Here is a 257,017-nt window from a genome sequence, read left to right on the forward strand (position 1 = left end):
AGAACTCTGTTTTGTTTGGCGGTGATAGAAGCAGAGACCGCAGTTTGCTTTGCTCAAATTGTGGCCGGTTTGGTCATGAGAAGGCGCTTTGTTGGCAGCTGATTGGCTATCGAGAGTGGTTTACAGAACGCAATACTCGTCAGAATGGCCGAGGAGTTTCTGTTGGTCGGGGTCGTAGTTCGAACGGAGGAAGAGGTGCTGGAAGAGGACGCGGACATGTCACTGCTGCTCACACTACAGTACCGAATGTCACGGCTTTCTCCGATTTTTCTCCCGAGCAGTGGAAGGCTATATCCTTGTTGGCTACCGAAAAGATGAATACCAATCCTGACAAGTTATCCGGTAAGATTCCTGGAGATGTGATAATCGATACCGGAGCTTCCCATCACATGACTGGGAATATATCTCTTCTTTCTGATTTGGTTGATATGCTTTCTACACGTAAAGGCGTTTTGCACCTCATGGATCGTGTATCCTTGTTGGATGTCCTTTATGTGCCCAATTTAAATTGTTCTTTAATCTCGGTTTCTCAGATACTCAAGCAGATGAAAAACTGTTTTGCGTTATTTACCGATACCCTTTGTGTTTTGCAGGACCGTTTCACGAGGACTCTGATTGGAGCCGGTAAAGAGTGTGATGGGGTTTACTATTTAACGAATTTGGCAACAACTAATGTGACTAGAGTGGCGGCTTCTGAAGATCAAACCTTGTGGATCAGCGGTTGGGACATCCGGCGTTTTCTGTGCTTTCTTTGTTGCCTGTTTTTTTCTGGTGTTTTAGTTTCTTCTAGTTCTCATACTTGTTATGTTTGTTATCAGGCTAAGCAAACTCGTGATGTTTTTTATGAGAGTATTAATAAAACAACAAAATGTTTTGAGTTAATTCATATGGATGTTTGGGGACCATGTCGTGTTGCATCTTCTTGTGGACCAGTTTATTTTCTCACGATTGTTGATGATTTTCACGCTATGTTTGGACACATTTACTCCTTGAGAAGTCGGAGGTTCGATGAGTGGTTGAAAATTTTTGTGCCTATTCGGAACGTCAATACGATAAGAAAGTCAAGACGGTGCGTAGTGATAACGGTACATAGTTTACTTGTTTGTCAAAGTTTTTTACGAGTAAAAGGATTCTTCATCAAACCTCTTGTGTTGGCACACCTCAACAGAATGGTCGGGTGGAACGTAAACACCGACACATTATAAATGTAGCTCGCTCTTTGTTGTTTCAAGCGGGTCTGCCGGTTTCATTTTGGGGAGAAGCAGTTATGGCCGCTGCCTATGTGATTAATCGCATTCCTTCGAAGATTCATAAGGGTCGGTCACCTTATGAAGTCTTGACCGGTGTTCAACCGGATTATCAACAAATGCGGGTATTTGGTTCTTCCTGCTATACGCATTTGCGAGCTCGTGATAAGGATAATTTTGGTCCTCGCAGTTGTCATTGTATATTTGTTGGTTACCCCTTCAGCAAGAAATGCTGGTGGGTATATGATTTGGAAACCAATGAGTTTTCTGTTTCTCATGATGTGGTGTTTCACGAAAATGACTTTCCTTTTCATGGCAAGTCATCGTCCATACTTGAGAATCCGTCTCCTGTTGATGACGATTGGGTCCTACAACCTGGTTCTGTTGAAAGGGGGAGTGGTGAGATGTTTTTCGATCTCTCCAATCCGGTGACACAAGATCCACGTGTGGTTGCTTCCGCTGATACTATTCCTGATTTGTTTCCTACTGATACGAGTTCGCCAAGTGATGACTCTATTGTCATAAGTTCACCGTTTGATGCCATCATCGTTCCGGTCCCCACCAACGAACTAGTTGCTAGTCCTGATGATGATGACGTTGCTATTGTTGTCAATGTTGACTCTCCTCTTGATGAGGATGCAGCTTTAGGACGGGGCAAACGAGAGAAGTTTCCCTCTACGCGACTCACTGGTTATGTCACATACGCTGCTTGTGCTGCAGAAAATAGTCATCAAACTCACCCCACTCCGATCATCTTTGAGTCCTCGTCTACGGGTCCAGGTACCACAAAGTATCCCCTTACTTGTTATATCGCTGATGATTTATTCTCTCCTCCACATCGTGTAGAGGACGATTCACACTTCCTAGAAAAGTGTATATTTGACCATATGAGAGGGTTCAAACGGCTCGGAAGGTGGAGTAATCACAACTTGTGGCTCCTAGGGTTCTAAAAAGGTATCCAAGGTGAGATTTTAACTCTCTGTTCTTTTTATAACCGATTTTTTTGTTCTTTTGAGGTTAATTAAGGTTACAAAAAAAAAAGAAAAACTAAGGTTACAAACATAACTTTATCATTTGGAAAGTGCTAATATTTGCCAAACATTAGAACTAGGCAATCGTCTATAGCGTAATTGTATTTGTTGCCGATAAGTTCGAGACGGTCGGGCAATCTTGAACCGAAATAACAAGACCTACTCGAACCGATCAGCAACAAATACGATTATACAAGCATTATCGGATATCGGTTCTCGAACCGAACAGTTGACCGATAAATAATTCTTCTTCTAACTTCTTTTTCTTTCTAATTATACAAGTATCTCTCTTTCTTGGTCATTGTTGTTTTACGTTTCCTTTTATATATAGATCTCTTTCTGCTATTCAAAACGTAACCTTATCATTTGCCAATACAACATTTTAGATTCTTTAAGCAACACACCTTCGCATATTATATTATTCAATTAAACATATCCATGTTCATTTTGTGCTTATTGAGAGGAACAATATAAATAACAAGCCGATAAGTTAAAAACAATAATAAAAAGTTCGTAAAGAGACACTCTCTTGCTTTGTTTCTTCAACTCCACAACGCAGAACAATCGGTGGGCTTAAAAGAAACCAGCAGTGAAGAAGAATCATAACTCACCCAAAAATTATTCTGTGCCCTATTCCCAAAGATAGCTTCTTGTGTCGCACTACCACATAAAATAGCCAAACAAAACAGTCCTCCTCCCTCCGATTCCACATATATATTGTACTTTTCCAAGACAAGATCCGCACCGCCAGAAAAATGCATTGTGATCACCGGGAATATCTCTATGGTGTCCGAATTGTAGCACAACCTGCCGCTCGTGTCAACTACTTGATCCGCTTTCACAACTTTTTCCACTGCCTCTCTTACAAGGTTACAGTAGCTCTCAGGCAAAAACGTGTAAGTGGTTCCAGAGTCTATCACCATGTTCCCTTCCAAGGCATGAAACGGTGTCCCCAATGTCTCAATGCGGGTGTCCCCAACGCTGACCGCGTCTAGGTTTAGGTAATAGAAACCGGGTTTTGCTGTGGTCACAAACATAGTGGTTGATACAACACCATCTCCTGCTATAATAGCATTCCCTCCAAAGTTGATCTTACTATTTCCTTCACCAGAGAAGCAGTAAGAGATGAAACCTGGGTACTCCCCTCCCATCTGAGTGACGAGCGATAAGGTCCCCAGTCTAGACCAACAATCCCCGAAGAACTCGGTCTTTTAATCCCTGAGCTATTGTGGCTACAACCAATAATGGTTTGAGGCATCACAAAGGGTTCCCCTGAAGTTGAATGGATCGTGACTGTCTCGGTTGCTAAGGTTCCCTTGGTATAGCTTCCGTCTGCGTAGACAAGATCGTAAGGGCAAGAGTGGTCATGGGTGTTGCATCTTTTCTCTTTGAAGGTTGAGGATTTCGAAGGGTCGAATATGGGAGCGTATTGGTCGTAACAGTTAGTACAAGGCAAACATTGTGTCCATACGAGTTCGCTTCCTGTGTCTAAGACAGCTTCGATCTCGAAAGGAGGAGTACCTATCTGTAGTTTCATTAGATACTCGATTTCATCAAAGACGGTGTTAGCGTAAGGTGATCCGAGCTGAGTATCAGAGCTGACTCGAGAAGAAGATGCATTGGAGCGACGCTGGATCAAGTCGATGGTGAAGCCGTGAGGTGATGAGGCTGTGGTGGTAAAGATAAAACATATTATTATGATTTGAAGAAAGAGAGCGATCATCGTAGTTGCAAGAGACATATGATCGAATAACTGTTTTTTTTTTTTTTTTTTTTTTGGGGTTTCGAGAGACAGTGCAATGTTAAGCATTGATGCGCATATATTTATAGATGTTAATTATATTGTCCAATTTTGTTATTTATAAGTTTTGTTAATTATATTGTCCAATTTTGTTATTTATAGATGTTAATTATATTGTCCAATTTTGTTATTTATATTGTCCAATTTTGTTATTTATAGACACAGTGCAATTTTATCATAGCATCGTTTATGCGAAATTGCAAATGCTGTGACATCGGCAGCCATGGTAGGTGTCACCTATACGATTGCGTTGTTTGCGTATGTTATGATTGGCAAAGATACCATAGCAATATTTTGATGCTATTATTTGTTATTATATAACACGTAGATTTTTGTTATCGTAGGTCCTTATACAATATCAATTGTCTTTTGCTTTGAAATATATTGGTGCAGCATGACTTCAATGCTATAATATATTCTTATACAATAGCTTTTGAGAATTGTTATATATAATATACTTATAGCATTTTTATTAGCTGTAGTATACTGTTTCAGAACAAATTATCAGAGCTATGATATATGAATTGAATTGTTTTTTTGTCCAATTATATTTGTTTTCAGAAAGCTATAAACCTGTTTAGATCTATAAACCAATTAACAGAACAAGTAGAGATTTAAATCATTAAACATAAACTTGTCTCCAATTCAACATTCAGAACAGAAGTCTACAAAGTCATTCAACATAGGTTGTAAAGTCTGAATCCAAAATACATAACATTAGGCATATATATATAAGTTGATTAATTAGCTTAGTCTTAACTAATTAAAACTAGCTAACTTGGATCAAAGTTTCTTCATTCCCTGCAACAAGCAAGAATGTATTATATCAGTTATTTATATCACTAGCAGTCTGTCATATGTTAAACGAAAACACAAACATAACACAAATTACTTACCTCAATTTCATAAACTCAAAAGATGACCAACTTATCCATCGGCCAAGCAATATATGAACCGAGTGCATCTCTCATGTACTCGATTACATCTGATGTCCTCCAGACTGCTGCATCATCTATTCAATGAAAGGCTCGCAGAGCAGAAGAGTATATTATCAAATTGGATGAGTTGAACGGATACAGAAAAGGGGTTGTAGGGCACAAGGGAATCTTGAATCAATTCCCTCTTTTCCCAATCTCGTATTTGATGGTTGGCGTGGCGATAGACTTCGCTTCTACGACCCGCCTAGAAGAGCCACTCGGATCTATTGTTTATGCAGCAGTGCGATGCCTCGCCGTATGAAAGCGATACTCTAACCGTTACTACATCAACCCATACTCTAGCTGCATTTTCCCCCAAGCGAACAAAGTGGACTTTAAGATCTGGGTCGATTGAATGCACTCGTCCTTCAGCAACAACCTGTTTCTTTCCACTAATATCCAATAACTTGCACTTCTGATTTTCCTTGATAGCTCCATTTTTACGCTGCCATGTTAACAATATTAACCAGTTTACAACAGATAGAATAATAACTAGAATGCTTTTCTAAAATGATGTATCAATAATATTTACCGGAGATCTTCGAAGAGGGGCTTGTATAGCAAGTTGAGTTTTTCTTACAGGAGATTTTGGACCTGTTGGTGGAGACTTATCAGTAGTATGTTTTGAACCTGTTCCTGAAGTTTTCTCACTACTTTCAGACATTTGGAGAGAAGATTTGTGACTTGATGCATCTGGTGCAGATTGAATGACAAGTTTGCCGGCAAGCCATGCTACAAAAGATTTGTTACATCAAATTATATCGCGATATGTTTATCAATAATGTGGTAAACTTATATTTATCGCAGTAACTCATTTGTTATATCATATTTATATCAATAAGTTTACATATATATTATGTTACATCAAATCAGTTAACAAGATAACAATATATATACATCAATAAGTTTAAATATATATCGTGTTACATCAAATTATATCGCGATATGTTTATCAATAATGTGATAAAATTTTATTGCAGTAACTCATTTGTTATATCACATTATAGTATTTGTGTGATAACTATTTGATTAACATGTTAACAAATAACAATTATTGTAGCGTAAAAATTCGATTTGTTAAATGCATAATTATCATGTTAAACCATGGATGCACTGGATCCTGAACAAACCGATAAGGGATTGAACAGCCAAAAGAAACCCATGAAATCTGGTGATGAAAATAGCATTTCAATTATCTCATTCTCAGTTTTTTATGAGAAATAATTTAAAAAGGTAAAAAACAAAGAAGAGTATCACATACACTATCTATGTAGACCACCACCGTCATATTATTCAACCATCACAACTCCTCCATCGCCATCTCTCTGCACAATTCCAGTCGGAATTGGAACCACCACCGAGATTTGAACTCGCCACGGCGACCGCTTGGCCTTGATCTTTATGGAATCCAAATTGTACCACCACCCCGTCATCACATCAACGGAATCAAAATCGGAACCATCACTAGTCCACTATCAAAATCGGAACCATCATTGAAAATCACTTTTGTTTTAACTTAATTTTGTTTTGCCTTGAAACATTTGTTGCTGTCAATTTCTTGGGAAAAAAAACTCTTCGTCGAGAGAAAGAGGCAAGGAGAGAGAAGAGATGAGAAGTTAAAACAAATTATGAAAAGAAAATGTGAGGGACAATAACGTAAAATCATTTGCACAAATACTGACAGAACAGTGTTTGTTTGTGTCAGTTAATTATCGAGTCTTTTGGGGGTACAGATTTCTATTATCGAGTAATACGTAACTAGATTTTTAACCTGCGGTACACCATAGGACAATTTTTAATATAATAGAATTTTAACTTCTATTTGTGTTTTATATTTAGTTAAATAGTATTTGGATTGTTCATTATTAGTATAAATAATAAAATACATAATAAGTAATTTATAAGATATTATCTGATTAAGAAACAATGTTCCTAATGATTTAATTATTTTACAGAATTTAGTTAAATTATCTTGATATGATATGTCTAATATTTGTAGTGTTGACCAAATAATTAAATGAGGATTTAACCCGTATTTTAACATCGAATCAATGATATTTTAAATTTGTACTAATATTAATTCAAACCCGTCAAGTCTTATAACCCATCCCGCCATATAATCATATTATATAATATTTTAAACTATTCATAAGATATAAGCAATGCTTGTACAATTTTAATTGATAAAGGAAAATAACAATGAAGTGGAGATATTATAAGGATAATACCGGATTTAATATATCAATTTAGGAATATGATGTTAAATGTAAAGATTGTATAAGTATAAACAGAAATTGATTTAGGAAAATAGAAATTAATTTTGAAGAGCTATTTTAAGAATTAAATTGGCGTAACGATTTTATACACATATTAATTGAGTACTCGATTTTAAATTGCCATATTTTAATTATTAGTTTATACAATTTTGTAGGGATTAACTTTGTAAACAAGTATAACTTAAAGAGTAGAAAACAAAATGTACTTCAAAAATGTTAATATAGATGATAAACTCTTTTTCTCTTCTTTTTATGTGGTATTTGGTTTTAAAATTAAATAATATGATAATAAATTAATAATTACTATATTCTTTGATTTCAAGTTTTGCGTGATTTGAAATTGTTTTCGAATTGCTTCAAACTCAATCACTACCACTTAAGGATTTAACTAAAATTTATAAATTCTTACCATTAAAGATTGTATTAACAAAAAAAATCAATTTTTCATAATATTAATAGGTGTTGTTGGGTAGTTTTGAAATTTGTAACATATCTTTAAAATGGTTAATATTGAAATATTAGTTTAAAATTCAATTGAAATGGTTTTTAGTTTGAATAATATGAATAGTATTTTTTTTTTTTTGTTAGAGCCTCCTAGATATAGGTTAATTTTCTCCATGTTTGGTTTAAAACTATTACAAATTTAAAATGTGTTTTGGTAATGTGTTTTGTTCTGATTCTAGTAACGTATGACGAAGGGGGACTATAGTGCATTCTAATGGGAGGAGAATTCACTTATTCTTCCCAATTTTACCTAAAACTTTATATTAAAATTCTTGTACTAAAGAGAAAAAATTTCAAATATGCATATCAAAAATATAATTTTAATTGAAATTTAGAAATAATATTCTATATTTTGATAACTAAAATAACGTTTAAACACATTTTTGAGTAATTTATATGGCCGGTTTTAATGCAATTATTGAACCAATCCGAATTGAAAACTTAACAATTGTTTTAATTCCATATATACATCAACATAAAACTTAAATATCTTTAGATACACAATACTAATTATTTCAATTACCAAAAGTGAAAGTTCGTCTTTAAATACATAATAATAATTCTTTCAATTATCTTTAAATACATAATACAGGATAAAATGAAAAATTTGAATTTAAAAAAGGGAAAATTGAAGTTTCTTACACAATTTTTAAACCAACGTCCAATATGTATAACTATTATTACTTAATTCATGTAATAAAAATATGCATATATTTATGTAACAATTTGTTTTTGTTTAATTGTATATGTTTGCATATTTTTGTGTAGAGTTAATTTGGAAGAAGAAAACTGTAAAAAAAAAAAATCAGAAAAATTGCACAATTTGACAGAAAAGAATGCATACCACAGTTTTTTCACCCTCAACCACTACACAATCTCTTGATACAAGAAGAGAACTTTTAAATCCACTAGGGATTACACCGTGTTACGCGCGGGTATGTTTTATGTTGAGTTGCTTCCAAATTAGAAATTTTGAATGGAACATTTTACTTTTTTTAGTTGATTGTAAAAAAAAAAAATATATAGTTTTTTTCTCTACATATTGGGCAATTTTGGTTTTGCATACAACCATATACTTGTACATTTATGGTAGTAGATATGGTTACATGCTAGGCTATTGATGTCTTCTCGTCCTTTGAATGTGTCTAGGCACATAACACACATAAAACTTGTCCTTCTCGTCCTTTGAATGTGTCTAGGTTATTTTCTTCATCTTCGTTTGGCACTCTTTTAGAACTATGTAGCTCGGTAATGAGGACGTTGGTGTCTATCCTGGAATATGTGTGGGAGTTATGTCTATAATTTTGAACTATATAAATAGATTGCCTCTTTAATAATCCCCTATATATTAATAGAAAAACATTTTGTTGAAAGTGTTGATGTGTCGTCGCCAGAACGATTTGGAGATTTAATTAAAATTAATCATCTCAAGATAAACATATTTACAAAAATAAGTCTTTTGATTTATTAAATGTGCCATTAAAATATATAAAGAAATCTTTATTTTATTATTACTTACATAAATGTGTCATTAGAATATATAAGATAATGTTTCTTTCTATTAGTTTTTAAAAATGAAAGGCTTCTTCAACTATTAAAAAAGAAAATATAGTTAATAATTTAATTATCATTTTCATAACATATTTAGTTATTTAAAGTAAATTACATTTCATAAACTATTTAAAAACTTATTCATCTATTTAACTTTTTGAAATACAAAACTTATTCTCCGATTTAAAAAAATTAGATGACTATTGAAATACTCCTCTGTTTCACAATAAGTGTCATTTTGACTCATTTCACACAAATTAAGAAAAAAATTAAAATATACATATATGTCCTTATTTAATAAATGTTTAATGTATTAATTTGGTCATATATTAAAGGTAAAACTAGAAAATCTAATGAAAAATATGCATTGAAAATATAAAATAGTACATTGGAAATGTAAAATGACACTTTTTATGAAACAAATATAAAATTCTAAAATGACAATTTATGAAACAAAAGGAGTATATATTAAAAATAATTATCACAATAATCTTAAAAATAAATAGTATTCTTTTCCGTATTTCACGGGTGAAACATATTTTAAATAATTAAATATAAATTTGAATAAAATAAAAAATTATGTGTAAAATTATTATTATGACACCTTAGATTCTAAATAATTATTTGAGTCGATTTATTCCGCATATAGTGCGGGTTGTTACCTAATTTGTTTATATTTGCGCCCATGAATTGAAGGTTGCTTGCCGTCATTTTTGATGCATTGTCCTCTTGTATTACGTGATACTAGGTTCGGACCCGCACGTACGTGCGGAGTTGTTTTCAAAAACTAAGTTTGCGATCTAGTTTGCAATGTATTATGTTGTAAGCGTATTTTTATGAATATTATTAACATTCATAATCCAAACTCGTCGATTTGTTTCTAAATCGGTATAGAGAAAAAAATGATCTGATTGTTTTTATTATTATTAGTGGCATAAAAAAAATTAGTAAGAGAAAGGTGATATGTTTAAAGTTTAAACCTGTCTTTTCCCTTCCTGTGGACTATCAAAACGTCTCGTCCCAAATTGGAACTAACCGAAAACTCATCCCAAACCAAAACTAACAGAAAACCTATCCGAGACCGGAACTAACAAAAAACCTGTGCGAGACCGGAATTAACAAAAAACCCGTCTCGTGAACTATCACACAAGATAAAAGCTGCCAAAATCACTACAAAAAAAAGGTGTATGTTGTATCACTTAAATTGTATCACAAAACTAAATGATATAATATTAAATTATTTATTGATAAGTGAAGCAAATATATATGACTTAGCATCAATCATTACAACTGATATTATAATTATCTATTTTGGCATCAATTAATTAAAATTGATTCAATTTCTATTATATTGTGTCACTTTTATAAAATTGATGTAAAATATAAATTTACATCATTTAGATAATTGATATATCTATTCATATTTTGTAAAATCATTTTTTAAACGATACAAAATTTACATCAATAAAAACTGATGCTAAAATAAATTACATTAATAGCATTAATAAATTAAATTTATTTTTGACAAAAATTAACGTAATTTAGAAGATAAATATAAAAAGTTGAATCCTAATATTATTATAAACGAAAATTACATGCATAACTAATAAAACTATTTTTTTGTATGTATTGTTTCTTTATCTGCAGATTACTACAAATCTTAGCTAACCTAATAATTGGGTTTCTCATTTACAAACGTAGTTTGTTTTAGATATTGATTAAAAAAAAATTATAACTGTCAACGGAATGAATTTTCCTTTTTAAAATATCAAAATATAAGATCTGATTTTGTTTATTTTCTCATCCACGATCTTTCTTATTTGCCCACAACCATCTTAACGTTACTATATTATCTCCAAAACTATTTCTTGTATCAGATCTCTCTCTCAGTTCTCTCTGGCCTCTTCTTTATTTTATTGTTCTTCAGTTTCCGTTTCATAACTATGGCTAACTGTTCAGTATTTTGTCATTTTTGTTCATTACTCAGGCAGCAAATCCATCATAAATGTTGTTAATGTTACAAACAACCGAAACAGTTTTGCAGCACACAAGCGAGAAAGAAAATTGGAATTGTGTAGTCCTCACGGTTGGGGAAAACAAAAGTAAGATATTCTAAATTTTTCTATTGAATACACATACACTTATTATTTTAATTGAGTTAAAATATTCTACAATTTAGATTTTTTTTTTCTTTTTACTATAATCTAAATTTGCAGATAAATGTCTTCAACTACAATGATAATTCAAAGGTTCATAATCATGATCATGAGTATAAGTAGAAGACAAGAACCAGAAGAAAAGAATGCAAGTTTTCAAGATTGATGAAAAACGGATGTGATGCTAAATCATGTTTGTGATTGTTTATTTCTATTATTTTTAGTGATGTATAGGAAAAATCTTTCAAAGATTTTATGACAATTAAAAATGAGTGATTTTAGGAGAAAATTTTGACAAAGCAATTAATGGATGAACAGAAATTTCGGAAAATATTAAAACTAATATTTTCTTTTTGTTTTTAAAATAAATTATTACGTTCATTTTAGTTTATTTTCCAAATGATACAAATATCACTTATCATAAATGATACAATTATTATAAGTATTTATGAAATTAAAACTAATTTTTTTGAACGATTATTTATAAGTGATATAAATATTTTACATCACTTTTAGAATTGAAACAAAAATATTACCATCATTTTTATTAACTAATGTGAAATTTAAATCACTTTTTGCAACTGATGCATATTAACATCGATTATAAAAATCGATACAAATATTTTGAATATTAACATCATTTTAAAATAAACTGATACAAATTATTTGCATCAACAAAATATAAATTATTCATTAAAATGATGCAAATTATTTTTGCATCGCTTAAAACTGATGCAAAAATAGAAAATAAATGATGTAATACCACACTTTTTTTGTAGTGAATTATTAAAACTTATCAAATCGGATGACTTAAATGTGTGGCCCTACAAATCTATCTTGTTAGGCCTGCCTTATAATAGTTTTGATATTTTTTACCGTAGGAAATCCGTCCCGCGAAACTCATAAGAGAAGTGTGTCTTTTTTTTTTTAAAGGCAAATCAATTATATTATATCATAAGAAATGGTACACAATTCATACAACCATTCATACAACTCATAAGAAGTGTGTCTCATTCTGTCTTTATTGCTTTGATAAATAAGTAAATAAATAAATATATATACATATATCATTTTGAATTTTTGAAAATAAGATATGTATCTTAATATATCGTAGACACTTTAGGTTATGAAAATATATGAAAAATTATAAAATACATAAAAGTTATATATAAAAGTTTAATAGTAAAAATGGAATGGATTAATTACTCAATAATTGTTTGAACCTTAATTTAAATCACAAATTACGAAACTTATTTATGTTGGCCTGTTTTGCATATTGGCCCAAAAGCGTTTTTCGTGTTAAGTGACTAAACGTCACGTCACATTTCCTTCTACTAATATTTTCTTCTTCGTTAATCACGGAGTCACGATGGTCAATTCTCACTCTCTTCACCATCTCAATTCTCATTGACTTCTCCTCTGTCAAACCTCTCGGCGGCTCACCTTCTCTGTCCTCAACGACCGCATCCTCTACTCGTCACCATTATAAATCCACCACGACACATACCATTATTGTCGCCGCCATCTCAGGAATCTCCTCCGTCACCGATTCGAGATCCGATGCATTCCTGGTGGGAATCAGTCCCCAAGAAACAATCTCGTATGGTCTCTCCTCTCCGGCGACTTCACTTCGGAAGACGGCCAAGTTACCCTTGCCTCATATCTAGAGAATTTAAATCGACATGCACTATACTTAGCTTCTTCTCGCGCTGCTTACTCCTTTAAGCCGATTTCTCTTTGCAATCCAGCTTCAGGTTCTTGATCTGATCCACTTTGTCGATGGCTATACGAAACTGACCTCTCTTTTGATCCACCGCTTCATCTTGTCGTCCTCTAGCATGTGTACAATATTTGGAGGCCTCTGATCCTTCAATTACAAAAAAAAATAAAGCAAGGTAAATTGTCTTTCAGTTTTTCTACTCCGAAACATTGATGTGTTTCTATATAATTAATTGAAAACATGTCCAATCCCCAATAGTTATATCGTCAATTGCCTTGAGTTTTAATGGAATTGATGGAGTGCAAAATGACATAATAACGTTAGACTCTTCGAATTGACTTCATTTTTAAAATTTTAAAAGTTGTCTAAAGATCTTATTTTAATGGTTGTTATTAGTTAAAATAGCTCTGACTTAAGTAATAATATTCGGATTGTTGTTTTGTCTATATGTTGTATAAAAGATTTTACATTGAAGCTACACCTGATAATCGACTTGATATTAGTTCTAATGCATGATTAGATGACTATAGACACACAATAATGTATAGATAGTATTCAGCAGTTACTCAATATCTATTCAAAACCTTTTTACCTTGCTTGCTATTAATAGATGGAGGACTAAATTGTTTAGAGATTCCATGAGTTTGTCTTTGTTTAGTCGGATTACTGGATGAGCAAGCACGAAGCTAACATCACTTGATTCTTGTAAAGATGTTAAGCTGGATTAACAGCAGATCCTGCTTCATTATATCAACAAATGTGTGTTACTTATATGATTACAATATAGATCTAATAACTTGGTAATGCCATAACTAACTATCACCTTATTTGTTGTTTAAGGAAGATCACATTGTTTTCAGTTCCTTGTAATCGTTTTCTCTTGATCAATGGTGCTTCTCGACCATGTTTGGCAAGACCAGGTATGTTTGTAACATCCTTCAAAACCGTTCTTTTTGGCAAGTTTGATTCTGTTGTAGATCATATAAGATACAAACAAATAAGAAAACAATAATTTAGTCCCTCCCATCTATGTTGTACATTGTACACTATCATCGATTTCACCTTACCGTTTTGAAAGGCTTGATGTTAGCGAGCTTTCTCACCCACGATTAGCAGCCTTGATGACAAAATTAGCTGATAGATCTAAAATATTGAGTATTAAGCTTGTTCATCGGTTTGTATTTATATGACTAATAGAGACGTTTTCGGGAAATGATAAATTCTAGAATATGCTTATTAGATATTAGTGATAAGATACGTTAATTATTTTCTTTACTAAAGATCCGAGATAGTTGCTAAAAGTTAAAGAATACGAATATTTAGTTTTGATTTTAGAAGGTTAATATAATTTAGTAATATTATATCAAAGATTTTCAGTTAATGTTTTGACTTTATTTTCGGTTTGATCTGATATGAGAGAGGATGATCAGGGATTGCATTAAAATAGTTTCCGATTTTATTTGATATAATTGATATTATTAATGTTAAGGTGTAGAAATCGGTATTGTTAAGATTGGCTGATCTTTATCATATTAAATGACGAAAAGAAATGGTAATTATTTAAAATGCTGCCGTTTGTTACGTATGGTAAGTTGTCTAAACTGTTTTGTATATAATCGCTGATTAATTAGTAACAGAACTTATATGGTAGGTATTAAATATTATGCCGTTTGGATTTTGATTTCTCCTACAGGTTTAAGAAGAAGAGAGTGTTTGGATACATCTAATATATCTAAGATCCGAATAAGGTTATGGCCAAACACTTAGGATCCGCTTCCCATCTACACATTCGATTACCTATTTGCCCTTAATTTATTTATTTTTTGTTCTTTCTTTCTTTTGCCGTAAGGGTATTATATGGCATTTTTGACAAAGTTTTTTTTTTCTTCTTTTGTACTCCCGAATTAATAGTATAGATGTAAGAGAGTTCGAGAATGGTAACAGCTGAGCAACATGCCTCTTACAATGGGTTTAAAATTTGTTGGAAAAAAAAAATAATATATATATCTTGTACTCTCCTCTGTTTCTTACAGGTTCATGATTTACATAAATAAGTGTGAAGTTAACATATTAAACGGACAATCTATACTATTAAAAGGGAAGCATTATTTACAAGGCAAAATGAATCCTGAAATATATGACATAAAATGACCCTGAATAAATTAAAAAGCATACAATACAAAAGGGACATTAAAGTAAATTTGATAATAAAAATGCACGGATCCTATATGCCCTGGATTAATTCTGTTCGGATCATGTATTAACTGTTCAGAGCTGTTTTTCATACTCCCATATCCAAACAGAATCGAAACAAGCATCTGCAATAAAATTCAAAAAAGGTAAGTAGTTTTGCGTAAACAATTTAAGGAAACAATAATTTTGATATTTATGTATATGTTTAATTTGGGTAATTAATTTCGAAATTGTATATATGTAAACTTATTTAATTTGATTTTATATTTTGAGATATATCCGGAAACAAGAAATTATGATGTTACCTAATATACAAAATCATCTAAATGTTTATAGAAATAATTTAAATCGGTATCTATTAAAATCGAGCAATTAAATACAAAATTATATATATGTATAAAAATATAATTTGGTTATATATTGTGAGATATCTGTAAACAATATTTATGATTTTATATTATGATTTCAAACATATGTATTACATATATACAGTATGTTTAAATCTTGGATACTGAATTAAGATATACATACGTTTGAAACTACTTATAACTTATCATTTTATCAATGCATAAATGTGCGGATCCAAAAACATGTTACAACTAAAGTAAAACAACAGTATTTTAAATATGTTTTTTTTTTCTTCAGCTTATCTAACATAAACATGTACAAAACAATAGATAAAAGAATGTTAACTGACACGGCATGTATGTGTGATTCTATTAACTGAATGTTTCAAAGAAATTATTTTTCTTCATCAAATACTTTATTTTGTTTTGAATCAAACTATTACGTGTTTGTGTGCTAAATATGTAGGAACATGATTTTGAGGAAATGAGAAAAGAATAATGGGACGGAAACGGGATGGAAGGAGGAATAAGATGAGATTAAAAATTTTCAAAAATCAAAATCTAGGATCATGTTAGAATAAAAATAAATTAATGCTTCCAATATATTATGTAACACATTTTTCAATTTATCTAACACAAAAATGTCAAAAAAATATTCAAAAGAAAAAGAAAAAACATTAAACTATGTTCTATAATAGATAAAAAAAAATCAACCATAGTTATGAGACATATACAGGACATGATGGATTTTATGTCCTAAATTAGACATACCATATTTCTGTTACTATTTTTTAATATAATTGTTTTTACTGATAACAAAAACAAATTTGATCATTTTTTTGTCTAAACCGAATTAAAAATAAATCAAATACTAAACTGATACAAAAAAGTTTGGATTATGAATGTTAATAACATTTATTAAAAATATGTTTACAAACATAATCTGCATGTACGTAATAAATTATAAATGTGTTAGTAAATTTAGTTTTTAAAATCAACCCCGCACGTATGTGCGGGTCCGAATCTAGTTGTAATATTAATATGATTAGGATTCAGAACTTTAAAACTCTAGGAAGAAGAACTCTAAGAAACAAATGAATATAGTTATTATTCAAAAGATTAGGAAAAACGAACACTTGACTGGAATCTATTTCTGGGGGAGCAAGAGGCCCAATCCCACGTCACTGTGATGAGCTTTTCTACAACGATCATCTCACGCAATCCTCCACCAACTCAGACTGGAGTTTTGCACTGTATTGAGAGAGTAATACATGAATTCTAGACTACCAGTAAGGTATTACTATGCAAATCTAGAGAAGATGAGAAATCAATTATTTAAAGATATAATGTAAGGTCCTCACAGCAATGCAGTTTCCCCCATTGTTCATTCACTGGATCATGCTTTGTGTTACCACCGCCTCTTTTTCAGTCCAAGTTAATGGTGAACTCGCTGGTTTCTTCAGGAGTTCTCGGGGTCTTTGTCAGGGTTGCTCACTGTCTCCATACATGTTTGTAATCTGCATGGACGTGCTTTCCAAATTACTTGACAAGGCAGCGGGCCAACACTTGTTTGGTTATCATCCTTAATGCCGGAATCTCGGTCTCACCCATCTTAGTTTCGCTGATGATATCATGGTTCTTTCGGATGGTAAAATTTGCTCTATTGAGGGCATTGTCGAGGTATTCACTCAGTTTGCGAAACTATCTGGTCTAGCAATAAGTATGGAAAAATCAACCCTTTATTTGGCTGGAGATATAGCATCTTTCCGGATCCTGTTTCTATCCCATTTGCCATCGGCACGCTGCCGGTTCGTTATTTGGGGCTCCCTTTAGTAACAAAGCGTCTTACTACTAGAGATTGCTCCCCGTTATTGAACAGATTCGGAAACGGATTGGTCCCTGGATAGGTCCCTGGACGGCTCAGTACCTCTCTTTTGCAGGTCGTTTTAACTTGATATATTCTGTTTTGTGGAGTCTCTGTAATTTTTGGATGGGAGCTTATCGGTTGCCTCGTGAGTGTTTGGATGAGATTAACTCCATGTGTTATGCTTTTCTCTGGTTGGGGGTGGAGATGAGTGTGCGGAAATCAAAGGTATCTTGGGAGGTGGTTTGTCGACCAAAACATGAGGGTGGTTTGGGACTGAGGTCTCTTCATGAGGTGAATGTTGTCTGCTGTCTCAAACTGATATGGAGAGTCGTTTCGAATGGTGACTCCTTATGGGTGAAATGGGTTTGTGTGACTTTATTACGCCAAGTTTCCTTTTGGTCGGTCAAACCTACAACTAGCTTGGGTTCTTGGATTTGGACTAAACTTCTCAAATATCGTAATCTCGCAAAAACGTTTTGTAAAGTTGAGGTGGGAAATGGGGAACAAACGTTTTTCTGGTTTGATAACTGGTCCACTATGGGTGTTCTCGTTGATGTTGTTGGTGAGAGAGGAGTTATTGATATGGGGATCAGTTGGCAAAGCTCTGTGGCGGCAGTGTGGGCTTCTCGGCGACGGAGAAGACACCACGCTGACCATCTCAATGCGATTGAGGATGCTTTGTTTATGCAGTGGCAACAACGTAAACACACTACAAGAAAACCTGCGATATGTGACCATTGGTTGTGACGAAAATTGTGGTCGCAAATATTAGCGACTACTTTATAACGTATGTGTGACTAATTAACGACCAACACTAATACCAAGACAAATCAGTCGCAAATTAACGACGATGTGGGGAAGTCGGCGAGTAGTCGCAAATTACGGACCCTTTTGCTACGTTTTTAAGACTTGTCAAAAAAAGGTCGTAGTTTGCGACTAATTTGGGACGTAACTGATGGGGTTGCAAAAAGCCATCGCTAAATCGTCACAAAATAAGACTTATTTGTAACTCTCGTAAAGTTTTGTTGTTCCGTCACAAATCAATCGCAAAATAAATTTAGAAAACGCTGGAAACATTAGTATCTAATCACCTAATTTTTTGAGACGCCCAAAATGTAGTCGCAAATTCGTCACAAATATTCGACAGATGGGCAAAAACGTAATTTACAAACAATTCATCTTCTTCTCTAAAAACCCTAAGCGCCGCTGCGAGTTTCAATCGGAAATTTTGGTGTTTTTCTGTTTTGTTGCGCATTTTCTTATGTGTTTTCATCAAAATGGAACAAATCTACGGTGAATATAGCGATTTGTAGCAAAAAAATGAAGTTTTAGAGAGTTCTATTATTGGAGTTATGTGCATTACCGGGTAGACCAAAATCATCGCCGCCAACCACTTTCTAGTGTCTCCACGGCGCTTATTCAGCCGCCATGGCGAATTTTTACAACCCCCTGACCAATTTTTACACCCTTGTGTTAGCCTAACTCAACAACTTTGTGGTGCGACCTCCTAAATGTAGTCACAAAAGCGTCACAAATATTTGCCTATATATATCAAGCTCCCCTCACTCTTCGTCACTTTGGTTTGGGTAAGGAAAAAAAAAATAGAGAGAAAAAGAAAAAAAAAAAAAAAAATGTGGAATTCTAGATCAAGAGAGTGGATGTACAGCCGGATTGATCCAAGGATAAACAATATCTCGAGAGAATATTCGGCGGGTGTTGATGAGTTTATCGAATTTGCTTGTTCTCAGCTGCCAATGGCCAAAAGAGGTAAAGGTAAAATCCCGTGCCCTTGCATAATTTGTCAGAACGAGAAGTCTTTGAAAGCAGAAATTGTTTCGACGCATCTGCATGGTAGAGGATTTATGCCACATTATTTTGTTTGGTCTGAACATGGTGAAGATTATGATGTTACTGGGGCAGGAACAAGTAGTCATTATGATACTGCAGATTATGCTATCGGTAGTCAATCAGTAGAGCATGATATAGGGAATGTATATGCTGGGATGGTGAATGATGCATTTCAGGGTTCGACGACATTTAATGCAACTGATGGAAGTGGATATTATGTTCAGGAAGAACCGACTCATGAGGCAAAAAAGTTTTATGATATGTTAGATGCTGCGAATACTCCTATTTATGAAGGCTGTCGTGAAGGTCAATCGAAATTATCATTGGCTTCTCGATTCATGAATTTGAAAGTAGACCATAACATGTCTGAAAGTTGCGTGGATGGATGGGCTGAGTTGTTCAGGGAGTATTTACCAGAGGATAATCAAGCAACTGGTTCATATTACGAGACAGAATCTTTGATGCGAAAGTTAGGTTTGCCGTACTATACATATGATGTATGTATAGACAATTGTATGCTGTATTGGAAAGCAGACGAGAATTTGGAGCATTGTAAGTTCTGTGCAAAACCAAGATACAAGACTAGTGATGGACGAACTAGAATACCATTCAGCCGTATGTGGTATTTACCTATTGGTGACAGATTGAAGAGGCTGTATCAATCACAGAAAACTGCAGCAGCGATGAGATGGCATGCTGAGCATGAGTCACAAGATGGAGTAATGTGCCATCCATCTGATGCAGCAGAGTGGAAGAATTTCCAAAAGCTGCATCCTTCATTTGCAGAAGAAAAGAGAAACGTTTATCTTGGATTATGTACAGACGGATTTAATCCTTTTGGGATGTCGAAAAATCATTCGCTGTGGCCCGTCATCATCACACCATACAACTTGCCTCCAGACATGTGCATGAGAAGTGAGTATCTGTTTCTTACGATACTAAATTCTGGACCAAATCATCCGCGAGCAGGTATTGATGTTTTTCTCCAACCACTAATCGAGGAGTTAAAGGAATTGTGGAATAATGGAGTGGAAGCGTATGACATTTCATTAGATCAGAATTTTAACCTTAGAGCTGCTCTTTTATGGACAATCAGTGATTTTCCTGCATATGGTATGTTGTCGGGATGGACTACACATGGAAGAATATCGTGTCCGATTTGCATGGATGATACAAAGGCATTTCAGTTGCCGGCTGGTAGAAAGACATGTTGGTTTGACTGCCATAGAAGATTTCTTCCTGCAGGGCATCCACTACGAAAAAATAAAAAAGATTTCCTGAAAGGTAAGCATGCTTTAAACGACAATCCACCTCAATCTTTGACTGGTGAGCAAGTTCTGTATGAGCGTATACGGCATGTGCGACCTCCTAAAACTTCTGAAGTTGGTGGAAATGGTCATGAAGTCAAGGTTGACGGCTATGGTACATGGCATAATTGGCATAAGGAAAGTATACTTTGGGAGTTATCATATTGGCCGGATTTGACGCTACGACACAATCTTGACATGATGCATATCGAGAAGAATGTCCATGATAACATCATGTATACTGTTATGAATGTTAAAGATAGATCAAAAGACAATGTGAGGTCAAGAGTAGATATTGCACGATTTTGTGATCGGCCCAAATTGCATGTGGATGATCGAGGAAAAGCTCCATTTCCTATTTGGAGATTGACGGCCAAAGCGAAACAATGTTTACTAGAATGGGTGAAAACGATGTTAGATTCCCTGACGGATATGTAGCAGATTTTTAGCTAATTGTGCAGACATCAATGGTGGAAAGTTCTCGGGTATGAAAAGTCACGACTGCCATGTATTTATGGAACGGCTTCTCCCGTTTGTATTTGCAGAACTACTACCACGTAACGTTCATCTTGCATTATCTGGTATTTATATAAACTTAATAAATTTGTCATATGTCTATTGAAGATTGTAATTTTGATGATACATTATATTACAGGGCTTGGAGCATTTTTCCGGGACTTAAGTAGCAGATCATTAGATATATCCCGCGTCCAAATGCTCAAGACTAACATAGTCATGATTTTGTGTAATTTAGAAAAAATCTTCCCACCTTCTTTCTTTGATGTCATGGAGCATCTACCTATACATCTACCTTACGAAGCAGAGCTTGGTGGTCCAGTCCAATATAGGTGGATGTATCCTTTTGAAAGAATGTTTAAGCGTTTAAAAGGCAAGGCGAAGAACAAAAGATATCCAGCAGGTTCAATAGTTCAATCATACCTAAATGATGAGATATCTTTCTTCTCAGAACACTACTTTGCTTCAAACATTTCTACAGCTAGGATTCGAAGGTAAAATCAATTTATGTACATTTATTACATTATCTTATTATTTATATTGTAAATGCTAAAATTGTTCTTCTTTCAGGGCAAAACGATATGATCCAGGTGAAGTGCCCATATATCCTATACCGGTACCGGATATATTCACACAAGCTGGACGTCCTAGTGGAGTAAGTAGTGAAATTTGGTTAAGTTAAAAAGATTACAAATGCGCACATGCATATGTTCTACGGAATTGTGATTACTTCCGGCCGCATGAGAGGTAATTATTAAGTCAATGTTTATAAATAGTTTGTGCAACGATATTGTTTTGATATTTGTTTCTCTCTGATTTGTATTACTTAGATTGTTAGAAGCCCAAATCCGATATGAATATCCAGAATTGTCTGATGAACAAGTCACATCAAAAAGAGATGAAGATTTTGCTTCCTGGATTGGACAATATGTAAGTCATTTACTATCTATATTGCCCAACTTAATATTTGCTTTTATTTGTCTTCAATATGATGTTAATATGGTGGATTATGTAATATAGGTTAATACAATGAGAGATCAGGAGTCTTTTCCTCCATGGGTTTATGATATAGTCGAAGGTCCTGAAAATTGTGTCATCTCGTGGCCCGTTTATTTTACAAGAGGTTACCTGTTTCACACTCAAGATCATGGACGTACGAAAAAGACAATGAATTATGGTGTATGTGTCAAAGGACAAAACTATTCAGAAGATTCAGAAGAGGATGATTTTTATGGAATCTTGGAAAATATCATTGAACTTCAATATCCAGGTTTTTTAGGATTAAAGATCACCCTCTTCTACTGTAAATGGTATGATCCTACTATTGGTAAAGGCACTCGAGTAAGAGATGGAGGCATTGTTGACGTGCTCGAATCAGGGAAATATCATAACTATGAACCATTTATTCTAGGTAAAGTTCTGTTAACCAAACGTTGGTGTTTATATGCAGCAAACACTTATCAATTCATTTAACTTTGCAGGGTCTCAAGCTGATCAAGTTTGTTATCTTCCATACCCGTGCATTAAACGACCACGAAAAGTGTGGCTCTCAGTTCTCAAAGTCAATCCTAGGAATGTTGTTCAAGGAAAATTCATCAACGCGAATGAGTCAGTTATATTGCAGCAAACAACTGATGATGGATTGACGGGTTTGATTGAAGAAATCGTAGTTGACAGTTTGGTTGTCGACCATCTTCCCGATGAATTCATCGATTTTGAAATCGAAGACACAGAAGCAGAAGACGAATTCCAATGTAATGCTTCAACATCTGAAGAAGAAGATGATAATGATGAGGATGATGATGATGATGATGATGATGATGATGATAATGTCAATGAGGATGATGAGAATTAAGACTTTCCTTAACATTTAATGTGTGTTTGTGAGACAAAACTATTGTATGATATTTGTTAGATTGTAATATCAGGTTCAAATGGTGTAACAGAACTAATTAATGTCTGCAATTTTAAAAAACAATATAAACTATATATATGTCGCAAATTAGTCGTTAAAGGGTCAACTATTTGCGACTTATTTGCGACTAACACATGAGTTCGAGACGAATTTGTAACGACTTTGCGACGCTCGTATTTTACTTGGACATTTATCTAGTCATATTTTGACAATTGTCTACATTATAAGTCTTATAATGACTTACAACATTAGACTTGAGAAATATAATCAGTGGCATACAAATATTATAGAATTCTAAATATTTGTAAGAATTTCTTAAAAATCTAAAACATTGCTTAATATATTAGGCAATGTTTAGTAATTCTATGTAATGATCATAACTTAAATGCATTTCATGATTATTGTCATGTAAAGGATTAATCTTGCTCAATTGTTGTAATTTCATTGATTCTGACAGATTAGATCTGCTGGTAGATCGATCAAAAGCTTTAAAATTCATTAGAAAGTTTTGTGACTCTTTAGATTGGTCACAATAAGGTAGCGTTTTTGCGTCTGTTTCTTGAAGCAGTTACAAAGTGGTCGTAAATCAGCTACAAAAAGACGATGAATTTGCGACCACCGCCTGATTTTGGGACCACTTTGCGACTAACACCTGAGTTTGGGACGAATGTGTAACGACTTTGCAATGCTCGTATTTTCCTTGGACATTTATCTAGTCATATTTTGACAATTGGACAATATTATAAGTCTTATAATGACTTACAACATTAGACTTGAGAAATATAATCAGTGGCATACAAATATTATAGAATTCTAAATATTTGTAAGAATTTCTTAAAAATCTAAAACATTGCTTAATATATTAGGTAATGTTTAGTAATTCTTTGTAATGATCATAACTTAAATGCATTTCATGATTATTGTCATGTAAAGGATTAATCTTGCTCAATTGTTGTAATTTCATTGATTCTGACAGATTAGATCGGCTGGTAGATCGATCAAAAGCTTTAAAATTCATTAGAAAGTTTTGTGACTCTTTAGATTGGTCACAATAAGGTAGCGTTTTTGCGTCTGTTTCTTGAAGCAGTTACAAAGTGGTCGTAAATCAGCTACAAAAAGACGATGAATTTGCGACCACCGCCTGATTTTGGGACCACTTTGCGACTAACACCTGAGTTCGGGACGAATGTGTAACGACTTTGCGACGCTCGTATTTTCCTTGGACATTTATCTAGTCATATTTTGACAATTGGACAATACTATAAGTCTTATAATGACTCCAACAACATTAGACTTGGGAAAATAAGCAATTCTATATAGTCAACTTATGGTTTTGTATCTTTTTAATAATGAATCAAACCATAACATGTAACATGATATGTAATGAGTTTGCAATTTCATAACTTACAAACATTGCATGTGTTTTTACTAATTTAACTTGCTTGACTTTTAATTATTGTAATATCATCCTTACATCACAATAGATAGGTGTTATTTCGATCATAAGTTAAGAAATTCGTTACAAACATTATGTGACTCTTAGATGTTAGTCACAAATTCGTCTCTCCTTGTTACACTTTGCGACTTATTAGCGACCATTTCGAACTTCTTTGCGTCTGTATTGCGACATAATTGCGACGGATGATTTTCAGATTAAAATTTTGGGTTTTCTTTTAGCGGCAAAACCTCCCTCCTAATATTTGATTATAATTAACATTTTGTGACCCTTTTGTGACTACGAAAGATTCCTAAAGCTAAAACAAAACCCATTCGACACTTAGTAAATATCGACATAACCTTTTAGATCTAGGGTTTTGCTCTCTTGCTCTCTTTCTCTCAACCCGAAAATCTATCTTCAGTCTCTAATTCGATCAATTTCTCAATCTCTCTAAACCCAATCTCTCTGTATTCTCATTGATGGCTGGTAAATCGACCAAAGGACGAGGAGGGAAGTCTGTTGCTCCCCGAGGTAACAAGGCGCCAAGAATTTCAGGCAAATCGACCCAAATTTCAGGCAAGTCGGCCCAAACTTCAGGCACGTCGGGGGTTCAAGTCGGCGGTTCAAGTGCTCCCACACGCGGCGGTTCAAGCGGTTTGAAACGTCCTCTCACACGCGGCGGTGGAAAAGTATCCGTAGGTGGAAAGTCATCTTCTGAGTCGTCTACCCCCTCTTCAAACGCCACACCTTCCGGTTCTCCGTCTCCGTCATCTCATCCACGGCGTCAGACCATTTTTCCTCCGGTGCTTCTTCAAGCGTCTTCTTCTGCTCCACAAGCTTTTCCGACAAACCTGCCATCTCTTTCTCCTCCACAACAGACAGAGAGACAACTGTCAGATACTAATCCTCCACAACTTCCACTGAGACAACGACCATGGAATGAACCAAATCTTCCGCAACACGACCAAGCACCTCCACCTCGTCAGCCACAGTTCGATGAGGATGAGTATATGGAAGAGGAACAGGCTGAGAGTGATAACGATTCTAGTGATGGCGAATGGGAATTTCCACCGGAAGCTCGAGAACCACCGGTGCCGCTAGATTATGATGCTTTGATTGACGGTTTGTTGCAGCTTCCTGGGCGAAATCATCTACCAGTCTTGAGTAAGGACCATATTGAAGGCGTTGAGACCATATGGTAAGGAATCTTGGCTTCTCGTTTTAGTAATTTCTGTTTTGGCTTTTGAATTTGTGTTTGAGTTTATGATAGAGTTATCTTATGATTTTTGGACTGGTTAGAGTTAGCTTTTGATTCTCTCTAATGTCGATTTGTGATTCTGATTCTGTTTCGGTACTTTTGTTTATCTACTTTATATTTCCTTTCTTACAGGTTTACCAGGGACAAGGGTAAATTGTCTAGAGTGATTTCCACAATATTCAGAAGGAAGTTTGATGGTCCTTACTATAGCTGGAGTGTTACTCCTCTCCATATTCAAGAGAGATATTTCAGGACATTTGCGGTAAGTATTGTATCTCTTACCATTGTTTGCTGTCCAATCAGATTACTAGTGTATTAACAATTTTCATTTTTTTGTTTGTAGAAAAAGTATACTTGGGATGGAGCTATTACTGATCTTGTCAAGCAAGGATTCTTAAAGATCGCCAAGAAACGCATGAAAGGAATTGTCAGTCAAGCTAAAACGGGAGGCGTCAAACCTATTTGGATTACCAAAAAGCTTTGGAAACACATGTGGAAGTATTGGGTCACCCCTGATGCAGTGGAGAAGAGTGAAAATGCATCGCTCTCTCGTAACTCTGATCGTAACGGTCTTGGTGTTCACAAACACTTATCGGGCCAGAAGTCTTACTTGCAAGTTCAACAAGAATTGGTAAAGTACTTTCCTATTAGTTTTGCTGATTCTAATCACCAACCTAACATTTACTTTATACGATTTCTTTTTTTAACCTTTGCTATTTTTGTAGGAGGAGGAATTGGGTCGGCCAGTTTCTCTTGGAGAAGTGTTTTTGAGAACACATACAAGACCTGATGGAACATTTGTCGATCAAAAAGCGAAACAAGTAGCTGAAGCATACGAGAAAAACTTGGAAGAAATCATGACTCAAATGGATGGGGATGGGCCAGCAAATTCTGAGAACGCATCTGAAACCTCAGCTATTCGGAATCTCTCTATTGATCAACAGAATGAGATCTTTCTAAAGGTAATTTATGTCTAACTCTTCTTAACATTGTCTTTATTTTATACCTAGAGCATGATGCTACTTTCAGATTTTTTTGGCTTTTTAATCATTTTCTGTTCATGTTTTCAGTGTACTCAAACAGATGACAAGGGAAATTCTTTTGGGCTTGGACGACTTGCTGAAACCGTGGCCAAAGGGAAAAGAAAAGAGACTTCTGAAAGCTCTTCTCCCTCATATATGTTGGAGTTGAATCAGAAACTTGAAGATGCTCGTCGTAAGCTCGTGAAACAAGATGAAGAACACCAACAAGCCCTTTCTCGACTCTCAACCTTGGAGAACCTTTTCTCATTCATGAAGAAAAAAGATCCAGAATTAGCTGACTATATGGATGCAACTGCCGCAGGCACTGCACCAGCCACCAGAGAAGGCACTACACCAGCCACCGGAGAAGGCACTACACCAGCCTCCATACCTGCCAATGAACAAACCGTCAATGAAAACGGTTCAGTCATTCCCTCTACCTCTCAGAATTAATCTTCTTCTACAATTCTGAACTTGTTGTTTATGTTTGTGTTCTCTTTTGGATTTATCTCTTTTGTTGGAACTTGAATTATCTCTTCTGGGACAAGAATGTTGTTTGGAACATGAATGTTGTTAATGTTTTGGTTATGGATTGCGTTTTTTGGTCAATATGGTGTTTTAGGTTTCATATTTGAATTGTCAGGATTTTTAGCATTTGATTTCAGCTTTCTAAATTAGTAAAACAATAATAGTAGTGACTACCTGGTAACAAATAAGTCTCAAAATTGTGACTAATTTCAGACCAAAACATTTACGCAAGCTAACAAAATCGTTGCCAATACGTTACAAATTTCTGACCACCCAATGTCTCTAACACATTAGTCGCAAAATTTTCACACTCTTTTCTCACTATTTCGCGACTAATGACACGCTCATTTCTCTCCAAACCAGGAGTCTCTAATTCGTCTCAAATACACATGAATCACAAAAAGGTCACAAATTCGTCGTCAAATTTACTACTAGCTTGCGACTACATTGAGACGAACTTTGTCACTTATTTGCGACCACATTTTCGTCATGATTCCCCGACGCACAACTCGTCCTAACGTAGTCGTATATACGCGTTTCCAAATGCAGTCACGTTTTGGTCTTTAATTAACGACTAAAATTTACTGTCTTAAAGGAGTCGCTTATTACCGACCAAATTTAGTAGTCATAAAATCGTTGCAAAATTGCGACACTTTCGCGACGCTTGTCATTTTGCGACGAGAAATTTGTGACCACTTGAGGACGTCGCTCAAACGTCGTAAACTGGTGTTTTGCGACCTATTTGTGACGATTACCGGTGTCACAAAATGCAAGTTTTCTTGTAGTGACAGTGTCCTGATAAGGTGCTCTGGCGAGGCCGTAATGATGTGTTCGGCAAAAATTCTCAACCCGGGATACTTGGAACCACATTCGAACGACGTCAGCTACAATGACATGGCATAGGGGTGTCTGGTTTGGCCACGCCACGCCTAAGTTTTCGTTTTGTGCATGGTTGGCTGCTCTGGATCGTTTATCAACGGGTATGTGTATGATTGCGTGGAATGGGATGGCTGCAGGTACTTGTGTGCTCTGTAACACTACCATGGAGACACGGGACCACCTCTTTTTTAGCTGCGATTTTGTATCTCCTATATGGTCTGCTCTCGCAAAGGGGCTATTGAAAGCTAGGTTCACCACTGACTGGACCTCCCTTCTTGGTTATCTGTCTCAGTTGAACTTTCCACTAGTGGAGGGGTTTCTCATCTGCTATGTATTCCAGGTGGTCATCTATACGGTTTGGAGGGAACGTAATGGGCTGGGCGGAGGCATGGTGAGGCTCTGAAATCTGCAGATGTCATTATTGAGTGGGTTGATCGGCAAGTGCGAGACCAGCTTCTTGCCATTGGTTTCATGGGTGATAGACGACGATGCATTCCAACTGTGGCTACAATCTAGAATTTTAGCCTAAATGATGTAACTGTTTATATTCAGATTTTCTCTTTCAAAAAATGTTGCACAAGTTGTAAAAACGTTTTATTTTTCTTTTGAATATAATTTAACATTAGATTCAAAAAAAAAAGATATTAGTATTTAACTAACTGTAACTTGTTTATCACGTATGTGATAATTATGTTTGCTTATTTTCCAGGTGGCCTCTTCCACACCCTTCTCTGCTTATGACATATGAGCAGAAGTTACTCCCTATGGTTATCAATATCAAAGGTGTGCGCATCATAAACTATTAAAAGCATATTTATTTGACTTTGCAATCATCAAAACATGTATAGAATCTGTTTATGCGAGCATATATATATATATATATATATATATATTTATTCCAAGTCTTAGAAGACAAAGATGGGAGACATATATGATAGATTTAGAACAGAAAACTATGTCAAGAGTAGCATTGTATGACGACGGAAACATGTTAGAAAATTGAGAGGACTTTAGAAAAACTAAAAGAACACATATTTGAGAAAGAAGAGCAAACCTTCTTTTCCAAATAGATGAGCGGGTCTACACACGAACATATTCCTCTTCGTATGTCAAAGTTTTCAATACTCTGAACTGAAGAACTCTCTTGATTATCATCCTCTTTGAAATAGTTTGTAGAAAGCTTGTTTATTTATGTAGATGTAGAATGGTATTTATACAAGTAGAGATGTGTAGAGATAGAGATAGAACTAGAGATAGAGATAGAGCTAAATCCTAATATGATAAGGACTCAGAGAAATATATAGAGTTATCTAAATCTTAGTAGTAGTTATCTTGATACCCTCCCGCAAGCTGGCAGTGTGAGATTCCGAATACCCAGCTTGGAAAGCAAATCATCAAACAGTGGTCCCGGAAGTGGCTTAGTCAGTATGTCAGCAAGTTGAGTCCTAGAAGAGACATGTTCCAAGGCAATAAGCTTGTCTTGAACAGCATCACGAACCTGATGGCAATCAGACTCGATGTGTTTGGTCCGCTCATGAAATACGGGATTGGTGGCAATGTAAATGGCCGACTTGCTATCGCAAAATAAACGCATTGGACCGGGATAGGAAAAACAGAGTGACTCGGCGAGTTCCTTAAACCATTTGAGCTCACAAAGAGTGTCAGACATAGCGCGATATTCAGCCTCGGCGGACGAACGAGAGACTGTCTTTTGCTTCTTGGTTTTCCAGTGTATCGGATAGTCACCAATAAAGACTATGTACGCACTGAGAGAGCGTCGGGTGAGAGGACAAGCAGAGTAGTCAGAGTCACAAAATGCAGAGATACGAAGGTTTGGACTTGAACTTAGCAAGATGCCCTGACCCGGACAACCTTTGAGGTAGCGAACAACATGAAGAGCAGCCTCCCAATGTTTCTGTAGTGGTTTGTGCATAAAAGAAGCCAACAGCTGAATAATGTAACAGAGTTCAGGTCGAGTGTTTGCAAGGTAAATAAGACGTCCAGCGAGACGACGATACCGAGGAACATCCGCGGAAGGACCTTTAGCAACAGCAAGACCATGGTTGAGCTCAACAGGCGTCGGAGCAGGCTTACAGCCAAGAAGACCCGTCTCGGCGATAATATCCAGCGCATACTTACGCTGAGACAGAAAGAAACCAGCCTCACTGCGTGCCACCTCAATACCAAGAAAATATTTGAGGTTGCCGAGATCTTTCATATGAAAACATTTGTGGAGATAGTCTTTGAAGTCCTGAAGAGCCGTAGTATCATTGCACGCAATGAAGAAATCATCGACGTACACCAAGATATGAATGCAAACAGAGCCTCGAACCTTAGAAAACAGAGAGTAATCTGCATACTTCTGAGAGAAACCGAAGTCGCGGAGAGCGTTGGCAAGTTTAGAGAACCAGCAGCGGGGAGCTTGACGGAGACCGTATAGAGATTTCTTGAGACGACACACCTTAGATGGATCAGAACAAGGATAGCCTTGCGGGAGTTTCATATAGACTTCTTCAGTGAGATCGCCATGAAGAAACGCATTGTGGACGTCCATTTGATGGACTTCCCAATTCTTGGCAGCAGCTAAACGAAGGAGAAACCGGACCGTCTTGAGCATGATAACAGGAGCAAATGTTTCTTTGTAGTCGACACCCTCTTGCTGATTGTTGCCAAGGACAACCAAGCGCGCTTTATGACGTTCTAAAGAACCATCAGAAAGGTACTTCGTCTTGTATATCCATTTGCTACCAAGAGCTTTCTTACCAGGCGGAAGAGTAGTAATGTCCCATGTATTATTCAAGTCGAGAGCGGTGAACTCATTTGACATTGCATCGCACCAAACTTTCAGTTGTGCCGCATCTTTGTAAAACTTCGGCTCATCCGTAAGTAAGACGGCTGCCATAAACAGACGATGCGATGGAGAGAAACGAGAGTCAGTGTGAAAATCAGCAATGGGATAAAGAGTGGTACCTGAGGGCGTTAACGAGAGACCAAGATCAGACGAAGAGAGGAGTGGACCGGGTTTATTATTTAGGCGCACAGAGTGTGTCACATAATCTCTTAACAGAACCGATGGTAGTTTCTGTCGATGACCTTTACCAAGCAATTCAGGGAGACCTGGAGAAGAAGGTGTTGGAGTCCGAGGATCAGCATCGGCAGGAGTGGTAGTGGAGCTAGAAGGTGAAGACGGTGGAGGAGAACTAGGAGTTGGAATATCCGGTGGATAAGGTAGTGGTGTGGAATCCTGCGAGGAGACCGGAGGAAGAGCCGGCGGAGAGATAAGAGTTGAGGACTGACTTGGAAACAACCAATCATCAACCGTAGGATCACAGGCGTTCATAGGCGGTGTAACGTAGTCAGTGTTGTCAACACCAGGAAAAACATCCTCGGAGAAGATAACGTCGCGACTAGAAAAGAACTCATTGCCTTCAATGTCGTAGAGATGCCAAGCTTTCTTGCCATAGGGATAACCAACAAAGATGCAACGACGGCTCCGGTCCCCGAATTTATCTTTATCACGAGAGCGACGATGAGCAAAACAAAGACAACCGAAGACACGTAGCTGAGTATAGTCTGGTTTAGCATTGAATAGAACTTCATAAGGGGATTTGCCTTGTAGAACTTGAGTTGGAGTGTAGTTGATTAGATGTGCTGCAGTTAGAATACTTTCACCCCAAAAAGTGAGAGGGAGACGAGCTTGAAATAGACATGCTCGAGCAACATTAAGAATGTGTCTATGTTTCCTTTCGACGCGACCGTTTTGTTGTGGTGTATCCACACAGGAAGTTTGATGCACGATTCCTTGTTGACGAAAATAAGAAGAGAGGACCATGAATTCTGTGCCGTTATCGGTCCGGACTGTCTTGACACGATTGCCAAACTGACGTTCACCATAAGCAACAAAGTTCTGAAGAAGATTTGCCACCTCTGACTTCTCTAACATCAAGGAAGTCCACACAGCGCGGGAATAGTCGTCTACCACAGTAAGAAAGTAACGTGACCCACAAGAAGGAGTCCGGTATGGTCCCCAAACATCACAGTGTATAAGTTGAAAAGAATGAGAAGATTTCGTTGTACTATTATTAAAAACTTCACGGGTTTGTTTGGCACGAAAACAAATTTCACAAGTGTGATTATGCGAAGATAAAGACAAAGCATCAAAAACCGGTAGAGAAGATAAAACACGAGAAGAAGGGTGTCCTAGGCGGCGATGCCAAAGTTCTGAAGGAGAGATTTGGTGAGCAGCAGTCCGATGAACACACGCAGCTGTAACACTCGTAAAATAATAAACCCCGTCACGTTCCTCCCCCGTTCCAATCAGGGTCTTCGTAAAACGGTCCTGCAAGACACACAAAGTATCAGTAAATATGGCGATACAACCAGTTTGTTTGAGCAAACGTGAAACGGAGATCAATGTGCAATTGAAATCAGGAACATAGAGGACGTCAAGGAGATAGTAATCTCGACTTAAGACTAGTTTGCCACGTTTTATGGCTCGAGAGGATTTCCCATCTGGAAAAGTAACCGCAGAAGGTAGAATGTCGAAGACGTCACTAAGGAGAGATAGATTTCCCGTCATGTGATGAGAGGCCCCTGTATCAATAATAATATCAGAGAATTTTGCTTTACCGGACAACTTTTCAGAAGAGATCGTAGTACGAGGAGTTTGAAGTAGTTGCAGTAGTTGAGATATCTGATCGGTGTTCCAGCCTACATTCGTTGGAGTTGTAGCGTTGTTAGAGATAGCACGAGGAGGATATGATCTGCCACGACCACGTCCTGAGTTAGAGAAACGACCGCCACCACGTCCACGTTGTCCAGAACCAGATGCAGAGTTTTGACGTTGTTGTTCTTGCCACCATTCAGGATAACCATGAAGGAGAAAACACTCAGAACTATCATGGCCTTTACGGGAGCAGTGAGTGCAGAAGCGATTAGGATCACGAGTGCGAACAGCAGCGACAATAGAACCACGAGACTCTTCAAGCTTGGAGGTATCGTGTTGGACAGAGAAACCGACAGCATCTGTTTTGACCTCGGAGTTGCGAGCAGAGTTGAGATGTTGTTCTTCACGAGTAACGCGTGAGTAAACAGTGTTGAGATCAGGTAGAGGGTCTTCATCAATGATTTTAGAACGTACATTGCGGAAATGAGACTCATCAAGACCAAAGAGAAATTTGTGAACTCTGATGTCTTCACGTTCTTTCTCAATCTCCGAAGAAGCATCACACGAGCAGGAGCGGGTTGTCTTCAAAGTGTCAAGATCTTCCCACAGTTTGGAAAGACGACCAAAGAATTCTTAAACAGTTTGTCCTTTTTGGCAGCAGTTGTTGATTTCATCACGGAGTTGATGGATGCGGACACCACTTTTGACAGAGAAGCGACGTTGTAGATTATCCCAAAGTTTGTGTGCTTCAGGAACAAAAGTCACCGTAGAACGTATCTTTGGGTCGATGGATGTACGAATCCACCCAACGATCATTGAGTTGGTTGCTAACCAACGAGAAAGGTCTGGATCTGCAGCAGGTTTAACAAAAGATCCATTGATGAATCCAAGTTTCTGTTTAGCCTGCAACGAGTTGGAGAGTTCGGTTGCCCATTCTGAGTAGTTATCTCCTCGAAGGAGAACAGAGGTGATTAAAGCTCCAGGGTTGTCGGATGGATGAAGGTAGTAGGGAGAAGTCTCCGTTGAAGCAGAGGTAGAAACAGGAAGGGCTAGAGGAGAAGAACCGTCGCCGGAAGTAACAGGAGTGCCATCAGGATTAGTAGCCATAGTTGTAGATGCAGAGGAAGCTTTTGAGAAAAAAATTTTAGAATTTAGAGAGCTCTGATACCATGAAATAGTTTGTAGAAAGCTTGTTTATTTATGTAGATGTAGAATGGTATTTATACAAGTAGAGATGTGTAGAGATAGAGATAGAACTAGACATAGAGATAGAGCTAAATCCTAATATGATAAGGACTGAGAGAAATATATAGAGTTATCTAAATCTTAGTAGTAGTTATCTTGATACTCTTAATTTGTTCTTGGTAGAATCGCAGCACCAAATCTTTTAATTATGTGCATCAAATCACTACATATGAGAATGCAAAACATGTAGTAAAGATTTACATAATTAGTTTTCGTTGAAAGTTTTTTTTTTTTTTTTTTATGTTATTCAATTTCTAGCACAAAATTAGCTATCAATCCAGACATGATAATGTCGAAATCCTATATTTATTCTAGTAGACAGATTAGCTAGCGATTACAAACAAAACAGAAAGGTTTAAATAAGGAGCAAGATCAAATAGACAAATTTTATTCAAAGGATTAAAAAAGAGTGAACCTTACGTTCAAAGAATAACTGAAAACGATTTGTGGCTGATTTAGAGCCAGAGACACACGTTGGCGGAATGACCTCGTAGAATGTTCTATAATAGTGATGACAACATCGTCTCACGCTCGACCAACGTCACTCGTAATTCTTTTATTTTGGAGAACATCGCCATCACTCGTTCCATATGTATATCCTGAACAAACAAAAAGGAAAATATGTAAGTTCAAAGGGTTAAAACGTCGCATTTATTTGGAAGAAAGAAGACGAAGAGAATTTCCAGAAGACATAAATACAATTTAGGTTAGGAGAAGATAAGTTAGAAATCGGTTTTTCGTTCTTATATACCTTTGGTTGAAGAATGCACGTGGCATCGTTTTTGAACATCTTAGTTTTGGTGATGTGGATGGGTATTCAACTTGATATTTTAATAATTTTGTAGGATTTTAATATTTTAGAATTTTGAAAGATTTTAGTAAGTTTTTAGGAGATTTAATTGTGTTTTAGAGTTTTTCTATTTTAAGAAAAGAAAATGAAATGTGATTCTATGAGATTTGACTATTAAACTTTGGGTGATTTTAAAATATTTTACAATACAATACCAAAAGAAAATCATATCAATAGTTGGAGCTATGTCCTCAGTTCATGTATGATGGTAAAGAAAATCAGAATGCGGGAAGGAGATTCACTTGTCTTCTCCATAGATGTATGTGGTAGCAGTTTGCTACTATCATCATGGCTTTTTTCGGAGATCATGAATTTGGAGAACCATTGAGACGAAGATCCTTGGAAACTATAACCTTTTGGCACAAGATTTCAGAACCCATTTTGATCCGAACCCTAATTGGCTTATGATCAGGCAAATCATTGCCCGGTATTCCTGCATTTCCTTTCTTCCCAGGAGCTTGGGCCATAAGAGATCCTGAAATTTGATAGTTATGAGGATCCTGATTACTTACTAGTTTACAAGATGTAGGAGGCAGTGACGTAAACTTCTGAACCACATTTTGAGCAAACAATAATTCATTAGTACTCATGATCAAACTAATACCAAGAAAGCAATCACTGAAAGGTCCAGATTCCTTCAAACCTTAAAAGAATCCATAATGAAGAACACTGAAACAACACAATATTTTCAATATTTTTATCTTCAAAACTAAGTGAGAATTGTTGTTCTCATACCTTTCCCTGAAAATTATAAGAAAATCTTGGGAAGGTACAGCAAGCGATTTCAAAATCTTTAGGTATTGTTGGGGGTATTGAAAGATTTCAAAATTCCAAAGGATTTTTTCTCTGATCTTCAGTCCTTTTTTCCTCTCTGAAATCTTTCAAAATTTCACCTCTATAGGTATGATATTGATTGTCATACTTTTCAACTAAAAAACAAAAGAAAATCTCTTAAAATCATTCAAAGTAGCAAGTTTTAAAAAAGTTGTAATATATTGAATAACAAGAGATTTTAAGTAGCTTTTAAAAATTACTGATTGAATAACAAGAGATTTTGTATTATTTTAAAAGATTTTACATAAATTTTAAGTTGAATAACATATGATTTTAGAAGATTTTTAAAAATCTTCAATTGAATAACAAAGGATTTTAAGAATACTCTAAAATCCGTAGAATGTATTGAACTTGTATTTTAAGGGATTTGGTGGGATTTATATATTTTAGGATTTTGCAAGATTTGATTGAGATTTTAGAAGTTTTTTGGTTATTTATTAGAGCTTTTATATATTGTTTTAAAAATACTTTGTGATTTGGTGAGAATTTATTATTAGATTTTGAGAGATTTTAGGATACTTTATAACAAGAAAAAAACTGCCTTTAGAACTGAGATGACGATGATGTAATTCTGTCGACAAAAGCCTCTCTTAGGTACTCGTGAAAAATACTTAGGTTCACCCCTAGGGGTGAACCTCTCTATTCACCCTCTCTTCTCTCAGCCAATCAGAATCTTCCATCTAATATTTTATTTCAAAAATAAATTAAAATTAAATTAAAAAGCAAACCAAATTAAGGAAACAAATTCTGTATACTTTTAATTAAAGAAAGTTAAATATTGGCTTGGTTTAGATTTTTAAACTTAGAATAAAATTATGTCGGTTTGGGTTTACAAATGAAGTGGTTAGGGTTTAGATTTTACAATTAAAACGAAATTATATGTCAGTTTGGGTTTACAAATGAGGTGGTTAGGGTTTAGATTTTACAATTAGAACGAAATTATATGTCGGTTTGGGTTCACAAATGAGATAGTTAGGGTTTAGATTTTACAAGTAGAACAAAATAATATGTCGGTTAGGGTTCACAAATGAGATGTTAGGGTTTAGATTTCACAATTAGAACGAAATTATATGTCGGTTTGGGTTCACAAATAAGATGGTTAGGGTTTAGATTTTATAAGTAGAACGAAATTATATACGGTTTGGGTTCACAAATGAGATGGTTAGGGTTTAGATTTTATATATGTCGGTTTGGATTTATTAAAATGCGGTTTAAGTTTTTTAATTTTATAATAATGTATACAGATTTTATTGCCTTATTTTATTAGGGGGTGAATGGAGAGGTTCACCCCTAGGGGTGAACCCAAGTATTGTTCGGTACTCGTAGCTTTCACTGCCCCCATCTCTTCCTATCCTCTTACATGGATCATCATCGAGAGCTGCTATCTGTAACAGAGCCATGAATCATCATCTCTTCATTATCTGCAACAGAACTAAGGTTTAGTAGTAATTAACAAGTAAACAAACCTTTAATTCTGATTCCTCAAACCCATTAACTCAAAGCTAAATCAAAAGAAAGATGAAGAAACAATTAACGACCTCACAAAATCAGAACTGAGATTAAACGGTGATCACCAAGCCAAGCCTGCAAAATAAAACCCAACATCATTTAATTCTCACCCTAAATAAGAATGAACAACAAAAAACAGATCAAAGAATTTGTAACAAGTACCTCATCAATGATAAAAAAAAAAAAACAGATCAAAGCTTCTCTCTTAGGATACTCGTAGCTCTCACTGCTCTCATCTCTTCCTATCCTCTTACATGGATCATCATCGAGAACTACTATCTGCAACAGAACCGTAGTAGTAAGTGCTGTTGAAAACCTGAAATCACAGAACAAGAGAAAATCATAATAAGCAAAAGAAACAACAAAAAGGTAACTCAAAAGAAAGAAGAGACAACGTCCTTACAATAACTAAGCTTGCCGAGGATGAATGGACAATCATCAAACTTCTTCAAAGCATTTTCCCATGATCCAAGTTCGATCCTGCATCAAAACACACATAAATTTCAGCTCCTACTACTGAATTTTAAGTTTCAGAATGAGAACAAGGGACAAACTTATTACGTTTATGTATTTACCTAGTCAATTGAACATATACATCTTACTAGATTGATCCATATCCACAGGCATGCTTATATATGGCTCTGCACTTAAACGGCTGTCTTGCTGCTTTGGAAATTTGTCTCCAAGCATCCTTGTAAGGTTTATACCTGAAACAAAATTATCAAATCAGACTTGGTGATTTTGTTACATTGAAGATGAAATCACTAGAGCGTGTTTAATTCATTGAGCTAGTAGAAAGATCTGATTCTCTCCATCTCTCAATGATAGTCCTGCATCTTGGAATCGTTTTCTCTCGGACAAGCTACACTTGATGATCTTCAGTCATTTGTATATATCTCCCATTGAGACTGCCAAATGCAATTTTCATTTCCCAGAAAATACAGTTTTTTTTCTGGGAAGAGCTAGAAGACGAGGTGAGACTGTTTCTGTTTCAATTTTGATTTTCCAGAAAATACAGTTTTTTTTTTCTTACGAAATCCTTTAAAATTCTATTTCAAAAGGTAGGATTTTGAGGGAGAGTATTTTCAACTAGAAAACAAATCAAAATCTTTTAAAATCATTCAAAGTAGCAGTTTTTTAAAAAGTTGTGATATTTTGAATAACACTAGATTTCAAGTAAGTTTTACAAATCATTGATTGAATAACAAGGGAATGTAAATTATTTTAAATGATTTTACATAAATCTAAGGGTGCAAATGGTTGCACAATTGAAAAAGTTGAAGGAGTTGAAAAAAATTATTCAACCAAGTTTCACCATTTGATTGGAAGAGGTTGAAGAAGTTGGAAAAATCTATTCAACCCATTCAACCTAAAAAGTTGAAAAAAAAAACTAATCCTACAGCAAAAATATTCAACTTGTTCAACCACTATTTTGGAGATGAATGGGTTGAATATTTTCCAACTCAATTTTGTTCAACTCATTTTTTCAATTTTAAGCAACCATTTGCAGCCTAAGTTGAATAACATAGGATTTTTAATGATTTTTAAAAATCATCAATTGAATAACAAGTAATTTTAAAAATACTCTAAAAACTTTTAAAATACCAAGTTGAATACCCTCCTCTTAAAAGAAAAATTATTTATCGGTCAACTGTTCGGTTCGAGAACCGATATCCGATAATGCTTGTATAATTGTATTTGTTGCCGATCGGTTCGAGTAGGTCTTGTTATTTCGGTTCAAGATTGCCCGACCGACTCAAACTTATCGGCAACAAATACAATTACGCTATAGACGATTGCCTAGTTCTACTGTTTGGCAAATATTAGCACTTTCCAAATGATAAAGTTACGTTTGTAACATTAATTTTCTTTTCTTTTTTAACCTCAAAAGAACAAAGAAATTGATTATAAAAAGAACAGAGAGTTAAAATCTCACCTTGGATACCTTTTTAGAACCCTAGGAGCCACAAGTTGTGATAACTCCACCTTCCGAGCCGTTTGAACCCTCTCATATGGTCAAATATAATATTCACTTTTCTAGGCAGTGTGAATCGTCCTCTACCTTAGCGTTTGACGCAACTAACTTACATTTACTCTTCAATACTTCCTGTTTTATGGTAGAGGTTTCCGAATAGAATTTATATCTCTGAAGTTAGCTAGAGACAACCATGGTGGTTATCTACATTGGTGGTTGATGCTCGTGATCTAGCTAGTCGCTGAAAGCTCTATAAATCAGATTAAAGGTTTATAAGGATTTTGGGTTTAGGGTTTCGTAAAAAAAAATGGATAGGATCAACGGTCTATCAGATGACATTATATGCCACATACTATCTTTCCTTCAGATCAAAGAGTCTGCTCTAACGTCTATCCTCTCAAAGCGGTGGCGTAATCTGTTTGCCTTCACACCAAATCTTCACTTTGATAATTGTGAAGTTGGTAGTGGACAAAGTTTCATTGATCTTATCGATAGATTATTGGTAGTGTCTGGAAAGTTTCCCTTAAGGAAAATCTCAATAAAATGTCGTAAGAGTATTATTAACTTAGAAGTCTCGGATCATGTCACCCGATGGATGGCGCTTAACCGTGGTGTCTTAGATATTAATGATATGCTCAAATTAAACCCTAGAGCTACTCTCTCAAATTAAGAGGTCAATGCAGTACTTAGGGGTCGAATTCCATAAGAACTCAAGTCTACACAATAAATTATAGAGTTTTTCAATTATGCTAAACATATTAAATTGAATTAAAATAAACAATGCAAAATATTAAATAAAAGCTGTGAAAATTCAGAAGATTAAAAAGCTAGGCCTAGGGAATTTCTCAGGAAATTATGAAATATTAAATCAATCAATAAATTAGGATTCAAGCAATTAAGAACATATCTAGAACTCTAAATACTTTTGTAAATTAAATCAGTTTTCACTGCAAATAATATCTAAATTTAAAACCAGAAAATCCAAATCTCTTTGTAAAATTCTAGGTTAAAAATCAGCTTTAAAAACAGGTTTAGATTGTTCACAAAATTATTAAATCAAATCTCTTTGCAAGAAATAATTTTGCTCATCAAAAGGTTTTTGTCAGGAAAATCAATTATATTCTCATATCAATTTATTTTCCTAAAGTATTAATTCTAGGTGATCAATCAAGAATTAATATGAAGAACAACCTAAGATGAAGATCTAGAAAGATAATGAATCCTAAATAAACAGATCTAATAATTCATAAAATCCATGTGAAAAACCCTAAACCTAACAAGCAAACTACTCATACATAATCAATGAAGAACAAAACATCTTTCTGAATAATAATCAATTGAAATTAAAAGAGTAAAAGGGAGTTCAAAAAATTCTTCTCTACAAAGCAGATCTCTCTCTCCAAATCTCTCAAAATCTCTCAAAATCTCACAGAGTTGCAGGAAAAATAGAATTTGATAGAATAAAACTTAAGGGTTTTAAAAATCTAAAAACACTATTTATATGTCCTAAAACACGTCAGGAACTTGTGTTGCAAATATGGAAAACTTCGGGCAAATTTGTAAAACTTCCAAAATTTGGGTCTTGAGTCGGCAGAAAGGGGTGGTGTCGATCGACACCATCACTCTGATTCGAATCCAACTTCATTTCTTCCAGATTATTGCTCCAAACTGATCCAAATCGCTCCACTTTCCTCCATCCATGCTAAAATCCTATAAAACCTGAAAAGACTCTCAAAGAACCTAAAAACACATCAAAAGACTCTAAAAGACTCCTTATATCATGGTTAAAAACCACAAAAACCATGATATAGACATAATCACTTCTAGAGAAGTGATTTTAGTGCCTCTTGAGATCTTCACTAGCAAGACAATGGTTGAGCTGAAACTAGGAAAATTATTTTATGCTATGAGTCCTGAGGTTGTTTATCTTCCATCACTTAAGACTCTCTATCTTGATACGGTTTATTTTCATAGTAATTTTTCTTCGGAAGAGCTTCTTACTGCTTGCCCTGTGCTTGAGGATTTAACCATTTGTGATGGGATCTGGCAGAACGGTGAATGTTGTCGCACCATGTCTTCTTCAACCTTTAAGAAACTTACTATTAAGAGTATTAGGTTTAATAATTCGGTCATGAGTTTTGATACTCCGAGTCTTGCCTACTTAGAATACACTGATGTAGTTCCAAGAGATTATCCGATTGTAAATCTTGAATCCCTCGTCGAAGCTAAGCTTGATCTTTATCGTCCTCGTTTTGATATTAGCAATCCAACAAATCTGATTAAGGGGTTAAGAAATGTTGAGGTCTTGGAGATATCATCTATTCGTACTTCAGAGGTAAAGAATTATCTTCTTTTTTTCTTTCCATGTACACACACATGATTGCAAAATCCTTATCTTTGAACCTAGAATCTAAATCTTGTGACCTATGAAAACGTTTCTTGAGGTTTTTGGATCCGAAGAATGCAAATGTTTGATGACTATTGACTAGTTGATTTTTTTATTTTAATTTTGTTTGATCAGATGCTCTATCATTTCCGTGAAGCAATCCCAGTGTTCAGCAACATGATTCGTTTAACTATTACAACTCATTTTTATAGCTACCATTGGAAATATTTGCCAATACTTGTAAGAAAAACTCCAAATCTACATACTCTCATCATCAAGGTATAACCGAGAGACCCCGAATGTTTTATTGGACAAACTCAAATCTCTAATATTTCCTCTTGTTTCAGGGTCCATTGCCCGTTTTTAAATTCGAAGGAGAATATGGATCATGTCCTGTGAAAGTATTGAAGATAACTGAGTATATAGGAACAATTGCGGAGCTAGAGAAACTGAAACATTTCCTAGAGAAACTGTCAAGCCTTGAGCACGTCAAAGTCTGTGCTTGTGCAATAAAAGACAAGGAAAAGGATCGAATCACCAAAGATCTGCTAAGGGTTCCTAGGTCGTCCAAGTGCAATATCAAGATCAAGTTTTGTGAGAAAACTAAGTAATGCATGATTTGTTCCCTCCTAGTTTTTAATAGTTAACTATGTTGGAACATAATTCGGTTGTATGCACATTTGGTTACTATTGCTCTATTTACAACTAATTCATCTTAACTGAACAACTTGAATGGAAAGACATATATCTGTGTAAATTTTAAAAAATGTACTTATACCCAAATTGACTTTGATGGATAGGAGCAAAATTTTCAACTTCTGTCAGGCCAAAATTGCAATGTGCTATAGAAAAAGAAACTTTTGTGTTGTTTCTAATTCTGTGAACAAACAACTTTGTAGCTATACTCTTAGTTACCAGGTGACATATGATGGTAAATGGATTAGAATATGCTAATAAACCAATTACCATTTGAAAGAAATTTTTTTTTTCATATCATTCCCCACAAAGGAGAATGGAGGTGGTATGGTTCTCTCCATAGAGAAGGAAGATGATAAAATAGATCTCTCGACAAGGAAGGAAGGCGATGAAATAGGTCTCTCCACAAGAGAGACAGGTGGTGAAAAGGATCTCTCCACAAAGCAGAAAATGATTTTTATCCATTGAGAAGAATGTAGACGACAATAACTAAATATGAAATATTTATAGAAATCAAGACTACATCCAGTTGGGCTGCAACTAAATATTTTTGATGAACTTACCAGACCCATGGAAAACAGTACAAAGATCAAGCCAATTTCGAAAAGGTGTTGGGTGGAGAAATTACAACGATAGTGAAAAATTTGATAGACTTTGAAACATTCAGCACCAAAAGGTGGGGAATATGGGAGGTTTGACTGTAACATTCAGCCCCAAAAGGTGGGGAATATGGGAGGTTTGAACTGTATCAAACAATAGTACTGGAGAGAAATAAGTTGTACCATACACTACAAAAAAACAGGTGATTTACGACTGGACTATTAGTCACTTAATAGTCGCTAAATCATACATAACGACTAAGTTACGACTAATAACTGTTGTCGTAAATCGGTAGTCGGTAAGGAAATTCAGTCGTAACATAGTCGGTAAATAGCAACAATATTACGACTATGGCATGTAGTCGTAAACATTGTCGTAATTTAGTCGTTACTAGTTACGACTATTGGACAACTATGTTACGATTAATAAAATATTGACAGAAATAGTTTACGACTAGTTTGAGAATAGTTGTGAATTCATCGTTAAATTATACGACTCCGTGGCTACTATTTAGCGACTATTTGACAACTATGTTACGACGACTTTAAGCCAGATTTAATGACTGGTTTGACGACTATAGTGATTAAAACCATAATCGTTTTGTTTTGTTTTATAAATCGAATTTCTAATCAAACAGAAACCTAAAATTCATATTTTTAATAACCAAAAGCTCACCACAATAGTAATTTGTTCACCACATTAGCAATTACAAAAAAGAGAACCAAAAGTGATCAAACAAAAACTATGATTGACACATCATCCCAAAGTGACAAGTTCATAATAACCAAAAGAGAATCTTAACCATAATAAGTAGCCGAATAAGTAGCCTAAGAAGTAACCTAAGGAGGAGATGCATCACTTGATTCAGACTCTTGGAATTCGACAAAGGCCGGACACATCGTATGCATGAACTTTTCCAAGTGCTCTATCTTTTTCTGTTTCTCAGCCACAACTTTGGAGTTTTCTGCTTCACGAGCAGCAATCTCAGCATCACGTTTTGTAGTATAGGCAACTTGTTCTTCAATTATACGATGAGCTTCCTTCACTTGCTCTTGCAATGCTACAAACGATGATGACTCTCCTCATTGATAGCTCTTGCCATTGAGAAGATCCTGAAGATGATCCTTGAGGCTTCCAAGTCCAAAAAGATTACCTCGTGAATCCTTCTCAGTGGACTTAGAAAAGAAAAAATGAAACTGTTAGTTCTGAAAATGAAATTTTGAAGACTCTTTAAATATAGATTGTGAAAATGGTACTTTACCTGAAGAAAGATGGCCGTATAATCTTCTGATGTGAGCTCCTAAGCTCGTGAAGGATCTGACTCGATCTCAGATATCTTAGCTTGTAAGTTTTTCTCATAAGTTGAGAAGATCTTCTCGGCTTTTCGATCGACATACGTACCATCTGGCCTTGTATGTGTCTCTTTGAAAACCTCACCAAGACTCACCGGTCTCCCAAGTTTCTCTTCCTGGAATGTTACAAAAACAAAAAAAAAAGGTTAAGACATAAGTTAAAGTTAAAAAAAAAAGGGTTAAGACATAAGTTAAAGTTACTCACCAAGCCTTGTTTGACTTGTTGATAAGATGTTGGCCTAGATAAATGCAAGTGTGGACCGAGACCATTACGGTCTGACATACGAGCATTGGAATAGATTCGACTCCTTTCCTGTGCTTCTTCAGTATCCCACTGCGCAACCATTGTTTTCCAGAGTTCACCCTCGATCCATTTAGGTTGCACTCGACTAGTCCTAACGTCGCTTACCATGTTCTTCATCCGACGTTGACATATCTCATAGAAAAAATGTTGCACTGTCCCTGTTATCAATGGATCCCAAGTGCGTGTTTTCTAGGAAAAAGAGAATTAAGTTAGTGATAAGCAACAATTAAAACCTATCTATGAATGATATATAACAGAAAACTATACCGCAAACTCAAGGAAGTATCTTTCTCGTCTATCCGGAGGTACACATGACCAATTATAGTATTCACCATCAAATTTGTTTGTAAAAACCTTTGTAATCTTCCACACCAGTTGTGATTTGACATCAAGAGTAAACCTTATAACATAAGAATCAAGTCAGACTTGGGAATGAAAAAACAATAAACAATAGTTCATGACAAACACATATACTTTTCAAGTTACTACTAACTGATAAGAGACTTGGGAATGACAAAATAATAAACAATAGTTCATGACAAACACATATACTTTTCTAGTTACTACTAACTGATGAGAGACTTGGGAATGACAAACAATAAAAAATAGTTCATAACAAACACATATACTCGACAAAACACATATACTCGACAAAACAATAAAAAATAGTTCATGACAAAACACATATACTCGACAAAACACATATACTCAACAAAAAAATAAAAAATAGTTCATGACAAAACACATATACTCGACAAAACACATATACTAGACAAAAAAATAAATGATAGTTCATGGAAAAACAAAAAAGTTCATGACAAAACACATATACTCGACAAAACAATGACCAAACAATGACAAAACAATGACAAAACAAAACACATATACTCGACAAAACAATCACAAAACAATCACAAAACAATGACAAAACAATCACATAACACTCGACTATGTAACACATGTATGGCAAAACAATATTAAAACAAGTTTACATACCAAGTCGTGTTAGGCTTCGGTTCCGGAGAGAGCACGGTGGTAAATTTGTCGCGATCCGGCACCATAAGTATGGCGTTAAGAGCCCTCAACGTGTCCTCTTGGAGTTCCGGCAATACTGGATCTGGCTCCTCGAAGTTGTTACCTTGAGAAGACGGATGGCTTTGAGCGTGAGAGTTATGAACTGGAGATCTCGCAGAATCATGCAAAGGATTCGATTGAACCGGTGGATTGTTCTGGACTTCTAGTAATGACCGAGCTGGTTGGTCTTCTCGGCTTCGATTCAAGGAATCTCAAACAGGATCTGTGGCGGTGGATAGTTTTTGACCTGCGGTGCGGCTAACGTCGATAGTTGGGGGGAAACAAGGACTTGTTCTTGAGGCGTCTAAGGTATCGGATTTCGAGCCGCCGGCGTGAAGTTGTACTGCGGCTGATGTGACCCGGAGATGCGGTTGCGGTACGGTTGCGGCTTGAGCTCTCGGTCAACTCTCGAACGGTGGAACTTTCCTCGGGCAAGGCTCTTGGCTTCGGATCTATGTGAGAAACAAACGAGGAAAACGGAGTTTGAAGCGATTCAAATGAGCCGTTTAGGAATACGGTCGAGAAGCCACGAACTGGTCGATCGGATGGTATGGATGCGGGAACGAGCGAACGGACGGTTCCGATGGAAGCAACGGTGGAGACGTGTTGAAGTGGTACGGTGGAGAACTCGAGAACTTGTGGAAGAGAACTCGAGGTTGCGAAGGGGGAAATGATGGAAGTGAAGCGAGGGGAATCGAGCGTGGATCGAGTGACGACACAAGAGGGCTGGTTCTTCTCTTGATACAGTCGCTAACAAGATCGAACCCGGTTCGAGTCTTGTTAGGGTTCTCTCACTTAGACAATCCCGGATTGAGCTAATGAGAGCATGGAGACAAGTCAAGAATCTCTCTTGAGAAAATTTTTATTTTCATTCAAGTCTAAGGAGGAACATAAGCTAAGAGAGAGTTAAAATACATTAGGTCAAGTGAGGGCTTAGGGACATGCAGACTCTTAATGGTCCGCACAATCGTCCTTAGATGTGTTTCCCTTGTAAATGGAACACGTCGCCTCTATTGACTTTCATCGCTAAGCTCTCAACGTTCATAAGCAAGAGGATCAAAGGAAGAATATTCCCAACGTTCAAATTTAAACCAAAAATAAGAGGGAAGAGAGATAACCGCCTTGACCTTGCGCGTGAAGCAACTTAGCCTTTAGGCGTTGTGCACCAAGCTCCATGCCTCGTTAAAGCCTCTCCGGTAAACCCATTGGGAAAAACCCGGAGTAGGTAAAAGAGTACACTTCCTTGCTTTGGAGACTTTGGTGTCTTCACTCTTGGGTAAGAGTAAAGACCAATCGGACCGAGTCTTTGAGTTCTTCTTGGGACATTGTTCGAGGGGCGACTGATTGGACGAGGAGTTGTTCCGTGGCTATGACGTCTTTGTTGAACTCCCTTACCGTGTGCTGACTCCCGGGGGTTGATGGTGTTTTGGCCGCATTGTTGGCTTGCACCTTAGCTTCCCGTAATGCGTCTTGGCCTAGAGTTTTGGTCAGGGTTGGCGTCTCTAAGTCATCTTGGGCATCTTGGTCGGGGGTCCTTAGGTTCGCTGTGACTCCGGTGAGCTCCTTTGAAGCTTCGGCCGCGTTCGAAGTTGGTGTTTTGTCCGTGGCCGGTGTTCCCTGGTCTGGTGTCTCGGGGCCGCTTCGTGCGTCTCGGTGGTCTTGGCTAGGCTCCGTTCCCACAATCACATCATTCCTTCCCCCTTGAAGAGGTTTTGTCCTTAAAACTTTGTCGGCTTCACCTGCATCAATCAGGACGAGATCAGTAGCGTCGAAGCAAGTAGGCGTATTATGTGTACCTAGGGGTTTGGATTGATAAGCGTGTTCACTGTTCTCCTTGGTAGCTTGAAGTGGACTGTTTTCGCGCGGACTAGTTTGGCCTCCTCTCCTTGTTTGAAACCACTCAGGCCTTAGGCGTGACTTAACCCAGTCGCTTGACTCGGAGAACAAACTCTCCAGTCGCGTATTGCCATGATTCTTGGCGCATGTTGTGGCGTGCGTCATCACCGATAGCCTGTCCAACACAACTCTCGAGCTGCCCTTGATACGTCCAACAACTTTGCGGATCAACTCCGACATTGCTCCCATAGTGCCTTTAAACCCTTCAACCAAAACATCTTGAAAACTTGTTAGTAAGACTTGGTTTGAGTCCTTAAGGGACATTCTAGCAATATAGGGTCGAATTAAGAGTTTTGTTTTACAGCCCGAAACCTTAGATAGTGTTGATTGCATTTCATAGACTTGCATAGGACTCAAGGGTTTCAAACAAATGCGCATATTATCATGGACAAAGGAATATTGGTTGGTGATATGTCTATATTTTGCATCTCCTTAGCCTGTATTTGTCATGCATTTAGCTAGAACAACTAGTTGTTTTGCATCATTTTAGAACCTCTTTCGTACATTTTGCATGTTTAGGAAGTTTCTGCATCATCCTTGCATACATTGCGCATTTCGGAGTTTTTCAGGTGTCTAGGAGACGTTAGAAGCGCAGAGGATCGAGCCACGCTCAACTTCCACAATCGGGCTACTCCTCACTTCCACAATCGAGCCCTCCTCACTTCCACAATCGAGCCCTCCTCACTTCCACAATCGAGCCTTCCTCACTTCCACAATCGAGCTACTCCTCACTTCCACAATTGAGCTACTCCTCACTTCCACAATCGAACCCTCCTCACTTCCACAATCGAGCCATCCTCACTTCCACAATCGAGCTACTCCTCACTTCCACAATCGAGCTACTCCTCACTTCCACAATCGAGCCATCACTCGAGCCACCGGTCTAGGGATTCATCTTTTGAAGTCTTCATCAAAGTTGTATAGTATTGAGTCATCTTTCCAATGCCGTTTATTTCAAGCCAATCGGAGGTGTGGTTCAAGAGTTATCATTGTTTTAGTGGATGCGTATACACCCAGCTCGAGCCACTTTCACCGACCATGCTCGAGCCATTTTCACTCACACCACTGGAGCCACTCCTACTCACTCCACTCGACCTCACTCTAGGGAGAGACGACACACGTCTCGACCGCACATGTCAGGAAGACGTTCCGTCTTACGCGTTTCAGGAGATTCCCAAACCGACGCTTCACCTTGTCGTTTTAAGTTTTAGGGATTTACATGTTTTTACTATAAATACATTTTGTTAAGTCTTGGCTGAGGACATCTTAGTTTTTATCTTGTTTTCTTTTGTAAGGTTTCCCTAGCCACCAAAACCGTACTCTGATCTTTTATCCCGATATCTTTGAACTTATTCAGTATTTTGATTTGATTTCTTCTACAAAGTTGCTCTTCACATTTTAATCTATCTAAGAATGCTTGTTTCAATGTTTTCTGGGTTTGCATCCTTGACTATGATTTTTGGATCTGAGTAGTGCGTTAGTTCTTGAGGATGGGATAGATTAGGTGGAGGATCCTAGGATGTAGAGTGTTTAAGCGTTGATTGTATGATTCCCTTCTGGACTAGAGTAAGAAATACTAGTTTTTCTCTGATCAATTGGGACTAGGTTTGAGACATTTCCACACCCAAAAGGTGTTTGATGAAATGTCTGACCAACTAGTGCCAGAGACTTACATTCCTAGCATAAGAGATTAGCTGTCTAGGATGTTTTGACGTGAATGAACTTGTTTGTCATGCCATGCTTGATCATGTTTCTCTAGCGAGAGCTAGGTTTGGAAGTGGTTGAGTCTGAGTTGCTTTTGCCAAGAGATTGGATTAGCTAAGTCGTGATGTTCATTGTTTAGGGATAGATTGCTTGTGGCATGTTAAACACTCTGTAGACTAGGATACTCCACTGACGTCAGTTACTCCCATCCTTAGGACTTTTATCTTTCTGATTTTTATTACATTCCCGAGACTGTTTCGTTTCTCACTTATTTAGTTCATGCTTAGACTCGTTTATGTTTTTATTCATTTCCGCTTCTTGTCATGCATTCTCGTTTCTAGTTCTGTAACTCATTTTCGTTTTGCATTTTGACCATTCTAGGATTGTTAGACAAACACTCTTCTTGAATTGGCTTGACTTGTGATTGCTTGATTGCATCTTGATTGTTAGCAACATCCCATCTGGATTGACACCTTAAGTACTACAACACATAAGGTTAATTGAGACCTACTAGGATATACAAAAATCTTAGTATCAGTTGGTGTGGCCACAGTGAGTGGTCCTCTTGTCAGACTGCCAAGGACGCCCCAATAGGAGATGGCTAGCCTGCATAGGAATCACATCGCATAGGACTTGGTCCTTGTATGGTCTGACACTAAATGGGACTGTGACCTGCTCCTTAACATGGAGCATAGCTTTATCATTAAACCATTTCAAGCGATAAGGATGAGGGTGGTTTGTTGTCTCTAGAGACAATTTCTTGACAAGACTAGAACTTGCAACATTGGTGCAAGATCCTCTGTCTATAATCAAGCCACACACTTTACCACTTATAGTGCACCTAGTGTGGAAGATGTTAGCGCGCTGGTTGGTGTTCTCGTCGGCTGCCGTGTTGGTGTTGAGGACGCGTCTGATCATCAAGAGTTCCCCAACCTCTGGCTCAGCTATGGTTACTTCCATTTCGGCTTCGCCTTTAGCTTTCTCCTCGGTCGCCTCATCTTCATATTCGATCTCACCGGCCTCGGTAAGGATCATTGTGCGGGCGTTCGTACATTCGCGCGCGTAGTGTCCTCTCCATTGACACTTGAAGCAGACTATATCGCGGCTCCGGACGTCATTGATATCGCGCCGCGGATCTTGTCGCTCGATGGTGGACGGCTCCCTGGTTTTGAAACGTGAGTCGGCGCTGTTTGCCTTTGGCTTCTCCGGTAATTGGTTTGAAGGAGATCTATTAGGAGTCCAGGTCGAAGCTACTTGAGTGCGAAAACGAGGCGCGGAGGCGCTCTTCTTCTTGATCTGGCTCTCTATCTGCATCGCGAGGTGCAACAACTCCTCAAACACTTGATACGGTTGGCGTTCGACCTTGTGTGCAATACGTTCTTGCAACCCGTCCAGGAATTGAGCCATGAGAGACTCTTCGGAGTCCTCGACTTGTGTGAGTCGCTGGAACCGATCGGTTGCGACGCTGGAACTTCTTTTGTTGTTCTCGGTGATAGGACGGTGGCAGGAAGCGTCGACGCATCTCGACCTTAAGAACTTCCCAATTGGTGATAGGCCGTTCTCGGTTGCAACGCTGCTCGGCCTCGAGGCGATCCCACCAAGTGAGGGCGTGTTCGGTGAACTGAGCCACGGCATATTGAACCTTGCGCAAATCCAGATAGGCATGACACGAATACAAGCGCTCCATGCGGCTCTCCCAGTCGAGGTAAGCTTCGGGGTCGGATTTGCCCGCGAACGTGGGTGCGGTCATCTTGTGGGCTGGTTCGTAATGCCTCGGACCATCGTCATAATGGTTGTCTCGTCGGTGGCGTCATCTAGGCCTCGGTTCATAATCCTCCTCGGACTGGTCGCTCTCTGTTTCGTGTCGTTGTCGCCTCGCGGGTTGAGGATCTTCCCTTGGGGGATTCAACAGATCTATTTGGTTCATGCGCTTGGCCAGTTGGTCTATGCCGTTGCGTAAGGCTGCAAGAGTGACTCCTATTTTGGGTGGAGGAAGCGGATTCACCGGATGTTGCTGTTCGGCCATCGTTCGTACGGACTATGATGTGTCGCGTGTTGCGTTTAAATTTGAACCTCGTAAGACAAATAAATAAATCACAAGACGCATGAGTTTCACTCGTTCTAGAGACCACAAACAGGCTAAATACTTGAGTCGTCAACAAAAGGCATGTTGCTGACAGCTAAGATCGATTCAAACCTATGACTAAAACGAAAACCAAAAGCAAAAGTGCAAAACGAAAAAGATATGCTTTATGACCAATAACGAAAACGCGTAAACAAAACACTCTCCTAGATTAATCGATCTAAAAGTAAACAAGCAAGAACACGGATGAACAGAGTGACAAACAGGATGAACGATAACGATTACTAACACCCTAGACAAACGACCTACAACCTTAAACATGCACCAAATTAAACCAAAAGATCAAACGGAACCTAAGGAACAAAAAGATGCGAACTTTGCTTACCAATAAACTCAAAGATTGAAACTTTAAATGAAATAGATGAGTTATGAAACGAAACAACCTCGTAGGAGCTTTGAAGCTCCGATACCAAGCTGATGTGACCCGGAGACGCGGTTGACCTCTCGGTCAACTCTCGAACGGTGGAACTTTCCTCGGCCAAGGCTCTTGGCTTCGGATCTATGTGAGAAACAAACGAGGGAAACAGAGTTTGAAGCGATTCAAACGAGCTGTTTAGGAATACGGTCTAGAAGCCACGAACTGGTCGATCGGATGGTACAGATGCGGGAACGAGCGAACAGACGGTTGCGATGGAAGCGACGGTGGAGACGTGTTGAAGTGGTAAGGTGGAGAACTCGAAAACTTGTGGAAGAGAACTCGAGGTTGCGAAGGGGGAAATGATGGAAGTGAAGCGAGGGGAATCGAGCGTGGATCGAGTGACGACAGAAGAGGGATGGTTCTTTTCTTGATACGGTCACTAACAAGATCGAACTCGGTTCGAGTCTTGTTAGGGTTCTCTCACTTAGACAATCCTGGATTGAGCTAATGAGAGGATGGAGACAAGTCAAGAATCTCTCTTGAGAAAAGTTTTATTTTCATTCAAGTTGAAGGAGGAACATAAGCTAAGAGAGAGTTTAAATACATTAGGTCAAGTGAGGGATTAGGGACACGCGGACTCTTAATGGTCCGCACAATCATCCTTAGACGTGTTTCCCCCAATCGGACCGAGTCTTTGAGTTCTTCTTGGGATGTTGTTCGAGGGGCGATTGATTGGACGAGGAGTTGTTCCGTGGCTATGACGTCTTTGTTGAACTCCTTGACCGTGTGGTGACTCCTGGGGGTTGATGGTGTTTTGGCCGCATCGTTGGCTTGCGCCTTAGCTTCCTCTAATGCGTCTTGGCCTCGAGTTTTGGTCAGGGTTGGCATCTCTAAGTCATCTTGGGCGTCTTGGTCGGGGCTCCTTAGGTTCACTGTGACTCCGGTGAGTTCCTTTGAAGCTTCGGCCGTGTTCGAAGTTGGCGTTTTGTCTGTGGCTTGTGTTCCCTTGTCCGGCGTCTCGGGGCCACTTCGTGCGTCTTGGTGGTCTTGGATAGGCTCCGTTCCCATGATCCCATCAGCGGCGGTAGAGGATTGACTTTTCTCACCTTCGACATAGGATTCGAGCCATCGGGTCTGAGAGAAGCGTTGGGGACAACATTCCTCTTTCGTCCACCCTTCTTAACCGGCATCATAGAAGATTGAGAGAATCGGCGATTGCGTTGATGAGAGATTGAGAGATGAGAGATTGAGAGAAACGGCGAAGAACGGTGAGAAATCAGAAATGAAATATTAGGGTTTGAGCATTAGGGTTAGGTCGTTTGTTTATGGGCTGGACCGCGTAAATATATTCCCGGGCTTGTTTAGTCCCAAAATGTTTTAAAATTAGTCCTTATTAGTCGCTGATGAGTTGGTATGTGATTTTATTTTAACAAATTGGACTTGTCTTGTAGTCAAAAACCTGGTCCAACACGTAATAAACATGTTTAAACCCAATATTCTGTAGTTAGTCACTTATTAGTTGTGAATCTGTAGCCATATTTAATTTTAGAAAAACATATAATTTAGTTTAGTTTACATATTAATTGAAATCTACTACTTATATATATACACTACATAATATATTGATCACTTAAAAATTACAAAACATTAGTTACATATAAACTTAAAGAATGTGAATATCTAATAGTATATAAAGAATGTAAACATGGATATATATATAAACTTAAAAACATTAGCGACATATAAACATTAGTTACATATAAATCAAATCACATCTGCAATAATAGAAAACAATTAATAAGACATGCTGCACCTAAACATAAGTATAGATATGAGAATGCAAACACATGATTATTGTATTTATAGTTAATATGTGAAGAATACCACAAAAGTAGTCGCCAAATTACCGACTCATAGCCTTAGTCGCTAACTCGTCGCCAAATTAGCTACTTGGATACAATTCAATTAAAATCATCCCATTTAGTCGTATAATGGTCGTTAATCAATGACTACAGTACCGACTACTCTATTTGGTCGGCAAATGACGTCTGAGTTATGACTAAATTTACGCAGTTGTAACTTGGTCACTTATTGGTCGGCAGATAGTTGGGAAATTTAGCAACTACGTATTTAGTCGTCAAGTGTAGTCGTAAATACCCTGTTTTCTTGTAGTGATAAGCTTCAGGATTCTAGCGAAGGAAGCAGCATGTAATGGGTCTCATCAGTGACTTAGCAAACCCATGGAAGGTGGGAAGATTTCTCACCAGTGACGAAGCAAACTGAATAACTGATGGAAGGTGGAAAGGGTTCTCATAACAAACCGGTGGAAGGTGGGAATGGTTTTCGCTAGAAAAACAAGCGCGGATTGGTGCTACATGAGAAAAGTCTCCAACCACTAGAATCAAATTCATCGTGAAAACGTAACGGTCGTAAAAGTTGGAAACTATTAGAAAAATAATAAGTAAAATTATTGTAAAAAAACAGATGGTCACAATATGAAAAAAAGACAGATGGAAACACTCTGATCTACCAAAACTAACATTTTTCTTCAAAAACCAAACGGAGACTTAGTCCTACTCCCTCCTTCACCATATTGTGAGTTCCATTTTCTCAGCTCGTTCATTGTCGTCGCGTCGTAGGTCACAGATGGGCTCACCTGCAAAATCACATCACCCATACAAATGATAACAATCATATCTTTGTGGTTTATATCAATCACCGATAATGCAAAAGGCAAAAAACGCAAAATCTCTAAGTATATATATCTTTTACTACTAAATTACCTTAGCTTTAGACTGAACGAAGTCAGCCAAACAGAGCGACCGTAGACCAGGAGACTCTTCCGCTCTCGCACCCTAAAGATTCAAACGAGGAAAAGAATCAAGCAAAACAGTTACGAAAGTAACCAGTCTATATTTTAATGCAGATTCTGTAGAACAAAGAGAATAAAGAGAATATTTGTGTGTATTGGTTTCGACGGCATTACATTCGTTTATATACATGACACAATATCTTGGCAAACCCTATACAAGACTTGTCGGCCAAGCTAAATAACAGAAAACATTAACCGAGGCCCATAGGCCCAATACTCCCCCTCAAGTTGGAGGTCGGAGTGTAACGATGCCCAACTTGGACATTAGAAGACTAAACTGTTGAAAACTGAGAGCTTTGGTTAAGATATCGGCCAGCTGATCCTCGGAACGTACATGAGCTGTCGAAATTACCCCATCTTGAATGGCATCACGAACAAAATAACAATCCCGTTCGATGTGCTTTGTGCGTTCGTGGAAAACAGGATTGGCGGCAATGTGTAACACGTCTTTATTGTCACAAAAAACCGCGTTGGAGCTTGTTGAGAAAAACCAAGATCTTTAAGCAACCCGCGCAGCCAAATAACCTACTTCAATGCATCAACCATAGAGCGGTATCCAGCTTCCTCCGAAGACCGTGAAACCGACTTCTGCTTCTGACTTTTCCAAGAGATGGGGCAACCACCGAGGAACATAAAATATGCACTGAGCGACCGACGAGTTAAAGGACATGTTCCCCAGTCCGCATCACAGTATGCCGTGAGAGTCAGCTCCGTATCAGATTGCAATAAGATTCCATGACCAAACGATCCTTTGAGATAACGAACAACCTGTAACGCAGCATCCCAATGTGCTTCGCGTGGAACTTTCATAAACTGGGACAAAATGTGTATAGGATAGGTGAGCTCTGGAAGTTTAACTTTTAAATAAATGAGACGATCAACCAGCCGGCGGTAACGAGCAGGTTCAGGAAGTACGTGACTGGTGTCGAGAGCAAGCTGGTGATTTTGAACCATAGGGATCTTCGATGGGTTGGAGCCTTAAAGCCCACACTCAAACAATATCCAGTAAATACTTCCTTTGAGATAGAAAAATTCCCTCCGTACTGCGAGCAACCTCAATACCAAGGAAATACTTAAGCTTCCCTAGATCCTTCATATGAAAACAACTGCTTAAATAGGCTTTGAACTTGGTCAGAGACGCAAGATGATTGCTGCATATAATGAGATCATCGACATAAACCAGAACATGTAGCTGGACTGCTCCTCTTGTTAACGTAAACAGAGAATAATCCGCGTAGGATTCTTCAAAACCAAACTCCACCAAAGCGTTCGCTAATTTTGCAAACCAGCACCTTGGTGCTTGCTTAAGTCCATACAAGGACTTATGTAAACGACAGACTTTATTAGGATACTTGTGACAAAAAACCATAGGTAACTGCATATAAACTTCTTCCTCAAGGTCCCCATGAAGGAAAGCATTGTGAACATCCATCTGATGTACTTCCCATCCTTTAGAGGAGATAATTTGGAGTAAATCACGAACTGTGGATGTAACGTCCCCGAACTGTACTAGGACCACACAGGCCTTCGGACGGCACCGGGACGCCACTTTGGAAACGTTCACCAACGATCCGGCCGAGTACAAGAACGAATCAAGCCCCTTTGGCCAGTCCATCGGTGAGGTTCCTGACCACACGACACGTCCTTAAGGCTTTGCAACCCTATAGACACGCCGTGTGTTGAGCCGACTCGGACAAAGTCTATATCAGTACGACTCGCTCGATTAAAAGAAAGCCGCATGCATTAATACTTAAAAGAGTTTTACTTTAAACGGTTACACAAAAGATTAAGAAGGCTTAGCGCAAAAATTTGGTTCGCCATAAAACATACTTTTATTTTACAATAGACACCAAAATAAAACTACTCCGGAGTCGTATCGTTCACCGACCCCTCTAGTTCCCTCTAGGGTTACCTGCAGCACAACAGTATTATCATAAGTAATCTAAGATTACTTAGTGAGCTTAGGGTTCCTGCAGAGAATTAAACCCCAATCCAAAAACCCCATCAAGAACATCATGCAAGCATATACAATCAACATGCGAACATAAACAATCAACATGCAAGCAAATATAAGCAATATTGCGAGCATAAGATTTTCATGCAAGCGAAATAAACAGTTGACAAGCAAGCGCACAACACAACAAACAATCAGAGATAACATGCGGAAGCTGATAAGCTAAGCAAAATTATTCTACAATCAATCGCAACTACATGCAATAACATACGACATCATGCAAGCATGAACATGAAACATGCAACAATTTAACTTGAAATAAAACAATAGTTTTAACAAGTTATATTTTATTGGGCCCGGTATGCATCCTTTCCCTAAACCCCTCACAAATCACCATGTCGCAACCACTAAGGCATGGGATCAGATCTCACTCAAATCCACACCGTCGTGTAGACAGCCTCGGCCAGGGTAGCGAGCCCAGTAACCTCCGAGCTCTTCGTAACCAACCCTACACACACACGAACATGGGTTGCATGTCGCGGCTGTATGTGGTACGGAATGGGAAAGATGAAAATACCAAGTTATATTACGCATAACCGGAATTTCTCGCGGACTAATACGCATTATAACCTCACCGAAATTTATACTTGAGTTTATATGATTTACGCTCATAAGATTTCAAGTATCTTAACTAGTTACCACCCTTGTCGCTAGATCATTTTCATCTAGTAACCGGTGTAACCTCACCTCGCATGCAACTTAACAAGAAAAACGTAAAAGAATTTCAAGTAAATGCATCTAAATGATTCATGCAAACCGCGCACTAGATGGATGTATTTAACTCTCCATCTAAGCCGGTGAAATATGTGCCTGAACTCACAGTAAACCGTCGATGATCGGTCCCTTTGATGAAGCTCCACTTGCGGCACCATCGGATCTCTCCTTCGGTTGGAATCGAGTTCCTTCTCGATTCAACCTTGGTCAGTAGTCGATAGTCTTAGTCTTGCGTCTTCTTTTCTTTCTTCCCTTCGCTCGCGCAGCACTTTGCTTCTCCTTCTCTTCTTTCTTCCCTTACCCCCTTATGTCTTGTGCGGAAATGAGAGAGTTGAGGGCTTTATTTATAGAGAAGTTGGGCGGTAGCACTCGCCAATGGATGTTGAGCGAGTGTTCACTTAATTGCCACAAGATTTTGTAAGGCAAAGATGCACAAGACTTGTCTCAATGTTGTCCTCTTCTTTCCCTTAAGACTTTTGGCGAAAATTAGTGAGACTTGGCCGATTTTGCTCCACTCCTCCTCTTTGGGATTTATTTGGTGTAGAATTGCATGACTTGGCCACCTTGAACACCACTTCTTCATTGGGATTAAATTAATCCTCCTTTAAACTCCACTAATCACTTGAGATTATTTAATTCTTCCACTAACTCCCACTAACTTCTTCAAGATTAAAATAATCTTCCACTAACTTCCACTAACTTTTCATGATTAAAATAATCATTCCACTAACTCTTCTTCACTTTGAAGATTTTTGGTAGAATCGGTTAGTGTCTCGGTCGATCCTCGTCGACTCTCGGCAATACTCGGTCTGTCTCGGCAGTTCTCGGACAATATGCCTCGGACGATACGCTTCGGTACGTTCCGGATGATACAGGCGACACGTCGCGGTCGACTCGGCCACAAGTTGATCCGTACGAAATTTCTCGGACTTTTCTTTATTATACTTCCTTCTTTTCTTGTTAGCTTCTCTTTCTCACCTTTTGGCCTTGAGTTTTCATTTTGTAATTTACCTCATGGTGAGGGTCATTACATTCTCCCCCCCCCCTTAATAGAATTCGTCCCGAATTCCATAGGGTTCCGATGGTCCTGCCTCATCTTCTTCGGCAAACAATTGAGGATACTAGGCTCGAATTCTGTCTTCATCTTCCCAAGTGGTGACTTTACGGTTCTGCTTTCCCCAAAATACCTGGATTTGGGGAATGCTCTGGTTCTTTAATTTATGGGTCCTTCTTTGCCCTATTCCAAACGGTCCTTCGGGATAGGTAAGATTTGACTCCAACTCCTCGATGGGCTCTGGCACAAATCATGTTAGGATTTGGTACATGCTTCCGTAGTTGTGAAACATGGAAGACTTTGTGTAGCCGCATCATCTCTGGCATAGCTAACCGATAGGCTACTTCTCCAACTCTTTGCTCGATCGGGTATGGTCCGATAAACCTTACCGCAAACTTTCCCACTTTACCAAAACAATCCTTTCCTTTCTGTGGTGCCACCTTCAAGCACACCATATCACCAACCTTAAACTCCACTTCCCGCCTTTTACGATCTGCATACTTCTTTTCGCGGTCTTGTGCCTTCTTCATACACTCCCGCATAAACTTGATCTTCTCCGTTGTCTCATCAATCAGTTTGTGATTGAAACTTGTCCGCTCTCCAACTTCCGTCCAACATAAAGGCGTTCGACACGGCCTTCCGTACATTGCCTCAAATGGCGACAAGCCAATGCTTGTGTGATAACTATTGTTAAACTCAACCGATGGCAAATTCTTCTCCCAATCCGATGACCATTCCAAAGCACATAGTCGGATCATGTCGTCTATGGTTCGGATAGTCCTTTCCGTCTGTCCGTCTGTCTCTAGGTGGAATGAGGTGCTCATATGAACATCTGTTCCCAACGCCCTGTGCAAATCTTGCCAAAATATTGATGCAAACTTGGGGTCACGATCGGAAACAATATTTGCTGGCACTCCATGAAGCTTCAAAATTTCATCGATATACTTCTCTGCTAAGACTGGCGCTTGGTATGTACTTCTTACTGGAACCAAATGGGCTACCTTGGTTAAACGATCAACCACTACCCATACTGCATCATTGATTCTCCCTTTCCTTATAGGTAGACCAGTAATGAAATCCATCGAGATAGAGTCCCATTTCCACGTTGGTATGGGCAAGTTGCGAAGCAAACCTGCTGGCACTTGATGCTCTACCTTGATTCTTTGAAATGAGTCGCATTGACTCACCCACTTTGCTACTGCCCTCTTTAATCCAGGCCAATGATAGTATCTACGAACGTCCTTGTACATCTTGGTGCTTCTTGGGTGTATACTTAATGCTGAGCTGTGGGCTGCTCTCAATATCTCCTCTCGTAGTCCGTTCCGGTCAGGCACAGTTACTCTCCCATTGAGAAGTAATGTGTTATCATCAGCTAAATGATAACTGCTAGCGTTCGGTCCTTCTGAACTCTTCAATTCTTTGATGATCTTCTTCAGGTTCTCGTGCTGGTGCTGCTCTTCACGAATTCGATGTAACAGGCTCGTTTGAATTACGGCTTGTAAACCCAACGGCTCACTAGACTCTCCTTCCAAGGCTAAAATCCTTACCTTCTTCAATTCATCAGGCAAAAACTCCACGTCCTTCTCGGCGTCAACTTGTGCTTTTCTTCGGTTTAGTGCATCTGCTACTACATTTGCCTTGCCTGGGTGGTACTGGATCTTCAAGTCATAATCGGCTATGAATTCTATCCACCTTCTGTGACGCAATTTAAGATCCGGTTGCGTGAACAAGTATTTAAGACTTTGATGGTTCGTAAATACCTGAACCGCTTCTCCATACAAATATGATCTCCATATCCTCAAAGCAAACACCACGGCTGCCATTTCTAGGTCATGTGTGGGGTAATTCTCCTCATGCTTCATTAGCTGTCTGGAGGCATAGGCAATCACTCTATCCCCTTGCATCAAAACACATCCAACACCAACTCTTGATGCGTCTGTAAATACAGAATATGGTTGGTTTGGCTCAGGTAGGGCTAACACTGGTGCTGTTGTTAGCGCTCCCTTCAGCTTCCTGAAAGCTTCCTCCACGTCTTCACTCCATATAAACGGTACTCCTTTCCCGGTAAGTCGTGTTAAAGGCTTCGCAATAGTTGTGAATCCCTTCACGAACTTCCGATAATAGCCTGCCAGGCCTAAGAAACTTCTAACTTCCGACACTGTGGTTGGCTTTGGCCAATTCTGAATGGCGGCGATCTTGTCTGGGTCGGCGGACACGCCTTGCTCCGAAACTCGGTGCCCCAGAAATCCAATCTCTCTTTGCCAGAACTTGCACTTACTGAACTTAGCGAACAGTCTCATCTCCCTCAACCTCTCCAATACTTTCTTTAAATGCTCCGCGTGCTCCTCTGCACTCCGTGAGTATATAAGGATGTCATCGATGAATATTATCGCGAATCGATCCAAATAGTCATGAAAGACTTCATTCATCAATCGCATGAATGCCGCCGATGCATTGGTAAGTCCAAACGGCATTACTATGAACTCGTACTGGCCATATCTTGTTTGAAACGCCGTCTTCATCACATCTTGTTCCGCAATCGAGATTTGATGGTAGCCAGAGGCTAAATCAATCTTTGAAAACTAACTTGCTCCTCTGAGTTGATCTAACAGCTCATCAATCCTTGGCAATGGATACTTGTCCTTGATGGTTATGTTATTGATTCCTCGGTAATCAATACACAAACGCATGCTTCCATCCTTCTTCTTGACAAAAAGCACTGGGGCTCCCCATGGCGATGAACTTGGTCGTATAAAACCCTTCTCCAACAAGTCCTCTAACTGAGTCTTGAGTTCAGCCAACTCGGCTAGGGTCATGCGATACAGTTCCATAGAAATCAGGGTTGCTCCGGGCTCAAGGTTTATGGTAAAAGGATGGCTCCTTGGTGGAGGCAATCCTTCCAACGGTTTAAACACGTCCTCAAAATCCTTGACTATGGTAATATCCTCAACTTCCATACCTTCCTTGTCATCTCCTCCCATGGTGGAAAGAGTGACTAGATAAACCTCCTCTTCTTCAACTGATCTTCCAATCCTTGCTGCCGATGCGAAGTATGCCGTTTTACTCGGGCTGATTCCGTTGAAAACTAGAGGTGTCCTTCCTCCATTTTCAAATATAACTCTGCTCCTACTGCAGTCTATATGGGCTTGGTGTTCCGATAACCAATCCATACCCAAAATAACATCAAATCTATCCAACGGCATCACTAGAGGATTTACCGAGAGATTCATATCTTGCAAGACTATCGACACTTCCTTGATCCATCTTCTTGTCTTCAAAGGCAGTTGATTACCAGCAGTGTAGACATTGATGTTCACTTCCTCCTCCTCACACAACTCTCCGAACTTGTCAGCCACTTCGGGAGTCACAAAACTATTGGACGCTCCCGAATCGAACAGTACATGTGTGGGGTTACCACCAACAAGTAATGTTCCTAAACGCAAAGCAAATATAACAAAATGCAATGCTAAAACCAATCACACAAACACACAAACACGCAAACAATCACAAAAGAGTTAGAACCCAATAAAACCTGTTATAGGGCCCTTCGCGGCCTGCTGAGGTTTAGGTGGCTCTACTCCTAAAGCAAAAACATTTGCTGGGGTTGCTTGCTTCTTCGCTGGGGGTTCCTTCACTTGGTTCGTTGTCTAAGCACGGTTCAAAGTTTGGGCGTTCGGTTTGGCCGGCCTTGATGGACATGAGTTCGCATAGTGTCCTAACTCGCCACAGTAGAGACATGTGACGGTCGACAGATTGTTACTCTTTGTTTCCTCAATGGTTGGGCAAGCTCAAGCGAAATGCCCTACTTGACCACACACATAACATCCTCGCGGATCCATGTTGCTCACATTACGACCTCCTTGGTTGACATTCATTTTAACTTTTCCGCGGCCTGCGCCCCAATTCCGTCCTGCCACTTGGTTCACTTTCCAAGTGTTCACAACCTTAGTCTGCTGGACTGGTTCCTTCTTTTTCTCCTTAGCCGAAATCTCCTTCTCTGTCTCAATAGCTTCCTCAACACTTACCGCTCTCTCCTCTACCTCCGCGACACTCCGGTAAGTCACAGCGTGTAACCTTCCTTTTATGTCTGGCCTGAGTCCGTTAAAGAATCTCCGGGCCATAGCTAACTCATTGTCGTTTCCTTGGTACAAATACCTCCGAAGTCTTGTTAAAAACTCTTCCATACGCCCTAACAGTCATCTCACCTTGTTCCAGTTGCAGGAACTGATTCTCTAGTTGATCACGTGACTCTGGTGGAAAGTATTTTAACTCAAACTCCTTTTTAAAGATTTCCCACATTATAGTCTGAAATCGGTAGCGAGGAACTACGATATCCCACCATGCACGAGCATCTTCCTCCAAAAAGTTAACCGCGACCGGTCTCCTATACTCCTCTGGACACCTTGTCATTTCAAAATTATTCTCCAATTCCTTTATCCATGCGTCTGCTAACACAATGTTCGGGTCTCCCTTGAACTTGCAAAATCCTAAGTTCCTCAACAACATTACTAGTTTTAGAAATTGGTCGGATGGGTCTTCTGCTAAACGGTTTGCTTGGCTCTGCTGCTGTTGCTGGATCATGTGACTCAAGAGATCTTGAATCATCTTAAGTGTCTGCTGGGTCTCTGGTACATTCGGCTCACTTGGTCCTTCTCCATGCGCTTGGTTTCCCCTTAGCATGTTCTGATTTGGATAGGTAGTGAACGGTGCAAACCCTGGCGGGTACATATCCTCCGGTGTACTAAATCGAGTTGAACTCGATGGTGTGTACCTTGACGTCGCGCCAGGTACATCCCATTCAGGCATATACATATTCGGTTCGAATATGCCTGGAAACGACTCCTCTCCTTGCGCATCTCCAAAATGCGAACCCCATTCCTCCGGACCAAACTGTTGACTTGAACCCCTCCCTGTGTCCGGCGAACGATACGTTGACCTAGTCCTCTCAGATCCTTGATGAGACATCTGCATTCACGGTCAACAAAAGGGTTTACTTAATCCCATCTAACCCTAAGTGATGAACGATCCGGATTATCCTAGGTGTCTACTGCGACCGTTTGACAGCAAAGCAAACTGCGGTCTCTACTTCTATCACACCAAACGAAACAGAGTTCTCCCCATGGTGATCATCGGACAGCGGACCAGCAGTGATGGAGTCTCTTCGAGCAACAAAACCAACGGCATCATGCGAGTGCTCCCGCGTCTTAACAGAGGAGAGCCTTTGTTCCTCACGAATCACACGTGAGTAAGCCTGCTCCAAATCTGAAGAAGGGTCGGCATCGACAATGGAGGTGATCACGTTTGCAAATCTGGATTCATCAAGACCCATAAAAAACTGGTTCACCTTTTCTTCTTCACGCTCCTTGGCCACCGTTTCATAAACTCCACAAGTACAACCACCGCAAGAACAAACAGGAAGTGTTTTGTATGTGTACAACTCATCCCATAAACCAGCAATTTTCCCGTAATAATCAATCACAGGCTGACCATCTTGGCGACACAAAGCAATTTGAGAACGAAGGTGGTTAACACGAACCTTATTCCCGATGGAAAACCTCTTTCTCAAATTTTCCCAAAGCTCATGTGCATTAGTGAGAAAAGAAACAGTTGAGCGTACACGCGGCGCAATCGATGTCCGCAACCACCCAATGACCATGGAGTTCACCGAAGTTCATGACTCCAAGTCAGAGCTACCAGCCCCTGGTCTCTTCAACATACCATCGATAAAACCCATCTTCTTCTTAGCCCGAAGTGCGTTGATCATCTCAGCAGCCCACTCATTATAATTGTCTCCAGTAAAGGTAACTGCAGTGATCATCAATCATGGATTGTCATTAGAAGAACTGGTATATGCCGTCATCACCGTGTTATCTCCACCAGCGGAGCTGACAGCGAGAACACCGGATGAAGTAGATAATTGTGTGCCTGCTGTCGCCGTAGCACACAATAACCAAAACAGAGTAATCGAAAACAAACAATCCAACCGAATCAAAGAGATCTCGTCAAGAGATTCGAAACAAGAAACAAGGAAACAAGAAATCTTGAAAAGAGATTCAAAACAAGAAGCTCAGATCAACTGATCTAAAGAATAGGTTTCAGGATTTTGTGCTCTGATACCATGTAGAACAAAGAGAATAAAGAGAATAATTGTGTGTATTGATTTCGACAGCATTACATTCATTTATATACATGACACAATATATTGGCAAACCCATACAAGACTTGTCGGCCAAGCTAAATAACAGAAGACATTAACCGAGGCCCATAGGCCCAATAGATACTAGACCTTTTGTTCTTTTTGTAACAGTTCTTGTACGCAGCAGCAATGCATAGATTCTGCAATAATACCCACAAAAAGAAATGAATAAGAATAAAGAAAGAACTTACAAGTGCCGTCACAAGCTGGGAATAAATAAAAACGGATACCAACCTTAAGATCACTACCAGAATAACCTTCAGTTTCCTTTGCAAGTTTGTCGAACTGGAAACCAGATTCAAGATTTTCTGGAGTTAGAAATATTTTCAGTATCTTTGACCGGTTCTCGGCATCTGGTAAGTCAACATATATCCTAGAATCCACAGGGAATAAAAAGCTTTCAATTAGACGAGGATTCACAGATTACCATTAGGAGAAAATATTAACTACAATCTTCACAAATGGAAATGGAAGTCAAATCAGATGTTACCGTCTTGGTAGACGACGAATAACAGCATCATCAAGATCAAAGGGACGGTTGGTGGCACCGAGAATGAGGATCCTTTGGCTGTCTTTTGACCTGAGCCCGTCCCAAGCTGCCATGAACTCATTTCTCATTCTTCTGGTAGCTTCGTGCTCGGACGAGCCCGTAATAACAAAATTGGATAATTAACATCTATAAATATATGCGCATCAATGCTTAACATTGCACTGTGTCTCAAAACCCCCAATAAAAATAAAAAAAAAAACAGTTCTTCGATCATATGTCTCTTGCCTTGTACTAACTACGATGATCGCTCTCTTTCTTCAAATCATAATATTATGTTTTATCTTTACCACCACAGCCTCATCACCTCACGGCTTCACCATCGACTTGATCCAGCGTCGCTCCAATGCATCTTCTTCTCGAGTCAGCTCTGATACTCAGCTCGGATCACCTTACGCTAACACCGTCTTTGATGAATTCGAGTATCTAATGAAACTACAGATAGGTACTCCTCCTTTCGAGATCGAAGCTGTCTTAGACACAGGAAGCGAACTCGTATGGACACAATGTTTGCCTTGTACTAACTGTTACGACCAATACGCTCCCATATTCGACCCTTCGAAATCCTCAACCTTCAAAGAGAAAATATGCAACACCCATGACCACTCTTGCCCTTACGATCTTGTCTACTTAGACGGAAGCTATACCAAGGGAACCTTAGCAACCGAGACAGTCACGATCCATTCAACTTCAGGGGAACCCTTTGTGATGCCTCAAACCATTATTGGTTGTAGCCACAATAGCTCAGGGATTAAAAGACCGAGTTCTTCGGGCATTGTTGGTCTAGACTGGGGACCTTTATCGCTCGTCACTCAGATGGGAGGGGAGTACCCAGGTTTCATCTCTTACTGTTTCTCTGGTAAAGGAACTAGTAAGATCAACTTTGGAGGGAATGCTATTTGGAGGAGATGGTGTTGTATCAACCACTATGTTTGTGACCACAGCAAAACGTTTCTATTACCTAAACCTAGACGCGGTCAGCGTTGGGGACACCCGCATTGAGACATTGGGGACACCGTTTCATGCCTTGGAAGGGAACATGGTGATAGACTCTGGAACCACTTACACGTTTTTGCCTGAGAGCTACTGTAACCTTGTAAGAGAGGCAGTGGAAAAAGTTGTGAAAGCGGATCGAGTAGTTGACACGAGCGGCAGGTTGTGCTACAATTCGGACACCATAGAGATATTCCCGGTGATCACAATGCATTTTTCTGGCGGTGCGGATCTTGTCTTGGAAAAGTACAATATGTATGTGGAATCGGAGGGAGGAGGACTGTTTTGTTTGGCTATTTTATGTGGTAGTGCGACACAAGAAGCTATCTTTGGGAATAGGGCACAGAATAATTTTTGGGTGAGTTATGATTCTTCGTCACTGCTGGTTTCTTTTAAGCCCACCGATTGTTCTGCGTTGTGGAGTTGAAGAAACAAAGCAAGAGAGTGTCTCTTTACGAACTTTTTATATTGTTCCTCTCAATAAGCACAAAATGAACATGGATATGTTTAATTGAATAATATAATATGCGAAGGTGTGTTGCTTAAAGAATCTAAAATGTTGTATCGGCAAATGATAATGTTATGTTTTGAATAGCAGAAAGAGATCTATATATAAAAGGAAACGTAAAACAACAATGACCAAGAAAAAGAGATACTTGTATAATTAGAAAGAAAAAGAAGTTAGAAGAAGAATTATTTATCGGTCAACTGTTCGGTTCGAGAACCAATATCCGATAATGCTTGTATAATTGTATTTGTTGCCGATCTGTTCGAGTAGGTCTTGTTATTTCGGTTCAAGATTGCCCGACGGACTCGAACTTATCGGCAACAAATACAATTACGCCATAGACGATTGCCTAGTTATAATGTTTGGCAAATATTAGCACTTTCCAAATGATAAAGTTACGTTTATAACCTTAATTTTTTTTTTTAACCTTAACTAGGTAATAATGCGGTTGCACGGAATGAAATTTTTGTTTGAGTTATTATATTTGTAAATATACTTATTTAGTATAACATTTAAACTTATATTGGTTTGAATTCATCAAGTTTATGAAAGTTTAAAATAGTAAATGTTTCACCACATGATGGCGGATCTGGATAAAATGTGAACCAAATTAGTGATCGTTAGATTTTTATCAAAATCTTGAACTATCAAATCAGACAAAAATCGCAAAAAACTAAAATTACGTGAACCGGATAACTTAAATAAAATTCTTAACCCGGTCAAACCCGTCCGCTAAGCCATCCCGCAACAGGTTTAAATATTTTGAGCCGCAAAATGTCTTTGCATCCGTCCCGCTTGAATTTGTGAGATCCGCATGGGTTACACATGTATTTCAATAAATCATTTTTTCTAATATATAAAATATATTTAAAATTTAAACTTAATTAATATTAATAAAGCGATGTGACAAAACTTTTAAGAATAACACATTTGTTTTTTAATTTCAAAAACACAATGACATATAGTTGTAAATAATAAATAGAAATGAGGTTAAATAGCTAAATATGTCCCGAGCTCTCTAGCAGCGACACATCAGCTTTTTCAAAATTGTGTTTCTCTATTAATATATAGAGGATTAACCTCAAAAGAACAAAGAAATCGATTATAAAAAGAACAGAGAGTTTAAATCTCACATTGGATACCTTTTTAGAACCCTATGAGCCACAAGTTGTGATAACTCACCTTCCGAGCCGTTTGAACCCTCTCATATGGTCAAATATACACTTTTCTAGGAAGTGTGAATCATCCTCTACCTTAACGTTTGACGCAAGTAACTTACATTTACTCTTCAATACTTCCTGTTTTATGGTTTAGGTTTCCGAATAGAATTTCTATCTTTGAAGTTAGCTAGAGACAACCATGGTGGTTATCTACATTGGTGGTTGATGCTCGTGATCTAGCTAGTCACTGAAAGCTCTATAATTCAGATTAAAGGTTTATAAGGATTTTGGGTTTAGGGTTTCGTAAAAAAAATGGATAGGATCAACGGTCTATCAGATGACATTATATGCCACATACTATCTTTCCTTCGGATCAAAGAGTCTGCTCTAACGTCTATCCTCTCAAAGCGATGGCGTAATCTGTTTGCCTTCACACCGAAGTTTCACTTTGATGATTGTGAAGTTGGTAGTGGACAAAGTTTCATTGATCTTATCGATAGATTATTGGTAGTGTCTGGAAACTTTCCCTTAAGGAAAATCTCAATAAAATGTCGTAAGAGTATTATTAACTTGGAAGTCTCGGATCATGTCACCCGATGGATGAAACGGGCACTTAACCGTGGTGTCTTAGGTATTAATATAGACATAATCACTTCTGGAGAAGTGATTTTAGTTCCTCTTGAGATCTTCACTAGCAAGACAATGGTTGAGCTGAAACTAGGAAAATTATTTTTTGCTATGAGTCCTGAGGTTGTTTATCTTCCATCACTTAAGACTCTCTATCTTGATACGGTTTACTTTCATAGTATTTTTTTCTATGGAAGAGCTTCTTGTTAGTGATATGACAGAGATATGCAAGATATGATTGAGATATGCAATCAAGACACAATATTTGATTGAATAGCTTTAGGAATGTTCTGTAATTAGATTAACCTAGAGTATCCTCCTCTAGCAGTCTTATATATATATATGTCTGTACAAACTCTATGAATAATAAACAACACATATTGTCTACATGGTATCAAGAGCTTAATCGATACATTTTTTTTCTCCCGATCTCTCCTCTTCTTTCTTTCGATCTCTCTTCCTCTTTCTTTTGCTTTCCTCCCTCTCTCTACTATGGCTGCTGAAACAGTTGACTCAACCTCTGCCCTACTCCACATCAACATGGTGAATATCACCAAACTCACATCTGACAACTACATGACATGGAGCCTTCAAGTACACTCACTACTTGATGGTTATGATCTAGCTGGTTTTCTCGATGGAACCTCTATTCCCCCAGATCCGACCACCATCGTCAACGAACAATCCACACCAAATCCAGCTTATGCAAAGTGGCATTGCCAGGACAAGTTCATCTACGGTGCCCTCCTCGGCACTCTCTCTCCCTCAATCTAGTATGTTGTCTCCAAAACCGCTTATGCGGCTTAGATGTGGAAGAAAATCACTGCAACATATGCCAATCCGATCAGGAGACACGTTCAACAACTCCGCATTCAACTGAAACACTACACCAAAGGTGATAAATCGATCGATGTCTACTTACAAACATGAGGCACAGATCGAGTTCCTTCTTGATGGTCTCCCTGAGGAATACAAGTCCATCGTTGAACAAATGGAGGGCCATGACACCCCACCCACCATCACCGAGGTCCATGAGAAGCTACTGAACAAAGAAGCAAAATTGCTATCCATTTCCAAGTCCCTCACCAGTGCTGCTCCAATCACAGCAAATGTCGCTGCTGCTCGCTCTCGTTCGTATCAAGGCAAGCCGAATCCCCGCAACCAACAATGGAACAACAACAAACACCACACTCAGTCACAACGTCATCACAACCGCATCTCGAAAGGATACCAGGGTCGCTGTCAACTCTGTGGAGCCTTTGGACACAGTGCCAAACGGTGCACTTTCCTTCAGCAACACCACCAGGTCTCCACCAATGGTCTGCTTCCAACTCCATTTCACCCTTGGTAGCCGAGAGCAAACATGGCCGTTGTGCCATCCAACAACTCCACTCAGTGGTTGATGGACAGTGGTGCTACGCACCATATGACCAGTGACTTTGTCAACTTGGCAATGCATCAACCATATCAAGGGGATGACTCGGTTCTTCTTGGTGATGGTTCCGGTATTTCAATTACACACATTGGCTCTCTCTTTTTACCTTCTTCTTCTCGTCCTTTAACTCTCACAAGAGTCTTATGTGTGCCCAATATACGCAAAAATCTCATCTCCGTTTACAGACTCTGCAATGCTAACAAAGTTTCTGTTGAATTCTTTCCTCCGTACTTTCAGGTGAAGGATCTCAGCTCGGGGGTCCCGTTGCTCCAAGGCAATACCAAGGATGAGCTGTATGAGTGGCCTATCTCCCCAACTACCCTTCAAGCATTCTTTGCTTCTACCACTCCAAAATAACCATGACCGATTGGCACCATCGCCTCGGTCATCCCTCCTCTTCTATTATCAACAAAATTATTTCTAGTTTTTCTTTACCTTGTACTCAATCTGTTCCTCAATCTACTCTTTGCTCAGATTGTGCTATTAATAAAACTCACAAATTACCATTCTCCCAAACATCCATAACCTCTTCCCGACCCCTTGAATACATCTTTACCGACCTGTGGAGTTCTCCTATTCTATCAGTTGACAATTACAAGTACTACCTAGTCCTTGTTGACCACTACACACGCTACACTTGGACACTATACTCTGACAATGGCGGTGAGTTCATCGCTCTACGATCATTCCTCGGAGACACAGGAATCTCCCATCTCACCTCCCCACCACATACACCGGAACACAACGGGATCTCAGAACGCAAACACCGCCACATCGTAGAAACCGGTCTCACCCTCCTCACTCTTGCTGGTATGCCGAAAACCTACTGGTCTTATGCATTTCCCACCGCCGTCTATCTTATAAACCGCCTCCCTACACCTGTTCTCAACATGGAATCGCCATTCAAACTGTTGTTTGGTACCTCACCTAATTACTCCAAGCTACGTGTCTATGGCTGCCTTTGTTTCCCATGGCTGCGACCATACAACAATCAAAAACTTGAAGATCGCTCAACCCCGTGTGTGTTCATCGGTTACTCTCAATCTCAAAGCGCTTACCTGTGTCTACAACCCAGCTCAAATCGAATCTATGTCACACGCCATGTCAAGCTCGATGAACATACCTTCCCATTCCATCGCTCTAATCCACCTGCTCTCCTCCCCGACACATCCTCTCTGCTCCAATCACCTCCAATCACCACCATACCACTTCCCCGACCATTACCACCACACCCAGAAACACCACCTCCCTCGCCACTCGTACAGTCGCCGTCACCGGGACCCGCAAACTCTGATTCTCACCTACCCACGCCGGATTCAACACCGACTTCTGCTGCAGATTCGTCTCATGCCTCGACTACAGAGGCCACGTCCTCTATTTCAAATTCATCATCAGGCCCATCCTCGGACCTTCTACAAGCCCAACATCACAAGCGGATCACTCCTCCACTCCGTCTTTCTCCTCCGTGACCTCAACACCACCACAGGCTCCAATTCCGGCTGCTAATCTACCGTCGGTTACTCAACATCCGATGCTCACTCGACGGAGGAACAACATCTCCAAACCAAATCCCAAATATAATTATGCTGCTGCGCTTTCACGAAGTATACCAGCTGGACCTCAAACGGTTAAACAAGCTCTAGAGGATAAGAAGTGGCGTGGTGCTTTGTCAGTTGAGATTGATGCCTTTGCCCGCAATCAAACCATGAAGCTCGTCCCTCGTCAACCTCACTTCAATGTCGTTGGTTGTAAGTGGCTTTTTAAAAATAAATTTAACTCTGACGATTCTCATCACAGATGTAAAGCACGTCTCGTTGCTAAAGGGTTTAATCAGCAATATGGTCAAGACTACACAGACACATTCAGTCTTGTAATCAAGTCCACAATAAAACGGTTAGTCCTCGGTGTTGCTGTCACAAGATTATGGCCTATTCAACAACTCGACGTCAATAATGCCTTCTTACAAGGAACACTCACGGAAAAGGTCTACATGGAGCAACCACCCGGCTTTGTTGACACTGATAAGCCTGACCATGTACGTCGTCTTCGGAAAGCCATCTACGGACTCAAACAAGCACCATGTGCGTGGTACACCAAACTTTGCACCTTCCTTCTCAGTCTCGGCTTCTGGAACTCACTGTCTGACACATCTCTCTTTGTGCTCCAAGTAGGCAATGAATTTATCAATCTTCTTGTCTATATTGATGACATTCTTGTCATAGGAAGCAGCGAAACAGGCATAACGAAGATCCTTCATCCTATTAGCTGAACGTTTTTTCGTGAAGGATGCAGAGGATTTGAACTATTTAATTTTCTTGGCATTGAGGCTCGTTGAACGTCAGACGGGCTCCACCTTTGTCAGCGCAAGTATATCCTTGATCTTCTACATCGATATAACATGACAAATGCCAAACCAGTGTTGACACTGATGGCCTCCTCTCCGAAGCTGACACTAACAACCGGCTCTCCCATACCCGATCCAACCAAGTACCGACAACTCATAGGAGGCCTGCAATACCTTGCTTTCACTCGCTTAGACATTGCATATGTCGTCAACCGTCTCTCTCAGTTCATGCACAAACCAACGGAGGATCACTGACAAGCTGCTAAGCGAATTCTCAGATACTTGGCTGGCACGCTAACACATGGCATCTTCTTCTCCGCAACAAACAAACTGGTTCTTCACGCCTACTCTGATGCTGACTGGGCCGGAGACTCTGATGACTACGTTTCAACAAATGTGTATGTTGTGTATCTTGGCCACCACCCGATATCTTAGACGTCAAAGAAACAAAAAGGTGTGGCCAGATCATCCACAGAGGCAGAATATTGTGCAGTCGCCAACACTTCCACGGAGCTTAACTGGGTCTGCAACCTATAACAGAACTTGGGATATGCCTCTCCTCACCACCGGTGGTTTACTGTGACAATGTCAGAGCCACATTTCTCTGTGCCAATCCTGTTTTCCACTCCAGGATGAAGCATATTTCCATAGACTATCATTTTGTCCATGGACAAGTATAGAGTGTGGCTTTACGGGTCTCACACGGGAACACTCGAAACCAACTAGCTGATGTTCTCACCAAACCACTTTCTCGTGCTCGGTTCCTTGAGCTCAGACACAAGATTGGAGTGTCACAAGCCCCTCCATCTTGAGGGGGCGCGTGACGCCCCCGAACTGCTCTATGCCTCGGACGAGGACACAGACAGCCTATGGAATGCTACGTGTGGGAGATCGCACCCTGGTGGTCCGGCCGAGGGACGGAAGCTGCAGTTTCCCGACCAGTCCTCCTAGATGCGTCTCCGCCCGCGGCCGAGGTTCGCTTAGGCTTTGCAACCCTCTTGGCCCTGTCGCGTTGTGTTGGCCTGAACAAGGCTAATGTATCAGATGCAACTTGCCATGTTTCCTTGAAAACCGATTATATTACTTAATAGTTATTACATTGAAAATAGTTTATCAAGCAATACACGTAAATAGTCGGATACTTCATAGAATACATCTTTGAAAATATAGGGTTTTTACAAAAAACACATGAAAACAAGCCCTATCCGGTACCCTAAGTTTGCTCCAGCCCTATCCGGTACCTGCGAGACAAAATATTATCATGAGTAATCTAATATTACTCAGTGAGCCTGGGTACCTCAACCTAGATATGCATTCTACTTTTCCCCATCCCAACTACCCCAACAAGCAAGGAAACAAGCAAGCAAATCAATCAAAGCAAACGCAACGGAAACATTAGCGGAAGCAAACAACAAGTAAGCGAGGGGTTAGTTCAATAAAGACTCGACTCGATTAACTTAGACGCTCTACTCCTACTCGACAACCTAAGACGACTAGAATAGAAACAAGGTAATCTCGACTATCCTAGACTCTTTCACCTATTCAACCAACTAAGACGACTAGAATAAAATCAAGGTAATCTCGACTATCCTAGACTCTTTCACCTAAGGGCCCTCGATAATATGTTCTGTTCCAAACCTTCCCATGCTGAAACCACACAGGTAACCAGCATGAGCCCCGATAAGCTACAATGTATTGTAGCGGTCATTCTAGTAGCGAGCTAGACATGACTTTGTCCCGCGCGAGTGGTCGTTGACAACTCTCGCGAGACAACTAAACTTCACTTGGAACAGAAGATCGACTACTCTATCCTAGCTACGACTCGAGAAGAATAACTAATATAATTCAAGAGACTAGCTAAGACGCGTACTACAAATTTGAAGGGTTAGTGGAAAATAACTCTAAGAATCTAGTACTAAACTACATGCAATTCAAGCAACGAAAATCAAGCAAGCAAGCAAGAAAATCAAGCAAGATAATCAAGCAACAATCACAAGCAACAGGAATAGAAATTCAAGCAACCTAAATTGTTCTATATACATGCAACCGATCTACCAATTTTTAAGCAAGAAATTTATTGCGATTAAAAAATCTATCAGTTCTCTCTAACATGCAATTCCCTAGTCCAAATTTTAAGTAAGTCCAAATTGCTAAAATTAATGCATCAAATTCATCATGAAGATATGCGGTTCAATTCTATTCAATTCTCACATGCATGGTGATTCCTAGCATAATTCTATGTGTTTTAACATGAATTCTAGCATAAATCCTACCATATTAAGCATGCAACATCTACCTAGTTCTATCATGAACCTAGACTAAATGCAGCAAGCAATAGGTACGCACATGGTCCATAGGATCCATGCGGTACCCCACACAAAACTACCACAGAACTCACAGTGATTCGGCAGATCTATGTCTTGAGCTTCACGGCACCACGGATCAGACAACTCCTCCTCGCGCCTACTTCGTCTTTGAGCTGCGTCCTACAGCATCCACGAACAGCGTCCTCCTTTGTTTCGAACAATGTCTCGCCTCGTCTTCGATCAGCGTCTCAACTCCGTCTCTCTCTCTCTCTCTTTCTCTCGTCAACTTGGAAGAGCAACTACTTAGAGAGTTTGAGCTTTCTTTTCTGTTTGAGAGAATGTCACAAATAAGAAGTGAACTTCTCCTTTTATAGAGGTTTTTGGGCGGTTCCTCTCGCCTATGCATGTCGAAAACGCTGCTAGCTTCTCTCCCACTCCTTTGGCAACTTGGTGAGCAAGCTATTCAAGATCAAGAGAATATCTCTTCCTCCTTGCATGTAATGGTATTGGGCGATTTGTAGAAGATGAATCTTCCTTGTCTCCTTCACTTTCCACCTTCTAATCTTCTATTGTCCAACTCCTCAAAAACACAATGATTGTGTCCTTCTCCTTAAGATTCAACAACACAATGATCACACTTTTAAGGTTGCATGAAAATTGATTGGGTGATTCAAGAGAATAAAAATATTCTCTCCTCTTTGCGCCGCCAACAAACACCGCAAAATCTGGAACGATGTCGGCTCCTCGGTGTTGCGTCCGTCGATCATCGGCTGCATCCGGCATTTCTCGGTCTCGTCCGCTACATCCGATGGTTTCCCGGTCTCGTCCGTAGTCTCTCGGCAGTACCGCAAATCCTCGGCAGTACCGCAAGTTTCTCGGCTGTACCGCAAGTTTCTCGGCACTCTCGGTACACCTCGGCACTCCTCGATGCGTCTCGGTACATCTTGTTGCGTCTCGGCACTTCTCGGTAATCCTCGGTGCGTCTCGGTACTTCTCGGTGCGTCTTGGCACTTCTCGGTAATCTTTGGTGCGTCTCGGTACTTCTTGATACGCTTTGGTACTTCTCGGTGCGTCTCGACACTTCTTGGTAATCCTCGGTGCGTCTCGGCACTTCTAGATAATCCTCGGTGCGTCTCGGTACTTCTCGATACGCTTTGGTCCGTCTTCGGCCATGCTCGTTCGATGCGTCCGTAACGTCTTTGGCCATCCTCGTTCGTCTGGTTCGTCTCCGTCCAGGTACGTCCTATGCGTCTGTACCGCATTTTGGCCATTTTGTGGTTTTTGGCTCGAACCTTCTTCTTCTTCGGGTTTCTTTTCGACTTAGCCTCTTGACCACCAATCACCGGCTATCTCCCGACTTGTTGATTTTTCGTCGGTCTTCCCTTCGGCAATTCTTCTTATTTTTCTTTTCTCCTTCTGGCTGAGTCCTTTTCGAGTCTTTTTCTCCAAAATTTTAATTTAGATTTTTACTCTTCGTGAGGGTCATTACATGGCGTGTTAGTGATATGACAGAGATATGCAAGATATGATTGAGATATGCAATCAAGACACAATATTTGATTGAATAGCTTTAGGAATGTTCTGTAATTAACCTAGAGTATCCTCCTCTAGCAGTCTTGTATATATGTCTGTACAAACTCTATGAGTAATACACAACACATATTGTCTACACTTCTTACTGGTTGCCCTGTGCTTGAGGAGTTAACCATTCTTGATGGGAGCTGGCATAACGGTGAATGGTGTCGCACCATGTCTTCTTCAACCCTTTAGGAACTTACTATTAAGAGTATAAGGTTTAATAATTCGGTCATGAGTTTCGATACTCCGAGTCTTGCCTACTTAGAATACACTGATGTAGTTCGAAGAGAGTATCCGATTGTAAATCTTGAATCCCTCGTCAAAGCTAAGCTTGATCTTTATCGTCCTCGTTTTGATATTAGCAATCCAACAAATCTGATTAAGGGGTTAAGAAATGTTGAGGTCTTGGAGATATCATCTATTTGTACTTCAGAGGTAAAGAATTATCTTCTTTTTTTTTCTCCATGTACACACACATTATTGCAAAATCCTTATCTTTGAACCTAAAATCTAAATCTTGTGACCTATGAAAACGTTTCTTGAGGTTTTTGGATCCGAAGAATGCAATTGTTTGATGACTATTGACTAGTTGATTTTTTTTATTTTAATTTTGTTTGATCAGATGCTCTATCATTTCCGTGAAACAATCCCAGTGTTCAGCAACCTGATTCGTTTAACTATTACAACTCATTTTTATAGCTACCATTGGAAATATTTGCCAATATTTGTAAGAAAAACTCCAAATCTACATACTCTCATCATCAAGGTATAACCGAGAGACCCGAATGTTTTATTGGACGAACTCAAATCTCTAATCTTTCCTCTTGTTTCAGGGTCCCAGGGCCGGTGATACACATGTGCAACAAGTGCATTTGCACTGGGACAATTTTAAATTTACATGTATTTTAAGGTCCAAACAAAATTTCAAAAACATTTTATATGTAATTAAAGCCTATTTTTCAAAAATTGAACTGGGACTATAACAATTTTTAGGATTTTTACACCAGCCCTGCAGGGTCCATTGCCCTTTTTAAATTCGAAGGAGAATATGGATCATGTCCTGTGAAACTATTGAAGATAACTGAGTATATATAGGAACAATTGCGGAGCTAGAGAAAATGAAACATTTCCTAGAGAAACTGTCAAGCCTTGAGCACGTCAAAGTCTGTGCTTGTGCAATAAAAGACAAGGAAAAGGATCGAATCACCAAAGATCTGCTAAGGGTTCCTAGGTCGTCCAAGTGCAATATCAAGATCAAGTTTTGTGAGAAAACTAAGTAATGCATGATTTGTTCCCTCCTAGTTTTTAATAGTTAAATATGTTGGAACATAATCCGGTTGTATGCATATTTGGTTATACTATTGCTCTATTTACAACTAATTCATCTTAACTAGTTCATCTTAACTGAACAACTTGAATCGAAAGACATATCCGTGTACATTTTTAAAAAATGTACTTATACCCAAATTGACTTTGACGGATAAGAGCAAAATTTTCAACTTCTGTCAGGCCAAAATTGCAATGTGCTATAGAAAAAGAAAATTTTGTGTTGTTTCTAATTCTGTGAACAAATAACTTTGTAGCCATACACTTAGTTAACATGTGACAGATGATGGTAAATGGATTAGAATATGCTAATAAACCAATCACCATTTGAAAGAAAACTTTTTTTTATCATCAGTGATGGGTCTCATGATGGGTCTCATCAGTGACGAAGCAAACCGGTGGAAGGTGGGAAGGTTTCTCACCGGTGACGAAGCAAACTGATGGAAAGTGGATAGGGTTCTAATAACAAACCGGTGGAAGGTGGGAATGGTTCTCGCTAGAACAACAAGCCGGCGGATTGGTGCTACATGATCAAAGTCTCCAACCACTAGAATCAGATTCATCGTGAAAACGTAGTACAATAGTCGGGAAAGTTGGAAACTATTAGAAAAATAATAAGAGAAGTAAACTATTGTAAAAAAACAGATGGTTACAATATGATAAAAGACAGATGGAAACACTGTGATCTACCAAAACTAACATTTTTCTTCAAAAACCAAACGGAGACTTAGTCCTGCTCCCTCCTTCACCATATTGTGAGTTCCATTTTCTCAGCTCGTTCATTGTTGTCGCGTCGTAGGCCACAGATGGGCTCACCTGCAAAATCACATCACCCATACAATATAATCATATCTTTGTGGTTTATATAAATCACCGATAATGCAAAAGGCAAAAAACGCAATAAGTATATATATTTTTTACTACTAAATTACCTTAGCTTTAGACTGAACGAAGTCATCCAAACATAGCGAGCGTAGACCAGGAGACTCTTCCGCTCTCGCACCCTAAATATTCAAACGAGGAAAAGAATCAAGCAAAACAGCTACGAAAGTAACCAGTCTATATTTTAATGCAGATTCTAGACCTTTTGTTCTTCTTGTAACAGTTCTTGAACAGGCCTGTACGCAGCAGCAATGCATAGATTCTGCAATAGTACCCACAAAAAGAAATGAATAAGAATAAAGAAAGAAGTTACAAGTGCCGTCACAAGCTGGGAATAAATAAAAACGGATACCAACCTTAAGATCACTACCAGAATAACCTTCAGTTTCCTTTGCAAGTTTGTCGAACTGGAAACCAGATTCAAGATTTTCTGGAGTTAGAAATATTTTCAGTATCTTTGACCTGTTTTCGGCATCTGGTAAGTCGACATATATCCTACAATCCCCATAGGAAATAAAAAGCTCTCACTTAGACGAGGATTCACAGATTAACATTACGAGAAAATATTAACTACAATCTTCACAAATGGAAATGGAAGTCAAATCAGATGTTACCGTCTTGGTAGACGACGAATCACAGCATCATCAAGATCAAAGGGACGGTTGGTGGCACCGAGAATGAGGATCCTTTGGCTGTCTTTTGACCTGAGCCCGTCCCAAGCTGCCATGAACTCATTTCTCATTCTTCTGGTAGCTTCGTGCTCGGACGAGCCACCACGAGCACCTAAAAGACTGTCGATCTATCAAACAAACAAAAATCCCGGTCAGTCACATAGTTACTCATCATCAATCCCGGACATAATAAAGAAAATGTATCCTAGTTACAAAATTCTCACCTCATCAACAAATATAATTACAGGTGCTAGCTTGGTGGCAAAGGAAAAGAGAGCCTTAGTGAGCTTCTCTGCATCTCCGAACCACTATACCAAACAAGGAACAGAGACAAGACAGAGTCAGATCCGAGTATAAGTTACCACGCAGAGAATAATCGTTAAGGTTGATTATTAAATGAAACATGCATACAAATAGACAAGAAAAAACACTGTTATACGACACAGTCCATTTTACCTTTGATGTAAGTGTTGAGCCCGTTATGCTAATGAAGTTAGCTCCAGCTTCTGTTGCAAGTGCCTTGGCGAGGAGCGTCTTACCCGTTCCAGGAGGACCGAAAAGCAGTATTCCTTTACAGGGCTGAAAAAAGGTCGTGTCATCAGTATTATCAGTCAAGATGAAGAGAAGTACCTGACCTAGAAAAAAAATCATATGTCCCAAACAAAATGCAATACCCGCAAGAGATTTCCACGAGAGAAAAGCTCTGGCCTTCTCATGGGGAGAATAACCAGCTCATTTAATGCTTTTTTCACGTTTTCAAGCGCCCCAATATCTTCAAATTTGACGCCTATTTCTCCAGGAGCAACCACAGCCGAGACAAAATTTCTTTCATACTCATCCTTAGCAAGATTCTGCAATACATTGTCTGTTAACATCATTGTTACTCAAAGGTACTCAAAATCCATATACCATAATCCAAGGTAGGAAAGTAACCTTCAAGTTTTGTGAGGGCTTTAGGGAATTTTCTTCTAATTTTCTTAACCTCCCAATTGATATTTCAAGGCTTGAAAAAAAGGAATAAAACGTAATAAGTTAAAAATAAATAAAATTACAGATCCACAAGATATAGCCACAGTCATATGTACCTTTCACGAGGCAGAGACAAGCGACCTCCTTTTACCAATGGGTCAGGACAAGAAGCTAAATAGTGATTTTTGGCCCAGCCAAGAACCTTTTCTGCTTCTGCAAAAACAAAGCCACAAGTTTCTGAGGTCTCTTCTTCATCATATAGTAATTTAAATTCTAGAAAAAAAGGGCAAAAGTCAAATGTTGCAACAGCGGAAAAAAAGCAGCAGATATCAAACGTCAAGCACAAGAACTGTTTCCATTCTCAACTAAATCTAATTAGAAGATTAAATAAAAGGGAGAATAGAGGATCTAAGGGTGTGCTCATAGGTAGCTCCTATTCTCAAATGTTTCGCATTAGTATCCAACAGCCCGATTCTAGCCTTCAGGCATAAGAAGAACTGCCACTGTACATGATAGAGAGGATTCACCAGTACAGACAAAGAAGTGCTTGAATTCTCTATTAGCAACTATTACTACAAAACAAACCAAGTATTTTCATCCTGAGTTACGCACTTTGCTTTGTCAATATCACCCCATCGGTGTTCACTTGGTATAAGTCTGTGCATAATAACTCATGTTCTTCAAGTGCCTGGGAAAGAGTACATTAAGGGATAAAACTATTAGTGAGAATATCGCACATTCAACTATGTGTTCCCATTGGCATATTATTTTAGATCCACGTACCTTTAGTAACTCATTTATATTGCTCCGCGATATCACAATTCTCCTATCTTCTCCTAGTTGTTTGTTGAATAGTCTGAGGGTATCTTCCTCCTACACCAACATTTTACAGGAAGGAATCAAGTTGATATATGCCTCGTACCCTTAACATGTATACTTGAACAGACAGCTAATGGAACTACGGAAGTAGCTTATCCTCTGCTAAAATAGGATAGCACGTGGCAAAGGAGCTTTGCAAAAGCATACATGGGTCACAGACTCACAGATGAACTTGTACCTTCCAAAGAGACTTTGAGAAAGAGATATTGTCAAAGCGACATAGTCAGACTAGTCTATGCTATCTCGCCTAGGTAAAACAACATATCTACGCCTCCTCGTTCATTATCTAAAGTTCACTGTTAATTTACTAAAAAATTTCCTAAGACATCAGGCAAACCTTTGGGGGATGTAGGTGCATAACATTAGTGAAAAGCTTATATATCTCATTCTCCTCTGATTTTTTCCTTCCAGTTAATCCCTCTGTTAGGCACTTCAAGGGAAGAGGCTGCAACACACAAAGGCAACAAGAAATTTTTTATTGAGTTAATAATATCAAGACGAGCATGACAGCGCAAGGGATGTCATTTTAAAATGCAGACCCACAAACAAAAAAGTCATATGAAGTAGAATGACATTGTGAATCCACATTTACAGTCTTAAACATGTTGCAAATATATAAGTAAAATGTTGTAAAACTTAGAAGTCCCCATTAGACTTTTGTTAATCAAGGGACAACAGAGGATAAAAAAGAATCTCCGCTATTCATGCAAAAAGTGCACCATGAATAAATATATCAATAAAAGGCTATTTTAATGTTTAACTTACCAGCTTAGCAAGTCGGCTAAAGTTTGGGAGTACCATCGTCTGTTTTCAGTAAAAAGTAACTTGTTCAATCACTAAAAGGAAACAAAGGCTGAACAAAAACCAATGACAAGGGAGTGAGTTATAAAGACAGGCTTACAAGTTTCTCTCTTTCTTTTGAGCCTGTTTCTATCTTGTTCTGCCCACATATCATAACAATCGGACCTGATAGTTTATTAAACATTTCCTGAACTTTGTCTACAAATTCTTTTCGTCTCGTTTTAGGCACAGCTCTAGACAACCACTGCGAAGTGTCTGGAAAATAGACTATTAGTGGTTGGATGGATCGCAAAACCTACAAAGACAGGAAGATAATGGTATAACTGTAGACGACAATCCAGAATATACTTTTCATAAATAAAAATACATAGAGGCATCCACAATATAGGAATAAAAGAACATTCATGATCTTTAATGTTTTGAATGTTTATGCTGCTAGGTCACAGTTTTCAGCAAGTGACCCCTTGATAACTGAATTTAGCACAGGGAGTAAAGCCAACAAAAATAGCCAGTGTAACTTCCAAAATATACCTCATTCAAAGCATCCACAGCAATGTATCCATCTACTGCCTGCATATCCAAATCGTACTTGAGGTCTTTCACTGCGTAATAAAATAAATTTTGCTTAGCTACGTTTAAATCAAACCTCTTTATATATAGCAAGCAATTCTCTAGATTCACAAATATCACACATTAACGATCGGAATATTAAGAAGCAATTATACCATCAACCCAGTGGATAGGTAACATCTGGGGCTGCTCTGCTGGCTTTTTCTCACTTCCCTCTGTAGTTTTATCATCACCACAATCAAATATGACAGCAACACGGTTCCCACTCACCTCATATACCTCTCCACGCTGTCCACTAGATAATGGCCTGAAAGTTTAAACAATCTGGTTAAAAATTTCAATTCTGAGTTCGATAAATGTTGCAAAAGGAGTGCACAGAATAAATTTCCCCACTTTCAGGCAACTCAAATTACAAAAACCGTAGATGGCATACTGTCATTAGAATTACGAATATCATGAAAGAAGGGTATGTGATGATGATATTCACAACCAAACAAGATTCAATTCATCAATTAGCAAAATGATAACGTTGATTGGGAGAATTGTGAATGGTGTTGCACATCTAGGAAGAAACATTTCTAGAAAAGAAATATGATACAGAGAGGAACTAACGAATACATCAGAAGGCAAGAGTTGTAACAGAAGTTTGCCTCACATCACATCCACTGCTATGCCTGAACTATTCAAACCCAAATCCCCGATGAATTGAAAAGGCAGATCCAACTTACTTGGAACAATCATAAATTATCAACTGTTAGCTGATGAGAAAATTACTATCAACACCACTAGGCAGACCAAGAGCCATAGCCACAAATAATATCAGACCAATGTAACGTAGATGATATTTAATTGCCTGAATTTGCAAGATGATATTTCAAAATCCCTCATAATCCCTAAACTTTTTTCAGTGCAAAGGTTCTACTACCAGTTGTCAACCCTTCACAAGCTTACACAACTCGACAGGTAAAGTAACAAAGCACGTGGTCATATTGAAATAGGTAATCAACAAAAGAAAAATATTAAAATTCTAAGGAAAGCCAGACTATGAGATAAGAAGGATAAACTTTAAAAGACAAGACTATGAACTCAAATAGGAAAAAGAAGGCAATTCCTGCACCCAGTTCCCCCTATGGACAGCTAATGGTGTTTCCGACCCCTTGAAGTAGAAGCGATATGAAAAAGGAAAAAACCTTGGAAGAAAAAAAGATAAAACCTTAAAATACCACAAGACATTTATCAATTTTCCACGCTAGATGACTTACCAACCCACCTGCCAGGAATAACGGTAAAGGCACTCTTTTGACCATCGGATGTAAAAATCCTCCCCAATACGACCCTGTGATCCATTTACAAGCCAACAAAAGATAAGAATGAAATCATAACTCTAGGTTCTCGAAAATTTCTCAACTCCTAGATATTGCAGTATGAAGCCTTTGATGCCTTATTCCAAATATTTAGGTCTATCGTGGACTTGCTTCTAGACTACGAAAGGGTTCATAACCAATTGTAGACACTCAATGCGTATTTAGACAACTAAAATAGATCAATACAAATATATATTATATCCATGCACATGGACAAAATAATATCAATACAGGAAACGGGGATGCCACCATTAACTGAAAATGAAAATGGAACGCCAATTTTGCTTTGCTTCGTCCAAAATGAAAAGGGAACGCCAATGGGAAACAGATTCACACAGAAGTAAATCAGTAAATTACCTATGCTTTGCTTCGTCCTTCTTAGGAGACCCAACATACTTTACTTGGTCTCCTGCAAATACGTGGAAAGATTAAAAATTTGGAATGAAAAGGAAAAGGGAAAAAGTTAAAGGCTAGTAATGAAATACAACACAAAGAAAAGTATAACTAGATACAAAGCTTTTCAAACATGCCGTGCCCATTGAGAAAATGGGATACATTATAAAGAACATCTCGATACAATACTATCCAACCAGCTAAACAGACATCATTTGATGCAAATAGCAAGGTGAACATGTTAAGAGTTGGCTACCTTTCTTAAGAGGCCGCTTGGCTTTATCATAATGATCAACTGCAGCTTCTGAAACCTCACTAGAGCCATATAGTTGTTCTGACATTCTCTGCCACAATGTAGAGCAGATAAGGACATGTACAGCATTTCCAAATTCTATTGATTAGAAACAAAAGAATGATGTAGCAGTCATCATGTAGATCAATGAAACAGCAACCAAAAGGCATGCATAGCGACTCCTTTTCGAAGCATGTGTAGTTTACCGATAAAAAGTCCATTGAAAATAAATAGTATAAGAAAATGGAAAAATTACATGGCAAGGTAACAAAAAAATCACATTGTCCATAGGAAAGGGAATGCAATTATCATGGTAGATCTATAAAGCCACATAAGAAGATCATACCTTCTCGATATCCTCTATGTCAGCTCCAAGTTTCTTGAGGACTTGCTTAGAAATCTCCAAATATCTTTCTTCATCGTCAGTTCCTTCTACCTTCGCTTCATTGCTACTCGTCTCATCATTGTTTGCATCGGTTTCTTCCTCAGCTTCTGACTCTGAAGTGCACTGATCTGATTCTGCAATGTCATCATCTGATTCAGACTCTTCATTGTAGTCATCAGCAGAATCCTGATCAGAATCCAACAATCATGAAACAGACAGAAAGAAGAAAGGTAGCAGCATGTCATAGAAAATAAACATCAGAATCTCACGTAAGGTGCAAGAACGCTGCTGTCAAGAACCAACAGGGGAACTTGTGTATCTCGGGCAAGTGCGCGTACTAACCTCTCCCGGTAGAGCTCAGTGCCTGTATAATTATTGGACCTTATTTCCTCAGCACTTATATAGTTTGATATAAATCATAAAACACTGCAATGCATTCTCTAGTCAAAAAAAAAAAAAAACAAACCTGGAACACTCTGGAGCAATATTCTCCCACTTGAAGAACCTAAACGAGCACCATACCTGGACGCCATATTTTTTTGTTTAATATGTGAGCTAACACATTCCACCAGAGTATCTTTTGTGTGTTCACTGGATGAAAAAAACAGAACATATTAGCAAAAGGAAAGTGACACGATAAATCCCACAAGGAAAAGACAGTCTTTGGTTATTACTGGACGTAGTACGGGAAAGACTCCCAAGAGAGCTGTATAGTATCCCAAGGTTGAATCCTCCGCAAGAAGTCATTCTTCAATCTTTCTCGTTTATTAAGGAAAGGTGACTCCTTTTTGGTTTCACTAGCAAGCTTCTCATTGTTGAGCCAATCAATTTGGTCTTGTTCTCCAAGCTGAGCGTGAGAATCAAAAGGCTCAGCACCAAACACATTTTTCTCATTCCCTGTCTTTTCTTTACTCGAAGGGAAACGGCTATCCTCACTAGCATTCCTTCCATCACCTTCAGAACAAAACCGACGCAGTTGGCTGTTCCATGAATAGTCTCTAGAGGCAACAATGGCACCAGGAGAATGAGAATAATAGTTTCTTGAAAGTATAGTTGTGGTGGATCTATAAGATTGGGAAGCGGTGTGGTGGTCACGAATCACTGGCCTCGCTAAGCATTTGTCTTGCTGCAATACAAAACCCCATCTCTGCTTTCTCCTTATTATTCTTGTATACATCGCAAGTTACTTTCCTCAACAAAAAAAAAAAAAAAAAAAAAAACCTTCATTTAAAATCAATGCAGAAAGAGGAAAAGAATACACGGCGGCATAGTGAATCCAGAAAAAGAAAAACCTAATTCAAGGTAGGTCTAGTAGTGTTTCGTTACCTTAGCTTGAGCTTCAACACAGATATCCAACAAAATTAGTTTTTGCTAATTCCATCTCAGAGTTGGAGGAAGAAGAACATGAGAGAGATCTTCTTCGTAGGTTTCGAACTCTGGGCTTTTGGTTTCGTGACGTGGCGTTGTTTACACTTTCAAATGGGCCCATTTAAAAATGTAAACCATTCCTACTATTATTTTGAAACACAGTTTATGACTAAACCTTCATTTTGTAAGAAATTACAAGGATATATCATTGGAGTTATAAACAAATATTCGAATTTTTTAGAGGGTAACGACGAAATTTCACACCCCCTCTAAACGGATAAACACGCGGATCCTATATGACCCGTTTTAAGATTTTGGATCTTATGCTTAAATCCTGACCGCTCAACAATATACATCTTAACCGTTAAATTAAAAATTATTTGTTCACTTATAAATATTGGGTCTGCCGGCCCATATTACCTAACAAAACAAAGTTATTGGGTCTGCCGGCCATATTAACAAACGAATCAAAGAAATCTAAGAAATCTCGCATTCTATGTATATTTATCTTGGTCGACATGTAATACCATTAAATCAATTCCATAATTAACTCAACTTATCGTTATTAATATTCCTTATATATCTTACTAATAAAAAATCCCGCATACGTCGTTAATTTAGCGTGCTCGATATATAGTACTTTTAAATATTTTCCAAAAATATCTAAACCGACTACTATTGTTACCATATAAATCCATGATTTTGCTTAAATTCTAACAATATATGGTAACCGATATTCTATCATAATATCGAATATACCTTAACTCTTGTAGTATAGAGATCTTTATTCGTCTTGATATTATCGTCTCATTAAATCAATACCACCTTCCTTATCGGTGTGAATATTCGATACACCATCGTAAAAATTATATATATAAGAACATACTCATTGTAGAAACACCACATATTTTCATACACAACCATTTGCTTAACAAAGGGAAATGTTAGGCTCACCTCTCCCCATTACCCCTCTTAAGTTACTCAGGCCCTATAGAGTAAACTGGCTTATACAAGTTAGGATTTTGCATCTATGGAGGCATTACAACGTCAAAATCGGAGAAGCCATTGAAATGTTTTTAGCAGATGCTGCGGTAGTAATCATTCGTTTCATTATTATCGTTCATATTTAACACTATTATTACCTTATTTTTGAATCATTTTTTTGTTTTTGTAGGGTGATAAGATAGCTGCTACTGTGAAAAGGGATCAAATCAGATCGTATGAAGGGAAACTCAAAGAAGGGAGTTGGATCTTTATTTCGACTTTTAATTTGTCTCCTACTTATGGTGCTGTGAAGCTATCTGAATTGAAATGGAAGATTCTTTTCACTTCGAGAACAGTAGTTAACCCTTCTGATAATATATCTGATGATATGTTTCTTTCATTAGCATCTTATGAAAATGTTCTGGCCGGGAAGCAAAACGAAAGTTTTTTATTTGGTACGTCTATCATATTAGATTTAATATTAATATGTCCTACTTTTTACTTAAAAATTAACCAAAACGTTTTACCTCAGATTTCTTTGGTCAAGTTGTCGACTGTGGTGAAGTTAAAGAAATAACTTCAACTAACAAACCAACTACCAAAATCGATTTTCACCTGAGAAATTCTGAGTAAGTTTTATTGATATAACATTTTGTTTTTTACAATTTATCCATCTACCTGTTCTTACAACTCTTTTTTAAACAGGGATACACGTGTTTTGTGTACTCTTTGGGGTACTTGCTCCCAAATAATAAGTAAAGTTTGCCACGAGTCTACCGATGGTATTGTTTTCTGCTTAATAAGATTTGCTAAAGTCAATTTTTACAACGGTACGTATTTTTCATACCTCCAACTTATTTATAGTCTATTAAATAATTATTATAATATATTTCATTTAACCAAGCATTTTTACAGATGTCTGGAGTATTCAAAATCAGTGGGACTGGTCACAAGTTATAATCAATCCAGTAATCCCTAAAGTTGAAGACCTAAGACATCTGTTAGTTTCTTTTGTCATATACTTTTATATATATTTTCCTCTATTGTCGAAATTTCATAACCTTTGCATCTTGAATTTTTGACTTTCCAATGATGGCTTGCAATTAACTATCATGGATTCATTGCAAAAGAAGGTATTTTGGGGAAAACCTAAAAAGGAAGAAATAGAAGAATACCCAGTGAAAACCATCCAAGAAGTCCTACATGCCTTTGAGGTATACTTATTATTTTACAATCTTTAATCTTTAAACTATTTAAAATTTTTTATTTTTAATAAAAATAAATCTTTATAGGTAGGGATGTGTCGCACTGTTTGTACAGTATTTGAAGTCGATACAGACTATGCTTGGGTCTACATTGCGTGTAAAAAATGCAATAAAAAGACTATCGTAATGCAAGACATTAAGTTGGAAGATGAAAAGCAAAAACCATCACCAAAGTTTTTTTGTGAGTATTGCAAAGAGTACACAGCATATGTCTCTCCCAAGTAAGTATTTTACTTAAATTTTACACCTAAATTTATATATAGTATATAATGTTATATAACACTAACAGTAAATCAACTGATTTTCACATCAAACAATGTTAAGGTTCTGGATTTATCTAAAAGTCAAAGACGATACTGGAGAAATGAAATGTATGGTTTTTGACAGCTTCGCTGCCGATATGGTTGGAATGCAAGCTTCAGAGCTCTTAAACAATAGATACAATTTGGTAATTATTCATGTTTATAGCTGTTTGATGTTTTATTTGGTTTTAGACGAATCTTTAGATATTTTAAAACAATCTACTTTGCTTATATATAAATCAGCTAGAAGATCCTGATTCTATTCCTCTCGAAGTTAAAGCTTTACAAGGCCAGACATTCGAGTTCCTTCTTTCTATCGAGTCGAAGCATATTAGGGGGAACTCCACCACTTACAATGTGGCTGCATTGTGCTCTGACGGGAATAAAATTGATCCCCAGATTGTCTCTTCGGACACATATGTAGATCCTTCTTCAATGTTATATGGTGGTCAGGTATCAATATTTTTATATAAATTGGATTTCCAATATGGTTATTTGTAGACATTAAATTAATAACTGTAAAATTATACGTAATTAGGGTTCTTTAATGCTTACTGATGGGGGTGAGCCATCTGATGTGGATGCTTCAACCTCTTCCACACCATCATCAAAAAGAGGTTCATCAAACGAATTTGAAGGAGATGACCAATCATCTACATCCAAAAAACATTGTTCTAAGTTGGTTAATGAAGAAGCTGTTAATGTTGCTGCTGTTTCTAAGGAACTAGACCATTTGTTGAATTAATTTCCTTTGATTTTATTATCTACCTTGATTATTTTGAATTTCGACATTGGTTATGGTTTATGGTATTTTTTATTAAGACATTTGGTATTTTTTATTATCTATCTTGATTATTTTGAATTATTTTCGATATGAAGCTATGTGGTTAATTTCTATATTTCTATATGTTTATGGTTTAGAGTTTGAAATTTTTTAATGAATATTTATCATTTCTATCTTCTATACATTTTATATATGTTATATTGTTAAATATAGAAATTGTAAAAATGTAAGTTTTAATCAGTACATAATTTTGTGTATAATTTGAGAAAAACATTCAATGTATACACATCTCTTTTTAATTCATTCTTAGTTGAATAAAAAAGAAAATTCAAGTTGATAACTGAATCTTCTCTGTTTTCAAGCAAAAGTTCATGTTTAATGACAGTTTTTTCCGTAATACATTGAATATAATCCCGATAATTACGCTTTTATTGAAATATAATATCAAATTAGGTGAATCTCGAAATCTCAATAGGCATCTTTAACCCTATATATAAATTGTTCTTTGCAATACTTGATATTCATCAAACGTGAAAATTATTTTACTTCCTTCCAAAAAGAATATTTTTGTTTCCTTCTTTAACTGATATCATGAATCTCGGCTTTGATCGACTACGTAACATGTATACATGGGATTCTTATGGTCGTATTTGTGTGAAGGTTCTTCGTAAATGGCGAAAGAGAGATGAAGAAGATGATTGTATCGAAATGATTGTTTGTGATATATTTGTAAGTAAAAGTTTTCAGTTTTTTAAAACTACTGTAGTTTTAACACATATGTACATTTGTCTCTGTAATAACCCTTTTGTTCTTCGTTTTCTATATTTATATGAATACAGGGTGATAAAATGTTCATAACCATTCCTAATCACTTGATCCAATATTTATCGGATCAATTTGAAGAAGATGCTTGGAAAATCATAACTACTTTCCAAGTTGTCAACACCAGAAGGTTTATTAGTTTACCCTATATTACTCTTTGCATACTATTGAAGGAAGAAACGAGAGTTGAATACACTGAAGCAAGGACCACCAATCATTTCATCGACTATGTTTCATGGGATACATTTTTTGATGGTTATCATGCCGACAGTAACAGATGCTTAGGTATTACTATATATTAATAATGATTTGTATAGTTTATTGGTATTCTTTGGTTTAATTTTTAACCTACTAAATTTATCACTTGCAGAGATTATGGGCCGAATAGTCCGTGTGCAGCCTATTAGGTATCTCGACAAAGATACTTCTACTCAGTTTAATGGGATGGACAGGGTGATACGTTTTTATCTCATTAATGAAAAGTAATAATTCTCCAAATACACAACTTTTTAAGAAAATAATATATACATATACTGTTTGAAATTTGATATTTACTGAAATCGTATATTTTGTAGCGACGAAGAGATTCATTGTCTTGCTTACAATGAACATGCTGACTACTTTAGACAAAACTGGGTTCGAAGCTTCACAATTCCTATTATAGGTGTACTGCGTTTCTGGAAGCCAAAGTATTCTGCAAATGGTATTTTTTTTTAATCCATAATGTCAATTTACATGATTGCTTAATAACGAAACATAATAATTTATTCAAATTGTAGGTGAGAAAATCGAACTTGAAAGTGTTCCTGCAATGTCTACTATTCTAATTGATCCACCATATACAGAAGTCTATGATTTTAGAAACAGGTATCTTCTTAATGTCAATAAATGATATATTTTTTTCTTTATAATATACTTATTACTAATAATTGTATTTGATTTTTTTAGAATATCTTTCAACAGAGATCCTGATGATGACAACTATGACTTTTGAGAAGGGCAAGTAAAGAAATCACACTATACAAAAGAAAGCAATCCTCAGTTTTCAAACTTTGGACATAATTTAGATTTTTTTCCCTTCTTTTCTAATTGCCTTATGTTGGTATGTTTGTTTTTTATGTTTCTTTATGGTGATGTAGCAAACACACATTTAATTTGTTTAATACATTTTGATTTCTTTATAAAAATAGCACAAAGGTCAAAATGTGTTAAAAAATCAAACAAATCCCGACAATTATTCTTTTTAACCAAATACAAACAAATTAGCTCAATCTCAATAACTGATTTGATATTGTTCTTTTGGTATATTTTATTTTGCATCTTAAATACAATTTACATAAAAAAAGAGGAAACGACTACTTTGCTTATATCGGTTGTTAAGATTTATTATATTTTGAGATTTTGTTCTTAATTGTAAACAACTACTTTGCTTATTTGTATGTTAATATTTACTTATACCACGAGAATATTTCAGAGAATATTATTTCTACCAAAAAGATCAATTGTGGTTTATTATTATTTATTATTACACAAACCCTAGATGTCTAACTTATATAAACCCTAACAGAAACAAGGAACAAAAGCATCACTGGCATATTGATTTACTTACCCAAAGAATGAAAGACATTCAAGATCCACTGCTTCTAGGTTGGTTTGATCTAAACCACAACTCATCTTTAGCAAGAGAACTCACGTTTGAGGATATACCTAAGTATTTTACTTGGAATTCCGAACAAATGTGTTGGATCAAAAGAATGAGAGCAGTATCGAATACTAGGACATCTTATATTCCAAGTAAGTTTCATGGTCATGTTCATTTGCAACTTCTTTTCCGTTTTCTGAAAGGGCCAAGATGTGATGAAGATTTGAGGACGTTTGATGGTGTGGTCTATGACTCTTACAAGGATGCATGTTTGGCTAGAGGATTACTAGAAGAATGATATCTTACTATTTTGAAGATTTTATATAATATTCCTTTCATTTTCTTAGATTTTTTTTATTCAGCTTTCAGTATTTTAATTTATCTATCATGATTTCTATATTAATAAAATAAATTTTCTTCCTATTTTCATTTTATGAAAACTCTAATTGCCTTCCTATTTTCATTTTATGGTTAATATACATTGTCTTCCTATTTTCATTTTATGGTTAATATACTATTGTATATATTAATGTATAGAGGTAATACGATTACAAAACTGACGTTTACTTACATCACAATATATCCCTAATAAATAAAAAAATAAAAAAACTTGAATCTCACCAAAATAGAAGAAAAGTATAATAGTTAGGCAAGATAATATACCAACGTCGAAAATGGAAGAAAAATAAAACTAAACCATTGATTTAGATCATCGAAAGAACTACCAAATGGTTCTCAAATACACACAATTCAATGCTTAAAATTACTAAATATACTTCTTAAAAATATATATCAGGTATTTCTTCTGGGATGTCTTAAGAATACCTTATCTTAGTTTTTTAAAGTGATGATAGATTATTTTGTGTAACATGTCAAGATTATTTTTATGTAACATGTCAAGATTATTTTGATGGAAGGTAAATATATTGTTGTTTAATATTGAAATTTCTGTTTATATTATTCATTCTAAATCATCTTTTTAAACCTTTTTCCAGATATGTATCTGCATGTGAAGCTATGTGGAGGATTTTAGCTTACCAAATACATTATAGGCAAACCGCTGTTGTGCCACTCAGTTTCCATGAGGAAGGCAAACAACCTATTTATTACAGAGAAGGTGAGTCTGCACAGAATGTCATGGATCGTGACTCTCTTGATGAATCTCAGTTTCTTGCTTTATTTGAACTTAATAAGCGTGATGAAGAAGCAAGAAAGTTATTATACGAAGAAATACCAAGCAAGTTTATTTGGGATGGAAAGGAGAAGTGTTTTTTTAGGAGAAAAACAAAAGCATTTGCAATAGGTAGAATTAACTACGTGCCTCCGACCATAGATGATGCATATCATTTGAGGATACTCCTTAATTCCATCAGAGGTCCTACCAGTTTTGATCACATTAAAACTGTTAATGGTGTCGTACACAAAACGTATCGTGAAGCATGTTACAGTCTTGGGTTGTTAGATGATGACAAAGAATATATTGAAGGTATCAAAGAAGCAAATTTCATGTGTTCTCCAAAGTTCGTTCGTAAAATGTTTGTCAGGATGCTTCTTGCAGCCGTTTTAAGTACTCCTCATATTGTATGGGAAGAAACTTGAGAAATGTTATCTGAGGACATTTTAAGGCGCAAAAGAAAAGAATTAAAGCGACCAGGTACATTACTTAACTATCTTATATAGATACATTTTTTTTTAATTAGTTAAATGTAGTATATAAATTTATAAATCTCATTTTGCAGAGCTTCAATTGACTGATGAAGAAAGGAAAATATTTTGTCTACAAGAGATAAACAAACAGTTGAAAAGGAATGGTTCTTCGCTAGAGTCTTTCAAAACTCTGCCTCAGCTACAGAATGATAATATTCCGGTTTTAAACCAGTTAATAGCTGATGAACGGAGATTCATCAATCAAACTGATTTAAAGAAGAATCATCTGGAGTGGTTAAATATGCTTACGGAAGAGCAGAAGAAGATATATGATGAGATCATAGACTCTGTTTTCAAAGATAAAGGTGGAGTATTTTTCTTATATGGTTTTGGTGGAACTGGTAAAACATTCCTTTGGAAAGTTCTATCTGCAGCTGTAAGAATAAGGGGAGAAATAGTTTTGAATACCGCATCTAGCGGTACAGCCTCTCTTTTGTTAAAAGGTGGCAGAACAGCTCATTCAAGGTTTGCCATACCTCTTGAAGTTCATGAAACGTCGATGTGCAGAATGTCAAGGTCTTCTGATTTAGGTGAATTAGTCCAAGAAGCGAAGTTGATCATTTGGGACGAAGCTCCTATGATGAGTAAATACTGCTTTGAGACTTTGGATAGAAGTTTGAAAGATATAATGTGTGATCCAGAAGATAAACCTTTTGGTGGTAAGGTCATTATTTTTGGTGGTGATTTCCGTCAGATCCTTCCTGTTATTGTTTGTGCTGGTCGAGAGCAAATAGTTAACTCATCGCTCAACTCTTCTTACCTTTGGAATAATTGTAAAGTTTTAAGGCTAACAAGAAATATGAGGTTGCTGCAAAACATAACTCCGAATCAAGCCACAGAGATTGAAGAGTTCTCGAAATGGATTCTTGACGTTGGAGAAGGAAGACTTAATGAGCCAAATGATGGAGTTGTTGATATTGACATCCCAGAAGAATTGCTGGTCACAGAAGTAAACTCTCCAATTGAATCTATCATTAATGCAGTATATGGTAATTCGTTACATACTGCAAAGGATGCAAGCTATTTTCAAAGCAGAGCTATTTTATGTCCAACAAATGATGATGTCAACACTATAAATGACCACATGATATCTATATTACAAGGTTAGTTAAAGTTTTCTGCTAATATTCTCTATATACTATATAGTAGAGCTATTTTCTCCAAGTTTTTAATTAAAATTATTCATAGTTTTGTTTTAATCCTTTATTGTTTAACAGGTGAGGAAAGAGTTTACTTAAGTTCAGATAGTATTGATCCGCAAGATACAAGGAATAAAGACAATCCTGCATATAGTCCTGATTTCCTAAACTCAGTTAGGATTTCCGGAGTACCAAACCATGCTCTTCGTTTGAAAATTGGTTGTCCAGTAATGTTGCTACGCAATATTGATCCTCATGGAGGCTTAATGAATGGAACAAGACTACAGATTACACAAATGGCTGATCATGTTATACAAGCAAGAATAATCACTGGTACGAGAGTTGGTAAAATTGTTCTTTTACCAAGAATGGTATTAATACCATCAGATACCCGTTTGCCTTTCAAAATGAGACGTAGACAATTTCCTATAAACGTTGCTTTCGCAATGACTATCAACAAAAGTCAAGGTCAGTCTCTCTCAAATGTTGGTTTATACTTGCCTAGACTTGTTTTCTCTCATGGCCAGCTATATGTAGCTATGTCCCGTGTAAGCAGTAAATCAGGATTGAAAATCCTCATTACTGACCCAAAAGGAAAACCTCAAAAGAAAACAAGGAATGTCGTCTTCAAAGAGGTTTTCCAAAACATTTGATCCTGATTCATGCATATCTTCGTAAGTTTCTGTTTTTACTTTGTGTTTATCATTTCAAAATGTATAACTTTGTTTGTCGTTTACAATTTTTGATCATATTATTTTTTTTTTTTGCAGGTTTTCTTTTTCATTTTTACCCATCAAATAAATTTGAGAAAACTTATTATTTATCTACTCCACTAAATTCGTTTTATCTGATATAGACATATTGAATTTCGTTTATTTAATTTATTTCACATCTTTATTAAATTCCAATTTCTACTACGTTATTAATTACAATTATAAGATAATTATTATAATATATATTTGTAATATTAGAGAACCTGATTAATTTAGTAAAGTCATTAATTATGTTATAAATATTTACAAAACCTACTTTCAAAAAAAATTTATGTTGAAGTAACTAACTCCATATATACACATTTATAGAAACAAAAGAATAAAACTACACCTAATACTAAGAATTACAGTACCCAAGGGTCAAGAGTCTCCTGAGGAGAGGACAGAGGCCAGAGGTGTAATAATAAAATAATGAAAGGTAGACTGTGTCAGAATATATATCGTGCTCACTGCAGTCAAATGTAATAAATAAGTACATACTAATTGAAGAATGATTGAAAACGGCGAAATAATCTGAAAAAAAATCAGACAGTATTATAAATTTCAAGTTATAATAAACATTTTGGCCCGTGTTGTAGCACGGGTTACTACCTAGTTTTTATTTGTTATCACCACCCAACAACAGCGACTAGGAAAAAAAGAATTTTACTATCATTTCAATTTTGGAATTAGTTAGTTTACCTTCCTGGCAGTCTGTTACATTTCAAAAATCGTTACTCCAAAAAACCAAAGATTATCAACGAATGAGATAATCAAAATCAATAGAAAATTTAATGATCATTTACGGCTCACACTCTCTACAAGCGACTAGAATTAAGTGTGTATTTCAAGTTGGAAGCTCTACTACTCACTCTCTTAAATTAATCTTTGGGTGCATCATGCTTATGAACTGAGACGAGTTTTATTTCCTATTTCATTATCTCCTCACTTTACCACAACAATATTAATCTATATTAACATTTTCACAGCAGTTTTAGCAATATTTAAATCAGATGTCATTGTAATTAAGACATTTAATACAAAAAATAATAATAATAATAAAAAAAAATCAAAATTAGCAAAATCGAGTATGAAAATACATATTTCCCTAAATATCTGAACAACATCAATTTCTATTTTACTTTTAATTACAAATTTTAAAATGTTTTAATGAAAAAAAACAACTATAGTATCTTACCTTATTCAATTTTGATTTTCCATAATTGGTTTGGCAAATTTATTTCTAAAGATTTGCAAAATACTAACTGATTTTCCATTATACATGTTTTGTTTTTATAATTTGTTTAATGTTTTCTATGTTAAAATGGATAGAGCAATTGATGTCAAAATGGGTAGAAAAAATATAAAAATAAACTAATAATGTATGATTTTATTATACTATATATATATATATATATTTTGTTTTAACCTCCACAAAATGATATATGTTTTTTGACTAAAAAAGATGTGTCAGTTATAGAGTTATGATGTCAAATACAAATATATATATATATATATATATATATATATATATATCATGTTGCACAATTTAGATAGTGAATACATCAAATTTAGTCATATGAGTAATATCAATAATATTACTAACTTTGTGATAATAAAACTAAATCTGTGTAAATGCCGATTTTAGCAATTTAACATATGCACAATACTAAAAAAGCAACAATACTTTATGGAGAATTTTATTTATCCACAGGTCTAAATCTAGACTAAAAATAATCATAAGTATGTGATGGGAATTAGGTTAATATTCGTACACTTATATATTTTTGCGGGTTGGTCTAAAAACACAAACAAAATATCTTTAAACTTAATTTTATATGAAAGGAGTTAAAAACCAACACTAACCTGCTCCATCATACTCATATACAAAACTAACTTTTTTTTAATAACTAAGAGGTTCTTGACAAAACTAACTAATTTCAAATTGGTGAATAAAATTTAAATAACTTTATACAACTACAAAGTATTATACATATTAACAAATGTTTACTTTCACAACAACTAATTTTGACTGATTAAAATCCAAAATAAAAGAATTTTGATTAATTAAATTTCAAATGAAAATAATAATTATTAAATAGATAAAGAAAATAAAATTACAAATATCTCAATATTATTATAAAAAAGTTTAAAAATATATTTGATCCAACATAATGTCTTTGAGTAAGTTATATAAAATATATAAAAATATATAATCTCGCGGTTAAAATCTAGTACCAATTTCAAATTTGTTGTCTTTAATAATTTTTTTTTTGTTTCTTTTCTTAACAATACGAACAAGAAAGCATAAAACGACTATTGTTCCGGTGTTACAACACAAACAACATAATTACAAAAAAAAAAAAAAGATGCAAATACAGTTAAAGACTTTTTACCATAATATTTTTCTTAATACCAACCTCTATGATCTCTTAATTAACTGGTCATGCTTGTAGACTGAAGATTTTGGTCTCACATCACTTACAAAGATGCATAAAACATGATCTAAAAATTATCTAAATCAATTGATATCAGGGGATTTTAAAACTAGAAATAAATTGTTCTCATAAAAAAATCTACATGAACTAGGAAATCTCTTAAGAATTGGAAATTGATCTACCATTGTACTGATCATACCAAAACCATTTTGGGATATTTTGTCCATGAACTCTATCATTCATGACTTGACCATTATAATTTCATACTAAAACTCGAAACCATCTTGTATAAATATCATGGTAAAATTAGATAATTATATAAATTATCTGTCTCCAATTTTTTAACCCTATGCTTCATGTCGTGAACTAATAGTTTTTTCGTAATTGTTTACCATAGGTCTGATGTTTCAAATTTTAAACATGAAATACGTTTTCACACGTGCACCCATTATGTGCAAGGTAATAATAATGTATTGAATCTACATATATAGACCAAAACGATCCAAAAATAATAATCATCCTAACTTTCGGAGAAGGAGAAAAACGAATTTCTAGAAACTCTGATTAATAGCCGGCCAAATTTTGTAATGCAATAATATTAAGAGAAATATTTTAAAAGAACACTAGAACAAGTTTTACATACAATTATAGTATACACTCCACAAACTTCCAAAAATAACATTAGTTGACATAATTACAAAATAATATTTTAAATTTGGAGTATAATTTCTATGGTTTGGTGTTTAATTTTGAAAATTGAAAGTTTAATTTTTATTTTATGATATTTTGGAATATCAAAATTTAATAAAGTGATATTTAAACTCATATGCTAAACTCATATATATGCAATTCATCTTAATCAGATGGGCTAAGCAATGAAGCAACGATGCTTTTAAATAAACCCTATCGCTAACTATTAAAATCCTCCTAAGTAAATGAAGCAATCTAAGAATCAGGAAAAATCAGACCAATCCAAATGATTAAAATACATAACGGGTCGGTGATTTTACCATCATAATATTGTCTCTAAGAGCCCTTCTAGGGTACCAATAAGGAAACCCACGACCCCTCCCAAACCACTGGTTTAGAAAACCTCACTGAAGTCACCGATAAATTTTCATTATTTCTTCGAGGATTTAGGTTAAAAAAATGATAAGATGAAAATTAACTATGATATTCAAATATGAATTTAAGTTGTTCATATAAGCTAACACATAACCTATAGTATTAAATAAGAGAAATGAAATTATTCTCTATTAAATCATATGAAGTGCAAGCAAAACTTTAAAGTACAATTCCCAAAGATTAATTTTTCTTTTAAGTCACTTTTTTATATTGCCCTCATTTTAATTTATATTGGTAGATTTTAGTTATAATTGTTTCATCTTTGTAGTAAAAGCTAGATAAAAAATAGAATATTATATTGTTTTTTATATAGAGAAATCCTTTTGAAGTACATATTTGAATTAAATAAATATAGCTTAATGATCTTTATGTAATTATATGTTTTCAAAAACTAAATATAATGATGAGTATTCTTAAAAAAATGTATTACAATTTTGTTAGAGGTTAGAGAGAGTTAAGAAAAATTGATATGATATTTCATAATTATATTACAAAAATTTTAGAAGTTAGAACATTACATATTTTTAAGAATCAAACAAGTATATATATGAATATGTAAGAAATAATCTAACATCTAAAGTAAAGAAAGAAGTACATAAAAGCAAGAAGAAATAAAATAGAGAACAATGTAAAATATATTATTAAACTCTTACAATATTATCTTCATTGAGTTTTCAACCAATGCAAGAACATTAAAAACAAAAAAAAAACAAAGAAAATATTTAAGATTTGAGATATGATGGAGGAGGATGTGAGAATGATTATTTATAGGATATGAAGTGATGGAAGTTACATTTCTCAAAAACTAAATTAGAGGAGTTCTAATTATAATTGCTAGGGTATTTAACTGAAAGTGAATGGAGAAAACAAATAGTCAATTCAAAATTTATGTAATTTCTGTTACAATTTAGTACTAAAGTGTATATTTAAAGTATGAATTAATGTATATGATTAAATATGTTGTATTTTAGGTATAATTAAAAATAAATATTCCTACTATATTAATTGAGAAGTACAAATATAAAACTAACCTTAAAATGTGTAAAAAATTACATTCAATTGCCATTAGAAAAACTTAATTAAGATTAAATAATTAATTAAATAAATATTTCTAATTAAAAAAACGAAAATAGGAGAAACATCAAATAAAATAAATTGTAGAAAATTAAATAACAAATCTGTTAGAATCAAATAAAAAAACTAACAGATAAGATGTTTTTACATGTTAGTTAAATCTTTTTACAAAGATTTCACAAAGGTTTAAATAATTTTACAACTATAGCAAAGATTTCATAAAAGTTTAAATAATTTTATTCATTACATGAAAATGTTTTATTGACAGGTTTTCAATAAACATTTTTAAAATATAAAAATTATAATATAATAAACAAATTTTTAATCACAAACCATTATAAATCACACAATAACAAAATAATTTATTACAAATTTTCATCAAAAAAAAGTTTAGTCCGCGGTTTTCCGCGGGGTAGTACCTAGTATATGTTTAAGAAAATAAACACCAAATGGACTAGTAAGGAGAGAGTAATTGAAAATAGAAAATATTATATAATATAAAATAATTAGGTAAGAAAATATTAAGAAGAGACCACAAAATAAATTTAAAAGAAAATTACATGACAATATGTCACATGTCAAAAAAAATATGTCATATATCACAGACAAATTATATATGAAAATAACTTATATATTTAAAAATTAGATGATACTAATCAAAAATGGAAGAGTGTGTTTCTCATATTTTTAAATTAGAAAGATGAAACAAAAAAAGGAAAAATGCCAAAATATATACATGACTTATTTAATATTTATCAGAAAAACACAATTTTTTTCTGTTGTCAGAAAAATACTTAAACTATTTTATAGGTGATAAAAAATATGAACTATCACGATTTTCCAATTTCCCATAGAAGATTCAAAAGTAACACGTGTCATATAGATAGAACTTCTTTTGAGGGTGTAAGCCTATTTACTATATTAGATATATATGTTGGATAATTGTCCTGAACAGCTAGATGGTAATTAAGAGGTCACGCTAATCATTTATGTTCTCCCTCCATCAAGGCATCAAGTAAAAAGAGTGGGTTTTGTATGTTTTGAACCTTTGGTAATAAAGCCGGACTGAAATAATAATCGGTTCCCGGGTTAACCGGTCCGACCGACCGGTTCGGTAACATAATTAATGAATCTTTTCTTTTCACTTTCCCGATTCCGCCATCGAGTCGTTCCGACAAATTAAATCAGTTTAACAGCAGCAAAACAGTCCATGGCGGCGAAGATGACGACTCAGTCGCAGTTCTTGGTGAACCTCTCTTACGGCATCGCCTCCCAAAGGTTCTTTATCACTTTCCTCTATACATACCCTTATATAGTTTTCTTCTGTTGTTTCGCTTTCTTCTTACTGTTTTATATTTCTTCGATTTGATTTTGTAGCAATCTCAGAGCGGATAATCGTGTCTCATCTTCATCTTGTCAAATTACACGAACGAATCGGTCATGGGCTTTGCCAGTGTCCTTAAAAGTCGAGAAATTTCGATCCCAACGAGGAAGGAGAAGAAGAGGATCACCATGTTTTGGGAGCTTTGAGAACGGAGGGTTGCTCAGAAATGGGATCGGTGATGCAGATGGGATTATAATTGTTGATCACGGTTCTCGTCGCCGAGAATCCAATCTTATGCTTGGTTAGACTTTATAAGATATACTTCTTTTTAGCTTGTATGAGTTTATGTAATCGTGTGGTTAGTTTCTATGTTTCAGAGGAGTTTGTGAAAATGTTCAAAGACAAAACTGGATACCCTATTGTGGAGCCTGCTCATATGGTAATTTCTTCCTTAAGCTCTCACTTTACTCAATGTTAGGTTTCTTTTTCTGTCCCAAGATTGTGAATAATGGAAGAGGACTAGCTTTGGTCTTATAAATTGGCTCCATTTTACTCCCATTTCATGCCATAAGTATAGTGTAAATGCAGTAAGACCTGGAATTTTTTCAATGGAACTGGAACCGCTAGTAAATTCCTTCCTTTCCAATAGTTTACTTGACTGTATTCACTTGTGTGAACCATACCCATGAGGTTGATAGAATCTGATTTCAGTTTCTTGGAAATCCTATAGATTTTTTAGCTTAATATGTGTGAATCGAGGACTTAGATGAAAGTGGCAATTTATTTGCTTCTCACTTCCCAAATCTGCTTGCTGTTTTCTGATGTTTCACACTTCACACCAGGAACTGGCTGAGCCATCTATAAAAGATGCATTCAGTTTGTGTGTACAAAAAGGGGCAAAACGTGTGGTTGTGAGCCCATTTTTTCTGTTTCCTGGAAGACATTGGCTTAAGGTATGGGATCTCCATTGGTATGTTTTCTTGAAACATTTAGTTTTTATAATTTCTGGGATTATTGGAGGATGTACATTAAAGGCCTAGTGAGACTATAACCCTTATTTTATTAAGGACATTCCCTCGTTGACGGCTGATGCTGCAAAGGAGTTCTCTGGCATCTCATACCTCATAACTGCACCTCTCGGCCTTCATAATCTCCTCATGGTAAGAAATAAAGCATACTTTTGTTTCCCAAAACGAGTGAGCACTTTAAGCCTAAGGGATATGAGCACCCTCATGCATTAGTGAATGACACTTTTTCCCTTTGAACTTCCTATAGTCGATCTTCTGATGTTTAATCTTTTCACAAGAGATCTGCACTTCTTTTGGCTCTCTATCTTCAGTAATCTGCTAATATTTCTTTCTGCAGGACGTTGTGAACGACAGAATCCAACATTGCTTGAGCCATGTTGAAGGTGATGCTGACGAGTGTCTGGTTTGTGCTGGAACAAACAAGTGCAAGCTCTACAATAGTTCTTAGGTGTACATGTAAGAACGTTTTTGTATATCTGTTCTTAATTAGTTCTTTCAGATGCGGATAAAAAAGGGAGGCATATTATATTGTTCATAGTCATCATTTAGTACACGTCCTATGTACACATATTTCGAGATTTATGGCCTGTTCTTATTGCCCACCAATTTAAAACGACTACGACAATATAATAAGAGCTGTCTGTTAAAGTTCTCTCTCTCTGTCTCCTGTCAACAAACTGCGTTGTCGAAATTTGATGTATTGCATGTAAGCGATGTTTCATGGTTATAAAAATATAATTCTCTCGATGCCTTTTCTGGCCTCCTTTTTATCTTATTAGGTTTCGTGCATATTGCACTTGATTAATTATGAGTAAGCTCTTTTATTTAATCACAAGGCAGAGAAGTCCATTTTTCCTTATTGTATAGCTTCTGCAGCTAAAGGTGAGAAGGAAAATAAAACGTATGGTTGTAGGAGATAGCGAAGACTTTTGAAGTCTCCCACTAAATTCTGATGGATGAATATGTTGATGTGGTGGTTTATGGATGAGCACAAAAGAACATTTCAAGAAGTCGTTTGGTAGATGTACCATAGAATTGTGTTCACATGATGCTCAGTTGTATAGTTCAGAAAGAGACAACGAATGTTATGATTGAGTTGACTTGAGTCTTGTGTAATGAAGTTAGTGCATATTTGACTTATTTCTAGTGTAGGACGTAGAGATTTGGGAAAATCACTAGAACACAAAATGGCAGAAGCTGTTGTTTCTGTTACAGTGCAGAAGCTAGGAGAGTTGCTCTTGGAAGAACCGTTGCTCTTGTTCGGTATAGGTGACCAAGTGAAGCAGCTGCAAGACGAATTGAAGCGTTTGAAGTGTTTCTTGAAAGATGCAGATGAAAAGCAGCAAAAAAGTGAGAGAGTACGTAACTGGGTTGCAGGCATTAGAGAAGCTTCTTATGATGCAGAGGATATACTCGAGGCGTTTTTCCTCAAAGCAGAATCAAGGAAACAAAAAGGGATGACAAGGGTGCTTAGGAGGCTTGCGTGCATATTGAACGAGGCGGTTTCACTTCATAGTGTTGGCTCAGAGATTAGAGAGATCACCTCCAGGCTTTCTAAGATAACAACAAGCATGCTAAATTACGGTATAAAAGAAGCTATGGGCAGAGAAGGTTTGAGTTTATCTGATAGTCAAAGAGAACAAAGACAGTCGTTTCCATATGTTGTTGAGCATAATCTTGTCGGGTTAGAGCAGAGTCTTGAGAAGTTAGTGAACGATTTAGTTTCCGGAAGTGAGAAACTAAGAGTCACGTCCATATGTGGAATGGGTGGTTTGGGGAAAACGACTTTGGCCAAACAGATTTTTCATCACCACAGAGTGAGGCGTCATTTCGATAGGTTTGCTTGGGTATATGTTTCTCAAGACTGTAGACGGAGACATGTTTGGCAAGAGATTTTTCTGAATCTCAGCTACAAGGATGAGAATCAGCGGATACTCAACTTGAGGGATGAACAGCTTGGAGAGGAGTTGCATCGGTTCTTAAAAAGGAATAAATGCCTCATTGTGCTTGATGATATATGGGGAAAAGATGCTTGGGATTGTCTAAAACACGTCTTTCCACATGAAACAGGTAAAATAATAGTAATGTTCAAATACAACTCAAGTTTTATAATCCTTGTCATTTTTATATGCTATACTGTAGGAAGCGAAATAATACTCACCACTCGAAACAAGGAAGTTGCTTTATATGCTGATCCGAGGGGTGTGCTTCATGAGCCACAATTGCTAAGTTATGAAGAGAGCTGCGAGCTGTTGGAGAAAATTTCATTATCTGGGAGAGAAAATATAGGTAATCATTTGGCTCGAATCTTTCTGCAGCATATATGTTATAATACTTCACACCTCTATTCACTTTATTTGCAGAGCCAATGTTAATCACGAAGCTAGAGGCTATTGGGAAGCAGATGGTCGTAAGGTGTGGAGGTTTACCTCTAGAAATAACAGTTCTAGGAGGACTTCTGGCAACGAAAAGTACATTGAACGAGTGGCAAAGAGTACACGAGAACATCAAATCATATGTTTCAAATGGAGGTAGTGGCAGTGGAAGTAAGAGCATGCTGGTTGCAGATGTTTTGTGCTTGAGTTATGAGTACTTGCCTTCCCATTTAAAGCAATGTTTCCTCTACTTTGCTCATTATCCTGAAAACTATGAGGTTCATGTGGAAACATTGGTTAGTTATTGGATTGCAGAGGAAATGGTTATGCCTGTAAAACACACAGAGGATGGCACGACAGTAGAAGATATTGGGCAAGATTATCTCGAAGAATTAGTAAGGAGAAGCATGGTTATGGTTGGGAGGAGGGACATTGTAACTTCGGAAGTCATGACATGTCGTATGCATGACCTCATGAGGGAGGTTTGTTTAAATAAAGCAGAGCAAGAAAGCTTTGTGCAAGTTATTGATTCAAGGGATCCAGATGAAGCTGAGGGTTTCCCATCTCTTTCAACCAATACATCTCGTAGAATTGCTGTGCAGTTACATGGTGGTGCAGAGGAACACCGGATCAAGAGACTTTCACAGGTGAACTACATAAATCCTCGGTTTAGGTCTCTTGTGTATATTATGAAGAAACAAGGAAATTCATGGGCACTTCTAGGGAAGGTTTCCTTCAGAAAGATGAAACATCTTAGAGTTCTTGATCTCGAGGGAGCTCAAATTGAGGGAGGGAAGTTGCCAGATGACGTAGGAGATCTCATCCATTTGAGAAACCTAAGTCTGAGATTGACAAACGTGAAAGAACTCACATCATCTATTGGAAACTTAAAGTTAATGATTACTCTAGATTTGTTCGTTAAGGGGAAACTGTGTATTCCAAACGTGATATGGAAGCTGCAGCGGCTGAGACATCTGTGTATGCCTTCAGATCTTGATCCAAAAACGAAGCTGGACTTGAGTACTCTAAGAAACCTGCAGCAACTATGGGATTTTCCTGTTGGACAATGCAATCCAAGGGATCTTTTAGCAATGACAAGTCTTAGAAGATTGTCGATCAATCTATCTTCGCAGAATACAGACTTCGAGGCGGTATCTTCTCTAAGTACAGTCTTGAAACGTCTCCGTGGCTTGACAATAAACGTTCCCTGCGAACCTTTGCTTCCACCGGTAGATGTAACACAGTTGGTTTCTGCATTTACTAATCTCTCTGAACTGGAACTGTTTCTTAGACTAGAGAAGCTCCCAGGAGAACAAAGTTTTTCGCCTGATGTTGGTGCTTTACGTTTGTGGCAATGCGGACTAGTGGATGACCCGTTTCAGGTTCTTGAGAGGCTTCCAAACTTAAAGATTCTCCAACTGTTTGAAGGATCATTTGTGGGTAGTAAACTTTATTGTTCCAAAAATGGTTTTCCTCACCTGCATTCTTTGACATTGTCACAGCTTGAGAATCTAGAGGAGTGGACTGTAGAAGACGGTGCCATGATGCGTCTTGTCTCCATAGAGTTAAAAAGCTGTAAGAAACTGAAGTCAGTTCCTGAAGCAACGAGGTTCCTGAAGAATCTACAAGAAGTGGAGATTGGTAACATGACAAAGACATTTAAGGATAAGCTGATCTCTGGTGGTGAAGATTTCTACAAGGTTCAACATGTGCCTTCTGTTGTTTTTGAGTATTGTGACCTTTAAAGGATTGAAGATTACAAGGTGTATGATCTCGTTAAAGATTCACCCTTTCACGTTGAAAAGACAAAGTTTGATTTTTCATGATGCAATCCAAACATTTTAGAATATCGTTTCTCATCTACGAGTATCACAGTTTTTAGAAATGCGCAACAATCCAAAACAAATTAAGGAAAAATAATTCAGCTTTATGCAAAAATGTTTGTGGCACAGATTTTTTTATACATATGGATCAAAAACGTCCTTAATTATCCGTAATGCAAAAAAGCAAGAAGAAACTAAACACTAAATTTCTCCATGTAGCATCCTTAATCATCCCTGGTTCAGTCCATCTTTGCATTGGAGAACTCATATCATGGATCGAAGAAACAATCATGTCAGAAATGGTAGGCATAAATATCGAAGTAACAATCGATCGTACAATAGTTATTCCCAGACGACTTGACTAGCAAAGTGTCTCCACAACGGCGTTTACATTCAATACACACTGGTCTAGAGTTACCACTGTTGTATACAATAAGAATACTTTCAGCACCTTCATGCATCCTGATCAAATGGTTTGGTTTCATGTAGACCACAACTCCCAGTAAGCACTCAACGTGAAGAGTGACTGAATAAGAGTTACATGTGTAGAACCACTTTTTCGCATCCATGACTGATTCACAAATCTCGCACCAATACTGGAGATCTGTTGTCTTCTCTTCTCCGCAGCAAAGAGTGAGTGGGTGTTTATCGTGCTTGTAGTGAGCCAAACGAGGCAGAGTAGCACACTTGAGACACAAAAAAGTCCTGCACTCAATACATTCTAAGAACTTTCTTGAATCTAAAGTACTCTTACAAGCCATGCATTCACCTTGGGTGAAATTGAAGTAGAGAGGGTGATCATGTGGATGACAGTCATGGATAATAGGATCAGGAAGCGAAGCACACCTTACGTCCAGTTGAAATTCACAACCCTCTTCACAACACGTGTAAATGAAACCACAACAATGTCCACCACAACCATTGCACACGAAGAAGCCTAGGTCATAATAATGAGACTCGAGCTCGTTGAGATGAGGAGATTGTGAATGGAAGAGGGTGAGTGGGTGCTTGTGTAGCGAATGGCATTTCTTGCGTGGAAAGCAAGCACATGTTTCGTGGAGAACAAATTCACATTGGACACAACTATAGAAGCTATCTGAAACTGTTATCTGAAGGATGCAGGCTTGGCAAAACTTGTTTCCATGGTTCTCATTCCCATGATGGATCTTTAGATAGTGATGGTCATGACTGAAATGTTGTATCGTCTCTTCATCAATCCTCACGAATGGCTCCATAACTTCTTCTTCTTCTTCTTCAGGCACTCCTTCAAGATCTTTCCCATCCCACACTTCTATATTTGTTGCACATTTCGAGTGGACAGCATAGTGGCATCCTTTATTGCAAGAGAACTGACCGTAATTAACGTCAACGAGCTTACGACAAACACCACAAGAGAGCTCATCACCAGAAGGAACAAGGGAGGAAGTGTGAGAGAGGCGATGTTGGTGACGGGTGATCTTAATAGCCCGAGGTAAGTAAATACATCTTCTGTGGACCATGTAGTTACAAAGCAGACAAGAGTAAACTAAATCATCGGGAGTGTCAAGTGACAAGCCACAAGCATCACATGGCAAAGGGAGCGGTCTGGGGAAGAGGGTAAGAGTGTGGTCATGGGTTTTTAGGTTTTCAATAGTGAGAGGTGGTGAATCCCTTGCGCATAAAGAATGCAAACTGAAATTGCATATAGAACAATGATAATATGTTATATCAAAAAAACGAACATACGACTTTGTGTCGCGGCTGTATGTAATATTTTTCCGACAAGATTTGCATTTTTTATGGTTCCCATCTGAAGTAGAGTCTTGTTTATCTCCAGGAATATCGTTGTATGATTAAGATGTAACAGCATACCAAATTTCAGGGATGCTAGAGCTATCATAGCGAGGATCTAAGAAGATGAGGGTGAGTGGGTGGAGGAGGTGGAAAGGGTGTTTGATTTCTGGAGGAAACAAGTGACAACCTCTGTGAAATTCCAAATCACAAGTAGCACAATAGTAATAGTACCCATGCCTATATCGAAGGTGTTGTTGACCTCTGCAGGAGACGCAGGCGGTGAGCGGGGGATCCAATCTTCGGCAAAGTTTGTGCGGATTTGCTAGATCCGATAGACGACACACGCGCTTACTTATGCTTCCTTCCATGGCTGTAGAATCTCAACTATGAATTCTCTTGCTTTAGAGATAGACTTGTTTACCCACTTTGTATTTTGTAATGAATGAATGGTCATTTATTTTCAGCCAGCTATATAATAAAGACAAGACAGAGAGCTAGCATGTGCCAACTTGGTTTACTAGTGCTGTCAAAGTCAAAACTGTATAGACCATTGTCGGTAAATGTCACAGTTAACTTTTGTTATTTTGTGTGAATTGTGTATCTAAGTTTTTATCATCTGAATTTATCCAATATGTATTGTAGGAGATTTGCTATTTTTAAAACGTTGTAATTACTAAAGTTATATATTTACAAACTGATCGCAGCTAGCATTAACGTTACCATACATCTTACGCGATAAGACCACAATGACGTAAACTAAATAAAAATATTTTAGGATTTGGATTTTCATGTACGAGTAAAAATATCACTCTTTTTATAAATGTGCAATTCCGTTTCAACCATCCAAAACATATATAAAGGATAAATAAGAAAAATCAATTCAGCTTTATGCCTTTTATTTTTATTTTCATTTTAAGATGGCAACTAAAACCGACCAGACTATAAATCTAATTAACCATATTCTGAACAATATTTATTTTCATTTTAAATCTAAGCAATATTTGACACATTTAAAACCAAAAAAAAAAAAAAAACATACACGAAAAAATACACACAGAAAATGTTTGTGGAGCAGGTCACCATCCATCACATACTCATTTGACAACACAAGAGAGAACAAAAAATTTCATCTTGCCACTTGAATACCAATGTGTTTGCGCAATGATCTCCACATCTATCACACGTTGGTCTAGTGTTACCAGTGTTGCGTGTAATGTTGATATTTTCACAAAACATTTCGATGATATGGTTTGGCTTCATGTAGACCTGATTTCCCAATAAACATGTAACGTGAAGAGTGACTCCACAAGGGTTACATGAGTAGAACCATTTCGTTGCATCTAATTTCGCCTCACAAATATCGCACCAATGTTGGAGATTTGTTGTCTCTTCTTCTCCAAAGCAAAGAGTGAGTGGATGCTTATCATGTTTGTAGTGAGCCACACAAGGCAAGGTAGCGCAATTAAGACCCAAAAAGGACTTGCATTGAGTACACTCCAAGTACATACGAGAGCAGTTTCTAGACTTACAACCAATGCATTTACCTTGAGTGAAATTGAAGATGAAGGGATGGTCATGTGGATGGCAGCTGTGGGTTACAGGATCAGGGACCGACGCGCACCTTGCATCTACTTGAAAGTGACAATTGTTTTCACTGCATTTATACATGAAACCACAACAATATCGTTCACAGCAAAAGCACTTGAAGTAGCCTCTGCTACAATATTCTTCTAGGAGCTTGTCAGGATAAGGAGAGAATGGGTGGAAGAGGGTTAGCGGGTGCTTGTGTAAAGGATGGTGCATTTTGCGAGGGAGGCATGCACATGTTTCGTGGAGAACAAAGGCGCATTGGACACAGCTGTAGAAGCTATCTGAAGCTGTTATCGGGAGTATGCAGGCTTGGCAAAACTTGTTTTCATGATTGTCATTGTTCTCATGGTGATGGATCTTTAGATAGTGATGATCATGACTGAAATGTTGAATTGTCTCTTCATCAATTCTCACGAATGGCTCAATCTCTTCCTCTTCCTCTTCAGGCACTCCTTCAAGATCTTTCCCATCCCACACTTCTTTCCTTGTTGCACATTTCGAATGAACAGTATAGTGGCATCCCTTGTTGCAAGAGTATTGTCCGTAATTGACGTCAACCGTTTTGCGACAAACACCACAAGGGAGCCCACCAGAGGGAACAACAGAGGAGATGTGAGAGAGACGATGTATGTGACGGGTGATCTTAATAACGCGAGGTAAGTAGATACATTTTCTATGGACCATGTAGTTACAAAGTAGACATGCATAAGCATGGTCAAAGATACCATCAAGAGGGAAGCCACAAGCATCACATGGCAAAGGGACTCGTCTAGGAAAGAGGGTAAGAGTGTGGTCATGGCTTTTAAGGTTTTCGATAGTGAGAGGTGGTGGATTTATTGTGGAACAGAGGAAGTGAATGCTGAAATTGCAGATAGAACAATGATAGCGATCGCTTTCAATATTTCTCTGACAAAATTTGCATTTTTCAAGATTCCCATCTGGCATGGAGTCGTCATCTTCATATGCATCGCTTTCATATCTTTCCGAATCATAGGATGCATTGTTTCAACTTATAGGAAGATTAGAGCTATCAAAATCAGGATCTGAGGAGGTGTAGGTGAGAGGGTGGAGAAGGTGAAAAGGGTGTTTGATTTCAGGGGGAATCAGGTGACAACCTCTGTGAAATTCTAAATCACAAGTAGCACAGTAGTAATAGTACCTTTTTTCTTCCCAGTGGTTGTCGTCTTTACATGCAAAGCATGAGGTGAGTGGAGGATCAGATCGTCGGCAAAGTTTATGAGGGTTTGCTGGATCTGAGACGCGACATTGAGGCTTCGAGCGAGATATAAATTTACTTTCCATAGCTTTTTTAATTTCGAGCTTTAGTCTTTACAATGAATGAAGTACATTGATGATAATTTCTGTTGTTTTATAGACTCCTTTGTTGTTAAGTCAACTACTTATTAGGGTCTCTTTTCTTAATTCAGCTAGTGTAGTTAATTAATTCAGCCAGTTGGTTATAGCTGCTTTAGTTAATAATTTGGTACTATAGTTTTTTTTTTTTCTTTTTCAACAAATCGAAGAGACAAAACAAAACCAACGATCTTTATATATAGAAGGTATGAAAGTCAAACAAATGAATTAATCTCTCTTATTTGTACTTTGTAGTGTTACACTATACAGTAAGTACATCGGATGATCACTTATGATTGGTTAAGTCAAAATAGTTTTGTTTTTTTTATTATTATTGTTTAAAAAAAAATAATCCAGTTGTATAGTTAAAACTAGGACAACTGGTTTTAGCTGTAGACGTGTTCTAATCTTAAAATTTTTTTTAAGGAAACATTTAAGCATACACTTTGACCACACCAAGTCACCAACGAAACGTTTATACCGTAATCCAAAGAAAGACTCTTGCACTTGAGAAGCATCCGTTCCCGAGAACCAAAACAACATGTTGATGAGTGAGACCACTGACCAGATTGAGATTTTGATCGCTTTTTTGGAGTCTAATGAGAAAAGGACTATAGGATCATATTCTGAAACTTCAATTCTATAACGGTTTATACTCTTGAGGGAAGATGATACAACAAGGCTTTACTTTTTATAGTTTTTCTCTATAGCTAGTATCCTCTTTCTGTTTTCTCTAGCTATTATTGTCTCTGGTTTTGAGATTGAGATACTGCTAGGTGCTAGCTAGGTTCGATGTTACTTTTGGTTATTTGGAATAATAAGAGACGACCAAAAAAACAAATGAACAACGGAAACAGGTATAAGGCATATATGCTTCCATGAAATTTAATACCAGATTACCAGCAACATCACTCTTTGATAGTTCTTTTAACTTTTTAATAAAAAATCAGTTACTATATATCAAAAGCAGCTTAACTTTTCAGGAAAGCAGAGCCAGTGTAGATTTCCTTTAGCTCACTCCCGTGATCCTGCAGCGGCATGTGTGGCAGGGTAATTTCTCAATTCCCTATCTTCTTCATTTCTACACCAACATAAGAACAATTCTGTAACGGTTAATCCATACAGGAAGGTAGTTCTATCTGATTGCATTAACTACTTAAAGGACAGTTAAAACCAAGCAGGAAAAACCTTTTGTTATCAAGCAAACTGATAAAGTCAAGAGACCTAGTTAATTTAATAGTTTATGACTGGATCAAGATCATGATCAAACCGGGGAATGGCAGAAAGACTAGCTTCTTGAATGCTTGGAAGCTGTACTACATGAAATAGTTGTTTACAAGATGTAAGTCCCATCAGATCCTTGGAAGATGTACTACAGGCCATGCAAGATCTCTAAATTATATGTAAATTATGGTTTTAGCACTGATTGGTTAATACGCATAACACTAAAAAGAATTTTCCTTAGATGGCACGTAAGTGTTTTCTTTATTTAAAATCGAAGTTTAAATTCAACACTCCTTGCCATAGCGTGTATTGGAAACGACAGGACAACTTAGATACATTAAAAATCTCAAAGTTTAAAAAGAAATACACACTAGATTTCTTCATATAGCATCCTTAATCGTCGCTGCTTCAGTCCATCTTTCTTTTTGCAGAAGTCCTACCATGGATAATATATATCGAAGAAACACATGATAGTACAATAGTTTTTCCCAGACGTCTTGACTACCAAAGTGTCTACACAACGGCGTCTACATCCATCACACACTGGTCTAGAGTTACCACTGTTGGGTACAATACCAATACTTGTTTCAGCACCTTCATACATCTTGATCATATGGTTTGGCTTCATGTAGACCTCATCTCCCAGTAAACAAGTATCATGAAGAGTGACTGAACAAGAGTTGCATGTGTAGAACCACTTTCTTGCATCTATTTCTGATTCACAAATCTCGCACCAGTACTGCAGATCTGTTGTATTCTCTTCTCCGCAGCAAAGAGTGAGTGGATGTTTATCGTACTTGTAGTGAGTCACCAGAGGTATGGTAGCACAAGTAAGACACAAAAAGGACCTGCATTCAATACATTCTAAGTACTTTCTTAATCCTGAGGTCATCTTACAAACCATGCATTTACCTTCGGTCAAATTGAAGAAGAGAGGGTGCTTATGTGGATGGCAGTCATGGATTATAGGATCAGGAAGCGAAGCACACCTTGCATCTAGTTGAAATACACAATCCTTTTCACAACATGTGTACATGAAACCACAGCATTTTCGGCCACAACCATTACACACAAAGAAACCTAGATCATAATATTTAGATTGGAGCTCTTTGATATGAGGATACTGTAAATGGTAGAGGGTGAGCGGGTGTTTGTGTAGTGGATGGTGTTTTATGCGAGGAAGGCATGCACATGTTTCGTGGAGAACAAAATCGCATTGGACACAGCTGTAGAAGCTATCTGAAACTGTTATCGGAAGGATGCAGGCTTCGCAAAACTTGTTTCCATGGTTGTCATTCGCATGATGGATCTTTAGATAGTGATGGTCATGACTGAAATGTTGTATCGTCTCTTCATCAGTCCTCACGAATGGCTCAACATCTTCTTCTTCTTCTTCAGGCACTCCTTCAAGATCTTTCCCATCCCACACTTCATTGTTTGTTGCACATTTCGAATGGACAGCATAGTGGCATCCCTTGTTGCAAGAGAATTGACCGTAGTTGACGTCAACGAGCTTGCGACAAACACCACAAGAGAGCTCATCACCAGAAGGAACAAGGGAGGAAGTGTAAGAGAGTCGATGCTGGTGACGAGTGATCTTAATGACACGAGGTAAGTAGATACATCTTCTATGGACCATGTAGTTACAAATCAGACAAGAGTAAACTGAATCATTGCGAGCGTCAAGTGAAAAGCCACAAGCATCACAAGGCAAAGGGAGTTTTCTTGGGAAGAGGGTAAGAGTGTGGTCATGGCTTTTTAGGTTTTTAATAGTGAGAGGTGGTGAATCCTTTACGCAAAGTGAGTGTAGACTGAAATTGCAGACAGAACAATGATAATATGTTATATCGGAAAAACGAACATACTTGATGTCGCTGTTATATGTAATATTTTCCCGACAAGATTTGCATCTACTGTGATTCCCATCTGAAGCAGAAGCACATTCTTCTTCTTCATCTCCTTCAGATTTAACCTTGTAAAAATCCAAGGTTAGGCCAAACCAAATTTCAGGGATCTCAGAGCTATCAAGATCATGATCTAAGAAGGTGAGGGTGAGCGGGTGATGAAGGTGGAAAGGGTGTCTGATCTCTGGAGGAAACAAGTGACAGCCTTCGTGAAATTCAACATCACAAGTAGCACAATAGTAATAGTTACCACGCCTATTCCCAACGTATTGTTGGCCTTTGCAAGATATGCAGACGGTGAGCGGTGGATCCCATCGTCGAGAAAGTTTGTGAGGTTTTGCAACATCAGACATACGACACAAGGACTTACTCTTGCTTCTTCCCATGGCTGTAGATCGAGTCTCAACTTCTTGCTTCAGAGATAGACTTTTTTCTTGAATTAAATTGGAGAGATAGAATTGTGTAACTCACTTTGTAATGAAATGAATGGTCATTTATTTTCAGCCAGCTAATACATAATAAAGACAGACTGAGAGCTGTGGTATACTGCCAACTTGGTTTACTATTGCCGTCAAAGTCAAAACTGTATAGAACATTGTCCGTATTATGTGTGAACTGTTAAATCACAAGTGTTTATCATTTGAATTTATCCACATGTTTTTGTAGTAGTTTTAAAGTTCTTTACAGATCCTCCGCAACTAGCAATTACGTTACCGTAGTATGTACATCTTACGCGACAAAACCACAATGACGTAAACTAAACATAGTTTAGGATTTCAGGATTCAGTAATCAAAACAATTTTAGGATCGAGTCTTTCATGTACGAGTAAAAATATCACTGTTTCTATAAATGTGCAATTCAGTTTCAACCATCCAGAACATCTATAAAACTAATAAAAGAAAAATAAGTCAATTAATTCAGCTTTATGCCTTTTATTTTCAGATGGCAACTAAAATCGACCGGGCCATAAATCTACTTAGCCAAATTCTGAACAGCAAGTCCTAAACCAAGAAAAGTGATATATACAGTAATAAAGTTTGAAAACAAAAACATTTGAACCCAAACTGACAGTCTCACAAGTGAATACATCAATAGGTCACCTTGACTGAAGAGTGATACCACAAATTCCATCACAACTGATAACATCAACAGATTCTTGAACATGTGTAAAATGGTATGAAATCAACAAGTAAAATGTTATTCTGCCCATACTGATCTCCGACCAAATCAGTTAAGTTTCATTGATGCAAATGATGAAGCCATATCCAAAGCCGCCTGCACCTGGGAAGCATCCGTTCCCTGAAACCAAAACAACATGTTGAAGATTGAGATCTCTTTGAGGAAGATACTGAATTGGAGACTAAAGAGAAAAGGACTCATACCTGTCCTGATGCAAGACCACCTTTCCCTTTCCCGCATCGGCCTTTTAGAGGACCCAATGCATTTGTCAACCATTCTGTGACGTCTAGCTGCTTGAACTGATCTGATTTGTCTGGGACTCCTGCACACACAACCGCCTTGTTTGTGCTTTCATCTGTGCTGAACACCATTATCGACATTCCCTGCAAGATTCATCAAAAAACCTTCATTTAACTTTCTTGATTTCTATGAACAGATGGTATACAAGTGATGCTGTAAGAAAATGCGGATTACCTTCTTTTCCATGACTTTTGAAACCGCCTCTCGCACAGCTGCTGCATCAAGACCCACATCTAGCTGGATTATGCAGAAAGTCTTCCCATCTGATGCTGCAGACTCCGCCGCCTCTGTTGCTACTTTGACAGATTTCTTCAGGTTTTGTTCCGCTATTCTCTTCTGAGCCTTTTTTACTTCATTCTGCAAAGTTGAAAAAATTGCCATTTCAATATTACTCTGCTCAGAAAACTACACCGAAACTTAGACAAAGTAGCGGACTGTAGGACTGGAAGAACTTATAACCTGAAGCGAAGCAATCTTAGCCCTGATATCTGCCTTTTTAGCTGCTGGGATAATTGCTGCGTCTACTTGGCTTTTCAAAGCAGAAACTTTCTGTAAATTTGCAAATATGAACACATAAGTTTTACATGAATTCAAGTTAAGATATTGTCTTAGTCAATTATTGACAGAGAAGAGAGGGAGAAAACCTTTTCCAATGCACTTCCCTCTGCCACGGACGCATCCTCTACTTCTTTTTCAAGTAAGGAAGCCGCATCCAATGCTTTAAAGGCACATTCAGTAGTTACAGCAGTTACCCTACGAATACCTTTAGCAATTCCCTCCTCCGATAGAAGTGCAAACGCTTTGGCTTCGCGGGTGTTTGTTATGTGGGTTCCTGGAATTTTCAAAATAACCCAATCTCAATATTCTATTCTGAAAGTAATATCTTGGTCACAATAGGTTGGAAACCGACCTCCACAAAATTCAGAAGAAAGCAATGACCATTCATTGTTTTCAGGATCAGCCAAGAGATCCTCAACTTGTCTCCCAATTGACACCACTCTGACAGGATCAGGGTAGACCTAAATAGAGTAAGAGAGAACATTTTAACAACTCATAGAAACCAAAATAATAAGGTATAGAAAGAGATCTGATGGACAGCTTACTTCTCCAAACACTGCTCTTAGACCTTTGATGCGCTTGGCTTCAGAAAGCACTGCTTCCTTGGAAAATACATCCAATTCATCCTTGATCTGTTTATTCACTATCAATTCGATCTTTCTCAAATCTTCAGGAGCAACCGGCTTGCCTACTCGAAATTATGGGACCCATCAGACAATTATAGTGCCATCCACATCAAAATAAAAATCACTTATTGAAGAATGTACCGTGGGAAAAATCAAATCGCAGTTTTTCAGGAAGAACTATTGATCCCTTCTGATCAATATGATCCCCCAGCACTTCCTGAATTCATTGGAGATGATTGTTTTGAGAACAAATAAAAAAAATAGTAAATCACCGCCTAGGTAACTTAAATTATAGAAATTGGATACCTTCAGGGCATAATTCAACATATGTGTACAAGTATGATTAGGAGCGATGAGTTTACGTCTCTCATAGTCAACCTATCGCATGGATCAGAAGGTGGAAACAATTTAGATAGTACCAAATATGTTGAATGAGACAAACACTGTTTGACGCTGAGAGTTACCTTGCAAATCACTTTATCCCCCACAGATACCTCTCCAGTTGCTTCAGATAGATACCCAATATGAATAACAAAGCCCCCAAATATTTGGACATTGCATACATTGAATGTACCAAATGAGCCTTCTATAAGTCCCGTGTCAAAAATCTATTGCCAGAGCAAAAATGTTAAGAGGCACAGATTTTATATACATATGAATCAAAAGCTAGACCTTAATGGATATAAATTCCAAACTATATATGCCACTGTCAACAACTACTTCAGGTATTTGTCAGCCGATAAATAAAGTCAAACGATGCAGTTCTGATATGATAGTGTTCACGGTGCTACTGCAAGGTCTACGTATAAATGCATGTCCAAGATGAACAAAAATGACGACTGCAATTTCATGCCACCAGTCATATAATCAGAAATGAAAACAATCAGCAAACTAAATTACATATAAAAGAAAACCGATTACCTGACCACCCTGCTCAGCATAGAAACTTGTAGACTCCAATACTAGTCCCACGTTATCACAAGCAGCTGAACTTTTCAGGAAAGAGGAGCCAGTGTAGATTGCCTTTAGTTCACTCTCGTGCTCCTGTAGGTAATTTCTCAATAATGGATTATTTGAAGTAAAACCCATTTATTGGTCAATTCTACGCCAACAAGTGCAACATGCAAGTTTTCTGGAATTATAGGACAAACCTGGAACCAAATGTACTTAAAAGAATCGTCTGTTGCTGCCACACCAGTCTTGTGCAATGTTGATGTAGCATCAGCATCCATAACAATGGTGCCACCAGCTTGCTACCAAAAGTTGGCATTAAAAGATTAGTTGAAAGTTTTGCCCAAAAAAAAAAAAAGGAGTTAAAAGACAACCTTAGCATCAAAGACTCTATAAGAAAGTAAATAAAGAAAAGTTGAAACACCTTATTCTGAGCACTTCTTGATCTTTCCCTCGCCTCATCCATGGCTTTGTTGAAACCATCAACATCAACCAGCAACCCTCTTTCTTCAGCCATTAACTGAAACGCGAGAATAAAAGTTAAAAGTAATTAACGCAAACTTTCAGAAATACATATGAATGACTTAAGTACCTGAGTCAAATCTAACGGGAAACCATATGTATCCCATAACACAAAAGCATCCTGCAAAGAGAAGATATGTTGAGATGGAAATCAAACATCACTGATGGATATACTACAACAGTTAACATACATCACAAATATAAGTAGAGACGCACCTCTCCACTCAGTGTATTTCCCTGAACCGCCTGCCCAGCTTTCCGAAATTTCTCAATTCCCTGCAGTGAAAATTTATAATCAATCTAATTGTTCTTATATTCACCTATATAACATAGAAAATGTAAGGACAAACAGGACAAACGAAGTATTTTTTTTTTTTTCAGAAAAAGTCTCCCTATAGACAATGGTATGCTGAATTATGTCCAACCAACATCATTAAAACTGAACAATGGTGCAATTGGAAACAATATATCCAAAAGTAAAAGCTATCATTAATATTGAAGCTGTGACTTGTTATCAAATCTTCAGAGCGAAGAGCCAGAACAAAAAATAAGATAAAGGTTTAAAGGTGTGACGCAAATTAAATCAAGCCCTCACCTTCGCCAAGGTTTTGCAAAAGCTTGCTTCCTCTTCTTTTATAATCTCTGTGATCTTTTTCTCATGTTCCTTCAACTCTGTAAAGACATCGCCCATCACCCGAATAACAGAACTTACAAGCCTAGAGGTGAAAAGCACAAACTGATCAGTGAAAAAAAAACGAGCTAAGATATGTATCAAAACATGCTCATTTGAAAAGATACACTACAACGAACATACAACAAGTCAACAACGATCAAACATAATTTCCTACCCGTTGAAAAACCCTTCTTCAGCTTTTAGGATCTCCTTTCCATAGCGAACTGCTCGACGGAGAATACGCCGCAGAACATACTCACGGCCCTCATTACCTGCAAAAGAGAGTATATCAGATGGTATTTTTAAAAAATTACAAGAAAGAATGAATCTCTATTTGAATACCATAATAGATGGACTGAGGAAGGAAATTGATAAGCCCATCGTTCCCAAATTAGGATAAATGAACCAAAAACACTTTTTGCTGAACACGTTTGTGTTTTTTATAACCATCCATATATAATCGAGAGAAGAAACCAAGAACATACCAGGACGAGAGCCATCCGCAATAGCAAATGATAGGGTCCTAATATGATCAGCAACCACTCTATATGCCATGTCAATTCTGTCGACATCTTCCAGACCAACTTTTCCAGAATATGGCCTAGCTCCAGTGGCCTAAAAAATGTGAAAGCATTAACACCTAAACTTAAAATTCACAACAACTAGGGGAAAAGGACCAATCTGAGGTTTTTATTTCATTCTCTCACTGAGAAAGATACAGAAAGTGACAAAGGTAACAAGGCAATGATCTCCAGGATACCTATCCAAGAATGTCTTGATCACTGAAACCAAATTTACTGAACCAGAAATATTCAAAAACAATTTTGACAGAGTGTCGGAATGAAGAATTAACTACAACCACCCATAGATCAAAGAGGAAAAGATGACTATAAACGCCGTAGAAGACCCATAAGCCACTTGACAATAGATGAACTAAAATGGTGATAGTATTAAATAGGCGACAAAAGCATCCGTAAGAGGAGCCACACAAAAGTAACTCAATATCTTAACAAACTGTCTTGAAACTGTCAACAGGTTTAACAAATTACCTTTTGAATGTCATCAAAGATAGGCATGAACACATCTGTATCATAGTTGCTCATTTTGTTCTGAAGAACAGAAGTCAACCTCTCGAAGCCCATTCCGGTATCAACATGCTTAGCAGGCAGAGGTTTTAGCGAGCCATCACTTTCTCTGTTGAACTATTTTACAAAAAATAACCATATAAATTACTGCCCCGTCAGAGAAAACAGGTGAGAATGTAACAGGGAAAGCTAAAGAAGCAAAAACAATCTTGCTAACTGCACAATATAGAGTTTCAGCAACGAAATCTATTAAATCATTAAAACAACCACGACACCCAGATATAGAGTAGTAAAATGGAACTAAATTTCAATTGGGACAGAGAGGGTTTGTACCTGAATAAAGACAAGATTCCATATTTCTAAGCATGTTGGATCGTCATTGTTAACTAAGGATGCAGCATCACGGTTACCGACACGATCATAATGTATTTCAGTACAAGGTCCACAGGGACCTGTGTCACCCATTTCCCAGAAATTATCCTGCAGTTTCATCAAAAGTTAATGAAATAAAAACAGCATTATAAGATTCTTAGATTTACATTTGCTATAATTTTTGACTGGAAATCATAAACGATGGTCTTTTTAGCCTGCCAACTACCAAAACTTGACAGTGTATAAATTTGACTGTCGTTATCATTGACAAAGCGAAGTTTCAGTATATACAAGAAGCATCGGTGACAATATAAAGGCAACTGGATGTGATAAAATATTTGACTTTGTTGTAACGCTTTTCACATAACACTGGAAATATTTAACAAAAATGAAATGTTGTTCAATTTTACTTGGTTTCAAAATCATTTTTATGGGAGTAGTGAAGCAAACATACTTTGCAACCAAAGGGTAGTACACGTCCAGGTGGAAGAAACTTCAACCATATATCTCTAGCCTCATTATCGGGTTGAAGGCCAGCTTTCTCATCACCGCCAAAATAGGTAGCGTAAATTCGATCAGTCGGTAGCCCATAGACCTGAGGCATGAAAACAGGGAGGTCTGTGTCATCATCTCTTAGTGAAATATACAAACCAACAGAGAGAGAATAATAACTCAACAAAATTATGAAATACTGTGGCAGGATATCTCAATGAGATGTACAGACTAATGAAAACAGAAGAATCACTTTACAAAATTGTGACATACTGTCGAAGGGAGGGAGATAATAGTTCACTGAATATCATGCACATTTTCTTAAATCAAGTAAACAAAGACAAATGTCCCTTTTTTAAATGTGTAGGAAGAAAAATATACTCTTTGATCCATAAGGTATTGCAAAATAAGATGGCAGTGGTTCTAATTACCTTAGTCAAGAGCTCCCAAGCCCATCCGATAGCTTCGTTCTTGAAATAATCTCCAAATGACCAGTTACCAAGCATTTCAAAGAACGTGTGATGGTAAGTATCTTTGCCGACATCGTCCAAATCATTATGCTTTCCACCAGCACGAATACACTTTTGAGTGTTACATGCCCGAGTTAGCTTGCTGAGCTCCGTATTTGGGTCGGCGGTTCCCAAAAATATAGGCTTATACTGGTTCATTCCTTGAAAAACAGAGAAGTTTCAAAGTCATTCGTTTATCTAGCTAAGAAATTAACATACATAGCTAAGAATCAATAACAGGAAACTGATACAGTATATGAATGACCCTCTGACTTATAAATTTCGACCAAAACTAAACAATTGAAGAATGAATAAGTCCCAGAGCTTTAAAGATAAAAGAGAATAGAACAAAGCAATCCAGTGAACTCATCAACTAGAATCCAATTCAAGATTAACCAAACTTCAATAGAATCTGAATTCCATAGATTAACTAAAGACAAATGCCCAATCTCATCGGCAGGAACAGATAGAAGAGAACCATATCAAAAAGTTCGGGAATCGAAGTATCGTACCAGCGTTAGCGAACAGAAGAGTAGGATCATTATGAGGAACAACGGGGCTCGATGGCCAGAACTTGTGGCCTTTGCCTTTGAAGAAATCGAAATATGTATCCCTGACTCTCCTCGCTGGCCACTGAATCTCCGATGGTTCGGAACCCGGCATGACTGCGACGGAGGACGACGTCGACGAAGAGTAAGAGGAAGAAAAACGGAAGTGAGAGAGAAAAGGGCGGCGGAGATGGGAAGAGTAAAAAACCCTAGACGGAGGCTTGGTTGAGGATATCAGAAGAAAGGCTGCTGCGTTCACTAATCTCATTCAAACCCAATAAAAGACCTTTCTTCTCTCTCTCTCCTCCTCTTGTCCTATCTATTTTCTACCGTTAAATTTATTTAATCCGATCCCTTTTCCGTGAGATATATTATTTTAAGGAAAACATTTACAAAAACAAAAAAGAAATGAAAAGAGAGAAAAATGTCGTTCGTTGATAGGTTAAAGACTGAACTTGTGAAATCCTTTCACGATTTTTTTTTTTTTTCAACGTTTTATATTAAAAGCCCAACACGCGGCAAACATTAAAATACAAATTTTTAGGCCCAACAAGCCACAATTGCAACACAGAAGATAAACATTGAAAGGTAAAACAACACGTGTATAGCAACGTGGTAACTTCTGAAGAAATCTGTGTTCCACACACTGCATCGCCACCGACTCAAGACAACTTCTGTCTTCACCGGAAAATTTCACCGCCGGCGGATTCTTGAAACTTCTGCACAGATTTTCTATTGTAGAAAGCCTTCAATTTGTACTGATCATCTTTTGCTAACAATTTTCAGAAGTTAATGACTGAAATTGCTTTGTTCACCGGAATTTAAACTCGATCGATTGAAACTGAAGTATTCTTCAGAGAACTATCTAACACGACAAGGACTCCAAATCTTCATACTCCACTTCTCCCAATCGCAGCAACTTGAATCAACACGGCCAAAGAAAACCTTCACTCAATAGAACTCGTCTATGGTTGAATGAGGATATTACCATCAATTGGACGAAGACTCAAGCACAGCACAACAAAGATCAGTCAAATAACTTTCTGATTTCAACACTTCCTCAATATGAAAGCGCTGATCTGAAGAGCGAGCAAAAGGTTTTAAACAAAAGATCTAATTCAGAAATAAATTCAGAAACTAAACCGATAAAACGTCGGAACTAGATCCGGACAAAGCCGGAAAGCCTAAGACAAAAAACTAAACCGACATACAATCGGAAGATCTCCGATGTTAATCGGCTAAACAAAATATACAAAGCTTTCTCTCTCTGAAGGATTTGAGAGTCCTTTCACGATTTTCTTTTAATTTTACCAATTACATGTGGAACCATAAAATTATATATTTTGTTAATTTCAATTTTTAGTATATATATTTAAAATAATCGTTCTAGAGGTTTTAGGTTAATAAGTTATTGTATTGTAATTCTAACTACTATAAGTACCCCAATTTCACAAAAAAAAAAAATTATATGTTCAAACATTTGAGTTACTAGAATATTGCATAAAAGCTTCCTTATTACAAAAGTAACATACAATTGTTTGTTATTACTAAACTAACCCATTGTACCTATACTACTCCTGAAACTAGTGTTGGGAAAAAACGTAATTACGGCTAATACCATTAGAAAAAATAAAAAAAATAAAAACATTGGAAGTTGGGACTGTCTACCGATCCTTTGATGGTAGATTTATACACGTGGACTGATTAAAGGTGTACGTCAGATATTTTTGGTACACTTAGTTGTAGTGCTGGTACACTTTGCCGTCGACGTAGATGGTACACTTAGTTGTAGTGTTGGTACACTTATCGGTGGACGTATATGTGTATCAAAAACTAAGTGTACCAAAAATATCTGTTGTACACCTTCAACAGTCAATATGACCCAAAAGATATTTATGGTAGACTAATGGCCTGTTGCGACAGATTTATTCGACAGCCTTCTCTCGTTTCAGATATTTTCAGTATACTTGTTTGTTTTTTTGAAATAGTTTTCGGAGTGTGATGGTAGGTTTCTTGTCCGTGGTAGATTTAGTAAGCATTTTTGACAGCTGTAAAGTCTTACCAGAATAACACGAATTTGTTTGAGCTGTCAAAGACAGTCTAGCGTTGCGATAGACTTATTGGAGGTAGATCTAAACACGTTTGTTGTTCTTCCGATCTATGGTGTTCATGTAATAACGTTTGTAGCAGATTCATCAATCGTATTCTGTTTGTCGGCCGGAGCAAACGTCTTTTTCCTACTCTGTTTCGTTAATCTTTCCTCTGGGTTCATCCATGGAAGAGCTAGATATCTGTTCGAAAATCTATATAACTCACTTTTTATAGGTTTTTTATTTAGAAATCAGATGTTGAGATAAAAATCTATAATAGTTGAGTAAAAACCCCACAAGTGAAACCAAAAAATAGACATAAGTCGTGAAAAAATAAAGTAAGGCAGGGAAAATTAGGGTTTTCAGTCGTATGTTAGAGGTAGAAGACGAGGATATTATGGTAATTTTGGGTTCATTAAACCTAAAATCGAACGTGTACGTACATATAAACGTGTACGTACATATGAACGCATACGTACACAAGTTATGAACGCATACGTACATATGAACACAAATTGTTTACAAACAAAACAATGTTGTTGATTTGAAGGTACACTTGGGTATATTTCACCTGAGCTCTCAAGAACAGGAAAGGCAAGTACAAGTTCAGATGTATTTGCACTCGGTGTAGTGATGCTAGAGATTGCTTGCGGGAGAAAACCTATATTGCCACGCAAAGCGAGATGGTACTTACTGATTGGGTGTCAGAGTGTTGGGAGAATGGAGATATCATGCAGGTTCTTGATCATAAGATTGGAGATGAGTATGTTGAGGAGCAAGCAGCACTTATTCTGAAACTCGGCTTACTCTGTTCACATCCGGTAGCAGCCATCAGACCGAATATGTACAGCATCGTTAAATTCTTGGACAGTGTGGCTCAGCTTCCTGATAACTTACTTGACATTGTATAAGCTCGAGAAGTTTATCCAGGTCTTGTAATCTCAGGTGAAACAGCTGATTCTCCTGAGTCCAATTCCATTGCTCTCTTGACCTTCACTGAATCTTTCGTCTCTCATGGACGCTAAAAGAAACCCATATGGTCTTGTAGGTTCTTGATTTATCTTGAATATGTAAGTCTTAAAACTGATTGTAATGATTTTTCTAGTGTGTAAGACATATATATACAAAAAAACAATAACATAACTCCCAGGAAAATATCTTATGATTGGTATATAAGTATGGTAATAACATCATCCTCATGTTTATTATCTATACACTCTATACAAATACATTGACAGAAGACTGTTAAATACACTCTATAAGGTTCTTGAAATGAGGACTGCCACATCATATTACTTTGTATAAAGAGTCTTTTGGGAAGGGTCCTTGCATGGATTTTGCTTTTGAATCTAGACTTTGTCTCCGAGTTTTGGCATTTGTTGCTTCAGCCTGATATTAGACAGTAATGCTGAAACAACCCTTCCCGTTTTTTTTTTTAATACCTTAACCTACTAGTGGTCCCATACCCACTAACATCCTAACAACAATCAATACCCGCGGAATAGCCAAATAAAACAAATTCCATTAAACCAAAAGAATTCCAACAACAATAATCCAATAATTCAACAATGACATAGCAAGGTTCCAACATCCTACAATGCTCTATCAACTCAATACTAGCAACCTAACAATAGCTAGACCTCAATCAATCAAGCCTCTAGAACATCCTCCTCCTCATCGCCTTTGATTCCACGATCACACTTTTCCTTTACCTGCATACCACAAACAACAATTGAGATGCGTAAGTATTATCATAAATACTTAGTGAGGCCATCCTCCCATCTACTAGGTTATACACACAAGCATATGAGACCCTCAAGTTATGCAAGCAAACAAAACACAAGCAATACATCAAACCAGGAAAACAAGTCTCGGTTGAGACTAGTGTCGATCGATGCCACAAGAAAGTGTCGACCGATACTGAACCAACAGGTGTCGACCGATGCCCCACCAAACGGTGTCGACCGATGCTCCTTGAGTGTCGATCGATGCCCCTTCGACAGACACGATCTGCGCGAACCCGAACGACGAACTCCCCTTCCAAATCATCACGAATCCGTCCCAAACTCACCCAATTACCTCAGAAATCACTGGGAATCACAAAAGCAACAAACCCAAGCAACAAAACAACACAAACAGCAAAGAAAACACACAAACAAGAGAGATCTCATGCTTAGATCAACCATGGTCAAGCACTCACCTCAAGAACAGGAATATTGGATTGAGAAACGTTGAAAACAACACCTCCAGAAGCTCCCCCTTCGTTTCCAGCAACAGCTAACCCTCCTACAGCCTCAGATCTCTCCAAAAACTCCAAGAACAAGCCCAGAAAGTCACATAAACATTTTCTCTCTTTTCTCTCTTTCTTTCTCACACAACGGCGACCAAAAGAGACTTTCTGAAACCCTCAATTCGTCTCAGACACTTAACAACACGATTAGGGTTTTAATTGAACCAAACCGAACCAATTCAGCAATTAATCAAACCGGCCGAACCCAGAAATAAGTGGTATCGATCGATGCCACTAGGGTGTCGATCGATGCTGCTTCCAAAATCACAAAATCTGGTTCGCGGATGTTACAAATGCTCAGAGATCATACACAGCAATAATGAAAAGTACTGCAACAAGGTTCTCTTGGGAGGCTTAAAAACGCTAGAAACTTCCTCATGAGTTAATCCCTTTTGTTTGGCCTGTAAGTGTATACCATAAGCCAGAGGGATGAATTCTAACTGTATACCTACCTCAAGAATTTAAAGGATCAAACAGTGAGTAATAAGCACAAAATTTTAAACATAAGACTGAAATAACCTATTAAATTTAATAAACGGTGAGAACTCCAAATAAACATTAAAAGTAGAATGAAGAGCTTAAAAAACATAACCAAATATGTAGAGCTAAGGAGTCGTGAATAAAGAGAGAGAGAGAGCAAAAGCAAAACATGAACATGAACAGAGAGCAATCCGTAATCATGTGGGTAGTAAATCAAAACACAACTTAAAGCAAAGTATATAGTGGGAGTTACCTACTTAATGGGTAGAGCATAGATGGCAATCAGCTCCAACATTTTTGAATTGTGCCTTCACCACCCTCGTCCAGGAACCATGATAGCTTCTCGTTTAGAGTTCTTGTTCCCAGTAGCTAGCTACTACATATAATACGGATGCACCTGTAACAAGAAAAAAAAAAGAAAAGATCACTCATAACCAAGCGGTGTTGAATAATTATGTTATAAGAAAACCATAACATGATGCTAAAACGTTTTTAAAAATCTTAACCATACCTCTGAGGACTGTCACGTAGCAGTACAGTAACCTTCTTACCACTTACCAGCAAGCAATTGCAGAGAGAGACAGCGGACAAAACACAGTGAGTGATATGCACAATTTTGAGGAGGCAAGTAAAAAATAACACAGAGCCCAAGTTCCAATTTCGGTGAACAATAACAATTCGATTCAGGGCATAAGATAAAGAGTAAGATACTACCAATCAAACGGTGAGAACTCAGAATAAACATAAAGTAATAAAATTAAGAGCTTACAGTAGAATGATCAAAATACCACAGAAGAAACGAAACCCTACTGAGTGTGTGTGTGGACGATGTGCTGCTGGTCTTCCACATGTCCCGTTGGAAACACAAAAACAAAAACAATCTGAATCCTGCAGTAAAATAAATAGAGACGTCAGAGAGGAAATTTAACTAGAAGACGAACAGTTGAGTTGATGATACCAATTAATTTATCAAACGGTGAGAGAACTCAGAAGAAACATAAAAAAAGAAGAACTTACAGTAGAAGAACAAATACCACAGAAGAGAGAAAACTAGTGTGTGAGCCTTCGCGTGATATGCTATCCCAGGTCTCTTTGCAAACAAAAACAGTAAGAACCTGCAAAATGGTGAGATAAGATCAATCAAGCAAAAAACCAGAATGTTTAAGAAACTGAAAATAAACCAAACCTGAGAATCGACATTGATCCATTAACTCCATTTGAATCAGCTGTTGAAAACCTAAAATCACAGAACAAGAAGAAGTCATAATAAAGCAAAAGAACCAATGAAAAGCTAACTCGAAAGAAAGATTAAGAGACAATTAAGATTGAAACTGATAACGATGAACCAGGATAATAGAGATGTGTTTATCAAAATGTAAAAGAAAATCTCTTACCGTACGTAGCTCTTGTGTTTTAGAGTAGCGTTAAGAACCCGTTATAATCAGGAGACTTGAACTGGGGACCCGCCTTAGATGATGACAATCGCTTTCCATTTAGAGGATCTAGAAGCGTGTTGTAATTCGAAGATCCATCACTACAAACATAATAAGAAAGTAAAGCTCAGAGAGTACTACTCATCAGCGACTTTAGTAAGAAGCTTTAAGAACCAAATACAAAATTCAATCTGAGTAGTAAATATGCACCAAAGCTCTGTACTTCAGCACTATGAGCACCAGATTGCTCCTCGGCATCTACGGTAGCAAAAGGTATGGAATGATTCAATCTGCAAAAAAACAAAACACAAAGTCATATGTAGTAAGTAAACTCTAACTAAGCAAAACAAGGTTTATTAGTACCAAGTAAACCAACCTTTAATTCTGATTCCTCAAAGCCCGCCCATTAACTCCTTTTGAATCAGATGTTGAAAACCTGAAATCATAGAATAAGAAGAAATCATAACAAAGCGAAAGAATCTACGAAAAGCTAAATCAAAAGAAAGATGAAGAGAAAACTAACATCCTTACAAAGTCAGAACCGAGATTAAACAGTGACCAAGCCAAGCCTACAAGATAAAAACCCTAACTTCAACAGAGGTAAGCCAAACCTTGGCATGAAGCAGAAGATGCGAGGCCACGTACAGTAAACTGCAAAAAAAAAAAGCCATCCAAGAATCAGAATAAGTGAACAGAAACCTCAGAATTCAGAGAATCTTATAACTTCCATTAGGATCACTGAATATGTCTCTGTTTTACTCCAAGTGAGAAGAAGCAAGAGAGAACAAGAGAGTTAACTTACAATGAAATAACCATGGAAAAAAACAGCTTGCAACTCCTCCGATCATCACTTGGCACCATATCTTGCTAATTCATCAACGATCCTGTTGAGAAGAGAAGGTGATGTATGTTTTGTACTTACAAGAATAAGGATTTTTTTTTACAAACAAAACCGTTAAAAACAAACAGAGAAAACAGAGTGACAAGGATGAATCAAACCCTATAAGATCTTAGTAGCCTCCTCCTCAATTCATCCTCGAAGTAGAAAACAAACCCTCGAAGTAGAAGTTGAGACTTGAGAGTCAAAAGCCATAACTGGATCACATATTATAAGCTTCCAAAAAAAACACCTGCGAAGAAGACAGAAGACGAAGAAACGTGTTAGTAAATAAAACAAAAATCAGAGGAAGAAGAAGAAGGAGCAGAGTTAGTAGATGCGTAACAGAGAGAACACAACAACCAATCACCGATAGGTTCGCCATGTCATACCATTTCCATCTGCAAATTTATAGCCAGACATTAGGAATGGGTCCTTGTTAGAGTCTTTGTTAACCTAGCAAGATAAGGGAAGTTGACTGTTAGGAGCTATACCAAAGCGGGAAGAGAAAGTAAACAAAATCACTATGATAGAAAAAAAAAAGATAAAGAAAGACACACGATTTTGATCTCTCCAGTCATGCTAGTGTCATCAAGGGCAAGAGAGTGGCCATATATTAGCACTCCATCCGAAGGAACCTATAAGAGAAATTATAATTTCGATTATAATTATATATGGACCAATAATGAAAAGGAGAGAATAGATAAACCACCTGACAGCTGTGCTTCATCATTCAAGTTTTGGAGAGACGATTTGTAGTCACGGAGAGCAGCTGCAGAGGAGAAGAAAGCATCAGAACAACACTAAAGAGTCATAATCAAAATAAAAATAAAAACTCATATCAAGTGAAAAGTTACCTGTGACAAACCTCTGTGCCTGTTTTTATCCCAAGTGCTACTGCAGCAACCATCAAAGTGAGAAGAGATCATGGCAAGAAACCTATCTGGGATGAAAAAACAAAGAAAAAACAACAGGCCTTATGAGAAAGTGAGGAGGGAAAACATAAGCAACACAGGAAAAATAACAAATCTTCATACCAGAAACCATGAATGGGGGCGCCTTGCACTTGATCAAGTCATCATCATCATCTCTACTGATGCCTTTCTGTCTGCTAGTCCTTGCGAGGCTGATGCAACACACAAAAACATGGAGAACAAAGTTAAACTAGAGACAAAGAGATAAGAATAATAAGCAAGTCGCATGGCTGCAATACTTACCGCAGTACTCCATATTGTGATCCATACTTTGACAAGATTATGACAAAGCTTGCTTGCAATTACAAACATAGAGAGATCGCTAATTAGAGAAACAAACAAACAAACAAACAAAATCGTTAAAAACAAACAGAGAAAACAGAGTGACAAGGGATGAAAACAAACCCTAGAAGATCTTATATTAGTACCCTCCTCTGCTCAATCAAACCCATCAGCGAGAGATCTTAGTAGCCTCCTCCTCAATCAAACGAATCGAACATAATCAATCTATCTGGATTGACAAAAATAGAATGATGAGTAAATAAAAACGAATTCCATTGAAGAAAGAAAACCCTAGAAGTTAAAAAAAGAAAAAATCAAATTTAGAAAGCAAACCCTAGAAATTGCAGTTGAGAGATTTCAGAGTCGAAAGGCCATAACTGTATCATATAGAATAAAAAAACACCTGCGACTGCGAAGAAGACTTATCGTAGGATACGTAACAGAGAGAACCCAACAAACCAATCACAAAGCCATCACCGATAGATCAAAGCCACTAGGAAAAAAAATTTAGAAACCAAACCCTAGAACAAAAAAAAAATCAATTGGAACGTTTAGAAGAAGAAGACGAAGGAGAATCAAACCCTAGAAAACAAAAATCAAACCCTAGAAGAAGAAGAAGAATCATTGATCGTGACTCAGAAAATCATTAATTGTATAACAAAACAATCCACCGCTGCGCTGACGGGAGTGAAAGATTGCTCACTCTTGTTGTTGCTACTCCGACGATAACTCAGACAAAAAACTAGATCTGAAACTTTGTTCTGAGAGAGCAAGTGAACCCAAATTTTGTCAATCTGATGTTTTTTACCAACTCAAATTTGATCTAAAACTAGATCTGAAACTTTGTTCTGATCTAAAAACTAGATCTGAAACTACGTCAATCTGATATTTTTTACCAACCCAAATTTAAGAGAATCCCAACAAAATGAGAATGATTCTTCAAAAATTTTTTGTTTCTTTCTCTTGATAATCAAAGACAAATTTAATTAGAAATAGCATAAAACGTAATAAAACACACAACTCAGGTATATAAGTAATTTGTAAACTTTTATGTGTTATTCTAGTAAGACAGAAATCTCAACGTGTTAGTCTAGTAATAAACTTACTTTTATGTAATATTCTAGGTAATTTCCCTTATAGAAATGTAAACTAATCCAACCATTTATATATAGTCGGTTTTAGATTATGACATATATAGCACAATATTGTAGACATGATTTCAATAAGTAAAACTATCGTTGAATGAAAACGGATAACATTTTATCAATTGTTATTTTATCTTGTCATGTTTTGTTGCATGCTTGCAAACCCAACCCATACCTATGGTGGGATATGTACTCCTTCAAAATCCATTAGTAACTAGCATACAAAACTTTTCACCCATCATCTATCATAACCCATTTTGTACAACATTAGGATTTAACCCGCGGTACACCGCGGACAATATTTTTAATTTTAAAAATTTAAAATTTATATTGTATTTATTTGTTATTTTATTATTATTTTGTTAGTTTTAAAAATATAAAAATTTACAGGTACAGTAAAACCTCTATAAATTAATAATGTTAGGACCAAGACATTTTATTAATTTATAGTGATATTAATTTATCTATAAATTAATAATTATTATTTTTAAAATTATGAATTAAGACAATTTTAGCAAAATAAGATTAAACTTTCGGATGTTGTAAATTTTATGGTTTATGAATTGAACTTGTAATATGTAGAAAACATTATTGACAATTGATTACAAATATTATAAACAAATTGACTTATACACATGACATACATAAATCTAAATTTATGAATAATAATATCAATTCTCCTATTTTAATAATCTGTCAAATTATCAAATTGTAAATGACGCATATCTAAAAAATTGAAAACTTTAAAATTTAACTATTTTTATGATATGTTATAAAATATTTTAGAGATATTGTTATAGTTTGAAAATACTACATTATAATTGTTCTATAGAAATAAACTTTAGGAGAAACATATATTATTATATCAGAATACATATATATAAATATGTAAATTTACATGATTATTAATTTATGATATTATTGGGACCATATTTTACATGGGGATTTCAAAAAAATTATTATCTTATTATTTTATCGAATTTTGTTAATTTTTACACTGGCCCGACTTGGGACCAACAAAATTTATTAATTTATAGTGTTTATTAATTTATAGAGTATTAATTTATAGAGGTTTTACTGTATTTGATATAAGTATTCAAAGTATAGGATTTTTGTAGTGTTTTCAAGGTTTTAACCCGTGTGGTATATGTATAGTCTAGTAATATATTTATCTCCTGGTACACATCTAAAAGTGTTTAAAAAAAACAATTCCACTTAACTTCCTATATGAGATTAATGCTAACCCGTCTCACCAAAATCAAAATAAATTTTTGCGTAAAAAAAAAATCTAAATAAGTTTTTTTTTATCAAGTTTAATTATGTTAATTGTTTTACCAAATTATCATATTTTATAGTTTATAATTTTCCATGTCAATATATATATATATATAGTTTATGATAATTAATAAAATTTTATTTTTTTTGGTAATTCCTCAAAAAATAAAAAATAAACCAAATTATATAGGGGGTTTTCAACATATTTAATATGACATTTTATAATTGGGTTTTCGGTTTAGGAAATTTATTAATGTTAGTATAATTATGGAGATTGTAAACTTTTGTTATAGAAAATCTGTTGTGTATCATTTAAATTTGAGAGATTCTAGGATCCATAAAAATAGTTTTGGAGATGTAATGGGTTAGAACTTTAATGGGTAAAGTTGTTTTTGGAAAAATCGGAATGTCTAGATGTTGTTGAGATTTTATGGCAATAAATGTAACAAATGTTGGTCAATTTAAGAAAGTTTAGTATTTGAGTTTCTCTGCAATTTTATTTATGGAATTGTTTTAGGGGTTAATGTTGTAAAAAAAAAAATTAAATAAGTAAAACTTAAAAGGCATAAACCAAAATGTACATAAAAAATGTTAATATAGATTATTAGATGTACTCACATCAAAGGGAATGATTATTGGTTAGAGTTGTTGTATAAATTTTCATTGATAACCTTCTTAAATCATATAATTAAGGCGGTTGGATCTTTCGTGATAATGATGGCGTTTATGTTGCTTCAGGACAAGCATAAAAGAACGCAAAAATAACCTAGTATAGAGTGAAATGCAAGCCTTAATTATTGCTATGCAAAATGTTCGGAGTTATGGACGATGAAGTGTATTCTTTCCAGAGACATTGATTGTAAGAGGTTCGAGACGGATTCTGCAGAGTTAGTTGCGATGGTGCAAGCTCTGGAGGAGTTGTCGGTCTTCTCTATGCTCCTTGATGAGTTTCAGGCTCTTAGTGCCTCCTTGCCTCCTTTTACCTTTTCCAAGATCCCAAGGGCGTCCAATGTGAAGCCTGATTGTCTAGCTCGTTCTTCTAGAACGTTATTGTTCGAAACTATTTTTGTAAACAACTTTCCTCTAGTTTGGGCAACAACCAATTTAGGAGTTTTATTTTAATTATTGAAAAAAAAAACTTCATTTTGAAAGGAAAAACAGAGAAGTTTCTGATCTTACAAGCATCAATTTTGCAGTGTTCAATTGGACTCGAAAAATGAGAAAATGGAGCTACAAAGTTTGAGATGGTATTCAATTGGGTACGAAGATGTGGTAATAAGAGTGCAGACATGATGGCAAAAATCCCCATCCTTGAAGATTATTTATGAAAATATTAAAACTAATCACCAATGACTCTTCTCAACCAAGATCTATAATCTAAACAATATATTTTGTCATTTATCACATTACTTGATTAATCAATAAGTATTTCAATATGAAATTTATTTGTTTTTTGAATAATTATTTTAGTATTTTTAATGAATTTTAATTATAAATCAAGTTTAATAAAGTTTTTAGTGTTTTTAAACATTTATATATTACATTTATTATGTTTTAACCGCTATTGCAACTGTTGGTCAATCAGTCGTAAAGCAAACGTACCTATTTTAAAACGTTAAACCAGTTATTCAAAACGCTTAGTAACGTTTGAAACCGCAACCACCCGCTTCCACAATCTTCCGCAAACGCTGGGTTTGATCCAGTCAGACCCTACATTTATTTATCATATTTTTAGTGACCCGTTTATGGAATTTAAAAGGGGGGGAAAAAGATTAAAATAATATTAAGCCTTAACTTATTAAACAATAGACTAAATTAAGCCGAATGGGCTATTTGTCCATGTTTCTATCACACCTCTGTTTTATGTACTCAAGTCAACCATTACATAACCTGAAACTGTCTTAGTTTTTATATTCTTTACAATGTTGTCACTAAACATTAATACAATTTCTTCGGCCTTTACTTCTCAACAATAATAATAATTGGGTAGTTAGCTAGTAGCCTAGTACATATGCCCAAAGAGCTATTTATTTTTTTCTTTGCTAAAAGAACATTATGATCATGATTAATAGTGATGCAGACCTGAGCATATTCGATTGATCAGTAGATTCACGGAAACACCTTGACATTTTGTGTTTGTGTTCAATCCTATTTCTCTGAATATTAAACAAAATATTTTTGATTGGTGACAAACATTATGATTTGGGTAAATATCTTAGGGGGAGGTATTGGTTTAGGATTTAGAAAGAGTTTTAATGACTTTGGGGGGTGTATTGAACTTGATATTTTAAGAGATTTTGGAATATTCTGAAATCTCCTGTTATTTAATTGATGATTTTTAAAAATCATTTGAAATCCTATGTTATTGAATATGAAATTTATAAAAATCATTTAGAATCTCTTGTTATTCAATCAATAATTTATAAATCTCAACTCAAATCTACTGTTATTCAAAAAATCACAATTTTTTATAAAAAGCTACAGAATGGGATTTTAGGATACTTTTCTAATATTTCTAGTTAAAAAATATGTCTTACAAAATCCCACCCTAAATGGTGAAATTTTGAAAGAAAATATTCTTTTTAATAGGAGTTCAACATCTACTGCAATTTTTTTTTTTATAAGTGCAACTCTCTACTGCTCTCTCTTACTCTGCCGGCGTCGTCACAACTCTCTCGGCCTCCCCATCACTACTACGGTCTCAACTGCCGGCGGCGCCACGACCACCACAACTCTCAACCAATCCATCTCTACCACAAGTAACGAACCTTCTCCGTCACCATCATCTAACATCGATTCTTTATCCAATCCTCTTTGCACATGCGTTCTTCAAACTCCAAACAAAACCCATTTTCACCATGAACCATCTTTACAAGCTTCTCTTGATCTGATTCAAGAAACCACGGCTTCTTCTGTTGATAACTTCATCTACATATCAAACCCAATTTACTCAAACGAAGCTACAAGTAAACAAACCACACCGTTTGAAACACCTCAGTCTTCACCGTCACGGCTTGAAGATGATTAAGACGACGACAATATAACCGAAGAAGATTCAACACCAACATTGTCTCCAATGAAGGATCTGCCTGAAAAGGCGTGCTCTGTTTCACTAAAAGACCGACCCAATATGTATCAAAATCAGATGTCTCAGCCACCTCCGCAGCGGAGCTTCCGACAACGGCGAGTCGGCGACGGTTGGTAACAACTTGAGACATTCATTCTTCTGCTGCTGCTGCATTACATATCGTCAACAATTCAATATTTCACGAGAGAATAAAACAGATCAACAACTTCATTTTCTTGTGGATGTGCTAAACAAACCATCGTTGATTAATTTCCAACTACTTTAAACACTCATTGGCAAAATGAGTTTCTCTTTGATCGTGTAGTCATCATGCTCATGAGGAATATTTATAGTGTTCAGTGTCATCATTGTAACCGGTTTATATCTCATGAGAGCTGCAGTTTCTTCATATGAGATTAATTTTTTTACGAACCTCACTTTTTGGTTAACAGTGACAGCTCTTTATTTTTTCGAAATGCATATCATCTTGGGCCTTTTATTTGTGTCGCAGTTACTTCACCAACGATTGGAAAAAGAACATGACCAATGTCTATTTTTCTTCTTAAATTAATCAAAGTATGAAAGAAGCTTACGTAAATTAATCAATGACATTCCAAGTTGCTCTTTTTTTTTTATTTTTACATATCAAAATCACCTAAAATTCAATAATCAAATCTCAAAAATCTCAAAACTCAAATCTCATCAAATCCTAAAATCCCAAATTTAATAACCAAATCTCCTAAAATTACACTCAAATCTCTCACAATTCTAAAATATTAAAATCTCACTAAATCTCCTAAAATATCAAGTTCAATACACCCCCCTAGATATTTTAACTCGCACTATATAATCTTAATTTTTAACATTTATTTTTTTGTATTATAAATATTAAATTGAGTTGATATGTTATTTATTAAGGTTGTAACCATTTACATTTTATAAGATTGGCGCTTCATATAAAGTTTAAATATTTATAATACTTGGAATTCTTAAAATGGTTGAGTATTTCTCATATTTGAAGTTTCGTAAAAGTTTAAATATATTACTAATATTTTAAAGGTCTTCTAACTTTTTTAAAAAGTTGAAATATTTATAATATTTAAACTTCTTATAAAGTTTAAATATTTATAATATTTGAAACTTCATAAACGTTTAAATATTATTAATATTTTTAACATTTTATAAAATTTAACTTTCTAAAAATATAAATATTTATAATATTTAACTTTTTAAAAATCTTTAAAATAAAGAACCGGAATAAACCAAATAAAAGCTTTTTAAGTTTGAATGTTTGATAAATCAAACTTTCTACTCAATTTTATTATGAATCATTTTTGTCTCTTTTATAGTATGACTCTGAACTATTACCTAATTTTTTAGGCAATGTGAGATATTGTACCCGTATTTTTATTCATATATTGAGTAATATATGTCCGTTTTTAAAAATTTGTATTACATCATATACAGTAAAAAATCACAATTTTTATTAACTAAATGCATTACAGAATAATTCAAGATAATTTAAATATAAATTCAAATAAAAATGAAAGAGAATCATAAATTGATGTTTGAATGAGGTAGAAAGATTTCCTTATTTTTCTAAATCTTACCTATAATTAATTTTGAAATTTTTGGTAACTAATATTAAAGTTAATGCATTAAATGTAAAAACTTTCCAAAAAATATTTTTGAGCAAAAACTGCTGCAAAAATACTAGTATAGATGAATTAAAACATGTGGTTTGTAAGACTATTTTTGTTTTAAACATCCACACTTCACAACCTTTTAAGTTATTTTTCCAATACTAGAACACTAAAATCAATTTTTACGTTTTCACGATGTCTTATTTTTATTTATTTAAACAAAGTGTTAAAATCTCTGATAAACCAAAAAGAACATAGGAAAAAAAATCGATATTTTTGATTCATCGATGACTTTTACAATAGATCGACGGTCTTATTTTCAACTTCGATAGAGTTTAGGGACAATTTTGAAAAAAATGATAAAAGAATTATATTTTTCTCCTACCCATTTTTCTTTTTAAAAATAAAGAAATAAATAAACCGGAAATTACGATTTGTGGTTTTTATAAGGTTTGAGAGAGTGAGAGTACCCTAGGGGTAGGAGTACAGATTTTTCCCTCTTTTTGAATTTCAAAAGTTTCCGTTTCTCTCTCACCCTCTCTCTCTACAGACATCGATCCCACCGATCTCTCTTCGTTTCGCCGCCGAAGACCATCTCCACCTCCTCCGCCGGAGTTCCCAGTTCTACCATCTCCGTTCCGTCACCACTTCGCTTATTCCACGCATCGTTCTTCGTGAGCCACGGTTCGATTCAATATTCGTCTTTACTTTTCTTAATAATCTTCGATTTCCATGTTTACTCCGAACATCGGTTGATTCGTTTCCGTAATCAGGTTTAGGATCTGCGTTTCTATCTTTAATTGATGTTTCCTGTTATTTAATTCGCTAAACAAGGAAGAAATCGGAGCGCGACCTAGTTTAGAAACGTTTCTAAGCTTTTGATGTAATTGGACTAAACATAGACTCTCAATTCTGCTGTATATGGGTATGGGTATCGTGATTTACCATTGGAAGCTAAAACGCTGCTTTATTTGACAGATAGCGTCCAGACATGGGTGTCGATGATTATCATGTGATAGAGCTCGTCGGTGAAGGCTCTTTTGGGAGGGTTTACAAAGGAAGACGGAAGTATACCGGCCAGGTACTAAATTGTTGGTTTATCCTCTTCATTATCATTCGTTACTTCACTCAGCTTATCATGTATCTTAATTTGGTAAATTTTTATCGTGTTTTGGTCCAGACGGTGGCGATGAAGTTCATCATGAAACAAGGAAAGAGTGACAAGGATATACATAGTCTTAGGCAAGAAATCGAGGTAAGGGAATTTCTCAAGTCCTTGGGCTTACATGCTTCACTTCATTTGAGACCTTCAATTTTTATATTTTTTGGTATGCTTCAGATATTGCGGAAGCTCAAGCATCAGAATATAATTGAAATGCTCGACTCCTTTGAAAACGAACGAGAGTTCTGTGTTGTCACTGAGTTTGCTCAAGTACTTTTCTCACTCTTGTTTGTAGAATCTAAAGAACTGATTTATGATGGCTGTACCTATATGTTGAAATAATGAATCATGATGGAACGCCTAAAATTCACAGGGTGAACTGTTTGAGATTCTTGAGGATGACAAGTGCCTTCCAGAAGAGCAAGTTCAAGCAATCGCGAAACAGTTGGTAACACCTTTTTGGCCAACATGGCTCTTATTTTTGTATTTGATTGCCATATTTTATGATTAATAAGACCATGTCGAAACTTCTTCAGGTAAAAGCATTGCATTACTTGCATTCTAACCGTATAATTCACCGTGACATGAAGCCACAAAACATTCTTATTGGTGCTGGGTCTGTCGTTAAGGTAATATAACCTTCCTTTTGCTGCTTCCAGGAATTAAGTTTGAAATGTTGTTTCTATGCTCCCCACACACATCAGTTGTTCATATTGTTGTTTCTTAAAGATAAGAAATATGATAGTTTACACTTACAATTCAATTCTTCTACTCTTCTTCTCTTCTTATGAGTATCAGCTTATGTACTAACTTCTTGAAAATGATTTATGAACCATGGATTTTTCAGTCTATTATTGATTAGAAAATCAAGTTTATCATGTAAGTACTACTAGACAAGGATACGGCTAGCCAGGAACCTCATATAATTAACTAAATATAAGTAGAAACAAAAGTACTTTTCAGTGCAGCTTGATAATATGATATTCTCTTACTTCTCTTTGGCGTCATCTTACCTTTCTCGCCCTTGATTTTTCAGCTATGTGATTTTGGTTTTGCTCGAGCTATGTCCACCAACACCGTGGTTTTGCGATCCATTAAAGGTTAAACATATTTATTATCTTTAGGCGTATTAATGAATGAATAACTCAGTAAGTTGCTCCTTGTTCTTAACCTAAAATCTTACATCAGGCACTCCTCTGTACATGGCGCCAGAGCTTGTGAGAGAACAGCCATACAATCACACTGCCGACTTGTGGTCTCTTGGTGTTATATTGTAGGTGGAGAAACTCATTTGAGTTGTCGTACTTCATTTCGTATTGTTATAAAAGCTGTTACATATATAACTGTGATGATTGTGGTGGCCCATTCTTGTGTTATGCACATTTCACTGCACTTGAGATGGTTCTAATAATTTTCTTGTGATACATCAGGTATGAGTTATATGTAGGTCAACCTCCGTTCTACACCAATTCTGTGTATGCTCTCATTCGTCACATTGTTAAGGTATATCAATCTTTTCCGTATATGTCCACAAGTCTATGAATCTATGATAAACGTTTGAGCTTACATTTTAGTGAATCTTCAGGATCCTGTCAAATATCCTGATGAAATGAGTCCTTATTTCAAAAGCTTTTTGAAAGGATTGCTCAACAAGGTGACTTTTTGTTCTTCTTTACTTTTTTTAAGCTGTCCTTTAAACTATTTATTGATATGTTTGAGACTATTGGGTTAAACTGTTTGTCTATTACAATGTGAAATAGGTTCCCCAAAGTCGATTAACCTGGCCTGCTCTTCTTGAGCACCCCTTCGTTAAAGAATCAAAAGAGGAAGTTGAAGCCAGGGTAATGATCTGATATTGTTGACTTTATACTTAACAGCTTGAGTCTAATGTACAGAGCATTTCGTTAAAACTGTCGTTTTCATACAATGTAAAGGATTTGAAATTGGAAAACGTTGTTGGAATAATAGATCACTTAGAGCCTTTAAACGCTTATTCAGGAAATGCATACTGCAGTAGTCGACCATAAGGCAGCTTGGATGCTCAAAGGAAATGGAGGGCAGCAGAGAAATGGTTTATTTTCTTCAGTTTGTGGTTAGAATCAATTTCTTAATTTATTTTTTCCTTTATTAAATTTATAGTGTTATATGTCACAGAAAAGTGCGACTCTGTGACCCCGGTTGAGAACACTTCTGCTACCAGAGTTCTAGCTGACGTTCAGTCAGATATAAAGAGTGCTGTCAAAGTAAATTCTCCACCACCTGAGGATTTTCTCGGATTCCCAACCCAAGAGGAGATAAAAAGTTCAGGTAATGGGACATGCTATTTGTAAATCTCTTCTTTTTAACTTTGAGAATAAAAGAGTTATCCAGCAGATAGATCCAGTAATGTGCATACTGAGATCTATTTCTAATTATCATATCCATATCAATCTAACAGACATAAATTTGGATATCATCCTTTCATTGTTGATTATGGCTAAATGCATTTTCTTCTTCATCACACCATGTAGTCAGTATGCTCTATTGTTCTAGGTTTACAATTCTTAGAGCTTGATTTTTACTATGGTTTCATGCGATGCTTGATGTTTTTGTTTAGATTTAACACAACTCCTATGATATATTTTCTTTCCTTTTTCTTCCTTCAGGTTTTGTATATTTCATATATATATGCAGTTCTCCTTTTGTAAATCTGCATATCTTAAAGATTAGTGTCGGGAAATTTACATACATTTTTCTATGTGTGAAACAACTTAAGCTGTCTTTGGAGTTTCTATTGCCTTCTTTCATAATGGACCTATATATCATCCTCATTCATGCTTGGGTTGTTTTCCCCGTTTCAGGTAACGCAACACTAGACAGATTGGAAAGTACATCCCGAACTGTTAAAGGTGCAAAAGTTATAGGTGAAGATGATAAAGCATTGGATCTTCTTTTGCTGTCACTGGAAAATATTTCAAAATCGCCTGATCCTAAAAGGTAAAATTCGGCTATAGGTTGTTCTTTTATTATATAATGCTGTGCTCCTCCTTGATCGTAAAGACGGAACATAAATAGGTTTCTTACATAAGATAGACTCTAATAATACAGGGTTGCAACTTTCTGGTTTTATGATCTATTACTCCCTGCAGTAAATTGTTGTAATTTATGATATTTTTGTATACATGCATATTCACATTTTCGTTCATGGGTGTGCAGGGAAAAAGATGTTGCTTGCTCTGTTCAGTCCCTCAGGATCATTTCCAATTTGGTTGCAGCTCGTGCCATAGTTTCAGTTGGACTGATTGAGAAAATAACATGTGCACTGCTAGACTTTACTAACGCTCTTGTTGGGATGAAATCGTCCGTGTTCAACAACATAATACCAAAGGTGAATTCTCTTGACCAAAATGTCTGGCAAGTGTTTGATTAGATACCTACTTCACTTTTGACAGTCAGCTCCACAAGCAGCAGACAATTTTTAATGATTTTGTAACACCAACTTATTTCTTTATCAGAGTCTTTCAGTCACTAAAAACTTGGTAGGACATATTGAAGGCAATAGCATACATAGTTCCTACATCAGGCACTGGACCAAAGTAGTGGAAATTTTCGTACAGGTGACCTTCTTTCGGTTGCATAAGTCTCTTGTGATATTAAACCACATGTACTTATTTAGTACTTTATGTGGATGTAGGTCGTTGGATGGGAAGAAGAGGGGACTGGTAGAATTATATATGAGGCATGTTCCTGCATCACAACGATGTTATCTCGAGTTGCCGAAGATCTTAAGTCTTCAACTCCTGATTCTGTTTCTGAACAGATTTTAGAGCACGCTAACATGTCTCGCATAGTTGATCATTTGTGTCTTTGTTTGGCTTCTTCTGGGTCGAGTTTAGCTTCTGGCTCTTCACAAATGTTAGCAGCTGCCTGTGAAGCTTGTAGAGCAATATGGATTCTCATAGATACTTCCGAAACATTCTTCAAAGACGATTCTATGAACATATTTCCTCTAGATGCTTTGCAGAACCGTCTTTCTCAGCATGAAAACGGAAACAGTGAGTGGGGTCCGTTATCTGAGAAACTTGTGGATACAGTGACAAGAGCATATCTCCGATCAAAGCATGTGCAAGTTGCTATTGGTCATTGCCTTCACCAACGAGTGGAGGCTCCCTTGGTTTCTGCAATTCAGGTGATTATGTGATGTTTCTCTTCTTGTTTGGCTATCCTGTTGTTTTAGGTTGTCTGGATTCACCAAGTTACATGATAACTTGTTATTTTCGTCCACAGCTATAATTGTATTTGTTTTTCCACTCTTTAAACTTAACTGGAAACTGCTTATGTAATGCTTCAGCTCTTGTCAAGATGCTGCCTTCACAATGGAATTATGCCTAGCATGCTTTGTGGTCTTCCCAGTTCACTGCCTATTACGACCGTAGTCAGTGGTGGAGAGGATGGTACAGTTATTTCAGAAATATTTTCTATACTATCCTATGCTTCATTATCATGCAAAGACCAACAAACAGGAGAAAAAAATAACTTCGAGGGCAGACTAAACAATCTGGTGTTCCATTCATGCCTTCTGTTGGCAACAGTTGCTCAATGTTTGAGGCTAACTGGGAGAAATTCTGCCCTGTTAATGCTTACAAATTCTCCAAGGAAGCATCTACATCGTCTTTCTGCTATAGCCAATCACATTGCCTCAGATGATAAAATTGAAGCTTCTCTTCAGAATCACTCTGCATCAGCTATGCTTGCTCTCGCATCTATTCTCTCTCTTGAAAAAGGATCTTCTGCTGAATCTTCTGTCTCTGAGATTGCGGTGCCTCTGATACCTCGAGCTACTAAGCTTTGTTATCATCTTAGGCCTATGCCAAGTAATGAAGGTGAAGTGATCTATCATTCTGCTAAGTTTACCAGATGGCACGGACTTCTCGATGGATGTATCGGTTTATTAGAATCCAGATTGAAGTGGGGAGGACCTTTAACTGTGCAACAGCTTATTGCTAGTGGAACACCATTGCTTCTTATAAATCTGTTAGCTGGCAAACTTTCAAATGCTTCCCCAGATGATATCAAGAAAACACCCAACTGGATTGGCTTGTCGCCCGTTGGTGTTATATGGGCCATTTCGTCAATATGCCACTGTCTTTCGGGTGGCACTTTAACTTTCCGTCAGGTTCTTGTGAAGAATGAAAACATGAAAATGATTACTTGTTTATTATCTGATGCTCATATCAAGCTAGTAAAGACCTGGGGAGGTCCTGGGGGAGGAAAAGATGGAGTTAGAGAGACAATAAATGTGATAATAGATCTCCTAGCATTTCCTTTTGTTGCTGTACAAAGTCAACCGGGTCCATTATCTGCCACTGCTTCTGTAAATAGTGGATTCATTCTCAACATGGGCTCTCCAGGTGTCAGAGTGTGCATGGAAGATAAAGATTTGTTAAAGGCTATAGAAGAGGATATGGACAAATACATAAAAGTCCTTATGGAAGTTAGTTCTTCAATTCTGATTCCTTGATTTTACATACTTTTGTTTAAATGTTGATTAGTTGTTTCTCATGATTCATGAGCTGAAATCTCGTTTTAGACATATCACAAGATCAATCAGTGATGTCTCTGTTTCGCTGATTTTTTCAGGTGGGAGTGCCGAGTTTAATCCTTCGTTGCTTGGAACACTTGGATTTAAAAGATTTAGTAAGGCCTGTTGCTTTTCTTGCCAAATTGGTGGGTCGTCCACGTCTCGCAGTAGAGCTTGTTAGCAAAGGTTTGTTGGATCCTAACAGAATGAAAAAATTACTCAACGGTTCGAGTCCAAGAGAAGTCATACTTGATATTTTGATGATCATATCTGATCTATCGAGGATGGATAAGGTCAGACACTGGATAAACACATGATGCATTCTATTTGTTAATTTCGCTTAGATACAGGATAGTGAAGTAAACGATGTTATCTAATTCTTATTGTTGTCTACCATACAGGGTTTCTATAAATACATCGGCGAGGCTTCTGTTCTGCAGCCTTTAAAAGAATTTCTAACTCATTCAGATCCAAATATACGCGCAAAAGCTTGTAGTGCTCTTGGTAACATGTGCAGACACAATGGATATTTCTACAGCTCTCTGGTAAGTTACAGCACTGGGATTCTTTTACTTTGACATTGAGAGATCAATGTTTCAAAGAATGTTCCTTCTTACACAGTGTGCATATTTATTATGTGCAGGCTGAACATCAAATCATCGGCCTCCTCATTGATCGATGTGCTGATCCGGACAAAAGAACACAGAAATTTGCTTGCTTTGCTGTAAAATCCTAACAAACTGCTATTTTCTCCATTTCCATAATACTTTTGATCAAATTTTGAAAGAAGGCCTTTCCGTTTTTTTTTTTTTTCAGATTGGAAACGCTGCTTACCATAACGACACTCTGTATGAAGAACTCAGACGATCTATAACGCAGCTAGCAAACGTTTTGACCACGGCTGAAGAAGACAAGACAAAAGCAAACGCTGCTGGTGCATTGAGCAACCTTGTTCGAAACTCCAGCAAACTCTGTGAAGATATAGTCTCCAAAGGAGCTTTACAAGTTAGTAACAACTACATACGATTAATTTTCTTGGTAAAAATACATGGATTTCTTAATTCTAATTTCGCGTATCTTTTTGGGATTTTGTGTGCAGACGTTACTGAGGCTGGTTGCAGATTGCTCGGCTCTTGCCCTGAACCCGAGCAAGAAAGAGACAGCAAGTGAGTCACCGCTTAAGATCGCACTCTTCTCATTGGCTAAAATGTGTTCAAACCACCAGATTTGCAGACAATTTGTGAAGTCATCAGAGTTGTTTCCGGTCATCGCAAGGCTTAAACAATCCCCCGAAGATAATATTGCTCACTATGCTTCAGTAATCGTTGCCAAAGTCGGTGGTGATTCCTAAGAAAACATACTTCCCTGTAAATCTATCGTGTTACAACATCTTTTGTTTACTTTTGTATTATTACGTTGAAAGTCGTTTAAGAAAATGCGCCAATCTGGATTGTCTGGATTACTTCTATCGCTCTCTCTATTTAGGTGGTTGATTCGATTAAAAAAAAAAAACTTGATTGTCTGGATTCAGAAAACTTAAAAATAAACTATCCAGAGGAAGAAAAGCCAGTGGTTTATCTGGTTTCCATTTACGATTAGTTTCACTACTCTGCATCAGATTCTTGAAGCAACGGATTACAATGACTACGAGGTTCCTTGTAAGCTCTCTTTTTAGCAGTGCGTTCAATTTCAAAGTGTGTTGATCACTAAACAGCAAGTTGATTCAGCTTTACAGACCATAGATTTCGAATTTGCGATCGAACATTATACACAGAACACGGTACCGGTTTTGCAGTTCATGGAAATAGGGACGATGAACAATTCGTATTAAACTACAAAGTATATGGACTGATAACGAGAAATATACACAAATATACTGAATAGGTTATAAGCTAAATCGTTGACACATATGAACACAAATAGACAGCTAATGGTACTGTAAGCAATGGCAACTTTGAGGAATCAGGAAATATACAACTCAGCTTGGCCATCAATAAAGAGACTCATAAACTCTTCTCCATCAACTGTTTCTTTCTCGATCAGGAGCTGCGCAAGCTTGTGTAGGATATCAATATGAGTTGTTATGATCTCTGTTGCTCTCTTGTATGCCTTCTCAACTAGCTCCCGCACCTCAGCATCTACGATATCTGCAGTTGCCATTGAGTAATCTTTCTGTGATGACATCTGCAAAAACATTTCAATAAATATAAGTAACATTTCAACTTGTTGAACCAACAAATGAGACCAAGAAACCAAATGCAGTTAGCAGTATACTTGTTGACCCATAAAGGGATTTCCACCAGGGCCACCAACAGCAACTTGTCCAATCTTTTTGCTGAACCCGAATCTCTCAATCATTTGACGTGCCACACGAGACACCTGCATGAAATCATTTGATGCTCCAGTCGTCACATTCTCATCCCCAAAGATCACCTCCTCTGCAACCCTGACAATAGCATAGCCAACACAAGAGACAGATGGTTCAACACAATTAGACCCTTCTTTTTAAATTCAAAACCTGGCTTTTGTGATAAGGCCATAACTAACTAACCTTCCGCCAAGTGCAACAGCCATTTGATTCTCGAGGTAACTCCTGCTGTACAATCCAGACTCAAGTCTTTCTTCGCTTGGAGCAAAAAAGGTGAGCCCACCAGCTTGGCCACGAGGAATGATAGAAATCTTGGCAACCGGATCATATTCCGGCATAAGAGCACCCACTAGAGCATGACCAGCCTCTGCAAATTCAAAATTCTGGTCAGAAAACAAAGCATCTCAGCTACTCTCAACATATAGTTAGAAAGAACGCTAACCATGGTATGCAACAAGTCTCTTCTTCTCCTCAGACACAACAGCATTCTTCTTCTCAGGTCCAGCAATGATCCTCTCAAGAGCATCAGAGATTTCGTCCTTGCTTATCTCCTTGAGCTCACGCCTGGCCGCCAGAATCGCCGCTTCATTCATCAGGTTCTGTAGGTCAGCACCCGTGAAACCAGGGGTCCTCCTCGCAACCTTGTCAAAGTCCACATCTTTACCGAGTGCCTTCCCCCTTGAATGAACCTACAATAAAACCAAACCCAATAGAAAAATAAGAATCTTTCACACAACTCCAGAGCCAACCAGTAAACTTTACAAAACAACTATGAAAAACCTGAAGAATCTTGACTCTGCCAGCCACATCAGGCCTATCCACCGTGACCTGTCTATCAAACCTTCCAGGCCTCAACAGCGCCGAATCAAGAACATCCGGCCTATTCGTAGCTGCCAAAACTATGACACCAGAGTTACCAGAAAACCCATCCATCTCTGTCAACAACTGATTAATAGTCTGTTCCCTCTCATCATTTCCTCCTCCCATCCCAGCTCCTCTCTGCCTCCCCACAGCGTCAATCTCATCAATGAATACAATACAAGGGGCTTTAGACTTAGCCTTCTCAAACAAATCCCTAACTCTAGATGCACCAACACCCACAAAAAGCTCCACAAACTCCGAGGCCGCACAAGAGAAGAACGGCACTCCAGCTTCCCCAGCCACCGCCCTAGCCAAGAGTGTCTTACCCGTACCGGGAGGTCCAACAAGCAAACACCCTTTAGGAATCTTAGCACCCAAGGCTGTGTACTTATCAGGATTCTTCAAGAAATCCACAACTTCCTGTAGCTCCAACTTAGCTTGATCAGCTCCAGCAACATCTGCAAATGACACACCAGTCTCAGGCACTTCCTGGAACTTGGACTTAGAACGTCCAAAATCCATAGGACCACCCAAGCCACCAGGACCACCACCAGGACCACCCTGAGCTCTCCTGAAAAGCAAGAAGAGTCCACCAAAGGCCAAAATAGGGAAAATCAAGTTTCCAATGACAGTAAACAAGTCGTTCCCAGAGGACTCTCCCTCAGACACAGATATATCAACTCCGTTCATAGCCAAGATATCAACGAGGTCAGGGTCGTTGGGAACAATCACAGAGGCACGGCGGTTATCAACGGCAGTAAGCTGAAGAACAGAACCGTCTTTGCTAAATCTAACTCTCTCCACTTTACCTTTCTTCACGGCGTTAAGAAACTCGCTGTATCGCCACTGAGATCCTTCTGGAAGATCCGATGATTTAGGACTAGGAGCCTTGAGTATCTCGTTCTGAATGAACAACGGCGACGTCGATGGCTTCACTGCTTGTTGTACTTGAGCTTCCACAACGACAGATGGAGAAGGTGGTTCGTCAACTAGAGCTAAAGCTCGCGGGGAAGATGAAATCGAAGAGAAGAGAATCGCTGCTAAAGCTATTTTTGAAGATAGCGGCGAATTGGGTTTACCATTTGGGGAATTGGTGTCTTCGTTTCGAAGAGACGATCGAGTGATTTGGTATTTTGCGGGATGGGTGACGAAGGAGAAAGGGAAGGAAGTGTTTCTGGTGGTTTTAGGAGTGGGTGATGAGATTATGATATGGGATCCTAAGAAATTTGAAGAACGTAGTAATGAGTTTGAAGCTGTGGCCGCCATTGAAGCAGGCTCTGTTTCTTCTTAGGCGAGAATTTGGATAAAAATTCGAGTTGAATTCTGAAATAAAAATGAAATCTTTTGGTTTAATTTGTTCTGAATTGTTGAGAGATTTTAAAGTAAGAGAGGAGGAGCCCCGCATGGCCATGATGACTTGGGAGTTTCGTCTACGTTTGCTATCTCATATCCACTCGTTAACTGATCGTAAACTGCCACATTAATTAATATATTAACCTGCAAAAAATCGAATTTTTGTTTTGTTTTGTTTTGTGTAGACTAGAGGTCGGACACTTCGGTTCACTTAGTTCTTGTTGAACTCAAAACCATTTTTAATTTGGTTCGGTTTTCTATTCGATTACAATAAACTAGCTTGGGAAAGTATAATAGATTGTGACCTTATATAATACTAAAGACGTATTCATAGTGTCCCAGACCCCTAGAACAATCTCCAGCAGTGTCTGTAATCGTTATAGATCATGGAAGCAAGAGGAAGTGAGAGCTTCCTTCAATGCCAACAGTGAAGCTCATCAGTGACACGGCTGATCCGTCCTATGTTGACAAGGGGATCCAACGCTTTCAATCATTCTATCTCCTATCAATCATTATTCGAAAATCATGAAAAACCACTTTAATAAATAAAACGAGGATTGTCAACCAATCTTTACCATAAGCGAATGGAAACGAAGAACTAAGCTTTGCTCTGCTCCTAGTCTTTTTTTTTTTTAAATAATGTTAAATTATATTCAAAAAAAAAATAACTTTTTACATCTGCTTTTGGTTTAAAAACATTAACTTTAAAAACAATAGTTTAAAAAAATCATATATATAAAAGTAGAGTTTCAATCTCTCCTTATTGGTCCACTTGGCAATGCAATTTTAATAAAAAAAAAATTTATGTTAAAACACAAATTTAAAACAATTAATTTTCACATTTAACTTACATAATATAAAACTGAAATCTTTATACCTTCTCCCTATAAATTATGCATTAAATTTATTTCTCCACTAAGTTGTATTAATCAATTGTATTAAAACAAAACAATAAATTAGAATTGTAACTCTCATTTTTCTAAATGTAATTTTTCATTATTTCTCTTCCTATAAATACTCATTATCTTATTCTCTTAGTCTATCACTCTTTCATTCTCTCATCTTCTTCCACTACTCTCAAATCTCTTTTTTGTTTTGTTTTGTTTTGTTTTGTATTTTTTTTGTTATTGTTGTTATATGGGTTATAAAAAAACAAATCAAATATCATTGTAAAAGCTTAGTTTTAGAGTTTGTATGATATGTATATCTTATATATTTATTTTAATCTTTTAAAATGTTTATCTCCATTTTCTATTTTATATTAACATCTTATAAGTCATTATTTTCATACTTCCTTACAATATTCACCACACAATAAGATCATAAAGTTGAAATGATCCATATGTAATTATCTATTATGTCTCTGGTTATCTCACATATTCATGTATCATTTTTAATAATTTATAAAGATCAATATAATATTTAAAGATCAATATAATTATCCATTTATCCATTTATAAAGACTATTTTGTTTTGTGATCCAATTGTTAAATCTGCAGATATCAATATAATATATATATATATATATATATATATATATATATATATATTTATGATTTGAGGTTTTTGAAAACAAAAAGAACATAATTAAACAATTGGTTTTTTGTGTCTTTAATCAAAATAAAAAATGATCCAAAAAACAAAACATATTCAACTGGAACTTAAATATAAAAATAAAGTATAATTTTAAAAATATCATTTCACTAAATTCTCTAAAAATGAAACCATTAGTATGAAATCTAGCACTATAAATTAAGTTGATGAGTGAAAACCAAAAAAAATACTCCCTCTGTCTCACAAAGATTGAAGTTTAGGATTTTACACACATATTAAGACAGAGCGAATATATGATTTATTTTTCTAATACTTTTTCACTTTCCCACCTTCCCACTTTTACACTTCATACACTCTACAGCATCAGTAATCATTAAAACAAAAATTTATTAAAAACATTCAAAACATCAATCTTGTTGGGACAAAGAAAATTCTCTAAAACTTCAATCTTTGTGAGACAGAGGGAGTATAAGTTATTCTTGGGATTTTAAAAATTATTGAGATTGAAGAATTCATATAATTTTATAAGAAAACTAATTTAGTTTGTCACTTAAAAAATAATATTTTTTATTTTGAAATATTATGTGTAAGTGTTGAGTTTATATCAACAAACAACCAAATCATGTGAATTTTGATTCAGCCACTTGGTATTCCTTTTATTTTAGGTTATAAAAAATTAAAATATTTATTTATAATTAAAGACATGTAACTCCATTTAACTTAAATGTAACTCCTATCCAATAATTGTACATTAATTCATTCTTCCTACTAACTTATTATCTTTCAAGAGAAATTATTTTTGGTTAAATTTAAATATTTTTTATTTATTTTGGTTGGCTAAACTTATATTCATATTTTGGTTGGTTAAATTAATATATTTCTCATGTAAAATTATTGTTTATAATATATTTCTCATTTCAAAGTTTAAAGCAATATATCATATATATAAAAGTAAGGTTTTGGTCTCTCCTTATTGGTTGATTTTCATTTAATGTTTTCTAATTTTTTTATTTTTTTATTTTCTTTCTAATTGCTTTAAACAATATTTAAGATCCAATAAACACAATACATTTAACTCACACACTAAAATAAAATTATAACTGAAAATAAAATAAATTATGCATTAATCATATTCTACCACTCAATTTTATTCAAACACAATAAATTACTATTGTAACTCCATCGTTCTAAATGTAACTTCCATCATTAATTATCATATAAATAAGCATTCTCTCAATCTATCATTCTCTCATATTGACATTCTTTTACTATCTCATTTTCACATTCTCTCATTTTCTTCTACAATACCTCAAATCATTTTTCGTTTTTTTGTTATTTTTGATTTCTTATTTTTGTTGTATGGGTTGTAAAACAAAAAAATGAAATATCATTGTAAATTGTTAATGCTAAATTTTAATTTTAGAGACTACATGATATATATTTTACATTGTTCTTATTTTACAAGATTTATCTCCTTTATCTAATTTGGATTATTATCTTATAAGTAATCATTATCTCTTCCTCTCCCACCAATATTAAATGTTGTTATATCTCATATGTGTTGTAAAAGTTTGATTCTATATTTTAATTTAGAAAGTATTATATATATATATAGATATTACATTGTTCTATTTTTTAAAGATTCATCTCTATTATCTAATTTGGATTACCATCTTATAGTAAACATTCTCTCCTCCTCTCCTACCAATATCAAATGTTGTTATATCTCATATGTGTTGTAACTTGTAAGAGTTTGATTCTATATTTTAATGTAAAAAGTAATATATATATTTAACATTGTTTTCAATTTTTATTTTATTTATATAAAAAAATATTTCTTTTATATTTCTTGCCTTTCTAATCTATTCATATTTATTTTTTAAATTTGCATAGCTAAATTTAAATTCACATATGTTGGTTTTAACAAAACAATCAACTTTATTTGAGAATTAGATGTTCCTATTCATTTTTAAACGATCAATGTGTAACATATAAGTATTTTGTCTTGCAATCACAAGTTCCATTTCCATTGCTTAATTCCATGGTTAAACTATAATATATGTTGTCCTATTTGTAGGAATAACAACATACTTATTTAATTTATTTAAAAGAGCAGATGATTAAACGAAATAAACATTTCTCCAAATTTTATAATTCAATCAGTGAGTGTACTTATTACTTTGAAAAACTTTTACATTGAAGTTCATAAAATCATATAAGAAAACTAAAATACTATATCACTTCAAATTTGGAAGGAAACACTTGGTATTCCTTTTTAAAAAAGTCAAGACACATATAAAAATTTATTAATATTTAACTCACTTTAAAGAAATTAAAGGTCATTTAACTCAAAAATAACTTCTATCCAATAATTTCATACATTCCTCCCACAAATAAAATATATATATATATATATATATATGTTCAAGATTGTATTTAAATATTACATAATTTTTTAGTTAGCTAAATTTATAGTCACATATATACAATATATACATAATAATTTATATTACTTATTAACACCATAATTTCACCCAGTATTTGCTTAACTCAATATTGATTTCAAAGCCAACTAAAGAAAAACAGAAACGATCTTATTGATATTAGACCAAAACATGGGCATCCAAACATAATCAATTACACAGAAGATATTTTTAAAAAATAACTTATTATTGCAACATCAACGTATGAAGAGTTTACATAAGCAGTTAATTAGAAAATCTATAATACAATAAATGTATTGGAAACAATATCAGTCAATGATAAGATTGGATCCTCAAAAGCAAGAAACAACATCTTCATAATTCATAAAAAATAAACGCCACAATTATACACATCTGAACGAAATGGTATAAACATATAGTGTATAAATAAAAGTGACGGCAAAGCCCGTATATGCCTAATTAAAACGAAATAATACAAAAGAGAAAACGAAAAAGGCCAAAAAAAACAAGAAAGTGCCAACTAAACCACAATTCACGCGTTGCGTGGGGAAACACCTAGTTAAAATGATATTAGACTGCTCCTTACTTTTGATATTTCCCAATAGTGAGGACCTAAGATGTGTACCTTGTGTAGACTCCCTGTAGTTGTATGTATCTCCACAAAATTTGTTGCTCCTTCATAAAAATGAATTTATGGAACAAGATCACATTTGCAGTATCTACTCAGATGAAATAAATCTCAAAGAGAGTTTTATTTACTTGTATCACAAAATTAAAAATAAAAGATAAATAAAATAAGAGTGACTTTGTAACCTTGTTGACTTCTTCTATTGGTGGAAACTTTAATAATCCATAAGTCGATCGAAAAAAAGAAAACATAAATTGGTTATGACTTGGTTGACATGATTGTTTATGCACATGGCTTTCTTTGTTTTCTCAATAGAAAAGACTTTGACTTGTGCTAGTGAGTTATACAGTATGATCCAAGCTAAGGACATACGTAAATAATAATACATATTTTAAAGAAGGAATAAATGAACATCAAAAGTCGTTGTAGTATAGTGGTAAGTATTCCCGCCTGTCACGCGGGTGACCCGGGTTCGATCCCCGGCAACGGCGTACACCTTTTTTATCATCACCAAAACGCGTTGTTCAAACTTTCTCGTTCCCTTTCATGTTGGGTGTGTTTTTTGGGTCAACATAAATACTTGAGTTTTGCTCACACAAAACTGGAAATGCATTTTTTTATGCATTAAAAAACATAGAAGATTCAATTCAAATAAGATTGCTTCACAATCACAACACTACGGTCACTAGCTCTTTCGTGGATGAACACTAAAAAGACATGGGGCTCGTCTGGTCTATACCTATGTTCAAGAGCTAGGTAGTTACGAAACCCTAACATGGACCATAAATTTATGTTTGGAACTTGGAACACATAAAGCAAAAACGACATTTCTCATGTATGTTTAACGAGTTTCTCTATCCTAGTTCAATTCACGCAAATGGGTTATCATTTATCAAACATTCTATAATGGAATACAATAAAACCTCTATAAATTAATAAAGTTGGGACCATAAAAATTTCTTAATTTAAAGAGGTTTTAATTTGTCAATAAATATTAATTCATAGAGAGACTTTCCTAATTTGGTAAATTTTTTCAAAAGAAAAGTTTAAAAATAAAATTGAATTAATATAACTAATCTTTTTATAGAATGAAAATAAAAATTATCATATTTTAAAGAGAATACTCAAAGTTTTTTATATAGTAAAAATATTAGAAATGAACTTTAATAAAAATTAGTGGGTAAATATATACATATATTTTGATAACTTTATATAATTATTAATTTATATTTTTGATGGGACCATATCTTTACAGAGGATTTATAGAGATTCTCACAACCACAGGATCAGGAAAATCTTATCCTTCCAAAACCCAAATTTTTCAAAACATAGTAAAATTTGATATATATATATATATATATATATATATATATATATATATATATATATATATATATATATTGGTTTTCAGCGAGGTCAAAAAAAAAAAATATTGGTTTTCAGTTTTTATAATAGATTAAGACAAGAACTAAAAGCCCCAACATTAATAAAATAACGGAGACAACTCATTTTAACCCGTGCTTTCTTCACTTGATCATATTAATCTGCAAAAATCGAATTTTTGTTTTTGTTTTGTGCAGAGGTCGGACACTTTGGTTCTTGTTGAACTCAAAACCAATTTTAATTCTGTTTGGTTTTCTATTCGATTTTTGTGAAATTTGGTTTACAAATTTAGGACTAGCACACTTCTATGATTTGAAACATAAAGCTTTTTGCTTTGGGGAAAGTAATGAGTTTTTAAGGTTGATTTTGGCCTCGAAGACGTTTTATATATCACTGGACTTTCAATTGATAGCGAACAAGTATTTCTTTCTACCTCACTACTGGATTTGTCATTTGTTTTTGATTACATGCTTAAAAAGTTGCAATTCCGCTTTGAAAATGTGCAAGCGCATAATGAAAATTTGGATTTAGAACCTTACTCAGGTTGTTGTATTAGTTATGTTAATTCATTTTAGTTTATGTAATAATTATAAAACTATGAGAATTTTATGAGAAGATTTTTTAATAAAGTTTTCAAAATGGTATTTCTGAAAAGTGGTATTGAAAAAAATGTATTTTTGAAATTATCCTTAAAAATACATATATAACAAACAAATTTCCTTAATGTCAATAATACACTTTATTTTTTCAAATCATACAATAACAAAATATAACACTTATTTAAAAAAATATTGTTAATGATAAAAATAAAAATTTACTATGATATTCAAAATTTACCTTAAAATTCTAATCATTAAATTTCAAAATTATTTTTAAGTATCAATTAAATGTATTCCCTATAAAACCATATGAAATGCAAAAAAAAAAAGAAATCCCAAAGATTAATTTAATTTTTAATCTCTTTTATATTCACCTTAATTTAAGCTATATTTCTAGGTTAAATTATAATGATTTCCTCTTTGTAGTTTAATTTTGGAAATGGAATATCAAATTGTTTTTTTACATAGAAAATGATTTAATTACAAAGTTTTGAATAAAATAAACATTATAATGATCTTTATATATTATATTTTGGATCACAAGAACTAAATATAATTAATGAGTATACCAAAAAAATGTATTACAAAATTTTTGGAGGTAAGAGAGAGTTAAAAATTTTGATTTAATAATTCTATTATAATAGTTTATTTTGTTAAAACATTGCATACTCTTCAAAATAAAATAAATATACATGAATGAAGATGATTTCTTTAGCTTGATTTCCTCATTGGGCTTTGATTGAAATTAGTATTGTTGAAGCTACGTTGATAATTATTTTTTACAGTCACCAAGATTTTATTATACATATGTAATTGAAAATTAAAATAATAAGAAGACAAAGAAGTAAGGAAGAAATAAATAAAAACAAAGAAATAAAACTGAACAAAATATAAGATAAATCTAACCAAATATATAATTACACTCTTACCATGAGTTTTGAACCCATGCAAGAACATAAATAAATTCAGAATTTGAGATATGGATGATGATGTGAGAATGATTATTTATAGGATTTTAAGGGATGAGAGTTATATTTCTAAAATAATATAATTAGAGGAGTTATAATTATAATTTATTAGTGTTTTTGAATAAAAATGAATGAAAAATAGTCAATTCATAATTTATGTAATTTCAATGAATTTAATAGTAAAATGTAGATTTAAAGTATAGATTAATGTACATTATTACATTTTTATTTAATTAAAAATAAGTATTACTTTTTAAAACATTAAATGCTAAATAGACCAACAAGCAGAGAGTGAAACCTTAGTTATATGATTTTATACATGTGTATAAGTGTGATTTGACAAAAAAAAAAAAAAAGTGTATAAGTGTAAACTGTAAAACGACAGTAAAGACTTGGACATTTGATCTGAACCTTCCTGCCTCTAATAAGTGTTCTTTTTCTAATGGCTAATTATAATACAGCATAATTATAATTTAATTGCAATACTGAGACCACGTTGTAAGCCATATACAAGGTTGAGAAGAGATAACAACCAAACCTGCCATAATATAAAGAGGCTTTGGTCAGCTGATCAACGATGGACTAAATACGACATGGCAATATCTGGACTGAACTATGTTACTAAGGTAGAGGAATCCACTGAATCATTTTTAAATCACACATAATTTTATCAAATACAAAGCTTGATAACCAGTTTCAGTAGTCAGTACACTACAAGCAGCCAAAAGAGAACAGAATAGAATCTCTTAATACAAATTAAGTAAAAGCATTTCCTACAACGACTATGTTTCTATAGTAGCATAACTATTCTAGAAAGGATGAAGTGCAAGGTTGGTTATTGACTATAAGAACAAATCAGTGTTGTTTCCACGTTCTAATATAAGGAAAACAACTGACAAAAAGAGAATCTTTCTGTTAAACCAGGGGCAGAAATTTCAAGTTCTCCTCCTGGGATTATAAGTTAAGAGACTTACTTGCAACAGAAATCTCCAGCGCTGTATAGCACTATATTACGGGTTGGAGAAACCTGAGCCTTCCATGTTGATAGCAACAAGAACCAATATACCCGTGATAATACCAAACCACAGTAATGCTAATCCTGAATTAGGAGGTTTTACGGTTTCAGGTCAAGAAAGCATGGAAAGGAAATCATCGAAAGGAATTTAGGCCTCGGTATACCTCCATCGTCGCCAGTGCCTCTACCAGTATTTTCAGCTACCAATTCTGTATCTGATATGTCTGCACTGCTTTCTAACCCATTAGTAGTATCTGCAGGTTGAAATTTTGGGTCCAACCCAGCCTTAGAAGGTACATGAGCCCCAAGTGAGTCATCACCAGAAAGTTTATTGTCTTCAGCTTCAGATGAAACTATGCCTTGAAACTCTTCACTCACAATCAACGCAGACAACACGTTCATAAATTGTTGAACTAGTATAGCTACTAGCTCGAGGATGATATAATAGAAAGGGTGAAACAAAGGACTTTTATTAAGATAGTCAAAGATCGTCGAATTACAATATAACCGTTATAAGCCGGGTGGCTAATTACAGAGAATTGTGCTTCTCAAAATGACTAACTGAACTATAGCTTAGAATCGGATTTACTCCTGACTCTTGCCCGATGTTACTTGCCCTTCTCTGCAAGCTGATCCCCTGGTATTTATAGCTGATGGGACGTTTCACCTCTCTGCCTCGGGATCGATGTGGGATTGTCCTCAAGTAAAGTCGGCGATCGTTCTTATCCGGGCCGTCATTTATTGGGCTGTCCGTCTTAATTGGGCCTTCTAGGAGCTTGATCGGCCCGACAAGTAGGATTTAGCCGGTTTGCCTTCTTGGGTTTTTGGGTTGACTGTTTCGATAATGGGCCTGCAGGAAAGCCTGTTAAGGCTGGGTGAAACCCATATCCAACAATTGTCCCCCCCTTAGTTCATTGTGGTCAGCCTTGAGCCAATGAGCTTGTTCGGGAAATATTAAGTCTGGCTCGTTATCGGAACGTTGGCCCAATCTTTTATACTCTGTCGTGGAGAGGGAAATTGGAACGTCGTTTCCTAGGGTTGCATCGTTTCGCACCCATTGTTACTTTAAGGGTTTCTTTTCCCGCAGCTTATAAAAGGAGACTTCTTGGGGTGCCCTCTTCAGTTCTTCTCCAGCCGCAAAAACCGAGGTAACCCTTCTCTCTCTTTTGTTGGAACCTTTCTCTTTTTTTTTTTTTTTTTTTTTATCTTCTTCCCTAGTTATCTTTTAGATTTTTAGTGTAGCTTATACTTTCTCCCGATCGGGTTTGTTGTTGTAATTGTCGATTCGAATTCAATGTCGGGTTCTTGTGAGGAGTTTTTGAACGAGCGTTCGCCTACGGGTTCCTCTGAGGCCGGTCCGTCGATGCAGGCTGCCGATTCGTCCGATTCCGGAGTTTCAGCATATTCATCTAGGCTTCGCAGGCGAAGTAGAAAAGTAGAATCGTCGGGCCACTCTCCGACACTCGAAGTTGATCTGGGATTCCTTGCCCCTTCTGGAACTCCAGTCAAACCTGAGGCAGGCAATTCTAGTCCTGACAGATCTGGCTATCCCGATTCGCCTTGCTCCCGTGGCGAAGCCAGATCTGGCCACTCGTCCAATAACGTGTCTCTCGAGGATGAGATCGAGATTGGCGAAGGGACTGACTACCCGGATGCGCCTTTTGATTCGGGAAGGTCACTTTGTGATGCCGACTCTCTCTGCGCGATGATTGACTTCTGTAATTCCCCCCTGCGCGTTTCTGTTGTATGTCCGACTTCTGAGGAGCGTGTATTTAAGTGCCCTGATGGGTTTATCAGTTTATATGAACCGTTTTTTACTAAGGGCGGTCTCCGCTTTCCGATTCCAGCCTTCATGATGGAGTATTGTTGGCGTCGTCAGATTGCTATTACGCAGCTTACCGTCCACACTATTCGCAACATGATTGGTCTTAAGCACCTTGCTGGCCAATGCGGGGTCAAATTGACCGCCTTCTTTGTTGAGGATATGATGCGTTTTACTAGGCAGAAGGGTTTTAACGGCATTTGGTATGCTAGTGCCACGCCGGGATATAAGCTGATGGACCATCCGCCGTCAAAAACCCATACTTGGCTGAACAGATACTTATATGCTAAAATTGATGATGCCTTGGTAGAGGATGTTTCAATAGGTTATAAGACTGAGTGGAATTTGTCCCCTGGTAGTTTCTTGGGTGATCCTTTATCCTTTTCCTTTTGCTCCCGTTTTGGATTGCTAACTGTCTTTATTTTTGATGATCCTCAGATTTGGTTGATAAGTCTGCTGATCCGCCAACTCCTGATTTCTTTGAGGTTCGTGATCTTCTAAGGAGGCAAACGGTGCTTGACTGGAGGACTATTCCGCAGCTAGACCTAACTAGGGGCAGGAAACCATCGAAAGGTATTGCTTTGTTGTGCTTGCCGGTTTTGGTTCGACCAGTTTGCCATTTATATTTTATTGAGGATCCTGGTTTACGATGACAGGAGGTGTGAGTCAAGCAGGGATGGTGAAACTGGGTGTTCCCAAATACTCCGGCAAGCCGGTCTCGAAGAAGAAGAACGCTGCAGAAGAGAAGGAACTGCAGTTGGCGCTGAAGAAGAGTCTGGCCGATCAATCATCTATTCAGGGTTCTCGCGTTGGGGGTACCTCGGGTGGCCGATCTTCAGATGGTAACAAGGCATCGCGAGAAAAGGGGAAAAACAGTGAGGCTGCTCGGCGGGATAAGGATATCGTTCCTATCGATCTCACGGTTGAAAAGGATCGCTCTTCCTCGAAAAATTTGCCTGACCCGACGGGGGATTCTGGCAAGCGCAAAGAGGCTTCGGCTGGTTCTGATGCGGTCGTTGCGTTTAAAAAGCCTAGGACCTCCTCGCTAGACCCAAAGGATAAAGGCGTCCAGCCTTCCTATTTTCATAACTTCCGCTATGCGAAGGACACTCCTTTCCTTTCTGACAAACGGGAATGTGGTGCTCTCATTCGTGAGGTCTCCAAAGTGCCGGGTGATCGCTCTGAGGGGGACTTGAAGGAGGATGATGCATTCGACGAATGGGCTCGGCATAATCTCCAGGTTCATCCTCTCTTCTCTATATATATATATATATATTATTATTATTATTATTTTATTATTATTATTATTATTATTTTTTTTTTTTTTTTTTTTTAACTTTATTTGGTTTTGCCTCAGTCGGCAAGCTCGGTGTATTCGATGGTTTGTCGCTACGAGTGCAGGCTGAAGGCTGCCGAACGTGAGACTGCTTTTGCCGAGGCTGGACTAAAGGATTGCCAGAACCAGGTCGGCAAGTATCGATCTGAATCGACTAAGGCTTGGCGGGAGTTTGATCGTCTGAAGGAGGAGAATCGCCAACTGCAGGGGTCCTTGGAACGTTCTTGTGCCGACATCACACGCTTAGAAACTTCCGTCAGACGGGCTGCTGAAGATTATGATCATCAACTGAAGGCTGCGGTCGAGAAGAGAGCCGAGGAAATTCGTCGCGAGGTGAGGGATTTCTACCGCGAACGGTCGGACCAAAATCGTCAGCATATCTGGGAAGTGAGGCGGGCTTTTAACCCAATGATGATGAAGGCTCAGGCGAATGGTATCCTAAAGCAGGTTGAGGACCTTGTGGCTGATGGTTGTCCAGTTCCTACGAAGGTGGTCCAATTTGTCACTGACGGCTCGGCATTTTGGGATAATGTTGTGGATGGCATTGAGATCACCCCGCTTGTCAACGATGGGTACGTGGTGACTCCGACCGCTGAGCGTGTTGCGGCTAATCCTCGGCGTATTCCTGGCTATGATGAGATCGTCGATTTTGACGAGTATGGTTCGAACATGCCGTCTGCTACTGCCGAGGTTGCGGAACCCGATCTGCCCGACACTGAAGAGCAGGCTCCCAATGCTGAGACACAGGCGGTGAGACAGGAAGCGCCGGAACTGGACATTGTGACTGGCCTCGCTTTGGCGGATGCTGCTGTGGCTCCGATTTCCGAAGGGATTGAAGGTCGTAGCGTTCAAATTGCTGGGCTTGTCAGTGATGCAGGCGTGAGGGATCCACTAGCCCCTGCTCCAGTCATCGCCTCTGAAGGCGAGGGCGAAATTGTGCCGGAATAAGCCCTGCGAGGCTTTGGAACTATGCCGTTTGTGGCTCTTATCGTTTAAGATTTATTTATATTTTGCATCTCCGTTTTTTTTTTAGTATGACTTGAATACTTTGGGGGTGGTGTATTAATTCCCCCTCCCTTTTGTTTGTGTAATGATTCTAAGTTTGCGACGTTCTGTCCTTGCGGTTTATTACGTGTTTTTTTTTTACGAGCTGGGGGAGACTTTAGGCAAAGTTAGGATTTGCCATAGTCCCCCCCCTTTTTGACGAGCTGGGGCGAGACTTAGGCAAAGTTAGGATTTGCCATAGTCCCCTCCCTTTTTGACGAGCTGAGGCGAGACTTAGGCAAAGTTAGGATTTGCCATAGTCCCCCCCTTTTTGACGAGCTGGGGTGAGACTTAGGCAAAGTTAAGATTTGCCATAGTCCCCCCCTTTTTGACGAGCTGAGGCGAGACTTAGGCAAAGTTAGGATTTGCCAAAGTCCCCCCTTTTTGACGAGCTGGGGCGAGACTTAGGCAGAGTTAGGATTTGCCATAGTCCCCCCCTTTTTTGACGAGCTGGGGAGTTAATGCGCTAAGTGGCTGCAACTCTTGGACCCTTCGGCTTCGCTGTATTAATTGCTTGGTTTAAATGGTGAATTGCTTTTCCAAGGCGTTTCTCATCATTACCGCATGCGGATGTTGCGTGTGGCGCGATTTTTATTGCGAGGCGACGGTTGGCTGGGGAGGGAGGTGCATTAAATGCGGTAAAGTGGACGGTTTTCTAGTTAACCGTCGTGTCGCTTCACTTCTGTCCTGACAATCTTTCCTTGCTTCATACTCTCCTTCCTCCTTCTCTGCTTCGATCATGAGTAGCTCCGATGACTCGGGGGAATGGGTTCCGGTGAATCGCAGTGAACGGATTGTTTTCGGTCGTCCTCGAACTGGCCGTTCTCCGTCGCCAGTTCGTGTCGATCCGGCTCAGCCTAGTGATGGGTCGGGTCGATTTGTTGAAGCTGGTCCTCATGATCTGTTCTTTCTGTGGAGAAGCCCATCCGTTGCTGCGGCGTCACCACCGTTTCGGCCACTGCCGCGGAACTTCGTGCCGGGTGTTGCTGAGATTCCGGTGGAGTTCCTTCAGTCCTTGAGTCCTGACGAAAGGCGTTTGGCGGTTGGCTGGTTTAGGACGGTTAGTTCGTCATGTTGCGCTTTCTATTATCTAATTTCGACCTTCTAACTACTTTGCTTTTTTTTTTTTTCTTTCTTGTTACTGGTAGATCGAGATTCAGCACCGGGCCTACCGTCGCCGGCATGAGTTTCTGGTCAAGCAGATTATGGACCTCGAGATGGGGATGCGGAAATTGGAGGCTGGGCCAGAGGATTGGGAGCGATTTGGGTTCGGGAAGTTTCGTGTGATGCCTTTCTGGCTCCGTGATCGAGTTCGTGCCTACAGCCGTAGAGTCCGTGAGAGTCGCTGAGGGTGCTCGGCGTATTATATGTCTTTACCGGTTGATGAACCGTTCCCCCTTTTTTTTTTTTTTGGTACCCGTGTGTTGGGTTACGTATTATTCTCAGAACTTTTGTATTACGGTTGGTGTTATTTTTTTTGTTGAACGCTTTACCCGCCTCGCGGGTTTTATTTTCGGGTGTTTATGTTATGTTTGGGTTATTCTCGACAGTGAGACGTCTCTCATCTTATTGTGTCGAGCCGAAAGTCTTTGTTCGGAACCGTTTTTTTTGTGTCTGCTTTTGCAGGATGTGACTGTCAGATTTTGGGAGCGAGAAGCGTTGGATTCGCGTATTAAAGCTCCGCTTATTCCCTACCTTGGAACCGAAGAGGTTGCGCGCTGGTGGCGGCTTATTTCGCTTATCGGCCTTGGTTTATTTGCGAGCAATGGTTGGAGCTCGGCTTACGATCTGCACCTCGCGTGGAGTGCCATTTTGTATTATTTTGTTTAATCGTCACGACTGGCCAAATTGCCGACCCTGTTTGGGTGTGTATTTTTTTGTTTTCTTTGTTGCCTGTATGATATTTGTCGAATTTTGCAAGACAATATGCTTAATAAAAAGGAACGCGGGGATTTTCACAGAAAATTGCATTCATAAGTTGTGGCTGCGCCTTTTCAGGTTGCCTACGTACCTTTTTTTTTTTTTTTAAAAAAAAGGATCAAGCCGATCGTAGTTCAAGTTACACAGATACTGAATACTCCTAGATGGAAATAGAAATATAATATGCGTAATACACAAATTTCTTAATAGAAGTAGCGCTTAAGGTTGCCGGCATTCCAGGATCGCGGAATTGCTTCACCGGACATGGTAACTAGTTCGTAAACTCCCGGGCGAACAATTTTGGATACTTGGTACGGCCCTTCCCATTTTGCGCCGAGCTTACCAGCGTTGAGCTCGGCGGTGTTTTCGAACACCTTGCGTAGAACGAGGTCTCCCTCGCTAAAGGATCGCAGGTTGACCTTTTTGTTATAATGACGAGCTGCCGCCTGCTGGTAATTCTGAATTTGGAGCAAGGCGCGATCTCGTAGTTCTTCGATCTCGTCGAGGCTGTCATAGAGCATTTCGTCGTTTAGCTCGGTGTTCTTGACTAACATGGTCTGGCGTAAACTGCCGACGCTTACTTCGGCTGGCGCCATTGCTTCCACGCCATAAGCTAGCGAGAATGGTGTTTGTCCTGATGCTCTTCGCGGAGTTGTTCGGTGGGACCATAGCACGCCGTCTAGCTCGTCGGCCCAGAGGCCTTTCTTTTCTTCGAGCCGCTTTTTTAAGCCACTTAAGATAGTCTTATTGGTCGCCTCAGCCTGACCGTTGCCTTGAGGGTACCTCGGGGTTGATTTACTGAGCCGGATACGCCAACTTGCGCAGAAATCATCGAATTTTTTGGATATAAACTGCGATCCGTTATCTGTTACGATTTCGTAGGGTAATCCGTGTCGGCATATTATATTTTTCCAGACAAAGTTTTGGACCTCATTCGCTTGGATTTTCTTATAGGAATCAGCCTCAACCCACTTGGTGAAGTAGTCAGTCAATATAAGAAGGAACTTTTTGCCGTGTGACGCGGGTAGTGGTCCGACGATATCCATTGCCCATCTCATAAACGGATACGGCGCTGTTGTTGTTGAGAGTAATTCTGCCGGGGCGTGTATATCGGATGCATGTCTCTGACATTTTTCACACTTCACGGCGAACTGCTCGCAGTCACTGACCATAGTCGGCCAGTATATTCCATGTTTCCTGATTTTTAGTGCTAAGGCGTGTCCACCGGAGTGCTTTCCTCCGGCTCCTTCGTGTGTTTCCTGCATTACTCGCTGGGCTTCTTCTGTCGAGATGCAATGTAGTAATATGCCGGCCGCGCTCCAACGGTAAAGGCGTCCCTCGACTATAACGTACTGTGCCGCCTTCTTTTTAAGGCGTCGGGACTGCCATTTATCTGCCGGGATTACTCCTTCACTGATGTACTGAAGTATTTCTTGGCGCCAGTCCGCGGGTTCGGCGGCGAGCTTGGCCTCATGGTTAGGTTGTGCCTCATCGTCAAGGTCGGTATGTTCCGCCGGGTCGGCAGATATGATGTTAACTTGAGCCCCAGAGTCGATGCTACTTACTGAGATACTCTCGACTGGGATTACCCGACGTAGGTCCGGGTCTGAGGTTGATGCTAAGACGGCCAGGGCGTCTGCGCTTGCGTTGGCGCTTCGAGGTATCTTGTCGATCATGAAATGGTCGAAACCCTTTGCTAGCTCCTTTACTATCTTTAAATATGCGTCCATGCGGCCGCATTTGGTACCGTACTCTCCATTGTATTGGTTTGCGACGAGCTGAGAATCGCAGTAGGCATGAAGCCTTTTTACGCCGATCCCTGCTGCAAGCCGCATTCCGGCAAGTAAAGCTTCATACTCTGACTCATTGTTTGTTGCGTTGAAGTTGAGACGGAACGACTGCTCAACAACCTCTCCGGTTGGGGATGTTAAGCGAATCCCAATTCCTGAACCATGCTGCGATGAGGCTCCGTCGACGTACAAATACCAGTTCTCTTCGCTTGAGCTAGGAGAGGTGAAATGTTGGGGCAGCTCGACAATGAAATCTGCCAATACTTGAGACTTCATGCAAGTTCGGCCCAGATATTCGATATCGTACTCACTTAATTCGACTGCCCACTTCGCCATGCGACCTGATTGTCCCGGGCTATGCAGAATTTGCCGCAGAGGTTGGTTCGTCAGGACCGCGATTGTATGTGATTGGAAATAGGGTCTGAGCTTGCGAGCTGAAGTTACAACGGCGTATGCTATTTTTTCAAGGTTCGGATAACGCAACTCAGCCCCGTCGAGGGTCTTGCTAACGTAGAAGATTGGCTTTTGTTCGCCTCGGTCGTCTCTGACTAATACTCCGCTAACTGCCGATCCCGAAACGGCGATATATAGGTAAAGCTTTTCTCCTTCCTCATGCTTTGAAAGTATGGGAGGGGTGGTTAAATAAGTTTTTAACTCGACGAACGCCTGCTCGCATTCGGCGGTCCATTCGTACGCTTTGTTCATCGATCGCAGCAATTGGTAGAACGGCAAGCTTTTATCGGTTGACCGTGAAATGAATCGGTTTAAAGCTGCTATCCTGCCGGTCAGGCGTTGGACTTCGCGCTTGTTTCGCGGCGAGGGCATGTCGAGTATGGCTTTTATTTGCTTCGGGTTTGCCTCTATTCCCCTTTTCGTGACGATATACCCTAGAAATTCTCCTGACGTCACACCGAATGAGCATTTTGCCGGGTTGAGTTTCATGTTATACTTATTCAGGGTTTGAAAACACTTTCGCAGGTGCTCGACGTGATCGTTTGCGTTTGCGGATTTGACTAACATGTCGTCGATGTACACCTCCATAGTTATTCCTAATTGGTCTGCAAACATCTTATTGACAAGACGTTGATAGGTGGCTCCCGCGTTTTTCAAACCGAACGGTATTACTTTGTAGCAGAACGTGCCTTGATCTATGATAAAGGCGGTTTTTTCGCGGTCGTCGGTGTGCATCAAGATTTGGTTATATCCTGAGAAGGCATCCATGAAGGAGAGCAATGCGTTGCCCGCCGTGGCCTCGACGAGCCTCTCTATATGTGGTAGCGGGTAGCTATCCTTGGGGCAGGCTTTATTGAGATCCGTGAAGTCGATGCAGACTCTGTTCTTCCCATTTTTCTTTTTAACCACCACCGGGTTTGCTAGCCACTCAGGATACTTAACCTCCATGATTGACCCAGCATCTAACAATTTTTTGACCTCGTCATTTACCGCTTTAGACCGTTCGGGTCCGAGTTTCCGCCGCTTCTGCTTGACGGGTTTATAAGTGGGATCGACGTTAAGTTCATGACTTGTGACGTCCATGCTGATTCCAACCATATCGTCAAAAGACCAGGCAAAGGTGGAAGCGTTGTCCTTCAAGAATTGGACCAGTTCGATTCTTATTGCCGGGTCGAGATCAGCACTGATCCCAACGCACCGCTTTGGGTCACTCTCGTCGATATTGACCTCGTCGAGCAGGTGGTGACTCGGAAGTTCCTCGGGGCTAGGTGCTGGCGGCGCGCCCAGCGCTTGCTGTGATTGCTATAAATCAGCGGCCTTCCGTAACTTGCATTCGATCACGAAACAGTTCCTAGCGTCTGATTGATTACCCTTGATTGTGAATATCTGGCCGGACAGGGGAAACTTCACACACTGATGATAAGTGGATGGGACGGCCTGCATGTCGTGAATCCAGGGGGATCCAAGAATGATGTTATAAACAGCCGGCTTGTCGACCACAACAAACTTGTGCCACGAGGGTATGCCGGATACGTAAATTGGCAACTTGATTGTGCCGGACGTCATCATGTAATTTCCGTCGAACCCGGTGAGTGGCCTGATCGATGGTTTGATTTCTCTATTATTGACCTCCATTTTGTCGAGGACATCCCGGAAGATTACATTGACGGAGCTTCCCGTGTCGATCATAATCCTTGTTACTTCGCTTTCTCCAACGTGTAATTCGATGACGAGAGGGTCGTTGTGCGGGAAGTTGACTCCAGCCAAGTCGTTTGCTGTGAACGTGATCGGAGGTACAAAGGGTGGGACTTTAACTGGCCAGACCGCAGCTGTGCCGGCCTTTACATAGTCGCGGATTGACCGCACGGAATCTCTACATGCTGTCAATCCTCCCATTATCATGTCAACACGGCGACGGGGCGGCCATTGGGTCGCTGTTGGGTCGGCGTAGAGGGTGTAAGTGCCGAACTCCGTTGGGAATTTGACACATTGATGGTAGATGGAAACCACAGCTTTCATTTTATGGAGCCAAGGCGTCCCAAGGATGGCATTATACGCGCTTGGACGGTCGACGACTGCGAAGTCAAAGAGGTGAACCGTACCACCGACCCTCATTGGGAGCATGACCGTTCCTAAAGAGGTAAGAGAGCATCCATCGAAACCAGTCAAGGTTTGTACTTCGGGCATGGTCAAGTGCAGGTCGACTTTTATCTACGGGAGTGCTCTCCGGAAGATGACGTTAACGGAGCTTCCTGTATCGACCAACACATCCGGGACTAAGCAATCGCCGATGTTTATTTCAACAACGACAGGTCCAGTGGGCGAAGTCCGATGCTCGGCAGTGTCCTCTTCTCCGAACATGATCGGAGAGTACGATCGGCATATAGGTGTTCTGCCGGGCAACCAATCGCGTTCGGCTCTCTCGACGTCGTGGACGGGATATAAGGCGCGAGGCCAGTTAGGGTCGTACGGTAGACTTCCTCTTATGACATTAATTCTACGGCGGGCTGGAGGTGGTGGCGCGTCAGCCGGTTGGTTTTCTTGTCCTCCCACCTGGTTGCCAGCTGCGGGCTGGTTATTCGGCGCTGGTCCATTGTTGAAATGGTTATTTGGACCTCGTCCTTGATGTCCATGGCGTCCTCGACCTCGGCCTCGCGGGGCATTACTCTTGTACTGGCGTAATTCCACTTTGACCTCGCCGTTGAGGTATTTGCCCAGCAACGCGTTTTGTAAGTGTCTGCAAGACTGCGTAGAGTGTCCGGTGTATTCATGTAACTCGCAATACAAGTTATGGTCAGGCTCTTCTCTTGCCCCTTTTGGTGGGGTCGTCGGTACTATAGCTGACGAACTGACTGCGGGGGTTGGCGGGGCGTCATTGACGAGGTACGTTGCGCCGCGCTTCTTACTGTCCGCGAGGTACTCTTTGTCGAGGTGTTGGCGAGGTTCGTGGTATACCTCTTTTGCTTTGCCGGTTGGCACTTGAATTCCGGTAGAAGCACGTTTTTTGTCGTAGATGACTTTTTCTTCTTCCAGTTCAATGTGGACTCCCGCTCGATGGAGGGCATCTTGGAAAGTTGGGAATCTGTTCAACTTGAGATCCTTTCGGAACGTTGATTCGTACCATAGGGCCTTGTGAAGGGCTGCAAGCGAAACGCTATGGGGTGCTTTTACCTGTGTGGCAATCTTTTTGAACCTATCCATGAATGTTCGCAACGGCTCATGTTCCCCTTGCTCGATATTGTGGAGATCGGCGATTGTCGCGGTGGGGACGGCTAATATCGAGTATTGTTTCAAGAAGGTTAGCGAGAGTGTACGGAAGCTGTCGATTGAGTCAGGCGGCAAAGAGGAGAACCAGCCGAGGGCGTCGCCGCTCAGGTTTTCGATGAACAGCTGACACTTTCCAGCGTCTAGCTCTTCCGGGGAAAACTCGCAACGATGGATTGCGATCTCGAAGGATGTCAAATGGTGAGTTGGGTCCGAATCTCCCTTATACGGAGGTAGGTGCTTTATTTTGCAATCGGGGCGAACGATGACCCGACGGATTCGCGCAGTAAATGGAGTTTTTTGGGACTGCTCCAACATATGGTCTACATCAGGTGCCGCGCTGGTTGCTTGGTGGAACTTGCTTGTGACATCCTTCATTTGACTTTTGAGTTCGGCCAATTCCCTGCTCTGGTTCTGGTCGGCGCTATTGGGATCAGCTCTATTGGTGCCGTCTGGATGTTCGGCATTTTCTTGTAGTTTTACACAGACGCTAGAGAGAGTGGCGAATCGTTCCTCTGTCTTTCTGTCTTGGGCGTCGATTTTTTCCAGGATGCTTCGCATTAGTGCTCCTATGTCGAGGGCGCTGGTGCCTTCTCCGATCGAGCCGTTCGGCGTTGTCGGGGGCCGGGTCGGCGGTATTGGAAGCTCCTCTTGGGCCTGCTGGATGCGGTCCGGCGTGTCCGCCACATAGCCGTCGCTGCCCGTCGTTTCTCTTTCTGCCATTGCTCGAAATGTGCTTCGTCGATGTTGGACTTTCTTCAAAAGCTTTCCTTGTTTGTTTCCCTGGATGCGCACCAAATGTTGAACTAGTATAGCTACTAGCTCGAGGATGATATAATAGAAAGGGTGAAACAAAGGACTTTTATTAAGATAGTCAAAGATCGTCGAATTACAATATAACCGTTATAAGCCGGATGGCTAATTACAGAGAATTGTGCTTCTCAAAATGACTAACTGAACTATAGCTTAGAATCGGATTTACTCCTGACTCTTGCCCGATGTTACTTGCCCCTCTCTGCAAGCTGATCCCCTGGTATTTATAGCTGATGGGACGTTTCACCTCTCTGCCTCGGGATCGATGTGGGATTGTCCTCAAGTAAAGTCGGCGATCGTTCTTATCCGGGCCGTCATTTATTGGGCTGTCCGTCTTAATTGGGCCTTCTAGGAGCTTGATCGGCCCGACAAGTAGGATTTAGCCGGTTTGCCTTCTTGGGTTTTTGGGTTGACTGTTTCGATAATGCGCCTGCAGGAAAGCCTGTTAAGGCTGGGTGAAACCCATATCCAACATAAATGACTCTTGATCAACACGTTCTTTCCGCACAAATGAACCAAGTTCTTCTGAATATGGCATTTCATCATCATCAGCATTTGCATCAATGGGTTTGACAATGGCCCTGTCTTCTTCTTCCTCCTCCACATATGATTTGTATGTAAGCCGTACCAGTATCTCACCGGCAGATCCCTTTCCAAACAAACTCCAACCGCCACGCAAAACCACTATTCTGTCTGTAGGAACTGTATCTTGCAGTAAACTGAGATCAACCTGGACATATAACTAAGTAGTAAGGCTATGTAATTGGTTCCTGAACAAAAGTTCCTAAACATGAGAAAGTCTGACATTGAAGTAGAAAAATCACCGTCTTAAACTATAAGTCAGTTTTCAACGTAAATCTATTATTCTGCAGATTAGATTAGAAAAACTAAGCACACTAAGGAAAATTCGATTTACCTCTCCAGTACCAATAGCCATATCAGCAAAGCCAAGACGGTCATTGACCTCAATTTGTAATACTTGCTCTTTAGGATTTGAAACTAGGAATTGAAAGTCCTGCAAAGATTATGAATACACACACTTTATCCTATTACAATTAAACCTTTACCAATCATGATTCACCACCAGACTATGAATGAACCATTCAAAAGCAGTTCACCTGATTCCAGATTGGTCGACCAGGAGCCCCAGTGACAGTAGTTTGACTGTTCCTTTTACTACGGATAACTTGATCCCCTAATCTGAGAATTGCATATGGATCTGTTTTACCTATTACCAATTATCGAGGTAAACGTTAACCGCTGAACAAACATGTAAAATAACGAAAGATCTCACACATAGACCCATTTAATATATAGATAGCCACGTTGTTCCCAACAAAATCAAATGAACTTGCGCATGGAGAATTATATACAGTAAGAGATTGTCTATCTATTCCATTTCTCCAACTAAGAAGGCAACACTGACATGAAAGGAAGTATAGCTTACCAGAGAACATATATCGAAGCTTCTGAGCATCTACAAGTGTAACAGATAGTTCCCCAACAAAATCCTTATTGCCTTCCTCCATTTCTCCTGATTTAAGATCATTTGAAAGAGGTCCAACAGCTTTTCCTTTCTGAAAATCCAAGACTATTTTCTTTGGTCGGACAAATAATCGAGGCAAATCCTCTGTCAGCAGTTTGGTCAAGAACCTGTAAGAGACGATGCTGGGTAAAACCATAGGAATGAAGAAGGAAACTACTATTTCAAACCTACAAGGAGCTGAAGCACTCAACATTAAACAAAATGAAATACTAATATCTAATCAGGACAATGCACCAATGCATCTTAAACTATATGCTTGATAAACTCCGTAAAAATATATTTCAGTTATATGATTACATCATCTAAGTTCCAAGCAAGGAAAGTGGCCCTTTCTGATACGAAGCAATAAGTCCATGTAGTATCAAACATTAACAGGAACAACATTTGAAGTAACAGATACAACAGAACTTACATTGATAGAACAGGGATTCCTGATATCATCATCCGAACCATTCATGACACAAGAAATAAAATGTGTGAGTTGCGGCAAGAGCAAAAGCTAAAAGTCCATTCATTAATCAGCAATCCATAGTCTAGCCAGCAGTTAAAAAAATTACTATAAGAGGTTGTCTGTTTATGGAAAGAAGCAGCACAAACAATATCATGGAGATGCAACAGAAGACAAAGATTAATGCATACCCATTAGATTAAACAATCTGAATGCTGCAAGTTGAAATGTGACCTTTGGAAGTGATACAAACGAACATGATACAGCTCCCACCCAAGGCTGTGTTGGTATCAATCTTAGTTTGACCCAAAGCTCACCATCAATGTCAAAATCCCGGACACACACTGGGACAGCTATAGGGATTATACCAAATTTCAACGAGAGCAATAACAACATGCGCGCACCACCAGTATACCGAAGTCCAATTTGGTACCTATAACAGGATAACAAACCTCAAACTGAGCCGCTGATAGAGACAGTTTGAACTTTGAAGTACCCCGAAAGATATGTAACATAGGAAAGGTGACTCTTTAAACTAAGATTGTTCATGAAGTGAAATATATCTCATGAGAAGCTTCAGTGATTGGAAAATAATATCCAAGTGAAACCAAGTAAGAGCAATCCCAACAACTCAAGTACACACGTACTGCAAGTCATTGGCACGGCGAGATGTTCTCCTCTCAACATTTCTGACAGACAAAGGCTCATCCCCTAAAGAAAACTGCTTAATCTCAACTCTCTGAACATAATCAGGCTTCTTCTTCAAGTCATCAATCACAGGCTGCAACAAACCAACAAGCCAATTCTCAATCCCAGCTCTATACACTTCCCAGAGCTTCCCCAAAACCATATTCACCCACTCCACGGACTCTTTTCTTTGCAAATCTTTCTCTAGGAACAAGGAGAAGCTGGTGGGAACCTGTGGCCATTGTCCTGCTCCTCGTTGGCTTCCATCTCCACCCGTTTCTCTCTGCCTCTTTCTCCACGTCCATATTTTATCAAAAGCAACACCAACGAAGAAAAAGAAAACGAATAGACTAATCACACTACGGGTAACAGGTGGTGACGGGATTGGATGGATTACACCCAATTGTGTCCTAAGCTTATCCACTATCGGATCTTCCCTAATATTACTAAAACTGTTCTCTTTCGAAGCTTCCTCGACTTTGAATTCATTGGAAGACGTAGAGATAAGAAATCTCCTTGTACTAGAATAATCCGGCAATCTTAGGTTATTCGAATCCCGGCGAACTCCACACGAAATAAACCGAAAGTTCAAAACTTTATAGTTCCGACGCAAAACCCAACTCCTTGGAAACGTGCCGAGCTCAGGACAGAGCAGAGGATGAGACACATAAACAGGTAACAGGAAATGCAAACTCGAACAAGAAGACTGTGGAATCATCTATGAATCGTACTAGACGAAGAACAAGGATAAAAATAACGCATAACTGTCTGTAGCACAAATAAAGACCGTCTTCTCCAATGACACACGTAGCAGAAAGAATCTGTGGAAGTAAAGCTAAACAAATTTGAAAACAAAGTGCAGAAGAAAAAGATCATTACAATCTTTTCTTCTTCCTCTGTTTTTTTGGACTGTTCGACACGTAGATCGGTTTAGTAAACCGACTGATTCAGAGTTAGTTCGGTTCAATTGAAGGCGAGCCCAATAACACGACTATGGCCCAAGTCTTCTTTTCGTCGTTTTATTTTTTACAAGTAAGAAAAAAAAAATCCCAAAAGCGACACTGAACGAACTCTAGAGGAATTCGAAAACCCTAATCGATTAGAGAAATCGAAGGAGCTATGTCAGATCCTTACGAGAGCGTGAAAGGTGGAAGACTAGCGTTCAAAGGAGGTGATCTAGCCACGAGGAAATCGATCGAGAAGAAGAAGAAGAAGAAGAAGCAGAAGAAGAACACGGAGAAGCTCGACGACGGTGCTGAGGGAGAACTGAAGATGGCTCCCGACGCTGCTGGAGAAGATATTTACTCTATCGATGCCGCGAAGAAGAAGAAATACGATGACCTTTTTCCTGTGGAGGCGAAAAAGTTCGGTTACATTCCGAAATCAAACTTCGAATCCACGGCAGATGCTCTTGACGACCGCGTCAAGAAGAAAGCTGATCGTTACTGTAAATAGAATGTTTATGTTTTGTTTTTTCTTCAGATGCATTGATGTTTGTATGAGGATCTTATGACTTTCTAAAATTATGTTTCAGTTCTTATAAATTACAGTATAATTAAGCTCCTGTACTCCAAATCTGGTTGATTTTACAGAGCTTATGCAACAAAGTTTAGGTAGGAAGAGTCTCTTCTTTGTGAAATCGTTAGTTTTCCAGAGGACAAGGTTACACTATGCGTTAGGTAAGTCCAGTAGTTATGTATGTTTAGCTTGAGTTTATTTCTGAGATATACAAAGCATATTCAAATAGACAGTTTCTCATAGCGTCTATACATATATAGGATTTATAGTTCTTGAATCATAGAAACTCTCCATAGTCAGAAAGAGGGATGCCCCTGAAATATTTGGATTTAGCTCCTGTTACCTCGAGGATTCTGCTGTGGTCTTTCTTCGGGACTAACCCTTTGGTATCTTGCTCTAAAGGGCCAAATGTTACCAAGCTGCATCCACCTCGGGCGTCTTCTTTCAGGTATGTCTTGTCTAATAGAATTGCTCCTTTCTCGAGAATTAGCAATGGTGTTGACAGGTGGGAGGTCACGACGGCAGATGGGGCAAGAATTGTGAAGCCTGAGCCACGGGATTATACAATCTTTATGGTATATGTGTTTGCACGGTAACTCTGTAGCCTCCCCACCAACAATGAATTCGTCCATGCACACTGTGCATTGTGACATGTCGTTGGTTAGATGCTGTGGTGTTACCTTCACAGTGGGTAGCGCATCAATGGTTGGTTCTGACGCTGGTGGTGGTCCAGGCCTATCGTCTTGTGTTAGCTGTTCAATCAGCTGCTCTAAGCCTGTTGCTCCAGTAAAGAAATCATGTGTGTTCAAACGCTGGGGTGGTGCAGGATTTGGTGGCTCGGTTATGCTTCCAAGTGGACTAGCCGGATTAATGGGTCGGAGAACTACATATGTTCTTCTTGGTGGAGGTAAACCGCCATTGTTAACATTGTCAAGGCTGTGGCGTCGTCGATGGTGTGGTCTGGGTCTTGTTTCAGGTTCCAATATATTTCTTGATCTTGCTCTAAGAAATGGGTCTGGACCAAACCCCCCTATGATTGGAGGATCAAACATGAGTGATAGAGCTTCTAGAAGACGAGCCTCAGGAGAAGCATCAAAAGGGGGAACAGCATGATTGAAAGTAAACCGAGGATGTCTCATCTCAATCTCGACAACAAATTGCCTCAAGCATCGAGGGCACATGATCTCAGATGGGATAGAGGATGCAATCCTGACCGTACGATGACAATTGTAGCACCAATAGAGGCCAAAAGTCCTAAATGTTCCATCGGTCCGTGTTATAGGCAGACTTATTGACATGATTTCAAGAAGGAATTGTTTATATACAAGGCATACAAACATATAAGCCTACACATATATAGATAATGTTGAGGGTTGCATGAAGCAAATGAACAAGGCAGATTCTGTTGAGATAGAGGTCTTGTGTTTCTTGGAGGTTTCTCTTTCGTCTTGGGAAGGCAACGCATGAGATAGACGCAATGCTCAGTTCTTAGTTTTCTATGCTTTTGAGATCGCTTCTAACTAAAGGCTAGAATCATTTCTCGAATCCGTTCATTTGATGCCCCACCCGTTAAAGAATATTGGGCTAAAGATTTATGATGATGGTTATTGATTTCAAACCTTAACTCATGATTCACCACCAGATTATGAATGAACCATCCAAAAGCAGTTCATCTGATTCCAGATTGGTCGACCAGGAGACCCAGTGACAGTAGTTTGACTGTTCCTTTTACTACGGATAACTTGATCCCCCTTTGATTCAGAGTTCGTTCGGTTCAATTGAATGGCAATTGAATGGCAATTGTGGTTTAATTCGGTTTGGTCCTTTTGAAATTTGAAAGGAAGAACTCAAATCTATATAATAATAGCAATTTGAATAAATGCAAAAAACAGTTTCATTTTTTCATAAAATATTTTATTTTTCTTATTTTATATGATAGAAATTTTCTATGGTTGCATCTTTCTAACAATTATTTTTTTAGAAATCTATATATTTGTATTTCTTTTCAAGAAATTTTCAAACTTTTTTTTCAGTTCAAATGTATACATTTTTAGAAATCTATATATAAATGACTTCAGATTGCAACTCTGATGGTTTTACTTTATAAACAAACTAGATTAGGACCCGCCCAATGTGCGGGTTAAAATAAAATTAAATTTAACGAAAAATATAAAGTAAATATTTTGAGTAAGTAAAAACTATCTATAAAAATAAATAGATACACGGAGTTGTCCAGTGTGATATTTGGTGTAGAAGGTATGACTCTGCGGTCGAGACTATTAATCATGTTTCTTTGAATGCCCTTGCTCGTGTGAAGTTTGGGATTTATCTCTGACTCTGGTCTCGTCGGAGGGTTTTCCATATGAGTCGGTGTTCTCGAATTTGGATTTTGTTTTCTGAAGAGATGCCTCTCTACAGGATGATCATGATCAACTTCTTCAGTTACCATGGATTTTATGGATAATCTGGAAGGCCATAAATAAAAAAAAATTTCAAGGTTTAGAGATCGAGGCGAATGATATAATTGCTCAGGCTTTGGGCGATAAGTAAGCCTGGGAAGAGGCGCTCTATTTTACGGCGGTCATGTTAGCTCCATCTCCGTCTTCGGATATCCAGATTTCTTCACCTGGTTGTCAGATTGATGGTTCTTGGAAAGCCACAAATGTGCATTCAGGATTGGACTGGTGGTGTTGCGTTGGTGAGGAACGAACCTTGTTGTTGGGGTCAAGTGTCTAATACGGAGCCCCTCCCCTACATTCGGAGTTAGAAGCGTTGCTGTGGGTCATGGAGCGGATACGTACTCCAAGGATCACTTGTCAACATTTCGAGACTGATTGTGCTGAGTTACTCACTATGGTGCAGTTCCTGAAGATTGGCCGTCCTTCTCCAACCTGCTCGATGAGTTTAACTCACTGGAGTCCTTCCCACTATTCTTCATCTCTTCGATCCCGCATGCGTCAAATACGAAGGCAGATTGTCTTGTCCGTGCTTCGCGTTCTCTTATCTCTGAAGGTTCTTTTGTAAACTCCTTTCCTCCAGCTTGAACAACTAACCGATGAATTTCTTTTTAATTTATTGTTTTGTTGAAAAAAAAGTAAATAGATACACTTTTAATTAAAGTAAATAGTTGTAGATGAGTTCAAAGTTATTAAAATAAAATTTAATTTGACAAAGAATATATATTTAATTCTTTTCATAAGTAAAAAAATGTATAAAAGTAAAGAGATAAACTTTTAGTTATAGAAAATAGTTTTTTTTTTTGCTATAATACACTAATGTATATTCATTTACAAATCTACTATATACATTACCACTAAAAGTGTATTTATACACACAAATATATTTTACTGTTAAAATATACTCTTTTAGTTTTTACGACTACCAACAAATTGTCTTTATGAACACATTAAATAACATATTATATGTCTTTTCACTTTAACATTTTTATAGTTACAAAAACGCATACGTTAATCTTACATACTCCTATGTTATATATTACAATAACAGTCTTTTAAAATAAATTATTTGATTGGTGAAAAAAAACTAGGAGACAATCTTTTTTTTTTTTAATATACTTCAACCATCTCTTTCTTTATGTAAAGGTGAGTATTTACATTTTTTTAGAAACAATAATTAATTGTATATTTTCACAATCATTTTTTATTTTATATAAAAAATAATCAGTTTTCTTGTAAAATTAGCAACTTAAAATTAAAATAAATAAACAATATTATAATTTCGAATTTTATGATATATATATATATATAATATAATTTCCTTATAATAATATTTGATAAATTTTAAATTTGTTTAAATTTTAGAATTTTCTTATAATTGACTTTTAATATTTTTAAAATTGTTTGTTTTACATTTGTAAGTTTACAAAGGTTTTTTTCTTTAAAAGATTTTAAATAAAATTAGGTTTTCTTTTCTCTATTTTACTTTTATATAAAACCTTTTTATGGTAGATTTTGAATTTTTACATTTTTATATTAAATTTAGAATTGATATGTGTCAGTATCTGAATGATACAATTGACATGTGTCAGTATCTGAATGATACAATTGACATGTGTCATGATCTTATTAATAAGTAACTTTGACATTAAGCTTTATATAATAAGATATTATGAAGAAGTGATACTAAGTGAGAATATCAAACGAAAGGTTATAATAAATAAATGCAAATTTCTGATATAATAATTTTAAAAATAAAATAAATTTATCTTGAATGAAAATTTATAAACCAATAATTCTAATAAAATACACAACTTCTAAAAATAAAAGATTAAATAGTTAAATCTTTAAAACATGTTTTACGAAGATTTACGAAGAGTTAAGATAAATAAACGCAATTGTAAGTTACATAATTAAACTTTATTAAATTTTTATATTACTATAATCATTTCAAAAATATTTAGTTAGATTATTAAATAATGTTGGATATTAGATATTAACATTCATGAAAAAAAAATTTGTGTCTTTGAACAATGATTTGTTAGTTATCAATAAAAAGACATATATATATATATATATATATATATAGAGAGAGAGAGAGAGAGAGTTCAAAAGACATAAACATTTAGATAAACATAACTATTGGAATGAAAAGTTGTGAATAAGATATGGTGAAAAGATAAAGGTCTACAATGAACAGAAGCAACAATTTTTTTTTGGGCAATTTTTTTTCAAAATAAAGATAAAAATTTATTTAACAAAAAGTACAATGAAAAATTGCAACTTTAGTTGGCATTTATTCAAAAATGTATGCATATATCTACCACTCATGTCTATAACCACCACTTATCCCTCATGGATCAGTGTCTCTAAAAACAAAACTTTGGCGACTTCCGATTTTACCAAAGATGAAACATTTCCTATGGCGTATTCTTTCAAAATCTCTTCCATCTATAACCAGGCTAAACACTCGGGTATGAATTTGGACCCTATTTGTCCTAGATGCTTTAAAGCTGATGAAACCATCGATCACATTCTATTCTATTGCCCACAAGCAAAACAAATATGGGACCTTGCTAATATACCAATTCATATATTACTAACGGCATCTTTTGATAGTGATCAGTTCATTGCCACTTTCTTGGATATCAAATACACAGCTGATCTTCCGCCTAATACAACACTATTGCCTTTTTGGTTACTTTGGCATATTTGGAAGTCGCGGAACAGATTTACTTTTGATGCTATTCAAGACAGACCTATAAATGTTGTACAACGAGCAAGAGGGGATGTCAATGATTGGCATGCTCATAACCCCACAACAGGACATCAACAATCTCACAAGATTTCCAATACCAATATATTATGGAAGCGTCCAACTTCAACCTTGTTCAAGTGCAACTATGATGCAGCATATGATCATTACTCTGCCATGGCGAAAGCAGGGTGGATCCTTCGCGATAAAAATGGTATAGCTAATGGTTGGGGCTCCTCGCTGCTGGGGAAAACATCATCTCCATTGGAAGTTGAAGCAAAAGCACTACTAACGGCATTACAACAAACATGGATAAAAGAAATAACTTCTGTCTGTTTTGAAGGGGATTCAGAGATCCTAACTGAGATTTTAAACAATCAAGAGTTTGACATCACCCTGGAGAATATTATACAAGACATCAAAGAGTGGGTCAATAAATTTCATATGATTCATTTTATTTTCATTAAGAGATGTTGTAATAATGTTGCTCATTTGCTTGCAAAATTTGGTTGTAATTCTTCTACCTTTTACTCAAATTGCTTCACACCGTCTGTTTGGCTCCAAAAACAAATGTATTATGACTTTATTCATCTATACTAGTATTTTTGCAGCAGTTTTTGCTCAAAAATACTTTTTGGAAAGTTTTTACATTTAATGCATTGATTTTAATATTAGTTACCAAAAATTTCAAAATTAATTATAGGTAAGATTTAAAAAAATAAGAAAATCTTTCTACCTCATTCGAACATAAATCTATGATTTCCTTTCATTTTTATTTGAATTTATATTTAAATTATCTTGAATTATTCTATAATGCATTTAGTTAATAAAAATTGTGATTTTACTGCATATGATGTAATACAAATTTCTAAAAACAGACATATATTACTCAATAGATGAATAAAAAAATACGGATATAATATCTCATATCGCCTAAAAAAATTGGTCAATAGTTCAGAGTCATACTATAAAAGAGACCAAAATGATTCATAATACAATGAAGCAGTCTTGTTGTCAGACTCCCGTTTGAAGCGAAGATCGATATAACTCTGAACTAGAAAGCTTGATTCAAGCTTGATTTATATCTAGTTCATAATACAATTGAGTAGAAAGCTTGATTCATCAATATAACATAATCAATTTCGATGAAAAAAAAAAAAAAAAAAAAATCTACCACTCATGTCCTTCTTTTTTTTTTTGGATCAAATCCAGTCATGTCCTTCCAAATCTACATATTTCTTTAAAAATAAAAAGTTAACAATTTTTATTTAAACATGTTAAATGTTCAAAGAATTCAACAACCAACGGTTTTCAAGTATTCAAAATTTGTTTCTGACATACATTGTTTATAGATTTTTCAGTATACCATCAACTAATTTTTTTTTTTTTTTTCCACAACTACTTTACTTCCCTAATTCCCTTTGTTTTATTATACCTTTAAGTGAATTTCTTCATGTGCAGGTGTGGCCATGCAATCAGTTTCCAGGTAATGACCGAGGTCAGTCTCTGGTTGACAAGGAAGTTCGAGCTGGTGGGAGAGCAAGATGAAGATCCTGCAATATAATTTTTAGTTAAAGCTTATATTTTAAAATCTAAGAAAATATATTATACTGAGAGCGTATGGCTTAAGGATTGTTTTATGTTCTTTTTAAGATTCCATTGTTGGTCGTTGTTTTGTCATTTATCATCGTCGTTTGTCCTTTTGTTGTTGGATTCTTATATATTAGGGCTTCTTTAGTTAAAGTTTTCTTCTTACCAAACGCTGAGATTATCAATGCTTTTTGCAAATTCCCGCAAATCGCAAACACTGCATTTCCAGTCATGCCTTTGAGTATCATAAAACTATATATATCCTCAAAGTTATTTACTAAAATGTTTATCATAAAAACAAAAAATATAAGTTACCTTTTTAGAAACTATAGCTATTTGGAAAGTGTCCATTTACTGATTTACATGTAATGTATATAAAGATATTATTAGGTTCATCCATATAACCATTTTTTTTTTTGTCACAACTCACAATATGAGGTGATTGTAAGAAAATTATGTTAAAGCACGTATATATAGGACACACACACTATTATTCTTTGTTTAGATAATAGCATGTAGAAGGGTTAAACAATCTAGGGATTGATGACCTTCGACGTGACATAGAAAACCTGGAGATAGTAGTAGCTAGCTCAAGTGTCTAGCATTTTATCACATACAAGAGAATTATTGAAAACAGAGAAAACAACAACACATAGATTGGGGACATGCTTGTTAGGCAGTTGAAACTGCTTTAGCTGAGTCCTTGGTGCAGAAAGCAGAACATGTCTTGGTGCATTGTGCAACTGCTCCATTTACAATTTCACTTGCATCTATTTCACCGAAACAATACTAGAATTAGTAAATTTTTCTGTTTCATTCGGCAATCTAATAATAATAATGATAATTAACGATGAACTAATATTTTACCGGAGTTCTGGAGAGTAGTTAAAGCACCACACACAGATGATGTACATCCCAACTTGCAGTATCTATTGACATCATCACCTTGAGTCAAAAATTAAAATCCGTGAGCTCCAAGTTAAAAGATGAAGAAACAAAAACAGAGGAGAACAAAGGAAGCTTTATGCTGTTTGGTGTAAGGATCCAATGTTCTTAGTAGAGATTTTTCTTCTTCTTTCTGTTGATGATATGAAATAATGAATTTTAATTGTTGAACTGTAACACTTTTAAAAGATTTAGTAACTAATATAAATTCTATTGGAAACAACTCTCTTTATATCATATCATCTGTTTTTAATGAAAACAAAAAGAGTAAGACAAGACTAGAACTCTCTTTGAACTCTCTTTGACTCATAAAAAGAGTCTGAGTAACTTTTTGTACCTTATCATAGAACTCGCGGATGTGGCGGTCGACCTAAGTTTATCTTCGATCTTTGACTGAGATAAAGGCACAAACAAGTAGCAGTTTTCTTGTGAAAACACCTTTGACATTAATAGATATTAACAAATGAAGCAAGGGATCATGAGATAATTACAACAAAAGAGCCTTTCTTAAAAAGTTAATCTTTCTTTGCACCTAGGTTAGTAGTCTATATACTTTAGAAGAATCTGGAACTAACTGGTTTCTACCATTAGCAATGTTAGATGGCCATGTTAACATCTATAGACTCATTAAAACAGAACAGAAACACCAAAAAAAACAAACAAACAGATAGATTCCTATAATTAACCAAGAAATACTAGATTAATCATGAAAACGAATCTCTTGGCCTTGTGAGACACATCTATAACAAATCTGCTTGATACGTCGTTAAGTCCCCAAAAGAGCCTTTCTTAATTAAAAAGTTAATCTTTATTCTTTCTTAATTAAAAAGAATCTGGAACAAGGGAAATGTTTGGAAAAAAACGAGAAGAACCAATGACAGTATAGCAATCAGAATTCATAGTGTGTTTCCACGGGACTGATGATGATTAATGGACTTGCAGCGCACGGATATGCAAGAGGCGCAGTTGATCTCTTTCAGACCATGTTAAGGAGCCATGTTTCACCAAATGAAGTTACTTTCATCGCTGTGTTAAGCGCCTGTGCTCATGGAGGCCTTGTAGAAGACGGTCAAAGGCTTTACCTGAGCATGAAAGAAAGACTCAATTTGGAGCCAAATGTATCAAACAAGGCCGTGTATGGTTGATCGATTTGGAAGAAATGGTTTGCTAAAAGAGGCAAAGACTTTGATTGAGAAGATGCCAATGGAGCCAACAAATGTGGTATGGGGAGCTTTGTTTGGGTCTTGTTTGATACACAAAGACTATGAGTTAGGTAAATACGCAGACGCAGCCTCCCGTGTGATTAAGCTGCAACCTAGTCACAGCGGGAGATACACGCTCTTGGCTAATTTGTACTCGGAATCCCAAAACTGGGATGAAGTTGCTTGAGTAAGACAACAAATGAAAGTTCAACAGGTGGTGAAAACGCCGGGATGTAGTTGGATGGAAGTGAAAGGTAAGCTTCATGAATTCATAGCTTTCTACGATAAAAAACGCCTCGAGTATCTGATGATTTGTACAAGACACTCGACAACGTTAGGGTGCAAATGAGATTGTCTAATGAATTGGAAGATTTGACTGCTCAATCTTGACTTGGGACTTTCCTCATAAGCCTTCTCTGAAACTATCCATGACCCTCCAATTATATGCTCCTCTAGTCTTCAACCTATCGGCTAATTTATCTGATATCTCGAGATGCAATAGTACAGGCTTCTTCTTCTCTTCTGAATATCTACAAGAGAAACTCTTGTTTACAACTTTAACATCTGAAGTTGTGTGTTGTTGATTCTCACACCTGGACTTGAGTGCTTCAATGGCGATTTCTGGAGGGATCTTAGGGTTTCTGGCGAGCTGTTTGCACGTCCCCATTGTTAGTTTCTTGTAGTTTAGGCATCGGCATATCTTTGCTCGATCTTGGGATGTCAGATTCGGATGAGACTGTACAACAACAACAACAACAAAACAAAGAATTATTGAAGTCTCCACTGTAAAAGACTCAATTATAAACTGACATATCACTGGTTCTGTAAATTTTGAAAATTTGAACTATTTTTAATTCCAGTAAAACATGTCAACAGAAAAAACATTTATATAAAGCTGTACTTGAATAGTTGTTAGTTTTTACATGTAGTTTCAAGTTTAACTGATAGTACCTTACAAGAAATATTCCCTTTTTGCAGATATTTTTACTAATAGACTAAAGACTACTAAAAGAAAAACAAGAAGAAGCATACAGTCAAGACCTGTGGCCTTGTGGGTAAATCTGACATGAACCCCACGGCAGTAACAAGACAGAGTGCAGAATCTAAGGATGACTCCAAATCTTAATCATATATACATCCATATATGTATTTATTAGTTTACACTATGTCCACCCAAACAGACATTAATCTCAAACCTCAAATCTTTCTTGTGGTACATTTTCGGTTTTATGTTAAAACTTAAGACTGAGTTTGGCTTTTATACCTCAAACTTCAATTCTTTATGATGAATAAAAGAATAGTTGACTCTATTTCGACTCTTCATAATAAATGTGCAAATCCAAAATGTATTTAAAAGCATATGGTTATTGTAATCTGTCTGGCACTTGTCATCTTCTATATGTCCAATACACATAGAAAAATCAAGTTATTCTCTATTTTTTTGTCTCACTTTTGCAGAAGAAGAAGAAGAAGAAAATAACATTTTTTTTATTTTTGGCTCAATCAAATCAATTGTAGTTGGTGAGGAAATTCAAGAAAACAAAAACATACCAAAATATTAAAATTTAAAAACAAAGAAACTGACCTGTAGATAGATGTCAATGGCTCTGTAAACTCCATCAAAGCATTCTCTAGCTGAATCTGGCAAGCTCTCTGCAACACCAAGAAACTTGGAGACTTTCAAATTCTGATCTGGAGATATCTCTCTTAAGTACTTATCAATCAGTTTCCCAATATCTTTCATATTCTTCTCTCTTGATTCTTCTTCTTCCTCTTCCATGTTCTTCACAAACACTTTTAATAATCTTATCACAAGATCCACATTATAGAACCCACCCTCTCTACTTTCTCCTGCAGATATCAGTAGATCATCAAGTGTTGCTTGTTCCAACATTTCTCCAATTAGGGTTTCTAAACCGGTTCTTGACTCTCTACTTAAGCTAAAACTTGATAAAACTCGAAGAACCCAGAAGAGTTTCCTGCAAGAAAACGCGTTTCTTCCTGCGGAAATCACTCCTTCAACGGCTGTATTAGCTAAATCGGAGTACTCGAGTTTGTTCCTCATAAGCTCTATGGTACTTCTTGATTTGGTTTGGAGTTTTGTCTTGAGATAATGGAGGAGAAATCTCGTTAGTATTGAGCTTTTTATGTTGGTTTTGTAAGCTCCAATGATCATAACTAGCTTCAAGATGATCTGCGGGGAGAGATTTGACATATCGTCGAACCACCACTCGTTACTTCTTCCGCAAGAAACAGATTGCGAAATATACCTACTGTCTGATTCCGGCGTGTTCTTGGCCATCTCAGGAGAAAGAGAAGAGGCGAAGGAAGAGAGTGAAGAAGAAGAAAACGTTTCTGAGTTCCGAGAGATTTTGGTCAAAGCTGCAAAGATTAGCTTATCAACGAGACCGTAGGAATCTGCTTGGACGAACACTTGCTCGCAGTTCTTGAGACACATGACGATGTCGTTCCAAGACCCATAGAACACTTCTTGTAGAAACTTGTCGGTCTGAAGGAAGAGATTAGAGAGACAGAACTTCTCTGTCATGCCTAGATACACAGAGCAGCAGTACAAAGTCGAGACGTTTGAGACATCGATGATTGAGATATCTCCGTTGTTGTAACAGAACCTTGAAACCAGCTCAAACCCATCTGGTCCACCTGGAAAATCATCGAGCTCGATAGTGATGATCTCTGGAGATTTATTTTTCTTGTTTTTCTTTTTCTTGCTCTGTTTTATCACCTTCCTCAAGCTTCCAGAGTACTCTGAAATTACATTCTAAAAGAAAAAACAGAGCATAGAGAGGGAATTAAGAACAGAACATAGTCAAGACTGTGAATTTTGAGCTGAGTGTTTAGGTTTGGTTCTTTACCTGATTGAGGAAGAATATGTATTGGCCATTGAGATTGATCTTAAGATCGTGGAGAGGAGACATTGAATTGAACAAACTATGAAGCCTAATGAGTCCTGTGACTTGTGAGAGCTTTTTCTCTGTTCCTGCTCTGTTTTTTTTTTTTTGGTTTTGGAGTTTATAGAGCAATAATTAAAAGTGGGCACATGTAAATGAGTGGATATATATAGTGTTTTGTTTGTCTTTATTTACACCTGTAATAAGAATGTACACCAATAAATTAAATTAAATCTAAAATTTCAAAGAGAAATTAGAGGGAAGTAAGACAAATTTTATGTTGAGCTAGTCTAATGTTTAAAAAAAAATTATAGAAAACCACATAAAATTTTCAAATAATCTCAAATTCCCATAAAATTGATCTTTTTTTGGTTGTCATGTTTTGTTGGTTTTTAAAAGAACGCTATTGAAGTTTTGATTCCTTTTTCTTCTTTGTGTAGGATTGACTTTCAAAAAATAATTGATTTTTTAAGCTTTTCTTATCCAAAGTGCACAATTTTTCATGGTACCAAAACTGCTAAGTGTCGTTTCTTGTCTATAAAAAAATACATTAGTTTTTAGTTTTTAGTGTCAAGTAGTTTATGCATTCGGTTCATATCTTATATGAGCTTTAAACTCAAACATGAATAGAAAATAACGTAACTTCTGATTATATATAAACTCAACGTAGAAACAAATCAACTTGAACATTTTCAGATTTTCTTGTACTTTCATCACTTTTTCTTTAACTTTTTTTTTTTCAATAACTAAGAATATGTTGGAATTACATTGTAGTGCATGTGAATTCATTGTGGGGTCTAGACGAAAAAGATATTTCTGTTTTAAGTGCGAGTCCATGACGAGCTTTTTTCATCGTATTTCCAAATCCGACCACGTTCATGACAATGAAGTGATGTTTTAAATAGTATATATCATAATATCATCTTTGCTGTGAGAAAAGAAAAAAAAAAAACAGTAGTATAAATTCCCAATTTATTCTTATCCTGCTTTATTTTCAGAAACTATACTATCCACACAGAATTTTTCATCTTCTATCTTTTGATTCCATCAAAACCATACATCGATTAAATGATTGGGGATGAAACAAGAGAACAACAAAAAAAAAAGACATCAATTAAGACGCGTCGAAATTTGCAAAATGACGTCGGTAACCAAATTTACCAATTATTATTTATTAGTATATGATATTCTCCAATTTTTTTTTGGCTAAATGGTAAATGATATATTTGACATAATTATCAATTTTTTTAAAACGATGCTTCTCTCAGAACATAATGAGACCAAAACAATAGCCATTGAAGTACCCAAAAGACTTTTACTTCACACAATAAGTCAAAAAAGAGAGAGAAAGAAAGAAAGGAGACGTTGTAATGATATCGTTGTAGAAGTTAAGTTCGATGAAACAGATGAGAAACTATAAACCCTAACACTTATGACCAATCTCTCAGTTACGGTACCTGCTTCCACGTTCACGACCGTAGTCTCTGTCTCGGTCTCTGTCCCGATCATGGTCATAGTCATAGTCTCGCTCCTTGCCTCTTTCCCTATCTCGACTTCTGCTTCTGCTTCTGCGTCTATCCTTATCATAGTGATGATCTCTACCACGGTCTCTTTGCCTGTCTCTGCTTCTCTCTCTTCCATCTTTATCAATACCTGCCACAGTCAATATAAATTGTCAACAAACCACATTGGATCATGACCTTTTTATTTCTTGGAGAGATATATTTTCATCTTTGTTATCTTCCTCTTTATATATATGCAGTTAAAAGAAGAATACTCTAACAAGGAACAACATTGTTTATTGGAGATCCCCTAAAGGCCTGGGCTATATAGGCAAGTTAGCTGAAGCTAATGTGAAAATTCCAGCAAATCCCTCCCTCCATATATGTTACGTTTCACTAAGTTTTTTAGATGACAAGCGGAAACTTTCTTTGAGGACTACTCACTACACAGCTAGTTATCAATCGAGCCATCTATCATAGTGGAAAGAGGAATTAAACAAAAATTACCTAGTTCCTCGACTTCCCACCCAGCACGACCAGCAGCAACAGCAGGTCTGGTGTCAGCTTGATGCATTTTAACACGGTACTTCTTCTTTAGATTCCCAAACTCATCATACATTTCACCATCATCCTGAAATATTTATGACGTAAACGTTAAATGGCATATGCCAATAAACTGAGAACTCATCCAAATACAAAAAAAATAAACAAACAGCTTTTCAAGGAAAGCATATTTTACTTCTTCAGCCTCACGCCTGCGTCTTTTAGTTTCCTCTAATTCTTGTTCATCCAATTCCTTGTAACCACCACCACGACCTCCCCTATATAGAGAAAGTAAATGCATCAGAGTGGTCTTTTAGTAGAACAAATTTCTTAATGCAACTCTAATTTGGTCAGAATAGAAGTATAGAACGTTAGAAGCAGGATATCAATTGTCAAAATAAAAACAGGTACTTATTCAAATTGCACTCATTCGGAATAAAAATACCCTGCTGACAACAAACTACAAACAGAAAACCTATGATCTCTCCTACATTCACTGTAAAATCATTTATAACATAAATCCTCAGCTTGAATATTGCAAATAACAATTCAAAGGCAATCTTACTATTGGCAGTGAGTCATACCTCACACCACCTTCATTCTGACCAGGTTTATTGGTGTTGCAGATATTACATTTTAAACGTTTAGCCCAGTTGACATTGCCACACCTGAAAATTACAGAACGAAAAAGTCACTTTTGGATTTCTCCTGGACTAAAAACCAATGAAAATGAAAACCAAAGCATATATAATACAAAAATGCATTTTGCGTAACAACCCATATGCATTCACATAGAGCAGCCTCTTGGTTAGGATAGTAGAAAACACAGAGCATAACTTGCATTTAATTTAAAACTTATAGTCCTACTTTGTATCAGACTCAGAAAAACTGAAGGCAGTCTATATTCACAAATATAACTTCCTCAAAAGAATTAAAAAAATAGAGGATACCAGATCAAAACTACAACCTGACCAAGTTTCACATTCCATTACTCGGTTTACAGCCATCTAACGGAAAATTACAAAATTAAAAGCAACATTCAAAAAAAAGGAGGAAAGCCAGTACACACAGCAGAGCGGGCCATCACTTCTTTCAAAGTTAAATGTCAACTGACATCATCAAAAACAGTGAGATACAAGCTATATTCCTTCCCACACATCCAACAAATTAGTTTTAATACCACCAACGCCATATACTATTTAAGTGTTCTCTTCTGCTAATGATGATCTATTGCAATGTTTTTTTAACCATGCTTATTATCTTGAGAAGCTGAACCTAATCTGAATGCTTACATTGGACAAGCCCAATCATTTGGACCAAAGAGGCCAGTAGGAGCACCACTGGGCTGCTTCCCCGGTGGCCCACCATCAGCACCTCCACCTCGACCCCTTCCACGACCACCAGCCCCCATACTGCCACCAGATGCACCAGCTGGTCGGGCAGTTCCGCAGCGGTTACAAACCCCACGGAACGCAAAATTCACATTTGTACAACTGCCAATAGAAGAGTATGAGAACACTACCGCTAAAAAAGCTATAAACTACAAAAACTGCCAATTCAACGGAAACAAAGAGCTAGATGAAGCTCCTCACCGATAATCACATCACACAGACCTTGTATTTGGGCACATCCAGTCGCCATCTTGCTGCCATGGCTTGGCCGACGAATCAGCCTGACCTCTCCCCCTTCCAGCACCTCCATTAGTTTCCATATCAGCACCTTCATCAAATCCAAGAAACTCAACTGAATCACCAGCAATTTTGTTGTTCTTGGACTCAGCCATAAAAACTCCAATAGTGCTTCCATGGAAATCTTTGTTATTGAACCATTCAACAGCAGCCAGAGCAGCATGCGGGTCCTCATAGGTAACAGTAGCATCACCCTTGGGCTCATCAGTCTCCTTGTCTCGGTACAGCCATACCTTGGGAGTACCAGTTCGTTTGTCTCTCTAATAAACAATGTAGGGAGAAACATGTGAGAAAACTCGAAATCTTTGTGAGCCATAAAAAAAAGATTTGAATGACATCAAAATCAAAACAAAAGAAACAAATTAGTTAGTACCTTAAGCAACCCAATGGTCCCAAAATATTCAGCCAACATATTCTCGTCGGTTCCTAAAGGGAGATTGGAAACGTAGACTGATCCATTAGTAGGAGCTCCTTTGTTTGAGTATCCAGCCATCGAAACGCAATTTCATCAAAAACAAAAGCCGTCACGCGAATCTGTAAAATTGACAATCCCACGAAACTTCACTTCAATACTAAATACGATTCACTTGTGTTGTTCAATCTATAAGAATACATACATACAAAGGATAGGAATCTGACGAAATTACTAAATGAAATCGAGACCATTGAAACCCCAAAATGTTTTGAGCTCAAAGACCAGGGGGAACAAAACAGAATATTCGATCCAGCATAACGCAACGAGAAAGAGAGAAAAAGGGAAGAGCGAGATAGAGAGGAATCTGACCAGCGATGAGGATCGAGCGGCGAAGGAGAGGTCGTCGGATTAGGGTTTGCAAAGTGCGTCTCTGCTTCGAGAGAGAGAGAGAGAGAGATCTGAATTGTTTGGTGGTTATTTGCAATTTTTTCATATATTATTTAAATTTTATATATTTTTCGTCCAATATTATTTTAATTTAATATTTCTCCATAAATAATAACTAAAATTGATAGCAAACTGCTCTGAAAATGGCGATTTTTGGAGCGATATGGCAGTTATTTTATGATTTCTTCCTTTCTAGTCATCTTCGGGTTAAGATTCTGACAGTTTTTGCAGCCGGAGTGGAGTGGTTTCCTTCTCTCTACGATCGTGCGGTTATTCCCTGTAAAATTGTGACAGTTAACCACGATTTAGCAGTTGTTCTTCATGGGGACAGACCCTATAAAAGTATGCGATTGGGGATGGGTTCTATCAATTGCTTACCAGTTTCCTTTTCAAACAAAACCCCAAATCGTTTCTATATACTTTGTATCACCATGGCTGACAACATTAGACGCGCCCTCCAGAACATTGATCTTGGCATTGATGATGCCCCTTTCACTATGCCAGCGGCGGTGGTTCAGCAAGCCGCAGATGAGAATCGTTTCTGTCTATTGGGCCGTCCTCTGATGCCTCGAAAGCAAAACCTCCGTCAAATCGTTGCGTCTCTTCCTCGTTCTTGGGGATTGATGGGAGTAGTTCGGGGTCGAATTGTGGAGAACCGGCGTTTCCAATTTGTTTTTCCTTCAGAAGAATCCATGGAAACCGTCCTCCGTCGCGGACCATGGTCCTTTGCAGAAAGAATGCTAGTCCTCCAAAGATGGTCTCCTGAGATGGATCCTGCCACTCTCAATCTCATCCCATTCTGGATACAAATCCGTGGAATTCCACTTCAATACATGAATCTAGGGGTCATTGACTCAATCGCAAGATCCCTCGGTGACATGATGGGCACTGATTTTGATGCTGACAACCTTAACCGTGTTCAGTTCGTGAGAGTTAGGGTCAACTGGAATGTTGAGTGACCTCTGCGTTTCCAACGAAACTACCAGTTCACCCCGGGAGTCAACACTGTGATAAGCTTCTTTTACGAACGTCTCAGGGGTTTCTGCTCTGTTTGTGGCTTGATGTCTCATGATTCGGGTAGTTGTCTACTCCAAAATGGTGGCCTAGACTCTGATGGGGATGACAATGATGACAATGATGGTAACCATGAATTCCATGGAAACATAGGAGTCCAGATAGAAGAGATTGAAGAAGACAATCAACAACTAGCCGATAATGAGGACGACAACAATCCAGACAATCATGATGATCAAGATGTTCCAAATGCTGACGAAATGGACATCCTGTCTGACATCGACCCTCTACATAATGCCTTGGAGGGTATCTCCTCTGCCAGTTCGGGAGAACCAGATAATGATGAGGTTGTTTTTGCTAATCCAATACCTGCATTTGTTGATGTAATAGGGGAGAATCAGGATGCTGTTGAGATGCTGACTCGGAATGCTAAGAAGAGAAAACAGTGTGAAGACAGCTCGGCATCAACAAGTTCTGCCAAAAGACAAGTTAGTCGAGACCCTGAGATTTCTACAGTGAAGATTGAAAGCAACTTAGCTTCCTATGAACAGAACCACATGGACGGAGCCGCGGTGGGGCCGGTACCACCACCGGTTCCATGAGAGTTGGATTTTGGAACTGTCAGGGAATGGGACAACCCTTGACAGTTCGACGCCTAGAAGAGATGCAGAAGGTGTATCTCTTGGACATGATGTTCCTTATGGAAACTAAACAGCAAGATAACTACATCAGAGATTTGGGTGTCAGTTTGGGATTTGATGATATGTGTCTTGTATCTCCTAGAGGTTTAAGTGGTGGTCTAGCAGTGTTTTGGAAAAACTATCTGTCAGTTCAAGTTATTTCCCATGATGTAAGATTAGTAGATCTATATGTTCAATATAAATCCTTTAATTTCTACTTATCTTGCATTTATGGGAATCCTATCCCAAGTGAAAGACATCACTTATGGGAGAGACTTCAAAGAATATCAATGAACAGAACTGGTCCTTGGATGCTTTGTGGCGACTTTAATGAAATTTTGGATGCTTCAGAGAAAAAAGGTGGAAGAACACGCAGTAAGAGTAGTTGCAGAGACTTTAACAACATGATTACTTGCTGTAATATGAAAGATTTGAACTTTAAAGGTAATCCATTCAGTTGGGTTGGGAAGCGCCAGAAGGAAACGATTGAATCCTGCCTTGATAGAGTTTTTGTGAACTCAGACTGGCAAACGATGTATCCAGCTTCAGAAACAGAATTCTTAACACTAGCAGGTTCAGACCATGCCCCTGTTATTATAGACATTGCAGAAGAAACTCTGACTAAGCGAGGACAATTTCGTTACAATAAAAGATACTCGCGCAGTCAAGATTTTATCGATTCAGTGCATAGAGGATGGAATCGTGGTGTTCTTGATGAAACAGGAAGCTTTCAAAACAAGCTTAAGATGTGTCGAAAAGAGTTATCACAGTGGAAGAAAAGAAACAAGACAAATTCTGCAGAACTTATCCAGTGTCTCAAGTTTCGTTTAGATGCTGCAGAACGAGATCACACAACCCCGATGTCTGAAGTTCATAAACTGCAACGTGAGCTTAACCAGGCATATCGAGATGAAGAAAAGCATTGGAAAACGAAGAGCAGAAACCGATGGCTACAAGTAGGAGACCGTAATACCAAGTATTTCCATGCTTCCTCAAAGGTACAGAAATCCCGCAACCGTATCAAATCTGTCATTGATGACAATGGCATCGAACATTATCGTGATGATGCAATTGGCAAAGTGGCAGAGACATACTTTCAAAATTTGTTCTCTACTTCAAAAGGAACAGAATTTGAAAGTACCATCTCTACTCTACCAAGAAGGGTCTCGACAGAGATGAACGGAGAGTTGACGAGGCCTGTTACAGATTCTGAGATAAAAAAAAGCAGTTTTCCTCATAGGTGCAGAACGAGCTCCGGGTTTTGATGGATTTACAGCAGGATTTTACCAAGAATTTTGGGAGTTGATTGGCAGTGATGTATGCAGAATGGTTAAATTCTTCTTTGAATCTGGAGAACTCGACAAGACGGTAAACCATACTCAACTCTGTCTAATTCCTAAGACTACTGACGCAAAGAGTATAGCCGACTACCGCCCTATAAGTCTTTGTACAGTGAACTACAAAATAATCTCAAAGATTTTGGTGATGCGACTAAAAAAGTGCTTAGGACTAGTCATCTCTGAGTCCCAGGCTGCTTTTGTCCCAGGGCGTAATATCTCGGATCATGTCCTGATAGCACATGAATTGATCCACTCCCTTAAGTCAAAAAGGGAATGTCAAAGTGGTTACTTGGCTATCAAAACAGATATTAGTAAGGCTTATGACAGAGTAGAGTGGGATTTCTTGGAACAAGTCATGATTCAGTTGGGTTTTGACAGTCAGTGGGTTCAGTGGATTATGAGATGTGTAAGATCAGTCTCCTATGAAGTATTAATCAATGGTTCTCCTTACGGCTACATTCAACCATCAAGAGGACTACGCCAAGGTGATCCTCTTTCACCCTACCTTTTTCTTTTTTGTGCGGAAGTACTAAGCCAAATGATCACTACAGCCGTTGAAGATAGTCATATTCATGGGCTACGGCTAGAGAGAGATTGTCCTAACATATCACACCTCCTGTTTGCTGATGATTCTCTTTTCTTTTGTCGAGCAACGGAATCAAATTGTCAACATATGGCTGCTATATTCAAGAAATATGAGGAAATCTCAGGTCAAATGATCAACTACACAAAATCTTCCATCATTTTTGGTATGAAAATCTGTGAGTCCAAGCGTCAGAGATTACAAAGACATCTGCAAATTTATAATGTTGGAGGTGGAGGAAAATATCTAGGCCTCCCAGAACAGTTTCGCAGAAGAAAAGTAGAGATGTTTGATCATATAGTGCAGAAAGTTAAGGGAAGAACAGAAGGATGGTCCCTTCAGTATTTATCACCTGCTGGCAAAGAAATAGTCATTAAAGCTATAGGGATGGCTCTACCAGTTTACTCAATGAATTGCTTCTTGCTGCCCCTTTCTCTATGTGAAGAAATACAAAAAGTTCTTGCAACCTTCTGGTGGGGAAAAGAAAGAGGTCGAAGAAAAATTCCTTGGGTCGCTTGGAACAGAATGTCTCTCCCAAAATCAGAAGGAGGCCTGGGGTTTAAAGATTTACATGAGTTTAACAGAGCACTGTTAGCAAAACAAGCATGGAGAATATTGAAGAATCCACAAAGCTTGTTGGCACGCTTATACAAAGGTATGTATCATCCACATACTTCTTACTTACAAGCCGAAATGAGACCAAGATCCTCGTATGGTTGGAAATCCATCCAAAATGGAAAAGAATTGTTGAAACAAGGGCTTCGGGCAAGAATTGGAGATGGTCGGACAATAAAGATATGGGAAGACCCTTGGCTGCCTTCATTGCCACCAAGAGCAGCTTCTGGCCCAGTCTTGGATACCAATCTAACAATATCAGATTTATGGAAAGAAGGAACCAGAGAATGGGATCCGATCATCTTTGAGGGCGTTCTTAATCCAGAAGACCAAGATTTAGCTAAGGAGCTATACATATCTAAGCATGCGGATCATGACACCTATGACTGGGCGTACACTTCAAATGCTCAGTATAGTGTTCGTTCAGGATATTGGGTAACAACACATGTTAATATCCCAGAAGATCAAGTCGTCCCTCCCCCGCAAGGATCGATCGTTCTGAAAAAGGAAGTATGGAAACTGAAAATTGCTCCAAAAATCCAACATTTCATCTGGAACTGCTTATCAGGTGCTGTAGCGACAACATCTCAGCTTCGAACAAGAATGATACCTGCTGATCCAATATGTTAAAGATGTTGTCGAGAAGAAGAAACAATCAATCACCTTCTCTTTACCTGTTCTTTCGCTCAGGCTGTTTGGAGATGTGTGAATACCCACGTAGGCTACAACAGTTTTGCTAATGATTTAGAAGTTAATGTGAGACTGCTACTGCATAACTATAAGGATACATCCATATCTCTTGATCAACGCCTCCTGCCTTTCTGGATAATGTGGAGACTTTGGAAGTCCAGAAATGATTTCATCTTCCAAAAATATCAAGACCTCCAGAGGATGTGGCAAGAAAAGGAAAACATGATGCTTGTGAATGGTTTGAGGCTAATTACAAAGACAGTACTGAAGGAACACCCTCTCAACAAACAGTGGACCATGATAGAAGTAACAACCGATGCAGTAGATGGACACCACCCCCCACCAGGTTGGCTCAAATGTAACTTTGACAGTGGATACCAGCAAAACCGATCTTTCACAAATACAGGCTGGATACTTAGAGATAGCAATGGAAAGGTAATATTGGCAGGCTGTGCGAAGCTAAAACCAACTAAATCATCCTTGCAAGCTGAAGCGCTAGGTTTCTTACATGTTCTACAAATAGTATGGGCACATGGTTTGCGACATATATGGTTTGAAGGAGACAATAAAGAACTGGTTTCCCTCATCAACAATAGTGGAGATCACTTGGAATTGGGCACCATGTTATCAGATATTCGCCATTGGACAGCAAAGCTTCCGGAATCGTCTTTAGACCACATCAATCGAGAAAGAAACTCTGCAGCGGATAAACTCTCACGATATGCTTGTGTTATTAATTCCTTGTATGAAGTTTATACAGTACCTCCGACTTGGTTTGTTAACAGATTGTACTACCCATTTACTATCTAATAAAATGTTAGATGTTAAAAAAAAAAAAAAGTAATAACTTTATTTTTTTGTTTATATTTTTCACATTTCAAAATCTTTGACAACCAAGCCAAAAAAAAACATTAACATATAAAGAACTTTAAAGCTCACAAACTAAGAAACCATTTATATTTTTATATATATAAATTTATTATTTTTTTATCAATTTAACACAATTCAACCAATCGTAAAATAATTAAATTGCAGAAAAAAATATATACAAATTTTGCATTAAAAAAATGATAACATCACTTAATTTGAAACCAAAAATAAATGATCATCCCTATTAAAACATCAAGTATTATGATTTATGAAACATAGGGAGTATAATACTATTTCTACACTAAGGGCAATAATTATCCTTAAAGTTATGTAAGAGGACACTAAACATAGGGACTAGGGAGTATCCTTAAAGTTAAAAGAACACATGGATTTAGATGAATATGTATGTGTTAATGTGTATTGGGAAATCTTAAGAGGAAGCTTCACGAAAATGAAATGTTTGTTTGTTTCTTCGTCCACATAATTACGATGAGCATTTTTCTTCTATGTAAAATGTCTACTTTGGTTGTTTCTTCGTCTTCTTTTATACAATATATCTTTGTAATGCTGTCTCTCAAATTAGCTGGAACAAACGTTCCATAGTGACGTGTATATGTATCTATTAACCAATCCTAAATCTGATTCAAACTAGACTAGAAATAATCCCCAAATAGACTAAACACATGTAATAACTAAATCGAGTTATCCCTCAATAGACAATAATACTATATTATTACAAGTTCCTATTTTCGGGGTTAGAGAATGTTTTTCCCGGCCAACATATGTATTACAGTCTTATGTAATAAAAAATCAAAAGAGATAAGACCGGAATATGTCCGTAAATAAAACAAAAGAAACTGTCAAAAAAAGACAGTAAGATCTCCACTAAAACTGGGTTTGAAGAACATGAAAAAACCACTTTCCCGATTCACAAGCAAAGACAAATCTCTAATAGCTAATAAAGCAATCCATTCCTATTAATAGACCACGAATACTCTTGTATTTAAGAAGCTCACAAGCTCTTCAGTTTTTTCGATCATAAGCTCACAAGTATTTGTTTGAATAACAAAGCAAAAGGCAAAACAAGAAACAAACAATCAATTAAGTGATAATGGCTGGAGGAGCTTTTGTATCAGATGGTGGTGGTGGAGGAAACAGCTATGAAGGCGGGGTCACCGTCTTTGTCATCATGACCTGTATTGTGGCCGCTATGGGAGGTCTCCTCTTCGGTTACGACCTCGGAATCTCAGGTCCGTAAATTTATATTCGCCTTTTTCCTTCTTTCGGTGTCCATTAACTTTTTTTTGAGTTATTTTTGGTTTTGGTTTTCTCTCCACTCTAGTTTCGGGTAATGTAATGTGACTTCTTTTGTTGTGTAGGAGGAGTGACATCAATGGGGGAGTTTCTGAGCAAGTTTTTCCCGGAGGTGGATAGGCAAATGCACGCAGCGAAGCGCGAGACTGCTTACTGCAAATTCGATAACCAACTGCTCCAATTGTTCACTTCCTCACTCTACCTCGCGGCTCTTGTGTCTTCCTTTGTAGCTTCGGCTGTTACAAGGAAGTACGGACGCAAAATCTCCATGTTTGTTGGAGGGCTTGCTTTCCTCATAGGTTCTCTATTCAACGCATTTGCCACCAACGTTGCAATGCTCATTGTCGGTAGATTGTTGCTCGGAGTCGGTGTTGGATTTGCTAATCAGGTGAGTCAACAACTTAAACGTTGTTATGTGCTTAAGATTCCATTTTTCAGCTCGGTTTGGTTCAAATTTTTTCTCAGTTTTCGAGCCGTTTTTAAGTTTGTGGTTCCAAACTATAGTCAAATTACACTTTTCAATCGGCTTAATTTATCGGTACAGTTTCAGTTTGGTCTAAAATTAATTGAAACCATTGAAAGAATATATAAAATAATTATTTTTAATTAATACTATCTAATTTTGGTATAAGAAAATTTAATGGCTATTGGTTTTCATTTTTTTCTGGTTCAAAAAATATTGGTTTATTTCGATGAAAATTGGTTGCACAAATCCGGTTTTGATTGATTTGTTTGCTATAAAAATACTGTTACTGTGTAGTTTGAAAAGTCTGATTTGGTTTTGTTATGGCTCATCTTCCGATCATGGTTAAACTTTATTTTTCCACAGTCTACTCCGGTTTATCTCTCGGAGATGGCGCCTGCAAAGATCCGAGGAGCACTTAACATCGGGTTTCAAATGGCTATAACCATTGGGATTTTGCTTGCAAACCTAATCAACTATGGAACATCTAAAATGGCCCGGCATGGATGGAGAGTGTCCTTGGGTTTAGCCGCTGTTCCGGCAGTCATTATGGTTATCGGATCTTTTATCTTGCCTGATACACCAAACTCAATGCTCGAGAGAGGCAAGTACGAACAAGCGAGAGAGATGTTACAAAAGATTCGTGGAGCTGATAACGTAGATGAGGAGTTTCAAGATCTTTGTGATGCTTGTGAGGCTGCTAAGAAAGTGGAGAATCCATGGAAGAACATCTTCAACGAGGCCAAATACAGACCCGCACTTGTTTTCTGTTCTACGATTCCTTTCTTCCAACAGTTTACTGGTATCAATGTGATAATGTTCTACGCTCCCGTTCTCTTTAAAACTCTCGGTTTCGGGGATGATGCCTCGCTCATCTCAGCTGTTATTACGGGTGCGGTCAATGTTGTCTCTACCCTTGTCTCGATCTATGCCGTTGACAGATACGGAAGAAGGATTCTCTTCCTTGAAGGAGGCATCCAAATGATCGTTAGCCAGGTAAAAATGCTAGTTTCGAGTTGGCTTATACATGTGAAAAATGGAAACATTTTCAGTTCATAATGCAATATAAAGATGATTGCTTACCTTACATATCTTGTTTGACGGGTCAATTTGCAGATCGTTGTTGGTACCTTGATTGGTCTGAAATTTGGAACCACGGGAGCGGGAACCTTAACACCTGCAACAGCGGATTGGATCCTAGCTTTCATATGTTTGTATGTTGCAGGATTTGCATGGTCATGGGGTCCACTAGGATGGTTAGTACCAAGTGAGATCTGCCCGTTGGAAATCAGACCAGCGGGACAAGCCATCAACGTCTCCGTCAATATGTTCTTCACTTTCCTCATTGGACAATTCTTCCTCACGATGCTTTGCCACATGAAGTTTGGCCTCTTCTACTTCTTTGGAGGAATGGTTCTGATCATGACCATCTTCATCTTCTTCTTGTTGCCGGAGACAAAAGGGGTTCCCATAGAAGAAATGGGAAGAGTATGGAAGCAACATCCGTTCTGGAAACGTATTATCCCAGATGATGCTGTTATTGGAGGAAGTGAAGAAACCTATGTCAAGGAGGTTTGAGAGCCAAAAAAAAAAACTGAAGGTTTCAAAGTCGAGGCATCGGTTGTGCTTAGGCACTGGTTTTTGGTTGTTTTTTCAAGGGAATAAACCAACAAGGATGTGAGAATTCGTGCACGGGATTCGAGGAAAAAAGAATGGAAGTTGTTGAAAAAATGTCTTTAATGTTGAATTCTTTTATTTGATTCATTCCAATAAATGCAAGCAAAATTTGTTGTTTTTTTGCATAGAGTTGCATTTGTTTTTCTATTCTTTTTTATCACAAAATGAAATTAAGTGCAAAAATTGCAAAAGCCAAATCCTATTGACTGAGGAACAAACAAGACTGCGATGATCAGTCATGCTTTTAATGAACGATCTACGAAAACCTAACTAACTAGACAATGGCCAAGTAATATAAGCATATAAGCCCTTGTTAGACTCTGATAACAACTCAAGTCTTCTTTTCTATTCGTAAAATTTGTTGCAAGATATACACATCAAACGAGAACCGGTTGATGAAGATCACAACTGAAGAGATTTGTTTACATTATCAAAAAAAAAAAAAATACAGTGTTGAGACAGAGGAATACCGGTGGGAAGAGAGACGATTTACGCAACAGATATCGAGCTCAAAAGACCATCAATGTACTCCTTAAGCTTGGCCTTTGTAATAGCACCTTCCCTTCTGCTACCTGGAACTTCCTTCCCGTCCTTGAAGAGGATGAAATGAGGTAAACCATAAACCTTGTACTCCGCTATCAACTTGGGATTAGCGTCGTGATCAATCTTTACAATCGTCAATTTGTCATCATATTCCTGCCACAAAAGAAACATTTCGAGTTTCAGTAAACATGAAAACTAAAGAAATCTCAAAACATAGCATTGGAAAGAAAAAGCTCAGAATCGAAATGTTTAGTCAGTAGTTTATTGTCTACTTCGTCATTCTTCAAATCTATTCTCTAAGTATGAAGCTCTACTCTAAACACTAGCTGAAATTTTTAGAAAATATGTTTAGTCAGTACTCAGTAGTTTTATGTCTACTTCGTCGTTTCTTCAAATCTATTTCTCTAAGTACTTGCAAAGGAAGCTCTACTCTAGACACTACCTGACATTTTTAGTAGTTTTAGAGCTAATGGTAAAGAGTTCACAATAGTTGCTCATACAATATGAATCACAAAATCCCAAGTTTGTATCATCAAATCATTCGTGAAGTCTCTCATCTCAAATCAACTGATCTCATTCAACTTCAACAGAAACAGTATGAATTGCGTGATCATCAACACATAAAATCAAAAGAGAGAATCGATTTTTTAAAAACCTGAGATAAGGCTTCCATGGCGGGATAGATCAATTTGCAGGGACCGCACCAAGTAGCGACGAACTCAACCAAAACCGGCCGTTCTGATTCCAGAACCGTACTCGAGAACTCACTCTCTCCAATCTCTTTGATACCGCCGCATCTTATCGCCGAGCTAGTGAGTTTCTTGGTTCGTCTACCACCGGACCTGAACGAAAGTAGTTGGCGGTTAGCCGCGACGGAGGTCACTTGAACTGAGCTCAGAGGCTTGACGGAGACGGAAGAAACAGCGGGAGAATGTGAACGAACCGGAGGAGTGAGATATGATCGGATAAGAACCGTCGAACTGGAGACGATAGAGTCCATGGCTTCTTCGTCCACGTTCTCCTAATCCTCCTCTGTGCTGTTGTTGACTCAGCGGACCACGTTTGTGTGGCATAGGAAGGAAAGCAGTTGATCAATTTGTTTTAAAGTCCGTCATCAATTTGTTTTAAAGTCCAACACTTTTTTCTTCTTTTAATTTCACCCCATACTTTGACAAAATCATTCCTAACAGGTGGGCCGGGCCGGGCCGGGCCTGAAGCCCATTATTCCAAAAGATTGAGTTAGGCGACACAATTACAGATTCGCTGAAACGTCTTTCTCTTTCTCTCTCTCTCTCTCTCTCGTCTTCAACGTTTTCAGAGATTTGCAGATTCCGTCATGACTTCCGGCGGAAACACAATCGGATCCTCCGTCGCGGCGGAGACGGAGAAGATGTTCTTCTGCTATCAATGCAATCAGACGATCACAATCACTATTACTTCCTCCGCTGATCCATTTTGTCCTCTTTGCAACGGAGGTTTCCTCGAAGAATACGTAGACCCTAACCCGAACCCAATCCCCAATCTGATTCTCCCGATGTCGGATCCAATCTCATCTCGCTTACCTTTCATCCCAGTCATGGACTTCACGAATCCGAGTTTCTTAGGGCAATCGATGGAGCCACAGTCTACTACTACTACTCAGCAATCTTTCGATCCGGTTAGGTTTATCCATAACCATCTCCTGCAACTTCAATCAAGCGGAATCAATGTTCAGTTTCTCGTCGAGAATCAGAATCAACTCTCCGATCCAGCTAATCCGTTACCAGGAAATCACGGAGACTACTTCTTTGGGCGTGGTCTCGAGGATCTGATTCAACAACTAGCTGAAGATGATCAGAATCGATACGGAACTCCTCCAGCTTCTAAATCAGCCATCGATGCCCTCCCGACTGTGAAAGTGAGTAAAGAGATTTTGCAATCGGAAATGAATCAATGTGCTGTTTGTATGGATGAGTTTGAAGATGGTATTGAAGCTAAGCAGATGCCTTGTAAGCATGTTTACCATCATGATTGCTTGCTTCCCTGGCTGCAGCTGCATAACTCGTGTCCGGTTTGTCGACATGAGTTACCCACGGATGATCTTGATTATGAGAACAGGACTCGTGGAGGTCAGACGAGTGGAGACGGGGAAGGATCATCTGGTGAGACGCATACGCCGAGGAGGTTTAGTATATCGTTTCCTTGGTCATTCAGGAGACCAGATGCAAATTCGGACTCTGGCAGTGGATCTGATATGGATACTAGAGAAGACGATTTGGATTGAGGTTTGTGATTTTCTTCTATCCGGGTTAATCTTGGCTCTGATGTCTGTGAGCAAAGTGGTTTACTTCTCGGTGTCTGAGAATTGAGAATTGGTAGATATGAAAACTGATTTATTGTTAGAAGGACCTCATAAACAAAATCGGGATAAGCATTTTTAGGCATCTGTGTTGATGTCTAATATAAGGTATCAGTCTAAGTTGGTTCGATAGCCTTTGAATTTTGTAGCTTGACTTAAAGATTGTAGATGAAATCATGCAGAAGTACAGTCTTTTTTACTTGCTCTTATCTACTCCTCTGGGTAGAAGTAGCTTTTTCTTTGCTTACTAGTTGGTCTATGAGAAACTAGACCCACCTTAATTGTGATGCATGAGTCTATGAAAGTCATAACCGTTCCGTGATGTTGACGCCTAGGTCTAGAAAGGAAATGGTCATTGTAGCAATGGGTTACTAACTTACTATGTTTTTGAGTTTGAGTTTGCTTGCCAGTTTTATATTGCAAGATTTTGTCTTTACTCTGTATTTTAGCATGTGGTTTTTCTCATCAGTATGTCGATAAACAGTTTTTGTTTGCCTCTGTTTTTATGGTCATGCTGAAAAATAAGAGCTTTTAGATCCAGGATTTATACGAGGATATTAGAGAACTTGTACGTACCAATTATGGCACAGACTCTCTGTTAATGTGACAATGATGAGAGTGGTACAACTGTTTTGGTCTAGCCAGCTTGAGTCGAACTGGTCTAGTATGTTACATATTGGCTTATAACTTGGGGTTTGCCCGTAAAACCACAAGACCGTATCTAACCGTTGAACAATCTGGTCTATTCTTAACCCGTTTTCATACCTAGTCTTAGGCTCATAGCTCTTGTGATTCGATCACATAAGATGGTGATGAGTTGTTTTTATGTTATGTTTAATGCCTTGAAGCTAAACCCAATGATGGTTTTGTTTGTGTGCAGTGTCTTAGCTTGGATTGGAAAATAAAACGTGAAGCAGAGCCGAACCATACAAAGAACAAATACGTTTTGTTTACACTCATAAGTCATAAGTCAAAACTAATAAGAAGATGAAGAAGAAAACTGTATATTGCTTTTTCACTCAGGTTTCACTCAAATCTATTGTGTACATATCAAAACGTCTCCTTCTTTTCGATTTGTTAGGGATTTGTTTATATTTTACGACAGTGACAATTTTAAAATTGTAATTTTATCTGTACTGTAATTGTTATCAAATTGTTTACCGTTATGTAGTTGTTGTGTAATAATAATTTTTAAAGATAAAAAAAAATTTTCAAATAATATTTGTCTTCGTTAAGTAATATCGGTTGTTGTATTAGTTATGTTAATTCATTTTAGTTTATGTAATAACCATAAAACTGTAAGAATTTTTTGAGAAAATTTTTTTAATAAAGTTTTATGAAATGGTATTTCTGAAAAGTTATATTGAAAAAATGTATTTTTGAATTTTTTCCTAAAAAATACATATATAACAAACAAATTTCCTAAATGTCAATAATACACTTTATTTATCTAATTCATACAATATCAAAATATACCACTTATTTAAAAAATATTGTTAATGATAAAAAATGTTACTATGATATTTAAAAGAGAATTTGTTAGAAATGCCCTTTTTGGGTTCCTAATTTACATTTAGAGTATAGTTTTTAAGGGATAGGGTTTAGTATTTGGGGGTTTAGAGTTTATAATTTTGTCATTTTATATATTAAAAAGGGGTATTTTTGAATATGGACACCATCAAAGAGTATTTTTGAAAAGTGACATAGAAAAAAGGATATTTTTGAAAATCCCCCTATTTAAAATTACCTAAAACATTTAATACTTAAATTCTAAAATTATTTTTTAAGTATCAATTAAATATATTTCTTATAAAATTATATGAAATGCAATAAAAATCCCAAAGATTAATTTAATTTTTAATCTCTTTTATATTCACCTTAATTTAATCTATATTGTTAGGTTAAATTCTAATGATTTCCTCTTTGCAGTAAAATTTTGGAAATGGAATATCAAATTTTTTTTTATAAAAAAATCATTAAATTATAAAATTTTGAATAAACAAACATTATAATGATCTTTATATAATTATATTTTGAATCACAAGAACTAAATATAATGAGTATACAAAAAATGTATTGCAAATTTTTTGGAGTAAAGAGAGAGTTAAAAAATTTGATTTAATAATTCTATTATGATACTTTATTTTGTTAAAATATTGCATACTTTAAAAATAAAATAAATATACACAAATGAAGATGATTTTCTTTAACTTGATTCTCTCATTGGGTTTTGATCGAAATAAGTATTGTTGAATCTACATTGATAATTGTTTTTTACAGTCACCAAAATTTTATTATACATATGTAATTGAAAATTAAAAATAATAAGAAGACAAAGAAAGAAGGAAGAAATACATAAAAATAAATAACTAATATTGAAAAAAAATATAAGATAAAACTAACAAAATATATAATCACACTCTTACCATGAGTTTTGAACTCATGTAAATACATAAACAAAACAAAGAAAATATTTAGAATTTGAGATATGGTAGATGATGATGTGAGAATGTTTATAGGATTTCAGGTGATGAAAGTTACATTTCTAATATATTTTATTATACATATGCAATTGAAAATAAAAAATAATAAGAAGACAAATAAAGAAGGAAGAAATACATAAAATCAAAGAAATAAAATAGAACAAAATATAAGATAAATCTAACAAAATATATAAGCACACTCTAACCATAAGTTTTGAACCCATGCAAGAACGTAAACAAAATAGAGAAAATATTTAGAATTTGAAATATGGTGGATGACGATGTGAGAATGATTATTTTTAGGATTTCAAGGGATGAAAGTTACATTTCTAAAATAAATTAATTAGAGGAGTTACAATAATAATATATAGTGTGATTGAATGAAAATGAAAGGAAAAAATTGCAACTCATAATTTATGTAATTTCAGTTACAATTTAGTAGTCAAGTGTGTATTTCAAGTATAGATGAATGTACATTTATTATATTTTATTTAATTTAAAATAAATGTTATTTTTTAAAAAATTAAGAGAATTTGTTAGAAATACTCTTTTTGATATACCTCTTTTCAAAAATACCTCCTCTTTGGTCATTTTTATTTTTGCTCTCCTTTAATTTTTAATGACCATTTTATCCTTACAGGAAAAATATTTTAATCAATAAAATGAAAAAAAAATTGTAGCCAAAAAATTTTCTGACATATTTTCACCCGGCCAAAATATTTTTGACAAAAAAATTTACAACGCTTTTATAAGATTTATAAAAACCTTATAAAACCTTATAAAAACCATATAAAAACTTTGTAAATGCCTTATAAAAATCTTATAAAAAAATGTTTTTAAAAACCTTATAAAAATCTTTTAAAAACCTTATAAAAACATAGTAAAAGCCTTATAAAAAAAGATAATTTGTTAGAAATACCCTTTTGGGATACCCCTTTTCAAAAATACCCTTTTTCTTTAACATTTTCATTTTTATCCTCTTTTACACAATTATAATATGTTAAATTAATTTTTAGAATTTTTTTTTTTAGGTTTGGGTTCTCTATTTTACATTTAGGATATAGTTTTGAGGGGTTAGGGTTTAGTATTTAGAGTTTAGGACTTAGAATTTAATTGTATAATACATAGAAAATGAGTATTTTTGAAAATGGACAACAAGGCTATTTTTAAAAAGTGACAGAAGAAAATGGGTATTTTTAAAAATCTCCCTATAAAAAACCTTATAAAAACTTTGTAAATGCTTTATAAAAATCTGATAAGAAAACTTTTTAAAAAGCTTTTAAAAACCTTATAATAACCTTATAAAAGCATTTACAAGATTTTTAAAAGATTTTTAAAAGCGTTTACAAGGTTTTTATAAAGTATAAATTTTAAAACTTTTGGCGGAAAAATCCATTTTCGTAATTTTGGCTGGAACTTTTTTTTTCATTTTTTTGTGGAAAAAAAAAATTTTTGCGGGAAATTTTTGATTTTAGTGACAGTACATTCTTGCTGTCACTCAAAGAAAGGGTAATTTAATCATTTTATACATAAAGAATGATAGTTTTAAAAATGGTTAACATGGAGGGGTATTTAAAAAAAGGGGCATGAAAAAAGGGATAGTTTTGTTAATGCCCCAAAAATTAAATGTTAAATGTATCAATAATAAGAAAGTGAAACCTTATTTTCATATATATGATTGTATTATTTACTTCCTAACAAATGACAATCATATATATGAAAGTAGGTGAACTCTCTCCCTCAGCTTGACATGTCAGCACCCAACAGAGTGACACGTGTACTCTTTTTTTTGTTGAAAGAGAGAAAAACAAAATTGGGCCTACTTCAGCCCATAAGTGTCTAACCACTGATTTCAGAGAAAGAAAAAAACTAGGCCTGGACATAAAAACCGTACCCGAATACCCAATCCGGAACCCGACCCGAAAAACCGGGTTCGGGTTGGGTACGGGTTTGCCTATAAAACCCTATTAGGTTCTATTTTCCAATACCCGTGGGTTCGGGTTAGGGTCGGGTAATACCTGGTACCCGTTTGGGTTCCCATCAACCCAAACCTATAAACATATTTATAATATTTACCATTAATATAATGCAATTATCCAAAATTATGATTATAATTTCGAATATTTCATTTAGTTTTATACTTAAATATCAAAAATAATCAAAATATCTAAAATAAATTGTTACATAAGTCAAAATTTAGATAAATTTAATTAATTTTAGAGATTTTTTTTCGGGTACCCGATAGTTCGGGTGCTAATCGGGTTCCAAAATTTGTAACCCAAACCGACCCGAACCCGATAGTACCCAAACCGAACCGAACCCATATATCTAAAAATACCCAATGGGTTCTATTTTTCTAAACCCGTTTATCCAAACCCGAACGGGTAATACCCAAACCCAAACGGGTTACCCGAATGCCCAGCCCTAAAAAAAACGATTTAGTTTTAAAAAAAAAGAAAAACAAAAAAAAGGCTCCATCTCCTACTCGTCTTCTTCGCCATTTTAGTCTCCTGCTCGTCTTCTTCGCCATTTTAGTCAATTGGGTGTCTCCCTAATTATCGCCAAAATCCTGATTTCTTAGTTCTCTCCGAGGAATAAGTATTTGTGATAGTTCTTGTTTCGTATCTAATTTGGATTTCGAGCTCGCCGTTGATGAGAGACTTAGGCTTCGTCAATTGAGGGTTTCTTTGCCTTCTCTTTACTGGTTCAGTTCTGAGATAATCGATGACATTGGTTCCAGTGATGGTGGTTCTATAGGGGTTCTATCAACTCCATGGAAGCCAATTCAGCGGCGAGAGAGTCCGATAGCAAAGTTTGACCTGCATTGAAGAAGCCGGTAAGTTTCTTTGTGACTTTCAACGATGTCTCTATAAGCTGCTCGACAAAATGACTCTTACAAAATAATTGCCAGGAAATAACTCAAGGTTCTTTGTTTTAAAAGACAGATAATAAGCTTTATTCGTACCTTCTCTTGCTTCAGGCTAACCCAATTAATTATGGGTTCAAATGCAGGATAATAGGGCTTGCAAAGAATCGGGAATTGCTGGGAAAGATGGTGGTCCTTTTCTATCATTAAACATACATCCCTTCATCCTTACTTCAACAAGGTAATCCACTTCCTCAATATATTAAGGTTCTTTGTTTTAAAAGACAGATATTAAGCTAGATGTCAAAGCTGGATTTTTCAGAAACTTCCTCTTCCCCACTGGAAAGGCTCAGCTTATGACTCCACTTCTGCTCAAGTAAGCTGCTTAAGTCACCCTCAACTATGGAACTTCCATTCACATAGCAGAAGCTCTTACTTGCTATATTGCCTGTGAGATGGATCATTCTCTGATTGTTTCATTTTGTTCATCATGTAAACTTTTGGTGTTTGAGTTTCACCTGAGAATTTTGTTTGTTGTTCTTCTCTTTGCGTGGAACCTCTTTGCAGGTGAAAGAAGAGGCGCAATAACAGGCCATGATATTGAAAAGCGTTGGGGCTTTCAAGGTTAAACGCAAAGGCGGTAAAGGCAAACTAATTTTTGGATCGTAAGTCATGTTCAGTCAAATCTACAGATTTTTAATGGTCTTGGGAATCATGTATACCCTCTACTTAATTTTAAAATTTTGCTGCAGTGTCACAGCACAAGATGTCGTCGACATCATCAAATCGCAGCTTCAAAGGTAACATAACACAGAAAATTTTGAACAGTTACCACATAATAACTCGCCAAGCTTTTTCTTGCGATTTTGTTGTATCATTTGGTTATCACAATTCCCACATAAAAATTTTGGGTATCTACCTTCTCTTGCTTCAGGCTAACCTAATAAATTATGGGTTCAAATGCAGGATAATAGGGCTTGCAAAGAATGGGAAATTGCTGGGAAAGATGGTGGTCCTTTTCTATCATTAAACATACATCCCTTCATCTCTTACTTCAACAAAGTAATCCACTTCCTCAATATATTCCCTCATATGAATCCGTACAAATCTAGAAAGTAATATGCCTTTAAGGGGTCCCGTAATTGGTCTGTTTGCTTTGGTTTATCTAAGTTTTTGAAAAAATGGTTACGTTATTGAAAACTGTTCTTCTCCTTCTCGTCATTAATTGGTTTTCAAACATAACTATTTCATTCTAAATATCCTTGGGCCAGTTACAAATTTCTTCCTCTAACAAAAAACTATCCTTGGGCCTTTCATAACTCCAGGCTTTCATAGTTAAACCAGTCTCAGCCCACTGTGGGCATCGCTCGACACTGTGGGTAGTGTCGGTCGACACCAAGGCCAGTGTCGATCCACACTAGGCTGGTGTCGGTCGACACCTCCCTTCCAGCGAGACGATGTTTGATTACCTGGTTTGTTTGTTTTGTTTGTTGTTTGTTTGGAACATTGGAATCATTGTTGCTTGTGTGTATAGCCCAATAGATAGGAGGATTGCCTCACTGAGTGTTTATCAAATACTCATGCATCTCAATATGTGTTTGTGGTGCAGGTAAAGGCAAAGTGCGATCGTGGAATCAAGGCGATGAAGAGGAGGATGTTCTAGGGACTCGATTGGATGTCGTCTGGCATTGTTAGGTTGCTAGAGTTGAGTCATTAGAAACATTGTTAGGTTGTTGGTTTCATGTTTTCTGATGATTGGTTATTGGATTATTGGTTATCTTGTTATTGGATATTGCTTATGCTATAGTATTGGTTTATTATTGGATATTATTGGATATTGTTATTGGTATTGTTATTCCGCTGTTGATTGTGAATGTGGTTAGGTGGCTAGATGTACACGTGTAAGTGAAACAAGATACATCAACCCAAACAAACGACCAAAAAAAAATATAGTAAACATAGTAAATATACACAATTGAAACCAAATTAATGCATGTAGGATGGGGATAGAAGAAGGAGCATCATATGGACATGTTGAAACAAAGGAAGGAGTACGGAAAAAAGAGATGGTCACAATAGCACAACTACAGGAGTACCAAGCAAATGCAAATGCACATGTTTCTTTAATAATACAGTAATTTCATATACAATAAATACTTTTTTTTAAAAGTACATTTAAATATATTTAAAACAGTCTCAGGAAGCTGAATTCCAATGCAATGCAAAAATTATCCGAGTCTTACGAAGAGCGGGATGGACATACAATGCATGTACAAATTGTGACAGAAACTTGGGCGTTAGGTCAACACTTTTAAAGTGTAACACGTGCGATTCCCCTAATACAGAAGGGCACCTAAGGTACACCACTTAAAGTAATACACAACAAATCTCACATATACAAATTCAAAACCAACAATAATAACAAACAATATTCGACAAATTTGAAGGTACCGAGTGGAGCTCGCAGTTCATGATGGGGAAAAATCAACCACTTTTATTGTCAGAGACAATGAAATTAAGAAACTCATCAACAAATCACCAACAACACTATTGGCAGAGATGGTAAGGAAACATAATAAAAACCCAACTACACAACAAATATCTTCACTTATCATCTAACAAGATAAGATTAACACTGATAATAACTACACCAATATGAAGGGAAGAGGAGCACACACTAATAACTTCCCAACAAGCTTAAGTGATCTTGAGGGAAACGATTACATCTTTGAAATAAGAGTCCCCCCATTAAAGTATCCCCCAAAATATAACAAATTCAGGGTGACAAACATAAAACCGCTACAACAACAAACAACCCAACAACGGTAAACACAGCATTTATTATTTTACATTTACAAAACCACTACGTATAACATACAAGTTTAATGTTACAGAACAAAAACAATAAAAGAGGACCAAACTTCATAGAGAACAAACCAACAAGTTCAAAGAACAATAGCAATGGAGGGAAACAACTAAAAAGTGGCTGAGAGAAGGAAATTCATTACAACAAAACATCTCTAAAGAAGGAAGAAAATAGACCAAGGACCAATGTACTTGCTTTTTAGGGAAAATACCCATAAAATTACTTGCTTTTATATCCCTTGATCAAATTGTATGCAAACTTTGAAGTTATAAAAATAAATAAATAATAAAGTTCTTTCTTTTCTATCAATAACAAAAAAAACATTATTGAACATCCAAATCTTAGTGACTTTTGATTAAATAAAATTATGAAAACAACCAAACAAATTAAATACACAGACATTGAGATTAAAATAAAAATAAAATAACATAAGAACATGCAATAATCAAAAAATGAAAAAAGAAAACAAAAACATTAAAACCATAAACATAAGTAGATTCAAATATTAGCAAAAAAAGGGAAAAAATTATAAAAAACCCTAAATAAAAATATTTCAGAAAATTAAAATAAACAAAGTTTGTTTTAAAAATAATGGAAGAAATAATTAAAACAGACCATTCAATTGAATAAACAAACGTCCAAATAACAAATTAAAATTGGAAAATATCAACACAAATCCGATAGAGCAGATCAATCTTCACAACCGCAGTAAATCAGGGTCGATGATTGGACAAACAAGGAGATAAATAGAAGAAACCAAAACCCCGAACAAGAACCACCGCTGCTTACAGTAGACAACGGCGAATTTGGGAAAGATATTACCCCTTCGACTATTTGTTTAATTTTAAAAGTGAATATTATGATTCTTAATAATTGATTTGGGCCGTATGGCCCAACAATACAGTTACTTAACTTAATATATTATTATGGACTAAAATAATTAAATCTTCTCGCCCGAAATAGGAGAGTTAAAACAGGCAAACTGTTTTTAAGGAAGTAAATACAAATTGATGGAGTTTTGTTAATACTACTAGGTTGATACAACGATATGTGGCAGGTATTATTTAGGGAAATATCTAAAGAAGACTACATATAAGTATAAAAAAGATTTTAACTTGCAACACACACCGGATTAAATAACCTCTTAAAAATGAGAATTGCATTTGTAATTTACATTGACAATTTAAATAATTAATGAAGTGTATACCGAAGCCCCAAATGGGTCAATTAAAAAATATATTTATAATAAAATTACATTACAACCAAAAAAATAATTACAAACTAGAATAAATAATTATTAGAGGCCTCCTAACAATAAACCTATGAAATAATACTACTTACATTTAAGAAGGAAAAAAAAGGCGTCATTAAATCTATCTCGTAAGTACAATATTATAACGATATAACTCGTCAAATAATTATATCCGTTAAAATAAAAATATGATATACATCAGATTAAATTTTAATACCGAAACCAAATTTTTAAAAATAATTACTTAATATAGATATGAACAACCATTAAAACATACCAAACAGAAAAGTTATTATCGTCAGAGTATTAAATTTATAAATACGTATAATTCAAAGTTAAAAACACAATAAGTACTGATAAAATGTTAATCTAGATAATTGAACAAAGTTATATAACTTAGTGTTTAATTTACTAAAATTAAAATACTTCTTAACTTGGGTAAATAAATCAGAGATTTATAGCATGAGAAAATAGAATTGAGGTTAGAATAACTTATTTTAATTAAAGACTAACTTTAAACTTTAAGGTGTTTCCTATTATTTTTCCAAATGATCTCGATGAAAAGGAATTGAAATCAAACTACTACTAAAACATCTATTACAGAGTAAGAAATTAGAGCACTGACTGCTATTAAACACACATAATTATAAAAACAACACAAAAACATCCTATAAGCAAATGTCACAATACAAAATAAAAACACAAACCAAAAAAACAACCCGCGCGTAGCGCGGGCACCCACCTAGTATTATATAATAACATAAGGTTCTCTTTTGACATGCTCTCATAGTTGCCATTTGGCATTTTCTTTTTGTGACATGTGTCATTTTCTGTTTAGTATTTTTCCATTCATATTTAAATACATCTTATATAATTTTATTTATATTATATTATTTTCTATATTATATTATTTACTTCCTAAAAAATGATAATGTTATGGTATATCTAAAATATTGATAAATGATATCTTATTAGAAAATATAAAATTACCAAATGGATATTGAATAATGATAGAATATTTTTAGTATGAAAGTATAAATAAACTTAATGAATATCAAAAATAATATATTTAAATTTGAGAAGAATAACACATGTCAAAATAATAAGTGCCACTTGTCAACTTATTAGAGCATGAGTTTGAAAAAACCTTACTCTTTATATTGTATTATTTACTTCCTAACAAATGATAATATTATGGTATATATAAAATATTGATAAATGATACCTCATTAGAAAATATATAGTTACTAAATGGATATTGAGAAATGATAGGATGTTTTTTTAGTATAAAAGTATAGATAAATTTATTGAATATAAAAAATGTATTTAAATTTGAGAAGAATATCACATGTCAAAATAATAGAGTGGCACTTGTCAACTTACTAGAGCATGAGTTTGAAGAAACCTTATTTTACTATAGTATATAAGATATATAATTACTAAATGGATATTGAAAAATGATAGGATATTTTTTAGTATGAAAGTATAAATAAATTTATTGAATATAAAAATAATATATTTATATTTGAGAAGAATAATATATGTCAAAATAATAGAGTGCCACTTGTCAACTTATTAGAGCATGAGTTTGAAAAAACCTTACTCTTTATATCGTACTATTTACTTCGTAACAAATGATAATATTGTGGTATATATAAAATATTGATAAATGATACCTCATTAGAAAATATATAATTACTAAATGGATATTAAGAAATGATAAGATATTTTTTAGTATAAAAGTATAAATAAATTTGTTGAATATAAAAAATAAAGTATTTAAATTTGAGAAGAATAACACATATCAAAATAATAGAATGCCACTTGTCAACTTATTAAATCATGAGTTTGAAGTAATCTTACTTTATTATATTATATAAGGGGGGGTTATTGGTTTAGGATTTAGAAAGAATTTTAAAAATTGGTGACAAACAATCTCTTATAGAATCCTTCATTTTTACTTTCTAAATTTCTATGATTTTAAAAATCAGCAAGATTTTTAAAAACACAAAGTCATTAAAACTCTTTCTAAATCCTAAACCAATACCTCCCCCTAAGATATTTACCCAAATCATAATGTTTGTCACCAATCAAAAATATTTTGTTTAATATTCAGAGAAATAGGATTGAACACAAACACAAAATGTCAAGGTGTTTCCGTGAATCTACTGATCAATCGAATATGCTCAGGTCTGCATCACTATTAATCATGATCATAATGTTCTTTTAGCAAAGAAAAAAATAAATAGCTCTTTGGGCATATGTACTAGGCTACTAGCTAACTACCCAATTATTATTATTGTTGAGAAGTAAAGGCCGAAGAAATTGTATTAATGTTTAGTGACAACATTGTAAAGAATATAAAAACTAAGACAGTTTCAGGTTATGTAATGGTTGACTTGAGTACATAAAACAGAGGTGTGATAGAAACATGGACAAATAGCCCATTCGGCTTAATTTAGTCTATTGTTTAATAAGTTAAGGCTTAATATTATTTTAATCTTTTTCCCCCCTTTTAAATTCCATGAACGGGTCACTAAAAATATGATAAATAAATGTAGGGTCTGACTGGATCAAACTCAGCGTTTGCGGAAGATTGTGGAAGCGGGTAGTTGCGGTTTCAAACGTTACTAAGCGTTTTGAATAACTGGTTTAACGTTTTAAAATAGGTACGTTTGCTTTACGACTGATTGACCAACAGTTGCAATAGCGGTTAAAACATAATAAATGTAATATATAAATGTTTAAAAACACTAAAAACTTTATTAAACTTGATTTATAATTAAAATTCATTAAAAATACTAAAATAATTATTCAAAAAACAAATAAATTTCATATTGAAATACTTATTGATTAATCAAGTAATGTGATAAATGACAAAATATATTGTTTAGATTATAGATCTTGGTTGAGAAGAGTCATTGGTGATTAGTTTTAATATTTTCATAAATAATCTTATTTTCTTAAACTTCTGATGAAATGTTATATTTATTTAGATTTTGTGAACTTATGTGCGATGTGCCAATAACTTTACATCATGTTTTCCGACTTTTTGTTAATTGAAATATTATTTTTTTATAACTGTTTAATTTTTAATCTCTTCAATTGTATTTTTACTTCATTTTCTCTCATCCTTAATGGGTACAATAGTTAGGTTGAAGATATAAGAAACAATATTTTAGTATTTTTGATTTGTTTTTTGTTTTAAATCGTTCGCAACTTTAAATGCTTCCGAGAAGCAGTTTTTAGAATTTAGTGATTTTGAGCGGTTGGAAACGATTGGAAACGGTTCATATGATTGGTATCAATCGCTAGCAACCACTACAACTCGCAAACGTTCATTTGCACGAGAACCAATCAACACCGTAATCAAACTCAAATTAAAAACTGATGATAATTAATTATCATTTTCAAAAAGAACAAAATTCGAAGAATTAACAATTTTTTATATTTGATTATCATTTGAAAACCCACATTAAATAAGGAAAATATCATCATTAAAACTCCTATGATCACGTAATTTGAAAAACAAAAGCATCGGTTAAGGAAATAAAAGAAAAGAACAAGGGTAAAATAGGAATATTGACCATGTGATGTGCTTAAAAATTCCACTGTTGGGTGGCCAAAAAAGACATTCAAATTTGTCGGATAATTAATTAATACACACACAAGAATTTGCCTGAACATAATATAAATCAGAAGAAAAGTAATAATTAAAAGAAAGAAAGAAAAAAAAAATTAGAAGAAGAGAAAACAGTTTTACTAAGCAGAGAAAAAGTTGCATCTTCGTCTTCTTCTTCCTTTTTCTCCGATTTTTTCTTCGATATTTTTTCTGATCTTCTCTTCAATTTTATCAGTTGCCATTGTTACTGTTAAACCCCAAGTGTTTATAACTTATATTTTTCCAGAAACATTTTTTCTTTAATCTCTTATTCCTTCATTGGTGTGTCCTGAGTTTTTTATACTATTGAGGATCATTGGATTTTTTGGGTGTCTGATTTAAAGATCGATCTCATTTTTGGGTGGGGAAATCAAAGAAGAAGTCATCTATGAATCTGAAGTTTCTCCATTTTTCTGATTGCCGCGTTTTCTCTCCTTTTTATTGTTAAAGTTTCTAATTTGTTCAAAGGTAAATTCTATTGAGCTATATAGATCGAATCAAGTTTCTATCTTTTAGTATTTTGCTCATTTCTTATGAGAAATTTTGTATCTTTTTTCTGATTTGTGATCGTCTATAGAGTAGTGATACAAGAATTGGTCCTCTGCTGATTTAAAAAAGAATTAAAAAAAAACGTTTTTTTTTTTTTTTTTCTTTTCTTTTTGAAATCATGATATTATGATTCAAGATTCAATCTAGATTAGATTGTGTTCGATCAGATCATATTTTTTTTTTTTTATATAGTCTTCACAATTCAGCCAAGAAAGCTGTGTAAGAAAGATCTCAAGCCTTTAGATTTATTTTTAGTGTGATCTTTGGTGAGAGTATACACATCCCATTGGATCTTGCATTGCTTTCACGAATCAGAAAGTCATTGCATTTTCTGCTAGTTCAGAGGATTGTCTAAATTTAGAATCTTTTTCTTTTGGTTTTGGAACTCAATAATAGTGACTGCACTTTGAAAGAGAGCACTTTAGTCTAAAAGTATCTATGGTCCCCCCCATTCTAGCTCTATTAGGATTATTTTCTTTCTTTCTGGTCTCATTTCTTTTGAACTGAACGCTTCTGTCTGTCTGTTACAGTGCAAAATGTCACAGAAGGTTACGCCAACCATTCAGTCACTTAAATCCATGCCGGCAGACTATAGGCTTCTTGAGAATTCTTCCGGCTCAAGTGTTTGTGTGACCGATTTGATTATTCCACCAAATGGTCACTTAAGGAATGGGGTTAATGGCACTGAAAATTCTGTTGGAGGAATGGATACTGCTACTGAGGATTCACCGTATAGCGTGCGCAGTATTTCGAATGGAGAGCGATCTTCAATTGGTGATGAAGATCCTATTGTGCCCTTGCCTCAGAGTATTGATCATAGGTGGAACGACACAAGCGCATATGCTCGGAAAAAGGTATCATTTAAGGTTCCTGTATTGCAACTTTTCTTGTTGTTGGTTTTTGTTGCATGGCCAGGTTGGACTAATTGTTAGGAATTAGGATGAAACGTTTGAACAAACATTAGAGGAAACATTCCTTTTTTCTTATGTTGACGGGATTAAACTGACAAGTTTTCTATTTTAGGTACTGCAATCTTGGGTCCAACTTCCAAACGGTAACTGGGAGCTGGGGAAGATTTTGAAAACTTCAGGAGAAGAGTCTGTTCTTGCCTTACCTGAGGGAAAAGTAAGTGACCTTTTTGAATTCCCTGAGGTAGATGTTGATTATTAATTTAAGTGTTTGATCGGAAACTGTTTCCTACACGTGATTCAACAGGTTTTAAAAGTCAAAACAGAGACTCTAGTGCCTGCAAATCCTGATATTCTTGATGGAGTAGATGATCTTATGCAACTAAGTTACTTAAATGAGCCAGCAGTGTTGTACAACCTTGAGTATAGGTACAACCAGGACATGATATATGTAAGCCGTTTGTGCTAATATAGTTTATTTTTCCTGTCATGTTTACAGTCTCTTCCCTGAATTCTATAATAACACGTTACAGCCTTTACTTTTGGATTACTGAATTTTTCATTATGGTGATAGACAAAAGCAGGGCCTGTACTGGTGGCTGTGAATCCCTTCAAGGAGGTTCCTTTGTATGGAAATCGCAACATTGAGGCATACAGGAAGAGATCAAATGACAGCCCTCATGTCTATGCTATTGCAGATACAGCAATCCGTGAAATGATACGAGGTGGGATCATGTTTCTTATTATGTCAGTTGCTTAACTAATGTATTACACTCTTAAGTTTTGAAGTCTTATATTCTCCTGGTTTCCATTACAGATGAAGTTAACCAGTCTATCATAATCAGGTTAGTCAAAGTTTCCTCCGTACATGTTAATTATTACAACTTAGTAACAGCAAGCGGACTTAAGTTTCTATATCTGCTCAGGAATTAGTCGTCACATGCCTCTATATTTATATAGCGCTTGTATGGTGGGGCTCAATCAGTTAGCCAAAAAGGCATTAGTCTTGACCTGTACAGATGCTTCTATATTTATATAGTGCTGGTTTGGTGGGGTTAATCAGTTCTTCCACTTTGTGCATCTTGAAATGTTTTCTTATCATTATATTTCTTTTTATCCAGCGGTGAAAGTGGAGCAGGGAAAACTGAGACTGCAAAAATAGCAATGCAATACTTGGCTGCTCTTGGAGGTGGAAGTGGGATTGAGTATGAGATACTAAAGACTAATCCCATCTTGGAAGCATTTGGAAATGCAAAAACATTGAGAAACGATAATTCTAGTCGTTTTGTAAGCCCTCCAGTTTCCACTACGCCTTTCTTTACGATCCTTTCTACTTTCTCTGTATCTGTAAAAGTTATGGGCCTTGTTCATCTCATAACATTTCTTTGATGTTAAATTTGACAGGGTAAGCTGATAGAGATTCATTTTAGTGAGACAGGGAAGATTTCGGGTGCTAAAATTCAAACATGTAAGCATAAAGTTTGTTATTGCTGCTTCACACTGTTTGTTAATTTTCCTTTCCAACAGCTGACATAGCTTTTATTTTCTCTTAATCTTCAAATTTTGCAGTTTTACTAGAAAAGGTAAGTTCCTCTATATATTTTTACGCTGCTTCATCTTTATGTTGGTGGTATACGGTTTGTTAACATTGACATGACTTCTTTTTATGTTGACACTTAAATAGTCTAGAGTGGTTCAATGTGCGGAAGGAGAAAGGTCATATCATATATTTTATCAACTTTGTGCTGGGGCTTCACCTACGCTTAGAGGTATGATCTGGATATCTGAATCCTAAAATGCGCTTTTAACAGTTCTCTTACGAAAAAATGATTGATGTAAATTATTTTTTTTCTCGTTTATCGTTTATCTGATATTTTATTTCACTCATCGTTAAATCAGAGAAGCTTAATTTGACAAGCGCAAAAGAGTATAAATATTTGAAACAGAGCAATTGCTATTCAATCAACGGAGTTGATGACGCTGAACGTTTTCACGCCGTTAAGGTAACTCCCTCATTCAGTCACGCTTTTTCTACTTTCTTTCTCTACAGATTTGAGACATTTGTTCCAACCTTTTGATTTATAAACTCTTTGCCGTTTCAGGAAGCTCTAGATATTGTGCATGTTAGTAAAGAAGATCAAGAAAGTGTATTTGCAATGCTTGCTGCAGTATTGTGGCTGGGAAATGTTTCTTTCGCCATTATTGACAATGAAAACCACGTTGAACCTGAACCAGATGAAAGTATGGCTCTTCAATCCTGAAATAGTGATACCTGCTCCTTTATAATATATCATGCTTTTCTGTATTTTGTGTGAAAATACCACCTCTATAGTAGGCTTTTAATTAATGGTTATTGCAAGTTTTCTGTTTAATCTCTGTGGATCATTTCATCATTTGACAGGTTTCACAATGCAAGACTAAGTAAGTGCTGTATTTGGCTTTTCTTTCAGGTTTGGAAACTGTTGCTAAATTGATTGGGTGCAACATCAATGATCTTAAGCTAGCTCTATCGAAGCGTAATATGAGAGTTAATAATGATACTATTGTACAGAAGCTAACACTATCTCAGGTGGGCCTTTTTAGAAAGAATTCCTTGCACTTGATTCTTTGTGCGTAATTGTAATCTGAGTAGGGTTGGTTTTCCACACTGTAATCAAGATCTATGCCTCTTATTTATTTGGCATCAAGCCTTGTTTATATATTTTTGTTCTGAATTTCTTTGTTATTTGCTTACAGGCCATTGACGCAAGAGATGCTTTAGCAAAGTCAATCTATGCCTCCCTATTTGACTGGCTGGTTGAACAGATAAACAAATCTCTTGCGGTGGGAAAGAGGAGAACGGGCAGATCTATCAGCATTCTTGATATCTATGGCTTTGAATCATTCGATGTATGCTCCTTTTTAGTCTCCCTTTGCTTTTTTTCCTGTATGAAATTACATACGCTACATGAGTTCCCCCAGTCTTCGCTAATATGTATGCATCTTTATGTTTTACATTTTGTACCAAAGTTAATTTGGTTTGGGAATTATTACTTTAATGTTGCAGAGAAATAGTTTTGAACAGTTCTGTATAAATTATGCAAATGAGAGGTTGCAGCAACACTTCAATCGTCATCTTTTCAAGCTGGAGCAGGAGGTAAAGTTACCCCTTTCTGCTATGGGTTCCTATAGTATATCTAGCAGAGCATGGGCATGACACACACAAGCAATCGAGTTCTGAAAGTTTAACATTTCTTTCTGCTTCTTCCAGGAATATATTCAGGATGGCATTGACTGGACAAGGGTTGATTTTGAGGACAATCAAGATTGTCTCAGTCTCTTTGAAAAGGTAATGTGGGAGCTACTCTCCTCTAGAGTCAGAAGTCACCATATGTTACATATCAGTATGTCCGTTAGTCAGTATATTATTGTAACATTCTGGCGATGATTTCCCATCATCAAGCTGCATCGCAACTGTTGAGATATATCATGTTGGAAAAGATCCATTGTTATTCCAAAACTTGTTAAGACAATTAAGTTACATTTTCTGTGCAGAAACCATTAGGTCTGCTTTCTCTTCTGGATGAGGAATCCACATTTCCAAATGGCACAGATTTGACACTTGCCAACAAGCTTAAAGAACATCTAAATGATAATTCTTGCTTTAGAGGAGATCGGGGGAAGGCTTTCACAGTTGCGCATTATGCTGGAGAGGTAATAGCTTTACAAATCCAGTGGCACCATTTTACATGATATAAAGTTGGGTTTTGTGGGTTCATTTTTGAGGTTTAGAAATCAAGAATGAATCAGTAACCTAGTGTGATTCCTTTTTGATGCTAACTTTACTTGCTGTTTCAACTTAGGTTACATATGAGACGACTGGATTTCTAGAGAAGAATCGAGATTTGTTGCATTCGGATTCTATTCAGCTTTTGTCATCTTGCTCTTGCTACCTTCCTCAGGCGTTTGCTTCTAGTATGCTCATTCATTCTGAAAAACCTGTTGTTGGTCCTTTACACAAAGCAGGTGGAGCTGATTCCCAGCGGCTGAGTGTAGCAACTAAATTTAAGGTTGGGTGATTTCCTTAGACACAGCTTGCTTCTGTAACTATCTTAAAACTTGTTGTGGGTTTACTCATCACAGCTTTCATCTCAAAAAGGCTTCTGGTTTTGCTTTGGAAGAAACATCTTATGATATCTGATTAGTGTCATGCCTGGATATTTTTTTTCAGGGTCAACTTTTCCAATTGATGCAACGTCTAGGGAACACTACCCCACATTTCATTCGCTGCATAAAGCCAAACAATGTTCAGTCTCCCGGATTGTATGAGCAAGGGCTTGTCTTACAGCAGCTAAGATGTTGTGGGGTCTTAGAGGTAGTTCGAATATCTCGGTCTGGATTTCCTACGAGAATGTCTCATCATAAATTTGCCCGAAGGTAAGAACTCCATCTCCAGTTGCTGCACTTTCCTCCTCTACTTTTAGTTGCAGTAATGTTGTTTTTCTTCTCGTACTTTAGGTATGGTTTCCTTTTGCTGGAGAACATTGCAGCAAAAGATCCTCTAAGTGTTTCGGTTGCAATTCTCCATCAGTTTAACATCTTGCCAGAGATGTACCAAGTTGGCTACACAAAATTGTTTTTCAGAACTGGCCAGGTACTATAATTAGTCGTCTGATGTCTTGACTTTGAGGGACCAAAAATTAGTCATTCTTATTGCTATATGTTCGCTTCACCATTGCAGATTGGAGTTCTTGAAGATACAAGGAACCGTACTCTTCATGGCATTTTACGTCTTCAAAGCTATTTTAGAGGGCACCAAGCACGCTGTCGTATAAAAGAGCTAAAAAGAGGAATCACTGTTCTTCAATCATGTAATTACCCCTTGTCTCATTGCAATATCTTGGCTTGTATATGTTATCTTCTTATAGTAGAGATATATTTTAGTTTAACTTGAGCTATGGATTCCTCATACATCCTTATGTTCAGTTGTTCGTGGAGAAAAGATTAGAAAGGAATACACGGAGTTACTGCAGAGGCATCGAGCTTCTGCTGCTATTCAAAGCAATGTTAAGAGAAGGATTGCTAGGCGACAATATAAAGCCACAGTTGATGCATCTGTTGTAATACAATCAGGTAAGGAAGGGTTGATTAATTCTCATCACTGAAACAAATTAAACCTCAAAATGTATTAAAAATCAGAAGTTTTGAATAAATGCTGAAACCTTTTTCTGCAGCCATTCGCGGCGAGCTGGTTAGAAGATGCGCCGGAGATATTGGATGGCTACAATCTGGAGGCACCAAGGTCCTTTACAAAGTTTTCATTCTTTTCTTGCATTTGACTATATATATATATGAATGTTTCTCAACTCTTAAACCGATTCTTTATGCAGAGAAATGAGTCAGACGATGTGCTAGTGAAGGCATCATATCTTTCCCAACTTCAGCGCAGGGTTCTTAAAACCGAAGCTGCTCTTCGTGAGAAAGAAGAGGAGAACTACATCCTCCGACAAAGACTCCAGCAGTATGATAACCGGTGGTCTGAATATGAAACAAAGATGAAATCCATGGAAGAAATTTGGCAAAAGCAAATGAAATCTTTGCAATCCAGTCTTTCCATCGCAAAGAAAAGCCTAGAGGTTGAGGACTCAGCGAGAAATTCTGATGCATCGGTGAATGCAAGCGATGGAACGGTAGATTCAGGGGGTAGTCATTTCCAAATGGGCCATGGCAGGTCAAGAAGTGTAGGTGTGGGTTTAAGCGTGATAAGCCGGTTAGCTGAGGAATTCGGACAGAGAGCTCAGGTATTTGGTGACGACAGAAAGTTCTTGATGGAAGTGAAGTCTGGTCAGGTAGAAGCAAACTTGAATCCAGACCGGGAGCTACGAAGGCTGAAACAGATGTTTGAGACTTGGAAGAAGGATTACGGAGGAAGACTAAGGGAAACGAAACTGATTCTAAGCAAACTTGGGAGTGAAGAAACAGGTGGTTCAGCGGAGAAGGTGAAGATGAATTGGTGGGGGCGGTTGAAGAGTACCAGGTTTTAATTGGTTTCTTCCTTTTCTTGAGATGCACGTCTCATTTTTACTCGTTTGATGTAACTGAGGTTTTGGTTTTGTTACTGACTACTGAGAAGTGAGAAGGCTTCATGGGACTAAAAGAGTCATGTTTCTCATTTCCTATCCAAATCTATTGGTAGATTCAGTAAATAATTTTTCTACAAAATATATATTTATAAAATTTATTTGTCAAGGCTTCCAAAATTCAGTAGACCAATTAATTTTGTGTTAGACATTTTTTTTTTTTGGCTATAGTTTTGAATATTATACAGTCGTGATAAAATGAGTGGATTGGTACTTGCATCTCCGTATGAGTTTGTGTTTGGCTAGTCCGTGTGGATGTTTTGCACGCTGAAAACATATAGTGATGAGGAAGTGAAGGCCGAGAGCTAGACTCCCGAGATATAAATATTAATGGGGCATATCTTCCTGATTTTTGGAAGAGGCCACGTGGTATCATGTATCAAGCTAAGTGATCCTTATTTTTAAGAGTTTATGAAAAAAATATCTAAAGAAAATTACCCACGAGAAGGCAGACGAGATGTTTAGCCTCTCCGGCTCTCCGACAAACTTTTGGCAATTGCCACAAATGACTTGATCTATCAAAAGTGATATGTATCAAAATTTAGCGAACCATAGTAGTCATAGCACATTACATTTGTCAAGGCATCAGTTTTCTAAAGTTTTATGACTAGGTTAATTGTCAGATGCTCCGACCTCGCATGTTTTACCAAAATTTTTGGTTATGAACAATTCTTCCAACCACATTCGATCGTCACTAAGAGAGTTCCAACCCACTTCAAACAACCTTTTTGTGTTCATTACACCCTTTTAAACCCACCAAACACTATATTATTGAGCTTAATTAGGATCACCTTTTGACCACGTGTCCAAGTCGATAACTACACCCAAACATATTTCTTTCGTAATATGTACCTCCAACAAGTAACTGTTTTTTCCAATTTTTATTTTCTTTTGCTCAAGAACAACTCTTATTCACCGATTAATTATACTTATTGACCGGTTTTTCTGCCATTACAACTTATTTTATCATATTAGTCATCATAGAGTACAAATTAGGGTCATAATTCAAAGAAATAGACTTCTTCGCTACAGAGCCGTGTCCAGAGATTTAGAGGCCGTAGGCAAAAAAAAAAAAAAATGGTTTCATCTTTGAAATAATTTATAAAAACATAACACTTTTAATACTTCATAAACCAAAAGGTATAAAATAATCTTTCATAAAAATTTACTGAAAAAACAGGTGGACATAGTATTGTGTTTCTATCAACAACAAAAGAATAGTTTGGTGATTATACGAATTTTAAATAATCTGTGGTATAAAAATGTGATATCTAATTATTATAAGAAAATATTAATATGCAGAGATCCTTACTTGTCGTTGTAATTATAGTTTCTATATATTGCAGTATTGCTCTATATTCACTATATTCCCTTATCACTAGTATAAATTTCCGTAACGTTACTTTGATACATGCATGAACAAAAACTATTAACAAAAAATTTGGCTTCTTAAACTTTCTACAAATTAAAGGCCGTAGGTGAGTGTTTCTTTTTCCACCATGTAGGCACGGCTCTGCTTCGCTACCCTATCAGCCACTCATAACCCTAACTTGTAATGAAGAAGGAGCCCAATATCCTATTGTAATTTAAATTCGGCTCAACATTTTACAATATATGAATTTTAGACTTCTTCGCTACCCTATCAACGTTTTATAATAAGGAGCTCAACGTTTTACAATATATGAATTTTAGATTATTTTAGTTTAATCTTTAAAATAAAATGCTAGAATAATATCACTTAAATTTATAAATTGTAAAACGTTGTAATTTAAATTTATAAATTGTTTTACTTATATTTTAGAACATAACAAAAACCCGAAAAGTCAAACATTTAAAATGCACAATATCATTATCAATGCAAGATATTAGATTTATTGCTAAAACGGTAACAAATCTAAGACAGTTTAACAAATATATAAGCTCATGGCCCAATATGACAAATTCACATTTTTACATATATTTTAATATGAAAAAGTAAATTAACAAAAAATAATTAAAATCTATGTAAAATATAAGCAAAACACAAATAAAATATTTTGATGTACAAAAAAAAAAAAAAAACTAAAATGATAGTAACATGTTAGTTTATATTATTTCTTCAAAATAGAATAGCGATTATGTAATAACACATGCAACGCATAGGCTACCACCTAGTTACATATATAGTTTTAAAACATGAGAAAGATCTACTCATTACATAGTTTGAAAGATATATTGATCCAGCGCTTTAGAGAGATACCTGCAACATACCAAAAAAGAAAACAAACAAACTTATCAGTGAACTTGTTGCATGATTAGGATTAGTCAAAGAAATCATCTCAATAGTTACCTCAAACTGTGATTACAAGGAAATCGCGATCTGAAAATTATTGTTGACACCGGCATTTCCAGCCAACCTACGATCTCACAGTCGAAGAGACGAATCCCACCTACTACAACATCAAGACGACGAGCAACACGAGTTTTACTTATGGAGGACCTGAACATGCAGAAGCCGTTCACTTTAGAGTTAATTTAGTTTTTCTTTGTTTATGTTTCAGCCTTTTCTTGCTCTTTTAGTTTTTTTTTCCCTCTCTTCATTTTGATGTTGTATCTTAATTAGAAAAACTCGACAACGTTTGGTTTGTTACTTGCTAGTGATTGCTTATACTATCTCTCCTCAATTTTCCCAAAACAGATAGTGCAAGTCGTGAAAATGCAAGGGACACATGAGCGTCTATATATATTTCAGTCTTTCGTTGGCAAATGATGTTTACACATAGATACATCCGCATAAGTTACGTGTGAGAAAATTACATGATTCTTGATATACACTAAGATTAATGAACTTCTTATCAATGTCATCATCACATTCCAAGAATGAAGAATCTATCTAGGTAAAAATAATACAAGTGAACAACTGCTTCAGCTCTTATTTAGAAACAGATTATATATTAACACTATCTCCCAAATCTGGCTTCCATTTGTTTACAATGAGACTGCAATCTTCCCGGTACTTTAAAAACTTTCTTTGAATTTTCTGAGCAATTTTTTCCACAGTTTCGTCATCACAGGATACAAGTTCATCATATAGACAAAGACAATGAGAGTCGACCGATATATCTTCAAATTTGTCACTAGCGGAGTTCGGAATTCGTAGTTCGAATACCCTCTCTACATTTTTTATTTTAAATTTGTCCCACTATTTAATACTAGTTCCAAATATTTGTTTCTCCTAGCAGTCCACTAACATTTAGCACCGTAGACAACATTATATATTCCATTCTTGTTTTACCAAAATTTCCGGTTATGAACGATTCTTACAACCACATTCGTCATTAAACCTACTGGCCACTGCAAAGCAAACAACCTTTTTGTACTCATTTACAACACCCTTCTAAACCCACCAAACACTAAAAATTATTGAGCTTAAGATCACCAATTGACCAAGTCGAAAACTAAACCCACACATATATCCCTTTCATATATGTCCCACCAACAAATGACTGTTTTCCATTATAATCTGGAGACTATCGTAACAATGTTTTTTTTCTAAAAAAATTATCTCTACATTGCAAGTCAAATTAAAAAAAAAACCCAAAATAAATACAAAATAAAAACTTTCTACATTAGATTTGTTTTCACCCATTATGATGATTTTCGACGAACAATTCTCTTCGAAATACAACATAAAATAGAGATTTCTAAATATGTGTTTACACATAATTCAGGAAGGCTTACATTTTGTGTGAAATTACTTTTAGGTGTATTTGAATGATCACATGTAGTCAATAAATAGATTACCAAAAAAAGCTTTTGAAAATGTAGTGTTAAAGTTTGGTGGTAATTAAAGTAATAAACTAAAAAATTAAAAATGATGATTAGAGTATTTGCCAAAAAAATGATTAATAATAAATATGGGACGGATCGAGTAATGAAGATGTGGGAAGACCAAATTGGGTTTGGGTCAGAGATTGATTGTTTGGTTCGTTGTGTTTCCCCTTTCTCTCTCTCTTTCTCTCTCTCTCCCTCTTTCCACTTACGTAACCCTAACGAAGCGGAGGGAGCAATGCTCTGCTAGATCTATCTTTTGCTTCAATTCTCCACCAAAGATCGTCCAAACTCGCCGTTGAAATCGACGAAACAGTACCAATTTCTCACTTACTTACACACAGAGAGGATAATTAAAGCCCGCCATGGATTTAGATCAATGGATTTCCAAGGTTAAAGACGGCCAACATCTCTCTGAGGACGAGCTTCAACTTCTCTGCGAATACGTACGCCCTTCTTCCTCTTCTTCTTCTTCTTCTTCTTGTTCTTGTTCTTGTTGTTGTTCTTGTTCTTGCTCTCTTCTGCGAAGATTCATTCATCTACAAAACCCAATTCTTTGCTTTCCCGATTCAGGCTTTATTGCTTTGTAGAAGAACTTCACTTTGAATCTGTTCTCTTCTTCTACCTTACTGTTGTTTCCTTTGGTTTACGGATTTTAGGGTTTTTTTTTCTCTCTATTGACTTGGTTCAGTTAACTTGCAAATTCGCTTCTAAATTCTAGGGGTTTTAGGGATAAGTTTAGCCAATTTAATACACTAATGGATGCACAAGTCACACGCTGTTGGAAAACTTGTTATTTGAGGATAATAGTCATTTGAGTGTTGAAACCCCGTTGTAGCCTTCTTCTTCTTCTTCTTCTTCTTCTTCTTTTCATGAAAATGCTTGGCTAAGATGCATTGGTGGTAACCACACAAGATGTGTCTTTGACTATTATTTGTAGGTGAAAGAAATTCTTATTGAGGAATCAAATGTACAACCTGTCAACAGTCCTGTCACCGTCTGTGGTGATATCCATGGCCAGTTTCATGACCTTATGAAGCTTTTCCAGACCGGAGGTCATGTTCCCGAGACTAATTACATATTTATGGTATAGACTATGGACTCTCTGTCTTTTGGTTTAGTCTCTTAAGAGAAATCAGTATCTATACATAGTGTTTTAATTTTCTGTTGGGGGATTTTCTCAGGGAGATTTCGTTGATAGAGGTTACAACAGTCTTGAAGTTTTCACCATTCTTTTGCTTCTTAAAGCAAGGTACGTTTATTTTAATTGAAATTTTCCTGTTGTTATGCCTTTTCATATGATATTGATCATCCTTCCTTTTCACTGTATATTATAGTACTCCTTCAGAATGCTCTATTAGCTGTAAATGCATTGCTCTACTGGAAGTAGATCTCTATTTTGTTTTCATGGATTTCTATATATCCAACTTACTTTGCTGTGAGCTTTAAAAACCGCTCTTGTATTTGTTTTTCAATGTGTAGACATCCAGCCAATATCACACTTTTGCGCGGAAATCATGAAAGCAGACAGCTAACTCAGGTATGCATAATTCTATGCCACTTATGTCTATTGTATTTGTTGCTATGTCTCTTCATGCAATTCCTAATGGAGAAGTAATTTTTGATTTTGTTCCTCAATCGTTATAACTTGCTTCAAAGTTGATTTTGTACATGTGGCAATGCCATGCTAGATGTAGACATGGGTATTAACTAAGATGCATTTTATCTGAACTTTTAGCACAGTACTTTTCTTCGTATTCATTTCTATTCCTCCACCATATCATAGTTTTCAACAATCACTCTCAACGAAGAAGATTGTAATAATATTTTGTTGTAAACCTTCACTACGATTAAGCAGACTCCCTAGTGCAAATTAGATGTGTATGATCTACCGGCGGTATGATCAAATTTACTTGCATAGTGACAAGTCTTAGAAAGTTGTACATAACAATCCAAGACATCTACAAAAAAAAGATGACATGACCACAATTGTTCTGTTTAAAGTGTCATATTACACTTGGTGTGTTGTATTTTGTGCCCTGCAGGTTCATTTTGTTAAATAGTTATCTTAAATTATCATTCCAATTTTACATTTGCTAGGTGTATGGTTTCTATGACGAATGTCAAAGGAAGTATGGTAATGCTAATGCATGGAGATATTGCACGGATGTTTTTGACTATCTTACACTTTCAGCTATTATAGATGGCACGGTAAGTATTTTCCTCAGTTTCTTTGGCATTGTATTATGATGTACCTACACGTAGAGTTATATAAATGTACAAGTTAGTTGTTACCTATATTAATAAAGTATTGTATCCTCAATGTAGGTTCTTTGTGTTCATGGTGGCCTTTCACCTGATGTACGGACAATTGATCAGGTTAAAATGTGCTTTTTGTAATTGTATATTATTTTACCCCTCAAATGTTATTCATGATAAATTAAATCTCATTCACTCACTTTAGATGTTACCTTGTCCTCTAGATAAGACTGATTGAGCGGAATTGCGAAATACCGCATGAAGGACCCTTCTGTGATCTTATGTGGAGTGATCCTGAAGATATTGAAACATGGGCTGTCAGTCCACGTGGAGCTGGTTGGCTTTTCGGGTCTAGGGTTACCACTGAGGTATGAATCTCTGTTTTTGGGTTGAAATTTGAATAAGCCAGGTTAAGAAATAAATGATTTCAGTTCCCTGATCTTTGGTTTTGGTTCTTGTGCAGTTTAACCATATTAACAATCTTGATCTAGTATGTCGTGCACACCAGCTTGTACAAGAAGGCCTCAAGTACATGTTCCAAGATAAAGGTCTCGTAACTGTAAGTGTCTTGTTTTCCTATGATCCAATCTGGATATATGGAAGTATAATCTGCTTGGTAATGTTTCGTCTCTTTATTTTTTTTTCTAAAGGTGTGGTCTGCACCTAATTACTGCTACCGCTGTGGGAATGTGGCTTCTATATTGAGTTTCAATGACAACATGGTGAGTTATTTGTTTCCACTTTTCCTACCTATATGCCACAATCTCTTGTACCATGTTCTTTTATGCACTTTCTTTACATGAGAGGATTCTATTTACTTACTTGTCTCTCTAGTCTCTACCCAAACGTATACAAATTTGATGTTTACTGGAACTTAGACAATTAACTCTGGTGAGGTAGAGTTGGAATTACGTTTTTGTCATTTATATTAGATCATCATCCATGGGTTTCTAGCTCTTGTAACAGTTGTGTAGGAACTATCTATCTATGTGCAATTCTAGCTCTTGTGCGTTAGAGTTGTCTGCCCATATCGATTGTGCTCTCAGTGTTTAAGATCCGGTCCTCACTCACCGTTATGATATGTTGAAATATGCTTAATTTACCAGGAAAGGGAAGTGAAGTTCTTCACGGAAACAGAAGAGAACAATCAAATGAGAGGGCCAAGAACAGGTGTTCCTTATTTTCTGTGATTCATGATGATGATCCTACATCGTTATTAGTCTCGTATTGCTCTGATCAAAGTTAGCCATTATCACCATTGCCATTGGCTTATGTTCTTTCAAGGTATATCATCTGATGTTGTTTACACTTCCATTGTTTTTTGCTCTTTTCCATTTTGGAAACATTTTATTGTGAAAGTGAATGTCACTTTGGTAACTTTAGTAGTTTTGATGCACTTTAACCTGGACTTCTTCTGGTTGTTATTATTATACGTGTTTCTTTCCTGTTTTGTTTCGTCTTTGTTCTGTATGTAAGACCAAAATCTTATCATCGCAGCTTGTTTTGATCTGATTACTACGATTCAGTTAGGTTTGGGTTAATAATCTGAGGCTAGAATAATTCATCAAGTTCAATAAAATACTCCACGCAAGAAGAACATATACCATCAATAAAAAACTATTTGGTTCGAAAAAGATTAGTCGGTTTGTTCAAACCGGATTGAAAAATATTTGTCGGTTTGTCCAAACCGGATTTAACTGATCCTTAACAACAACAATAACGCGTCGCGAGTCTCTAGGCAACTAGAAACCCGTAAATGATAATAAGTGGGCGTGGACTCGTATCTCTCGGCACTCACTTTCTCGCGACTCGTAGTCGTCTTCTCCACTTCGAGACTCCTCTCTCTTGCCTCGTTCCTCTTGTTGTTCCTCGCCGCCGCCCTACTCCACGGTTGTTTTGTTCTTCTTCTTCTTCTTCCTCTTTCTCGTCCTCTAATAACACCGGAGCTGCATCATTGCCGTTAACACGACCGGGAGATATGGCGGAATCGAGATCTCCTCCTGTGGCGAAGAAGGTGGAGCATGTGATGGAGATGTTCAGTGACGTTAGGGTTGACAATTACTACTGGCTCCGTGACGATTCTCGTTGCAATCCCGATATGCTTTCTTATCTCCGTGAAGAAAACGACTACACTGATTACGTCATGTCTGGTGAGTCTTTTCAATTTACCATCAGTAAGATTTTAGGGTTTCAGTTTTGTTAGTGACTTGTTGAATTATGCAAGCTTGTGATAATGAAGATTGATATCATTCAGGGACCAAGCAATTTGAGAATCAGCTGTTTGCTGAAATAAGAGGGAGAATCAAAGAAGATGACATATCTGCGCCTCTACGCAAGGGTCCTTACTACTATTATAAGAGATATCTTCAAGGAAAGGAGTATGTTCAGAACTGCAGGCGTTTGATCCCTGACAACAAAGCTGAGCCTTCTGTGTATGATAATATGCTAACTGGTCCTGATGCTCCTCCTGAGCATGTGATTTTGGATGAGAATATCAAGGCTCAAGAGCATGACTACTACCGAATTGGTGCCTTCAAGGTTGGACTTGCAACTGATTTTTTATTTACTCTTTAGAATGTTCTGTTTAAAATCTTCTATTATTTTGTTAACATGATGTGTCTCATTCTCTTGATTCTGTCTTCAGACCAGTCCCGATCATAAACTGGTGGCATATGCTGAGGACACAAAAGGTGATGAAATTTATACAGTAACTGTCATCGACTCTGAGTCCCTAAAACCAGTGGGGGAACAGCTGAAAGGACTGACTTGTTATCTTGAATGGGCTGGTAATGATGCTTTGGTCTACATTACTATGGACGAAATCCTGCGACCTGACAAGGTTTACCTTCATTATTTTTCTCACCCTGCTATCTTAATGTGTTGTACTTTGGATGCAGGGATTAAATTTTGCATGATATAGTACCTTTTTGAATTTACATTATCCTGTTTCTATCAGATTATGACATTATACACCTAATCGATGCCATATTTTTGAGTGTTTACTAAGTTTAATGGTACTTTTTACTTTAAACATCAATTTGTGTGGCTTCCATGTTGTCATCTTCATATATTCTTTGAAACAGGTTTGGTTACATAAGTTGGGGACAGAGCAGAGCAGTGATGTATGCCTTTACCATGAGAAGGATGATATGTTTTCTCTTGATCTTCACGCTTCTGAGAGCCACAAGTATATATTTGTTGCATCTGAAAGCAAAACGACAAGATTTGTCTTCTCACTTGATGTGTGCAAGCCTCAAGATGGACTTAGGGTGTTGACTCCTCGTGTAGATGGCATTGATTCATCTGTCAGTCATCGTGGGAACCACTTTTTCATTCAGAGAAGGAGCACTGAATTTTACAACTCAGAGTTGGTCGCCTGTTCAGTTGATGATACATCAAAGACAACAGTTCTGCTTCCACATAGAGAAAGGTAACCATCTTTGTTAAAATCTTTTTGCCATTGTCAGTGTTCCTATCCATATCGAAATGAAGTCCAACTACTCTTTTGTCTCATATATGTTCTTTGGCTTAGACCGCATAACTGGCTGGGATTTTTTTCGAATTGCTGATTCATTTAACTTCAAGTCACTTATGCTATATTTTTGACATGGACAGTGTAAAGATTCAGGAAATTCAGCTTTTTCGAGATCATCTTGCAGTGTTCGAGCGTGAACAGGGTCTGCAGAAGATAACAGTTCATAGGCTCCCTGCTGAGGGACAGCCATTGGAAGGTCTCCAAGGTGGTCGTAGTGTTAGCTTTGTTGACCCGGTCTATTCAGTTGACGCAACAGAGTCTGAGTTTTCGTCCAATGTTTTAAGGTTTTGCTACAGTTCCTTGAAAACACCTCCTTCTGTGTATGACTATGACATGGATAGTGGTACTTCCGTTGTCAAGAAGATTGACACAGTAAGTAAACTACTTATTCTTGCCAAGTCCCTACTTTGGATCTATTTCTATTTCCTATGCCCTCTGCACATTTAGTTGCGCATTTAAAAATTTGCAATGCATAAGCGTATTTCATTGAATGGTAATGAGTGGTATTGACATGAAATACACATGGAAATTATGAAAAATTTCAAGGTTTTTCTTTGTGGCTTTTACTTTGCTTTTACGGTTTTGTTTTCCTAATCTGTCTTCTTCTCTTTCGGCATGGTTGTCCTTGATCAATTTGATAACCTGATGTATTTCATTCAGGTATTGGGAGGTTTTGATGCATCAAACTATGTTACAGAAAGGAAATGGGTAACAGCATCAGACGGAACTCAAATTCCAATGTCTATTGTGTATAACAAAAAACTTGCAAAGCTCGATGGATCTGATCCATTGCTGCTTTATGGATATGGTTCATATGAGGTATTTTTAGCTGATATCTTTTAAGGTCCTCAGATTCTCGGTCCTTTTACTTCTTTCGAGCTGAGCTATGAAATACTCTTTATCTTACAGATTTCCGTGGATCCATATTTCAAGGCATCAAGGTTATCCCTGTTAGATCGTGGGTTTATCTATGTGATTGCTCATATTCGTGGGGGTGGTGAAATGGGGAGACAGTGGTACGAGAATGGAAAGCTGTTGAAGAAGAAAAACACATTCACTGATTTTATTGCTTGTGCTGAGTATTTAATAGAAATTAAGTATTGCTCGAAAGAAAAACTGTGCATCGAAGGAAGAAGTGCTGGTGGATTGCTGATGGGTGCTGTCCTTAATATGAGGCCTGACTTATTCAAGGTGGCTGTCGCTGGAGTTCCTTTTGTAGACGTTTTGACAACAATGCTGGACCCAACAATTCCGCTTACGACATCAGAATGGGAGGTGGGTTCGATGCTTGTTCAGTGTCTTAAAACAATTAATTACATATTTTCTTACTTTACAAAGTACATAGTCTGCATGTGTTTATAGTGATTTGCATTGCGAATCGGAATAACCATAAGGGTAGATAGATTTCCTTGGCAAATCAAGTAGCTGTAGTCTAATTCTGTTCAATAATGTTTGATAAATGGTTTAGTGCTTTAACTTGTCTGATGTTTGGCTTTTATCATTGTAGGAGTGGGGTGACCCCAGAAAGGAAGAATTTTACAACTATATGAAGTCATATTCCCCTGTCGACAATGTGAGTATATATGTCTGACTTCTTTTGATATTATCTGCAATAAATGATTTGAAGGTTCTCTGTGATGATGCATCTGTTGACAATATTTCAGGTAACAGCACAGAATTATCCAAATATTCTTGTAACTGCTGGGTTAAATGGTAAGCTTTCTTTAGTCCTAGAGACAAAGTGAAAACAAAATTGCTCCTCTTTTAAGATGGGTTCAGGTTTGTTTCTGACCTATCGTCCACCTTTGTAATTGTTGCTGTCTGCCCAACAGATCCAAGAGTTATGTACTCTGAACCTGGCAAGTGGGTGGCGAAACTGAGAGAAACGAAGACTGACAACAACATACTTCTGTTCAAATGTGAGCTTGGCGCAGGGCATTTCTCAAAATCGGGGAGGTATGAAATTAGTCCTTTCCTTTGTCCCAACAACACAACACATGCCGTTTTCTACAATTGAGACTAGACTTTCAACCCTATTCAACTAACCAAGAAGGTCTGTTTGATGAACTTGCAGATTCGAGAAGCTTCAAGAAGATGCATTTATTTTTGCATTCATGATGAAAGTTTTGGACATGATTCCCGCTTCTGGGTGAGTCAGTCTTTAACAGTTGTTTTAAGCTCAGACTCCTCCGTATTCTTAAGACAATTTCTTTTGTTTTTTTTGCGTTCTAAAGACTTGGAAGAAGGAATACATTCACATAGACATAGTTTGAGCTCAAAAACTTAATCAATAGGCGTACTTAATTTATTTTGTTTACTCAATCGGTTGAATTTTTTTTGGGTAAATTTCTTGAATTATGCAAATTAAATTAGTGTATACTTCTATTTAGCAATAAGATAAATTAGTCTTAATGTATTAATTTACTTGATCTTCAAGTAATTTACATATATGAAAGGAAAAAAGATACTCAGCTACACGAAGTATTGTTCAATACATGGCCACACATCCCAACTTTAAAAATGTATTGTCAACTATTATATGTATTGCATGGTCACATATACCAACTATATGATGATATGTGCTCAACATCACAACCATCTTATTCCGGTACACCGCTCATCAGAATCCAGTGTTGACCAGTATTGACCGGCGTTGACCAATGTTAATCAATAAAAATATGCAATTTTTTTTGTTTTTAATATTAGAAACCAAAAAAAAAAAATTGTTTACATCTTTAATGTATTCATTCTTATAATTCATAATTTTAATTTTGAATCTATATATATATATATATATATATATATATTAATATTTCTACAGACAAATATATAGTTTTGCAAACTCAATTTTTTGGATCTTCTATATATTAAAAATAAATATTGTGTGTTTTTGTTGTTTACAATCAAATATATTTCTTTTATTAAATAACAAAAAACATTGTATTTAAATAAAGCGAAACTAACTATTATAAGACTGGATGAATTGACAGATATATAATATATTTTTATATTGCAAAAATTAATAAAAGTGAAATGAAAAATCATTAATAGTTTTTTCAGATATTAAAATTTTTATTTTACCATGAGTATATAAATTTTTTTCAATAATTCTAATGATTTTGATAGGTATTGGGTTTGGTTCTAAGTATTTTTGTTGTAGAAATATTTTTTGAGGTTGAGAATATTAAATAATATTAATTTTCTATTTAGATAAATTAAGTAAGAAATTGATGTTTTTAAATTAATAAAATGAAAATAAATAGTTTTTTATTTATTTTTATAACAAAATTATCTGTCTTGAATTTAAGTTTTAATATCTTATGAATGATTTTTATTTCAATTTTAGTTAAGTTTTGAAATTGAAAAAAATAACTATTATAATACTAAATTAATGGAATTATATACAATATATCTTTATTTTGGATCCATATATGTTTTACATTATAAAACGCTATAAATGATTCCTAAACAATTCAACTAAATTTTTTTTGTTTAATATTAAAAGCAAAAAAAATTGCATATTTTTATTGGTCAACATCGGTCAACGTCGGTCAACACTGGTCAACACCGGATTCTGATGAACGGTGTACCGGAAAAAGATGGTTGTGATGTTGAGCACATGTTATCATATAGTTGGTATATGTGACCATGCAATACATATATTTCGTGTAGTTGACAATACATTTTTAAAGTTGGGATGTGTGGTCATGTATTGAACAATACTTCGTGTAGCTGAGTATCTTTTTCCCTATATGAAAATATGTATATCTTGAATAGCAATAAGATAATTTCAAATCAATCTCGTAGTCTCTAAAACCTCCTAGTTTGATGGATGATTCATACCATTTGTTTTCTTTTATCTTTAATATAAAAATTATAAAAAGGTTATCTCAATTATCAACACCATTTAACATACTACTCAAATATTTTGAAAATACGTTTGCTTAAAATAACTTATGAAAATTGAAAATTATTAGTTTCTAGTTTATATGTTTTTTGGTATTTATATACAAACTAGGTTAGGACCCGCCCGATGTGCGGGTTAAGAATTTTTAAAATAAAATTAAATTTAACAAAGAATATAAAATAATTATTTTTAGTAAGTACAACCTATAAAAATAAATTGATACACAGATTTGTCAATATTTGGTGTAAATGGTGCGACTTTGCGGTTGAGACTATTAATCATGTTTTCTTTGAATGCCTTCACTCGTGTGAAGTTTGAGATTTATCTCCGATTATGGTCTTGTCAGAGGGTTTTCCATATGAGTCGGTGTACTCGAATTTGGATTCTGTTTACTAGAGGGGTGCCTCTCAACAAGGTGATCCTGATCAATTTCTTTAATTACCATGGATTTTATGGGCAATCTGGAAGGCAACAAATAAAAAAGTTTTTCAAGGTTTAGGTATCGAGGTGAATACTATAATTGCTGAGGCTTTGGACGATAAGTTAGCTTGGGAAGAGGCGCTCTCTTTTACGGCGGTCATGTCAGCTCCATCTCCGTCTTCGGATGTCCAGGTTTCTTCACCTGGTTGTTAGATTGATGGTTCTGGGAAAGCAACCAATGTGCATTCAGGATTGGGCTGGTAGTATCGCGTTGATGAGGAGCAAACCTTGTTGTTGGGGGCCAAGTGTCTAAGACGGCCCCTCCCCCCTACATTCGGAGTTAGAAGAGTTGTTATGGGTTATGGAGCGGATACGTGCTGCAGGGATCGCTTGTCAACATTTCGAGACAAATTGTGTTGAGTTACTCATTATTGTGCAGTCCCTGAAGATTGACTGTCCTTCTCCAACCTGCTCGATGAGTTTAACTTGCTGGAGTCCTTCCCACTATTCTATATCTCTTAGATCACGCGTGCATCAAATACAAAGGCAAATTGTCTTGCCCGTGCTCCGCGTTCTCTTATCTCTGAAGTTTCTTTTGTAAACTCTTTCCCTCCAACTTGGACAACTAACCGATGAATTTTCTTTTAATTTATTATTTGGTTGAAAAAAAAAGTATATAGATACACATTTAGTTAAAGAAAATAGTTGTAAATGAGTTCAAAGTTATTAAAATAAAATTAAATTTAACAAAGAATATATATTTAATTCTTTTCATAAGTAAAAACAATCTATAAAAGTAAAGATATAAACTTCTAATTATAGAAAATAGTTGTTGTTTTTTTGCTAGAATACACTAATGTATATCTATTTACAAATCTACTATATACATTACCACTAAAAGTGTATTTGTACACGCAAATATATTTTACTGTTAAATTATACTCTTTAGTCTTTACTACTACCAACAAATTGTCTTTACGATTACATTAAATAACCTATTATATGTCTCTTCAGTTTAACATTTTTATAGTTACAAAAACGCATACGTTAATATTATATACTCATATCTTATATATTACAATAGTAGTCTTTTTGAATAAATTATTTGATTGGTGGAAAAAAATATGATACAATCTATCTTTTTTTTTTTTTTTTACTTCAACCATCTTTTTCTTTATGTAAAGGTAAGTATTTACATTTTTTTAGAAACAGTAATTAATTGTATATTTTCACAATCATTTTTTATCTTATATAAAAAGTAAATTTTTCTTGTAAAATTAGCAAATTAAAATTAAAACAAATAAACTATATTATAATTTCGAATTTATTGATATCTATATGTATAATCTCCTCATAATGATCTTTTAAAATTTTTAAAGCTGTAAGTTTTTTCTTTAAAAAAAATTAAATAAAGTTATGTTTTCTTTTATCTATTTTACTTTTATATAAAACATTTTTATGGTAGGTTTTGAATTTTTACATTTTTATTTTTAAAATTTTTAATGAACTTAGAATTGACATGTGTCAACATCTGAATGATACAATTGACACGTGTCACGATTTTGTTAATTAGTAATTTTGACATCAAATTTTATATAATAAGATTTGCAAAAAAAAAAAAGTCACTTATATGAAAATATAAATATGCTTTTCTTTTTTTTGCCCAAAAAAAAAAAAGAAAAATGTGAGACCCGAAATAGATGGGTTCGGGCCCGTTTCAGAAAAGGTAAAATAAAACAAACCGTGTCAAACTAATTTTGGCACGATTACAAAAACCCTTGACGTACACGCTGAGAGGCAAACAAAAACCAAAAACCCTTCAAAAACTCTCTCTTCGTCTTCGTCTTCGTCTTCTTGGATTCCTCTCTTTAGCGAATCAAACAGTTCTTCTTTGAGCAGCGATGGAGGGATTTCCACCACCAATTTTTACGCCGCAGGTCGATGTGAAGACCAAAATTGGCGAGAAAGTGGATTACTCAAACCTCCCTTGCCCCCTCATCTATGAGGAACTCCACCGTGAAGCTTACAGTTCAGTCTTTGCTCTTTATCTCTCTTTGTACTCTTTGATATCTTTGTTCTTTGTGTTTTGAGAACTCTACTTTGCTAGATCACAATCTATCTGTGTATTATTATTAGGTTTCTGTTGTGTCTTATTATTAGGTTTCTGTTTTTTTCTTAGGTTCTTTTAATCTCTGCGTTTGAACCAACGATCGAAATCAACAGATTGTTATTATTAAGTATGAATTTGATGTTTGCGATTCCACAAATTCGATGATTTAGACTTGTTTATTGTTAAATCACATTCTGATTTGGGTGATCATGTGTTTGGTATGAGTGGATTTTGTTTTGATTGACTCGTTTGGTTTCACTTTGCAGTGTCTTTAAAGCCAGAACTATTCGAGGGTTTCCGCTTCGATTATAACAGGATGGTGAACGAGAAGTTTTATCTCACCCATAGGTAATGATGATGATGATGTCTGGTTAACAAATTCAGTAATATCATTCTTGTTTTGTTTTTTTTCTTTAAACTAAGCCTCTCTGTATTGATGTTTCAAAACAGCGTATTGATGGGACCGACTGAGGTTCCTACTCAACATTCCGAAGTAATCAAAATTCCAACTGCCAGTTATGACTTTGGTGCTATTTTCGTTGACCCCAAGGTAATGTTTATGTTGATTGTAGCTGTGCGTACTAGAATGATTTCCATCTACAGGGATTATATAACACTGACAAACTTTGTACAACAGCTGATGCTTGTGGGAAAGGTCACGACGGATGGTAGACTTAATGCGAGAGGCAAGTGTGATTTAACTGAGAATTTTTCCATCAAGGGTACTGCTCAGGTAAAAAAAAAAAGTGTCCTATTGTGCGTTCTGATCTTAGGTGTAGTACGTAGCTGCATAGTATTCTCCTTTTATCTTATAAACATATTGTTCCTTTTTTTCTCTGCCAGCTGACTAATGAAGAACATATGTTGCAAGGCCAACTCACTTTTGATTACAAGGTGATGATTTTTCTCTGTTCAGTATGTGTTGTTATCTTATACTTATATATGGTATATACAGCTTTTAGCTTTATTTAGTTTTGACATATCCCGGTTTTACATTTATTTAGGGGTCAGACTACAGAACTCAGCTTCAGGTTGGTAATGGTTCAGTTTATGGAGCTAACTACATTCAGGTAAAGTGAACAACTGTCCTTTAACTACATTCAGGTGTATATAGTTAGGTAGCTTTTCCCTTTATCCCTAGACAATCGTTTCTTTTACTTTGGTAGCATCTTATCACTGAATTATATTTTGTTTTCTTTTGCAGCATGTGACACCACACCTATCTTTGGGTGGTGAAGTTTTCTGGGTTGGTCAGCATCGGAAGTCGGGTGTTGGTTATACAGCTCGGTACGAGACTGATAAAATGGTAAGAGTAGTTTCTTTTTAATTGGAATTTGAGCAACTCACAACTTATCAATGTTCCTTTTTCTTGCTTTGTTTGATCTTCTTTTATAGATTTTTTTAGTTTCAATAAATGTTTTGGTGTTATCAGGTTGCGTCTGGGCAAGTTGCTTCCAGTGGTGTGGCTGTTATGAACTATGTTCATAAGGTTACAGAGAAGGTGAACATTCCAAGCCTTGTCTCAATTAACTCATCTTTAATTTTATTTAGAGTATAAAAGCTAATTCATAAATTTTTTTAATAATCAGCTGTCACTTGCAACGGATTTCATTTACAACTATATCTCAAAAGATGTAACAGCTAGTGTGGGGTATGACCGCATGTTTAGACAGGTACATGCCTAGTTCCTTTTTGTACCATTGGAGTTTTGAAACAAGCAACTAAAAAATGTTCTAATTATGGTTATGGTTTTGGTTAATTTAGAGTCGAGTAAGAGGAAAGATCGATTCTAACGGTGTTGTTGCTGCTTACCTCGAAGAACAATTGTCTGCTGGACTCAGATTTCTTCTATCCGCAGAGGTAAAGAAAATGACTTTATCGTATACTGTTCTTTTCTGAGTGCTTTTGATGATAAATAATGAATGGTTGAAAAACACACTTGTTAAATGAACCAGGTGGATCATGTGAAGAAGGATTACAAGTTTGGTTTCGGTGTTAACGTTTCTTAATTCCGTAAAAACAAAGACCTTGGCAATAAGTCCTGAAGATTCTCTCGGTTATTATTCTTTGGCGGTTAGATTATTTAGTGTAGTACTCCCCAAAGAACATAAGCCAAGAAGCTGACACTGCGGAGGAGGTTTTCATGTTCGTTATTAGTTAATTTCTTCTTTTCTTTTTTCAACTATTATCCTTTAACTCTTTAACTTCACTTAATAGTTTTTACTTTTTAGTTTTTTCCCCAAAGAAAAAAAAAAGTAATATAAATACTACATGAAATTGAACTATTATGGCCCTAAATTGGGCCACTATAACAAATTAACAAAATTTGATTAGATAATAAGATAATAATATCTTTGAAATCTCCATGTAAAATATAGTTTCAATAATATCATAAAATAAAAAATCATATAAAGTTATATATATATATATATATATATATGTATATAATAATGTATGCTTTAACAAATTGAATTTTATCCTATAACTCATTTCTATAAAGCATTTATTATGTTGTATTTTCAAATTATAATATTATAAAATACTTTATAACATGACATAAAAATAACTAAAATCTTTCTTAAAATTTTCAATTTTTAAATATACATCATGTTTGTTTTGATTGTTTTATAAGCTATTAAAATACGACAATTCACCGTGACTAATGCCCGGACGGAACAGCCTTGCCACGGCCGGCTAACTAAAACCCATTATTCCGGCAAAGAAGGATAATTTTGGTTCGGACATTCAAAGAGCCAATACAAAGGAGTAATGAGGCACACCTAAGGACCGAGAAGGAAATGCCATATCAAGATTGATTCTCCATCAAATGGAAAAAAATGGTATGGAAGGCCAGGCTATCGGCAATGTCCCTAAGTTGGTCGAGGAACCCATAGGTAGGATCTTAGGATTAGAATTATCTAGGAAGCCTTAGTTGGTCTAGAGAATTAGGAAGGGTTAAGGAAAGTTGGACTAAGGAAGGTTGGTACAAGTTAAGTTTGATGGTTGGCCATGGTAGTACCAGCGGACATAGGCGATCCGGACAGTGGCGGTAGTGATCTAGACGATGGTAGTACTAGCTAATGCGGATTGTTATAAGTGGCCCGGACAATGGTGGCACCGGCCAGTGCGGAATGGTCATCGGTAAGGCGGATAGTGGTATCACCGGTCAATGCGGATTACCCTTGGTAATTTGCACGAATAAAGGACGGGTCCGGTACATAACATTTTCTTAGGCTGGTACGCGAGCAGGTACCCTTACGTATCACCCATCAGTTCGGTACCCGGTGGTCGTACCGGTACGCTAACGGACGGACGATCGTGATGCACGGACGCTAGCTAAGGGAATGGATGGTTAGGATCGTCCCAAAGGTGATTCTTATCCGATCAGCGTCCATCCTTATCCATATGGCCGTGATGCTTATCCAAAACCGATCATCCTTATCCGTTCGCCATGTGTCGCCACCGAAGCTGCGAAGAGTGTCCGCCATGTGTCGCGCCAAGGACCGCCCTATGCCACGTCCTGCTTACTTACACCGACCTTGGGAAGCTATAAAAATCCCCTTCCCCGTCCATTTCTCCTCAGACCCAAAACCTTACCTTAAAAACCTTAGCATTAGGAAGAGCGCGCGGAGAGCTGCGAAGCGCGGGAGAAATCAAGGTGAGTTTTCCCAATCGCGTGTAAGTAGCACGTGAATAGGCTAGTTTAATTTTTGTTTATTTAATTATTTAATTGAGGTTAGTCTTAATTACTTGATTAGTTTAGGATTAAGTTAGTTAAGTAGGATTAAGTTAGTTAAGTAGGATTAAGGTAGTTAATTAAGGTTAAGATAGTTAATCATGATTAAGTTAGATAATTATGATTAAGTTAGGATAATTAGGATTAATTTTAGTTAATTATGATTAAGATGCTAATTAAGATTAGGATGGTGATTAGCACTTAAGCTAGAATTGCTTAGCGATTAGCATTAGGATTAAGATTGTTTAGTAGTGATTAGTGTTTGGTTTAGGAATGCTTAGCGTTTAGCATCTAAGTTAGAACTGTTTAGTAGCCATTAGAGCGTAGGTGTGGAACTACTTGATTATTATTGTGTGATTGCCTGGTATGCCATTTCTTGTGTGACTTGACACTCTTGTTTGTGATATTGCTTGTTGTATGATATTTGCGTGCATCATCTTAGATACCACCTGCATTGTTCCATTAGTACATGATGATAATTGCATTGTGTGATTGTTTGATATAGCGTCGCGATGGTATAGCCGTGATGCTGGACATTTAGTCGCATTGCCGTTATTCTGTCCGATTGCTATTGCTTGCGCATTGTAGTCGTTGTTAGTTAGGTAACTAGCATTAGGCGAATCATGAGGATCCCATCCATCTGCTGTGCGTTGCGTGTAACTCCGTAACGTTATGGCTTACGAAGGTTTGGAGCGGGTCATGCCCGGCCAGACGCTACATGACGATGTAGTACAAAGGAATGTGGATCTCTTTTAGACTTAGTGTCTAGGGGTGTTGGGCATTGCCTTGGGAGATCATGTATTCGATAGGGGCCCAGCTTAGAGTAGAAGTATGCATATATATTATCTTTGCTGCATACTTAAATTCGAATCTTCATGCATTGCATTTCCTTGCTTGTTGCATTGTATCTTTGCTTGTTTTTTTTTGGTTTTGTATTGCTTGCTGCTTGAGGAGGGGTAGATGAGTAGGATTTCCTTGGGTAGATGTGTAGGATTTTCTTAGATAGATGGGTAAGATTTCCTTAGATATCGGCCTCACTAAGTAATACTAGATTACTTATGATTCTACTTCAACTTTTCCAGGAATCCTTAGCCGAAAGATCTCCGTAGTGAAGGCAACGTGACCAAGTGAATCAATGTAGGTTTTACAGCTTTTGTAAATTTTTACTATGTATATTATGTATGGTTTTCAAAGAGGATCCGAAAGCTATATAAAACGTTTTGGTAACGATTTTCGCGTATACTATATATATGTAAAGACTCAAATTTTCCAAAAGTTAAATGGTTATTCCAACTGATATTAAGTCTAGTCCGGACTTAACACAACTCTCGCTCGCGGTACAGGTTGCAAAGCCTTAGACCGTGTTCGGGAGGTTGGGCGCTCGCGGTTGGATGACCAGGGTGATTGGATTCGTTCCGAAAGCCTTGGTTGGCCGACTACGAGGGTCCTACGTAGCGCTCCCGATTTGTTCTTATATTTAGGACGGGTTGGGGGTGTTACAAGCGTGGTATCAGAGCATGGTTAAACGATGCTACGGGAAACCATGTTTTCAATGTTCTATCGAGTAAATGTGTCGCAAAATCTGTCTAGGAAATTGATTCGGTCACTTTCTAAATTCTAGATTCATAGGAATGGCCATAGGAGATGGATTTGGTCCTTTCTTAGATCCTAGGTTAGGATTGCTTATAAAGAGAAAACTCATCATTTATTTTCTTGTAGTATGCCACCAAAAAGAGGACGCGGACGTGGTAGTAGCCGTGGACGCGGCAGGATGGGAAGAGGGGGTTGGACTACGGGTCTACCGCCCCCAGGGTATATATATCGTGAGATTGTTAGGGGGAGTCGTCACGGAGTGCTGCGGATTGTGGATCCAGTACTGCAAAGGTTACTCCACAAAAGCCAATCGGAATACTAAGAGAAGTTACCCCCGAGAAAAAAGTCGTGGAAGCCCCAGAAAGCTCAGAGGAATGTATTTGTTTGGAACCAGAGCCGGAAGAGAAGGAGGTTGTGATGGTAGAGGATTACATCAGTATCTCCTCAGGGTCCTTTCAGTCTCTACGAGCATTTGGAAGATCGTCGAGTGTCATAGACATCTCTTCGGATAGCTCTGCCACACCATCCATCATTCTTAGTCCTTATGCATATGCACCCCCGATTGATGGAGACGACCTGCTAGACTTGGACTTTGGAGATATTCCTGATCCACCCCTGGACGTTCCAGAGTTCATACGTCCTTCACCCACCTCGATCGATATGGCATGGAGGGACACTCCAGCTGCACATGCACTTGGGACGGACCTTCTAGCTGAAGTGCATGTGCAGCTGGAGTGTCCCTCCATGCCATATCGATCGAGGTAGGTGAAGGAAGTATGAACTCCGGAACATCCAGGGGTGAATCAGAAATATCTCCAAAGTCCAAATCTAGCAGGTCGTCTCCATCAATCGGGGGTGCGTATGCATAAGGACTAGGAATGATGGATGGTGTGGCAGAGCTATCCGAAGAGATGTCTATGACACTCGACGATCTTCCAAATGCCCGTAGAGACTGAAAGGACCCTGAGGATATACTGATGTAATCCTCTACCACTACAACCTCCTTCTCCTCCGGCTATGGTTCCAAACAAATACATTCCCTTGAGCTTTCCGGAGCTTCCACGACTTTCTTCTCGGGGGTAACTTCTCTTAGCATTCCGATTGGCTTTTGAGGAGTAACCTTTGCAGTACTGGATCCACAATCCGCAGCACTCCGCGATGACTCCCCCCTAACAATCTCATGATAGATATACCCTGGGGGCGGTAGACCCGTAGTCCAACCCCCTCTTCCCATCCTGCCGTGTCCACGGCTACTACCACATCCGCATCCTCTTTTTGGTGGCATACTACAAGAAAATAAAAGATAAGTTTTGCTCTTTTAAGCAATCCTAACCTAGGATCTAACAAAGGACCAAATCCATCTCCTATGGCCATTCCTATGAATCTAGAATTTAGCAAGTGACCGAATCAATTTCCTAGACAGCTTTTGCGACACATTTACTCGATAAAACATTGAAAACATGGTTTCCCGTAGCATTGCTTAACCATGCTCTGATACCACGCTTGTAACACCCCCAACCCGTCCTAAATATAAGAACAAATCGGGAGCGCTACGTAGGATCCTCGTAGTCGGCCAACCAAGGCTTTCGGAACGAATCCAATCACCCTGGTCATCCAACCGCGAGCGCCCAACCTCCCGAACACGGCCTAAGGCTTTGCAACCCATACCGCGAGCGAGAGTTGTGTTAAGTCCTTACTAGACTTAATATCAGTTGGAATAACCATTTAACTTTTGGAAAATTCAAGTCTTTACATATATATAGTATATGCGAATATCGTTACCAAAACGTTTATATAGCTTTCGGATCCTCTTTGAAAACCATACATAATATAGATAGTAAAAATTTACAAAAGCTGTAAAACCTACATTGATTCACTTGGTCACGTTGCCTTCACTACGGAGATCTTCCGGCTAAGGATTCCTGGAAAAGTTGAAGTAGAATCATAAGTAATCTAGTATTACTTAGTGAGGCCGATATCTAAGGAAATCTTACCCATCTATCTAAGGAAAGCCTACACATCTACCCAAGGATATCCTACTCATCTACCCCTCCCCAAGCAGCAAGCAATACGAAACCAAAAAAAACAAGCAAAGATACAATGCAACAAGCAAGGAAATGCAATGCATGAAGACTCGAATTTAAGTATGCAGCGAAGATAATAAATATGCATGCTTCTACTCTAAGCTGGGCCCCTATCGAATACATGATCTCCCAAGGCAATGCCCGACACCCCTAGACACTAAGTCTAAAAGAGATCCACATTCCTTTGTACTACATCGTCATGTAGTGTCTGGCCGGGCATGACCCGCTCAAAACCTTCGTAAGCCATAACGTTACGGAGTTACACGCAATGCACAGCAGACGGATGAGATCCTCATGATTCGCCTAACGCTAGTTACCTAACTAACAACGACTACAATGCAAGCAAGCAATAGCAATCTGACAGCATAACGGCAATGCAACTAAACGTCCAGTATCACGGCTATACCATCGCAACGCTATATCAAGCAATCACACAATGCAATCATGGTCATGTACTAATGTAACAATGCAGGTTGTACCTAAGATAATGCACACAAATATCACACAACAAGCAATATCACAAACAAGAGAATCAAGTCACACAAGAAATGGCGTACCAAGCAATCACACAATAATAATTCCACACCTACGCGCTAATAACTAATAAACAGTTCTAACTTAGATGCTAAACGCTAACCATTCATAAACCAAACACTAATCACTACTAAACAATTTTAATCCTAATGCTAATCGCTAAGCAATTCTAGATTAAGTACTAATCACCATCCTAATCTTAATTAGCATCTTAATCATAATTAACTAAACTTAATCCTAATTATCCTAATCATAATTATCTAACTTAATCATGATTAACTATCTTAACCTTGATTAACTACCTTAATCCTACTTAACTAACTTAATCCTTAACTAATCAAGTAATTAAGACTAACCTCAATTAAATAATTAAATAAACAAAAATTAAACTAGCCTATTCACGTGCTACTTACACGCGATCGGGAAAACTCACCTTGATTTCTCCTGTGCTTCGCAGCTCTCTGCGCGCTCTTCCTAACGCTAAGGTTTTTAAGGTAAGGTTTTAGGTCTGAGGAGAAATTGACGGGGAAGGGGGGTTTTTATAGCCTCCCAGGTTGGTGTAAGTAAGCAGGACGTGGCACAGGGCGGTCCTTGGCGCGACACATGGCGGACACTCTTCGCGGCTCCGGTGGTGACACATGGCGAACGGATAAGGATGACCGATTTTGGATAAGCATCACGGCCATATGGATAAGGATGGACGCTGATCGGATAAGCATAACCTTTGGGACGATCTTAGCCGTCCATTCCCTTAGCTAGCTTCCGTGCATCACGACTGTCCGTCCGTTAGAGTACCGGTACGGCCGTGTCCGACCACCGGGTACCGAACTGATGGGTGATACATAAGGGTACCTGCTCGCGTACCAGACTAAGAAAATGTTACGTACCGGACCCGTCTTTTATTCGTGCAAATTACCGAGGGTAATCCACATCAACCGGTGATACCACTATCCGCCTTACCGATGACCATTCCGCACTGGCCGGTGCCACCATTGTCCGGGCCACTTATAACAATCCGCGTTAGCTAGTACTACCATCGTCTAGATCACTAATAATGACCCGCGTTAGCATGTACCGCCACTGTCCGGATCGCCTATGTCCGCTGGTACTACCATGGCCAACCATCAAACTTAACTTGTACCAACCTTCCTTAGTCCAACTTTCCTTAACCCTTCCTAATTCCCTAGACCAACTAAGGCTTCCTAGATAAGTCTAATCCTAAGATCTTACCTATGGGTTCCTCGACCAACTTAGGGACATTGCCGATAGCCTGGCCTTCCATACCATTTTTTTTTCCATTTGACGGAGAATCAATCTTGATATGGCATTTCCTTCTCGGTCCTTAGGTGTGCCTCATTACTCCTTTGTATTGGCTCTTTGAATGTCCGAACCAAAATTGTCCTTCCTTGCCGGAATAATGGGTTTTAGTTAGCCGGCCGTGGCAAGGCTGTTCCGTCCGGGCATTAGTCACGGTGAGGGATATTACATTACTGAAATTATTATTCATAATTTGAAGCTATGTATGTCATATATATAAGTGAATTTAACTATAGTATTTGTAATTTATTGTCAATAATTTTTTTCTTCTAAATATTCAAGTTTCAATTCCAAAACCATAAACATATAACATTCTTAAGTCTAATCTTAATTTTGTAAAATGGTCTCAATTTCATACCTTTAAGAAGTAAAATAAAATTAAAAATATACAATAAATATTAATCACTATAAATTAATAAAATATCATGGTCTCAACATTATTGATTTATAGAATTTTTACTGTATAATAAAATTATGAATCAGTTTCCGCTTTAAGTAGAAGTGTCAAAGCCCGACCCATTAAAGAAGGAAACCTATGGCCGTCACAAGAACATGCTCATTCATATTTAAAGCTTAAATATGTGTAAAATTGCACACTTATCACCAAGTTGTTGGTGGTCTAGTGGGTAGATCACCCTCATCTATGGTATATATTGAATGGTGTGCTGCCTTATATGGCTACCGATGACGATTTGAGGTATGTCATGTATACCTCCTTTTTATATAAGTTTGGCTTCCACTATGTTGTTCAAGTAGGTACTACTAATTTCATATTCACTAGGTATATTCTTTTTTCTGAAGTTTCTAATTTCTACGGTGCAAATCGTTGAACAGTTGAAGAGGTTGAAAAAAATTATTCATCTAATTGTCACCATTTGAATTGAAGAGACTAAAGATGTTGAAAAAAAACTAATCAACCCATGCAACTTAAAAAGTTGAAAAAATAAACTAATAATACAAGAAAAGTGTTCAACTTGTTTATGAAGAGATTAAAGAGGTTGAAAACAAAATATTCATCCAATTGTCACCAATTGAATCAAAGAGGTTGAAAAAAACTATTCAAACCATTCAACTAAAAATGTTGAAAAAATAAACTAATTATACACGAAAAATGTTTAACTTGTTCATCCACTTTTATTTGGAGATGAATAGATTAAATGATATTCAACCTAATTTTAATTAACTTAATATTTTCAACTTATTCAGTTTTAAGCACCCATTTGCACCCAATATTTTCAACTTATTCAGTTTTAAGCTAAAATTAGAGGTACCAAAATCTTATTGTCAAGTTAATACTCTATTTTCTAAGATCATATTAGCTTTAATGTATCAAAGTATTAAAATCTTTCATATTAACATAATAAAATCCTAATCACATATTTCATTGAAAAAAATCCAACAATCTTAAATTTAGAATACAAAAAAATCAGTTTTATGCCTACATATGGTATAACTAGCTGATTTGTATAATAAGAATAAAGAGAAGTGTGAGAAAAATAGAGTATAAATAGAGGTAGTGAGTAAACATTTAGAATCATCTTGCGTGATCATTGATGTTGTGAGTTTCTCCTGCGTGAGAAAGAGAGCAGATCATGTGTGCTATGTTGGAGAGGATAAGAGTTTCAGAACTGTAACTCACTCTTCTTATCATTTAAAATCTTGTATTCACCATTGTTGATCAATAAATAAGTATAGAGAATTACCGATAGATTTTATAGTTCATAACTCTTATCAGATCAAGAGCATGATAAGGCAGAAGGGAAAGGTCTCGCCTGGTATACACCGAGACAACTAGAAAATATGACGCCCAAAGAGCTGTACGTTAACTCCACGCCAAACTACTACTGCTAGTGCCGTGGCCGTCCATGAGAATCCCCCACCACATCAAGAAAGCTTAGGATCCAATTTTCCTCTCTCTTTCATTTGCTTCAACTGTTTCAAACGTTCCTTATTGTGACTGCGCACAAAACCAATTCCATTCTTAAATTTTATGACCACGTTATAGACAGATATTCCACATAATGCATAAAAATGGTTCACAAAGTAAGGTCCCATGATTGTCGACATGGAAGGACCTTATTTGATTTATTCTATATATTTTATAATCTTTTATATTTAATTAACTTAGTTTCATACTCTGACTTTAGCTCATCTTTGGTACATGATAAAATATTCAAATCCGTAAATTATATAAATTTGGCAAAATCTAGAAAATATAACAAAACCCTTATTGAAACAGTCGTATATAGAAATCTTGACTTAACTTTTTGATTTCTTTTTTTAGTTGTATATATTATATTTAATAAAACAAAAAATTTGTGATTTTTTAGATTTTAAGAAGATGAAACTGCGTCGATGTGCAGTACGAAAAAAAATATTTAATAAACGAGATATAATATTATATATTTTTAAAATATAAGCAATGTTGCATCATAGTTTTAAGATATATCTATCATTATTAAATGATTTAGGAATGCAAATATTTAATCCTAGTTTTATAAATAAAATTAAGTTTTATAACTATTCTAAATAGTTTGTTATTGTTTCTTAAGATTTCTAAAAAAAATAAATGGATTTGTAAAATAATTTCATTAAATAATTTCAAAAATATTGTTTTATTATTTCATAAATTAATATAAACTTTTCTTTTGTTAATATAAAATTAATTAAAATGCAATGATATTTTTTTTGTAGTAAACCACATGATAGTAGGGTTAAACTTTAACAATATTATTTAAATAAGTATATAGAGATAAGTTCAAAAAAACGAATGGGCATATATTTGCTTCTTTATTGGGTCAAGCTTTGACACTTGTACAGTTGTACTTAAGCGGAAACCTCTCTCTCTCAGTCTTTCTTGGAGAGAGAACCTAGATACAGTAAAACCTCCATAACTTAATATTCTATAAATTAATAATCACTATATATTAATAGTTTTCTCTAATCCTAAGATAATATAATTAATAATTTTTTGAAAACTTTTTGTAAATATATGGTCTCATTAATATTATAAATTAATAATTATTTAAAATTATCAAATATAGGTATATATATTCACATTAATTTTTGTTAGAGTTTATTTGTAATATTTTTTCTATATCAAAAACTTTTAATATTCTCTTTGGGACATGATAATTGTTGTTTTTCTTGTAAATGTTTATGAACACCCCTATAAAGAACAGTACTTGGATTCCTCCCTAGGGGTGAACCTATTCATTCACCCCCTTATAAGATAAGGAAATAAAATCTGTATACATTATTATAAAATTAAAAACTTAAACTGCTCTTTTATAAACCAAGCCGATATATAATTTCATTCTAATTGTAAAATCTAAATCCTAACATCTCATTTGTAAACCCAAACTGACATATAATTTAATCCTAATTTCATCCTGATTAAAAACTTAAACTGCTCTTTTATAAACCAAGCCGATATATAATTTCATTCTAATTGTAAAATCTAAATCCTAACATCTCATTTGTAAACCCAAACTGACATATAATTTCATCCTAATTGTAAAATCTAAACACTAACCATCTCATAAGTAAACCCAAACCGACATATAATTTCGTTCTAATTGTAAAATTTAAACCCTAACCACCTCATTAATAAACTCAAACCGACATATAATTTTGTTCTAATTGTAAAATCTAAACCCTAACCACCTCATTTATAAACCCAAACCGACATATAATTTTGTTTTAGTTGTAAAATCTAAACCCTAACCACTTCATTTGTAAACCCAAACCGACATATAATTTCGTTTTCATTGTAAAATCTAAACTCTAATCACTTTATTTGTAAACTCAAACCAACACATAATTTTGTTCTAATTTTAAAAATCTAAACCAAGCCAATATTTAATTTTCTTTAATTAAAAGTATACAAAAAAATTTCCTTAATTTGTTTTGATTTTTAATTTAATTTGATTTATTTTTTTAATGAAATATTAGATGGAAGATTTTGATTGGTTAAGAAGAGACGGGGTGAAAAAAAAAAAGTATTTTCCCCCTATAAATTAATAGATTTTTAATTATAGAGGTTTTACTATAGTTTTGGTGCTCTTGTTGTTTCGCGATGGAAGACGACGGCCCAAAGTTGCCGATCCCAGGCAAAAGAAATATACTAATCACGAGTGCTCTGCCTTACGTCAACAACGTCCCTCATATCGGAAACATCATTGGAGGTAATCTGAATCCTTCTTCTCTGATTGCATGTAGAGTCGTGTGTGTGTGTTTGTGTTTGTTTATGAATTCTGTTTTAGAGACCCGTCCTTTAATACAAATAAACCTCACAATCAACAATCAATCGCAAATCACCAAACAACTTATTTATGATAACGGAATCACTCGGTGTTCATGAAACACGGAGGAATACCTCGCTAGCTCTCTCGAGAGAGAAACCCAGCGATCACCACAACAAATCTAAGAAAAGAGTTTTTTACAAATTGATCAATGATAGAAATGAGAAATGAGCTAACAAGTTGCTCTTATTCTCCAGAAGATTCTAACGGCCTCTCGCTTCTAGCCGTCCACGTGTTACTTGATTTATTCCACTTGCACTCGCACGTGCAACGCCACACGTGAGAACTCTACAATATAACTATATCAAATCTCCCCCCATTGCAGAGCCTTGTCCACAAGGGTCTTCAAGCCTCAAACTCTGGGAACTTCTTGCGCAAATCGAACAGAAACACCCACGTTGCCTCCTCCACTGGTTCATTCACCCACTTTACTAGAACTTTAGTAACTGCACGACCTTGCCTATTAACCATCTTCCTTTCCAAGATCAACTCCGGTTCCTTTTTAAACACATCAGGCAATATAGTAGGTAAGCTTGTAGCAGTAGGAACATTACCAACCAGCTCCTTCAACTGAGACACGTGAAAGACAGGATGTATCTTAGTTCCCTCAGGCAGTTCCAGCTTATAAGCCACTTCACCACAACGGTCAATCACCTTGTAAGGTCCATAGTATTTAGGTGCTAGCTTTTGATTCATCCGCAAGACCACAGAATTCTGTCGATAAGGCTGCAACTTCAAGTACACAAAGTCACCAATATCAAAGTCTCGCTCTGTATGATGCCTATCAGCCAATTGCTTCATCCGATGTTGGGCACGCATAAGATGAAACTTCAAAAGCTTCAACATGTTCTCCCTTTCTTGCAACGAACGAACCACCACTGCCACTTTTGACTCTCCAGGTAAGTAAGGAAGATGCACTGGAGGAACCTGACCGTAAACCGCTTCATAAGGTGTCATGCGAGTCGACGTGTGGTAATTGGTGTTATACCAATACTCTGCTAAAGCCAGCCATTTGCACCACATGTGCGGTTGAGCATGACACATACAACGCAGATATGTCTCCAAACAGTGATTAACAACCTCAGTCTGTCCATCACTCTGTGGGTGATAAGCAGTAGACATCCTCAACTCCACACCTTGCAAAGTGAAAAACTCCTTCCAAAATTCACTAGTAAACACTGAATCCCGATCACTAACAATTGAGTTAGGACAACCATGATGCTTAAAAACATTATCGAGATAAGCTTGAGCCACAGTCAAGGCACTATATGGATGAGATAAGGCAATAAAGTGAGCAGCCTTACTAAGCCTATCAACAACCACCATTATAACAGACTGATTGGCTGAAAGAGGAAGTCCTTCAATAAAATCCATCGAAACATCACTCCACAACGCATTAGGAATTGGTAGGGGCTGTAAAAGGCCAGGTGAAGCAGCATTGTCCGTTTTACACTGCTGGCAAACTTGACAGCTTCGAATGTAAGCCTAAATGTCAGTGATCATGCCCTTCCAGTAAAATACACCACGCACGCGTTGATAAGTAACATCACGACCTGAATGTCCCCCTACACCAGAACAGTGAAGCCATTGCAGAATCGTTTCACGGATCTTCATATTATTAGGAACCACCACCTTACTCTTCCTGCGTAAAACATTCTGCGACCAAGAGTAGTGTTTCTTACCCGCTGGTTTATCTTTAAGTAGCTTGATTATCTCTTTTAATTCCCCATCTTCTTCATATGCACCCTGAATTTCCTTCATCAAATCGCACTCCACTACAGTCATAGCCATATGCAATACTTCGGATCCTTCCACGCGAGACAGCGCATCCGCCACCAAATTCTCCTTACCCTGCTTGTATTGTATTTCATAATCAAACTCCAAAAGCTTTGGTAACCATTGCTGTTGAATTGGAGTATTGAGTCTTTGCTCCAACAAATACTTCAAGCTTCTCTGATCAGTTTTAATAACAAAATGAGCTGGAAGCAAATAATGACTCCACTTCTGCACTGCAAAGATTACTGCTAACAACTCTTTCTCATAAATGGAGAGATGCAACTGCTTCCCTTTGAGCTGTCTACTAATATAAGATATCGGATGGCCCTCTTGCATCAATACCGCTCCAATACCTTGACCACAAGCATCAGTCTCGACCACAAAAAGTTTATCAAATAAGGGTAATACCAATACTGGAGCTTGACATAACGCCCTTTTTAAACCTGCAAATGCTTCTTGGGCCTCATTATTCCAAAGAAACGCCTCAGTCTTGGTTAATGCATGCAACAGACTCGCAATTGCACCAAAGTTCTTAACAAACCTTCGATAATACCCAGCCAATCCTAAAAAACCTCGTAACTGCTTAAGAGTACTAGGCGTTGGCCACTCCGCAACTGCCTTGATCTTTGCTGGATCAGTTGCAACTCCATCTCCACTGATAAAATGCCCCAGATACTCCACTTTATCTTCCACAAAAGCACATTTACTCATTTTCGCAAACAAACTCTCTGTTCGCATTGCTTCAAATACTTTGCGAAGATGTTCTGTATGCTCCATAAGATTCTTACTATAGATGAGGATATCATCAAAGAATACTAGAACAAACTTCCTCAAAAACTCCTTAAACACCGAATTCATCAAACTTTGAAATGTGGCTGGTGCGTTAGTTAAACCAAATGGCATTACTAAGTATTCATAATGGCCGCCGTGAGTTTTAAAAGCCGTTTTAGGGATGTCTTCGACCCTCATCCTTACTTGATGATAACCAGCCCTTAAATCGATCTTAGAGAAGACAGTAGAACCACCCAATTCGTCCAATAAGTCCTCTATTAAGGGAATAGGAAACCTATCCTTCACTGTTACCCCATTCAACTCCCTGTAATCCACACATAATCTCCATGTTCCGTCTTTCTTCTTTACAAGAACCACAGGAGATGCAAACGGACTCGAACTGGGTTGAATCGTACCACCAGTTAACATGTCTTCCACAATCTTATCTATCTCATTCTTCTGGTGAATCGCGTATCTATATGGTCTTTGATTCACTGGATTAGCTCCTTCTACTAGCTGTATCTTGTGGCCATGATTCTTCCTGAATGGTGGTAGAGCTTTTGGCTCCTCAAACACATCTGGGAAATCCTGTACCAACTCCTCAATCACTGGACTTGTGTCTTTTTTACAGCTTATAGCACTCAGAGAAGCATCAACAACATCACTCTCACTGTCAGTAGCTACTGTAGAAACACAAACCATTGAAATCTGCACCTGATCATCCTCCATCTTTTTAAGTTTCTTAGCTTTAACATCTCGTACTGATCCATTCTGTATCCCATTCAGCAACACCTTCTTATTCTTCCACGTAAAACTCATTTCCAATCGATCGAACTCCCAAGTGATTGGCCCCAATGTTCTTAACCACTGAATCCCCAGTACCATATCACAACCCTGCAAGGGAATCAACATCACATCTGATTTGAAGAAGGTTGTTCGAAACCTCCATTGGAACCCATCTATCTTTCCTTGTACTCCTAACTTTCTACCATCTGCCACAGCAACCTTCGACAACTTAGAA

General features: G+C 36.8%; 29 protein-coding genes, 7 long non-coding RNA genes, 1 other non-coding gene and 6 pseudogenes across 56 annotated transcripts; 23 read left to right on the forward strand and 20 right to left on the reverse strand.

Moving 5' to 3' along the window:
- Positions 1 to 2,777: 2,777 nt before the first annotated feature.
- Positions 2,778 to 4,019, reverse strand: LOC147924758 (aspartic proteinase CDR1 pseudogene; annotated as a pseudogene).
- A 7,266-nt stretch (positions 4,020 to 11,285) lies between these two features.
- LOC147924759 (uncharacterized) lies at positions 11,286 to 11,886 on the forward strand. The gene is made up of 2 exons (XR_015586272.1): positions 11,286 to 11,489; positions 11,604 to 11,886. It is a non-coding gene; the product is annotated as an uncharacterized LOC147924759 (long non-coding RNA).
- A 7,415-nt stretch (positions 11,887 to 19,301) lies between these two features.
- LOC104759533 (uncharacterized) lies at positions 19,302 to 23,718 on the forward strand (annotated as a pseudogene).
- Positions 23,719 to 35,221: 11,503 nt separating this feature from the next.
- LOC147924760 (uncharacterized) lies at positions 35,222 to 36,393 on the reverse strand. Of its 2 annotated transcripts, none has more exons than XR_015587805.1 (2): positions 35,878 to 36,393; positions 35,222 to 35,617 (listed from the first exon to the last, which is right to left on the reverse strand). It is a non-coding gene; the product is annotated as an uncharacterized LOC147924760 (long non-coding RNA). The 2 variants fall into 2 exon arrangements; XR_015587806.1 differs by having other exon boundaries at positions 35,222 to 35,690; positions 35,878 to 36,095.
- Positions 36,394 to 39,767: 3,374 nt separating this feature from the next.
- Positions 39,768 to 42,457, forward strand: LOC104759903 (F-box protein At4g22280-like). Of its 2 annotated transcripts, XM_087493977.1 has the most exons (4): positions 39,768 to 40,082; positions 41,262 to 41,795; positions 41,982 to 42,125; positions 42,194 to 42,457. In XM_087493977.1, the coding sequence occupies exons 1-4, from the start codon at positions 39,768 to 39,770 to the stop codon at positions 42,455 to 42,457; spliced, it is 1,257 nt and encodes a 418-aa protein (XP_087350103.1). The 2 variants fall into 2 exon arrangements, with proteins under 2 accessions (XP_087350103.1, XP_019094678.1); XM_019239133.2 differs by having other exon boundaries at positions 39,768 to 40,073; positions 41,229 to 41,795; positions 41,982 to 42,252.
- Positions 42,458 to 54,477: 12,020 nt separating this feature from the next.
- Positions 54,478 to 57,897, reverse strand: LOC147924761 (uncharacterized). The gene is made up of 3 exons (XR_015585898.1): positions 57,680 to 57,897; positions 54,757 to 54,828; positions 54,478 to 54,629 (listed from the first exon to the last, which is right to left on the reverse strand). It is a non-coding gene; the product is annotated as an uncharacterized LOC147924761 (long non-coding RNA).
- Positions 57,898 to 65,604: 7,707 nt separating this feature from the next.
- On the forward strand, positions 65,605 to 66,790 carry LOC104759037 (aspartic proteinase CDR1 pseudogene; annotated as a pseudogene).
- Positions 66,791 to 68,343: 1,553 nt separating this feature from the next.
- Positions 68,344 to 77,601, forward strand: LOC109129961 (F-box protein At4g22280-like; annotated as a pseudogene).
- A 581-nt stretch (positions 77,602 to 78,182) lies between these two features.
- LOC104758324 (uncharacterized) lies at positions 78,183 to 86,407 on the reverse strand. 7 transcript variants are annotated; one of them, XR_015586658.1, is made up of 25 exons: positions 86,180 to 86,366; positions 85,528 to 86,039; positions 85,320 to 85,444; positions 85,123 to 85,217; positions 84,815 to 85,039; positions 84,433 to 84,520; positions 84,141 to 84,192; positions 83,690 to 83,755; positions 82,575 to 82,726; positions 82,381 to 82,451; positions 81,950 to 82,144; positions 81,814 to 81,852; positions 81,386 to 81,493; positions 80,953 to 81,042; positions 80,782 to 80,857; positions 80,286 to 80,672; positions 80,134 to 80,203; positions 79,875 to 80,051; positions 79,657 to 79,779; positions 79,425 to 79,508; positions 79,144 to 79,328; positions 78,886 to 79,024; positions 78,732 to 78,791; positions 78,580 to 78,651; positions 78,183 to 78,463 (listed from the first exon to the last, which is right to left on the reverse strand). XR_015586658.1 is itself a non-coding variant. In XM_010481162.3 (25 exons), exons 2-25 carry the CDS (start codon positions 86,028 to 86,030, stop codon positions 78,356 to 78,358), a joined length of 3,000 nt encoding a protein of 999 aa, XP_010479464.2. In that variant the 5' UTR covers positions 86,031 to 86,039; positions 86,180 to 86,407; the 3' UTR covers positions 78,183 to 78,355. The 7 variants fall into 7 exon arrangements, 5 of the variants coding, with proteins under 5 accessions (XP_010479464.2, XP_087351062.1, XP_087351060.1 ...); XR_015586659.1 differs by having other exon boundaries at positions 85,528 to 86,044; positions 86,180 to 86,298; XM_010481162.3 differs by having other exon boundaries at positions 80,286 to 80,382; positions 86,180 to 86,407.
- Positions 86,408 to 87,162: 755 nt separating this feature from the next.
- LOC147924762 (uncharacterized) lies at positions 87,163 to 87,838 on the forward strand. Its single transcript, XM_087496939.1, has 3 exons — positions 87,163 to 87,312; positions 87,396 to 87,648; positions 87,738 to 87,838. Exons 1-3 carry the CDS (start codon positions 87,163 to 87,165, stop codon positions 87,836 to 87,838), a joined length of 504 nt encoding a protein of 167 aa, XP_087353065.1.
- A 479-nt stretch (positions 87,839 to 88,317) lies between these two features.
- Positions 88,318 to 89,517, forward strand: LOC104748597 (uncharacterized). The gene is made up of 5 exons (XM_010470211.2): positions 88,318 to 88,419; positions 88,498 to 88,691; positions 88,795 to 88,918; positions 89,016 to 89,225; positions 89,311 to 89,517. Exons 1-5 carry the CDS (start codon positions 88,318 to 88,320, stop codon positions 89,515 to 89,517), a joined length of 837 nt encoding a protein of 278 aa, XP_010468513.2.
- An 11,695-nt stretch (positions 89,518 to 101,212) lies between these two features.
- LOC104758326 (sirohydrochlorin ferrochelatase, chloroplastic) lies at positions 101,213 to 103,261 on the forward strand. Of its 2 annotated transcripts, none has more exons than XR_015586660.1 (6): positions 101,213 to 101,533; positions 101,633 to 101,880; positions 101,957 to 102,018; positions 102,422 to 102,549; positions 102,647 to 102,739; positions 102,945 to 103,261. XR_015586660.1 is itself a non-coding variant. In XM_010481163.3 (6 exons), the coding sequence occupies exons 1-6, from the start codon at positions 101,466 to 101,468 to the stop codon at positions 103,053 to 103,055; spliced, it is 693 nt and encodes a 230-aa protein (XP_010479465.1). In that variant the 5' UTR covers positions 101,217 to 101,465; the 3' UTR covers positions 103,056 to 103,261. The 2 variants fall into 2 exon arrangements, 1 of the variants encoding a protein (XP_010479465.1); XM_010481163.3 differs by having other exon boundaries at positions 101,217 to 101,533; positions 102,422 to 102,532.
- A 372-nt stretch (positions 103,262 to 103,633) lies between these two features.
- Positions 103,634 to 106,831, forward strand: LOC104758327 (putative disease resistance protein At1g50180). Of its 4 annotated transcripts, XM_087494940.1 has the most exons (4): positions 103,731 to 104,677; positions 104,750 to 104,896; positions 104,971 to 106,364; positions 106,485 to 106,831. In XM_087494940.1, exons 1-4 carry the CDS (start codon positions 103,795 to 103,797, stop codon positions 106,725 to 106,727), a joined length of 2,667 nt encoding a protein of 888 aa, XP_087351066.1. In that variant the 5' UTR covers positions 103,731 to 103,794; the 3' UTR covers positions 106,728 to 106,831. The 4 variants fall into 4 exon arrangements, with proteins under 4 accessions (XP_010479468.1, XP_087351066.1, XP_087351064.1 ...); XM_010481166.3 differs by having other exon boundaries at positions 103,634 to 104,677; positions 104,971 to 106,831; XM_087494938.1 differs by having other exon boundaries at positions 103,795 to 104,896.
- A 57-nt stretch (positions 106,832 to 106,888) lies between these two features.
- On the reverse strand, positions 106,889 to 108,304 carry LOC104758328 (uncharacterized). Its single transcript, XM_010481169.3, has one exon. The coding sequence runs from the start codon at positions 108,302 to 108,304 to the stop codon at positions 107,099 to 107,101; it is 1,206 nt and encodes a 401-aa protein (XP_010479471.2). The 3' UTR covers positions 106,889 to 107,098.
- A 1,234-nt stretch (positions 108,305 to 109,538) lies between these two features.
- LOC104758329 (uncharacterized) lies at positions 109,539 to 111,502 on the reverse strand. Its single transcript, XM_019239130.2, has one exon. It carries the CDS (start codon positions 111,111 to 111,113, stop codon positions 109,665 to 109,667), a length of 1,449 nt encoding a protein of 482 aa, XP_019094675.1. The 5' UTR covers positions 111,114 to 111,502; the 3' UTR covers positions 109,539 to 109,664.
- Positions 111,503 to 112,987: 1,485 nt separating this feature from the next.
- Positions 112,988 to 115,136, reverse strand: LOC104758330 (uncharacterized). 2 transcript variants are annotated; one of them, XM_010481170.3, is made up of 2 exons: positions 113,658 to 115,136; positions 112,988 to 113,593 (listed from the first exon to the last, which is right to left on the reverse strand). In XM_010481170.3, the coding sequence occupies exons 1-2, from the start codon at positions 115,033 to 115,035 to the stop codon at positions 113,553 to 113,555; spliced, it is 1,419 nt and encodes a 472-aa protein (XP_010479472.1). In that variant the 5' UTR covers positions 115,036 to 115,136; the 3' UTR covers positions 112,988 to 113,552. The 2 variants fall into 2 exon arrangements, with proteins under 2 accessions (XP_010479472.1, XP_019094674.1); XM_019239129.2 differs by having other exon boundaries at positions 112,988 to 115,136.
- A 516-nt stretch (positions 115,137 to 115,652) lies between these two features.
- Positions 115,653 to 122,967, reverse strand: LOC104758331 (alanine--tRNA ligase). Its single transcript, XM_010481171.2, has 23 exons — positions 122,430 to 122,967; positions 121,840 to 122,078; positions 121,371 to 121,511; positions 120,878 to 121,024; positions 120,509 to 120,661; positions 119,945 to 120,074; positions 119,635 to 119,731; positions 119,382 to 119,502; positions 119,003 to 119,062; positions 118,857 to 118,907; positions 118,689 to 118,784; positions 118,465 to 118,566; positions 118,235 to 118,357; positions 117,778 to 117,921; positions 117,620 to 117,691; positions 117,455 to 117,530; positions 117,233 to 117,375; positions 117,040 to 117,148; positions 116,774 to 116,961; positions 116,589 to 116,678; positions 116,304 to 116,486; positions 116,033 to 116,212; positions 115,653 to 115,949 (listed from the first exon to the last, which is right to left on the reverse strand). Exons 1-23 carry the CDS (start codon positions 122,731 to 122,733, stop codon positions 115,878 to 115,880), a joined length of 3,021 nt encoding a protein of 1,006 aa, XP_010479473.2. The 5' UTR covers positions 122,734 to 122,967; the 3' UTR covers positions 115,653 to 115,877.
- Positions 122,968 to 129,776: 6,809 nt separating this feature from the next.
- Positions 129,777 to 130,275, reverse strand: LOC147924763 (uncharacterized). Its single transcript, XR_015586159.1, has 3 exons — positions 130,196 to 130,275; positions 130,028 to 130,091; positions 129,777 to 129,888 (listed from the first exon to the last, which is right to left on the reverse strand). It is a non-coding gene; the product is annotated as an uncharacterized LOC147924763 (long non-coding RNA).
- Positions 130,276 to 130,315: 40 nt separating this feature from the next.
- LOC147924764 (uncharacterized) lies at positions 130,316 to 130,762 on the reverse strand. The gene is made up of 3 exons (XR_015586160.1): positions 130,673 to 130,762; positions 130,493 to 130,578; positions 130,316 to 130,407 (listed from the first exon to the last, which is right to left on the reverse strand). It is a non-coding gene; the product is annotated as an uncharacterized LOC147924764 (long non-coding RNA).
- Positions 130,763 to 134,775: 4,013 nt separating this feature from the next.
- Positions 134,776 to 135,578, reverse strand: LOC147924765 (uncharacterized). The gene is made up of 2 exons (XR_015585896.1): positions 135,394 to 135,578; positions 134,776 to 135,021 (listed from the first exon to the last, which is right to left on the reverse strand). It is a non-coding gene; the product is annotated as an uncharacterized LOC147924765 (long non-coding RNA).
- Positions 135,579 to 135,862: 284 nt separating this feature from the next.
- On the forward strand, positions 135,863 to 136,851 carry LOC147924766 (uncharacterized; annotated as a pseudogene).
- Positions 136,852 to 138,438: 1,587 nt separating this feature from the next.
- LOC104758332 (serine/threonine-protein kinase TIO) lies at positions 138,439 to 146,209 on the forward strand. Of its 2 annotated transcripts, XM_010481173.2 has the most exons (24): positions 138,451 to 138,705; positions 138,795 to 138,904; positions 139,000 to 139,102; positions 139,202 to 139,276; positions 139,361 to 139,453; positions 139,557 to 139,631; positions 139,720 to 139,812; positions 140,220 to 140,283; positions 140,372 to 140,456; positions 140,614 to 140,686; positions 140,769 to 140,837; positions 140,944 to 141,024; positions 141,182 to 141,254; positions 141,338 to 141,490; positions 142,024 to 142,159; positions 142,379 to 142,550; positions 142,678 to 142,779; positions 142,857 to 143,351; positions 143,514 to 144,656; positions 144,803 to 145,036; positions 145,145 to 145,288; positions 145,387 to 145,467; positions 145,560 to 145,748; positions 145,843 to 146,209. In XM_010481173.2, the coding sequence occupies exons 3-24, from the start codon at positions 139,013 to 139,015 to the stop codon at positions 146,092 to 146,094; spliced, it is 3,972 nt and encodes a 1,323-aa protein (XP_010479475.2). In that variant the 5' UTR covers positions 138,451 to 138,705; positions 138,795 to 138,904; positions 139,000 to 139,012; the 3' UTR covers positions 146,095 to 146,209. The 2 variants fall into 2 exon arrangements, with proteins under 2 accessions (XP_010479474.2, XP_010479475.2); XM_010481172.2 differs by lacking the exon at positions 138,795 to 138,904 and having other exon boundaries at positions 138,439 to 138,705.
- Positions 146,210 to 146,548: 339 nt separating this feature from the next.
- On the reverse strand, positions 146,549 to 149,435 carry LOC104758334 (ATP-dependent zinc metalloprotease FTSH 1, chloroplastic-like). The gene is made up of 5 exons (XM_087494941.1): positions 147,892 to 149,435; positions 147,554 to 147,800; positions 147,295 to 147,478; positions 147,018 to 147,189; positions 146,549 to 146,927 (listed from the first exon to the last, which is right to left on the reverse strand). Exons 1-5 carry the CDS (start codon positions 149,236 to 149,238, stop codon positions 146,706 to 146,708), a joined length of 2,172 nt encoding a protein of 723 aa, XP_087351067.1. The 5' UTR covers positions 149,239 to 149,435; the 3' UTR covers positions 146,549 to 146,705.
- A 4,935-nt stretch (positions 149,436 to 154,370) lies between these two features.
- Positions 154,371 to 154,442, forward strand: TRNAD-GUC (transfer RNA aspartic acid (anticodon GUC)). Its single transcript has one exon. It is a non-coding gene; the product is annotated as a tRNA-Asp (tRNA).
- A 3,433-nt stretch (positions 154,443 to 157,875) lies between these two features.
- Positions 157,876 to 158,566, reverse strand: LOC104758335 (uncharacterized). The gene is made up of 2 exons (XM_010481176.3): positions 158,081 to 158,566; positions 157,876 to 158,000 (listed from the first exon to the last, which is right to left on the reverse strand). Exons 1-2 carry the CDS (start codon positions 158,316 to 158,318, stop codon positions 157,912 to 157,914), a joined length of 327 nt encoding a protein of 108 aa, XP_010479478.2. The 5' UTR covers positions 158,319 to 158,566; the 3' UTR covers positions 157,876 to 157,911.
- Positions 158,567 to 159,210: 644 nt separating this feature from the next.
- Positions 159,211 to 162,022, forward strand: LOC147924767 (uncharacterized). Its single transcript, XM_087496940.1, has 4 exons — positions 159,211 to 160,093; positions 160,177 to 160,311; positions 160,395 to 160,978; positions 161,096 to 162,022. The coding sequence occupies exons 1-4, from the start codon at positions 159,211 to 159,213 to the stop codon at positions 162,020 to 162,022; spliced, it is 2,529 nt and encodes an 842-aa protein (XP_087353066.1).
- Positions 162,023 to 168,492: 6,470 nt separating this feature from the next.
- Positions 168,493 to 170,268, reverse strand: LOC147924768 (uncharacterized). Its single transcript, XM_087496941.1, has one exon. It carries the CDS (start codon positions 170,266 to 170,268, stop codon positions 168,493 to 168,495), a length of 1,776 nt encoding a protein of 591 aa, XP_087353067.1.
- Positions 170,269 to 170,389: 121 nt separating this feature from the next.
- On the reverse strand, positions 170,390 to 174,045 carry LOC104759908 (protein C2-DOMAIN ABA-RELATED 11-like). 3 transcript variants are annotated; one of them, XM_019239136.2, is made up of 6 exons: positions 172,544 to 174,045; positions 172,317 to 172,437; positions 171,806 to 172,011; positions 171,477 to 171,586; positions 171,275 to 171,373; positions 170,390 to 171,088 (listed from the first exon to the last, which is right to left on the reverse strand). In XM_019239136.2, the coding sequence occupies exons 2-6, from the start codon at positions 172,355 to 172,357 to the stop codon at positions 170,804 to 170,806; spliced, it is 741 nt and encodes a 246-aa protein (XP_019094681.1). In that variant the 5' UTR covers positions 172,358 to 172,437; positions 172,544 to 174,045; the 3' UTR covers positions 170,390 to 170,803. The 3 variants fall into 3 exon arrangements, with proteins under 3 accessions (XP_019094681.1, XP_087351068.1, XP_019094680.1); XM_087494942.1 differs by lacking the exon at positions 172,317 to 172,437 and having other exon boundaries at positions 172,528 to 172,785; positions 173,000 to 173,844; XM_019239135.2 differs by having other exon boundaries at positions 172,317 to 172,335; positions 172,544 to 172,894.
- Positions 172,984 to 173,757, reverse strand: LOC109129964 (uncharacterized). The gene has a single exon (XM_019239023.2). The coding sequence runs from the start codon at positions 173,755 to 173,757 to the stop codon at positions 172,984 to 172,986; it is 774 nt and encodes a 257-aa protein (XP_019094568.1).
- Positions 174,046 to 174,055: 10 nt separating the features above from the next.
- LOC104777953 (E3 ubiquitin-protein ligase RING1-like) lies at positions 174,056 to 176,016 on the reverse strand. The gene has a single exon (XM_010502277.3). The coding sequence runs from the start codon at positions 175,895 to 175,897 to the stop codon at positions 174,887 to 174,889; it is 1,011 nt and encodes a 336-aa protein (XP_010500579.2). The 5' UTR covers positions 175,898 to 176,016; the 3' UTR covers positions 174,056 to 174,886.
- Positions 174,159 to 174,601, forward strand: LOC104758337 (uncharacterized). The gene has a single exon (XM_010481178.3). It carries the CDS (start codon positions 174,159 to 174,161, stop codon positions 174,492 to 174,494), a length of 336 nt encoding a protein of 111 aa, XP_010479480.2. The 3' UTR covers positions 174,495 to 174,601.
- Positions 176,017 to 179,342: 3,326 nt separating the features above from the next.
- Positions 179,343 to 181,316, forward strand: LOC147924769 (uncharacterized). The gene is made up of 2 exons (XM_087496942.1): positions 179,343 to 180,098; positions 181,230 to 181,316. Exons 1-2 carry the CDS (start codon positions 179,343 to 179,345, stop codon positions 181,314 to 181,316), a joined length of 843 nt encoding a protein of 280 aa, XP_087353068.1.
- A 2,150-nt stretch (positions 181,317 to 183,466) lies between these two features.
- Positions 183,467 to 186,545, reverse strand: LOC104758339 (BTB/POZ domain-containing protein At1g50280). The gene is made up of 3 exons (XM_010481180.3): positions 186,379 to 186,545; positions 185,091 to 186,284; positions 183,467 to 184,241 (listed from the first exon to the last, which is right to left on the reverse strand). Exons 1-3 carry the CDS (start codon positions 186,439 to 186,441, stop codon positions 183,909 to 183,911), a joined length of 1,590 nt encoding a protein of 529 aa, XP_010479482.1. The 5' UTR covers positions 186,442 to 186,545; the 3' UTR covers positions 183,467 to 183,908.
- Positions 186,546 to 187,689: 1,144 nt separating this feature from the next.
- LOC104758340 (transcription initiation factor TFIID subunit 15-like) lies at positions 187,690 to 191,070 on the reverse strand. Of its 2 annotated transcripts, none has more exons than XM_010481181.3 (8): positions 190,932 to 191,070; positions 190,521 to 190,681; positions 190,073 to 190,407; positions 189,752 to 189,952; positions 189,044 to 189,127; positions 188,656 to 188,737; positions 188,424 to 188,547; positions 187,690 to 188,067 (listed from the first exon to the last, which is right to left on the reverse strand). In XM_010481181.3, exons 2-8 carry the CDS (start codon positions 190,638 to 190,640, stop codon positions 187,859 to 187,861), a joined length of 1,155 nt encoding a protein of 384 aa, XP_010479483.1. In that variant the 5' UTR covers positions 190,641 to 190,681; positions 190,932 to 191,070; the 3' UTR covers positions 187,690 to 187,858. The 2 variants fall into 2 exon arrangements, with proteins under 2 accessions (XP_010479483.1, XP_087351069.1); XM_087494943.1 differs by having other exon boundaries at positions 190,052 to 190,407; positions 190,932 to 191,047.
- An 82-nt stretch (positions 191,071 to 191,152) lies between these two features.
- On the forward strand, positions 191,153 to 196,741 carry LOC147924770 (uncharacterized; annotated as a pseudogene).
- A 1,074-nt stretch (positions 196,742 to 197,815) lies between these two features.
- Positions 197,816 to 200,438, forward strand: LOC104758342 (sugar transport protein 9-like). The gene is made up of 4 exons (XM_010481183.3): positions 197,816 to 198,051; positions 198,181 to 198,503; positions 198,945 to 199,574; positions 199,695 to 200,438. The coding sequence occupies exons 1-4, from the start codon at positions 197,913 to 197,915 to the stop codon at positions 200,154 to 200,156; spliced, it is 1,554 nt and encodes a 517-aa protein (XP_010479485.2). The 5' UTR covers positions 197,816 to 197,912; the 3' UTR covers positions 200,157 to 200,438.
- A 141-nt stretch (positions 200,439 to 200,579) lies between these two features.
- On the reverse strand, positions 200,580 to 201,924 carry LOC104758341 (thioredoxin X, chloroplastic). The gene is made up of 2 exons (XM_010481182.2): positions 201,454 to 201,924; positions 200,580 to 200,951 (listed from the first exon to the last, which is right to left on the reverse strand). Exons 1-2 carry the CDS (start codon positions 201,796 to 201,798, stop codon positions 200,745 to 200,747), a joined length of 552 nt encoding a protein of 183 aa, XP_010479484.2. The 5' UTR covers positions 201,799 to 201,924; the 3' UTR covers positions 200,580 to 200,744.
- A 32-nt stretch (positions 201,925 to 201,956) lies between these two features.
- On the forward strand, positions 201,957 to 204,355 carry LOC104758343 (E3 ubiquitin-protein ligase RING1-like). The gene is made up of 2 exons (XM_010481184.3): positions 201,957 to 203,062; positions 204,017 to 204,355. The coding sequence occupies exon 1, from the start codon at positions 202,135 to 202,137 to the stop codon at positions 203,059 to 203,061; it is 927 nt and encodes a 308-aa protein (XP_010479486.1). The 5' UTR covers positions 201,957 to 202,134; the 3' UTR covers position 203,062; positions 204,017 to 204,355.
- A 3,704-nt stretch (positions 204,356 to 208,059) lies between these two features.
- On the forward strand, positions 208,060 to 210,322 carry LOC104758344 (uncharacterized). Of its 2 annotated transcripts, none has more exons than XR_762676.3 (7): positions 208,060 to 208,455; positions 208,632 to 208,726; positions 208,808 to 208,935; positions 209,053 to 209,150; positions 209,238 to 209,285; positions 209,452 to 209,547; positions 210,095 to 210,322. It is a non-coding gene; the product is annotated as an uncharacterized LOC104758344 (long non-coding RNA). The 2 variants fall into 2 exon arrangements; XR_015586664.1 differs by having other exon boundaries at positions 208,075 to 208,455; positions 208,808 to 208,861.
- A 5,966-nt stretch (positions 210,323 to 216,288) lies between these two features.
- LOC104758345 (myosin-3) lies at positions 216,289 to 223,960 on the forward strand. Of its 2 annotated transcripts, XM_010481186.3 has the most exons (24): positions 216,289 to 216,732; positions 217,344 to 217,667; positions 217,837 to 217,938; positions 218,029 to 218,172; positions 218,296 to 218,446; positions 218,539 to 218,566; positions 218,843 to 219,008; positions 219,126 to 219,189; positions 219,291 to 219,304; positions 219,406 to 219,490; positions 219,621 to 219,724; positions 219,824 to 219,962; positions 220,172 to 220,290; positions 220,458 to 220,610; positions 220,768 to 220,857; positions 220,972 to 221,049; positions 221,256 to 221,414; positions 221,564 to 221,770; positions 221,932 to 222,137; positions 222,219 to 222,354; positions 222,442 to 222,571; positions 222,687 to 222,833; positions 222,935 to 223,002; positions 223,091 to 223,960. In XM_010481186.3, exons 2-24 carry the CDS (start codon positions 217,350 to 217,352, stop codon positions 223,742 to 223,744), a joined length of 3,462 nt encoding a protein of 1,153 aa, XP_010479488.2. In that variant the 5' UTR covers positions 216,289 to 216,732; positions 217,344 to 217,349; the 3' UTR covers positions 223,745 to 223,960. The 2 variants fall into 2 exon arrangements, with proteins under 2 accessions (XP_010479488.2, XP_087351070.1); XM_087494944.1 differs by lacking the exon at positions 219,291 to 219,304 and having other exon boundaries at positions 216,321 to 216,732.
- Positions 223,961 to 227,711: 3,751 nt separating this feature from the next.
- LOC104758347 (phytochrome-associated serine/threonine-protein phosphatase 1) lies at positions 227,712 to 231,421 on the forward strand. The gene is made up of 10 exons (XM_087494946.1): positions 227,712 to 228,096; positions 228,591 to 228,737; positions 228,835 to 228,902; positions 229,133 to 229,190; positions 229,751 to 229,861; positions 229,979 to 230,029; positions 230,134 to 230,277; positions 230,373 to 230,468; positions 230,560 to 230,631; positions 231,016 to 231,421. Exons 1-10 carry the CDS (start codon positions 228,016 to 228,018, stop codon positions 231,097 to 231,099), a joined length of 912 nt encoding a protein of 303 aa, XP_087351072.1. The 5' UTR covers positions 227,712 to 228,015; the 3' UTR covers positions 231,100 to 231,421.
- A 214-nt stretch (positions 231,422 to 231,635) lies between these two features.
- LOC104758348 (uncharacterized) lies at positions 231,636 to 235,766 on the forward strand. The gene is made up of 11 exons (XM_087494945.1): positions 231,636 to 232,059; positions 232,164 to 232,447; positions 232,554 to 232,748; positions 232,993 to 233,339; positions 233,525 to 233,816; positions 234,105 to 234,263; positions 234,354 to 234,719; positions 234,952 to 235,017; positions 235,109 to 235,157; positions 235,277 to 235,400; positions 235,519 to 235,766. Exons 1-11 carry the CDS (start codon positions 231,666 to 231,668, stop codon positions 235,595 to 235,597), a joined length of 2,355 nt encoding a protein of 784 aa, XP_087351071.1. The 5' UTR covers positions 231,636 to 231,665; the 3' UTR covers positions 235,598 to 235,766.
- A 3,764-nt stretch (positions 235,767 to 239,530) lies between these two features.
- LOC104758349 (putative mitochondrial import receptor subunit TOM40-2) lies at positions 239,531 to 242,166 on the forward strand. Its single transcript, XM_010481189.3, has 11 exons — positions 239,531 to 239,799; positions 240,148 to 240,229; positions 240,332 to 240,431; positions 240,519 to 240,614; positions 240,725 to 240,775; positions 240,886 to 240,951; positions 241,086 to 241,187; positions 241,314 to 241,382; positions 241,471 to 241,554; positions 241,646 to 241,741; positions 241,837 to 242,166. The coding sequence occupies exons 1-11, from the start codon at positions 239,673 to 239,675 to the stop codon at positions 241,888 to 241,890; spliced, it is 927 nt and encodes a 308-aa protein (XP_010479491.2). The 5' UTR covers positions 239,531 to 239,672; the 3' UTR covers positions 241,891 to 242,166.
- The last annotated feature ends 14,851 nt before the right edge of the window (positions 242,167 to 257,017 follow it).

The sequence above is a fragment of the Camelina sativa genome, chromosome 17 (assembly GCF_030686135.1).
Source record: "Camelina sativa cultivar CO46 ecotype springtype chromosome 17, ASM3068613v1".
Classification (NCBI taxonomy): Eukaryota; Viridiplantae; Streptophyta; class Magnoliopsida; order Brassicales; family Brassicaceae; genus Camelina; species Camelina sativa.

What these genes read in the sequence shown, in the direction of transcription:
- LOC104758340 (XM_010481181.3), bottom strand. Translation starts at nt 190,640, where the DNA reads ATGGCTGGATACTCAAACAAAGGAGCTCCTACTAATGGATCAGTCTAC. An exon ending in GCAGGCGTGAGGCTGAAGAA is followed by an intron (nt 188,548 to 188,655) that starts GTAAAATATGCT and finishes TAAATATTTCAG; the next exon opens with GATGATGGTGAAATGTATGA. An exon ending in GTGGGAAGTCGAGGAACTAG is followed by an intron (nt 188,068 to 188,423) that starts GTAATTTTTGTT and finishes TGACTGTGGCAG; the next exon opens with GTATTGATAAAGATGGAAGA.
- LOC147924767 (XM_087496940.1), top strand. Translation starts at nt 159,211, where the DNA reads ATGTCGGGTTCTTGTGAGGAGTTTTTGAACGAGCGTTCGCCTACGGGT. An exon ending in TGAGTGGAATTTGTCCCCTG is followed by an intron (nt 160,094 to 160,176) that starts GTAGTTTCTTGG and finishes GATGATCCTCAG; the next exon opens with ATTTGGTTGATAAGTCTGCT. An exon ending in GGGCTCGGCATAATCTCCAG is followed by an intron (nt 160,979 to 161,095) that starts GTTCATCCTCTC and finishes GTTTTGCCTCAG; the next exon opens with TCGGCAAGCTCGGTGTATTC.
- LOC104758342 (XM_010481183.3), top strand. Translation starts at nt 197,913, where the DNA reads ATGGCTGGAGGAGCTTTTGTATCAGATGGTGGTGGTGGAGGAAACAGC. An exon ending in TTACGACCTCGGAATCTCAG is followed by an intron (nt 198,052 to 198,180) that starts GTCCGTAAATTT and finishes TTTGTTGTGTAG; the next exon opens with GAGGAGTGACATCAATGGGG. An exon ending in TCCAAATGATCGTTAGCCAG is followed by an intron (nt 199,575 to 199,694) that starts GTAAAAATGCTA and finishes GTCAATTTGCAG; the next exon opens with ATCGTTGTTGGTACCTTGAT.
- LOC104758345 (XM_010481186.3), top strand. Translation starts at nt 217,350, where the DNA reads ATGTCACAGAAGGTTACGCCAACCATTCAGTCACTTAAATCCATGCCG. An exon ending in AACCAGTCTATCATAATCAG is followed by an intron (nt 218,567 to 218,842) that starts GTTAGTCAAAGT and finishes CTTTTTATCCAG; the next exon opens with CGGTGAAAGTGGAGCAGGGA. An exon ending in ATGGCTTTGAATCATTCGAT is followed by an intron (nt 220,611 to 220,767) that starts GTATGCTCCTTT and finishes TTAATGTTGCAG; the next exon opens with AGAAATAGTTTTGAACAGTT.
- LOC104759908 (XM_019239135.2), bottom strand. Translation starts at nt 172,748, where the DNA reads ATGTTGTTATTGCTCTCGTTGAAATTTGGTATAATCCCTATAGCTGTC. An exon ending in GCTTCGATATATGTTCTCTG is followed by an intron (nt 171,587 to 171,805) that starts GTAAGCTATACT and finishes AATTGGTAATAG; the next exon opens with GTAAAACAGATCCATATGCA. An exon ending in GTCGACCAATCTGGAATCAG is followed by an intron (nt 171,374 to 171,476) that starts GTGAACTGCTTT and finishes TAATCTTTGCAG; the next exon opens with GACTTTCAATTCCTAGTTTC.
- LOC104758337 (XM_010481178.3), top strand. Translation starts at nt 174,159, where the DNA reads ATGTCAGATCCTTACGAGAGCGTGAAAGGTGGAAGACTAGCGTTCAAA.
- LOC104758348 (XM_087494945.1), top strand. Translation starts at nt 231,666, where the DNA reads ATGATAATAAGTGGGCGTGGACTCGTATCTCTCGGCACTCACTTTCTC. An exon ending in CACTGATTACGTCATGTCTG is followed by an intron (nt 232,060 to 232,163) that starts GTGAGTCTTTTC and finishes GATATCATTCAG; the next exon opens with GGACCAAGCAATTTGAGAAT. An exon ending in CTGCTTCCACATAGAGAAAG is followed by an intron (nt 233,340 to 233,524) that starts GTAACCATCTTT and finishes TGACATGGACAG; the next exon opens with TGTAAAGATTCAGGAAATTC.
- LOC104748597 (XM_010470211.2), top strand. Translation starts at nt 88,318, where the DNA reads ATGGATTCATTGCAAAAGAAGGTATTTTGGGGAAAACCTAAAAAGGAA. An exon ending in AAGTCCTACATGCCTTTGAG is followed by an intron (nt 88,420 to 88,497) that starts GTATACTTATTA and finishes AAATCTTTATAG; the next exon opens with GTAGGGATGTGTCGCACTGT. An exon ending in ACAGCATATGTCTCTCCCAA is followed by an intron (nt 88,692 to 88,794) that starts GTAAGTATTTTA and finishes AACAATGTTAAG; the next exon opens with GTTCTGGATTTATCTAAAAG.
- LOC104758335 (XM_010481176.3), bottom strand. Translation starts at nt 158,318, where the DNA reads ATGAACGTGTTGTCTGCGTTGATTGTGAGTGAAGAGTTTCAAGGCATA. An exon ending in AGGCACTGGCGACGATGGAG is followed by an intron (nt 158,001 to 158,080) that starts GTATACCGAGGC and finishes CTCCTAATTCAG; the next exon opens with GATTAGCATTACTGTGGTTT.
- LOC104758334 (XM_087494941.1), bottom strand. Translation starts at nt 149,238, where the DNA reads ATGGCGGCCACAGCTTCAAACTCATTACTACGTTCTTCAAATTTCTTA. An exon ending in GCAGAGTCAAGATTCTTCAG is followed by an intron (nt 147,801 to 147,891) that starts GTTTTTCATAGT and finishes GTTTTATTGTAG; the next exon opens with GTTCATTCAAGGGGGAAGGC. An exon ending in GAGACTTGTTGCATACCATG is followed by an intron (nt 147,479 to 147,553) that starts GTTAGCGTTCTT and finishes TTGAATTTGCAG; the next exon opens with AGGCTGGTCATGCTCTAGTG.
- LOC104758329 (XM_019239130.2), bottom strand. Translation starts at nt 111,113, where the DNA reads ATGCCAGATGGGAATCTTGAAAAATGCAAATTTTGTCAGAGAAATATT.
- LOC104758339 (XM_010481180.3), bottom strand. Translation starts at nt 186,441, where the DNA reads ATGTCTCCTCTCCACGATCTTAAGATCAATCTCAATGGCCAATACATA. An exon ending in ACATATTCTTCCTCAATCAG is followed by an intron (nt 186,285 to 186,378) that starts GTAAAGAACCAA and finishes TTTTTCTTTTAG; the next exon opens with AATGTAATTTCAGAGTACTC. An exon ending in CCATTGACATCTATCTACAG is followed by an intron (nt 184,242 to 185,090) that starts GTCAGTTTCTTT and finishes GTTGTTGTACAG; the next exon opens with TCTCATCCGAATCTGACATC.
- LOC104758326 (XM_010481163.3), top strand. Translation starts at nt 101,466, where the DNA reads ATGGCGGCGAAGATGACGACTCAGTCGCAGTTCTTGGTGAACCTCTCT. An exon ending in CTGGAAGACATTGGCTTAAG is followed by an intron (nt 102,533 to 102,646) that starts GTATGGGATCTC and finishes TATTTTATTAAG; the next exon opens with GACATTCCCTCGTTGACGGC. An exon ending in GCCTTCATAATCTCCTCATG is followed by an intron (nt 102,740 to 102,944) that starts GTAAGAAATAAA and finishes TTCTTTCTGCAG; the next exon opens with GACGTTGTGAACGACAGAAT.
- LOC104758330 (XM_019239129.2), bottom strand. Translation starts at nt 115,035, where the DNA reads ATGGGAAGAAGCAAGAGTAAGTCCTTGTGTCGTATGTCTGATGTTGCA.
- LOC104758343 (XM_010481184.3), top strand. Translation starts at nt 202,135, where the DNA reads ATGACTTCCGGCGGAAACACAATCGGATCCTCCGTCGCGGCGGAGACG.
- LOC147924762 (XM_087496939.1), top strand. Translation starts at nt 87,163, where the DNA reads ATGTTAGGCTCACCTCTCCCCATTACCCCTCTTAAGTTACTCAGGCCC. An exon ending in TGTTTTTAGCAGATGCTGCG is followed by an intron (nt 87,313 to 87,395) that starts GTAGTAATCATT and finishes TTGTTTTTGTAG; the next exon opens with GGTGATAAGATAGCTGCTAC. An exon ending in GGCCGGGAAGCAAAACGAAA is followed by an intron (nt 87,649 to 87,737) that starts GTTTTTTATTTG and finishes GTTTTACCTCAG; the next exon opens with ATTTCTTTGGTCAAGTTGTC.
- LOC104758324 (XM_010481162.3), bottom strand. Translation starts at nt 86,030, where the DNA reads ATGTATACAAGAATAATAAGGAGAAAGCAGAGATGGGGTTTTGTATTG. An exon ending in CAAGCGGCCTCTTAAGAAAG is followed by an intron (nt 84,193 to 84,432) that starts GTAGCCAACTCT and finishes ACGTATTTGCAG; the next exon opens with GAGACCAAGTAAAGTATGTT. An exon ending in TTAGCCGACTTGCTAAGCTG is followed by an intron (nt 81,494 to 81,813) that starts GTAAGTTAAACA and finishes TGTGTGTTGCAG; the next exon opens with CCTCTTCCCTTGAAGTGCCT.
- LOC104758349 (XM_010481189.3), top strand. Translation starts at nt 239,673, where the DNA reads ATGGAGGGATTTCCACCACCAATTTTTACGCCGCAGGTCGATGTGAAG. An exon ending in ACTCCACCGTGAAGCTTACA is followed by an intron (nt 239,800 to 240,147) that starts GTTCAGTCTTTG and finishes TTCACTTTGCAG; the next exon opens with TGTCTTTAAAGCCAGAACTA. An exon ending in CTATTTTCGTTGACCCCAAG is followed by an intron (nt 240,432 to 240,518) that starts GTAATGTTTATG and finishes TTTGTACAACAG; the next exon opens with CTGATGCTTGTGGGAAAGGT.
- LOC147924768 (XM_087496941.1), bottom strand. Translation starts at nt 170,268, where the DNA reads ATGGCAGAAAGAGAAACGACGGGCAGCGACGGCTATGTGGCGGACACG.
- LOC104777953 (XM_010502277.3), bottom strand. Translation starts at nt 175,897, where the DNA reads ATGTTTGTATGCCTTGTATATAAACAATTCCTTCTTGAAATCATGTCA.
- LOC104758332 (XM_010481172.2), top strand. Translation starts at nt 139,013, where the DNA reads ATGGGTGTCGATGATTATCATGTGATAGAGCTCGTCGGTGAAGGCTCT. An exon ending in TAGTGGAAATTTTCGTACAG is followed by an intron (nt 142,780 to 142,856) that starts GTGACCTTCTTT and finishes ATGTGGATGTAG; the next exon opens with GTCGTTGGATGGGAAGAAGA. An exon ending in TCTCCAAAGGAGCTTTACAA is followed by an intron (nt 145,749 to 145,842) that starts GTTAGTAACAAC and finishes TTTTGTGTGCAG; the next exon opens with ACGTTACTGAGGCTGGTTGC.
- LOC104758347 (XM_087494946.1), top strand. Translation starts at nt 228,016, where the DNA reads ATGGATTTAGATCAATGGATTTCCAAGGTTAAAGACGGCCAACATCTC. An exon ending in AAAGCAGACAGCTAACTCAG is followed by an intron (nt 229,191 to 229,750) that starts GTATGCATAATT and finishes TACATTTGCTAG; the next exon opens with GTGTATGGTTTCTATGACGA. An exon ending in GGTCTAGGGTTACCACTGAG is followed by an intron (nt 230,278 to 230,372) that starts GTATGAATCTCT and finishes GTTCTTGTGCAG; the next exon opens with TTTAACCATATTAACAATCT.
- LOC104758327 (XM_010481165.3), top strand. Translation starts at nt 103,795, where the DNA reads ATGGCAGAAGCTGTTGTTTCTGTTACAGTGCAGAAGCTAGGAGAGTTG. An exon ending in ATCTGGGAGAGAAAATATAG is followed by an intron (nt 104,897 to 104,970) that starts GTAATCATTTGG and finishes CTTTATTTGCAG; the next exon opens with AGCCAATGTTAATCACGAAG.
- LOC109129964 (XM_019239023.2), bottom strand. Translation starts at nt 173,757, where the DNA reads ATGATTCCACAGTCTTCTTGTTCGAGTTTGCATTTCCTGTTACCTGTT.
- LOC104759903 (XM_087493977.1), top strand. Translation starts at nt 39,768, where the DNA reads ATGGATAGGATCAACGGTCTATCAGATGACATTATATGCCACATACTA. An exon ending in TTAACCGTGGTGTCTTAGAT is followed by an intron (nt 40,083 to 41,261) that starts ATTAATGATATG and finishes AACCACAAAAAC; the next exon opens with CATGATATAGACATAATCAC. An exon ending in TACATACTCTCATCATCAAG is followed by an intron (nt 42,126 to 42,193) that starts GTATAACCGAGA and finishes CTCTTGTTTCAG; the next exon opens with GGTCCATTGCCCGTTTTTAA.
- LOC104758331 (XM_010481171.2), bottom strand. Translation starts at nt 122,733, where the DNA reads ATGAGATTAGTGAACGCAGCAGCCTTTCTTCTGATATCCTCAACCAAG. An exon ending in TTAAGTACATTTGGTTCCAG is followed by an intron (nt 118,358 to 118,464) that starts GTTTGTCCTATA and finishes AATTACCTACAG; the next exon opens with GAGCACGAGAGTGAACTAAA. An exon ending in AGGGAAGTGCATTGGAAAAG is followed by an intron (nt 116,679 to 116,773) that starts GTTTTCTCCCTC and finishes GCAAATTTACAG; the next exon opens with AAAGTTTCTGCTTTGAAAAG.
- LOC147924769 (XM_087496942.1), top strand. Translation starts at nt 179,343, where the DNA reads ATGTCTATAACCACCACTTATCCCTCATGGATCAGTGTCTCTAAAAAC. An exon ending in GGATAAAAGAAATAACTTCT is followed by an intron (nt 180,099 to 181,229) that starts GTCTGTTTTGAA and finishes CTTCATGTGCAG; the next exon opens with GTGTGGCCATGCAATCAGTT.
- LOC104758328 (XM_010481169.3), bottom strand. Translation starts at nt 108,304, where the DNA reads ATGGTCCACAGAAGATGTATTTACTTACCTCGGGCTATTAAGATCACC.
- LOC104758341 (XM_010481182.2), bottom strand. Translation starts at nt 201,798, where the DNA reads ATGGACTCTATCGTCTCCAGTTCGACGGTTCTTATCCGATCATATCTC. An exon ending in CCATGGAAGCCTTATCTCAG is followed by an intron (nt 200,952 to 201,453) that starts GTTTTTAAAAAA and finishes CTTTTGTGGCAG; the next exon opens with GAATATGATGACAAATTGAC.